Source organism: Scomber japonicus, chromosome 4 (assembly GCF_027409825.1).
Source record: "Scomber japonicus isolate fScoJap1 chromosome 4, fScoJap1.pri, whole genome shotgun sequence".
NCBI lineage: Eukaryota > Metazoa > Chordata > Actinopteri > Scombriformes > Scombridae > Scomber > Scomber japonicus.
In genome coordinates this window covers 19871894-20111040 of record NC_070581.1, presented here as the reverse complement: position 1 = coordinate 20111040, position 239147 = coordinate 19871894, and the positions used below count along the sequence as shown (strand labels likewise).

General features: G+C 39.9%; 8 protein-coding genes across 12 annotated transcripts; 4 read left to right on the top strand and 4 right to left on the bottom strand.

The window, feature by feature from the left end:
* The first annotated feature begins 6073 nt into the window (after positions 1 to 6073).
* Positions 6074 to 17656, top strand: si:ch211-117c9.2 (solute carrier family 26 member 6). The gene is made up of 19 exons (XM_053316862.1): positions 6074 to 6358; positions 7103 to 7242; positions 8029 to 8139; positions 8252 to 8424; positions 8536 to 8700; positions 10967 to 11119; positions 11281 to 11363; positions 11965 to 12112; positions 13606 to 13719; positions 13837 to 13914; positions 14030 to 14125; positions 14230 to 14336; positions 14424 to 14493; positions 14915 to 15007; positions 15199 to 15306; positions 15401 to 15733; positions 15877 to 15931; positions 16154 to 16284; positions 16384 to 17656. The coding sequence occupies exons 1-19, from the start codon at positions 6219 to 6221 to the stop codon at positions 16408 to 16410; spliced, it is 2325 nt and encodes a 774-aa protein (XP_053172837.1). The 5' UTR covers positions 6074 to 6218; the 3' UTR covers positions 16411 to 17656.
* A 602-nt stretch (positions 17657 to 18258) lies between these two features.
* si:ch211-117c9.5 (sodium- and chloride-dependent creatine transporter 1) lies at positions 18259 to 33961 on the bottom strand. The gene is made up of 14 exons (XM_053316863.1): positions 33916 to 33961; positions 32237 to 32539; positions 28600 to 28731; positions 28131 to 28467; positions 27664 to 27796; positions 26253 to 26387; positions 26002 to 26105; positions 23453 to 23577; positions 23210 to 23322; positions 21506 to 21646; positions 19602 to 19704; positions 19414 to 19514; positions 19170 to 19340; positions 18259 to 18966 (listed from the first exon to the last, which is right to left on the bottom strand). The coding sequence occupies exons 1-14, from the start codon at positions 33944 to 33946 to the stop codon at positions 18838 to 18840; spliced, it is 2058 nt and encodes a 685-aa protein (XP_053172838.1). The 5' UTR covers positions 33947 to 33961; the 3' UTR covers positions 18259 to 18837.
* Positions 33962 to 36103: 2142 nt separating this feature from the next.
* Positions 36104 to 47066, bottom strand: LOC128357136 (transmembrane prolyl 4-hydroxylase-like). 2 transcript variants are annotated; one of them, XR_008321215.1, is made up of 10 exons: positions 46370 to 47066; positions 45821 to 45902; positions 40729 to 40925; positions 40538 to 40628; positions 39245 to 39407; positions 38970 to 39155; positions 38580 to 38670; positions 38246 to 38369; positions 36309 to 37215; positions 36104 to 36249 (listed from the first exon to the last, which is right to left on the bottom strand). XR_008321215.1 is itself a non-coding variant. In XM_053317384.1 (9 exons), the coding sequence occupies exons 1-9, from the start codon at positions 46727 to 46729 to the stop codon at positions 37001 to 37003; spliced, it is 1509 nt and encodes a 502-aa protein (XP_053173359.1). In that variant the 5' UTR covers positions 46730 to 47066; the 3' UTR covers positions 36271 to 37000. The 2 variants fall into 2 exon arrangements, 1 of the variants encoding a protein (XP_053173359.1); XM_053317384.1 differs by lacking the exon at positions 36104 to 36249 and having other exon boundaries at positions 36271 to 37215.
* LOC128357137 (secreted frizzled-related protein 5) lies at positions 43572 to 45488 on the top strand. The gene is made up of 4 exons (XM_053317385.1): positions 43572 to 44131; positions 44678 to 44853; positions 44936 to 45022; positions 45169 to 45488. The coding sequence occupies exons 1-4, from the start codon at positions 43608 to 43610 to the stop codon at positions 45486 to 45488; spliced, it is 1107 nt and encodes a 368-aa protein (XP_053173360.1). The 5' UTR covers positions 43572 to 43607.
* Positions 47067 to 49861: 2795 nt separating the features above from the next.
* Positions 49862 to 86484, top strand: LOC128357803 (cyclin-dependent kinase 17-like). 3 transcript variants are annotated; one of them, XM_053318181.1, is made up of 17 exons: positions 49862 to 50147; positions 55645 to 55805; positions 58372 to 58536; positions 70637 to 70770; positions 74322 to 74447; positions 79170 to 79226; positions 79317 to 79431; positions 79646 to 79740; positions 79940 to 80002; positions 80310 to 80433; positions 81201 to 81321; positions 81842 to 81939; positions 82032 to 82137; positions 82340 to 82382; positions 82479 to 82569; positions 82648 to 82725; positions 85679 to 86484. In XM_053318181.1, the coding sequence occupies exons 2-17, from the start codon at positions 55676 to 55678 to the stop codon at positions 85714 to 85716; spliced, it is 1584 nt and encodes a 527-aa protein (XP_053174156.1). In that variant the 5' UTR covers positions 49862 to 50147; positions 55645 to 55675; the 3' UTR covers positions 85717 to 86484. The 3 variants fall into 3 exon arrangements, with proteins under 3 accessions (XP_053174156.1, XP_053174158.1, XP_053174157.1); XM_053318183.1 differs by lacking the exon at positions 85679 to 86484 and adding an exon at positions 83865 to 84795; XM_053318182.1 differs by lacking the exon at positions 58372 to 58536.
* A 3614-nt stretch (positions 86485 to 90098) lies between these two features.
* On the bottom strand, positions 90099 to 92588 carry parapinopsina (parapinopsin a). The gene is made up of 5 exons (XM_053318184.1): positions 92255 to 92588; positions 91277 to 91367; positions 90929 to 91166; positions 90608 to 90850; positions 90099 to 90239 (listed from the first exon to the last, which is right to left on the bottom strand). The coding sequence occupies exons 1-5, from the start codon at positions 92586 to 92588 to the stop codon at positions 90099 to 90101; spliced, it is 1047 nt and encodes a 348-aa protein (XP_053174159.1).
* Positions 92589 to 93428: 840 nt separating this feature from the next.
* Positions 93429 to 101232, top strand: ddx20 (DEAD (Asp-Glu-Ala-Asp) box polypeptide 20). Its single transcript, XM_053318174.1, has 11 exons — positions 93429 to 93624; positions 95325 to 95419; positions 95862 to 96030; positions 96127 to 96241; positions 97187 to 97329; positions 97525 to 97663; positions 97844 to 97902; positions 98544 to 98626; positions 98725 to 98830; positions 99606 to 99707; positions 99848 to 101232. Exons 1-11 carry the CDS (start codon positions 93429 to 93431, stop codon positions 101008 to 101010), a joined length of 2370 nt encoding a protein of 789 aa, XP_053174149.1. The 3' UTR covers positions 101011 to 101232.
* Positions 101233 to 106607: 5375 nt separating this feature from the next.
* LOC128357800 (potassium voltage-gated channel subfamily D member 3-like) lies at positions 106608 to 203074 on the bottom strand. Of its 2 annotated transcripts, none has more exons than XM_053318178.1 (6): positions 201972 to 203074; positions 125203 to 125365; positions 113540 to 113641; positions 110504 to 110596; positions 108188 to 108447; positions 106608 to 106782 (listed from the first exon to the last, which is right to left on the bottom strand). In XM_053318178.1, exons 1-6 carry the CDS (start codon positions 203072 to 203074, stop codon positions 106608 to 106610), a joined length of 1896 nt encoding a protein of 631 aa, XP_053174153.1. The 2 variants fall into 2 exon arrangements, with proteins under 2 accessions (XP_053174153.1, XP_053174154.1); XM_053318179.1 differs by having other exon boundaries at positions 110504 to 110594; positions 113547 to 113641.
* Positions 203075 to 239147: the final 36073 nt, after the last annotated feature.

The following is a 239147-nucleotide window of genomic DNA, read 5'->3' as shown; positions in this document are numbered from 1 at the left end:
CTAATATCTTGTACATCCAGTTATAATGTATGATATATACACCATAAACCATTTACACTAATATAAGGACAAACCTTAGCGGGGACCCTCTCAGATTTTGTTTTGGTCTTTCTGCTCTGTGTTGACCAGAGTTGTAAACTGTTACGCCCCCAAAGCAGCTGCAGCTCACCAAATTCACACTCTTATGGAGGCCATAATGACACTGTCAGTGGGTGTGCTAAACATTACATGGATCACTTCACTCCAGACAGACTGCACACACAACTTGCAGTTTGAGCAGTAGCATGTTAGCATGACTTTAGCTAAACACATGTAAAAAAGCAGCCACCATACCAGTGGTGTCCCGAGGCTATCCAGGGTCAGGATTCAGAAGTTTCTGAACTGAGATGATACCAGTTTTGTGAGACTGTTGTATTTTCAGTTGCTGGCAGGTCTGTCTTGTGTTCTGTGCTAGTTGCTGTCTGCGAGAGAGGGCAATAGCATGCTCACTGGTAAAAGGGTTTAAAATAGACCAGCAAGTGTTAGTCGTGCTGTTGGTCTGTTCAGGTTTCCAGAAGTGGCTGTGCAAACACTCTTTACAGTCATTCAAACAAGATTGTACCCATATTATTACAGGGGTTTGAAGTACATGCAATTTTCTCTATAATGTGAAGCAAATAAGAAGCATGGTGATATGAGTTGAACATATCCATCAAACAGCCTGCACTTAAAAAAAAATTAGACTTTGAGACTTTTTAAATGCAAGAGGGGATGGAAAAAAATGCCATATTCAATGTGAAAAAACATCAACCTTTCATTTATAGACCCATCAACAAAGACTCTGTAACTCTTCAACTTGTTTGTGAATACGTGCAAAAGGCCAAAAGGGTATCTGAATGTATATATACACAATACATTTACCATGTTTACTGCGCATATATGTGGACCACATATATGTGCATCCATGTATCAACAACATAAAAAACAACAGTTTGATATGCTTGCCTACAAATTTGCAATGACTCATGAAGCATTAATCACAATCAGAACTAGAATCAACTTCATTGGCAAAGTATGAAGAAACATACAGATAATTTGTCTCTGGATTGTCAGTATCTCTCATGCTCACAGTTCAAAGAATAAACATACACAAAAATAGACATGCTGACTATAAAAGAAGAAGAAGCAAAGCTATTAAGTCAAGACAGCATACCTATACATATAGTTAGTATGCAGAAACTATAATGGCAACATGGAGAGCATAGAGCAAGAACTATAAAACAGGTCAATGAGGTCAATTCACCCACATAAAGGTCCTTATGCAGGAGATGAAGAAGTTATCTAAAGGGATTCCTCATCTTAGCTAAACCCACCTGTTACCACTTCTGGGTAAGAGTGGAGTCAAGAGTGCAGACTTTTCCCTGGATTCCAACATATTTTATTATGTGGTGTTATCCACTTCAAAAACACCCGAAGTTGCAGTATGCTGGAGAGCATATTTTATGGTTATATAGTTACCTGCTGCCGTTTGTGATTCAGTAGCTGCATGCAACTTTGAAACTATGAAGTAACAGTTGTATAACATCTGGCACTACAATTTAGTGGTCTTTGGACAACTGATGAAAAGCACGACTGAACACACAGTCTGATGTGCAAACACACAATGCACATGATCATCATTTTGTACACCATCCAACTGTGACAGGAGGTGTGTCTGCTTCCTGGACAGGTTATTGGAGGTGATAAATCTCAGTACAATGCTATTTCAGGCCATGCACCACTCATATTTCCATGCATAGTTGAGCACACTGCATTGCACAACAGCACAAGCAAAACAATGTGGTCCTCATGGTAGGCAGTGCAGATTAATCAGTGACACCTGGTCAGGCTGTATGTAGGGACTTGCCTCCACGTGTGAAATGTTCTCCCTTACATGTGTCAGTGACAGTGCTGTTGTGCTGCCAACTCTGATCCCAACTCTTCATCAGGACCTTTGACCGAGTGCCTGCATCCAGGAGGCCTCAGTTTACCAAGAATGGATCAGCATTTACTGATGGCTAAATCTCTTTAAAGACAGGCAAATTTACAAATGAACAACAATATGGATTAATGTACATACACACATAGAAGCACATTTTGAGTCAAATTCAAATCCAAATTTTATAGCATTTGAATACACAGTAGGCAGCTTCAAGCATCCAATATGTTATTTTCTTCAGTATGCTTTTCAGTATGATTTTTCTTTTCTTGCTTGATTTATTTATTTTTGTGAATTATACACTTCATTCTCCTTGTTTTACACTAGTGATTTGGCTCTGTGACTGGCTGTTGGTTGGTCCACCACTTTGGTGGAGACTGAAATATCTCAACAACTATTTGATGGATTCCCATGAAATTTTATACAAACATTCAAATCCCTGGAGATGAATGCTACTAACTTTGGTGATCCACTGACTTTTTCTCTAGCACATCATAATTTTCACTTATTAGAGGGAATGTCTAATAGATGGGTGGGGACAACCTTTATGCTGACATTCATAGTTCCCAGACAATCCCAAGAAGTTTGGTGATCCTATGACCCTTTCTTAAGTGCCACTATGACATTACCATCTGCTGCACTTTGTGTCTAGTACTAATTAGCTTATGCTAATGTGCTAACATGCTAAACTGTGATGCAGGACATGGTCAACATTAGACCTAACCATGTAAATATTGTCATTGTGTGCATGTTTCTATTCTGCTTCTGCTACCACCTAAGACCAACCTCAAATATTTGCTATCATAGCTGTTAAGTCATGTTATGTATTGTCTTCCCTGTCTCTCTTATCTTCCCCTTTCTCCTTTTTCTTCTTCCCATGTAGCACTTTATAACTTTTTTTAAAAATTGCAGTAGAAGTGAAATTAGCTTTCTGGTATTAACGTAATGTCAAGTTGTTATGTCATTTGTAGCCCTACTGAACAATACTTATATCAACAAATTGAACCTTTTTGAGAAAGTTGATCTGGAAAAAAAAACTGATGTTGCCTTTCTGACCACAAGAACCCTTAAAAGGTTATCAAACCTCTCACCTCTTCATCCCAGCAGTTAAATGATTTATGTCGCTATTTACCTATTGATAAGAGGAACACAGGATAATATATTTGGAAATCTACACAGTTAAGGGATAAGATAACAGAGGGTTTATTTTTCATACATATGTTGGTTTTTTTAATAATGCTTTTGTGCTAATCAGTCTCAGCAAATAACATTTGCTGATTGTGCTTACTCTGCTCTCTGATAACTTAAATACTCAGATGTCTCACCATTTAAACATTCATAGTCCTGCTGTTAACATGAGGCTTAACGCTGTTAACATTTTTAATAGCTTCAATGACTTGAAATGTTCTGTGCTTAAAATAGTCCCATCTTCTAAAAATCACATGTATTATCCTATTCTATTCCATGGGTTTGGGCAATAGCGTGAGTGTTGAAAATATGTTGTGTATTTCTTCACTCTAGTTATCCTTTCAGGTCTAGTTGGCCATCAAAACAAGTTTTAACAGCACTCATTTACACGTGTGTGACAGAAGCCAGGGTTAATTTGTGCAAGAGTGTTCTCTGTTACACCAAACACTGATCTATTACTATTAGTCATTTCCATCACAAAAGTGAAATCTCCTCCTGTGAGTCAGTTTTACCTTTACGTAAAACACTGGGCCTGTGATACAAAATCCAGGAATAGGTTTATGTATACAGTCAAAATCTGAAAGAACATATACTTCCAAGTATTCAGTACACATGGAAAGTTTTTGTAATGAATTAACTGAAAATACCTTTACAGAAACAGTGTGCACAAGCTGCTCAGCTTTATTCATGAATAAAATGTATGGTAATTTTATTAATACAGCACCATTCAGACACCATGCAAATCAGTGTGCTTTACAAAAAAATATGCATTGAAAATATGATTTTCAATGCAATTTTTAAAAATTAAGATTGTATTTAAACAACAAAAAACAAGCAGTTAGGAAGTTAAATATTAACAAGATGGTACATAACTAATTTACTGGAAACTGCAGTAAACAATGTTTTAAGCCCTGATTTCAATGAGCTGAGAGTTTTGGCAGATCTCAGGTTCTGGGGAAGCTTGTTCCACAAGTAGAGCATAGAAACTAAAAGCTGCTTCACCTTGCTTCTGATCCTGGGAACAGTGAGTAAGCCTGTCCCAGATGACCTGAGGGGTCTTGGTGTTTCATAACATTCAAGCAGATAAGAAATGTATTTGGGCCCAAGACTGTTTAGTGTCTTATGGACTATAGTACGATTTTGAGTAGTAGGCCTATCCTTTGACACACATAAAGCCAGTGCAGTGAATTTAGGACCGGTGTAATGTGCACAATTTTCCAATGAGCTGTCTGAGTGGCTCTAAACTACAAAAAATAAATGTGTGAACTAGTTTTTCTGCATCCTGTTGAGATAAGAATTCTTGGATTCTTGTTAGGTGGTTTGAGGATTCTTGTTAGGTACCATCAATTGCTCCTTATCTATAAAAATATAAAAAACATTAATCATCAAAGAGGAGTGGAACAGGTGGACCCAAATGCAGAAGATAGCAGGCAGCAAAGTGAAATAAAACAGAACAAATAATCCAAGAAGACTCAACTGACTGACTGAAGGTCAAAGGAACTGAACTAATGAAGGAATGGAGAAAAGGTGAACAGGACAACAGGCAATGAGCTGATTGGCTGGGAGAAACATTGGTAGCAGGCTAGAGCTCAGGAAGCTGATACTGAGTAGGTGTGGAGGGAAAAGCAAGCTGGGGAGGAGCACAGGAGACCAAGAAACAACACAATAAACAGACAACAAACAGACAATTGCAGTGATGTGCAGAACGTCTGCTGTATGTGTACTGCTAAGTAAGAATCATTAATATATTGCTTGTGTATCAATGGGATCCTGACTCATTATTTTCAGAGTTATCTTGCAACTAGGTTAAACCTGCTTGTCTCAATCATTCATCACCTCTCTGTCAACATTTCAGAGTATGCTACCACTTTTCATAAATTCTGTGAAACAAGAGAAACCTTGATCAATAACGAAAATCACTTTGACCCTATTAACCTGACTAAACATTAACCAGCTCAACGTAAACATCAAATAGATGATTCGACGGAGACTGTCAGGAGGGTGACTGATGAGTTTGTGTCATAAGGTTACCTGGTTCAAAGGTAAATATAACTTTGTTCTTTTATTTACCAAATTTACCTTTTGTGTTGTACTACATGATCTGTGCAGACTGAGTTTGTTCTCATATTGAGAATGTGTTGTGTGTTTTTTTAATCCAGTTTTCAATATTTGAAGTACAAATTAATTTTAGTTAGTGCTAACACTTAACATGTTATGTGTTATTGAAAGTGACCTTACAGTATGGTGGTGTCTTGCGATAATAAAATGATTATAAAATGTCATGATGGCAGGGCAGGGTTGTACTTTAGCTATATTACGACTGGCAGTACAGATGATTAAATAGTAGCAAAGACAAAGGTATGACAGAAGGTGAGAAAATTGATTCAGTTCAGGAAAAAAGTCCTTAAATTTGGACCATTGAATTCTATAAAATATATTGGGCAATGCAATGGCATAATGTGTCATGCCTTTCCTGCTGACAATTAAAATATTCTTACTTTATCTCCTGCATGCGGCAAGCAGCCATAAAGATAAGATGTTTCAGTCAATCTGTCACATTCTGACTTAGCATATTTTCCTCAGTGCTGTGATATGTGTGCTTTATGAAATACAATAAAACTTTCACATAAAATGATTGCCATCAGGTGTGTGTGTTTTCATATGCATTACTGTGTGTATGTTTCAGCATGCCACTAGTGTCAAATTTTCAGTCTTTCAAAAGTTCAGTCTTTGAACTGCAGTTTTTACTAAGTTAACCACCATAAGGTGTCATTAAAAAAAGCACACCCTCACCACACACAGTTACCTGAGGTGTATGTATGCTGGGTGGTGATTGGTCTCTTATAAGGGCAGGAAAGGAACAGTCCCTCCCATAGTCCGAAAACCACTGAGGAAAGGAGCACTGTCAATCAGTAGAGACTGAAGAGACTTCACTATCATTGCACAGTGTTTGTCTTGTCTTGGTTTTGTGCAACTATAACTGGCCTTTCCATTTAAGAGGACCCAAAGGCAGAAAAGGAGGAGCTCAGAGGGTCACTGGCTTCACGGAGTGTCTGCTGGCATTGACACTGACATGGGGGAGAAGGGCTGTTCGTCCCGGGAGTATTTTGTGCAGCGGGAGATTCTGAATGAGTCAAGTCTGGAAGAAGTGGCACAAAAAGGAACATGGTCTACGAAAACAAGCCTGGGTGATCAAGTGAAAGAGTCCCTGAGGTAAAAATAGAGATGAGAGTCAGGTGTAACAGGCAGATGACAACATTTATACACAATGATGCACACTGACTAAAAAGATATGTTTGGGTATGGATGTAGTTTTACATGCTTGTGTGTTTGAATTGATGATTAAGAAAGGCTGACTAATAGTTTAATCTGGGTCTATTAACGACAAGTGACAAGCAAAGCTCACAGTCTTATTTAATTCTAGTTAGATGCTTCAATAATTACCTCTGATGCATTATGTAAGACTGTTGGATATATTACCAATCACAACAGCACAGAACACATTTTAGGACAAAATATTTCCAATGCAATTGTTGCAATGAATGAATGGTGATCTTGTAATATTTCAGTCGAGGAAAATTCAGTTTGTGTTGCTAAAGCTCTACTAGAAAAAGTAGATATTTGTTGATACAGACATTCTTCTATTTTACTATTAGTTAACTACCACACTGTATTTGTCATAAGAAGTGAAGAGTAGTGTATAGACATGTGTGACCCAACGTGTCACATTTTTTCAAGGCCAACTGATAAAAACTGCAGCAGGTGTTACAACTCTCATGTCTCACTTGATGATGTTTTAGTTACTGTTGTTACTTTAAAGCTAAAATCATCACACATATGTTTTCCAAGTGACTTTGCAGACAGACATGCAGTCTCCCCACTCAGTGAAACATTTGGGTGTAAAATTGTGACCTCAGTATTACATATTTTACTGAGTGAGTACATTTTCTTTCACAGGTGTTCGGTACCCAGGGTGAAGCAGGCAGTAAAGAGCTGGGTGCCTGTGCTTAGCTGGCTGCCTAAATACTCCATCAGAGAAAATGCCTTAGGAGACCTGATCTCTGGCTGCAGCGTGGGCATCATGCATCTGCCGCAGGGTTTGTGTGTATGAATGTGTACAGTGGAGGGAGCTTGAAGTTTACCTGCATCACAGCTTTCAAATTAAGCTAACTTTGCCAATAACTTTTTTTAAGTTAACATTTGTCAGTTAATTATGATGACCCTACAGATAAGAGATGGTTAGCTTAGCTTAGCATTAAGACTGGAAACAAGGGGAAACAGATAGCGTGCCTCTGTCAAAAGGTAACAAAATCCTCTCACTAGCATTACCAAAGTAGACCAATAAACATTTTTCTCATTTGTTTGGTCCGTACAAAAACTGTAAACAAAAAGTTATGGTTTATGGGGGCCAAAAGGTGCCAGACTATTCATTGGTCAGGTATAGTGATTCGAGGGGTTGTTAAGTTACCTTTGTACAGAGCCAGGCTAGTTGTTTACATGTGTTTCCAGATTTTATGTTAATCTAAACTAAGCTAAGCTAACAGGCTGCTGGCTGTAAAGTCATATTTAAAGAACAGGATCCCAGTTTTGTCTAATTATGTCTTAAATTGAACATTGACACATTTTTCTTGCTGTGATCATTCCTCCTGTTCATACTGGCCATTAAGAAATCCAATGAATACATTTTTGCTCAAAATTCCATCACTTACATTGTATGTGCATTTTGAGGGGATCTTCTAAAACTCAGTATGAACAGGAGGGATGATAACAGTGAGCAAAACCTGTTTCAATGTTCATCTGGGTACCTGACTGTTGCTTTAAAACACTGTTTTGAATTTGTTTTGGAGAAGCGATACCCTTACTTTACCCCCTCTTACACCCAGGCATGGCGTATGCTCTCCTGGCCTCTTTACGCCCCGTGTATGGCCTGTACACCTCCCTCTACCCGGTCCTGGTCTACTTCATCTTTGGTACTTCCAAACACATCTCAATCGGTGAGTGAGAAAATGTGTGACTGTGATTAAGAATGAAAAAAGAAAAAGGTGATGTCAATATGGATAATCATCATGGTCTTTGTGGAGAAATGTGCATGTTTTTTATGTTCAGGTACGTTTGCTGTGATCAGCATCATGATTGGGAGTGTGACGGAGAGGTTGGCACCGGACAGTAACTTCATGGTAAATGGCACCAATGGAACGACTGCTGTGGACATTGATGGACGGGATGCCTACAGAGTACAGATAGCATGTGCCCTCACAGTCCTGACAGGAATCTTTCAGGTGTGCATCTGTCCATTTTTGCCAAACTGAAAACTTTTAGTGAATGTACTGAGGTGCCTGATTCATATTTTCTACTTTTGGTGAACTGTCTGTCTTGTTACCTATCCTAAGATACTGTTGGGTGTGGTGAGGTTTGGTTTCGTGGTCACCTATCTGTCTGAGCCGCTGATTCGTGGCTACACCACTGGATCGGCATGTCATGTGTGCGTCTCCCAGCTCAAGTACGTGTTTGGGGTCAAACCGGCTCGCTTCAGTGGTCCTCTCTCCCTGATTTACGTGAGTATGCCATGTATTACTCAACTCAGATACAGACCACAGATTTACTGATAGGCTTACAGTGGGTGGGCATAAATACACATTATAAGACCATGCAATTGCTCTGCAGCAAATACAACTAAGAAAATGTTTTGTTTATATGGGGACTGTCAGAGGTATTGATTCAAACTGATGTTCTTTTTTTGAGTCAAACATTTTTGATAATAATATGGCAAATAAAAGACTGCAATCTTCCATACCCAACATATTTAAATTGCGTAAAAACACAATAAAGCAAAAAGTTTATTTCATTTTGGTCCTTGGAAAAAGGAGGAGATGTTGTGTTGGCACCTAATCAGTTTAAAGCACACATAATAACAAAACAAACTTAGAACTGTCTGACAAAACTATGAATCAACTATTAAACTAACAGGCTTTTACAGCCTGATTACATTTCTGAGCTTCCTTCACTCAAATATCTTTTCATACTTGAATACATTTCAGAACTAATATTTGTTCACTTAGACGGTTACTCCGACTAATCAGATCTCCGCTTCAGGTTGAAGTTGGGTGGAGTTATGCTGCTTTATATGCTTTTATCTCACCAAACGTTGTGCAGTAATATACACCATAAGACTATGTAAATAGTTCCATCCTAACAGGTGCAATATAGCAAGGAGGTGGTCAGTCAATGTAAAACCGAGCTTATATCGGCCCGAGTCAAATTGGAACTTGTAATTCATAAGTTACTGCTTTTCTGACAGTGACATGTTAAAATGCCTTCCTTGAAAAAGGCCTGTAAGAAATTGGTTACATATTAGCTTTAGCTTCAAAATCATCTGAGCTTTCAAAGAAACAGGGCATTTCAATGGTACAAAGATGTTGGATAATTGTGGTCTGAATTTCTGAAGCGTCACTCACAAACACTGCAAAAATGTGTTAATGTGGCATGGGGAAGAGTCTCAGGAGTATGTTCCAGTGACAGAAACACAGCACACCAATAGTTGTTAATCTGCATCTTGGGTGGTTTAAGTTTTGCACAAATTTGCATCAAATATCAGAAAAGACATGTGATAATTGAATCAGATATTGCATGATGAATCCTATTTACAGGACACACAGAACAAGCAGCTGGAAGTTTAAGAAAGAAACGAGAAGGGTGTGACAGGTAGTGTGTTTTAGGCAGCAAAGGAAGGACACAAATGCAGATTAAAGAGGAAAGCAGGAACAGCTCAGTGAGTTTATTGTTAAAAGTGAAATACAAAGGCTCACAGGCATGGGTGGCAAGTTCAAACAGTCCACAGTAGTATTAAATCCACAGAGTTGCAGGAAAGAGATACAGAAAGATCCACACATGCAGGAAAGCAGGTGTAAATATGATAGAAGTCAGACAGAAGCGAGAAAGCACTGACAAAAACGACCATCTGACAAGAGAGCAAAGGATCTGGACCAGTATATAAAGTAAGTGGCTGATGAGGGAATGTGGTGCAGGTGGGGAGATCAGCAGGAAAGTACATGTGGGGAGGAATGAGTTGATTGCAGTGATTGTAGGATAGGTGGGAGTGGCAGGATCAGCAAAGCAAGGAGAAAAACTCTGCGGACATCTAGTGGACTGTTGGAGAATGGCAATTAAGAAGAGAAAGAAGTGGGCATACAGCTAGAGAAAGGGACATGGAGCCAGAATGTCAAAACAGGGAACAACCTATCGTCTCTTGAAAACGGTGGAAGTGATTGCACCAGAGCATAACAGGGAGGAAACACCCTATCCTTTATTTATTTCATGACCCCTACCTAAAGTGTTTAGTAAAAACAAAACACCTTTAACAGTCTCAAATAAATAATAGCACTTTATGGTAAAGGCACATGTGTTATGAATTCTTAGGAAACCATTCATTCCTGAATTAACAGGAACGTACAAGAATTGAAAGTATCTCATCATTAATTGATCCAGCAACTGAGGTTTTTCAATCATCATGATATCTGACTTATTAATGAGGCTTATGTCTCCTTCATAGTTACATCTGCAATTAAATGTACAGGCTAAAAACCTTACTAGTCACAGTATATAGTCTGTCTCTGCCAAAAATATTGTAGCTTTCTTGCAAATGTGATGTAGTATGTTACCATTCAGTGTTACTGACATCTCTATAATTATATCCACTCCTTCTGCTTTGGTGCAGCAAGGTGGTGAAGCCAGCACACAAACCAGCATTAAACATGTCCACACTTTGTTGCTTTCTATATGTGCCTTAACTTAATCCACCGTCAACCACTCTTCTCCCCACAGACTCTGTTGGATATTTGCGGGCTGCTACCTCAGACTAAGGTGCCAGAGCTGGTGGTCAGTCTGGTGGCACTTTCTGTTCTCATTGTAGTCAAAGAAGTCAACGCCTGCTACAGCAAGAAGCTGCCCCTTCCTGTCCCAATAGAGCTCATAGTGGTGAGTGCTCCATCTTATTGTGTCCAACATGTGTGTTCCTTTGGTAGTCCAGCAGGGGGCATCTTAACCACTGTGATCATTCTGGAGAGTGGAGAGGGAGAGTAATAATTTACCTCACATATTGAACCATCATTCCTTGTGCCTTTGTTTTTTTTCATTAGATCATAGCAGCAACAATCATCATCCACTTTTGTGGACTTACTAGTACATACAACATTGACGTGGTTGGAGAGATTCCCAGTGGGTGAGTTTATCAAAGGTTCCTGGAAAAGCTCCTGCTGTAAAAAAGGTTCAATAACTGAGTTTAGTTTCCCCAGGAGGTATGACATATAGATGTGTAAATATAAGATATAATTGCAGGCTATTGTAATATATTCCAAAACTACTTAAAGCTTTCCTTGTGTTTATTTAGACAATCAACAGTTTTTGATATCCGTGGAATTCTGGATTAGTCATTCTTGGTAAAGATGAGGGTTTGGGCGTGTTTCTAAAGTATTAAGAAAGTTCATGTGTTTACCAGATGCAGAATGGGTGAGGCACTGTATTACACAGTAACAACAATCTGCCTAAAAGCTGTAATGCCAAGACTGGATTCAGCAAAAGAGTGCACATGCTGCTATGGACAGTCACATCAATATTTAGCAAGCAAGCAGCTTGCAAGAAGCGTATTATTAGTTCATTTACTTTTACTACCAAGATGTTTTAACAGCTTTAGTAAATCTACAAGTTGTGCTAATGCTCTGAGCTGTTTGTAGAGTGTGCTGTGTTTGTGTGAATGCCTGTATGTGCTTCACAAGAGAGCAGTTATAAAAACCTGAACGATTCATCTTGTCCCCCTGCTCCAGGCTCAATGCCCCTCGTGCTCCTGATGCATCTTTATTCTCAACGGTGATCGGCGATGCTTTTGCTGTGGCCATTGTGGGATATGCCATTAATATTTCTCTGGGCAAAACATTTGCCCTCAAACATGGGTACAAGGTGGACAGCAACCAGGTGAGGCATAGGCAAACACACACAAGCTTTTGTGTATACACACATACACACACGCACACACACACACACACACACACACACACACACACACACACACACACACACACACACACACACACACACACACACAAACTAACAAACAACTGTGAGAGTTATACTTGGAGTCTCTGTTCCTGTCTGACTCACTGCTAACAGGAAAGACTTGGCCTAATATTAGTTACTTTCTGTTTGGTCACAGTGGGTGACTGTCATAACAGTGGTAAAATTATTCAGATTGACCTGGATCATGCCAAAACCTACAGCAGAGTTATTTTCTGTACAATTATTTGTGTACCTCAGTTCTGTTGAAATGTTCTGTTTACAACCAGGAAATCATTTTAATCATCACTGTCTTTTGTTTCTAAAGCTGTAAAGAGCCAATTATTTATTTAACTGTCAGCGTGGCATTGTTTTTACAATTGTTTACCATTTTTCACCATTTTTTCCACATTTCATATAACATATCAGTACGATTTAGGAAAATAGGTTTCTCTTATTCCTTCATCTAAAGCCATCATGATGGATTATATCCCAATAATGATGACAGACTGAAATTTGATCATCCAAAGCTCTTAAGGAGGCAGCCAAAGAGTCCATTTCCAAATGTTATAATACCTCAAACATCTCCAAGTGCATAATATCGGCATGCATAGTTGCAGTTCCAGTAAATTTATTTTGCAGTTTATGTGAAAATGACAGATCAAATATCAGTTTGGATTACATGAAATGTATCAGACAAAGTTTAATAAAGTGTGTTTAACTATTGTTAGAATAAATACAAATGGAGATACAAATTGCATGAAACCTCTACATAAGAGTATCACTCCCTCTGTCATAGAGATTCAAAGATTTTCTCATCTGATTATTCACTCTGCCAAACAATGACCTGAGATTGAACTATACTGTCTTCTTTTTGCTACTACATCAGGTCATGGCTTCACTTTACTGAAAAAATTATGTTACCTTAGAAATAGATGAATATAAAGACAGAACCTCTAATAACCCATATGCTTTCTACTTTTTGCATGCATGTAGGTACACAGAAGTTTTTTTTTTCTTTTTAAATCTCTTACTCTTGTTCACTGCACCCAGACTTGTGCACGTACACACATTTGCAGAGGCATGTGACTGAGATCACTCTGCTCTAGAGAGAGACAGACTGGGAGCACTCAGCCTCTAAGAGCTAGCTTGCTAAATCATTCATGCCAACAAGCTTTATGCATTAAAGGTGCCTTAAATATTCTTGGCACCGCTCTCAACGTGGCAGTGATGTGTTGACATGGCTATAAACTTAATGAACAGTACACTTGAACTGAAGAGTCCAGACATAGGTGGACCAAAGTCATTGATATTCATAGTATCAAATGTAAATATCAAATGTCATCTACCTCTCAGTCTGTAGATACACTTTATTACTTTCAGCTGAAATGTTGTGTCTGTTTGCTTTTTTCCAGGAGTTGGTTGCCGTCGGTCTCAGTAACAGTATTGGCAGCTTTTTTCAGTGTTACTCTGTGACTTCTTCCTTGTCTCGTAGCCTCGTCCAGGAGAGCACAGGGGGCAAGACACAAGTAAACACATATAAACACATCTGTCACCAGCAGCACAAATACCTCTGATTTCATTTTATGCTTATATTCAACTTAGACCATTTACTGTATGGTGTATGTGGTTGTGTGTTTTGTCAGGTTGCAAGTGTGATTTCGTCCATCATTGTGCTAGTCACAGTTTTAAAAATAGGTTCTCTCTTTGAGGATCTCCCCAAGGTAACACTGCTTCCTCTAAGATTCCTCCCTAGTGATCAATATTTCTTTTGGTAGGCTATTAAAATAGCATATAAAGATGTGGGTAAATGTGAATATATCTGTGTTTGCTTCTCAGGCTGTCTTATCCACAATAGTGTTCGTGAACTTAAAAGGAATGTTTAAGCAGTTCATGGACGTGCCTCTGCTGTGGAAGACCAACAAGGTTGATTTGGTATGACTAAATCCTCTTTAAGAGCCATTCTGTTCAGTTAAATACTGTGTGAACCGTTTAGTACTCTTGACCCCACTGACTGTCAGTGTTTTGCTGCCCTGTAGCTGGTGTGGCTGGTAACATTCACAAGCACCATCCTGCTCAACTTGGACTTGGGTCTGGCTGTCTCCGTTGTCTTTTCCATGTTGACTTTCATCTTCAGAACACAAATGTAACTACACACCATTAAGTTTAAACAAAATAAGATTCTGATTACATCTTCACAGAAGGGTAATTTTGTTATTTTAACATCTTTCAGGCCTCGCTACTCTATCTTAGGCAATGTGAAGGGCACAGACTTGTATCTGGACGTAGACACCTACAAGGAGGTAAGCATGTTTTAGTGATAAAAGAAAGATGTTCAGTACTGTATTCATCCACTCAATGTTAAAGGGTCAATTTACCAAAATTATAAAGATACATAGCAGGGAGATAGCTTTGGTTTTATTATTTTTGAGATATCTGCGTCTGAGAATTCTACTGGCCCACTGTAAACCAGTGGTGCAGTCTTTCCAGAAACAATGTCCTAGTTTAATCATCTTCAGAGCTCTTTGTCAACAGTTTTCAACGGGACCATTTCCATGTAGCTCTTGTTTTAGATATGCTACTGGTAGAGTTATACCAACCTCCAATCAGTAAGTGATAGGAGAGCTGCATTAATCCAACAATACCTGAGGGATGTAAAAAGTGCAAATGAAAGCAGAACATGGTGTGAGCTTCTGAACTCTTCTTCATGATGTGTCCCTGCAGGCCAAAGAGATTCCAGGAATTAAAATCTTCCGTTCATCCACAACTATCTACTACACAAATGCTGACATGTACTTGGAGGCCCTGCAAAATAAGGTGTGTGCGTGTGTGTGTGCATGTGTTTCAATGAATCTACGTGTGTGTTTGTGTGCAGGCTTGCATTTGATTACAAGATGTAATCCCTGTCTGCTGTTTACAGAACCCTTAATTGCTTTCATTATCTCTCTCTTTCTCTTGCTTGTCTCACTTTCTCTTTTCTTTAATGTGATGCTCGGCCTTTTGTGCAGAGTGGAATTGAAATAGGGAAGCTGCTGACAGCAAAGAAGAAACGAGATGCAAAGATGAAGCGTGAACAGCAAAAAGAGAAAAAGAAAGCTAAAAAGGAGGAAAAGAAAGTATGATAATGACACATTTGAAGACACCTCAAGTGAATTATGGATTTGAACTGAAACATACCAAATACTTATTTCCATCTTTTCAACCTCTTAGCAGAAAAAAGGGGTCGGCAGCCTGTCCAACAGCACACTGCAGTCTGTCTCTGCAGGAGTGAAGGAACAGAGTCAGGAAAATGGTGTCGCCTTAAACTTGAAAGAAACCTCTTCAAATGCTCTCAATAAAGGCCAAGTAAACTGGGCTTACAAACATGACACAGCAATGTCAGGCTCAGATTCAGACACAGCATGCCATGTCTATGACGGCATCACCCAGGTGTCGCACCAAGGAGATGTTGAGAAGGGAAGGGCCTCTGGCACGCACAGCATTATCTTGGACATCTCAACAACCAGCTTTGTGGACACAGTCACTGTGAAGACCTTGAAAAATGTAAGTGTGCAAGACTTATTTACATTGAATAATCAGATATTTTGTTAAGTGTATACGTGACCAGGGAGAACTTTTACACTTACTTAGAAAGAATAGGTGTCATAAGCAACTGTATAACTGTGATATCTGTATTTTTCTCCCAGACGTTCAGGGACTTTGGAGAGGTTGATTTGGACGTCTATCTAGCGGGCTGCCAAGGTGAGTGGCACACAAGACAAAATATAGACAAAGTAAATGTCCTTAATGCAGAGTCAAGGACATTTTAGATAATGAATGCATCAAGGTCTCCGCCTCAGTGGCGTCACATTGTTCCCTGTCAGAAACATCAAACATATTTATTTCTATGGTCACAAAATGTTTTCCCTCTCTTGCCTTCATGTCATGCATACTTTTCTGCCTGTCTGTGTGGTCAAATATTAGCCTGTGTTGTGGAGCAGTTGGAAACAGCAGGTTTCTTCTCAGAGTCCATCCCAAAGAGCAGACTGTTTGTTACAGTTCATGATGCAGTGCTACATATTCTCAAGAAGATGGGACAGACGGACTTCATCCTCGTAAGTTCAACACCATTCATATTCATTATACTCCAGCTGTCATTATGATAATATATTCAGAAATGTTCATCACTGCTCAACATCCCTTTTTTTTCCCAGGATGTTCCCTGCAACACCCGGATGTGATCAGCAGGGGTCAGACTGTTCCAGCTCTCGCCATCTTCTTCCTCATCCTCCTTCTCTCATTCAGATGGCTGCTCCATTGGTCACAATTGGTTGTCACTGACTCCTCCCCCTTCAGTGGGGGAAAATGCACCACCTTGACACGGCGGCCTGTTGCCATGGAAATACAGGGAGCCGTTGCTGTGGCAACAGGCTTTTTATGATATCGTCTAATGAGATAGCCAGAAATACGTCATTGCAGCTCTCTTGCTGTGGTGTGTGAGAGACAGAGAAGGGGCGGGGGTTGAGTAGGAGAATGTAACACAGGACTAATAGGAGTCTGTATTTATAGCCTGAGTGAGAGAGTAGAGAGGGAGTGAAAGGCTGACTGTAAGGTGAAACTCATAGCTGAAAGATGTCATGAAACAACAGTGTTTGCATGTGTGCAAGTCTGTCTGTCTATATTCTGTCTTGGCCTGCTGTTCTTTCAGAGTAAGAAAAGGCCAAATGTTTTCCATGATGAATCAATAAAATGTAAATATTTGTCATTGATATGGCTGAGCCATACCCTCTGGGAGGGGTTCTTAATCCTACATTACCATTGGTTTGCACCAAAAGATTGCAAGACTCAGTTGAATTGTGCATTGTTGTATGTGGGTGTTACGTTTAAAGAGTAGCAGCTTTCAAACATGTGATTGTATTTATAGTCAGAATTCACACATCTGTTTCCCCTGACATCTTGAGTGCCTTTATATTTCTGGGATCCCGCGTAATGTTATCATCTGATATCACTATTATCGTCTGGCAAAACACTATTGTAATATTTCCCAGGTACAACATAAATTTGGGTCGGCTACCCAAAGAGATTTGCACTGAGCCATACAGTTCTGCATGATGAGTACATTCATGTACAGTTTAATAGATTAGAAAAATGTGTTTTCTAAAAGCAAATATGTTTTTCAGCTGACTTTCAGTGGGATGTCAGGGCTTCAGTCTACAGATAACACTGGTATGTGTGCCAGGGATCCCTTTAATTATTTGTTTTTTGGGTTAAACACTCCACTGTAAAATGCCAAGTGAACTGAATGAAGTTAAAATAAATTACAGGACCTGCATATTTCCTGTTTGTCAGAGAGTGTGCTGCTCAAAGTTCAGCTCACCAACTGATTAAACTTCTAGTTAGTATCTTTATAAAGCTGAAATATTTTAATATATAAGCTAAGTTTTTTAAAAATACAAATTTAAAAGTGTAATATTTTTCTTGTGAGTGTACCAGAATACTATCAGTACATATCTACTGGAGTTATGAATGAAGTAAAAATGAAACCATGTAAATAAAGAGCCATGAAAACACAGTGTCCATCTTTATCTGGTCATTTATTGCTTCTTTCCTGACATTGGCATCAAGTCTCTTTCCCCTCCCCACAACCCTGTCTCCTGCTTTTTGCACAATTCAGTCTGAAGTTTCTCTCCTTCTCTTAAGGTGGAAATACTGATCATCATCCCCTCCAATTATTGTTAACACTGATTCACAGATCCTACAATACACTGGATACTTAAGTTAGTTCATAACACACAGTTGGAAGTGATGATGCATTGTCTCTTTTTGATTATTATTATTATTTTTTACAAATGAAGGTTATTTTTGTACAGTTAATGAAGAGAACACAGTTGGCAGGAAACAATAGCCAAAGGCAATGTTACATGTAAATGAAGACACCACTGCCACGGTCCAACACGCAGTCCTGACAGACACATGCACACGCCCCCACTCACACACACACACACACACACACACACACACACACACACAGAGACAAGCACACTGACGCACATACGAACAGGCAAACATACACACACGCACGCACGCACGCACACACACACACACACACACACACACACACACACACACACACACTCACACACCCTCAGACCATGGCACATCAGCAGCAGATATGAGGTTTCGTCGGAATCTTTTTAGTTTATGCTCATTCAGCACAAAATAGCATGACGGCTTGGGACGGATGAGGCTGTTGACACCCTGACAGAGAGGCGAGTAAAAGGGAAGGTATCACAACTACACCGGACAACATCGCACTCACAGGACGAGACGGGACTTACAGCACAAAGGCGGGGAGCAGAAAGAGAGGGGAGAGTCAGCGAGGTAGAGTCAGAAAGCAGAGCAGAGAGGTTATAGCCTGTGATGACTACATGGGTGTGGGTGTGTGTTTCAGGTCTTCTCCCATCTAATCTTTGGTCCATTTGTCCAGGGGCTTTTTCATAGCTTTAAAACTTTGGAGTGTGTAACTAATCTGCGCTTTTCTCTCACCAGGCAAGTGTGGTGTGTATGCATTTCTGGTTTTGTAGTGTGTTCCTGTCTGTGTGTGTGTGTGTGTGTGTGCTGATGTTAAAAGGGCGACCTTGGCTCTGTGTTCTGTAGGGTTCAGCTCATCAGATGACACTTTCAAACAGGAGCGTGTTCTTGGTTCCTGCGGGGGGCAGCAATTTGGCCTCGCTCTCTGGGGCAAGATACTCCAGGTGATGTCTCCCCCAAACTGGGGTGGTAAGGTGTTGCCACCGCTACATGAAAGAAGACATGCGAAAAAGTTATGTTGAGCTGTTTATTGAACGGATGATTCACCCCTCTCTAATGAATAATGAGTAACAGACAGGGGAGGCAGGGCAGTATCTACGGAAACACATTCCTACTGACTTATGAATAGTTACAAACAGAAACACATGCAAAAGAGAATGTGAGCGAGCATGCACGCAGGCATACTGACCTCCCGCAATGATCCTTTGCAGCGCAGTAACTTGTAGAGAACGGTGAGTGGGATACAGAGCATGGACGACAAGGCCAATGCCCAGCCAAGCACTTCACCCCACAAGGGGTATGTGTACACTGTGTTGTAGGTCAGGGGCTTGTAGTTCACCACGTGGAACAGGAACACTGCCTATATGCACACAAAAGTGTCAGCTGTTGCAACTAGCAGAACATAACAAAAAAACACATAGAGCAGCACTTACCACACAGACAAATGGTGTGATGTAGGACCAGCACCACTTCATGTAGGGTAGGGGCTGATAGCCAATCATACGAGCCACGTCGTCCATGAAACGGTCTGCGCCTGACATAGATTACATAAAAGATGTTGAGAATAATGCATTGGTTCATGTGGCTGTTTGATACTGTGAATGCTGAGCTTGTGTCTTACCATAGACCCATGCAATCACCACACACTCCCAGAAGGCCTGCCACAGCAGAGTGATGCCACTGGCAGAGTAGTAGTCAAACAGCTGGAAGACATACATCCCTCCCTGAAAGAACAGAGAGAGCAGTCAACACCATTTTGTTAATATTACTTCATCAGGGTGTATACAGGTATAAACAAGTTAAATTTAAGACTTTTTAAGACCTTTTAATACCACTTCTAAATGAAATTTAAGACCAAACGTACGATGGAAATACAGTAATATTTCCAAGTAAACACACTGACAGTATGGTAAAATGACAAATGACGGTTGAGTTTAAGAACATCGGCTAAATGTGTGTCATGCGAAAAGATCACAAAAATGTCATCACTGTCCTAAATTAAATTACTGCGGCTGTACTAAGTGGTGGTGGTGTGACTCCTCATGTATGTTAATGGAGTGGACAAAATATTAGGAACACCTTTCAATAGAATGCACCCTAATCTCTCAATAATGAACATAAAGCAGAATTTTCACCTTCTTGTCAAAAAATGTATAAACTTCATAACTGTAGAATTTATAGCAGAGCTGCTGTATTGGATTAAATTAGATTGGAAGCCAGTGAGTCTATTTTATGTAGTTAACTTATTCTCTGAACTATATTTTATAGTAATTACTTATCTAGTATTATACAGTTAAGTAGTTATATTCAGCCTCAGTAGCGTCATGTTTTTTGTTGAATGCCTCACTCTCTCTCTCTTAAGGTCTGTTGAATGAGAAACCTCTGAGTGACTTAAAATTGATGTTGTGTAACATCAGCTGATAAAACGCGCAGCACCACAGCATAGTGTATAGTAACGTCACAGTTACCTGTCTGAGGATTAACGTTGTTAATGGTGGCATCACATGGAGCTGTTTTCATTAGTTTTGCGGGCTCCGCTGTTTTTTTCTGAGCAGGTTCTGCCTCAGATGATGTAGATTTATGTTTTAACCAGCGGTCTGTGTTTGTTTCCTTAAACTTAATATCACTGTTAGCGTGTCTGTGTTATGCTAGCGGGAGGTACAGAGGGAGCTACAGGTGTGTTCAGGGTCGAAGTCAGACAGTCGGACAAAGCAGTACCGGCCCGCTGCAGACGTTGGTTGAACATTAATACATCGCTGTAAATGTGTGCGGGAATTTCCTGCATTATAAGTGTTGGATTTGCGGGAATCAATTAAATTGTGCGCAATACCCGCAATCACGCGCTAAAATTCAGGCCCTGAGCTTCATACACACTGCCAGGGTTAGCCACCCTAACCAAAAGTATTCATTCCTTTCTAGCCATTTGTGATTGAACTTGCATTTCCCCATGTTTAAGTCGAGTGGATATCAGTGCTGAATTAGGCCCACCTGTAGATGCTTTACCCTACGCCATCAAGAGCTGCGCAATACGAGCTGCGCAGTAGACTACGCTCTGACCTAACCATAGACAACGCAGCACAACGCAGCACCGGAGAAAAAATATTCGACCTAACAAAACAGATTGCCCGCATTTTCGCGGCGGCGAGACTCATATATTTAAGACCCATGCAATCTGAATTTAAGACAATTTAATACTTTTTAAGGCCTTATTTTCATGAAAATTGATTTACGACTTTTTAAGACTTTTTAAGGACCCGCGGCCACCCTGTTCATATGTGACCTATTTAATCCCATTAGGCACCCAATCCATGTAGTTTTGAGAACTTTTTAAATAATTTTATGCTTTCAAAACAGTCCTGAATAAGATCAGGTAAGTGACTGGCTTTTCATCTAGTTTTTCTGAATGACTTCATACTTATCCTAGTGATCTTTTGAGCAGTGACCTGACCTACAAACGATTGTGTATCCCACCTTATTCTGAATAACCAAATGAAACCTAATAACTCATAGATATCCTCATTGTACCTCAGTGACCATTGACATGTCGATGAGGAAACAGATGACACAGCAGATGGCCGCTACCACCTCTCGCCGCAGGGAGCCCAGGGCAGACTTAGGGGGTAGCATGTCCATGATTCCTGTGATCAAACCCTCTACGCCTACAAACTGAAAAAAGAGGTACAGCAGAGAGAATGAGAGAGGAAAAATGCAAGACTGCAAGAGATAGTGTGGATTTAAGTCTGAAATATACTTCTGACACTGCAAATGTGCAAGAGTGTTCTACACAAATGTTTGCATTGCTGTCTAATAACATATTATATGTACACGTAACATCAGTGTGTTCACTGGGTGACAGTGTTGGATATATCAAATGAAAATTTCCAAAAAATAAACACTAAAAAATGTTTTCCTCCTCGACAATAACCTGAAAGGATAACAGCTGTGCAGTTATGTGTCACATAATTTCCTAGAAATAGTAGCACATGCATTGCCAATGTGGCAATGGCAGGAAAAAGTCAAAGAAGGATGGAGAAGAAATGAGGGACAGAATGGAAAGTGAGAGTAAATGAATGGACTGGTGAGCAGACAGACACTCTCTGTGTGAATCAGACAGAAGCTCATTGACAAATCTCTAGGCTGTGAAACAATGGATGTAGACACTGGCTCAAACAGATACACAACCAACAGGCTGCTAAGAAATGCAATGCTAAAACTGGACATGATGAGTCTAGACCATTGGACCCCTTGTGGTCCGTGGTGTAATTGCAAGGGGTCCAAGAAATAATTATATATATATAAAAGATCCTATGGCCTTTTACAGACATACCGTATTTATGCAAATAGAGACCAGGTCATTATTCACCTCGACTGCAGAAGGTAACAGGCCTTCATTTCTAATTGCCTATGTCTGATAACTATAACTGGCTTTATTTCAGTATAAAGCCTTGTTTTTGATCTGCTGTCCTGTCCTGTGATCCTGTTTGCCCTGTTAAAGCTACTACTTTATGCTGTTAATGCAAACGCAACACTAGCTCTCTAGCATTTCAGTAGACTTAAACCATCATTTCTTAACAAGGCTTTAATTATGAAACATTTGCAGGAACGTGCTATGGAAAACACATTCACCAGAGAAGTTTGGCATACGGTACTTAGCTACAAACAAAAACACACACAAACACAAAGAAGGAGAAGACCAAGAACTGTTTTCCACTGTTTTCACAGTAGCATTAGCAACATGGAGAAATGGCTAAAACTAAACAAATGACTATCTGGTCCACAGAATAAGAAAACCAAAACAGAGAGCAAAAAGGAAATATAAACAGATAAAAATAATTACATCATGTTCATGTTTGTTGTGCAAACATATGCTGTTTTATGCAGGATTAAAATAAAGCAGTGTGGGTTTTCCCTACAATTAGCCTAATGCAATGTCTATATCTGGCAAACTGTTTTTTTTTCTTTTTAAGGAAAGAGGGGCTGTACCCAAAAATAGTTGAGAACAACTGGTCTAAACTGTGTGTCACTTGTGTGAGAGAAAGTGAGAGAATAAGAAAGGCAGATTAGCTATCTAATCTACATAAAGTGTTAAGAAGTGATATAGAATTAAAAATCACAGCAAACCAAGTGCCACCTTACATTATCATATAGTCTGTCTAAGCTAAATGCTTTCTCTGCTGCATTTAAAGGTAGATATAAAAAGTCTTGCTCAAGTGTTTCACTAAGTATTACCTGGCTGTCCAGGCCCAGTATGAGCAACATAAAGAAGAAAAGTGCTGCCCAGAGTGGCGCCAGAGGCATCAGAGTAACAGCCTTGGGGTAGGCTATAAAGGCCAGGCCTGGACCTGCACATTAAAAACAGTCAGTCAGAAGCACGTCACACAGTATCAACGGTTTACTGTTACTCTTACTGTAATACTCTGGTCTTTGCACTGTGTTTTAGGGAGCTAAATCGTGGAGAGGCTGTGTTCTTACCACTCTCAGCTACCTTACTGATGTCCACGCCTTGCTCTGCAGCCATGAAGCCTAGCACAGAGAAAACCACAAAGCCTGCAAAGAAACTGGTTCCACTGTTAATGAGGGCCAGCACAAACGCATCCCTACAGAGAAATACAGAAAGAGAGGCCGAGAGAAAGGGAGAAAAACAACACAGAGAGGGTCATTTGGAGAAAAAATTGCTTCATAACACGCTGTAACATGACACTCATGCAAGACGCCCAAGATAAATACTGGCAACAGAAGAGTTGGGCTGGGATGGTAAATAGGGGATCAATAGCAATTTCTCTGAAAGCTGCTGTTGTCTTTGTAGTTGGCATGTGAAGAGCAAATGAGGCAGTGGCAAGTCTCAAGGTCTGAGGGGGAAAGAGTGAAAGGAAAAGACCTAATGACTACTTGCTGCCTTAATATCTCACTATATAATAGTGCTTGCACGTATTAATAAATGAAACATGTATGAGATCACATTTTAATTCAAATATAAAGTCTATATCACTATTGTACTTGTCTACATAGCAAGGAATGACCTTTTTATCATTACAAGTCTTTCTGGCAACATCAGCCAAGACTCCTTTCTGATATGAAGATTGTGTAAACCCTGGTATTACATCATGAAGGCTATTAAAACACTGTTGCAGCTGCCTTCAACCCCCACTCAGTCAACCATCAATACGCTCTATCAATCTGAAAAACTCAGAGGAATGCTTCTGTATGTGGATAATCAAAACAAGTGAGTGTGAGTGTTTGGGTTAAGAAAAACAGTCCATATCAAGACCACAATAATTAAACAAGACTAAAAGCCTACAGCCACACTAGCAGCCCTGGGATGTTGAAATTCTTATCACAGCCAGAAAATAAAATTGCAAAATTGTTTTGCAAAAGCGACAAATGTAGGTGCAAACTTCTAAAATGTTGCATTCATGTTGTGGAGATGTTACATATAAGCATTTGTCCTCTGTACAATGGTAATTTTAGGACATTTCAGACACAGCTTTTCAGGCTCAGCTCTACACTGTTAGGCCTGGCTCGGCTTTCATCAGTCTAAGTTGTATGTCAACCTCAAGTGTACCGCTGCTTTGAGCTGAATACTGACAGTAGTGTACTATTATTATTAGTGTACTATTATGCACAAATTACATATATATACATAATAAGTCCATTATACATAATAAGTGTAAGCGTATTAAGTATTAGAGTTAATGTGCTGATTAACATGTACAGTGTAATATTTTGGCATGCAACACATGCATTAACATTTTATATTTAGCATGTAATGCTTGTTTAAACATTAACTAATGTTAGCAGATTAGCATGCTATGTTAGCATTAGTCCAATGAATGTATCAAAGTTAATTTCAGTCTGTTCAATGTTTCGAGATATATCACGCCAGATATACACTGGCGGACTGACATTGTGATCCCTAAAGCTAGCTGTGTTGTTTATGTGCATCTAAGCACAACCTAAGAAAGTAGTCCTGAGTCTTAAATGTACTATACATTGGCAGCTGAGAGCAGTTGAACAACACATCCCTCCAGTTATTCTTGGGCTAGTCTGTGTGTGCATGAAACACAGCTGAGCTGACATACCTCAGAATCTAAACTCATCTTTCAACTACCAATTAAGGACAAGGCAAGGAAAATGTCAGATGGCAGGATATTCATGATGTTCCCCCTTCTATGGGCATTCCAAATATGCAAGCAGCAAGTGCTGAGATTTACTAAAATTAACTCTATTACTGTGGAGGAGCTACCTACCTCATAAGGGTTTTAATATGTTTACATATCTCTGTCTGTTTTGGGTAAACACATGCAAGCTCATCAACCGGTCTACAAAAACAGCAGTACTGAAGCCAGCTGGAGTTAGAAACAGACAATGAAACCCCAGTTTGCATCTCATTAAGGGCCTAATTGAGCTTCTATTGTACCAGTTCTACAGCCTTTCAGAAACCATACTGGAACGTTTTCCTAAAAACAAAATAGAGCTTGTTACATATTCAGGGCTTAAGGACACAGCTAAGATTTCTCCTGGCAAACTGTTCATATCTATTTTGATCAGGGAGGGAAGTGACTTTACATCTGAAATGTGAGTAGCGTGCAAGGAAGTCTATGGGCCTTCGATCACAATTCCTGGCACACACATGCATTATGTTCAAGACTAACAGCAGACTTTACAGTATGGCCTTCAGAATGCAATGAAGAGAAATGGTTTTGACCTTTAATAACATGCTTCTTTGTATGCACTTTACACCTGTAGTACTTGGGATATACGTAATATCTTCTAGTTTCACAAGCTACTTCATCTGACAGTTAGTAAAGAGATACTGAGGTTGCCTTCTCCTTGTCAGCGTGTCCGTAGTGAAAGAAAGCCTAATTCTTGTGGATATACATTTTTTTTCTGCCTTGTTTGATAGTACTCAACTGTACGGTCACATGCAGCAGTCTGCAGAGTCTGGCTGATGATGTTTGTGTTGATGTTGGCCTCCTTCCAGTTACAGTGGTGTTTGATTTTTATGTTGTGTTTGGACTTACTGGTAACAGTTGTTATGGAAGCGGTTGTAGCTGCCGAGCGCAGTCAGGGCACCCAGCCCGATGGCATATGAGAAGAAAATCTGGGTGCCGGCATCAATCCACACCTACCGCGAAGGGAAGTAACGTTTCAAAATCTATGAATCTATATTTCTTAGATATTGATTTACAAACCTGTCACATTTTCTTGTCTCTACACTACAACAGACAAATTTGCACTGATACTTAAATACAGGCTTAAGCAAACGTTATACCTGTGCTTCTCCAAGTTTGGACCAGTCTGGTTTCAGGTAGTACACAATCCCATCTAAAGCTCCAGGTAGAGTGACTCCGTGGGCCAAAAGGACGACCAGAACCAGGTAGGGGAACAGAGCTGTGAAGTATACAACCTGCAGAAAGAAGGAAAAGAGAACTGTGAAGCATACTTCTAGATACAGTGGAATCAATTTTCAGGATATATTTGAGGGTGGGGGGGTGAGGTTTGAGTGCTATGTGTGAGAACTCACATGAAGTGAAAGTAAAAATCGTCACAGGTTAACCTTTTAAAACATTTAAACTCATCACATTACATGAAGTAAGTACATTTAAAAAAGATGTGGTTATATGATGAATTTAACAGGCTAATTTAACAGTTTAGTGCTTATCAATGTGGTCCATCAGCTATGGTCAAATGTTTCAATGTAACTGCACCTAAGTATGTTTTTAGCACTTTGATTAAGCAATTACCTGCTTTGCAAATACTCAAGTCTTAAGTAGAAGCCCATTAGGTCCTTCCTGTAGTAGATGTGTAATGGGCCCTGTCATGTTACTTTGAAGAAAAGGTAGCCTGTAAATGGAAAGCCAGACAATTTGTAAACCTCCTGCAATAGCAGGGGTTTTTGGCAGACCTTTTCAAAAGGTAGTCTTTGTCAAGTTATGCTGAGAAAGCTGCCCCCTGCTACCCAGTAGAAGCATCAAGTCCTAGTTCAATCAGTATGGTAAGAGCAAAGTAGTGAGAAAGCACATATTTGCCTTGATCTAGTGTGAACATGGGCAGAAAAGCCCCTTTCCATGGGAAAGATGGAAAGTTACTAATCGGCTTACAGCTGGCCGGCTGGCTCAATCTCCTTCATTATTGTCCCTCGCTCTATGAGCTTTGGCTACTCTGGAGATACAAGTATGCAAACACAGACATCTATCTCCATACACTACAAAATAAGAATGCTTTCATTATCCAATGTATCTTTAGATGGAAATCACTGACTGAACAATGCTTATGTAGATAATATGGATCCAGGGATCAGTGTAAGATTATAGCCTGACTGACGCATTAAACTGAACATATACATTAATACACGTGAGAGAAAACAGGAAAAAAAGCAACTACACAAATTAGCATAGACATTCAAAGAATACACGTGTGTGCTTATATTTGTGTTCAGATGCGTTTCAGTCTAGACACTGATCCTCTCACTATACAAAAGCTGATTTGGGGTCAAAGGGCAAATTTAAACCTTGGCATGAAACCATGCAAAATATTCATCTGCACTCCATGAACCCTGACAGCGGCAAGTAACCTTTCATGTACAGTGTGCATATAAAGCCAAAACTATTACTCTGCACTCCATAAACTCAAACAGCGGTATGTGACATAAAGCATCATGAAACAAACAGCAAGAAACCTACCTTGCCAGTAGATTTAACTCCCTTCCACATGCAGAAGTAAACAATGATCCAAGTGGCTATGAGACACAGCACCATCTCATAGCTGATGTCACCAGCTTCGTGCAGCCCACCAGACAGACGCAGCACTTTACGTCTAGGAGCAAGAACACAGAGATATGCTCATTAGAAAAGGGAACAAAAGTTTTCCAAACACGCCTCAACTATAGTCAAAGGCAAAGTAAATATGTTGATAACTTGCAAGTCAAAGGAGGCTTTTTATAGGCTTAGCCAATGCCCGATAATGAAACCTTAAATGTAATTAACTTTGCAACTGACATAAAACTACAGATTAATCAGATTCAGGTCTGCACAAACTAGAAACTCAGAGTACACAGCACACTGTAAGCATTTTCTAATATATCATTTTTAAGACTGCGGACATCCAGCACAGCTTCTCCACAACAATTTCTAGATAAGAGATAACATACTCCCAGAACTCGATGACCGGGGAGCGCATGCCCTCAGCCTCAATGCAGCTGCTGTTGAGGAGAAGCTGGGCTGAGGACAGGTTCAATGGGGACGTGGAGGAGAGGAGGTTGGAGGGAGTGGCAGCAGGTGACTGCAGAGCCGACTGGGCGGCACTGCGGTTGTGGCAGAAGCGGCGAAAATCTTGTGTGCAGTTGGGGGTGTTCCATGGGTGTCCACAAGTGGCCCAGGGAAGCTGGTTGGTGAAGGAGTGGAAGAGAAAGTAGAGACCCCACACCAGAATCATAATGTAGTAGGTGTTACAGAAGAACACTATTACCATTGAGGCCAAGCCCAGACCTGACACAGAGAGAGCAGAGGACAGAGGAGGAATGAAAGGGTAGATTTTACAAATCAGAGATGATAAACAAATAATCCTGCTTCAACTGTATTTTAGATGTGTCAGACACACCAACATCGACTCAGACATACCTTTGAAGAGGGGTGCGATGTTCCAGGCAGAGACTCCTCCCTGCTTCATGAACTGTCCCAGTGCAATCTCCAGGAAGAAGACTGGGATGCCCCCAATGAATACTATCAGCAAGTAGGGGATGAGGAACACTCCTGCAACACACATGGACATATTCACATACTGAATTACACTTGGATTGCCTCGCTCTGGGAAATACTAAATACTGATTGACTAAACATTGATTAGAAGTGAAAAACAATGATTAAATAAACAGCAAGGTTTGGATGGCCAGTAGGAACAGAATAATATTTGAGTGGTTTATGGTCCTATTGATTGCATAATAATGACAATAATAGTATCCAAAAAAAAAAAAAAATCAATACATTCCTTGTACATCAACCACAAGTTTGGTGCTCGTTACACTTTAATCAACAGTTATTTCAGAAGATTAAATGAAAATGAAATATATTTTTATATAATATGTTTTATGCATCATTAATGCCAGTAATGTCTGCAAATTGACATTTGCTTAGCCGTTCTGAGACTTTATTGTCAGGCTTCTTTGTTAACCATGGGATACTTGGTTACTTTCTATAAACAGAAAGTAGAGTAAAGTAAAAATTAAACATATTTTTTTTTGGGGGGGGGGGGGGGGTTAGGATTTAGGAAGGTCTTAAACCTGATATGTTGCAATTACATGGTAAAAGACTTAATTAATCTTCTTGGTCCTCACAACACCCCATAGTATATACCCCAAATAATTTCAGTTTGAATCACAGCTGGAAATATAAATAAAAACATCACAGTTTTCATTTTTTGGTGACTGATTATGTTGCTAAATTATACCTTATAGATGTTATGTTTTGGTGTGTATGGACTGCATTCGTATGCAATAAGAAATACAGATGAGGTTAATTAAAAAAAGGATTAAACATAACACACCACTGTGAGTGTGCCCTGCTCTTGTTAGTTATAGTACAACATGTAAACAGTAGAACATGAGATAAAAGTCATCATGTTTAAAGTTCTTTAGAAAAGGACACAAACTAATCAAGCACTCAACACAACACCAGCCACAGAGGAACAAGGAGTAAAAATGGGCTAAAGAGCGAAAGCCAGGGACAAGTACAGACAAGGCAATAGATAAGAGGTGCATTGAAACTACATGGGAGAAAACAACATTGTCTCCCATTCCACAAGTGTTTTGACATTTTTTGGAAAGTATTATCCTTGAACTTGAAAGCTGTGTAGAGAGGAGACAGACAAATGACTATCAAATGGCCAAAAGAGAATGGACTCCTGCAGGAGTTATTAGTCCTGATAGAGACATCCAGGACTTGTTTCATTTTGATTAGTAGTGTTTGGCCCTGGGCACAGGGTTTTTGCAGGGTTTCCGATAAATAATCTCCTTTGTGATTCTTATACTGGAGCAGAAGCTCGCTGTAATCAGAAACACACATTAATAAAAAAACAAAAAAAGATATGAAAAAGGAGTCATGAGGCATTTGACTCAATGGCCATGATTTGAATAGTAATATAACTGGATGATGCCACCACAGTGCGCAGAAGGGAAAGAGTCACATGACCAGCTATGACGCAGAGCAGAGAAAGGCAAAGAAGAAAGGAGGGAAAGATGGATAGATCACAGAGGAGGGAGACAGAAAAACTGGGACAATGCTGTGGTAGGGGAGGCTCAACAAATACAAAAATGAAACACTGGGTCATCTACCTGGTTAGCTCCGCAACAGAGCTATTGATTGACAATTTGTGCCTCATTCAGTCCATCATTCTTTATGTCATTCACTGAGAGCAGAGGGCTGTAGCCTTATAAGGAAACATTCATGAGCATGAGTCTAACAGAGAAAGGGGTGGGAGAGCCAGAGAGACAGAGAGAGAGACAGAAAGAGAGAGAGAGGGAGAGCGGGAGATGCAATAGGAGGCGTGAATGGAATGAGTAGAGAAAATGCTTTACTGACATACTCCAACATACTGGCCAAAAATCATCGAGGAACTGCGTCCTTAATAGGCTTTAGTAAATCCTCTCTGATCATAAATAAACCAGACACATCAGGCCTAGCAGCTGAGTCACAAATAAATAAATAAATAAATAAATGAATGAGATTTGCAGAGCATTAATTCCATGCATTTACAATACATTAAGTTATTGCTGTCTCAAATTCAGTTTAACCTTGTTTCAATCACAAGCAGGTCCGAAAAAGAGCCCCAGCTCTTATCTGATATCTTTGCTGTGTTACAAGGTGTACCCTGCATTGGTCAAGGACACAAAATGAAGTACTGTAGCGGATGTGGCTGCGCTGGCACACACTCACAGGACGGGTTATTGTGTGACATATCCATATGCCGCCTTATCAGGGAGCGAGTGGGAGAGAGCACCTTTGTATGCTACATGAGTGCTGGGCAGGAGCACAGGGGGTGGACTGTGTGAGGCAAGCCATTGTTATACGATACCAGAAGGTGGGTATCAGAGCTACGGGTCACAAGACACACACACACGAGGGAGAGGGAGGGCTGGGCTAAGACACACACACACACACACACACACACACACACACACACACACACACAGCCGTACATTCATTTTTATTTCAACGAAACACCTCATTAAAAAAAACAGAAAAGTGGGTAGGGCAGGGATAAGAGTAGTAAAGGGCAAAAGCTGAAGTCAGGGCAAGTTACTATTGGACTAGTTGGCACAGATGAAAAGGAGAGGATATAAAACAAGTAACCTCACGTGCTCGGAGGATTGTAGCAGAAAAACTGCAACTTGTACTAAGTCTGTTTGTTAAGCGACGGACGGCTAAAAGAAAGTGAAACCACGTGGTGGTGGCGGTTGTGGGGGGGGAGTGTTTAAGCTACGTGCTCACAAGCATGTAGTCCCTACCTTGTCTCTCTATTATGTCTATGCCAGTATTATGCCTCACCATGCTACCTGTCACTGTTGCCCTACCCTAAAAGTAAACAAACCACAACCGTCAGCAGGACCTGACTTGATTCAACACTCTTGTAATAACTGACCTACATAAAGTATTAGAACAATTCTTCATTTAGGGAAACTTCTTTTTTGAGTTAAAAAAATAAAAAAATAAATCTATATATTCAAATCTATGGTTTGTTTTGACTCATTAATGTTATGGTATTGTATTTTTAAGAGTGCCGATAAAGTCAGGATGTTGTTTGTTTGTTGTTCAGCTCAGAATTGAACACAATCACACCTATGAAACTAGTTGACCATTTCTGCGCTTGAGGCCCGACCTTCTCATAGGGGATACTGAACTTTACATACCTCCTTCAGGTGATCCTCAGGGCTGTATACTCAGCCCCCTTTTATTCAACCTGTACACCCCATAATGTAACTCACAGCATGTAGCAAGTCAGTCGTTAAGTATGCAGATGACACCACCATAACTGGGTGGATTATATACAACAATTTGGCATCATGCTGGGATGAAGTCAAGGACCTTGCAGAATGAGGCACTATATGACTAGTTTTGAATGGCGGGTTCATGCACCAAAAGAACTACTACAAGATGATATTTTAAAGGGATAATCCTCATGTGTACATTTTAACAATGTTCATTTGTTTGCATGCATAACACCAGACAGCTACATAAACTACACAGTGCCACCGAAGCTCACCTCCTCCATTCTTGTAGCACAGGTAAGGGAACCGCCAAACATTGCCCAAGCCAACAGCAAAGCCCACGCAGGACATGATGAAGTCCATCTGCCTGGTCCAGGTTTCTCTCTCCACCGCTGGTAAAGCTACAGCCCCATTTCCAGTTCCAGCTGTAGTCCCGTCCTGGCTCTGCGGTGGGCCAGCCCCTCCACCCTCACCACACCCTGGGCCTGCTCCAGGCACAGGCACCAGAGGGCGAGCTGACCCCCCTCCCTCCTCCTCAGACAGGGTCCCTGCCTCCATCTGGGGGAGACTGATATCACCTGGACAGGAAAAGATGAATCAAGATGGACAAGGGTCAGATGAGAATGAATAGATAAGCAGACGAGGGAATGAGATTTGGAGGAGAGCAAATGGAAAGCAATAAGTGAGCAGGAATCTGAATGTCTCAGTAACACTGATGAAATATACACATTCTTAGCAGGGAGAGATAAACATATTTTTAAAAAACACTCATGTTCAAATATACGCATTCACAACTTAATTTCACACGTCCGCACTGGAGACACATGAACCACAGTCTCTTGAATGAAAGAGAGGGAGAGAGGGAGAGAGACAGAGACTGCTTGTTTTCCATTCATTGCTGTGAAGCGTCAGTGCAGCCGTGGCCAATTATTACAAATCTCCTCTTAAGATTTAACAAGGAAGCTCATCCTACCATCATACATTCATTAGATTTTCGTGTTTAACTACAATTACAATGTTGGTATTTGGATTAAAATCATGTTGCAGTTGTACTGTCATCACTCCGCCAGCTCTCCCCCGACATTCATTCTCTCGGTCTCTGTCTCACAGTCAGAGTGATTAGTGTGCTGCGGCAGTACAACACAGTTGTAGAGAGCTGGTTGAAGGTACATCTCAAGCTCCTACGTCAGTCAAAAGAAACTGATTTTTTCCTATTTCTCCACAGTATGAACAAATGTAGACATACAAATACAAATAAATACAATCTGTCACTTCATTAGTGCCATGGTATCAGTGCCAGCTGCCCTGTTCTGGATGCAAAGCAAGGCAGCTGAATCCAGATCAGAGCAGTTTGAGGGGGTGTGTGCACAGAGGAGGGGAAAAAGTGGGGAAGGTAAAGGATGCCAGTGGCTATGGTGCCACGTATTACGAGGATACCTGTGGTTTTGCATAATTAGACAAGTGTGAGCAATAACTGTGAGCGTTATGTGTTTATTTCAGGTTCATTTCTTTTCTATTCTTGGGAATAAATAGGCTCCATCTCAAGAGGATATAAATGAATACACCTAATTTTACAAGAAGCAAAAGCCAGAAATAAAAGCTAAATGGTTCTAAACTTGACATGTACTTGATTGGTGAATAAGTACCATCTTCATTCACTGACACCTGCCACTGGAGTTCAGCTCAATTTTTACCTGTTAAATAACTTTAATTCAATAAAGTAACCTTTGGTGTAAAGTGTATATTGAGATATCCTTAGATGTATGTATGAGTTGTCATTAGAAACATAGAGTGAGGCAGGTAAGCGCTGCTCTTATCCTGAAAATACTGATATCAAAGTGGTGTCTGATTTCATTCACCAGCATGTGCTTGCTTTAGCTAGTAGTGTTTGAATGATAGCAGTGGTGAATAATAAAGCATTGTGAAGCGGTGGGAGGCTATGCACCATACTCACCGTGACTGTTCTCCTCCAGCTCAGGTGACATACTGTTGGACGGCGGCACAAAAATATTCTCTATTTTGTTAAAAAAGCAAGCTGGCTGTTGCTTTAGACAGAGGCTGCTCAAGTTTTATAAATGTGCCTAGCTAACGAGGCACCCAGCGGGCTCAGGGAGGCAGACACAGAGATGTAGCGGCCACGGTATGCAGTGCTGCAGTTGGCTTTTTTTTGGATTTTCTGAGTTTGTTATTTCGCCTTCTTGAAATTAAAATAAAAACGCAGTTTTTGTGATTATCACACGTTGGAACCCCTCAGCTCAGCCAAGAGATGGAAATGTCTCACAAAGCGCCGCGGTCAGTTCAGCCGTTGACAGAGGAGATTCAAAAGCAGTCGACGAAGCACTTGAAGGTAAGCCTGAAGAATCTCATGGATAACAGTTAAATGAAAATGATACTGCGCCTTGAGGTGAAGATTTCTTTTGTTTAAAACAGCCAAGTCAGAAGTCCGTGAACCTGTACGTGGTGCCGACAGACGAAGAATGTGATCTGCTCTACGGTCCGTTAGCCGTGACGGTCGCTCCCCCCGCCTCCTCCCACCGCCGTCTGACGTGATTGGCTGAAGGGAACTCAGTGCAGTGCGCACAGCATCAGCAGCACCACTGTGACAGAATGAGAGGAGTCACAAGGATGGGTTTATTACACTGCAGACGTCCTTGACCTGAAATCACACAAGGATCTGCAAAATAAAATGCCCAAAGCAATGTCTGATGGCGTTTGGCATAAGGAACTGGCTTTTACGCAAGGCTGCATTAGTACCCCCAGGAGCCGCTGGGCACGGAAGCTCATGTCCCCCCAAACAACTTTTATTTTATTCTGATTGGATAACGCTGCTGTCGGGTGGAAACCTTGTAACTCCATATTTAAACTTACATTTAACTAACATATTTTATTTTGTTTAATCATACAAGGTTACGACAGAGATCATAATTATTAACATCAAGAGAATGGGTCAAGCCTTGTGTTGTATTTCTGTGGAGCCCGACAACCCCTCCAACAACAAAAAAAACAAAACAAAACAAAACAAAACAAAATAAAAAAAAACCTCCACCTCTAACGCACTTTTTTTCTCCCATCATTGAGGGTCCCTCTCAGCTCAAGGGCCCCTTATAGTTCCCCGTATAGTACCCTAGATCTGGCCATGGTATAATGTCTCAAGTGGATCTTGGGGACCAAGGTACAGTTGTCTACCAAAATCTTAGGACTTTAAAAAATGTTTTGTTTTTTAAAATGATTGTTCTATTCTTCCCCAACTTTCAGTGGGGCTATTGTACTCTCACAAGAATGTTTAGAAATGTTGGTGCCCACATGATTAGTCTTGGATCAGAAGACTCTATCCTCGCCACCCTCCACTACCCTTACCTTACCAGTATATTGGTTACAGCACTGTGGCTGTAGGGAAATTAAAAAACAGACATGAGATAAGCAAATTTAACAAAGTCGTATATTGAGACTTTCCATTTTTTATGATACTACTTCTACATACATTTTAAAGGGATACTGTATTGTTTTCCTCCACATTTGTCTGACAGCTGTATTTACTTTACATTTTACAAACTGCATCAGCTTCTAAAATACATTTATTTTCAACAAATTAAACCAAGATGTTGATGAAAGTACCACATGCAACATTAAAATGCTGCACACATGATGTTAAGTAACAATAATCATTCATCTATCCACATTTTTAATGCTGAACTTTTACTACTTTCAATGGTGTCATTGTTACCTTTGCTTAAATAAGTTAAAGAACTTAAAAATGATAGAAACTTACACAAGGATGTTTTTGAGAGTTTTTGTCTGCACTGGGGTCCTTGACAGAGACGTGTTTGTGAGGTTAGAGTGGCATTCTGGTTTACAGTCAGTGTCCATCCAGAATGTGCAGATGCCATCACCAATATGTCAGTTACATATATGCACCGACATCTTAGGGCCTTATCCACAGGAACTGGTGCAGCTGTTGTAATTAATGCCACAATTAGGTCCTTCTAAACTGCTTACTATAGTTAACATTGGGCGACATCTAGTGGACATCAAGAGAATCACATCAATGACCACAATCAAACACCAGTAATAAAACATTTATTTATATAATTCATAACATTAAACAAAAACAATAAATACAGTGACAGATTCAGTGCATCAAGCTGTAATAAATATGCATTCCATTAACTTAAATCACCAAGAGGTGACAATAAATCACACTCAAATAAATACTCTGACAATTAAATATTTTTGGGTTGGAAAAAAGGGAAAACATTGCAATATCAAAGACCCAAGTTTGAAATGACACCTGAAGGACTGGCCTCTCACAGCCAGTGTGACAAAAAATAATTCTGACCAGACTAAAACAATACTGCATTTGCAGTAGGCGTCTTAAACCCTTATTAAATATAACATTTCATAAAAGCTCATTAACTCTAGAAACAAACTTAAGAACAGAACCGACATACATGATCTTATAAAAATGCCCCTTTGGAACACATTCACGGAGGAGTATTGTGATATGGCTCATAACACAAGGCTTAAATTCTATTATAATAAATAACACTGACCTGTAAAAGGGGCAGATGCCTTGTAAAACTACACGGAAGGCAGATAGGCAGGCTTATCGCTTTAGACGTGACTACATCCAACTCATATCATGGAATTCATGTATCTCTTGTTATCCTGATTAAGTGATATCTTGTTTAAGGCGGGAGTTCAAAGAAAATGGCATTCACTCTATTTAATTTGTTATTTATGATTACAAATTGAGAAGAAACCAGTGCATCTACCCACCACAACTTTATATGACTATTTAACTCTATAACCTTCCTAATGAGATTGATGTATGTACTGAGTAAATGCGAACAGGTCAGATGGGGACATGAGAGACATAATGCAAGACAGATTTACTGAAGAGGATATCTAGGACCCTATTTTGTGCAAATTTTTCATTTCGACTTCAGCTCTGACATTGTGAAAAAAAGGTCGGCCCGGCCTCACTGGCTGACTCAGTTTAAAAATGATGGTCGTTTTATCTCATCAATAAAAGGGTCTGGCTATAGATCCTGGTGGAGGTCACTGTGTGAGAGAGGTTGGTAATACTCCTCCATGCCCGACTTAGCTTGATGTTTTTGGGCAACTAGTCTCTGGTAGCGGGCCTGCTGCTGGTAGTCTGGGTCTACATTTACCCAGCTGTTGGCCACCCACTTCACCCCGTGCTTGACTGGGCAATCTCCATGCAGGGAATACTCATCAAGCTCACCCATCCAACCTGGGAAGAATGGGGAGGGGGAGAGGAATACCCATTATGATAAGACAAGATGAATGAGTGTAGTGTCTCTTGGACACACGGACAGACAGGAGTCGGGTGAAAACTACTAACAAATTCAGATAGAAGTTTTTTGTTTTGTTAGAGGAATAAGTAAGAAAATAATTCTTCTGTCTTTGTTAATATTAATCCAATATCAACCTTGCACTGGCGAGTGAGATACTGGCACTTTTGTGATGACTGTATGGTCTGAAGTCACCACATTTCCTGTATCTCATGGTCCAGCTCTGTTTGTTGTATGTTGTTGCTAGGTTATGTTATGATTTTAACTGTTGAATTGAGCATCTGTGGTCATAGTCAAGTCAATGTATTTTAAAACTGATCTACTTTCCCTGAATTTAATTAACTAATTTCAGTCCAAGAAGTTATGATAGTCACGACAGATTGAATGAGATGAGTTATAGAAAAATGTGTGGAGAGGCAGAGAAAATGAGTTCAACACAGAGTAAAATTGAAAAACCAAAACATCCACTACAAAAAGCAAAGGGAAGAGGGAAAAATCGAAATCCAATCTGAGAATATTACAGGTTGACACCTACACATTTTGTCTAAAAGCCTTTGTTAACTGAGTGTGCTGTTGTTTTTTTTGATTTTTGACATGAATGTTTGTTAACCCAAAGCTCAGCTAAAACTGTCAAATTGCCACCCCCCAAAGTCTTAATGCAGCACTAACAAATCCTTTTCCTCAAGTAATTTTCTCACCATTTTATACAGTTTATATAGACGTCACATTTTTATATCAAAACAGAGAATATACATTTTTCTTCTCCGAAAGGTGATGACCCACAGAGACGTTTTAATTTAAAAAGTACACTTGCATGCTTGGTTCTTGTTTGATGAAAGTTAGAGATTTGGGACATTCCTATAAAAGACGTCTGATGCAAATCACTTCCTACAACTGAATGACCCAAATCAACATAATGCAAAGCTCACTGGGTGCTCAAATGATATAGCTAAAGCCTTCAACTCTTACCTCTACCATCAGAAAGATGATTGTACCAGAGTAGAGCTGTCCCAGCATTAGGTTTCAATCTCAGATTTCCTCGACCACATGTCTCCTGGGTGTCTGTCAAATCAACTCCATCCTGAACCAGAGCCTAGAATACACACAACTGTAAACAGCTTGGGTCTAATCATTTGTTTTGGAACACTGCATTCACTTAGATGTCAGATTCCTTGTCATGGGTCATCACTGTGTGCGTGTTATCAGCAGCATTCAGGTCATGTACCATTGTCATCATTTCAAAGTGTCAAAAAGGAAAGAGGCCTTGCTGGTTTATGATCGCGGGCGGTGGGAGCACACTCACCTGCTCATTGTAGGTTCGATTGTCTGCCACAGGAAAGGTTGTCTCACCACCTTCCTCTGCAGAGCTGAGGTAGAATAACACAGTAAGATACCTGCGATAAAACAAATAAGAAAGCGATAAATACAGATAACTGTGAAACAAGACCATCAACAAATTGAATAAACTGTTTGAAGGCAATGACAGAAGTTTGGCTGTAAAATTGGATTTTGAAAGTAAACAAAGAAATGAGTGCCTAACACAGATAATAAAGTTTTTAAAAAATCCGTGTTTATAAACCAAAACATAATTTTGAAAAAATGTAGGTGTTCTGTGTTGTGTCTGTGAAATTACATCAGCAAAAATTCCACAAAAGCTAAACGCAAACTAAATACAAAATACATTCATAACCACCTGCATGAGACCTCTGTAAGAGAAGATGTGTTCCCCGCCAGTCGTGTGTGTGTGCAGGTCATCTCTGAATGGGGAGGGCTGCTGTCATGGTGGGCATCAGTGAAGTCTCCGTGCTCATAGCGTATCACCTGCAGTGGCTCACTCAACTCAACCAATGTAGAAGGCAGACGTGTCAGACTGGTAACTCTGAGTTAAAAGACATCACAGAGAACAGAAGTGTGTCAACAACTATGGGACACTAAGAGTTTGACAAAGTGTATGCACAGTGTAGTTACCTGTTCCTGAGTGTGTGCAGCACGTGGTGGGATCCCAAGCCTTGATAAAGCCACGTATGTTTATTTCTCTGTTTGAACTGAGTCTGGAGCTTCCCACTTCGCTCTTGTCCTGAGCGCTGAGACACATCATAAACACGCCTAAACTCCTCCAAGTTCAGCATCCCTGACACACACACACGCACGCACAAACACACAAACACACAATCTGTCAGTTGACTTATAAAGCTTTTAAATTGATCAAACAACAATAAAAAACCCTAAATAAAATCCAACCTCATTATCACAATATCTACATAAAATGCAGCGCTCTGAAATGATCAAACCAGCTATACACTCTCACAATTCCAGTTCGATTTAGTTTAGCTTTGAATTCTTGGACAATTTATTGAACAGTAGGTTGTAACCACTCCCATCTCTCTTTTCCTCCATTCCCTCCCTCTTCATCCAACCGTATGTTGTTCTCAGCTAAATGAATGTCTGGCTCTTGTCACTTCCCCAGGGAGACCGCGCCCCAGCCGCAACAATGGCTCTGGGGTGCCAGAAAAGAGGTGGCAGGGAAGGGGGGGGGGGGGGGGGGGGGGGGGTTTAACGAAAGACTGTGGAAGAGGGAGTAGGGGGGTGGAGTACAGTTGATCCGGGGGAAAAATAAGAAAAAAGGGGTTGGAGAATAATCAGTTTTTAATGAGATAGGATGAGGCATATCCGGAATGGGATGTGTACAACGCCTAGCACAATGGCATCAGGTCAAAACGGTGTCACCCCTCTTCCGGCCTTGCCACTCACAAAGACTCGCACGCAATCACAGCCAGCCGTCAGCCACTTACTCTGTGTGACCACTGCAGAAACACTGGCATACACAACAGAAGGAGGTCCAGAAGATTTATAATTTACTTTAGAATCTGAGATGCTCATCTTGAACCAAAAAAAGTTAAGGGACACTAAAAGTGAACAAACACAAAACAAAACAAGACCTAAAAAGTTATTTTTTAAAGCACAAACTAGCTATCAAGAATTAATAATAGTAGCACCAGTCTCTGTATCTGGACTGGGCCTTTGCTCATGTGCTATTCCTGTGATTTCAAATATGTATTTCTAGGGGTCAGATTTTGAAAGCAGTAAATGTCTTTTACATTGATGAAGCTACATTTAAAGTAATAGTTAACAAATGAGTTAAAAAACATAATCCATTTAAATTAATCACATTCAGTTTCAAAAACTAAAACTCTATCACAACAGTAACAAATGTACTGACACACACTTGCATATACACACACAACCCAGAGGAGCATGAACCTGTTGGGCAGGCTTCCAGGCCAGTGAGTATCTGCCGTAAGTTGTCTGGGCTCAACCAAGTCCCATCTCGAGAGCGCGAGTGACTCACAATCTATAGGGGAGACCAGAATATTTTCATATTTTCATGACTGTTTATGGTATTTCTGGAAAACAGCATTTGACATGAATGTAGTATGTTTCTCTCTCATCACCTCATGCTTCTGCAGCAGACCGTCCTGGTTTAGGTCCAACAGACTGAAGACCTCCTCTGTGCTGAGAGAAAGCAGTGGCTGGTTTGACTCCTCTTGTCCCTGGCTGGGTCCTGTCGTCTGGCTCCCCATCAGACCCTTCAGCTGAGCCAGCTGCACCACCACACGGCACTCCTCCTCTGACAGGAAGCCAGGGATCTCTGACAGGAATAGGAAAAACGCAAGTGTGGTGAATGTTAGAATACATTGCACATTTCTTTTTCCATTACAAATTATATGGAGTCTGTGGGGGAAAAAAAAAAACTTTGTTGCTGATTTTGTAAAGCACACTATGAGACTTTGCCAAACACACAATTACGGAAATGAAAGGTCCATATTACCATAATACCCGCCAGCCCTCAGTGTTCCTAAGATTAGAGTGAGGATCAAGGATATACAATCTATCAAAGAGATTGGCTTGGAGATTATGCAACGCTAGTCAAAAACATTCAAAGTGTGGTTGAGATTCTGGGTTCGTTCATAGATTAACTGTTGTGCTTTAACAACTCACACATTCACATGCAAAGATTACACGTGATGATTAGGAAAGAGTGACGGCCACTAACTTATAAAAAGTCGATAAACGAAAACAGTATAATTTCCATTGCAGATTGACAGCGGTGAGTGTTAATGATGATCACTTAAAATTAATTCAAATATTTTCATGTTTGACAACCTCTGTGCATACGCATATCAAACACTACTTTATCATACATCGGAGAAGGTGAGTGAGTGATTGACCTTTAAGTGGATTAGAGGATCTCTGTTAACAGTGCTGGTTTGATCTGTCAGACTGCTAAATGGATTATCTTAGATTGCCTCACACAACCTTTTAGGTTCAAAGGGGAACTCTGACATAGTTTGATCAGTGTATGCTAATAATACTGATAGCGTTTTCAGCACCTTGTATTTCATGTGTGAAAAAAAAAAATCATGCAGATGCTTAATTAATCCACACTTTGTAATTAAATACTATTAAATCAAATTGTCTTTTTTTTATCAGAATATAATGAACTGTGACATAACTACTTAATTTTATGTAGTTATAACACAGTACTTGGTGTTAATTCAAGTTGTTTTAAGTACATGAACTCTTTAGGGACAGTATACATAGCTATGTATATAATGAGTACACTGTATTTCCCTGTGTCACTCCCCAGTGAGACATTTATGATATAGCCTGTCCCACTGGGAGGTTTAATGAGTAACAACAGTGGACTTATACCAGAGGGGGATGAAAACAGTGCACTCTTATGGGAGTTAGTTATTGCCAATATCAATTAACACAGAGTAGTACTGTAATCATAGTGTTAGTCTCATTTGCACCTATCTTACTTATTAGTTATTCTGTTCTTAGCCACGCAGCATCAACACAATCAAAGGCATTTTTTTCCATTTCTGAACCATTTCTTTCTGCACGTCTACCCACAAAGGAATTACCACCTGGGTTCCCTAGAAAATTAGTTTCTGCTATTCTATCTGATAGATTCATCTAATTTACGATGATCTGTGTGAAGGCACAAAGTACTGTTTCACGGTTCCCTGCTGCCCCCTCCAAATATCCATCCATGCCTGTCAGTCATTTCCCCTCCTAATAAAAGGCTTCCGGCAGGTTGGCTGCCTGTACAGTAGTGGCCTTGTTTGTCACCCGTGTCTTTTACACTGTACCCACTTGGTTAATCCCTATTGTCCAGTCAAGCCTCATTAATCTGGATAACTGATATGAATGAAGAGGGACTGAACCTTCCTCTTCTCCCTCCCACCACTGTCTCTGTTTCCCCCCCGCCGGAAAGGAAGTGACCTGCTTGTCTGAACAGGAATCAGGCCATGGCTACACAGCAGGACAACACCAATTTTGTTGTTTTCTAAGCACACGTTCACACACCCACGTACAAATGCACATGCAGGATTCATTAGAGCTGCAACTAATGATTATTTTCAGGATTGATTAATCTAATGATTATTTTTTTTGATTGATTATAATATATCAGAAATTAGAAAATTCCTTTCATAATATCCCTGAGATCAAGGCGATATCATCAAATGTTTTGTTTTGTTTGACCAACAATCCAAACCCCAAAATATTCAGTTTACTATAATATAAGACACAGAAAAGAAGTAATATCCTCACATTGGAGAATCTACAATCAGTCAGTTTTTGCCAATTTTCTTTAAAAAAATGCGTAAATGATAAATCAATTATCGTTGCCTATTAATTTTATGTCAGTTAACTAATCCAGTAGTGATCACGGCACACAGATCCCAAATATTATTTTGAGGGAGACTTCATATTAACTGAAGAGTTAGGCTTCTGCCATGCTTCATTGTCTCCTTACTGTTGCGGGCGCCTTCAGTCTCTCATGGGCCATAACATAAAAAATGAACTCTTTCCCTCTTAGAAGCAGGGGTGGATTTAAAAAAGAAGAAGTGCAAAAGCAAAGAGGTCATGGCGGGACATAGTACTTAAGTGTGGGTTGGAATAAAATGCGGGATGGAGGAGTTTCACTATATGAGGGCCAGTCAAGTTGTGGGAATGGAAAGGGCAGTGAGCCCAAACTATACAAATGCCAAATCATCCACCTTACTAATCTTGAGCTCTGTCGAACACACTTAAATCTGCTCAGAAATGCCAGTGGATCTGCATCTCCAATAACACTTTAATATGTATCCCACCCCTTCTCCCTCCTGTTCTCTACACCTCCCCTTACCCCTTCCTATGCAAATGTAATCACCACCCACTATAAATACACCTATTCTGCCTTCACGCAGTGTCACAAAGGGTTCTTCATTCACTCAAGAGACACACTTCAGGATTTTTCCTCCTTTTCAACTTCTGTCCCAGGATGATTGCAGCGCTCTGTCCTCATTTTATCTCCAGGAAGTCTTCCCATTCAGCCTGCCTACTCTTCCTCCTTCTGCTTGCTGGACCAAGCAGCACATTAGCGCATGGTGGTGGAAGTAGAGTAAGGTCAGGGCAGGAAGGACGATCAAGAGCTGAAGGTAGGAGGAGAACTGAAACTGGGTTTGGAGATAGTCGTGTTCCTAAACAAGCAGCTGCGATGCCAGAGGATGGTGAGGTATGGGGGGACCCTGGCACTACTACTGGTTTAAGGCCCATATTCTCTATGGGTGAAGGGGGACTATGGGAGCCCCGCAGTTCCTCTCGCTGTGTCCCAATCCCGTCTGGTATGGCCTTGTGCCAGAACATTGGCTATGATACCATGAGGATGCCCAACCTGCTGGGCCATGAGTCTCCAGCAGAGGCTGTACAACAGAGTGCCAGCTGGTTGCCACTACTAGCCCGAGAGTGCCACCCTGATGCCCGCATCTTCCTTTGCTCTCTTTTTGCACCCATCTGCCTTGACAGGTAAGTTTAAACAAAATAGATTTTTTTCTTGTTAATATACATTGTTAAATTTGTTAACTATTTGTAGGAATTTAAATTTTCATCAGACCCCATCAATTAAGGTCAGTCTGAGTATAGTTGTAGAAATAGTGTCTCAGTATAGAACTGCCTTAGAGGTGAGCCATGATATTTTTAGATAGCTTAAGGAGTCAACAAATGGTAGATTGAATCCACGTTTTTACATAAAAAATAGGTGAAAATAAAAGGTGTGCTATTGTGATGTGTTTATCAAGATGGATAAAAGAAAATATTAGATATTAATGACAAAGTCGCAGAATTGCCAAGGAATAAAGCCCTTTGGGGATCTATGCAAATTGGTGCTAGTCTCTGAAGAAAGGCCCTAGTTTCACACCGAAACCAAGCCATCAAAGCACTATGATCTCCTTTTTTGTCACATTAGGTGCTCTTGGTTTTGTTGTTGTTTTTCTCTCATCATTACACTATTAATTCAAATCCTTTCATCTATTCAGTGCTGCAAATGTTCCCTCTCCATCTCTTCTATGTCAGGTTCATATCACCTTGCAGGAGTTTGTGTGAATCTGTGCGGGACAGCTGTGCACCAATCATGAGTTGTTACGGTTACCCCTGGCCAGAAATTCTGCGCTGTGATCAGTATCCTGCAGACCATCTCATGTGTATCTCTTCCATCACCAACAGCACTGCTAACACAGGGGGACGTAGAGGTAAGAAACTGACTACAAAGAAACACATTTTTAAGTTGACTTCACTGAACAAACTATTTAGTTAGTTCTCTGACTATTTCAGCACCTCAGGCAAGTTGTCGGGATTGTGAGCTGGAGGAGGCCTCATCCTTAAAAGATACACTAGATTCCTTCTGTAGGAGTGATTTTGGTGAGTATCAATATCCTTAAATATAAAATATAGTTTTTTAAGTTCTTAATTAATACTGGACAACAATTATTAGACAAGAGGACACTCCTCCTTATTGTCCTTAGGTGATGAAAGTCACGCTTTATGTTTATCTGCTGTCTTCCCAGTTGTGAAACTGCGTCTGACACGGCTCAAATACAGTCCGGTAAGCCTGTCTCAGTTTTCACTGGCTGCCAAATTGGAAGTTCTGAAGCATGGACCCTTGCTGGGTGGGCAGATACGATCCCGCATTGAGCTGTGGCTGGAGAGGGATGCCACCTGTGTAAGGAACATGACACGGCAACACCCACGAGGCGGCACCTTCCTAGTGACAGGAACAGTGCAGGGGGAACGCCTGGTCGTCAATAAGGCTTATGCCTGGCAGAGACATGACAAGAACCTGATGGCAGCTGCGCGCAAATGGAAACATTACCGATGTAGGACCTAAGATTATGTGCAATATTAGAGAAAGAACAGCAATGTCTACCAAGTATTAAACAGCTAGAGTTAGGGAAACATTGTTAGGCATTTTTAAAAAATCATGTTCAAACATCTGTGGTTATGGAAGAGATAATATGCAGTTAGCTGGTCACAAAGGAGCTCAGAACAGTACAAACACTGTGTTTGATGAAAAATGTACATATCTGTGAATTTTAAGTAAATATCGCCGGTCTATATTTGTATGGCTTTGAGAAAAATTAAATTTTGTGTTGTAAATCTTAATGAAATTTCATTTATTCACGAGAAACACATCATAACCAAAGACCACAGTGTACTAACCAAAAAGCAGAGGTTTCAGGCTGAGCGTCTTCATTTCGTGTGTCCTGTCTGACACAAGAGACAGGTGCTGAATATGTCCCACCTGCAGATGTACAAAAAATATTATCAACACACTCACAACATAGGAGGTCAAATGTATGGATAGCTGCTATAGCACTAACATTAAACATTAGAAATGTTTAATCAGTTTTAGTTTGGGCTGCTGCAATTAAATTTTAGCTAGGCAGCAAAAATCACTAATTCAGTCCTTAATATATGAGCAGTGGTTTGGATGAGTAGGGATTAATGGCTTTGGAGCAAATAGTGAATGTGTGCAGTTAATAGTATTACTTACAGTGTTACTGTAACTGTTTATTTTACACACTCATTACAAGCTCATTTATAAATTTAATTTATAACAGTAAAAAAAAAAAAAAGCATAATCATCAGTAAAAACAATTTTACTCGTGTAACACATTGCAATATAAGAATCTTTTCACCACTGATTAAGTTACAAACCCAAATGACCCAACATGCTTCATGTCACTGCGATCATGTCAGTTTACTTACCCTAATACCCTCAATGCGAGGGAGACTGAAACTTTGACTGTAGTCCTCCTCTTGGGTCTCTCCTGAAGGTGGGGCAGAATGGGTCAAAGGGCTTTCTCCCTCGCTGACAGATACAGAGGAGGCTCGGTCACCACTGACTAGATCCCCGGGGCCATTATTATAGTGCACGTAAAGCAGCAGGGCGATAACATTCAGGATGTAGACATGGAAGAAGACCATAACCACAACAAAGTAAGCCCGAGAGCAGACATTACTTCTCTGGAGGGGCAGTCGAGTTGAGCGGAGCGGGGAGTTGAGGGGCGACGATGATGAATCGCCGCTGTCGTTGAACTCCTCCTGCTGCATTAAATCTTCTTCCATTTTTGCACGTTACCCAATGACCACAAATCCACCGTGATGCAAAGCAGTTGGTGTTGATTTGATGGTACGGTTACTGCCAATGTCTTATCACTCACTACGGATGCCTGATAATGGTAGCTGGATGCTTGACGTTAGCAAAGCAAACCTAAGCTATGGGGCCAACCCTGCTGGAAACCTCTGGCTGATCCGATAAAAAATCCACGCTGTTGTCTCTGCTTGTAACCAAAGAAGGAGGGTAGTTCTGAGCCAAACAGCAGATGTGCCAACAGTCGTTTTCTTTGATAAATAAATGTGTCATCATTAACTAAATTCCCTTAATCCCTTGCTAGCTAACTGGCTGGTGCGCTGCCCCTGACAACCTACCTAACAACAAGCAGACGAGCTAACGACAGCGATACAGCTCCGTTTCAGGTGCAACAGTCAACCATTAGCGGCCTCTACCGACTTACGCCGATATTGCCGAAGTGTGTCCCACATTCATGGCCCAGCCCTAGTCTACTTCTGATTGGCTCATATTGATATTCTTACTTTAACTCTAACCAATCGAAGTCCTCATGCCTAAACCTAACCAATCCAATTCAACGAACAGACTGAGTGCTAGCTACTCGAGTGCCTTAGAGCTAGAGCATAGACTGTATGAACTTTAGTTAGAGGTACAATAGGGCGGGTCATGGCCAGCCTAAAAAATATTGACAGGTGAAGTATCCATGTCCTCTACATTATCGTGTGTGGAAAAAGGTTGATGGAAGTTTTAATTATTTGGAAGAATGTATTGCTTGGTCTCATGGAAAATAACACAGAGAAACATTTTCATTTGTAGGCTACATGATAAATATTATTGCATTTAGCAAAGAGATCAAACAACACATTCTGTCAATACAATCAGGCAATTAAAAATTTGACATATTGTGCTATGTTAAAATCATTGTCTAAATCCCCATCCCCCTAGCATTAATTTCTAGTTGTAAAAAAAAAAGGTACCTATGTCCTTTACTAAACCTAAGTAAAAGTACAAATATGACAATGTAAAGATACTCTATAGGTCTGCACTGTCACAATCAGCTACTCTGGTATGGTTATGTAGTTTAGTCCAGTGTCAAAAAGATAAATCTGTTCTGTATCCTGTCCATTTTACAAGCAACTTAGTAGGAAGTACATTACTTGCCTTTAACATTTAGTGAAATATAAGCAGCATAAAATGGAAATACTCTAATAATGTACAAGTGCCTCAAAATGAAGTACAGTAAAAGTAAATATATACTTATCAACATTGCACGATAGGTCTACAGGAGTGGTAGATCCTTTTTTTATTATAAACATCTTTTATTGAGTTGGACCAGGAGTTTTGAAATATACAGAGGTCTTAAATTCAAATCCCCACCCCAAACTACAAAGAAGAAAAACAAGGGGAAAAAAGGCATATTTTTTATTCAGTCATCATTAATTTAATATATTCAGCCACATTTAATGTTGATTTTAAAATGATTTACCCTTCAAAGCCTTTATACTACCAGAAAATAATTCTGTGCTGAGATATATTTAAAGGAGTGCTTCCAATATGGTTTGGGGAATTACAAGGGTCAACCTACAAAACACTGGATATATGTCCCATGATGCAGCTTGATAGTGTCTGCCATCAGACTGCCTGCCTATTGTTAGAGAGGTACAGGCCTTTTGTTGTTTTTGTTAAAGCAATATAAAACAAACCACAGCTCAAATTGTTATTGAGTTTAAGCAACAGCACTGTTCTGATACGGCAGCGACAGGCAAATAGTGGCATATGAGTCAAGTCTGGCCCTCTAATAAAACATTTAGCCCTGTTTTCCTTGTCATGCACTATATCAAATCTTTTACATGAATCTTGATAAATCTACAGTAGATAACACTGTAAACACAAGACTCATGTAAATTCCAATGGATATGTTAACCTCTTTATACATGTACAAGATGAATAACACAGATACATAATGTAATCTGACCTATCTGACCAGCACAGATTGGTGCCAGTAACAGAACTTAAATAAATAAGTTCTCAATTACATTTTTAGTCTCTTGTGTGTATGAGTGATTTTTTGCCAAATGAGAGTCAACAAAGGCGGCTGTAATTGGGTTTGCCCTTGCTTACTAATGGAAATGATGACATCAATTTCATTTGTGAATGAAAAAAAATAAATGAACACAACACACACACACAAAAAAATCATTGAGCTGTGTTTTCACTGTTTCTGTAAAATGTTGCTTCCCCCCAATACACACAGCTGAAAAAGAACAAAAAAAACAAAACAACTAGCCCATGGTTGAACTTACTGCTGATCCCTGTGTTGAACACAGGCCTACAAGCATTTGTTGATTCCTATAATACACATGATGTTGCATTATAATACAGGTTTTCACAGTCAGAAATCCAGTGAATGAATTTGGCTTATGAATGAAAACATGCTGATGTTGCTCAACTGAACCACATGGTGGCGATGAAGACCAATAGACAAGCATAACTCCTCATCAAACTGTGTTTGCTGTGTCATCTGTGAATCAGGATGGAGCCGGGTGATCCCTATAACAGAGTGGCTAGTTTCTCTGTTATTTTATTCAAAGGACACGATATAAGCGCAATTACCATCCAGGTAGCCATCTAATCAAAACAACACGTATCTAGCCCGTTTAAACTGAATGTCATCCAGGTGAGCCAGCACATCTTGCCACTCTGTGTGTTGAGTACAAGCTTTTAAAGCACAAAAATGTATCCCAACGGAAGCAAGCGAAACTTGGCAACTATAGTCTACTATTGATGTCACTCATGCTGATGCAACTAAGCCGTGGTGGATCAGTCTATCGAATTTCCATTTCTCATCCCATGTATTATTCAGAAGGATTTTTCTTAGGTGCATATTTAGATGGGAATGGAGCTTGGATAATGAAGGCTAATTTCCCCGATGACACTGCCCCCCTAAATTAATCTATCTGACCCCCCTCTTTTCTTTTCTTTTCTTTTCTTTTTTTTACACAGGGAGAGGAGAGGGGGTAGGGGTTACAGAGAGTCTGATACACACTCACATATGCACACACACACCCCTTGCGGTGTTTTCCGGGATCACGCCACTGCCTCCACAGGGACCCACACAGTAGCAGCGATATGGCTGATCATCACGGGACGGGACGGTGCTGTTTGTGAGCGAAAGTAAGGCCAAATAATGCGTTATCACAGGTCAACAATGCACTTACTCAGGCGACGGGACACTGCGACAAACTGTCTGACACTGGGATAAAGATTTATCCGGCAAGTGAAAGGCTATCTGGTGTGTTTTACGGCAAAGTAGTTGGAGGGGAACTTGTCGCAGTGGATTGATCCCAGCGTGCTGCTGCCTGGATTACCATACACAAGTGGAACAATAGTCTCCTGCAGCAGAAACACTATCAGGTTGGTGGCAGCAGTATTCGTTCAGTCCATCTATCAGTCCACGTTTTCATGCTGTAATGACACAGTTGGGGCAGCAAACAGCAACTACGGTTACCCTCTCACCTGGCATTGCAGGTGGAGTTATTTTTCCACTCGTTAAAATAATCAAAACGTAGCCTATTTGCTGTTTTGGCAGGGTTATAATGCGTAAGAGTGCGTCAGTATGGATATAATGTGAATACATGGGTGTAAATGTCCTTGTAAAAATAATAATAATAACAGTAGAGAAAATTAAAGTGAAACCACATCAGGTAAAAAGGGATACGATGTCGTGTGAGTGTATGTGAAATGTTTGAATGTTTTGGGTGTCCTAACGCATGGATATCTACATGGGTGACGTCGGGATAGTTGATAGCAGTCCTATCTATGGAGTTCCTGGGTCGGCCGGGTTGCTGTGTAACTTTTCACTGCCCTGCCTGACTCACTCTCCTCCTCCCGGACACTTGCGTCAGGAAAACACGGGGAGAGAGGAACTGACCGAAAACATAAAAGGCCTGGAAGGTAGAGGAATCTCTGCCAGCCAGGCCCGACGTACTGCCGCGTGTTTGGTATGCGTCCCGTGATGTTTATCGTGAGGCTACCCGCCGCCCATCTCCCTACTCTGAGTTTCATGCGATATTGTCTTCGCTCGTCCGCAAATCTGACAGTCAGGGTCCTGCGGTCCTGCAGTGTTGTCGTTCACCTCGTGGGCGTTCGCGGATGGCAAGCCAATCCATATATACTAAAACAAACATATGCCGGACAACTAATACCCGTAGCAGAAGCATGTTCCCTGGACGCTGCATTTCTCAGCAGAGTGATGGGAGTATCATTTAGCAGCTAAATCAAAAGGTCCATCCTCAATGTGGGGTTTCCAGATTTGAAATCATGCGCATCCGTTAGTGCTTTTGCCCTTGCGATGCACCCCGATTGAAAAAAAATCTCTTAAAATCCCCACGCCAACTCTGAAGGCAACTCTGTTATTACTGTTTATATAATAATAATTGGATTTGTCTTGTAAGGGGCTGTCTTGTTTAGCAGTCTTTCAGCAAACATCCTAACCTTTGCATTCTTATTATATGTGTGTTTTTTGCTAAGAGGGGATTCCTGCATCATCTTAATTTCATAAAGTTATAGTGTCCTGAAACTAGGACCTGTGCAGCTATATTAAGCTGTATCTTCTGATTTCAATGTCACCCAGTTGTACACTCTTCTGAGGTCAAGTAATGAAGTTTAAAGTCCAGGAAAGTGCCACAAAATCTATACAGGACTGTCCGTATAATGATGTATAATGCTAACATATAATGAGGTTTTCACTGGCCAGTTATATTTATTATTGTGAATCAATGCTCATATTATGTTATCATCATACTAAATTCTATTTCTCATTTTAACTATTCAAATGAATGTTTCTGCTTACATTTAGCATATACTAATTGGAAAAATATTCTTATTGACATTGTAATATTGATTTCAGCCACGTTGCTTAGCCCTAAATGCAGTAATAGGACTCCTTCTGCACTTTGTTTGACCGCCTTGTGATCCAGATCTGCCAACAGTCATAGACACTCTATTCTTCTTCCTCCTCTGGTGGTGGAAAATGACATCTCTGATCTTTTTTTGCAGTCTGTGATTTGTTTTGAGTCTTGTGCTTCCGCTCATTTATCCACCTTTTTTCCATAATTCTTTCTCTCCAACTAACTCTGAAGATTTGGGTTAAGTGACGGAAGAGATGCTGAGGAGGAGCCATTGGGATTATATAGAGAATGGACTACTTTTTGGGTTATCTGTTAGTTTGCCTGTGTGTATGTGGGGATGAATGTGTGTAGGATTCTGTAGTTGGGCAGATTTGTGCATTACTCATGCATCCTCAGGCCGCTGCGCCAAGCAGTGTTCAGAGTGGCTCTGAGTGCCCATTCCATTCTGCCACATTGTATGTGTGTGCATGCATGCGTATGATTCATGTGCCACCAAATTGAAGAAGAATGCTTGTTTGTTTGTGACGTGAGGGAAATAACGACTGGAGCAGGAGATAACACACTATCTAGCTGAAACTAAATAGAATATTAGCCACACATGCTGAAAGAGTTGTCCCTTCTTGATAAAATTATTTTGAGTGTGTATGTGTTGGCCCATGAGTGTGTCAAGTATGCAGCACGCTAATGTGTGTGTATGGCATGTGGATACTGCAGGCTCAGGTCCTCAGGTTCATTCACTCCTAAAGAGGAATCATTGGCAGAGGACTCTCAGAGCCAGGCTGGCAGGGATCGCTCACTGCAGCATTGTCTGGCATCCCAAGCACCAGAGGGCTAGAAGTTTTTATGGCTGACACAGGCATGTGTGTAAGAGTGTGTGTGTGTGCTTATAAAGAAGGGGAGATGTGAATTCTCAGCTTTTTTTTTGCCTCTTTCTGTCTCCTTTCTTCTTCTCCTCAACCTCAGAGACAGCGGTTCCAGTCTGGGCCTGTAACCTAGCAACCCAAATGGTGTGTGTCTTGAATAAATCAGACTGTGTTCCATGCTCTGTCCTCCTCGGGGGTGTGTCAGTTCACCTCACCTCCACGCCACCACATCCATGCAACCACACACACACACACACACATACATACACACACATGCACACAGATTTGGAAACACATGTGCACATGCTCACGGACCATTAAGAGACACATAAATAATATGGTACAAAGTTGGATAAGGTTTTATTTCTTTACTCCTTTGCGTCACTTAATCTACCAACCTTTGCTCACTTTAGTTTGTTTTATGGCACAGTCCATCTTGTACTGATTGTGAATTAATCAATAATATACTGCATTGCTTTTACAATTAAAGCACCAGAAGGTGTTCTGCCTTTAAATGTCTTGGGTAGTGAGATCAGCCTCCGTCATCTGGAGTGCGTCCCTCTGTTTAGTAGGAGTTATGTATCACAGCCGTGGTTTGCCGGGTGTCTGGTGAGTGTGGCCTGCACATGCTGCAGCCTGGAGCCACATGTCTCTTCCCACTCACTGATGTGCCTCTGCCAAGCTCTTCACACTGCCACGTCCATCGGCACCAGACAAGAGTCAACATCCAACCTACATTCATTACACTTCATTCTTTCTGAAACTTTTTTTATTACAAGTTGACCAATGCTGATACACTTGAAATGTCTTACATTACTTAGAAGTGTAAAAGTGTCCTACTGAATGCAATATGGTGTAGTTTATTTAAACAAAGCTATTATTGTAGCAAATAAACAAACGGCTATATTGGAGTAAAATAGGTAATAGTAGTGGTAGGGGATAGATTGTAATTTAAAGCAACTTAAGTGCAATCACTGGGCACAAATATTTGTGTTTGTGCATAACATGCAATGACAGATGGATAGAAGAAGATATATTCAATGCACAGCGAGTATCAACATCAAAAATATTGGCCGGTCATTTTAGAAAATGGTTTTAAAAAGTAGATAGGAGAAGTGTGCAAACTTTGTAGAAACTAAGTTGTTTCCATAAAATGTATGTTGTTTGTTTATTTTGTGTAATTTTTTACAAGACAGACTACACATTATGTAGTTAAATAAAATTGGAATTTTCAGCTATGAAATATAGAGCGATACCCTGATGTGTTTCCCTCTTAGAGCTGCCATGTAATGAGATTCTGTCTGCATTACTGTTCGTGCTAATTCAACTGATAAGATGAAGACTGTGAAATTAGTCATTACTGTGTGTGTGTGTGTGGTGTGTGTGTGTGTGTGTGTGTGTGTGTGTGTGTGTGTGTGTGTGCCCTAGAAAGTGTGTGTTTTAATGATAACATTGATATGTATTTATCTGGTTAATAAGTTGTGCATTATATTATCAGCTACTAGCCCATAATGTGAGTCATTTATTCCTGAAAATTTGTGGATGACGGCGGGGTTGCATGAGGAGAACCCAATCTCCTTGTCCGAACAGGCTTTCCTCTCTAGCAAAGTCTGGAAACATATGCAAATGAGGGGGGAGGGAGATTGGTTCCATACTGATAATCCATGGGTGACAGATGATATGAAATGAATGTGAGTTGCTCTCCTCTTGCTCCTTTGTTCCCTTCCTCAACTTTTTCCCCCCAATCTCAGACAAACTCCTCCGCCTGAAGTGCAGACCACGTCCAACTGTGCTCATGTAAATTGGCCGAGGCAACATTGTTAGCAATGCATCCTCGCCTAAGCGCATCTACTAGTGGAAAAAAAGACAGTCGTCCTGATTGAGGATTGCTGGGTTTGAATTCCCTCAGAGCACTGGGTGTCTCTAATAGGCCTGAAAGACTGAGAGCCTGAAAGGATGAATGGCTTTTGTTGAAGCCTCCAAGGTTGGACACAAAGAGAAAGGCTGTGGGTGCCATGTGTGTGTGTGTGTGTGTATGTGTGCACTTGTGCATGTCAGCTCCCAGGCTCTTATGGGTTAGATAGAAGGAGCAGGAAGTAGAGGGGAGACAGAAATACTCTGCCATAGCTGCCTCTACCTCCAGGCCAGTAAGGCAGAGCGAAGAGGAACACGATGCAGAAAATGACTTCAACACACACAAATACACACATGGAAACACAGTTGTACTGTACATACACACTCAAACCGGATTTTAAATGTCTGCTGAAGGGCACTTTAAACAATATATAACTTTGAAAGCTCACTGATGGTAAAGCACAATACACATATACTGTAGGCGGGTCACCAGTGAATATAGAGAGCACTTTTCTGTCAGGAAAATAAACAATACGTGTACTTTTAGCTCCATTTATTTTAAGGATGGGTGCTTCTTTTTCCTGTAGCCACATATACTCTGACACTTTCCATCAGAGTTGTGTAGTGCCCAAATAGAAACTCTAGCTTAGGTTGGACTACTCATATTGATAGGTTTGTTGTGTAGATTCAGCTATAGATGGTGTGTATGTAGAGTGTGAAGACCCTCTTGTGCCATGTGATAATTTGCCATTTTTAATTTTAATACTGTAGATGTGTGCTAAAATTTGAATACCATAACTTGATTGTAGTTAGTTAATGTAAAAGCCAGTGAACTTTGTGTCAATCACAGCTCATCTGGGAGAACTGGTGTTGTCTGAAACCTCTGGGGAGCTGCATAGTCAGCCTTTTACATGTTTTTTTTGTACATTTTTGTTTGTTGCTCTCTTTCTCTCTCTTTCTATCTGTCTCTCTGGGTCTGTCTCTCTCTCTCATTCTGTGTCTTTTATTCTGCAATGTTTGCACTTGGGATACATAACAATGAGAACACACGCCGTGTGAGCAAACACAATCATGGGGAGCCCAAAGAACTGTAGAAAATGCGCCGAGGCTGCACTGCAGTAGTTTCACTGTACAATGAAGATTAATGGGGCGGTGTGGATATAGCTGTTGATGGTTATAATGAGAACAATGGGCATGATTATGATGATGGGGATGCAGGTGGTGGTGATGATTCTAATGATGATGATGATGTTGGTTGTCTCTCTTTTCTCCACCCCCCCTCAGGCCCGTGGGCCCTGGTGTTGCGGTTGAGAAGATGGACAGGATGAAGATAATCAAGCGGAGGCTGTCCATGTCTCTACGCAGCGCTCGGCCCGTTGACGACTCCCTGTCTGAGCTGGCAGAACAGATGGCTTTGGATGAGCCATCCGCAGCCAGGGACAATGGTGAGAAATGTGAACAATTGCATTTACACCCACTCACACACAGGTATATAGCACCTCAGCAGATGCCACCACACAATCATAAAATACATGAAAGAGGACTTAAAACTTTGCAGCTCACACTCAAACTTGAAAAAACAAGTTAATTACGTGCATGTGTGTGTGTATAATACATCCTGTGCATTAATCAACATACTGTATGTAAGAACAGTATCTTGATTTATAACAGAAAAGCTTTTAAAAAAGGCAGCCAGGCAGTGTGTGTTGTCATTATGATGAAGAATAATTGTGTCCCCTCCATACCCATCTCTTGGGAGTCACAAGGTGAGTTTGACACCAACATCTGTTATGGCTTGTATCTTACCACACAGTAGCAGGCAAAACATGGTATTAAAGAGCAGTTTCTCATGTGCTTTAGTAGTTCAAGACCTTTTCAACAAACGAAGAAGCACAAAGTGGTATAGTGGTATGCAAATGAGGGTGTAGGTGGAGTCAAAATGGAGGTGGTTACAGATCATCGCAGGAGATACAGTAAGGTTATGTAAAATTATGGCAGCATATATTTCAAAGTCTTCTATTATTGCGTGTCTTCCATTTACATCTAACTGCCCCCTGATATAATGTATAATGCTCTCATATATGTGCCAGTGTTCTTCATCTCATCGTCAGCCTCATTATCAGCCTCATCATCGTCATTTCACTGTTGACTTTACTTAATCTAGGTAATCATCAAGTTTTGTATTGTGGATTCAGACTGTTTTGTGTGTATAGATGAGCAAAAGAGAGTTCTTCTTTTAGGTCCTAGAGGAAAGTGCAAAAAGCAACGTCATTCTCAGAAACTCTGGGTGCCATCTGCTGGGCAGTGGACAAGAGTGCAGGTCCCACTTTGTTAAAATCAAAGACCTTACGTGAGACAAACACTTTGTGTGTGTGTGTGTGTGTGTGCATGTTCAGTCTGTTTATGTCCTATTCTTGTTTGAGACAGAAACCAGCTCACAACACAAAGCAGGGGGGTGGTGAGGGGGGGGGGGGGGGGGGGGCTCTGTTTCAGTAGATGCTTTTGTCTCAGAGAAAGTGAGAAAACAAGAATAGTCTCAGTGTTCAAATATAGCTGTGCCATGTTTTAGGCTAGAGACGCTGCTTGCCTTGCAGTTTGGATACAGGGAGTGTTAAATGTTTGTTGTTTGTTGTTTGCTGTTATTCCTGCAACATCATCCATACCCCTCCTCCCTGGGCTCTCTCCTCTTCCTCCTGTTTTTAACATCTCTCTCTTTTGTCTTTAATAGCTCAAGCTATGTCAGTTCATTGCCACAAAGTGCAAGGAGTATGAGGGATAGAGAGAGAGAGAGAGAGAGGGAGCTGGATGGAGGAAGTGATGTAGAGGATGAGGAGAGGAGACATTAAACTTTAACCAATGCTCTATATCTTTTACTTACCATCTACTCTTGCCCTTTTCCCATGCTGTATCACCCTCCCAACCCCCGCATCTCACTATATCTTAGTCAGACTGTGCAAAAGAGCCGTAAAAATACTCCTCACATTTTTCAGAGTGCTAATTAGTGGCAACATGGAAGCTGGTGCTGACCTGATCTGTTCTTGGAGGACTGGGCTATTGAAGGAGGGACTGAAAGGGAATCATGTGATGATTTCTGGGCAATGCTAAACCCCAATGTGCGGGGATCACAGTGGAATTTACTGTGCAATGTGGAGGAAATTGGGGATTATTTGAAAGATAGGTGATGTGGCATGTGGGCTTGCACATACTGGAAAAGGGATTCATTAATACTAATGAATGTGAAAGAAGGGTGATGATGCGTGCATGCCGACAAGGTGTTTCACACACTCATTTGTGAGGGATTTGGTTAAGATGCTATGTTTTGACAGTCAGGGAGATTTTGTTTATCTATAAGATTAACTTGACATCACCCACAGACTTTAATTTTCTACTAGCACTAAATATTATTGAGTATTCTGGCCTTTCCATCAATGATTCAGTTCTTTCCTCTGCGGCCTGTTTTCTGCAGTCCGTCTGCTAATTTTTCACGAGTGATTTTCCTTTTTTTTACTCTCTATCAGTCGGTGGCTCATATTTTCCGTTGCTTATCCTTTTCTCACAGACTTTCCATGGTTATTACTGTATGCCCTTCTAACACGAGTACTACATTTGCATTCCCACCCTTTTATCTTTCACAAATACATATTGTACTGTTCCTACATGTTCTGCTACCTCTCTGTGTCTGGTCTCTGTGTGACCTTGTGTCGTCTCTTTTCCTCTTTTCCTCTTTCTCTTTTTCTCCTTTTCCCTCCTACAATTTTTGTCATCTGTCTGTCTCTGTTTTGCTGCTTCTGTTCCCTCTCTGCTTTTCCTCAATTCTTCATCTTTCTCTTTCTCTCTTTTTCTTTTATTCTTGTCTTTTTCTGGCTGTGAACTCCTTTTTTTCTTCTTTTCTGTCTACCTGCTATCCCTCTGAGGTTTCTCTTCTCCTTCACGCCTTCTTTTGCACTCTCTTTCTTCCTCCCTTCGTTTTCTTCCTCTCCCTGGCTTCCTTTCTGCAATCATGTGTCTCAGAGCCCATGGTGGTGTGTGCCGTCCACCCTCCCGCCTCCCACAGTGCTCCCTCCTTCCTGCGTCAATATGCCGGTCATCTGGGCCGCACTGCCCTGCGCAGAGAGCCGGGTGGGGGGCTGGAAAGAGACAGAGCCTACCTGAGCCTGCACAGGACTGGATCTCTGGGTACACACACCCACACGCATGCACATACACTTTGACAGAGGGTTGCATGCACATAGAAAAACATATAGCTAAATATACTAACTAAACTGGTTCATTCCAAAGTGAGACATATAATTAAATCAAAGCATGAAGCACATTTCACGCCAGCAGTCAGTAAGGGAGTCACAAACCAGTGATTAAAAGTTGGTTCATTTTGTTTTTTTTATTTTTGGAAAAGCCTTGTGTGTCTGAAAGGAAAACAAACAAATCTAAGTAAATTTACCAGGCACTATTAAGCAAAATCTTTAGGTATTTCCATTTTACTCTGATTTGTACTACTACTTCACTACATGTCAGTTACTTTGAAGATCAAGGTTTTCCATAAAAATGTATGATCAGTTTATTAAATATATTGTGTTTTTATACAATATATTTACAACTGCATATTAAGTGCTCTGCTTTACTTTAACCAGCTACAGCATATAAATCTGTATGTGCAGTAATATATATTGAATAATAATCCAATAATACAATGTATAATCATACTCTCTCTGACAGGAGCCATTCCTCTGCCTGTTGATACTCTAAGTACAGTCAGGTAGTTAGTTAGTTTAATAGTTAGTTAGTGCATCCGGTAAATTTCGACTTATAAGTCACCAAAATACTGTTGTAGTGGTGAAACATTTGTCCAACATTCGCAAGAAAACAACTTCTTACATAACATTGCAAGCAAAGGACTTTGTCTTCTGCACCATACTTTACAAAGAAAATCTGCCACATAAGAGTTTCCCTTCCTGAGGGACACCCAGGGACTCTCACAGCTCAAATTTCTTATAATCATTCATCCATAAAAAACTCCAGAAGATTAAGGACATTTTACTAAATAGTGTGGCCCTTAAATTATTGTATTATAGGTGAAAACATGTAAAAATCTTGTCTTCAGTCTTACCTTAATCACATAGCAAATAAAGTCTTAAGTGAAGGCAGTAGACCTACCTGTTTCTGTAGCTCATGGTAATGTAGCTGAACATAACTGCACACACAAATATTTGATTTAGTTGTTTTTCATCATCATCGTCTTATTTTAGGTTTATACACTTTGCTACTAGTACTTCTATACTTCAACCTTGGTAAAATACTTTTACTTGTAGGGGTGTATTTTTAGCTTGAGGTATTGCTACTTTTACCAACTTTTACCTAATACACACCTCACATAGACGGCCAACCCAGGATCATTCCCATCATGTCTTTGTTGTAACATTTTCCGTGTGTCAGTAGTTCAGTAAACAAAACTCTTCTTTTTGTACTTGCATGCATGAAGGGTAAGTTGTATGTCTGTTTAGCTGTGTGTTCCTGCAGTATTTCACCACAGCAGAATGTCAAGCTTGAGCGATGCTGCCACCTGTGGGTGGAAAACATATACACACACACACACAAACACACTGATGTCATTCAGATATCAATTTTGCTCACAACAGGAGGAAGTGTGTGTTTTTGTTTGTGTGTGTGTGTGTGTGTATGTGTGTGTGTATGAAACTGTATTTACTAACACAACTTGGCCATCCAACATTTACTACGAATGAGAAGGATAAAACTCTAATGACCTTAATCCAACATACGCAAACACACACATACAGACACACACACACACGCGCGTGCACACACACACATGCACATGCTCACAACACCCACAATCACTTTTTCCTTCTGTCTGTCTGCATTATGTAATGGAACGTGTGGTCCGTAGCTTTTGGATCTCAGTAATCTCATGTCCCACTGTGGCAGAACAGCTTATATCAGGAGCAGTGGTACGGGATGAGGAAGGGAAAGTCAAGGATGGAGAGAAAAAGAGAGAAAGAGAGGACCCGAAGACTTGTATGTTGAAGACTTGAAATGAAATGGAGCTTAAAAAATGGCAGAGAGATTGATTTACATGGGACTGAGCGACAGAGAGGGAAAAATGAAAAGTATAGATGAAAGGAAGAAGTGACAGACAGAGTGCTAGGAGAGTGTTAGTTCCACAGTGGCTCCTTCAGGAATCATATTAGCTTTGTGCTATGTGTCCCCTGAGTCCGCGCCTGAGTGAACTGCAGATAGACCACAACGAGACTCCTTGAATCTATTGAACTCTTGCTGACAAGAGAACTATTCTTGCACCAGGAGCTTACAATTTATTGTTTTCCTGCAAGCTCAGAGTATGATAAGAACAGCTTGATTAATCCTACAGTATAATTACTTATATTTCAAATATATCTGACTTTCTACCAAATCAATATTTTTTTCTATACCTTATCAATTGAATTTCAAGTCAATTTTATTTATATAATCACAAGTTTTGACAAGGTTTTTCTACAAATCCTGTTGCAGCTGTTACAGAATGTTGCCCGACATCTGCAGCTATACTATTGATACAGCAGTAGCAGGACTCAGCACTTGGTAATAGGGATGGAGTTAATGTGGGGTATATTAAACATTACAAATGTTATAATGCAAGACCAGAGCTGTAGGAATGACAAGGACAACACACATGAATAACAGTGAAAATGAACATCACTAAAGCACGTTCACACACATCAATAAAGTTGGTAACATTTGAAGTAATTTTTCTAATGTATTGTGTGTGGATAGTATGGGAATGTGGAGAACAGAGCCAGACCAACACTATATTTTTGTGGCTTATACTGATATCAATATCTAAGAGTTACGCAAATCTGATAATGATAAACATTTGATAAGGATCTGTGCAATTTATGACCAAGGTATGAACTCAGTAACACATTTCCCGGTTGAAAGATAAACTGTCAGTTCCTTTCCAGTAGACAACCTATGTGGTGGATACACTTCTTTTAAATGATCTTACACATATTCTGGGTATTTTCACACTCCCATTTATATTAGCTGACATACAGTATGAGCCGATACTCATATCAGAAATATGCCAGTATTTGCAGATATATCTGCTGGCTCATTTATCAATCTAACTTGAGAAACACCAGTAGCATGTAGAAATCAGTGAGAGCATCGGTCTGTCGGTCTGGCAGAGTTACTTCATTCTGTGAAATTCACTGCTGCCTCTGAGCTCATAAAAGCCTTAAAAAGGACACAGCTCAGACTCTACTGTAGAATAAATGCTTTTCTATTATTACCACCCTGATAAGGTGTAGTTTGAAATTTTAAGTGGTACTCTGTGTGTGTGTGTGTGTGTGTTTGTGTGTGTGTGTGTGTGTGTTTCCCACTGGTCTCGCTGACTCACTGTGTGCCATTCAGCAGTCAGAGCACGTCGCACCCTTTAATAGAGCAACACGATGATGCAATCTCTCTTGCTTGCTGCACTAAAGAGATTACCTAGCCGTTCTCTCTCTCTCTCTCTCTCTTTTCTCTGTCTTTTGCTCACTTGCTCTACCAATCCATAGGAGTTTTCAATTAAATACACTTCATCTATGTAAGTGCACCTGACTGCAGAGTTATATGTGCATGTTAGAGGTGTTTGGCCAGTAGCCAGACGCAGAGAGCTTTTACAGTTTTGTGATTCATCTGTTGCGAACTGGGCCAACACCCACTTGCACCACACTGTACTTACAGTGCGGGAATATGAATGCTGCACTTTTCTTCTTTGCTTTTCACCATCACCTCATCTTTTTCTCTCTATGTAGTTACACTGTTGAGGATTCATCGGCCCTCCTCACTGTTTTACTGAGAGAGGACTATGCGGTAGCGGCCCACTTTTCTCAAAACCTATCGCAGGCTGCTATTTCTGATACCGTCACAGATGTCTTCTCTCGTTCTTTTCCTCCTTCTGTCTCCCGTCTTTTCCCCTCTGCATACATCAAACACTATATTTAACCTCCAGATAAAACCATAATGAGGTAAAAACTGTGGACTCTTAATGCAGTTGGTCTTGTAAGCTTTTTTTGTGTTAAGACTGCTCGCTTGAGGCTAAGGGAAGATGTTGCTAAAGAGTGCTGGTGATTTTTCCCGAGCTATATAGGAAAGGGAGGAGGGGTTGAGACGTTGGGGGACCAGCACATACGGAGCTGGTAGCTTACAGTAGGCACTCCTGTCCCAGTAATTGAATAATAAGATTCCTCAGATGCAGATAAAAGGTTTAGAGGTAATTACTGCAGTCTAAATTTGCCCTCCCTCCAGCCCTGTGAGTGTGTTTCTCTCTTTTTGTGTGTTCCTCAGGGATGTTATATGCACTCTGATGTTTTATTATCTCACTAGTCTAGAGGCAGACTGTGGTATTTATGGTAAAGAAAATATTTTTCTGATTTGAAGCTCAAATGTAGTCAAGCAAAATTGTGACAGTGAAGATGCTGAAGATTAAAATTAACAGTGGGTGAAACCTTGAACAGAGTGAAAAGATGTGTGGAGGTGGCTACAGGGCAAGAGAGGAATCTTTGATGTATACAGGCACACTTGAATATAAAGAAGCAGGAAGACAGTGATGATAAAGGGCTGAGTGGCGAGCTTTTGTCCTTGACTTTTTAAACAGCCTAAAGCTCAAAGATGCAGCACTTTGCATCAATATATGTCAGTCAGTGCACTGTAAATCGCCATTAGTCTTTACTGGAATCTAATTGAAAGTAGACAGTTAATGAGGCCCAAAGAAGACAGTCATTAGTACTTTTCAAAAAGGTTTTGGTCGAAAGCAAACACTGCCAACCTATAGCTCTTCTAAATATTTATTTTGATACTCGTTCCACACCTAGCTAGATTAAAAAGATGAACACTATGCCAGTGTTACCACATGTTTACTTATCAGAGCTAATGATTATGTCACATACTGGCTGCATTCACTCAAGTACTGTACTGTGCAATTCTATGGCACTTGTAAATTATTTGAATATGTCCCTCTTTTTGCAACTTTCCACTTCCAGTCCAATGCATTTCAGAGGGAAATATTGTACTTTCCACTGCGCTGCATTTATTTGATAGCTTTAGTTACTTTTCAGATGAAGATTTGACTCAATGGGAAATATGGACAATAATGACAATAATAGATATTACAGCTTTTAAAATGCAGCACATTGTTGAAATGATGAAACGGTGAAAGCAGTGTGTAGTTGGAGTCACATTTCAGATGTCTATGAGTTGTTAACTTCTCAATGATTTAATTTCAGTAAATGTTCAAAAGATATTTGTTTCACCAAAAGTCCAAAAACTGAAAACAGATTTGTGTAACAGAACTTAGTATTTTCTTCTTTCCTCTCCCATCAATCACCCCATGACCTCTCAAATTCTTCTGGTGACCCTTTGGAGGGGCCTGACCCCTAGGTTGGGAGCCACGGGACTAAACGATCTAACTGTTTATAAAGTAGTTCAAACTTGCTCCACCTCCAGTAGCTACAACAGTAACATGCTGCTCTAACGCTGATGTTACAGTATTAATAATCTAATGATGTCATATATAATAATATATCTATATGTCAGAGGGACCAAGCACACTACTTTTACTGCAATATAACCAAATTGCTACTAATACTTAAGTAAATGTACTTGTAATGGAGTATTTTCACATTGATGTATTACTACTTTTAATTCAGTGAAAGGTCTGAGTACTTCCTCTCACCACTGCTTCTATAATTAAGTGTATCATTCATTATTGACATGTTGGGTGTGCATGATTGCCTTTTGTTAGTTAAGACAACCTGATTATTGACAAGAAGGGAGAGGTGACATTTTATCTTGCCTTAGTCAAACCCATCTGATGAAGAAGTTTTTTTTAAGTGTTAATACTTGAGAATGTTATGAGGAAAGGTGGCATTTGATAGTTTTATCTTGCTGACATTTTGTTTGCAGCCATTCAGCATAATCATGTTCTATAAGCACTTCTTCATATGTAAATTATTTATATGTAAATGGCTTGGACACAAATGGCTTGGAGGGAAATATGAATGCAAACAGCCAACACACTATAGTAGCGGTGGCATGTTTCACAAAATGACACTATCACAATGATTATCTCTCTCTAAAATATGCTACATTGTGCTTTATCTTTTTTCTTTAAGCAAGATACTCCCATCAGTCAAGCTTTCTCAAAAAACACTTGCACTTTAAAGATCCCCTGAAATAGGCACTTGAAATACCTGGAAATTGTTATTTTACTTCACTAGCATTGAAGTCCTATCATCATATTCAGTCCTGCATTCAGAAGTATATGTATGTGTCTGTCTGTCTACCTGTCTATCTGTCTATCTATCCGTCTATCTATCTATCTATCTGTCTATCTGTCTATCTATCTATCTGTCTGTGTGTGTATTAATAGTATGCACACATATTATGTTTTATCTGATGTTTCTTTTATTATTATTGTTCTTAGTTGTTTTTAACCCCGTTCAGCACTTTGGTCAACTGTGGTTGTTTTAAATGTGCTACATAAATACATTTGACAGTGACATTGAAGAATTGGCTAGGATAATGTAGTCACTGTAATATGATTAGATTATTAGATAATTAGCCTATTGATGCATTGACATGTAAGCAGTAATTTCATGTTGTATGTAGTAGGTTGAGGTGGAGCTAATTAGAGATACAGCAATACCAATACTGATATCAGATGGGCTGATCTGGTAGTGGATGCCATTATTTTAGTATAACAATTCATGAAATTTGCAACTATGTACTTATTTATTGGTTGCAATTTTCTTTACAGTGTTAGAAAACCAATGATAAAGTCAAGCCTGATTTTGTCTTACACATAAAAGAATGATGCCAGTCTCTTCCACACAGTAAGGTGCACAGCTTGTTAATTAGACACTGATATTGGGTTGGTACTCAGTATCAGACGATACCCAAAACCCAGGTATGGGGACTGTAAAAGTCATATGGGTAGGGAGCTATTTTTACATGCCACATATACTGTTGGTGGTTTTATCAACAACAAGGCATCATATTTTCTAAAGTGGTTGTGTGTTTTGTAGAAAAAGTAAAATGTTAAATAAATGAAGTAAAAAAGTACAACCTTTCCCTCTGAAATGAAGTGGAGTGAAAGTATAAAACAGTAAAATCTAGAAACACTCAAGTGAAGTACAAGTATCCCAAATCTATATTTAAGTACAGTACTTGGGTGAATGTACTAAGTTACTTTCTACCAAAGACTATTTCTCAGAAAATGGTACGTGTTTCATGTTGTCTGAACTAATAGGTGTAACAACTGGAAAACGCCCAACCTAAGTCCAACCTATGATGTCATCTCAGCATATTCAACTGTCCCCTCTTCCCGCTTGCCCTGCTCATCCTATCAAATCGATTCTAGCTGTAACTAACAACCCATTGTGTTACTCATAAGATTGATCCCTCAGTGTCATCTTGCAACAGGAAATAGACCACATTAAGGAAGTATTGGGACCTTTAAGCATGTAGGTCACGCTGTAGAAAACAAGCTGTTGATGCACACAGCTGTTCTACATTCTTGAGGATTAACACCTTTTTTATCCTTGTTTGAGACTTGTATCAGGAATATGTTTGTTCATAATCTGTATGCTCTGCAGAGGTATCCGATAGAACCATTTATGTGTGCAGTGGCATGTATAAGGGAGAAAGTGTGTGTGTGTGTGTGTGTGTGTGTGTGTGTGTGTATGAGCATGAGTTTAGCATGACTAATGGCCTGTGCTTCGGGACCATGGGGAAGGGCGGAGAGAGAAAGAGGAGGGTGGAGAGAATGTAAGACCGGGGAAGATGGGAGCTAGGATGCCAGAGGTGTCACTCAAAAGCCTCAGGGTTTCAATTTCTGCTCTAAGAAGTGATAAGGATGAGGAGGCAGAGGATGGAGAGGAGGAAAGGAGTGAGAGAGAGAGAGAGAGGGAGAGAGAAGAGGAATGCTAGTGATAGAGACAGAGTGCAGGGAAGAGGCTGATCAGGCAGAAAATGTTGTCATCGGCTTCTGAATAGAAAGAGTGTATATTCAACACTATCTCTGGACCAAGACCAAGATAGGAAGAGTGAGGGAGGGAGACACAGAGATAGAGACAGGAGGAGGGAGAGCGAGAGAGAGAGAGAGAGTGAGAGATTGGTATCACATGAGAGGGAGGAGAGTAATAGCAAGGTGAAGGGAGGGAGCTAGAGGACTAACAACACTGAAAGCACTGATAGGGGCGCCAGAGGCAAGAAGGGAGCAATCGAGAGAGGGGAGTGGAAAGAGGGAGACTGCCAGTACAACAGCCTGAATAGAGTGGCGTGCTGAATAGCAGAGGAGGAACAAGGAGGACAAGGCAAAATGATCTGACAGGAGAGGCAGAAAAACATCAGGAAAAAGACACTGGACTGTAAATGAAAAAGCAACAAGGGAGAGAGCTTAAAAAGGGAAGAGCTGGGAGCCAAACGAGGTCAGATAGTTGAACACCAGACAGCTCAAAGTGGGTTTTTTTCACCCTTGGAGGAGCCGTAAGTTTGGGTCCATGCATGCGTTTGAATGATATAGACGGAGACAGAACACCTGTTATTATGAAATGACAGGGTGTAACAGTTTTCAGCTTGCGTGTGTTCGACTGTCTCTGCAGCATTTTATATACCTGCTCGCTGTGTGACCTTCCTTAGTCAGCAAGCTCAGTGCGACTGCAGAGCAAGAAAGAGAGAAGGAGAGAGGGAGTGTCTATACGGGAAAACAGAGAGAGAGTGAGAAAGTGGAGTAGTGGCTGAGGGAGTTGTTGCATTGTGATTAGTGTGTCTGTGCAGTCTGCGCTGGCTTCCACTGTAAGGTCTGTTCATTATTGCATGGGACTCTCCTGGAGGCAGCCAGGATTCTGCTCAGAAACTTTGACTTTCAATCAGCTTTAACTCTTGAATCTGGGTCCCACCCAGATCTGTTGACTGGACACCAAAACTGGACTGAAGTTATCTAATTCTTTTTTTTCTTTCTTTTGTCTCTTTGGGAAATGTATTTTTAAACATTTTTTTTTAAAGGTGTAGTGCTTTTAAATCTTCTGGAAGAATGGATATGTCAGGCAACCCCCAAGGGTGCTCTGCCGGTGCCCCAAAGGTGGGAGACTCTAAGATGGGGGAGGTTAGACTGGGAGAGGGGGTGAGAATGGGGGAGAGAGACACCCCACTGAGGCTGTCACCTTTCCGTATGCTTCGAGTGCTGGACTCATGCCGTCCTCCTGGAAACCGTATTGGTGAGTGTAATGACTGTCATCTCGATCCTCATCCTCCAATGTCCTCACAACCAATTAGAGTTCCAAGACTGTAAGGATCCCATGACAGTGTTATGAGTTAAGTGAATTTTTAAGAGGCAAAATGTTGTTCAGCAGATGATACTGGAATTTATATTATGTACACAATTAAGATCAAACGTGTGTCCTGAGGTTTTTTGTTACATACAAAGACACAGAAATATGTTAAATACCTTTCTCTCTAAATGTGCTGATTCTTCAACTTTGAACATCTTCAACTAATTAAATTCTAAATAGTATTTCTTTTATGTGCCTGGTTTAAAAATTAGAAATGCAATTGGTTGGCTCAGGGCAGTGTGTGGGGGTGTCTTCAGGGATCCCATGGACTCCTCAGAGAAGCAAAGAGACCTTCAAGTTCTTCTTTTGAATATTTTATTTGTTTGCTCATCAGCAAGGACTACAGTATCTCTATTCCTGCTGCTCAGGCCAAATATAGACTTTATGCTGTCCTGTGCTTGAAATCAGTTTGAGAACTCCCAGCCTAAGAGCAACAAAGGGTGATTCAGTTCAGAGCCTAACAATAATAATGGCTAATGCATTGGATGTGGACAGTGGCTACCATTCTACCAGTGCACCCCTGAGCAACCCACTGAATTCAATGCCGGGCCTTGCTGCGGGAGGGAGAAAAAAAAAAGATTTCTATTACTCTTTGAAGGGGTTCTTGAAGTGACTTCTTACTTCTTTTAACATCCTCTCCAATAGCTTTTCAATCATTTTCTGAGGGGCTGCCAACATGTGACTGAAATGGATTTCCAGCAAAGTAGCATACATGCCGAGTTGGGTGAGGTATGGATAGTCCTAAACTGACCCACTCACTCTTGTAGACATGCTAGCAGGGAGTCAGCAACCCTAACTAGGCCAGCCAGGCTCCACACAGGGATGCAGTGGTGGTTCATGACATTTACTGTCTGCTGTAAGTCTGCCCTGGAAATGGAGCAGAAAGAACCTGCAGGAGACTGGAAAAGAATGTCCTGCATGATTAGGAAGTGTGAATAGGCATTTTCACACTTTGGTGAAAGCTGGTTACATACAGGTTATTAGCCAATGTATTATCTGTATGTATTGTTATTGATGTTATCATATAATATTGTTTCAGAACCCAGGAGGTGGAATTTTCCTCACAGATTAGATGGCCTTTCTCGTCCACCCGCATCTGCTTGACTGTTTACACAAACAGACACAATCAGGACCTCTCCAAAAGCGAGAAAGACCAGTGACATAACAGCAGCACTGGATACTAACTCGTTGGGATTCTGTGGTCATGTGTGTGCGTCTGTCAGTATGTTGATAGCCTGGATCCATTTCCCCTCACTCTGGTGTCCCGTTAACTTGAGTTTAATGTTTCACCATCAAGTTTGTGAGGGTTGATGCCTGATATGACGAAAGACGACTCAGTTTTCTTGGCAAGAAATTCTATTCGTTTAACATATCCAATATCCCTGTGCCTGGCCTTGTGGCCGTAGGCACTAAGTCAGACTCAGAGGTTTACGGAGGATTTACACAGATGGATTTGTATTTGGGTTGTGTTCTGCTAATGAACATATGCTGCCTTTGTCAACAGATAGTTAGACCAATGGACAGATGTAGGCTGAAATTAGCAGCTGGGATCACTGAGATACTAGTTGAATGTTTGTCTCAGTAAGCTAATCTCTGTACTATTCAAAGGTAATAATAGCTTCTGAGAGGAATCCATTAAAAATAGATTAAATGTGTAGAAATGGTTTTAATGGATTTTTAAAAAGTTTTTTGACACACTATATTTGTGACACATATTTTCAGGCCGAAGTATATTCTATGTTGCACTAACTATAGGCTATAAAAAGTACAAAGAAAGCATGTATTTAGTATATTTTGTTGATACACTGCTCAATATTCCATCTTTTCCTAAGGCGGAGGTCTCAGGCCAGCTTGCCTTTCTCAAATCCTAACGTTGACTACATGAAAGAGAAACTCATAAATGACCTAGAATCAGCCTCAGGCGGTGTTGTCCCGCTCCACAGCCGACAGCTGACATTTATATAATAAATTGCTTTTCCTATCCGATCTAGCCCTCAATTGTTCTTTTCCATGGCTGACGTGCCATAGTCACTCAAGGGACCTACTGTATTTTTTGTTCCCCATCACCTCTTCCCACCAAAACCATCCTCTTCCTGCTCCATTTCCAGAGCTGATCCACTAATCTTCCCTCTATCACCCTCTTCTCTGCCTATGGTGGCTGTTTAAAATGTAAACAGTATATGGTGGTAAGGTAAGATGGTGTTGGTGATCACAGTGAACTTATGTCATTTCCTCATTTAAAGCGGTTTGCTCCACCAAACACAAGACACACATGCACACTCATACTGTATGTGCTGTACATGAGAGCAATCAGGCATCATGCACTGAAACCCAAAGAGGGACCCCTCCCCCACTTTTACTCACACAAACACACATACACACACACACAGACTTTCACACCATTGAAGACGGTAGTCCTGTCTGCTGCACCGTGACTCATTAATCAGATGGATTCTGGAGGGGATGGAAGTGTGGGGGGTAGTAGGCAGAGACGGGAAAGCTCCCATTGCATGCAGGGTAATATCGATCTATGACCTCCTCATCTCACCAATGGCATTTTATGCACACTCTGCTAACACCCCTGCATGGCTGGTGGTACAATCCATCATGTGAGGTTTTGGGAACCCTACTATGGCTTTCACAGGGGGTGAATGAAATCTAAGAAAGATAAAAGGTTGTGTCCGGCGATGGGTTCAAGGAGATTGTTGATAGTGGAGAAAACACAAAACAAAACAACCAAAAAGTGATCTGAAAAAGAACAGAGATGAATGTTACTATCATATTTTACTATCATCTCGAAGATAATACAAGGGGTTTAGGTTTGGTTTCTCCTCCAACACAGAGTGTAAATCCTTACAATAACAGTCTATTTGTGCCTGTGTCTTCTACAGGTATTGTCCATGAGAATGTGAAGATGGGTTCAGATGGGGAGAGTGACCAGGCATCTGGAACATCTTCTGATGAGGTCCAAAGTCCTGTCAGGGTCCGCATGAGGAACAACCACCATCGGCGCATCTCTAATGAGGTACTGGAAGCCAAAGATGCATACCTGCTACATACACACCTGCTTTTCCACCAGCCATACTGCACTCATACATCTAAACAGACAGAAGCACACCTGAACACAACATTATTCATTGAGATTTAACAATGATCTCACAGATTACTTTTGGGCTCATTCACTCCCTCACTATATGCTGAAATGGTGAACTCACAATATTCTATAGTGAACTACTATTATACAGTAAATAGTGAAAGATTTAGGACACAGTCCTGGCTTTTGTGTAACCAGGTTTAAGTCGCCTGTGAACAGGTAAAGTGCTGTACGGTAAGTTGCTTTGTTCAGCCTCTTGGTTGAGTATGTGTTCCTGTCTCGATCAGACTGTATGTGCGTGCTAGTCTGTTTGAAGGAGTTGCAGAGTTGATGAGCACAGCAGCATTATGGGAAATGCCTCTGGACACACAGGCTGCTGCCTCTGACTGCTGTGAACAGTGGAAGGGATTAATTTAGACCATGTTTACCACACAGAGAGAGAAAGAGAGGCGGGACGCACTGATGGAGAGGAAAATGTTAGGATGAGAGAATAATTATGGAACTAGGAATAATTATTGGTATGACAAAGAAAAAAGATACAGAGGAAGAGAGAAGAGGGAGAAGGAGAAGGAGAAGGAGAGGTGGTGGACAAAATGACGGTGGGAGAGAACAGAAAAACCATGTTTCCTCTCAGTCATCCTCCTCCATTCACCCCTTCCCCCCCATCTGCCTTCCTCCCCTCAGGAATCTGTCCATTCCCCTCTCTCCTCTGCTCCTGCATTCCCCCTCCTCCTCTTCCTCCTCCTCCTCCTCCTCCTTTTTCCTCCTCCTCCTCCTTCTCTGAGCATGTGGATGGCACTCTACTTACAGTGCCCCTCTCTCTCTGTCTCTCTCTCTCGCTCTCTCTCTCTCTCTCTCTCTCTCTCTCTCTCTCTCTCTCTCTCTCTCTCTCTCTCTCTCTCTCTCTCTCTCTCTCTCTCTCTCTCTCTCTCTCTCTCTCTCTCTCTCTCTCTATTACTGTCAGTGTGTGTGCAGTCATGTGGCAGGTCAGAGACATGCATCGTGGAAAGCGCATGTGTGTGAGTGTATAGATAGACACGTTTAAGGAGGACAATGAGGGAGCTACTAGAGCTGTTCTGCATTGTGAGTATGGGGGCACGTGTGTTTGTGTTTCTGTGTGGACCTTTATTCAGTCTATACCAGGGAATAAGAGGGCATGAGTGTCAGTCTTTGTGAACTTGTGTCCATTGTTACTCTTTTGAAAAACGCATGTGTGAAGATCTGTTGTTATGGTCATCAGAAGTCACTGGAATTATGAATTGTATTAAACATTTGTATTATTGGAACCATTTTAGGCAATTAGTAAATTTCTGAGAGGAATATACATCTTTATTGTGATTTCTCTTACCTTATATGGCATTGCTGTGCTTGCTTTCCACATGTTTAAAGCTTTTCAGACATTCAGTGGAGCTTACAAATGTGTAAATCACTCTGGTCAAAGTCTGTAGGTCATGTCAGCGCATGTGTTTGTGGCTTATTTTTCATATCATGTGCTTATTCAGTCTGCAGAGCATTGCCGGACCTTTACTCTGTCTGTGTGTGTGTGTGTGTGTGTGTGTGTGTGTGTGTGTGAGACTGTGTTTTCAGGGTGTGTGTCGAAACTGTGGAGTGTGTCACTGTCCTTCGGGTGATGGCTTGTATGTTATACTGCATGTTGTGATGTTAGCCAGTGAGCTCAGATAAAACCATTACAGGCGTAAAATCCCACTGCCTTTCATCTTCAAGCACACACACACACACACACACACACACACACACACACAGACTTCATACCCTCCCACTAATGTTCATGTGTAAACACACGTATCATTTCACACACACATTTAGGACACATATACTGTGGGGCTGTTGGGACGGGGCCAGGCAGCCCCTGCTGCCATGGAAACAACGTGTGATTGGCACCTTCCCAGAGAACATGTCCTACATGGATAGCGTATAGGAGAGATGCATTGTGGGAAAATTAGCATCACACAAATTGCATTTTGGCAAGGGCTAAAAAGTGAATATTTTCTTTAAAAAAAACATAGTGACCTAAATATAAGATGGCATTTAATTCTCAAAATTACATTTAAAAATTGGGTCATCTTTGGCAAAAATCCAACCAAATAATAGTTATTCTCAAGATATTTCCAACAGTTTCTGACTGGAATATACATCTTGACATCGAAACAGTACACACACTCAAAGAGAATTCAACTACAGTAGCCAGAAGAGAAGTTCACTGACTAACATATTAAGCATTTTTAGCTAACAGTTCCAGATGTGTTCCAGATAAGTTTCTAAACCTTCTCACCCTGCCAACAATGCATTCTGAAAAAGAGGTTGTAACTTGTAAAGAACTTGTCCCATCATGTAGTAACTTTGCATTGGGCTTTTCATTCATCCTTATGAGACATACATGTCACTCACATCCTCATTGAACAGTCATTCAGACAACAACAGATGGCACCTGTAGACCAAAGATTTGTATTTGACTGAAGTGAGCAGCTGTCACTTCACTAACTCCTTCCTGGAAGAGACAGATGGAGAAAGCTGAATGTGTGTTTTTTTTTAAAAATAGCAGTACGTTAAGTAACTAAGGCTTATGAAAGAGTTTTTATGCTAGATCATGGGGATCAATTTAGGCATATAATGTCAGGTGAGAAAAAGTGATGAATACAAGAAGACAGTCTAGGGTTAATGACAGTTAATGGTGCAGTTAGTGTATTAAGACTACGAGGTTACACTACTAGCCATATTGTCATATCTACTCTATTTAAATTACACAATTTAAATGCAAAATGTGGTTATGATCAGTGAAGTCCTCAAATATCTTCTTTTTTTCCAGCCAACAGTCCACAAACCAAAGTTATTAAGTTTACTATTGTAGAAAACCAAAGAAACTACAAAATATTTAAAAATCTGGCACCAGAGAATTTTGAATTTTTTTCTTAAAGAATGACTCAAAACGATGAATTGATTTGGTAATTAATTTTCTGTCAATTAATGAATCATTGCAGCTGTATATTGCATTACTCATTATAGCACATTTAATAGCCTAATATACAAATGTAAAATAACATAGAATCTTTATTCTGGCCTTTATGGTATAAAATAAAATTACTACGCTTGATATTGTATCAATTATTATATTTTTATCGTGCATAGAAACTCCTCCTCAAAACATGCCAACATTCATAGAATTACAGGTTAGGGGGAAAAAATCATCTTGGACTGCTTTCATATAGTTTTTTCAAGTTTTCCGACCATTCAAAGCAATTACACAGCATGCTAACATTCACACTTTCACACACTGCTAGCATAGCCTTCACAAACTATTTGGGGTTCAGTATCTTGCTCAAGGAGACTTCAATACAAGGATCGAATCACCAATCTTTCTATTGGTGATCGACCTGCTCTACCTCCTGAGCTGCAGCTGCTTCTTATGATGGATATGTTGTGATACTCACAAACCTCTTTCTGTCTCTCTCTTTCTGTTTCAGGACATAAACAAACGTTTGTCTCTCCCAGCTGATATCAGGCTACCGGAGGGCTACTTGGAGAAGTTTGCCATGAACAGCCCACCCTTTGACAAACCCATGAGCCGCAGGCTACGACGTGCTTCATTGGTCAGTGCCAAATGTGTGTGTGTGTGTGTGTCTGTGCGTGTATTTTCATCTGTATATATAGTGCATGAGTGCAAAGTAATTTAAACTAGTTTTGGTGAGCTGCTTGGGTGATGTGTACTGTGTGTCTACATGCGTACTTTCATGAGTACGACTCTTTTGATCTTGCTTTGTCTTAAAACAAAAGTAATATGAACCTGCAATGCCATTGTGTGTTACTAAAATGGTTGACTACGGCCATTATTTCCACTGACACACACATACGCTGCAAACACACAAACAGACTCATTTTAAATGCGCGCTGAGTTACGCTATAGAGCTAACAATGGCTCAGTAGGGGGATGAATGATGAATTCTGTATTATGTATCCAGGCCAAGAGCATTATGGGTAAGAATATGAGGGAGAGGGAGGAGGGGTCTGGATGGATAGCGAGGGGGGGTTGATGGGGAGAAATAAGCAAATATTCATGAATATGCAACATAACCCTTTACACTGCTTTGTGTTGCTGCTTAAGTACTCTTATTCTTTCACTTGGTTTTTATTTTGGTCGCACTTTATTCCACATCACTCTTTTGTTTCTGCCATCACTCACTCTCTCAAGTTAAAGGAAGAGCATATGCTCTCAGTTTCGCTCATCCTCCACACCTTATATGCATGCTCTTTACGGATACATTTAACTTTAAACACGATTACAGAAATCCTTGAATAGTCTATGGGAAAGTGCAGAGAGTTCGTCCTCCATCAACCATTTTTGCTGTAATTATTGAACAGGGCCAGTGCCCTGCCTCCGGCTCCCTGCTTGAAGTGATTTAATGACGCAGCTTTTCTGCAGGCATCTCACAGAGATGAAAGGAAAGAATCTTTTGAAGGGAGGTTTGCAGGGAAGAAGAGAGGTTTATGTTGTAAGAGTGGATGAGAAGAATGGAGTAGACTCTAGATATGTTAGTGTCTTTACCATGGAAAGGAGTGGCAGACATTTTCAGACATGCTTTGGGTATGTCCACTTATGTGTTGCAGTGCGTCTTTAGGGTTGTTGTATGTATGTGATGTAATAGATCAATCAATAATTCAGCAGCAGTGTCCGACTCATCTGCTGCAGCTCCTCTACTGACTAGGATTACACACCGGGACACCTTGAAGTGAGCGAGAGAGCAAGGAAGTAAGAGAGGGAGAGACGCAGGGAGGGATATTAAGGAATAAGCGACAAGAAAGTATGATTTCTTTTGGTGGTAAGATTATGAAAACAGGGATGAACAAATATGTAGACAAATGACTACTGAGATGAAAGTTAAAACCAATCTCAGACAAGTTTAAAAGCAGGACAGGAAATGTTTTGTTTGATCTCGGCCATCTTGCTGAGTATATGCAGGAAGCTCCAGCACAGCTAAATGACTCATATTGTTTACTGTAAGTAGTTAGGTGCCTCCTTGCAGACTGTGCAGCACACTGTTCTCACAAAAGTTTCACTTATTTTGCTTCAGGCCTACTTTTAAACAGATTTAGTGACAACATGCTCTAAGCTGGAACCTCGGAATAAATTGGCACACCACTTTATATGTGTTCTCATACATTTTAACACTGGCCTTTAGGTCGGTTTGAGCTCAGTTTGGTTGAAAAAACATTGGCACACAAACGTCTGTGTGAACGTACATGTAGCTGCAGTGTGCTCCTTCAGTCAGTCAAAGTTATCTGAAAGAATTGAAGCTTTTAAATGACAGTATGTTTCTGATGTAATGGCTTTTGGGCTTCCATCGTGCTTGTAATTTGTTACCGTAACAGAGAACACGTGTCGGGTGTCCCGTAGCAGACACATTTGAAACTGTGTATTTTGATCTTTGAATCGCTTCCAATGTAATGTAAGTGAAGTTGGTTGGTATCAGGTTTCTTTCATGGCTGTTGCCCATTTATAATCAATTATTCACAGCATGCCAATGAAATTCAGAGTCCAATGGTGCCGATGAAGGAGATGTCATTTAATCTCAAACCACATCCCTTAACCATGTTATACAACAACATTTTTTTTGGACGCGTTCAGCCCTGAAAATACAGAATGTCAAACTTGGCAACTGTTAAACATCCAACAGTATATGTGCTTCTCTCCTCTTGGTTATAAGTAAAAGTTAAGATTGTTAAAGGATAAAAACAAAAAAAAGTCATTACTGAGTTCAAGTTTCAGTCAACTCTTTTAGCCTTGCTTGTTGCTTTCGGAGGGTTTACATGAAAAAGGTGACACAGAGCAAGATGTTTATTGGTTGATTGATTGAAACTCTAAGGACTAGCTAGGTCATGTTAATGAAAGGGCTCCTTTCCTCCCACCTCCCACAGCCACCTATCTTCTTAACAGAAGGTCGTCATTTTCCCTCTCCCACTCAATACAATCAATCCATCCAGCCTTCATAGAAGCAGCACGTGGAGAAACCCTGATTAAAATGGACATTCTTCTCAATATGCATAAGATTCCAGCTGCAGACATGTCTCTTCTCACATTTCTTACTCATGGCTGTCAGTCTATCTATCTGTATCTATCCTCAGCTCCTCTACGGGCACAGACAGAACACACACACAAGCAATATTTTGTTTGGTTTTATGTTGCTTTAATTTTGTCACTAAAACTTTGCCTGACCTAGTTCTGCTGAGTAAGCTCACTGGAGTGTTGGGAATGAAATGAACCCGTTGCCATCGAAAGCATACGCAGGCGCACACGCTCACACAAAAAAAAAAGATTGTGAGGTACGTGGACAGGCAGCGTTACTAGAGTGGGCTGCAAGTAAAGAGCTGTGGTTCTCCATTGTGTCAGAGACACTTCAACAAGGCGAGAGGCCGTACATTTATTTTCTGGAGCGGGATCGGTGTGGGAGGTTGGAGGAGGTAGTGATAGCCTATGTGTGTTTTATGTGTTTTTGGATGTGTGTGTCACTGTGTGTGTATGTGTGTGTGTTCATGAGACAGACTCCCCCTCTCAAATGAGCAGCACAGCTTAGCAACAGCTCCTGACAGCTCCTGTCACAAACAGAGAGGGGTGCTGCGTGTGGGTGTGTGTGCGTGTGTTTGTGTGTGTGTGGGTGTGTGTGTATGCAGCGTGAGTATGTTTTTACATTTGAGCAGAAGCTGTATGTCTCATGACAAAACATTCTCTTGTCTACAAACACACAGCGGCATATACATATAACACATGCCTCTGCACATAGTACATGCACATGCACACGTACACACATATCTGACGTTCTTCTGATTCATTAATCTGTGTATTTTATTGTTTTCAATATTTATTTTCAATAATTGCAAAATACTAAATGCATAACTAGATATTGATACTCATATCTTTTTTTGTTTAATAAATTATGCAAAATACAATTTGTTCATACCCATGTATGTGTGTCATCTTGTGTCCGAGCCTGATCCGTCGTTGGCTTTTAGGCATGCCTTTAAAGAGATCACATGCTTCATCAACTAACTTGGTCACTGGAGACCCCTCCCCCTCATATACACACACACACACACACACGCAGATACGATTGTCCTAACATTCATATCAGCATCATGATGGGACGGGCCAGCATAAGATTGAAAGAGATGGGTAGGCTCCGAGAGATGAACACAGATAAAACATGGCTGAAACGACCCTGACAGAGATAGACAAATAAATGAGGAAAAGTGACAATGAGAGGGATAAACACTGACAGGCCTGTGGGTATCACAGTTTGACATAGCTACATCTATCTATAATTCATGACCTCGAAACCCGGGGGCCACATACATTATGCAGCTAAACCTTCATTAATGGGATTCAGGATTAATTCAGAATTTACTATGCATGCACATCTGTGAAGTATGCCACTGAATATCTATAGAAATGTTTATAAATAAATACGTAATCCCCTTTTAGTTGTCTGGAGTGAAATAGCTTCTGCCATACTCTGCTGTCGTAGTTATACTGACTTCCTGTGGCCAACGTATATATGTGCAACTTGCAAAGACGTCACTTTGTAGCAACAGAAAGGGAGGAGGCACTGAGATGGAATAACATTTTGTTCAGATTAGGCCAACAAACAATCCGCCATGTCTATTAAAGTATGACACAGATGCGTACGTGTGTGTGTGTGTGTGTGTGTGTGTGTGTGTGCGCGACGATGTGGAAGTACTGTATATACTATTGCATGATGTACAATATCTCAGACATTCACTCTTTTTAATGCCAGTGTCAGATATTTCACCAAGATTAAACATTACACCAAGATATAACATACACTGAGGTTGCATTTACTGAGCAGGTTGTACTTTGCACACTCAAAAATGTCAAATAACATAAAAATGGTCCAACCAGCTAAGACCCTGAGGACAATTTCCAATATCCAATCTGACACATGCCATTTCTACAGGGAGCTGAACTGTTTGAGCAGTGATGGGACAGTAACAGCCAAATTTTAGAGAAGCTGAGCTGACGTTTTAGCACAGTCACAAAGACGCACACACAGAATAACAAGGCTTGGTGACTCAGACCCCTGCAGTTGTAGGCCAAATATCAAGAGCAATGGGACTGAAATCTGAACTAAGAGCTGCGACCTCGAGGATTTGATTCAAGAGATATTCCAGAGAAATATGGTGGACAATCTAGCTTGGTCTACAATCAGTCTGTACCCAAATTAAATGTGAACCAGTGTCTTGATAATACACATTTACAGTGCTCATAACTTCCTTAACTGTCTCTTTTCTGTCTTCTCTAGTCTGAAATTGGCTTTGGGAAACTCGAGACCTACATCAAACTGGACAAATTAGGGGAGGTAGGATCAATTAAAAAAATCAGCTAAAGTGACATTAACTACATAGAAACTCCTCCTGAAAATGCATTCATATACTTGTCATCTCTACAGGGGACTTACGCTACAGTTTTTAAGGGACGAAGCAAATTAACAGACAACTTAGTAGCGCTGAAAGAGATCCGGCTGGAGCATGAAGAGGGTGCACCCTGCACAGCTATCCGCGAAGGTACTGAACTTCTGTTAAGTTTAAATCATGGTCCACACTGGATCATACTGACAAGAAGCATGCAGAGGATTGTTATAAGTGTTTCTGGGACATACAGTAATTGTAGTGTCTTGTAGCTTCCTGTGCTGTTGGGGTACACTATGAGCTGTTACTTCTCATACTGTAGGTTGTCTGTATTTGACTGACAGTCTCTTGATGTGTCTCCCTCTTCTAGTGTCTCTACTGAAAGACTTGAAGCACGCTAATATTGTCACTCTCCATGACATAATCCACACTGACAAGTGCCTGACGCTCGTGTTTGAGTATCTGGTGAGTGTGTGTACTGCGCTTTTGTGAATGTTTACTGTGCATATAATAGGTCTTATTATATTAATTTGATTGTATAACCTGCATATCTATGTTTCTTTCTTTCTTTCTTTCTTTCTTTCTTTCTTTCTTTCTTTCTTGCTTTCTTCTTGCTTTCTTTCTTTTTCCTTTTTTCTTTCTTTGTCTCACTCTCTCTCATTAGGAAAAAGATCTGAAGCAGTACATGGATGACTGTGGGAGCATCATGAGTGTACACAATGTCAAGGTAATTCAGAGTAATACTGTACATCTGTTCAGTGCTGAGTGAGAATTCTGCAGTAATGAAGGAACTACTGTTGAATGTTTTCAGTAATGTACATACAGAATCATCTCTGCTTACTGCTTCCATCTCGTCTTTGTAAAGTGGCATAACATTGATAGGCAACTTGGCTTCTGAATGATAAATCTAAAAATGTGTTTGAGTTATTGAGTATTTCATTGTGTCGTAATTATACAACAGAATTTGTTTTCGTATTATTTTTTATTTTGTTCATAGTCTTTAATGTAATATTAAACGCTCCTGTCCTCTGCAGATCTTCCTGTTCCAGCTGTTACGAGGTCTGGCATACTGCCACAGAAGGAAGGTGCTCCACAGAGACCTTAAACCCCAGAACCTGCTCATCAATGAAAAAGGAGAGCTGAAACTGGCAGACTTTGGTACATTCTCACTTTTACTAGAATAACAATAGTCTTGTTGATAATCTTAAAACTGTTTTTATTTGTTTGACTTCTTAGATGGAGATCAAGAGTAGAGGTACCACAAGTGAAATTTGTCATTTTGACAGGAGTAGTATTAATGTTTACCTGAATTTCCTACAATAACAACTACAGTTTTCAAGTTTGCAAAATGTTCAAAACTAGATGCAGCAGCTACAGAGAACCTATAAATATTTCTGCCTTTTATCAATTTTTCCTAAAAGATCTATTATAAAACATAAGTAAGAGTGTGAAAGCCTCACTAGTGGCCCCTAAAGGCCATATTGCTCCTTACACCCAAGAGGGCAACATAGATTGAAGTGATTTACGACCCAACACTGCCCTCTTTAGGCAATAATCCATTATGACATACTGTTACACTTACTGTAGTGTAGTGTAATCCCTCATTGTAAGTTACTAATTAGGCTTTACGGGTAAAACTGTAATTACATGATCCACTCACACAAAACAATTTAATATTATGTACAGTTTTCCCATTTTTAAAATATATCTAAATCAATATGTAAAAACAAAGCATATATCACAATTCTGCACTTATTTTATTATTATTTTTTATTAAGTTTCATTCTGATATGATTTATGACAGGATATTTTTTGTCCTTTGCTTTTTGTTCACCTGTGTTGCTCCACAGTATGTAAATAAAGCAATATCTTTTTTTTTTATCTCATCTCTTATCATTTTATCTATTTTTATTTGCTTATTTAAGGTTTGGCACGAGCCAAGTCTGTCCCTACGAAGACCTACTCAAATGAAGTTGTAACATTATGGTACCGACCACCAGATGTGCTTCTAGGCTCCACTGAATATTCGACACCCATAGACATGTGGTGAGCAAAAGCACTATTTTCTGTCTGTCTTTTTCTTTATGTCCTTTTTCTTAGATTTTGTCCTCATCTTAAGTGCTTCTGTCCATCCCCCAAGCTTTATTCACAGTTAATGTGCAAAGTCTCAATAGTGGGTTAGGAGGAACTACTTGGTGCTATAATATGTTGAATGTTTGATCTACTCTATAAACGTAACTTGATATACGTAACCAGAGCAGTACTGGGAGTAGTTTGTTTTTATTTGCATTTGTATTTGACACTACTTTGTATAGCATCTGATCACTTTGCACTTTATGATATGAGCATTTGGAGCCAACTATGATACTGTTGTTATGCAGTCTGCCGATCTTTGGACTCTGCACACTGTAATCTTTGGTCAGATAACATTACAATGTTGCATTATGGATGACAGACATTAGCGGCATAGTGTATGTTAATATCACAACCTACTTAGATGTTACATGTGTCTTTTGTAGGCTTTGTAGGCTAACACTTATTCTGCTGTTTCGGTCTCTTTGTTCAGGGGTGTGGGCTGTATCTTCTATGAAATGATCACAGGCAGACCTCTCTTCCCTGGATCGACTGTGGAGGATGAGCTTCACCTCATATTCCGCATCCTTGGTGAGACGACAGCAGGATAATCTGCACAAGCATTTCCTTGTGCACACATTTTTGTTGTGCGTATGTCACCTAATCTAATATCTCTTCAACAGGTACGCCTACAGAAGAGAGTTGGCCTGGTATCACCACCAGTGAAGAGTTTAAGACATACAATTTCCCTCGATACCATGCAGAGCCCCTTGTCAACCACGCACCCAGGTTTGTAGATTTATGTGCATGTGCTCACAGCTATGGATGCATGAAAGGGGATAAGATGCAGTATTGATTTTCAGTAGGAACAGTAGTCAAGCATTTCCGCCACTGTTGGAATGGCAGGAACACTTACTGCTTTATGAGGCTTAGGTCAGCATTTGATTACACTGACTCTTTAGGCTTCCTCTCTGTGTTTTCTGTCACACAGGATAGACAACGATGGTCATGACTTGCTCTCCGTGCTTCTGCAGGTATTAGACATTGCTGTATTAAAGATAATGATACTTTTAAGATAAGTGCATCTAATTCATTGGATTAAATGCTAATTATCGTATCTGTGTCTCTAGTTTGAGGCTAAGAAGCGTGTATCAGCCGAGGATGCTCTCAGACACACGTATTTCAGAAGTCTTGGGGACCAGGTTCAAACACTGGCTGACAGTGAGTACAATACTAACTTTAATATTACGCAGGTAGCCCACAAACGCTGTCTTACTAACTTTCTGTTTTCTGTTTCAGCTGCATCCATCTTCTCCATAAAAGGCATTCAGCTCCAGAAAGATCCAGGGAAGAGATCCTCAGTCTACCCGGAGTCAAGTAAGTCCCCCATGATAGAAAAATAAAGCACGAAAAGTAGAAAATTAGAAAATTAGAAACTCGTAGTGGGAATATGATAGAAAATAGGTTCTGCTCCCTGTCTTCTTCCTTCTCTTTTTTTTCTCTGTCTAACTTTTATGTCGTCTCTCATGACACTATGTGGTCATAACTGTCACACACAGTTTCCCAGTCTATCGCCAGGTTTCGTGTTTACATCACATACAGATCCACAGCGCCTATAGCTACTGCAAGACACATTAAAGCAATGTTGAACCTCATTTGACATAAGCTTCTGGCCATTACTGTATAAAATTGCCCACACTGAAGAAAAATGTAATGAGTGAGTGAAAGAAAAGCACATTTTCTGAATAAACATGAACAGATTCTGACCAAATTCAAAACAAACAAAGCAAAATATAGTTCTTCTTAAAGTCATTTTACTTTGTGTCATCTGTAATAGTGGTAACTGTGCATGTTTTATTTTGTAGTTTTAGAAGGGTTGTCAAATTTAAAAGGTATCCAAAAATCTACCCCAAAATATGATGTTTTTTGTTAATTAGTAACAATATGCTTTTCCTGAATACTCTAATGTGCTAAAAAAAAGAAAAAAAAGAAAAATTTTGTCATGCAGTGATCAAACATATTTGTCCTGCCTGTCCTACTCAGACCACAAGAGTATCTAAAACAGACAATATGTGGATGTATGCAGTATCATGGACAGGAAGCCATTAGGTTCCATCAAAGGAACCAACGTTGCTTTAAGTGCTATCAGATTTAAAAAAAAAGATGCAGTAATAATGCAAACAATACTATTCAAGCTATATACAGAAACCCAACTACTGAATTACCATCCAGTCAGCTGTTTATACCGGATGTGCCCTTTTGACATTTTGTTAGATTTACTTCAGTGTTTCAGTCTCTGTCACAGTCACAGTGTTTGTGTGTCTCTTTTCTTTCTGCTTCCACTGACATGTTCTGATAAACTGTCCCCCTCTCTTCCTTGGTACCCATGCACTCTTCTTTCGCAATGTTCATCGTTTCCTTAATCCTTTCTATCTCCCTTGTGTACCCTACTCCAACTCCTCCGTAACACCTTTATATTCCCAACCTTCCCTTTTCCCCAATTCCCCCCAAAAAAGCGATGGCCCATAAGCTAGGCTCTGCACCTTCGCAGTACTTCCAGAGAGAAGCAGCCAATCCCAGGGCTCAGAGTCACACTCTCTCCTCCAATTCCACTGGCTGAGTGGCCCCTACCGTCCTGGTAAATACGGTCTCTTTCATTCTGTCTGTCTTCTGTTCAGTTCCCATTCTCTTTTTTTCTGTTTGGCTGTCACCTGGCCTCTTTTCTTCTATCTATTAGCACCTTGCCTTTGTTGCAATCCCACTATATATAGTGGGATTGTCTCTCCTGGTTGCTGAACTGGACAACATGTGGTTGCATTTCTCATCCCCTCCTCTTGCGTTCCCTGAACCAAAACGACATATTATTACCTCACTTGTTTGAAGGTATACAATTTAATCCTTTCTATTGTTTTTTTTCTTTGTCAACTCTTCTTCCCATTTTTGCTCCTTTGGGCAGCTTTATCTCACATTTCAAGCCCTGGGCCCACATGCATCATCTCAGCTTTCACTTACCTAATCCTGTTTTTCTCAGAGCAAGCCTCTCCCAGTGTTTTTTTTCAGGGGATGAAAGGGGCAACAATATTTTCATTTTCATAAAAGAAAAGAATGGGATCAGAGAATGGGGAGTCATTTGATTCTTTTTATTTGCAGTCCTGTTTAGGTTTCTCCAGCGAGAGATGTAGCCTGTAAGTGAAGGGTGAAGTGAGGGTGTAGCGTGTGTTTGTTTTTTGTTTTTTTTTATTAGCATGGATATGATTGTGGTTTTAATGCAGTTGTTTTAAAGTTACTGGTAAGTATTGTTTAGCTTAAGTGACATGATATGTGCTGTATTACAGGTTATAGAAATAAAGTACTGGCATTGATAATAACACAGTTACACTATGTGGCCAATCTTATTATTTTTGGTCCAGGGATTTAAGAAAATTTCACCTTTGTGCCATAAGTTTGGAGAAGGCCCTTTACTTTTTCAGCAGGGTGTCGCACGCACACAGAACATAGCCAAGATTGTAGAAAAAAATCAGGTCATGCAACAAAGGGGACACTGCAATTACATTATCAGCATTTTTAATCAGGACGCTCCAGTTGATGGGGATTCTTTTGTGCTTATGCGGTTAATTGTTTAATTATATTTTCTGCAATGTAATTTTCTAGCATGAAGATCTGGATACTGTCTCAAGGCTTGACAGTAATCAGTTTTTAATAATTGTAGTTGTGATGGAATTTAATTTGGATAGGAAGTAATGATAATACTACATCCACCAAGATTTCTTTGTAGTTTCCCATGGTTGTTAAAACCCCCAAATTCCCAGGTAACATTGCCAAATCATGACCTTGGTGTGTGCCATGTTAGCTGCTCCCCTGCATGTTCAACACAAGATCCATAAAAAAATGTATTTAAAGTTTGGTGTGGTAGAACCTTGACTGGCCTGTGCAGAGCACTGACCTTAACCCTATCAAATAGTTTTTGGATGAAGTGAATGAAGCCTTATCGCCCAACATCAGCACCAATCCTCACTAATGCTCTTGTGGGTAATGGGAGCAAATCCCAACAGCCAGTTTCCCATATCTTGTGGAAACCCTTTAAAGAGCAGAGGCAGCATTTTAATGCTCATGGTTTAAAAAAAAAAAAAAAAAAGTTGAAAATGTAATGATAATAAGATGTTACGATGTGTTTTGGCCATATAGTGTATATTGTGAGTTGTGGGCATGGAGTGAAATCTGTGAGTGTGTTGTGGTGTGTGTTTGTGTTTCCAAACCAAATCCAAATGTTTTTTTCACAATCCCCCACCCTCTCTTTCTTTCTTTCTCTGTCCCTCTCTCCGTCTCTTAGCCCAGGGGAAGAACAGGAGGCAGAGTGTGTTGTTTTAGTGCTGGCGGGGGCGCTGAGGAGGACAGTGACACATGGAGCTGTCATGTCAGACATTCACTGACCCTGCCACACACACACCGAAGGAGTGACACACACCCTGCCACATAACACACTACATACACACACACACGCACGCACACACGCACACACACACACACACACACACAGAAAAAGAAGAAAAATAAACACACACACACATACAGTGAAATGGAAACAAAACCACACCAAACTAAGGCTGAAGAATCCATACTTGACTTAAAAAAAAACAACTCAGCTCAGCTCTAAAGACTGAAAAATGAAAAATAAGAGACGTACGTGAAGCTCAGCTGGAAGAAAAGTGGGAGAGTACAAGATTCTCCTTGCTGCTACTACCGCTGCTGCCCAGAAGAGGGCAGCATTTAAGGATGTGGGCTGACTCAGTTTGAACCGAACTTGCTGTATCAGTGAGCTGTGAGGAAGGAGGAGTGGAAGTGGACACGATTCAAAGGCAGAGAAAAAGAGAGAGAAACCATGTCGCTCTCTCCCGTGTTGTTGTTTTTTTCTTCCCCCGGACTGTTGTTGTACATAAAGAGACTGAGCTGTAGTACTCTGCTTTTTCATAACATGCCTCAGCCTGAATCCAAACTCTGAATACTGCACCTCAAACCCAAAACCCTCGCCTAACCTCTTAGCCCTTTATTACATGATCTTTAAAACATTTCTCTCTCACACTCACACACACACACACACACACACACACACACACTCTCATACACAATGTTTCTCTCCCTCTCGCTCCCTCTCTCTCTCTCTCGCTCTCTCTCTCTATCTCTCTCTCTCTCTCTCTCTCTCTCTCTCTCTCTCTCTCTCTCTCTCTCTCATTCTCTCTCATTCATTCTCTATCTGTCTTAAACACATACACAAACACATACTTTTGGCTCACTTGAAAGTTAATCGTGTATATCATTGGAGTTTACAGAGATAAACTTTAGCACCTTATTGTCCGGTAGAGGTCAGGGTGGCTGTCGATAACTTTACCTCATCAGTCATTCAAGCAGAGTAAGGTGTAAAGTACACGCTAGATATTAGAATGAATAAGAACCATTAAATAACACCAAAAAAAGAAAAAAACACTTGACTACACTACAATTAAGATCACTCTGCAATCCACCAACTAGTAGTCGACAGTAATTACATTTGTCACACGCTGTAAAGAACTGTAAGAACTCCTGTTTCCTAACACCTGTGAGGACAGAGAGGTAAAGGAAGTGTACAAATCCTCACCTGCTTATTCTTAGACACCCCCTTCCTCTTTTTGCCTTGACTCAGACGTTGTCTTGATTTGTTGCGTGGTGTACAGGTGTTGACGTTAAAATGTTCTCTTTGCACCTGATTTTACCTCTTTAGATCATGAGTAGACCCTTCAGAGTTCCCCACCTTCTTCTGCCCGAACTCCACGTGCATTTATTTTTACTCTTTTTTTTTTTCTTTTTCTTTTTTTAAAAATCTGTATATATGATTATACTTTTTACTTGTCAGAAGCAATGATAATTCCAGGATGCTGTCCTCTCAGTCTTTACTGTGTTCCCACCGGAACAGGTTGGCGACTGGCTGGGGACGTGTTGCACATTCCTTGAGCTCAGGACTTATTGCTTGTGTTGTTTTGTGGATTCTGTGAGGTACAGCTGATCTTGTATTCTCCCCAGCAGAGCAGAATATGTTGAACATGGCCTGAAACCCCTTTGCAAAGCTGGTTTGAACTGTATGTGAAGAAGAAGAAGAATTTTTCAGCATCAACCTGTCAGTCCTCCTGTGTTATTCATTCTCTGTTGATTTGACTGTAATGTTGCTGTTCAGATACTACCTAACCTAACCTGTGTCTAATTCTCGTCATCTCTTTTAAGCATGTGTATTAAACACACAGATGTTTTCAGTTGGTATGTGAAATAGCTGCTGCTGGAAAAGGAATACCTCCTGTTGATTTAAATTTCGCATGGGACGTGACATTATTACATGACTTTTTACACCAAACACCACATTGACCTGTAACGTCTGGAGACTGTAATAAGATGAAAACAACACCGTATTGAGCAACAAATGTGATGTGCTGCCAGCATCGGGACCAGATAGTTTGTATGACAAATCTGACTCAACTTCAAGGTGCATAGTGCAGTAAAAACTGTTATGTCGCCTGTATTGCTGGGCACTAAAGCTTTTTGGTATTTAGCAGGACTGAAAGCACTCAGACACACTGTTGTTTCACGCTGTTATTGTTACAAGCTGCCAGAAACAACAGGACCAAACTCAAGCCTCCAAGCACCAGGTGTTCAAGCACACAACTGACATGTCAACATGTACTGTATTGATGAGATGGCTTGCAGGGTGTAGATTGGAGTTTCCAGTTCCTCAGACACTGACATCGGGTCACTTCGGCATCTTTTTCTAATTTGGAAAGGGTGAAGTAATCCCTCGCCCGTGTCTCTCAGAAGGACTACTTATTTACCCAGAGTGTGACAGTATGTAGCATGTACATAGATGATCCCTCACTCTGTATATACAAAAAAGTGTACAGGTTTGATACAGCTATTCACATTCTGGCTTATTTGCTTTTCTTTAATGAAAGTCATAGCAATATTTCTGTAATCAATAAAAAGCCAAGTTAATAGGATGAATATGATTGCATTTGCGTTTCTTTAGAGAGGGGATGACTGTGAATGATCAAACTGTGAGACTAAACTGATGACAGGTTTTGTTTTTTTTTCTTTGCTGTTTTAACATGCTGGATCCAAACGGCCGGAGTGTAGTACCATGTTGCAAAGGAGTATAACACACTGATTATTTTGATTTTTATCAATGAAAGCCATAAAGGTCATATTAAGGTGACAAAGGTCTGTTTGTGTGTGTGAGAGAGGTGTGTACCATGCTTGAACGCAGACCTTGAGAAGCAAAGGGGATGTGTACACCTGATGAAAAATAAAAATCATGTAATTACTTTTTTTTGTTGTCACAAATCCTTTGAAAATACATTTTAATCTAGTGTGACAGACAACGTCATTCACAACATTTACATAACAATTGTTTTCACTGCAGGGCTTTGACAGTTTGGGGCAAAACCTTATTCAGATTTCCAAACTTCCAAAAAATTCAGCTTCTAATTACATCAAGCCAATATATAAACAATTATATCAATCCAAAAAACACAGAACAAATATATACTTCTGCTAGTCAAAAATGTCAAATTTGATATTTAACTGCAAATAGTTGGATAGATAGATACTTTATTAATCTCGAAGGAAATTAAGGCATTCAGTAGCCCATATTAAGTGAGGTCGTACCATCAGTCAGTCCAAAAAAGAAGAAAAGTCAGTCATCCCTCTCCTACAGTGTGGAGATAGATATTTTATTTAGGCTCTGTCAACCTAGTAAGTATGTTTGTGTGTTTTCACTGATCGCTTACACTATACTGCATGTAAGCCTCTTAAACCAAGTGATCCAGCTATCCTGACTAAAAGACCTAAGGAGAGGAAGATTATTTTGCTGGTGCAAGAGGGGCTTGTGAAAACATTCATAAACAGAATACACAGGTGCATGTATATTATTCATTTTAGCAAACTATGCATGTTAAAACTTAGAACTTTAGAACTTTCAACCTCTACACAGTGTGATTTTGACACAACTATCACAATCCTCACAGGGGGTCCAAAAACAATTATAAACCATCAGTAATATCCATGACTGAGAACAAGACAAAGGGATTGTCTTTATTGTCAGAGTACATGAAAGGTTGTGACAGCCTTAGCAAGAAAAGACAGACACTGTCAGTTGAAACTCACAGGAGGTCTCCTGTGATGGTGGTTTCTTTCTCCCCTTTCACAGCTGCTTTTATGTGTAATGTGTTATTAATGGAATTATACCCCTAACCCATTTTTATCAGTCTCTTATCCTGGGTGTGTTGAGAGTCAGAGTTCTTTCTGTTATGATTCTTGTATATGCAAAGATTAGAAAAATAAGGGATTCTTTCTTAACTCATGTTTAATTACGAGCTCAGAGCAATTGCGTACATGCATGAGACAATTTTAAGATGTGACCAGAAAGCAAGATACTTATACTCTTACTGGTATGTCAGGCATTTTCTGAGGGGTACCGTTAATTGGTCAGTTGGGGCCTTTCCAACTGAATTTGTCCTATGTCTGTCATTCTGCTGACATATATACTAGACCGTCTGGCTCGTAGCCTGAGCCACTTGACCATATATAGAAATATATCCTAACAATGTTTCTACAGATGTTATTGTTATGAACTCAGTCTTCTCTTTCTGTCTGTTGCGGCAGCTGATAGCTGAAAGTAGTTCAGATGATCAGGAGAGAGATTGTTGTCCATTGATGTTCATTCATGCGTAGTTTTATTCTTTTAAAGATCCTTTAGGTGAGACCTTTTGGATCTTGCTGACAGAAGCAACCGTGGTCTCGCAATCAGACATTTGAGAGTCTGAGGCCCATGGGTCCCAACCGCACAGGACTGTGGGAACAGCGTAGCTCCGAAACTAGAAACACACATACAGTGCATATGGTCAATACAGAGACATGATTATATACACTTGATTACCACAGGGTCCAGACCTTAACCCCATGGAGAATCTTTGGGATGTGCTGGAGAAGGCTTTGCGCAGTGGTTCGACTCTCCCATCATCAAAACAAGATCTTGGTGAAAAATTAATGCAACACTGGACGGAAATAAATCTTGTGATATTGCAGAAGCTTATCGAAACAATGCCACAGTGAATGCGTGCCGTAATCAAAGCTAAAGGCGGTCCAACAAAAAATTAGAATGTGTGACCTTTTTTTTGGTGGCAACTTTCTTTTGGCCAGGCAGTGCATATATACAGTACATTTGTGCATCATGAAGAATTACCTGTCTGTTCATGAAAATGTATACGATGGGGTTGTAGACGGTGCTACTTTTAGCAAAGTAAACAGGTACGGTGGCAATCAGGGGGTTGATATGTAGACTTGAGTCTATGATGACACCAAGAGCCATGGCAGCATATGGCAGCCAGGTGACCAGGAAGGCCAGCACCATCACCACTACCATACGTGCTACCTGCCCCTCCACATGGTTTGTGCTGCCAGCCTCAGACACCTGCAGCTTGGTCACCTACAGGACACCACAATACAACCAAAAGTATTATATCAGCAAACTCAACAACAAAAATCTGTGTTCTCAAGCTCTCACCTGACGGAGGGTCCACAAGAGTCTCGAGTAGGACACCATGATGATGGAAAAGGGCACAACAAAGCAAAAGCTAAAATATATGATGATGTAGGACAAGTTTCCAACATCCCTGCTATACCAGTTCGGAGCACAAGATGTCTTGATGCCTTCCAGTTCATAACTGCCCCAACCAAACAGAGGTGGAGTGTTCCACACAAATGACCACACCCAGGAGAGCACCACTCCAGCAACTGCATGCCTGGAGGACAACAGAGGTTATATGTCACATGATGGTGGAGCAATAAAGAAGTTTGATACTTTATGTTTTGTACTCTTGTGTGCTGCTTATTGTCATCTTGATAATAATACCTGGTCTGGAACATTACAGCACCCATGGGATAGCACACCACTATGTAGCGTTCAACAGAAATGACTGCTATTGTGCATAGACTTGCAATACCTGGAAGAAAAGAAGGAATAAGGAAAGACTTGTAATATTTTTTGTGGAAAATATGTTGCCACTGCAAATTCAGTAGTGTAGTGCAGTGAACTTGTACCCCGCTACACTGCAGAGGGAAATGTACTTTTTTACTCAGTTACATTTATCTGACTGTATACTTAACATACATAAAAAAAACATTCAATAAACTTATAAAATACAATATAGTATTAAGAATAAATCAGTGGTTCCCAATGTTTGTCATCCAAGCACCAAATATCAACAGATATTTCACAAAAACCGCAAAGACTAGAGAAAAGTCCAGGTTGGGAACAACTGAAGTAAACTACCAAACTGTATATTAAGTAGTAAATAGTCAACCAGCTCTACCCTGGCCAGCTGCAAAATACTACATGTGTACTGATAAACAAGTATTATCAATCTAATAATGTAATGTATAATAATTTATCAGTCAGAACGGTCATTTTACTTGTGATTCTTAAAGTACATTGCGCTGATAATATAACTGTAGTAAGATATTTTATCTATGGAGTATGCTACATTGTCAGGTGCCCATATAAACACTGAAACAGGTTCTGTTCACTGTACTCGTCCTCTCTAAAAGAGTTTACTATAAGTGATAGGGGACAAAATCCACAGGCCTTGTTTGTATAATAATGAATTTATAGATTTTTGATGCTGAATTTGTCCTGCATCACTTTCATTGAAGGTGCATTATGAAAGGATCTTCTAAAGGACAGTATGAACAGAAGAATGTTTACAACAAGAACATGTGTTTCAGTCTTCATTTGGTCACCTGACTGCAAAGGATCTTAGTCCTTTCTCACCATTGTAAAAATGAAATAATTTGCAAGTAAATCTGCTCCTTTGGCCTGGATTGGACTCACCAAAGAAAGCTACAGCAAAGGCCTCTAACACGCAGCCCACACGTCCTAGGCTGAAGTATCCCATGGCATTGGTCACTGTGGTTGGCAGACCTCCAAACACAGCAGAGCCCAGGTCACATATGGCCAGGTTAACCAGGGCATAACTGAGTGGCTGCCTCAGCTGTCTGTGTTTCACAGTCACCACGATCACCAAGACATTGAGCATGATCCCAGCGACAGAGAACACACCCATAATAACTGCCAGTATTGTGTAGCCAGTCCGAGACAGGAGCTCTTCGTTGACTGAACTCTGGGAGGATGAGGAGGAGTTTCCATGTAGGACAAGGTGCTCCATTTTTGTTCAGCGGAAATGTTTACTGATGCCACAAACAGCGTTCCTAGTATGGAAATAAAGTGTCAGTCATCCATATACAACCTCAATTCCAATCAAATTTAACTAAAATGTCCTCTGTTCAAAACACCACCTTCACATTTAGGCAGGTCCTGATTTAAAAAATCAACAACCAACAATATCAACAACCAAGAAGTCCTCTTCTACAGATGATGAATGATTGTTGTCCCGGTGCAACTCGAAGGAGAAGATGGACAAGGAGACCTCCTTAATAAATCCAATAAGGGGAGAGGGGCCCTAGATCATGACATTTAAATCTTGAAAACTAAATCTGTAGATCCGGATTGTGAAGACAATAATTCTGTCTAATATCCTGTAAGACTGCACTTTCCATGATTGCTGGATTTATAGCTGCCACTGAGTAATGAAGCAGGGATTCAGTTGCATGATATGGGTTTTAGGATAAGAGTTAAATGCAATGTCTGCTGGTTAAAGGCACAGAAGGAGTATTAAGGCTTAATATCACACATTTATTACACAGATAGGCTTCATATCTCTATGCAGCATTTCTTTCAGACTGGCTGATTTATGTCAGATAAACAAAATATGCTAACTATAAATAGGTAACTTTGGGCTTCAATCTGCCAATCAATTCTCTGTGAGGACACAGTGTATAATAATAATAATAATAATAATAATAATAATAATAATTATTATTATTATTTCTTTAGGGCTCAGTAAAACACAGACTGAACAGTCCCCCTCCCGGTCACCAGAGGTCGGTAAAGTCACAGGTCTGCTGCAGCTTTTAACTGGCTGGCTGTGACCAGTAGTGCCGTCAACATGGCTGCCTCCATGAGGAAAGCGGCGCACGACATAGAAACGCGAAAGCGGACCGATGATGTGCTTTTATCGGAGAGGATCGACTTTAACTCCCTGCTGTTGTCTCAGGCCGTGCTGGAAGGACTGTCCTCCTCCGGCTTTCAGAAACCCTCCCCGATCCAGCTCAAGGCGATCCCGCTGGGCCGCTGCGGACTCGGTGGGTTCTGTGTGTGTGTGTGTGTGTGTGTGTGTGTGTGTGTGTGTCTAAAACTGTGCATGACATATATTTACTTTACTGGGGTTGTTGCAAGTTCCTGCATCTCATATTTTACAATTAAAGTCGCAGAACTGAGCTCAACTTAAATGCACTTCTTGTTGTCGAAGATATATCCAGAACAATCAGACTTTTCTAACAATCTGGATGATAAAATATTCTGTCTGCTGCACAATTAAAACCAGAAAAACAAAAGCACTTTTCTTAAGTTGTGTTTCTATGCGCCTAGCAAGATCACAGCCTGCTGGTTCATAAAAAGATCAACATGTTTTCCTTCATAAGAAATATATGCAGCATCAATGTAGATAAATATGATAATTCACAATGTACAAAGGGACATTTTATTTCTTGCTGCCATCTCTGTTTTGAAAATGACTGACAGTGAAGCTAATTAAACAGCTGTGGACAGTTTCTCAACACTGATATATTTAGAGCTGAAATGAAGAGTCAATTTGAAAAAAATTATCTCCAACTATGCTGATAGCTTATTTGTAGTTATTATTTTTGAACATTTGCTATATTTTGCCATCATATGTAAAAGTAAATGGAAATATTTAGTGGTTTTCATATGCTAATCAGATACAAACAAGCAATTTGATGTCTTCTTGGGTAGGAGTGTGATTTTTTTTACTATTATTTTTTGAGAAAATCACCAGGTCAATCTCACCAGAGGTATTGAGGTGAAACCACAAAGAGGAAAAATGATATTATTAAACTATTTATTATATCATACTAATATTAAAGGCTCAGTTTACAGAAATTGTGTCCTTGTTACTCTGATATTGTATACTACTGTCAATTATCCAAAGTAGGTCCAGTAAAAAAATTTTGACATTTGACTGATTTCTCATTTAACTTGTTTTTAGGTTTTTAGGTTGATGTCTGGTTTTAATAATGTTTGTTGTTTTATTCTGTTTTATTCTCTGTAAGATGACCTTGGGTGACTTGAAAGGCACGGTCAAATAAAATGTATTATTATTATTATTATTATTATTATTATTATAATAAACGCTCTCCTCACACCCAACCTCACATGACTAAACAATAAAGCCATTGCAAGCACTGCAGGGTCAATAGCACAGGACATCACACACCCAGTCACCACTTTACCTTAATTTCCTCCTTCCTAACAGAGCATTGAGGGATCGCTTTGGGAAAAGACTAACTCCATCAGTCTTAGCCGTCTTACACAGCTGGCCTGAGTGTGCACGGCTGTCTGTCACTTTATGTTGCTATTATTGTATTGCTACTATAGTTGATGGTTGTCTGATATGTACAGTACTATGTTAAGAATTTCCACTTGGGGACAGTACAATTTAAAGTCTAACCTGCAAAGAGATGAAATTATTTATTCCTACATAGATATAATGAGATCCCTCTTGCAGTTTGCCTGTTTAGTGCAAATGTTCTCGCCAGCAGTCACGAAGCAGAAGCCGCTTAATCACTGCATACTTGAAGTAAACACCTGTGATTAATCGGACAGTTTTAACCTTGGAGAGGAGGCCTTTGATTTGATGCAGCAGATTAGCCACTCTAGATATGAAGCATTAGTGTTGTAAAAAGTTAAGTCTAATTAATTGTCAAAGCCCCAATTGTGATCATGATTCTGGCTAATTGTGCATTATCCATCTGTTGTTTTTCAGATTTGATTGTGCAAGCCAAGTCTGGCACGGGGAAGACATGCGTGTTCTGCACCATCGCTCTGGACTCTCTGGTCCTGGAGAATACTGCAACTCAGGTGAGTGGTCTCACTTCCAGTTGTGTAAAGTATCTTTCCCAATGTTTTTTTTCTAACTCAGTGATTTAATAACTGTTCATCTTCTTATGTATAATAGAGAAAGTTATTTTTTAATGTTTAGCACTCTTCTTAATTTCACAATCAACAGATGGTCATGAGTAGTAATCACTTTGGGTTTGAGGGTCTTAATCTGATAAGTTTAAGCTGCTCAGTGTCAAAAGTAGAAATGAAAGAGGACAATTATTGATAAATGAGAGGTAGAGGTCTGGTCTTGTTGATGAACTGGCTGCATTCTACTGCACTGTAATCTCATTAGCTGCAGTGTCTTGATTGATTGGAAACTGCACAACAGCTGTTAATCTTTAATCGGCTCCCATACAAATGAAAGTGGTTGTTGACATCTTAACTTTCTTCACAAAGAACCCTTTTTTTCCTCCTGCAGGTTCTTGTGCTGGCTCCAACACGTGAGATAGCAGTGCAGATCCACTCAGTCGTGATGGCGATAGGCTGTGCCATGGAGGGCCTCGAGTGCCATGTTTTCATCGGCGGCAGGCCTGTTAGTCAGGACAAGACCAATCTGAAGAAGTGCCATATAGCTGTTGGCTCACCTGGTAAGAGGCCAAACACTGATGGCATAACCTGTTTATGTAATCATCATGCTGTTATTTGAGTTTTGTAAGTAACTGTACTCCTGGTTATGTACACAGGTCGTATCAAGCAGCTTATCGAGCTGGGCATGTTGTCCACAGCCAGCATCAGACTGTTTGTTCTGGATGAGGCTGACAAGCTGCTGGAGGAGGGCAGCTTCCAGGAACAGATAAAGTATGATGCACAGAAATATCTCTATTAAAATGTAATGTATGATATGATATGGTAGCAGGCTGCTGTAGTAAGAATAGACCGTTATTCAACCAGAGGACTAAGATTGAAGCCTCTCATAACAAATCTGTATGAATGAAATACCATAAATGTGTGCACACCAACAATATTGCCTATTTGCTCATGCAATATGAATTAATCTATGTCTAAATGTTCATGAACAACCTTTTTTTTTTTCAATGACTAAGACAAGACCATAAGGAGACGGTACCAAGGTTATTAATGACTAACTCCAACTATATCAACATGCAATATTGTTGATGAAAGAAGACGAGACTAAAATGTAGTTTTACAAATAAAAAAATGACCCAACATTTTTTGTTGACAAGAAAGAGTACAGCATGAGCAGCAGTCGGTGCTTTGTATGTGTGTCTACACAGGAGGCATTCAGGTGCAGTTGTTGAGTGTAGGTGGTCCACAGTTTGAAGCACTCAGAGCCCAACACACAATAACTGTAGTTACAGCCATAAAATGGAGGACCTGCGTAGACAGCAGCAGTGAGTAGCTCAGTATAAAGTTCCCTTTCCCTATCATAATTCTTATTCTAAACCTTCCCTTTTAACATTTATTACTTCTGTCTTAGGATGAGGTTTACTAATTATGATAAAAAAAGTAACAAGGACATTTGATACCTGACCAAGACTAAACTAAAAAATACAGCTGACAAAATGCAGCAGGTGATTGATGTATTTTATGTGCTGTTTGTCCTTTTTTATGTCTGTGCTTCTGCTTTGCATGTTTCAGTTAACTTTGTAACATCTGTTCGGGACTACAGATGCACATTTCAACAGTGTCTCTTAATGTGCACTGTCCCTGTTAAATAAATACAAATAAAATAAATGGACAAAATCACTCATCCATCTCTCCCTTCTTGTAACTCGTCTACAGTTGGATCTTCTCCTCGCTGCCTGTCAACAAACAGATGCTGGCGCTCTCTGCTACCTACCCAGAATCCCTCGCTCAGCATCTTACCCGCTATATGAGAGAGCCCACATTTGTCAGACTCAATCCTAAGGCCATGGGCCTCAAAGGTGAGCCTCTTTGTACAAGTGGACAATATTTTACTTTAAGGGTTCAATTAGACAAACTAAAGGTAAAATGATATTGTGTATTTATAACTTAGTTTACATTTTTATGCTATACTTCTTCAAAACAATGAACTGCTGTCCTGGTAAACATGGACTATATATACGCTCATTGTCTTGTTCTTGTGCGCCCCCTGCCAGGTCTGAAGCAGTATTACAAGCTGGTGCAGTCCCATACGTTACCTCACAAGGTGTTTGAGGAGAAGGTGCAGCACTTGCTGGAGCTGTTCAGTAAAATACCGTTTAACCAAGCACTAGTGTTCTCCAACCTACACACAAGGTAATGCATGATGTAATGTTTCTCCTCCTCTTCAGATGTGCTCAGATGTGGATTATATAAGCACCAAGAAAAAAAATCTCCCTTTGCATCATGTTGAACAGGTGTTAGATCTGAAAAAAAAGATGTATCTCTGAGAAGCTGTTTGTTTAATGGTGTTGTGCTGGATTTCTCCACCTCCAGGGCTCAGCACCTGGCAGACATCCTGTCCTCCAAAGGCTTACCTGCTGTATGCATCTCAGGTGAGGCAGGCTTTAGAAAAGTAGTGATATTTGTGTGGAGTGTTGTCATAAATGATTAACCAATCTAGCTCTGCAGTTTAGAATTATTTACCACTTTTAAAAAATACTTATTTATTGATTAATCATTTGGTTTATTAAACATAAAGCCTTCAAAAATGACTATCAAAATATCCTACATTGAATGTTTTGTTTCTTCTGACCAAAAAGTTAAAACCCGCCAATTTATTTAATTTATTGTAAATGTAAGAACCAGAAAAGCAGCAAATTCTCACATTTAAGAACCTGGAACCATCACACCTTTGGGGTTTTTTTGCTCGAGAAATGACTGAAACGATTCATCCATTATTAAAATTTTAATGATTAATGAGAGTTTAAGCAGTTTAAGAAAGTAAGCTTCTGAAACATTTCATGGTTACATAAAAGCACAGAGTATTTGCTGCTTTTCTGTCTTGTGTTAGTATAAATTTGAGCTTTTACTGTTGATCAGACATCACTTTAGGGTCAGGTAACTTGTCACAGGCCTTTTTCATCATTTATCACATTTGACTAAACAAAAGAATGCATGTACTAGTGTCTGTCTTACTAGAGTTGATTTCAGTTGATGTGAGCTGACACAAAGTGACTGTCATGTACCTGTGCAGGTGGTCTGAGTCAGGACCAGAGACTGGAGGCCATGTCAAAACTGAAGCAGTATCAATGCAGAGTTCTCATCTCCACTGATCTGGTGAGACCCACACATCTTCCATTGTACTGAGTTTCATAAATCATCCATCACTCACATCAGTCTGTTTCTCTGATCCTTATTGTTTTTTTCTCTGTAAGACTTCCAGAGGTATAGATGCAGAGAAAGTAAACTTGGTGATAAACCTGGACGTGCCGCAGGACTGGGAAACCTACATGCACCGAATTGGACGGGCTGGCCGCTTCGGTTAGTCTCTAATACTATTTTGTTTAGCAGAAGAAAGCAATCACAGACAACAGCAAGCAGTGTTATTTAATATTCAGCTTTTACACCTCGTCACATTCCAGTTAGGCAGACAAGATACATGACTGGATGACAGGGAGCAGGGAGCAGGGCCAGTGTTTGTACTGGATGTCACTCAAGGCTAAAATCCTTTTCCTCCACTGATTATTTTGAACACTGATTATTCAGTTGTTTTAAAGATGGCTGTTCTTTTCTATTAGTTTTTAAACAAATTAAACAATTACGTTTTTTGATTGATTGTCAAATGGAAAAAAAAAACCTGTCACACTACACAGACTTAAGCCATGATTATATCCAGTGACATACAGAGACCTTTTGTTCTCCCCTGGTTATAATTTTATAAAACGTCTTTTTGCTGCTTCAAATTGCTTGAACAGAGAACATTTCCTGGTTCTTTCTGACCGCATTAAACAGCATTTGGATGATTAGCTTGAGTCTCTGGAGTATTAGCAGGTTTGACCCTCACCTAGCAAGGTCAATAGGTTCCTTATCATCTGCATTTCATTAGAATTACCTTGTTTTGCTTGTGCATTGTGTCAGAAACAGAATGTAATTAGCATGCACTTATTGTCTGTGTGTCTGTGTGTGTGTGTGTGTGTCTGTGTGTGTGTGTGTGTGTGTGTGGTGCACCTGCCCTCCCTGCTTGCACAACTTGTTCCCTCTTATCCTTTCCTGTTATGTGAATGGGTTCTAATCAGGATTAAATTTTCATTTGTAGGCACTCAGGGGCTGGCTGTGACCTACTGTTGCCATGGCGAAGAGGAGAACAAGATGATGGCCATCGCTCAAAAGTGCGGCCTGAGTTTATCTGCATTGCCATGTGAGTCCCGTACACATGTCAGTGAGCCTTTTTAAATGCTGCGTGTTTGTTTACAGAGAGGAAAGCCATGAATATGAAACCATTTTTTAATGTTAAAGTGGAAAAGTCATTTCAGTCTCATCTATCTTCTGTCCTTATAGCCACCATAGAGCCTGGGTTGATGGATGAGCCTTGTGACTGGGATGTCTGCACCGAGGCGTCAACTCCACGCGCTCAATCCCAGCTCTTCTCCAAGACAGACAAGAGGAGACATGCCAAGGTCAACATTCCTGCTCCTGCTCCTGCTCCTGCTGCTGCTGCTGCTGCTGCCTCAGTCACGGATCAAACTGTGGAGCATAGTGCTCAAAGAAAGCCAGAGAAGACCCATCCAGCAGCCAGATTGGGAGCGCACCGTGACGTGAATCCTAGAAAAGCATCCCCTGCAAAGGACGCTCTGCCAGTGCCCACTCGAAAAGAGCGGCAAGATGCTCTGCCAAAGATTCCTCTGCTGACCTCGTTCAAGAGTTGCAGGTCAGGGTTTATGACCTTCGAGGAGGCTGAGCGGGACTTGGAGATGTTCATTACCACCGGTTTAGGGAGATCAGTGGAGTTCATCAGGGAGTTCAGAGGTGGAGAGGACAGCCACACAGTGTCTGTCATAGTTGAGGATGACGGAACTCAGAGTGTCTCACAAAGCTGTAAACGTTGGAAATCTGAGTTTTCACCTCCAAAATCAATTTCTGGTTCTTCAAGCTCCCAATCTGATATGGAGGAGAGCCAACAGGATGGTGAGAGACTGGGGCAATTAGATACAACTAGAGGAGATGAATACAGGGCAGTCACTAAGACAGAAGAAAGTCATAGATCCACTGTTGTCAAACCAAAAGTAGAGCCCACTAGAACTGAGCCTCAAAGGATCAGTGGCACAAGTGGCAGAGCCTTTTCTCCATGTGAAAACTATGAATCAGTGCCATGTATGACGTCAAGCAGGCAGATGGCTCCAGCACGAACCAGCAAAAACGAATCAAGAAAGACGAAGGAAGAGTTTGGGAAACGGAGCAAAAAGGTTTCTGAGAAGACGAGGAGGGAGCAGAGGAGGGAAAGGGTTGAGGAAGAACATGATGAGGAAGAACATGATGAGGAAGAGGAGGAGTTGAATGCTGAAACTTACTGGAGAGACTGCTACAGAGCCTGGACTAATTACTACGCCTCCATGTCTCCCTTTCAAGAGCAGGGTTACCAAAGCTACTACAGTGTAGCTCACAACTGGATGGCAGCTTACCGTATGAATGCTGTTTACATGGAGGAACTCATGAAATACTGACTTGTGTGACCTGTATTTAATCTACATCTTATAAGAAAATATAAGTCTTAATATCTGCAAAAAATCAATTGAAATTGCAGGTTCTCAGTACAAATATTTGCACTTCTGATCTGACATACTGCACTTAGATGTTTGTGAGTAAGTACCTTTTCAAGGAATGAATACTATATGCTGTATGTCACTATTACATTTCTAATAAATTACCAGTATGGAGCACATTTTAAAGTTACATTTCCTTTTGATTTCTAATAATTTACAGGCTGTTTTGAAAATGTCTTGTCTTTATGTTCAAACTCACAGTATACACGACATCCACATCACCAGCAATTCATCTGACCCAGTGTTTAGAAAGGAGGGGTGCAAAACTGTGCAATTTACTATGTGTAATCTCTTCAGCAGGACACAGCAAGGTCAGACAACTCCACATGCTCCTGATTACTGGCTAATCAACTGCTACCTACCTTCCAGCCAATCAGTGCCAGGCAACACAAAAGGCAAACACCCTTGAATAAATTAATTTAAACCAGGAGGCCACTTGAGCTTCTTCTAACCATTTGTAGCATTTATTTGACCAATTTAAATCATCATTATGCAGCAAATGCTCACTATGAGCCTCAACACAATGGTAACCTGTGCTGTAACCTGTTGAAGGATTTGTCTGGGATGTGTGAACAGAATATTTAACACTTCAAGGTTTCATGACAGGAAGCACAAAAGGCAGGCTGAGTGATGGATTTGAACACTTTCTTGAACAAAACAACCTGGCACCATGAGAGTCCCATGAATACTATGTTTCTCATTTTCAACTGCACAGTCTTAACTTTAACTTTAGTCTTAGGTTTACCCGGGAACTTGTGGGTCTGTTGGGTTTTTTTCAGAACCAAGAGTCTCCAGACTTTTAATAACGCGCTGCTGGTCAGTTTGGCCGCCAGTGACCTCCTGAAGTGTTCTGTGGATACGCCGCTTTTGCTCTTCTCCTTTCTACATTATGGGAAGGACAGCCAGGTGTCGGTGTCTATGTGCACCCTGCAGCAATTCACCTATGCCCTGTGCAGCTGCGTCCAGCTGCTCACACTGGTCAGCATCAGTGTGGAGCGCTTCCAAGCCATCGCTTTCCCTTTCCAAACCGAGAGGAGGAGAGCGAGGGTCCGCCTCTGGATCCTGTCCATCTGGGTCTGCGGCCTTATCTTGGCCATAGTGTCATTGACTCTCTCCAAAAAAGCTCTTTTTTACATGCTCTGCCGTCCGAACATCTGGGAGCCAAGTGACGAGCACCTTCGGTACTCTGATCCGTTTGGACCTTACGTTCTGGTGCCGGTTTGGGGATTGTCTCTGACTGTGATTGTTATCCACTACGTGCGAATATTCAAAGTTGTGAAGCAGCACCGCAAGAAAGTGTTCAACCGGGGAATCCAGCTGAGGCCGACGGTGTCAGAGCACGTGTGGGGCTGGCTGAGTGTCTCAGCTTCAGCACCACGGACAGCTCCGGCGGGCCCATGCAGCCCGCCGCCTGCACGCCGGACCGTGGTTTTAGTGGCCGAGGCAGGAGCCTCCTGCGCGGGCGCGCCTACAGGGCAAGTCCAGGCGAGACCTCCGCAGATTGTCGGGCCGGTGTGTCTTCTGACACCTGGGGGCAGGGAGCGAGGGAAGAAAAAGATGGAGGGGAAACTGGCCCAGCGTTTTGGGTACATTATTATTGCCTTCACGCTTTTCTGGCTTCCCATGGTGGTTATTTTGCTCATGAACGTCATCTCGTGGCGGTACACAGACAGAGTGAGTCGGTCAGTTTAAAGAAAATTCTTGCTGTAATTGTTCATACAATAATTAAACCTACATAGAAAGCAGTCCCAACATAAAGGCAGCATTAAAATTAAGGTATCTCTGATAACGTTTGAAAAATTGATGAACATTTTGATTGAATGTTGCATTTTTAATATCAATTATGTATCTTAGTGGCAGTTGATTTATTGACTAGACTATACGCACACACACACTTCTACACTTTTGTTTTATTTTTAATTGTAATTTTTTATATTTTTATAATTTGCTTTCTTTTTATGGTAATTATTATGTTTTTCTATTTCATAGTTACTTATTTTTAATCTAAGTTATGAATTCTAAATCATGAATAAATAATTATTAATATATCATCTGTTATGCTTCAACATTTTGAAATAGTATTCTGTGTCATCCTAGGCTCTCCCTTGTGTTTCCCATAGTTGCTGATGGAGCTGGAGACATCAGCCATGGTGTTGACCTGTCTGCAGGCTGCAGTTGATCCTCTAATCTACACTTTAGTCACTAGACAATTTCGCTCAGAACTCCGCAAGATCTTCTCCTCCAACCAAGGCTGTCCACTAAAACTGGGAGCTTTGAGGTGCAATACTTTGACATGAACATTTGGGAATTGGATCCCACTGAAGCTAAATATACACAAGCCTTGTGTTTGCACACTTATACACACACAGTGATTTAGAGGCGGGTGAAGAAGAGAGCCCACAGATTTTGTATTTGTGGCAGATATAGATGTTTTATCAGGCGTTTCACAGTCGGGACACAAGACAAGGTCATAAATAATATCCAACACCTGATAAGATACGCACAGCAGTAGTCTCAACAACGACAGGTGGCATAGGAGGGCAAAGCAAAGAGTGAGAGGAAAACTGACTGAGCCCAGAAAAAAGACAATCAAAGGAGAGTAGATAACAGAGAAAGAGAGAAACAAACACCATCACAGACCTCTGTTTTTGTCGTTTGTAAAGAAAAATGCAATCCGTTGACACTTTGAGCAGAAAGATGCTTACATAATAATTCAAACGGTGTCATTTGAAAGTGCAGCTGACACAAAACAACCTCTGCTAAAACAGGGAAGCAGGAAATAAATCACGTTTAATCACCGTTGTAGCAACAAAACAAACAAAAATACAGGGAACCTCACTTCTGCCATTACCTATGTCATACCCTTGTAATTTTCAATAGATTCTAAATGTCGGACTTGATACTGTGAATATGAAGTCAATGTCTTAACCCCACTTTTAAAATTACACTGAAAAAGCTCTGCCTGTCTGTGCTTGTCTTCTTTTTTTTTTACTCCAGGTAAATTTGCGCACAGTTTGACTAAACACTAATACTGGATCATCTAGGCAGTTGTCACTGAGTACATACTACATTACCAGCAATAGTACTAGGTCTCTACTAGCAATACCAGAGGCAAAAACATCCTGTTCCAACTCTATAGAATATTTGAGCTTTCTTTGGGTTGATACTAACCTCAGGATCAGAGAGAACTAATGCACAACAGAGGAGTCTAAGACACCTTAGGGTCTTGTGTCGCAATGCACTGATATGATACCAATATGCTATATATTTCTATCCATACTGGCTGATGTGATCATGATATGAGTTTTTTGTAAGAGTACAAATACATGTGTAAAACTGGTTAAGCTTTTCTGATGTGTCCATTTTAAGTTAATTAAATAGATTTTTTTTGTTTTTGTTTTTAAAAAGACCATGATACACTTCACTGCTAAGTTGTTTTAAAAGACAGTGTACTTCTACAGAAAATGATAGTTACATATCAGCTACATATGGGCAGACCAATTCCAGTATTGCTTTTGAAATATGCTATTGACTGATATGGACAGTATGCTGACATATTTATGCATTTCTAGCCCTGTCTGTGTGCTCTTAATCAACATTTTATTTCATCAACGTAGAGCTGGGACTGAAGCTTCTCTTCCCTGCTTTAGTGAAACCCCAGCCGTGGTTTTAAAACCACCCAAAGACAGATCCAACTTCTGTCTGGAGTCAGAATCACATTCAAGATGAAAAAAGGCCAACTGAGAGGCATCAGCTAAAGAGTTAAAGGTCCATAGTTATAAAGGTCTACTTTGATGGGCTTTGATGAGAAGCATTACTAAAGTTACATATTGGGGCTGTGGGGTGAGAGAACAGACAGAATAGCTCATGTTTTTGGTGACAGAGATCTGTGGATGGCTCATCCAAGTGTCCTCTGTGTCTCTGTGGTCACCATTACAACAGACTTCCCTGCGTTAAGTTCTCCCTTAAATAAAGTAAATCAAATCCTTTGTAACACCAAGGAGGACAAAAAGTACAAACACCAAGTTTCCTAACCACATAGAGTACACATACTCAACAACTTTGAAAAAATGCCTGCTGAGTTTGGGGAAGAAAAAACGTTGACAGCTATAAAGACTACTGAAAGCATACTGTTGTTCACACAGGAGGTAGGGATACAACAGGACAACAACGAGAGAGAGAGAGAGAGAGAGAAATGCAAAGAGAGGAGAGTAAGGAAGAGAGAAAGACAGAGTGAGGGAGAGAGAGAGAGAGAACGAGAGGACAGCTTCACTGGTTCTGCCAAACGATGGTCAAATATTACAAAATATTCTATTAACAATATTCACAAAGAACCTGGGCTCAGGACAGATTAGTGTCAGAAATTCTCAGAAAATTGCCTTGTGCTTTTAATTGTGGTGGTTTGAATTCAAAATGTCCTTTTTTTTGGTTTCTTTGTTAAAGAATTAAGTTATTTGAGGTCCGTTGGGCTGTAAGAGCCAAAAGGGAGAAGAATAAAGAGGGGGAAATTCAGAAAACTATAAAACAAATAAATCTGTTTTTACTCCAGCAGAACAGGCACATATTGTGTAAAAAGGCTTGTAGCTGAGAATTTTGGACAGAAATGTGTACAATGAACCCTTCAGAGTGGCAGCTAGTCAAATATACCATATACTGAGCCATAGAGACTTCCAGAAGGATTGAAACACAAGTTTTCAGTGAACTGAGACAAACACATTCACACAAACACACACACGCACACATACAGGCACATACCTCCTATCCAAAACGTCACAATTCCTCTATCTAGCAAATATTCACATACACTCATTCACAAATATGAAACTCATTGGTAACGCCATCACGGACACGCCTACCATATTTCATTTTAAAGGATTTTTCACTGAAGTGGAATAATAATGTTCGATCTGAAAAAGGAATAGTGGTGTATTTATCTATGAACAGAGTAAGTGGACCAAAATGACACAAAACGAAAGGGCTGGGTTAAATCAGTGGAAAATTGATATGAAATGATTATGTTCTGTTTTCTTTCTTTGCATTTGAGCATTGTTCTTTTTCCCTTATATTTCCTGCTAAAAAAAAAACCCCTAAGAGAGTCGAACTGGAGCAAAAATCATAAAAAGGTGCTTTGTGCTCAGTGACACATGACATGACTTACTCTGGGAACTCTTGGGAGGCACGCTCTCACACGCCTCCTCATCTAAAACAACTCCCTACACATATTTCCCACTCTTTCACCCACCCACACAGACTCGCATACGCACACACATGCATGCCGACCATTAACATGAATGTACTGTATCTAAAAGCCATCCTCCGTCTGTACAGGGAGTCCATGTCGTTACAGTACATGGCCAGCAGAGGGCAGGCTCCACCACGGCCAGACTAGGACTCTGAATGCCTTCTCCTCCATCATTCTCAGTCCTCCTCTGTCCCTCAGTCTGTCTCAGTGAGTCTTTATCTGTCTTTCTGTGTGTGACGTGCCTGCACTCTAGTCTTCACAGTGCGGACACCTTCACAACGTTCTGGTGGGCGGGGACTGCGGGCAGATGAGCATCACCCTCAGGAGTCGTCACCGGCGGTGTGGGAATGCTGATGATTGCTGTGGTGATCTGGCTGCTCTGGCAGTTCAGGGATGCTTGCTCATCTACACGCATGTTCAGACTGGAGCGGCTAGAAAAAAAGGAGGAAAGACAAAAAAAAAATAAAAATCAAGGGTTGTTTGTCTATGTTGAACCATTTAATTAAAAGTAAGCACAAACCTATCTCACTGGAGGTTTGAGGATGGAAGTTTTGTGTCCCATATTGACTGCGGTTAAGGAAATGTCTTTTGAGGTGCCCTCAACCAAGACAGTTAATCCCCAAGATGTTTTTTAAAGCTCCACTAAACTATGTTTTTGACATAACCATTAAATTAAATCGCACTGTTTAATAATAATAGGATGCTAGAAACTCCAAACCCGCTGCTGTGTCAGCATCTGATCTGAAAGCTGCTTTATTTGGAGAAAGAGACAAAAGCAAAGCAAACAGGTGGAGTTTTAATAGTTTTCATTGTTCCGCAGTGGCAGCTGTTTGGGCTGCAGTCATGCCAGTCAGACAGAGTAAACAGTACCATTCTGACCAAATGACCATGTAATGTTTATGGGATGCTAGTGGTGCTGAGTTCATAGGCAATCAACACCAAACCCTGCAGCTCTACACTTTCTTGCAAACAACAGAAAATCAAAGTAGACAGCCAGAAATTTGCATCCCTCCACAGGAGTTTACAGGACTAAAACTAAAGCTGAAAGGTGAATAAATATTCATCATACATTTGTCAGAAGGCCAGAAAACTCCACTGGGACAGTCATGTTGCCCTGTCTCTTTGGGGTGTGCAAGTCTGATGTTTTCCAGTAAGTTCACTGTACTTGAAAAGCCGATATCATTGCTGTTCTATAACCTTTGAACCGACTTTTGGAGTCTTACTGACTTTATGTGGCTTCAATTCCAACTTGTAACCTGGTAATTCATGAAGAAATTATGGGGAAAATAAATGACTAAAATTATGCGAACCATTCACTGAATGTTGTGACAGTAAATTAGCACCTCGTTGTCAGTTATCATTAGTTACATGGTGGCTCATTAAGCTAATGTTGGCTGATTGTAGAAAGCCTTATTTATTGTTAATCATTAAGGTTTGAAGTTGCTTGATAAGATGTTGCACTACCAGTATGGCTGATGAAACCCCACAGCCACAGGCAAAAAAAAAACATTTTATTTTTTGAACCAAAAAGCAAGAAAAACATGATTTATAATGGATCACAGCCATGTTTTCTTCATTGACCTTTGAATACGACTGCTATTGAACACGTTTGGGGAGAACTTTTTTTATTGAACACGTTATTTGTGCTTTTGCCAAACATCATATACAGATTTCAAAATATAAGGTAGGCTGATGAGCAAAAAAAAAGAGCAAACTACCAAAGTAAACAACTCTTTGTCAAAAAGGACAGACTTCTTCCTTTAAACTGATTTCATAAATGTATCACCGTAGCACCTAAAGTTAAAGGACATTGGAGTCTTCTTGCCCTGAGCTTACCTGGTGCTGAGGGGCTGGATGTGGATGGTGCTGAGCTCTTGCAAACCTTGTTGGTGTGTGTGCGTGTGTGTCAAAGGCTGCATGTGTGCTGGGGCACTGGCGTTTGCTAAAGGGGTGTGGTGCTTCTTGCTTCGGCGGGTGCAGCATGTGCCCGTCACGCCATCTTGGCTGGAGAGGGAGGGGCTTCGAGATGGGTAATTCTGCAGCCCTGCCTCCAGGTAGCTCTGCTGGTAATACTGCTCATCCACAAACTCATGGTTCTGCAAACAAAGACAAAGAGACCAGTAGGGATGAGAGAGCATCATAAAAAAGATGGGACATTTACAACTTGTATATTTATGACCATGTACTGTATATGGCTTGATATAGCCTGTCATTTTCTGCTTCATTGCCTAGGTCAATATCTTCTCTGAGAAAGTGGGATGCGTGGCTCTGTGTGTGTGACATTTTTTTAATGTGTTGAAGCTTGGCTCATAGTCCATAGTCAGAGGTCTTAAAAGCACTTACAATCAATACTTTTACTGACAGTGGATAAAATGACTATTTGAGGTCATGCAGATAATTATCACTTGACTTTGCAATTCCCTTCAGCTCTATGGAGTTTATCACCTTTTGTCTCATTGTTTTGGTTTTCTGTCGCACAACTTTGCTGTTTTGGTTCACTGTCACTGCTCTCATTAACATCTTCATTTCAGCTATAGCAGGTGTTTTCAGCAAAAATACTCCAAAATCACATTTTACTCAATTTTTCCCAGCAACAAATGAGAGAAAGACAAAATGTAGCATATAGCAGCTTTAGCCGAGTTAGATATTTGGCCCAGGATGTTTGTCTATGTTTGTCCAGGAGGACACAAACAAGGCTCCAAATGAAAGCTAATGTTGCTCAGTGTCTGCTGGGTGTGTAAATAGGTAACTGTTTGCGAACACATTTGCTGAATCAACGGAAGAGTGTTTACAGCTTGTGGCCAAAAAAATCACTTATTGCAGGTTGAACTAATTCATACTGGCCTTCATGTAGACTATTTTCACCAATATAAAGCCTGTAGAATGAGTTAGGGTGTGATTGTGTACACCAGTGCATGCTAGATTGTAGGGGTGTGACGATACACTCAGCTCACGAGACGAGACGAGATTTTAATTATATTTTTTAAAACTTCAATGAGGAACTATATGACTGTTCTTTTATTTGAAATTCACAAAATGGAAATTGAATTGAAATGTTTTAACTAAGCATCTTATAATACTTAGTTAAAACATATAATTATCATATGCAGTATGCAGCACTGTAAAAGGTTTCTCCATATAGATAGATATTTTATAGATGGATAATTTTGGTATTTATGGAAATAACAACCATAAATACAAAAGTTAGATACAATCACAAATACTAAAAAGCACATTATAAAGAGTAGAAACAATTCTAATATATTCATATAAATTAAATAAAGAATCCAATTCACAAATTATAACATATTGCTAATAAGAAAAAAACAGAAATACAAATAAATTGCACAAATCATGTATCACATAAATACACAAGTAGAACAACATATAAATTGTGTTATAATTTGGTAGTGTGACTCATTTTACTTTTGGCATCATTAGGCTTCCACAGGTGCGCTAGATTCCCTGCTCCTCCTACCTCAGGCTCTCAGTGTAGAGACCCGAGGTCAACTTATCACTGCTCCTCTCCTCATCTCATACTTCTGACTGAGATCTTCTCACCAGGTAGAAGCTGTAACAAGGTTAATGATCCACGTGACATTATAAAAAGAAGACACAAGTGCGAATGAGCGATAGAAATCCGATCGTCTTTTTTTTTTGGTGTGGCCCTTAATTATAGCTTCGCTAGACAAAATTCACTTCGACGAGAAATATCGTCGCGTTTTCGTCTCGCGATCTTGTGGCACGAGATCTCGTCACACCCCTACTAGATTGTGAGATTTGCCATGCTCAGAGTTGTTCCAGGCTTAAATGGACAGCGAGTCTGTATCACATAAAGGAAATGCAGTGTACCGGACATCACGCTACAGTGGGCTGCGCTTGCCCAAGCACATAGAGATACTGCAGATCTCTACTCATTATGCCTGACTGTCAGTTATTTTTACCTGATGAGCCACAGCTACAGAGAAATGTAGCCTAAAGATGATTGCACAGTTTAGGGATATTAAATTACTTAAAAAAACAAAAACAATTTAAATTGAATTGTGTGATTCTGGAAAAAAGCAAAAATGACGTACATTGTTTTTATTAATCATGACTAGAGATATTGTTGAAATATAATGGTTGAATGTGTGTGTGTGTGTGTGTACTCACAGTGGTTTTCTCCAGACAGTGCAGCAGGTGGTGGTGCTGGCTCTCTAATAGAGAGGCAGACTTGCTTAACCGCTGCTCCTCCTCAGTGGAACTCTGTAGTGACACATACACACACACACACACACACACACACACACAACATGAACACTATGCCACATTTTCTTTCAGGAAGACACTAATCAGATGTAGGAGGTGTGTGGCCGGCTGCTGTCTCGGTACCTGGTCTGAAAGGTTCATCTTGTATGGAAGTTGCTTCAGTTGGAGAAGGAGACAAAAGGAGAACAGACAAGTAGAGTTTTACTAGTGTTCACAGTTCAACGCTGAGAACAGACAGCAGTCAAGGCCACAGTCGTGCCATTCAGACACTGGGTGTATTATCATACTGACTGTGAGAGGAATGTCTACTAACATCAGTGGAGCCAGTGCATTGATCTGTGCTGGAAGGGAGAGTCGCTCCTAATGGATATAGAGTTTATATGTACAATTCATATCAAAATTTCCATCATGACATTTTGCCTCCATCTCTGTTATTGCAAAGGCTGCCCACAGGCAAATCCTTAATGACTTGTTTTCCATATTCCTTATTTTTCTTTCTTTCTTTTTTTGGTTCTGTTTATGTATGTGTACTGTGTCTATGCGTCAAAAATGGGTGCCATTTCTGGTTCTGTGGTGGTTTGGATATGGAGCTCATTACTGACTAGTGGTGAGGTGAGAAAACTGAGTAGACTGATGACTAATGTGGAGCCTTGTGGAAAAGAATGTGAAACATAAATGATGCACAAATGATAAATTCATTAATTCCTTTTACTTAAATCTCACTGTATATTTTTTACTAGACACATTTTTAAAAATAGTTTCAACACATCCTTTATGCAGACAAGACAAATCTAATTTACAAACAAAAATCTTAAAATATTACAAAATATATGACTTTTGTGCTTGAATACTAATGAATACTCTTTCTCTGACTAATATTTGTAACAGTTGCCCTTTTAATTTAATTTGAGTAAACCAGAGACCAAGTTTGATATTGTTATATATTTCATATCTGAAGAGTTAGTATCCAGAAAACACAAATTTGTCTCCAGTATTATTATTATAAGTGTTGTGGTCAGAATAGCCTGGGAACATGTCTCTTCAGTATTATGTCAGAATGCCATCATTGTTTTTGTCAGAGGTGCAGCAGTGTTTCGTATGTACAGGCTTTCCACAGGTTGCGTCACTCTTTCCCAGCAGAATCTGTAGCTGAGCTGTTTATAAAAAACAAAGCCTGAGAATACTGCCCTGATCTTGCATGCTCCACAGCACTGCCGAAAGGCAAGTAAAATGCCATGTTTGGAAGATTTGTAGTAGCAATTTTCTGTTTGTTAAGCGGCTGGCTGGTGCTATAAGCAGAAGCTTCTTTGCTGAGAGGGTAGATTCCTGCGCTGATGACTCCGTTCTAGCCAAGACTGCTCACCTGTGTTCACGCTGCTTATCTGTACCTAACACAGCAGTAAAACACAGGTGTTTAGGCTGAGTTATTTCTGTCCCTCTCTATACGTGCGACTAGAAGCCCATATCAGCAATCTGTCTGGAGGCGGCTATGGCTCACTACCCAGGTGGCCACCATACTGTAGAGAGTGGAAACAGCTTGATCTGCCGAGCGACAACACACACTGTGTGGCTCTGCATGGTGCTGTACATGTCAGTAAATAGTTGCCTTAAAATGATATGCAACTCAGACAACAATTCACATTTTATAGAGTGGGCGCATATCTTCATATCAACTTATATATTGTTGACTTTGGACATAAACTGCAAGTCTGCAGTTGCTACCAGCACTGGCACCTTGTTGCTATTTTTAAGTGCAATCTAACAAAACCATAATGTGATATAGGGAACAAAACACATGAACCAAAAAGAAAATGAAAACCACCATTTATTTGAGCAGACAGCACAAGTGAGTGACTGCTCATGAATTTAAATGACTGTCTGTGGAAAGAAGTGAAAGTCTTGAAATACTACTAATGTTCTATTCAATCATTTTAAAGTTGCATCTGCTCAATATGAAAAACAGGAACAAAAAAAGTAATCTTATTGTGGTTTTCATGAAAGACACTGTGATGGTTATATCTCTCACAGTATTTTGGCTTCAGTATTGTGTTTGTTAATAAAACTACTCTATAAAGTTAAAATGTTCCCAAATTCTATTATTATTATTATTATTACCATTATTTATTTATTTATTGTTGGTTGCAGTGTACATTCTACACCGAATTAAATAAAACCAAATTTTCATAGGATATCAAAATAGATGTGTATAAGAAATTAAATTAACAGTAAAAAAAGTATTCTCAACATATTTCGCAAATTTTGTTACTCCACATGTAAGGTAAACTGCAGTCATAGCAGTATGTATGTGGGTGTATATATATCTATAGATAGTCCCTTCAGGCTATATCAATATGAATTCTACACGTAATTCAGCTATAGCTTGAGTATAAGTACTGGTGCCATTCTGATTTAGTCCTCACTAATGCCACTCAAGAGACACATGGAGAGAGAGGGAGGAAGAGACACTTGTTTTTGTTTTGCACTGTGTCGGCCCTCGGGCTACTCAAGTGCTTGTGAACCGCAACATTTTGGTGAGGCAAGGAACATCCTTGAGTTGTGTTTACATTTTATGTGTTTGCATGTGTTTACATGTCTGCATTGCCTGAAGCCTGTTCCTCAGCTGGGCAGCTGGGCTCAGAGACGCTCACATTAGAAGTGCTGCTTATTGAATGAGGTCACAGTTAGCTGCTCTGATGGGACACTGTGTGCATTCTAAGAACTGATAATTAAAGGACGGGAAGGCTAGGCCTGCATCTGAAGACATAGTGGTTGACTGCTCTGAAACTCTCAGAACCTTGTTTCTAAGGATTGGAGACAGAGAGGTCAGGCTTTCTGTGTCATCAGTAAGTAAGTTTGTCTCATGTGGGAAAAAAATCTTGAGAAAAAAGTCAGTGACCCAAGTGAAGCATATAGTGTCTGTGGTTCAGAGAGTGGTCTTACCGTGAGCTCCAGAGCTTCATTGAACAGGCCGTTGCGCTTGCTGTGGAGGAAGGCATTGGAGCTCCCTGTCTTGGATATTCGTATCCTGGCCAATCGGGCTTTCTGCAAAAAGTAAAAAACCACCTGGAAGTCAGTACCTTTCCCACACACCTGTCGCACTTTAGCATGCTTGATGTACAGTATTCATTGAGATCATATGCATCAAATCTAACATTCCACTAAAGCATTCACTCTGATCTCCTGTGATAAATTCACTCTGATCTCCTGTGATACTTATGAATGATTTATGGTGACTACATGATAACAGATTCCTTGGGTTGAAAATCAGTTAGAGCATCAGCTGGGAGTAATGCAGGTAAATCTTGTATGAATTAAGCAGCAAAGTGTCATTCTGCATTTCAAGTACTGAATTGAATGTATTAGGGCTGTTTTTTGTGCTGCTACATTATTTGTTTTGTTTAGCAAAATAAATCAAGGAAGTGTCCAAACCCATAATGCTTTACATCTTCATTCCTGAGCTGCTATGTTTATGTCGGGTTGAATGCTTCTTTACTCATTACACTTGTACAGCACAGTGAGTGCAGGGTCTAGCCGTTTTTACCCTTCTCTTTCTCTCCCTCTTGCTCTCATGCTGTCAAATACCTCCTCTCAGGCAGTCAGCAACAAAGACAAAGAAAAGAGAAGGATGACCTCTGGTTCTTAGAGTGAATTCTTTATACATCGGTAACATATTATTGTCTACAAGCTTTGACTGATTTTACTCAAATGTCCTGTATTTTTTTCTCCCTGCAAAGCACATTGTATCCACTCAATGTGTGTGAAAACATACTGTATATGTGCACATTTGTTTGTGTACACAGGCCTGTGTGAAAACGCTGCTCTCAATAAATCTCTGTTACTAAAACAACTGATTTTACAGGAGAGTGTAATGTGAGTCACTGACTTCTCTAAGGCCTGCCATTTTCCTGTCAAAGTCAAGAGTTGTGTGTCAGGCTAGGTGGAGCTTCAGAGTGTGTGTGTATATATCTCTGTTGCTCCACTTAATGCATTTTAAAACAGGTTGACAAATTCATTTAAGTGAAATTGGTAGAATAATGTGAGCTGTATAAATAATGAGCAGACAGAGAGCTCGTTTAGTAGGGGGCCCATGCACTGCTGGGGGGTTAATTGGGTGTGCGGATGTGTGTTTGCATATCCCTGTGTGCTTATGTATGCACGTCTTGTCTCCATAGATGATTTTCCATACATATACATAGGAGTCATATAGAGCAGCAGAAATACTAGGCTCAGTAAAAGTATGGTAATGTATGGTAATTTAAGCTCATCCCGTCACTTGAGTTTCATTCAAAACATGGTAATGTTTGTTGACCTACAGGTAGCTCATGCTGTGATTTGGTAATCTAAAGAGAAACAGGGGAGATAAACAAGAATGCCAGTGAGCACACACACATGCAAACTGACTAAGTCCCCTGAAATTGTTTACCTTCTCACTGAAGTACCATGTTTATCTATCTTTTTTGTCTCTCTCACCCTTCCTTTCGCCCTCCTTGACAAGTTTTCCTCGCTCTCTTTGTGCCCTAACACTCTTAACACCTATGTACATTTGTGCTGCTACAGCATCCCCACAGACCTTTGAGATAACCCTTCTTTATGTTCTGGCATTGTGCTCAGCCAATGGGATCGTCTCTCTGGGGTCACAATGCAAACAGGAGCCTGTGACTGTGGCGATGGTTGCCAGGCAGCGCAGGGGTAATGGAGGGGATGTTAAGAACATGTCCCGCTAGATTGAATCTAGTTCTGCAGCTCTCTGATAGATTCCTGGGGCCTTTGGGACCCGGAAGCTTGTGTCTAAGGCCCATCTGTGTTTTCAGGCACAGCTTCTGCAGGACAGATTGAGCCTGAATTGCTGCTGAAGCATCACTGAGAGCACACAGAAGTGTAAGGAAACCATAGAAAGAGCACTTTCATTAACACCTTCACACACACACAGAGAAAACCATAAGGAAGGTTAAAAAGCCAAAAAGTGTATAAACTGCACTTTCTTTCACGAGACACATACAGTCATGTATACACCATATATCTACACAGACACAGAGTGTAATGTTAAGTTCTGTTATAGAATATTGTAATCACAAAACAAGCTATTTCTTTCCTCACATACAATATTCTTTGAGTCGTAAGTCCTTTCAATACAAAATGCGCCTGTGTTTGCTCCGAAGCACAATACAATTGAATATTAAGACTCCATTTTACGCCTAACATTCCCTCAGTAAACAAATGAAGGTCTAATTAAGACATGGAGGACAGAAACGGAAAACAAAAATAATGATGTGGTTTTAAAAAAAATGTATTCATCATCAAAAGGAAGAAAAAAGGCCTTTAGTAAACAAACTTGTAACTTACAAGTCATTGTCTGTCAGTGTGTTGTAAGGAGTCGTACTGAAGAATAAGAACCACACCAGAATGTAAATGGACCACAGTGACAGGTATGTTTACGTTTTATTTTAAGTGCTGCAGCTGAGCAGATAATTAGCTTTCTAGCCTGCAATCTGACGGTAGCGGTGCACTTTTCCCCAGTGAGTGTTTGTTTGGTTGCCTGTTCAACAAAATGAGGTGCAGGACAAGATGTACATTCATTTATGCAGTAAGTTCAATAAGAAAAAGACTTTAGCAGGAAAGCTAATGTGGGGTGTGTAGCAGAAAGCTGTCTGGTTGTTGACACAGTGATTTACACAGCAGATTTGAAATGCCATTCTAGACAAAAATCTAATTTCAGCTGTATTTTAAGGCAAACAACTTGGAAAAACAGTTTCACAAACTCAACTTTCACAAACCTAAATTAGCCAACCAATCAGAATAATGATGCTCAACATCTCTAGTTGAAACTGTCCAGATGTTTTCACACACCCAAGGGCCAATAAGCTGATCCAAATACCTTTTTTTCCCTCATTGTTCCCCATTCTTCCTTCCACAGAGCGACAACTTATGATCAATCGCTATACAATGCAAGCCGGCACAAATGTTTTATTTTAACATAATTCCCTGCTAGATGAGGGATGTAAATCGGCATATCCTAAAATCCTTAAAAATGCTCTACATATCCACTCAGCTCCCACGCCAGGAAGTTTTGTTAGAAGTATATATTTTTAGTTGAAAGTAAAAATTAAAAAATTCATGGTACCTTGTGAGTTACAGCTTTGGAAGACTGCCCGTATAGGATTGGCTGAGTGAAAAGTGGAGCAATCGAGCTATGAGACCAGATTAGGTTCTGCCTCAAGCCTGCCTTAGAACCATACAAGTGAAAGAGGAGACCATCTGATGAGGAAACACACCACACACACACACACTCTCTCTCTCTCTCTCTCTCTCGCTCTCTCTCGCTCTCTCATGCACATAAATAGCTGTGGAGGAGTTTAATTTTGTTTTGCAGCTGCCACTCATCTTAAGTGTTGCTTTTATACATGCTGACATCTCTGCCACGAGGAAATAAGACAGTTACTTCCTCTGAGGTAGGTTGCTTTACAATAAAACACACACACACACACACACACACACTGGTACAATCAAGAAGACAAAAAAAAAAAAGAAATTTGGGAAAGACAGAATTTTTTGTAAATCTCTCTGGAAGCTGGTGATGGCAGAAAACTCTGGACGATGGCAAGAATTGATTCTGAGGAAATCACCTCCTCTGGTCCACAGATATCTACCTCGGTACCAAAGACAGCTTAACCCCAGACTAACACCACTCAGAAACAAAGTACCTCTGCTAAGCCTGGATTACCTCCTCTTTATAGACACCATGAAGATGCCGCTCAGATCTGTTTGCTGCTGTGATGTTTCGTGTTTAGGTTTTTTTTCCTCTTTTCTTTTGTTTTAATTTTTTTTTTTTTTACAGAGGATTAAATTCATGGCAGAGCTCTCGAACCCCCTGAGTGAAGTCCCCCGTCCTTCCATCTCTCTTTTTGGTCTGTCTTCTGCAAAGTGCAGACGACTTTATTGATTGTTTAGAAGGGCAAAACAATCTGAACCAGAAGTCATCTCCACCTTTTGACTTCAGCCTTCTGAGGGAGGTCTAACAACAATAGTGAGGTCATTTAGAGCAATGGGAGAGAGACCGATTAACAGGGAGGGATGGAAAAGCACTTGTTTTTGTTTTGTTTTGTTTCAGCCCCGAGCCAATGTAAAGCTTGTGTACCACAATAGGCAGTAATTTTACTATTCACTAAGTTTAAGGACAACAATGGTTGAATCAGAGAAAGATTTCCAATGAAGTGGGAAGAATAAAATACAATAAAGATGGCAACTGATTTTCATAGAAGCACAAACAATGATGGGGAGAAAACAATGAGAGATATGTATAGATTCTGCAACTCTATACCTGAAGCTACAATCATGATCTACCGTTAAAGCATTTTGTCAAAGAAAGCCCCACAAGTGTTTAGGTCATTAAAAAACATCAACATGATGAGCTGCTAAAAAATGATGATTTTGAAGAGCTGACCTTGTTCTTAATCAGACAAATGACCTCTTTCCAGACTTTTAATTATGTATTTTGGCTATGGTGATGTTCTTTTGTTGCAAATTGTATGCTTATTTAAGCTTATGATTAAAATGGCGCTTTTCCACTACACAGTTCCAGCACGACTCGACTCGCCTCGACTCGTTTTTTTTTGCGTTTCCACTAGGGATAGTACCTGGTACCTGGTACTTTTTTAGTACCTGCTCTGCTGAGGTTCCAAGCGAGCCAAGCCGATACTAAAATGTGACGTCAACAGACTGCTGGCTGCTAATTGATCAGAAGTAGTCGCTGGAAGAGTCATGAGCCGTTCCACACAAGAATCAAACCCGGCATTTTTAAATACCGGCCACATACAGCAGCAAGTACACCATTGCCTCCATGTCCTCCATTGTTTATGTGTTTGTGTCACGTATAAAACGAAGTCACGGCAGTTTCGCGGAGCCGTGCTATGATGACCCCGCCCACGTTGAGCAGGTACCTTTTTGTAATGGAAAAGGTCGTTCCTGGAACCGAGCCGAAGCGAGGCGAGTCGTGCTGGAACTGTGTAGTGGAAAAGCGCCAAAAGTGTAATAAACCCAGATTCAAGTCCATGTGAGATATTTTTTTCACATAACTAACCAAACAGATCTTTTAAATCTCCTAAGGTAGGCTTCAGGTAAGCTATTGAGAATATGTAATTTGACCTACCTGAGGATATTATTACGTTTATGCAAAGAAAGCACAGAGAGCAACTAAAGAGTAACCCCTGCAGATTGGACACTTTATTTCAGATTCGTTCATGGGATCATGCATCAAGACAGGGACTTAAACTGAAATTCACTGTAAAATGAAAGTATTGACACTGAAGACTACTGGAAAGGCAGACTAGTGAAGTGAATATATGTTGGTGTTTGACTGTGTGTGCTGCCTTGCTGCGCACAGCAACTGGTGGCATCCTCGTGTTTCTTTCCTTTGCGCAGTGAGATGGATCAGGGGCTGTCTCTCCACCACCGCCCAGATGGATGGCTAATTGTAATGGGAGCCCAGAACAGCTAACAATTAGACCTGAATGAAGATGGATGTGGAGAGGGTGTGGGGAGGGAGGATGGGCAGGGAGGAGAAAAGCATGTGAGGAGATAAAAAAAAGGGAGAAGACAGAAGGTAGGAGAACAGACGAGGCTGGAAAATGCCGGGGCAATAATGCTGCACTTCCTCTGCTCAAACAAACAAATTCCCCCTGTCTGCTCTCCCGTCATTGTTTGAGTACTGTGAAAAATCTTGAATGGCTATTCTATTTTACTCCCAGTTAAACCTTGTTCTAAGAAATGATCTGAGGAAGAATAGATTTTTTGTGAAATATAACCAGGTGTGGGTAATAAATGCTAAGGTAATGACGTTTTGCTATGGCAAATGACCAGTAACACTCGCTAAATGGTTGGCTTAATGGCTGAGAAGGTCATATGTCATTAAGGTTATGGAGCATTAAAGAACATTACATGCTATGTGGATGGTAGTAATAGGGTATTGAAGGATATGGCATGCCTGAGTGATTCATAGCTGGGGTGGGGCATTACAGATCACAATTGTCATTAGCAGTGAAATAGCTCTATCATACACCCTCTGCAATGAGGTGACCATCTTTTATAGTGAATGACTGTTATCTGCCAACTTAGAGTCAAAGAACATTAAATTAATGTGATGTAACATGTAATGAGCTGAACACATGTCCGTGGCAGTTGTTGTAAAAGGGCAGTTAAACCCCTTTCAATTGCTGCTCATTATACAGCAAGACTGGAGTGTACAGTCATGCTGGTGGCTCTCTAAAACTGCACTTGGCACAGTGGTGCATTGAGCCAAATGCTAACATCAGCATACTACTGTGCTTAGTGACACGGCTCTAGTGCTGATGTTTACCAGTTTCAACATCTAATAGTTTAGGGTTAACATGCATTTTGGGTGATCTGATCACAAGTGGACAGCTTTAAGTACGCCTTTTCACGTCTGGCCATATGTGTCTCTGCATATGTCTCCAGTGACCGCTTGTGATTGGATCTCACTTCCTCGCTCTATATGCAAATAAATACATACATCATTTCCATTTGTAAAGACCAAATGTGCTCTGTGTGTACCCTCTGTCCAAAGCCGTGTTCAACTTGTTTGATAACAAGATAAACAAATATACAATATATTGTGTGCCCCCTCATGAAAATGAAATGCCCATGCTATTGATTAGATCTAGCGCCAGGCCTGGCCAAATATATATAACAATTATAGTGTTAATTAATGTTCTGTGTTTTTCTACACATTCAAAAGGTCAGCTGTTACACACACACACACAGTCTAGGTTCATACAGTGAAATAGTTTGAAGTAAATAGCTGTCCTTCTGTTAAATCCTGAGCTCCACATCTATCAACTTGACAGGACAGGCGAAACAGAATTAAACATTTAGCTTCTGAAATAAGTCAAGTGAAAAACAAGTTGTTTTTTGATTTAATTCCAATTGTCGATTTGAAGATGAAAACAGGTTAGGGTTAAAGGAACGGGAAAAATGGACATGCATTGGTTAGGGTTAGAAACAAAAAAACAAAGTAATGTATTTCTTTATCCTGTTTTCAAACAAGTTTAACATAACTTTGGATGGCGTGTACATGGACTGGGAGGAAAATGTCAAACGTTTTACCCATTTTTGATCTGTAATCAAAGCATTGGGCAAATTGAAATTCAGACCAGATGATGGCTTTAGACAGTCAGCAGATAATCAACATGATATATAGATGTAACTAATAGATACATAATTCAATCTCTGAGGACCTTGAATATTGGTAGCAAATTTAATGGGAATCCAATATTATTTTGTCAGCCATCCATATAGCCATGCCACTAGAATATGGGATTGCCATAGATTCACTGGGACAACCAACCAACTGGGACATGATATCAAATAATTTCCACAGCATCTCCCATTTAAGGTAGCACAATTATTAATTAATTCACTGGTTTTAGGCAGTTTAACACAACACAACACTTGTAAGCTAATCCTGTGGCCTAATTTAAGTTACTACAATGAACTTTTAACTGGTTATGAAACTGTCTCATGATGCCTCTGATGCCTCTATATGAGGAAACATGACCATCAATAAGAAGATGGGCTATTTTTATATAAGTATTCTTGTCAGATGAAACCAACTATGGCACGGAGACTGGAATAGCCTATATGTTTATGCTACATCACAATTACTAAACTTACATAGCCAATAATAGATAGATTTCACCATCACAATGCATCCTGCAAACAGTTGTGTTTAAAAAAGAAAAACAGTATAAGAAATAAGTAGCATCTTTATTTCACTTACTTTAAAAAAAAATGCACATACTAGCCAACATCTTTATGACACAAGGCTGGATGTGCTCATGGGAAATGCAGTCTTCATTCTGGGAAAACACTACTGCTTTTGTCCACAGGGGGAGGTTAAAAAATGAGTGCACAGAGAGCAAACTATAAATGCTCTGAAATATCACACTTGCAAACCTGTCATCATCTTTGACACTACACCTTAATTTGCTGTAGTAATAACGCTCTCAAAGATCAAGGCAATTATACGTATATATATATATATATATATTTATCTATAATTGTGAAAGTATAATTAAGGTTGAAAAAGTGTGTTGAATCACGCATAGGTTTCAATGAGAAACCTATGCGTTGGATGCATGGGTGATTAAGCAAATCGCTGACCTCCCCTGCAGGCCAGCCAGGGAGGCATTCAAGTTCCCTGATAGAGTCATTTAGTACCAGTTAATGACTACAGCGCTGTTATGCTACACTGGTCAGTTGTTGGGTACCGAGCATGTTGTGTTTGGGGACACTGCACCACATTGCGGTTCAGTGGAGAATGCACAGGAAGTTGCGACAGACCAAGGTCAGGCCTAAACTGACAGGAAGTATGGTGGGTGTACTTGACGCACATTCACACTCAGACATACACTCAAACAGATGCACGTACACACACAAGCAGATGGACAGACACACACCTTCCTTCCAGCAAGCACCTCATCTGGGTGATAGCTATTTCAGGAAAGAACACAGCATTAGGACACATATCGCCTCCAGCTCTCCCCCCTTCCTACTCTCCCCCTGCTTCCTCTGCTCCCTCCTTCCCTATGGCCTTCTTCGTCACCACTCCTCTCTCTTTTCTGCGTCAACACTGTACATCGCATTGGCTCTACCTTGTTTTTAATCTAGATAATTTCCTCAACCTTCTAACTCTCTTTCATCCCCTGTGTGTCTTTTTTCCTCCCCGCACACTTGGATGTGTTACACCAGAGTCTTGCCTTCCAGACAAGGTTACGGTTAGTTAACACTGGGCAGCGGTCAAGCCACGGTCGAACTGCAGGACTTTAAACAGATTTAAACTACAACCAGAGCATGTGCTGAGATGGATGGCAGTAATCACAGAGAGGGTGAGAGAGAGAGAGAGAGAGAGAGAGAAAGGGAGAGCAAATGCATGGAGGCAAAGGAGCAGAGATGAGAGGAGAAGCAAAAGAAGTGAAAAAAACCCTTGCTAGGAGAAGTGTGAATGAACGTGATGAGAGAGAGGAATGGAGTCTGAAAATATGTGTCAGTGTGCGCATGCCTGCCAGCTCCAAATAAACACACTACTATCTGTCTCAGGAAAACAAAAACTGTCAAGGCTTCACCTCAAACTATGATTACCAGCCCTGTTTTGTATGTCCATGTTTGGCTCATGGCCACAACATGATTCTTTAAGGGTCTTGAGGCCACAACTCTAAAGGCTGGGATATTAATCCAAAGGAAGATAGGATCTTTAAACCTTCCACAGTTTAAACATGAGTTTACATAATCCGTTTATGAATTTCTGCCTGTTTGTGTTTTTGTTGACATAAATAAGAGGATAAAATCTGTTCACAAGGACAGCCAAACAAAAGAAAATCATGCAGAAGGGGGTTATTCCTGATATTCACTTCTTTGTACAGATTATTTTAGGATTTAAGCTTGGGGTTTTTTGGATTCTTGGAAGTAATGATAATGGTTAGATGTAAAAGGGGTGCGTTGGTTATTTTACATCATCAGAGTTTTTTTCTTAAGTCAGAACAGCAAGTTAAGTTCAGCTCAGGTCATGCATTTCTATTGGATCCAGAGAAAGCTCAATATTGTAGTTTCAGTGTTCCCACATGTTTAGAGCTGTGAGTGTAACCCAGGTTATTTTCTCTACCTGCACTATACAGATGTCCCTTAAACACCTCACATGCAGACTATTGACAGACCCTACAGTTTACTGATTTTCCCTAAATGCCTCACATGCAGACTATCAGTACACACTGTAGATGATCAATAAGAGGAGAAACAACAAAAATTAACTGATAAAAATGTAGGCAATGAAAAGATGAAAATGCGTGGGAATTGAAAAATAGAGTGGTAAAAATGGATGTAAAATGAAAATTACAGTAATAAGTTATCAAGTAATTTGACAAATGTAAAGCCAATTTGATTTAAACAGTTGTGATATGATAAAAACAGAGCCATGTTTCATCATTCTCCCCTCTTATGTTTGTCATTCATCATTCAAAGTGCAAAATTGCCATTTAACAAAAGTGGCTTCAAGTGTGGGAGTAACAATAATAATTAAATAAAATGGAAATGATGAAAAAATGCTTACAAATAGACACAGAGGCTTAGATATAGAAACAAAGGTAGGGCCTGAATCTGAATATGGTATTTGGAAAAGCACACATACTGTAGTGAGTCTTTACAAATATATGTTTTGTACAAATATTTTAAAAATTGTTTTTGGGAAAGGCTCCCTGCCCCTAGTTTCTACAGTATATCTCAGCAGGCCAGGCATGCAAGTTGAGAGCCAAAACCTCAATCAGTTAGTCAGCGGGCATGGTTTTTGATTGACATTTTGGGCGAAATAACAAAAATTGCTTGCTGTTAACAATAAACAGCAGTTGGCTATTGTGAATGATGAACACAGCCCAGTTAATTATCAGAGCACACAGTTTCACAAAAAATATCAATCAAATGTATCAAATCAGTTGAGAATTTATTATTTTTTCAATTATTTTTTGTCATTCCCATCCTTTACACCACTTTCTTTAAAAGATAAATGGCAATTCTGTGTTGTAAATGATGACTGTAAGATGGGATAAAAATTTCAAAACTGTTTTAATCACATCACCTAAAAACTTATCACTCAATTTTTCATTTCACATCCATTTTGACTGTTCTGTTTTTCAATTTACATGCATTTTCATCACTTTATCAATTGATTTTTGTTACCTCCAGTCCTATGATGTTCTCTAATCACCTCGCATACAAACTGTTGGTCGATGGTACAATTTACAGATGTATCGACTCACAGGTTATTTGCAGAAGCTATGCAGCTGCACACATAAAAGCCTCTAGTCCCCACTCAGTTACTGCAGCATACTACTCAGACAGATTCTATCTACCTGGGTGGGTCTTACTCTACATGGAAATGCAGAGATTTAACAGATTTTGTCAACAAAGGTTTTTACAAGAACATCAAAAATACTATTATTATTAGATTTTACATCTGTAGCTCCAAGTACTATAGCTTTGAGTTGCACCATATCTAAAGGAAAATTATGTTAAAATCAGATAGTTTTGTTTTTAGAGTTAATTGTTAATGTTAACAATGTGAAATGTTAATTTAGATCAGCCATCAGTCAAGAGCTGCCTCTTGATTCAATTGAAATTCAGAAACTGGGCTCCGCTACGCTCGTGAATTATATTTTAAGATGCACACAGAAACATATTGCAAAAAAGACTATATTGTTTGTATTGTTTGAATGTGGGTAAACAGGAAAAAAACTGAACCATTAGAGCAAAGGAAAAATAGGAAGATTAGGGTTTAGGTTTGATGGTCAAGGAAGAAAGTCCATGAAAGTATGGTGGTACTTACTGAACATGTATCAGCATTGTATGTTTTCACAACTACTTGTTTTATCACTCAATTTGCATTATACACACAAATAATCATCATTAGTTTCAGAGAAGACCTGAACCCTGTGGAGTCCTCTAATCTGGGGGCGAGTGACGTCTGAGCTCCCCTCTGGGCTGGAGCTTTGGAAGTCATTCCCTCTGGGGCCCAGTTGAAGGGAAATAAAACTCACCTGTACTTTCTGTGCCCGCCGTTTGTCTGCTCTCTGGTTCTGGTGATAGATGCGGCTAAAGTTGGACACGATGACAGGGACAGGCAGGGCAATTACCAGCACCCCACTCAGAGAGCATATTGAACCAAAGATCTTCCCCGCAATTGTCTTAGGAACCATATCTCCATATCTGCAAAGGGGTGACAAGGAGAAAGAGAGAATAAATTTAGTAAAACATTATTACAATTTTAATAAAATGTCCTATGTGATAACTCAACCTTCGACTCACAGCTAACTGAGGTCATTCAAATCACGCACACACACACACACACACACACACACACACACACACACACACACACACACACACACACACACACACACACACACACACACACACACACACACACACACACACACACACACACACACACACACACACACACACATCCTGTCGGTTCAAATTGCTGCCCATTCATTCCTCTGGTATAAGGCATTCATCTTACTTTTTTAGACCACTCATATTCCATCCCCACCAGAATAAAGCATGGCCTGCTGACTCTGTCCCACCCCAAGAGAGAAAAAGAGAGGCTCCCAAACCTCCTCTGTCAATGACTGGCACAGTAAAGTTCACTGAGTCATTCAATGAGGGAGCAAATACTATTAACCTTTAGAGAGGAGAAAGAGGAGGACATGGTGAATGCCAGGGACATTTCCAAAAAGTAATTTTCCAATTCAATCGAAATATTTGCAAGTCAAAAGCAATATTGTCTTTAGTTCAGAAGACAGTCAAAACAATTACAATAACTACATTACTATATTTTTCTCCCAAAGCAGAAGCCGTACTGCTGGAATCAGTGGAACAGTGGAAGCAAAAGTAAGATGGACGAGAAGAAATTTAAAAGCTCAAAGAGCACGACTTAAGTTGGAAAAGCAACCTTTACCTCTAATGGTGTTCATTTCTTATTCATGAGGAAAAAAGTGCAGGTAATTTGTTCTTGTTTTCCAGCTAAACAAGAAATTCTACTGAATTTATTGGAAATGACTCCGAAGTCCGACTGCAAATAAAACTGAAACAAATAGCCTTTAAGCATCACATGTAATTATGTACAGATTATTTGAGGAGAAATGTTCATATCAATATGTCAATAAGGTAGCAATTTGAAAACAAATCTTTTGTTAGTGAGCTGAATAAACCTCTGATCCCCCAACCTCAAGGTCGGAGGCTGGGAAGGATTCACATTAGAAAGTGCACTATTATGGAACTACATTCTCAGAATTGCAAACAATCATTTTTTCTTTACTTTTTAGTGCTTAAAAATTACTTTGAAGTCTTGCAAATACTCAGAAACGTTGCTAAATAGCACTCATCAAATTCATCCACTTTGACAGATCGCAGAGCATAACACTGGTTGTTATTTGAGGACTTGGCAAACAGTCCCCTGGAGGCTCTCCGTAAATGAACAATAATCTGCTTAAGAAGTTGTGCTTGTGATAGTCGTTTTAATAATCTAATGAAGCACTTCTGTCACAGTCTGGTGGAGATAGTAAAACACGGAATGGCAACACACAAACACACATAAACCACAAACAAACCCATTCAGTTCGTTTTGGGGAAGGAGATGAAACCTCATAGTCATTAGTCACAAATTTCGGGAAAAACAAGCCAAATATTTTCGCATCAACAAAGCAAGGCACTGCCCACACACAGTGAACCATCGGTCCGCAGCTATAAATGAGAGCATACTTACAGAGAACATTCATTGTCCTTTCGAAGAACTTTAATGGCCTTTCTACCCAAATTAGGCAATAACAATCCCATCAGTGGTACAAAGGCCCTATCACTACAAAACATTTCATCTCCTCCCCTCTTCAGAAGATGTTTCCATTAGGAGGAATGAAAAGCTAATCATATTCATCTGCAAGCCTTCTTTAATGGGATCCTATCAGATTGCCTGATAGAGGCCCTTCTCTCCTAATACTACAGTCAATTTGCCGCTCTCATTTAGTCAAGCTGGCCTGTCTCTGATGATACCATCTCTGAGCCATTATACATGGCACAGCGATAAAGCTGGGCTTGCACACATTAAAGAAAGAGAAAGCAGTAATAAGTGGTGTGAGGTTGTGCATATGCGTGTGTGTACATGTGATAAGCGAGGTTAGATGTAATTTCTTCCCCTCCTGCCTGGATAACTGCCGGGGCTGTTTCTAACTCTTTGAGGCAACATTGAGGGTGGGGAATGGGATGGAGGTAAATGTCTAAGAGAGTAAGAAGATGGATAAGAAGCAAAAGGGAAGTATACTGGTGGGAGGGATATTTTCTCAGCAGACGTAGTGCACGCAGAGGGATTTTTCCTCTCAATCAGATTTTCTTGCTCATATCTAACTCACACATATCTGCACAAACACACACAACCATGAATTTGCTGTGTACTATGCATACACTTACATACAAATAAATACAGGATGCATGCACATATCACAAATGTACACATAACCAAGACAGCTGGGCAGGTCAATCCTCGGTCAGGGTTGTGACAACCCATCCTAGGAGGGCCAGATCTCTCTTGGGGTTTTATTAATAAAGTCTAGGATGGATAGATGGAGGGTTATTGAGTTGGCCTGAGTGCTCTAGTGAAGGTATGTGTGATGGATGGGCTTAACAGAAAGATGGTCTGAGGGCTGACAGACACACAGATTTGTGATTATGACAGGTCATGTCATGTCAGGTCAGGATAGAGTAGTTCATCCCTTTAAATTCCCACTGATGAACCCTGCCAGTATACCGGTAAAATACAAGTAACCGTGGCCATGTTCAGGATAGGAAGTTTCTACTAAAAAGGGAGTTAGAGTAAGACATATGAAGTGTTAAGGGTTGGGTTTCGATTTACAGACCAAATCCCATGTGATTCCTCTGCAATTTTCCAGGAGGAAGTTCTTTTAACCAGGGTTCGCAATAGGCTTACTGAAGGAGCCAGGACCTTTCAGTACCATGGAGAGCTGCTATAGTTCCTTTCTATAGTGCACGCTCACACACCATTTTCACACTGCTGAAAACTAACATCTGTTTGCAACACGGTTTACTACATTTGAATGTAGTATGTAGCCTACAGTGTTAACAGTCTACATTTCTTTAAGTTTTCTGTTAAAAAATGGGTCGATCACCCTTCATATATACAATTTGTGGTCCATAATTGAAGCCTTCAACTCAAACTAGGCAGCATCTCTAAATGTATGACAGCCATTCCATTCCACTATTAGTTGAATTTCAACACAAGCACACCTTATTAATCTGTGTATCATTCGTTCTTTCCATTTCATAGTTTTGATCTGAGCCTAAAATTGAAATATGAAAAACCAGGAATTTTTTCGTTTTTGGTGTTATAATAAAAAACAAAAAACAAAATAACCAGTTAATTTGTCATTATTTGATTTTTGATTGCCAATTAAACATGGAAAGAACGAATGATGACACGGATTCTTATTCTACTTAATGAGGTTCTGATTAGGTGATCACCTGAACTTAATCTTATTTAACGAGGAAAAGTATAAAAAAACACTGCTGTGGTCATTGCTATCCTCTTGCAATAGGACCAGCTGGATGGCAAAAAAGTGCTAGAAATAGCTTAAAAGTAATTGGAATACAAAAAAAAACTACTGACCATGCCAAAACAGTTGAAAAGAAAAGTTTTGAGTGAGGAAAAAAAGGGTGCAATTCTGGCTTTACTGGCAGAGGGATACAGTGAACGTCAGGTTGCTTCCATCCTTAAAATTTCTAAGAACTAGGTCAAGCAGCAGACATTGGGGACAACAAAGCTTCAGACTGGCAGGGGGCGAAATCGACTCTCCACTGACCGGGATGACCGTCAACTTATTCGAATGTCAGTCAGCGACTGCAGGATGACATCAAGTGACCTACAAAAAGAATGGCAAAGGCAGCTGGGATGAAGTGCATGGCAAGAACAGTTCGAAACCGGCTCCTAGAGGCAGGGCTCAAGTCATGTAAAGCTAGAAAAAAGCCCTTCATCAATGAGAATCAAAGAAGAGCCAGGCTGAAGTCTGCAAAAGACCATAATGATTGGACCATAGAGGACTGGAGTAAGGTCATCTTCTCTGATGAGTCCAACTTTCAGCTTTGTCCAACACCTGGTCGTCTAATAGTTAGACGGAGACCTGGAGAGGTGTACAAGCCACAGTGTGTCTTGCACCCACTGTGAAATTTGGGTTAGAGTTAGGGTGATGATCTGAGGATGCTTCAGCAAGGCTGGAATTGGGCAGATTAGTCTTTGTGAAGGACGCATGACTCAAGCCACTTAAAAGGTTATCTTGGAAGAAAACTTGCTTCCTTCTGCTCTGGCAATGTTCCCCAACTCTGAGGACTGGTTTTTCCAGCAGGACAATGCTCCATGCCACACAACTAGGTCAGTCAAGATGTGGATTGAGGACCACCAGATCGAGACCCCAGCCCAATCCCCAGACCTGAACCCCATTGAAAACCTCTGGAATGTAATCAAGAGGAAGAGGGATGGTCACAAGCAATCAAACAAAGCTGAAATACTTGAATTTTTGCGCCAGGAGTGGCATATGGTCACCCAAAACCAGTGTGAAAGACTGGTGGAGAGCATGCCAAGACACATGAAAGCTGTGATTAAAAATAAAGGTTATTCCACCAAATATTGATTTCTGAACGCTTCCTAAGTTAACACATTAGTATTGTTGTTTCTCAATGAATATGGACTTGTTTTCTATATGGTATGAAAGGACTGCATCTTTTTCATTATTTTGACCATTCCTCTTTTTTTGCAAATAAATGACTAAATTAATAAATATTTTTATTTGGAATTTGGGAGAAATGTTGTTAGTACTTTGTTCATCTTTTTTTTAACTCAAACATATACCTATACATTATGAAATCACAGAATCTGATCATTTTGCAGTGGTCTCTTAATTTTTTCCAGCGCTGTATGTTTGTTACATCAGACAAACAAAATTTATTACAGTCTGTTTTTAATTAAAATGTATACATTTGTAAAATACTGTGACATTTTGATCATAAAATGACAATGTGATTCTGTCAAAAGTTGATAAAATGATAACACAGTCCTACTTACATCAAAATACTCAGTGTCATGGTGGTATTGATTTAGAATATAGAAGATGAAGATGAAGAGTCATTTCAGCATATTTAACAATCCATATTTACAACAGGACTCCGCTATGAAAATACATTGTGTTACAACAGCAGCTATAAATGATGATGCCTCATAAAAATATCCATAAGAGGTAGTAGAGTTCCCATTTTTATTGGGTAACATGTTGCAAACCAATGAAGCTTAGCTCTTTTGGGTTCTGTAGAATGAAATATTGCCTCTCCAGGCCTTTAACCCTCAACCATCCATCCATCTGTACTCTTATCTGACATTTCATGGCCAGTCACTCAGATGGAAGTAACTCTGATGACACATGGCTCTTCAGGGATGGGACAACCATCTATAATCACCCCCACAAATGTCACCACAGGAAACCAAAGAAGGAGGGGGAGGAACAACAGGTAGGGGGAATGATAGAGAGACATATAGAGAAGAAGAGGGAACAAAAAAAAAGATGTGTAGAAAGAGACAGATAAGGATTCAGATAATATCAATGCTAGTATGCTGAGAGGTTTGATAATTTTAGTTAATGATTCCTCAAAAGACATATATAGTAGAGTATAGAGATATATTTCAGGACAATTACCCGTGAGTTTCATCAAATTCGCTTGGTGTACATCAGGATTAAGTGCAGTGGCTTATTCACATTACTAATCATTACTACAACTGATTTCACGATTCTATGAGCAATGTTGATCATTGTTTCCAAACAAAATGCAATTCAGATGGGAGGTGTGGGTAGGCAACGGTGATCTCTGATCCATTCAAAACAGTTTGGTACAAAAAGTACCAATTTGACTACACACTCGCCTTGCACCAATCAAACAAGCCATTCAGTAACTGAGGCTACAGGGATAAAAAGAAAAAAAATGTGGCTTTCACAGTGAAAAACAGCACAGTGAATAACTGCTCACTGAATGGAATGTTAATTGCTGCAATGACCTTGTTTTGAACAAATCTAAAATAGAAACCTAGGTATTGTGAAAGGTGGGAGCTACGTCAACAGCTTAAATCTAAAACTTGATGTAGGGGAATGACAGAGGAATGTTCCTGGCAGCCACCTTTAAAGCTCCTCCGGTGCATTTACTGTCATTCACCTCTGTGTAACGCTTCCGTTAGCCACCTCTTATCACCTACAGCAGGAAACGGCTAAAGTAACCTATTGTGTTCATTGTACTGTAGGTGGGTCATCAGGGCCTGGAACTGTATTAGGCTGAAATGAACCATTGTATTGCTGTAATATGAGGGACATATTTAAAATGTGAATATGACAGCACTACAAAAGTGCTGTGACAGCATTTCAGCTCCAATTCCAATTGCTCACATGTGACTTCATGTGCAGGACATTTCATATATTTGTGGGATGTGGCAATTGCAATATGTGCATTGTTATGTATGAACTTGCTAAATGCTTATGGTGCATCATGAAACTATTTTACCCATCAGAGTCTGTTTTTGTTTTTATGTATGCTATGGGTGTTTACTGTTGGAGCAGTTGGAGCTGTGGTTCCTTTTATAGAGAATCCAGCAAATAACCATCTGTGCCTGACAGTAAAAAGATTATAGCAACAAAATTGCACTTGACCAAAGAGTAAAGAGAAACCCTTTGCTGCCAGCCCAACATTTTGGCTGTATCGCCCTGTGACATCAGAATCATGAATCTATTCTCATATATGCCACATTATAAGGACCAGGGTTTTCTTTGTCATCCACACACAAAAGAAACCACAACTGGAAGCTTCTGGCAAAAACCAATTTCTTTGCCTTGCAGGTTGAAATGTGAGGCAGACATATAGGGTATTTCCTCATTTACATTTGTCAAGTGATGAGAAGGGAATGGGAGAAAGAAACACAGATAAGTTGATAAAGTGAAGGGCATTACTCTCACACCGCACTGCACACAGAGGAAAGGACATTATCATCACTCACTTCACAACCAATCTTATGGTGAATCATACTGAGGGATTGCCACCATTTCTCTGTAACAGACATACAGTTTGCTACAATATGATTGGGAAGGGACTTTGACACTTTTCAGAGTTTCAACCATAGACTGTAAAACCCAACACTGACTTTTCACAGGTATGTAGTTTATATTAATTTCTACCATGAAGTCTGGTGTAGGGTTGACAAATGTCTTGCCATATTGCTGCAGACATTTATAGACAGAAACTATTTTCTTTGGAAAGTGGTCACCAGCAGAATAATTCACTCTAAGCCATGTGGTCATTAACAAAATAATGCAGTTGATCAACTCCCCAAAATATTATGGAAAGGTTGTTAGCCTTGTGTCCTGTTATTTTACAATATGGCATGTTGTGGATTATCCATACAACCCAAAATGGTGTATATTAAGTTAGCAACAGTCGTCTATAAATGTGTACATATTGTGGTTCTCGCTGCTTTGGAATTGTTGGGGTCTCACAGAGGTAGTTATCTGAATCCAGATTAAGAGGACAGCATGAGGAAAGATTAATCAGAAACCATAACTATGCTGCAGACAGTGCTTATTATGCCTATTGAAAATTTCATTAGATGGTGGTTGTACCAAAAACAAACAGTCCTTCAGCTGTAGCCTGCTCTGAATGCTCTGTTTGTAATGTGATCTCTACTTCCTCTTAATGATAACATCAGGCTGATTGTGCATGCCCACAAATCTTTGTTGCCATGGCTGTTTCATAGGTCCACTTGCATATTTCAGATTGGATTTGGGCTTGATAATGTACTGTACAGATATATTTGAGAAGTTTCCATTGTGGGGAAAGAATGAGAAGTGAAATTTTACTATTGTTTATTAGGAAGCAATTGTAAGTCTGCTGAACAAAGCTACCAGAACCAGAACCAATCACAACAGAGTGGGCTCATTGGGAGGGGGACCTTAAAGACACAAGAGCTATAACAGCCTGTTTCAGACAGAGGTGGAACAGAGGGGCTGCATACAATAACCTATATGACATATTGTTTTGAGTTTTTTGAACAGTAAATCATGCAAATATATTCCAGTTAAGTCCCTTGAATAAACATATAGACCCACTAATGTGTATGATGCATCCCCCCTAAGGAGAAGCATATTTGTAACATTCAGCAACTGGTGGTTGTCACTTTATTACCCCCCGTTGAGCTCCATATTTCCCATATTTGTCTTTTTCATGCTCCAGCAACTAACAGCAGTGAGTAGTAAACTTAATTCAAACACCCCTTTTGAAACCTACATGTGATGCTACAGATGCTGTTTTTGTGGACCAAGAGTTTTACCATTAAGCAGCATGAGTACACTTAGTTGCCAGGATGTCAGTGAACAATAACAAGTGACCCTGTTACAAGCTTTGCTCATTTGTGTGTGAGCATGTGTGTGCATCTCTTTGTAATTAGCGATTACCAGTCTGCTATCAACAGCACGCTTCAGTGAATCCACTTCCAAGAGCAACTAGGAAGCGAAAACACAATTACCAAAAGAGAAGGAGCATAACAACATTTAAATGATAATACATCAGAGGAAGGATGAATCCCCAAAGCTTGCACTACTTACTACCTGGATAGTGCCTGATTCACAGGAAATAGTACCACCATTAACACATTTGTGCATCTGCCTATGTGCGTGTGGTCATTTTTAATGAATGTGAATGTGGTAATACATTATAAGCAATCCTGATAAGCATATCTCTACAAGGAATGAAATACTTTCAAGACTTGGAGGGCTGATACGAGTGGATGTTTGGATAAAATCAGTAATGGCTGTTGGTAATTGAAACTGGAACCCATCTATCTCTGCAAGCTTGGGTACACTGAGCATGTACCCAAGAGTCTGGCAGTGTGGCAGAGGAGAGGAGGGGAGAGGCTGAGGAGCTGGGGCACAATTACCTTGATATCTGGTTCAATTAAGCTGCTAACAAGGAGTAACCGTGCTAGGTTGAAACATGGATCTCAGGAGAAATGTTTGAATTCTAAGATGAATCTCTTTTGTTGGATGCAAGACAATAACAACATAGTTGCAAGTTTGATTCACTTGAGAATTGCTTGTACAACAACAGAGTTACATGCATCCAATAGTGTGTGACGTTCAAGTCGGCAGTAAGGAGAGTGGTGGGGAGAGAACAAAAAAAGAGACAGCAATTATAAAGCCTGCTACAGAATCAGAGCCAAGGTGATATAATGGATGTTAGATTATGATGGTAGCAGAGTCAGAGTGTTGTTCAATTCACCACTTTACTCCACACTGAAATACTAACAGTTAGATAGACTGAAGAGAAATTTAGATAGGATATCTTTATTAGATTTATTTAATCTTGTTTTGTCTTTTAAAAATCAGATAGGTCTGGAAGAAGAGCTCTGCCTTTCTCCATTTACTTGTGTGTGTGTGTGTGTGTGTGTGTGTGTGTGTTTGTGTTTTTTCTTTCTGTGATGTCATTATTAAAAAATACGAAGTAAAAAAACGGGATATTACAGTGGAGCTATTTACTTTAGATTACAAACAAATTGGATTCTATTATAATTTCATTAAATAATCTGGCTTTCTCCAGCACATTTTGCTTACTTTTCCTACTTTCTTTTCAATTAAACTTCCGTGATAGCTGTGGCCTTTTATCTGCCTTGACAAAGAAGTATACCATAACTATAGGACTTTTATAACTGGAGGCTGTATGTTATTGTTCTAGAATTGAATATACCAGGATTTCAAAGTGTTATAATTTGATGTAACTGTACTCTCTACTATGATTGTTTTTGGTTAAAACAATCTTTCCACTTCACTCCAATCCTTCCACATCCTCCTCCCTGTGCTTGACCCTTGCTGTAACTAATGTTCAGAGATGAAAAGAAGCAAGGCTGTGTGGAGAGATAAGGCTAGCACTGAGAGGAGAGATAAAGAGAAAGGTCAGAGCCTGAGAGTTCATGGGGTCATTTCCACTCTGCAGTGAGCCCACGGTCCTAACAGCAAGGTGACCGATGGGCTCATACCAGCACAGATTTCACACAGCGATCAAAGAGAAAAGGGAACAGACACAGAAGAGAAAAAAAACACATTAAAAAGAAGGGAAGGCAAAGGAAATGCAAATGTGGAAAAAGGGACTGAAGTGAAGAAGAAACAAAAAGGGAGGGGGCACCGTTGTGGGCTTCAGGGGTGACCCCGGCAGAAACAGAGACTAAAAGAGACAGAGGGCAGAGAGATAAATTGATAGAGAGAAGAGGGAGAATAGTAAAGCACATTTCGGGATGTCACACTTACTCTGCCTTCCATTCAGGTCACAGTGATTGCATTTGTTTAACTTGGTCAGACCATGTTTTTCTGTCACAGTCTGGATGTGTCTGTGTAGTTATGTGGGTTTTACAGTGTGTGCGTTTGTGAAACAGTGTGTGTGTGTGTGTGTGTGTCTGCAGTCCTCACATGTGGTTACTGTCCCTGTGCATTGCAATTTTTCATTCTTTGTACTCCATGTGCCTGCACTGTAATACAATAACATCAAACTCTATGGTGATTCTATTATTCTTCTACCAATTTTTCTTCATTTTTCTAGTTCAGCTCTCCACAAGCGAGCTACTGCCAGATTTTCACAGCCCAATTCAATGTCAATGTGTTAATAAGTAGCCAAACAAACTCAATATAAGAAACCCTCTCAGAAGCACCCAGTGGTGCAGCAGGTCTAGAATGATTAAACAGACTAAGGTATCGAACTATTGAACTTTTTCCCAAAAGGAGATGGAAATTAATTAAGCTCCGGCCCACTGTTTCTGCCTGCGCTCCCATGTGACTCCACTGGTGATTTTACTTGCTATATGTCCTGTAGCTCATGGACTTTGCTGATTAATTTATTGCCTATCCAATCAATTAAAAGAAATCCATAAAAATTAACATAAGATCAAGTAGTGTGAAATGAAGAGAAATATATATAAAATAAAGTAAATTATGCTTACATTGCTATATGTCTTAATACAATATTGGTCAACATTTAGTTAATCCTTACTCAAAATCTTCATCATTCACTATTTCAATGCCAATTCCAGTCCTTACTCACTTTGATGCTGCCTGTTGTCATGGGGACCTCGGGAGTGCTACAACACTGAGCAGCATACAGAGCGGCTTGTCACTGTGGTTAAAAGGGTTACATTAACATGATCGGCGGGTTACATTAGGGCAGGGCTACATTACCCATTAATGGTAGCAAAATACATTTGTGGCAGGGCCAGCACTGTTAGCATTTACTGCTAATCTAACAGAGTGGGGTTGAACACTGAGCATGTTTGGTTTAAGTGTAATTCATACTCGACTGGTTTCTGAAAGCCACAACTTCAGAGGCACTTTACAGATTTAAAAAATATATTTCCCTTCACACAACTATGGCTCTCAAGTTTCATGAAAAGTTTGGAGTGAGATTACATTTGTTAGGGCTGGAGCGACTCAAAATTCTGTACGTTTTGGCCACAGCGGCCCCTCAGCCCCATCCGGTTCTCCCAATTATCTTTGCTAGTTAAAAAGTTGAATTTTACATACTGTTCATAACTGACCAGCATACATAGAAATGAAAATAATGGATTTATCCAATAAAAGACTATTTCAGCTAAAAAAAAAAAAGTCTTATCTATAATTTTTTTTAAAAGCCCAAATGGATCAATAAGAAAAAAACATGAGCCTCTTAACCCTCACACTGTTCACATTCAGACCATTCACAGCATCCCGTCATTATTAGTCTCTAACAGATTTCTGCACAACAAATCATTCATGAATACCTCATCATCAGTCATGTATAAACAGCAAGATTAATCCCTAATGAAGCTCTCAGAGAGAACAGAGACTTTATTCTTCAGTATTTACACTTTGTGTTTATGGAGAAAAAACATGAATTGTATTAAATGTGAAGAATTTAACAGTATTTAAAAAAAAAATTGAATAAATATCGGTCAAACGTGTATCAGCTGAACACAAATGTTTTTAAGAAGTTGAAATATTTCCAAAGTACAAAGTAAAACGTGTTTAGTAAAAAATGTGTCAAACTTGACCCTAAACAGCATGTAAGGGTTACACAGCAGTGCTCAATGTTTGTGTGTGTGTGTGTGTGTGTGTGTGTGTGTACGTGTGTGTGTGTGCGCACATTTCTGCTTATAAATGGTGTTGTGTGTAAGTGTTTGTGGCAGATATTGATGCCTTGATGACAGAGGTTATAAATTATACACCATTGTGGGCTGTTTGGGTAGGTAGAGCGCTACACAGACCCGCGTATGAGAACATGCTGGCAGCGGGGGGAAAAAAACATCTCCAAATTACTATTTTCTGATTGGCTGGTAGGTCAGAGAAATCTGCAGACGCCTTGACTGTTCATATATTATATATTAATTTCTTTACGGTGGGATCTATCACTTCTCAGCATGAGAAAAGTCAGGTGTGGTGTGTGTGCATGTGAACTGCTTGACCGTGTGTCTCACGGTCAATGTGTGAGACTTGAGAACTCTGCACAACACAAGAATATCCAACAAAGGCTTACTCTCACTCTTTGACTGAATGTGAATTCTGAGGACAACAGGAGTTGATACACACAATTTGCTGCTCATCTCTCCCTGAATCAAAGATGTCTCTGTCAGATTGTTTATCTGTGGCGAAGAATATTGGCTTGCTGCAGGCCGAGCTTATCACACACTGTTTTACGCCGCCTGACTTATTGACTGTGAACATGGACAACATGACTCTTCTCATCAGTGTCCGGCACAGCTGCAGCATCGACTGTACTGATCTATGACCAAGTCTGATGGAGAGGTGGTCAATGCAGCTAACTAGAGCTGGCTGAAGCCTCTAAATCCGCTTTACGCTAGCCAATATGCTGCTGGCCAGAGCATCAGAGATAACAACATGTCATCTCAACTTGACATGTCTATCCATGAAAAGTTAACAAGGTAAACCTCAAACTAGTGATCGCTGGCTTAGAAGGGTCGCACCTAAAATTCTGTTGTACATGTTAAATGCGGGAATCAAAATACTGCCCTGAACCAACTGTTACAATCTTTACCAACAACAGTCAGCCTGTCAGCAAGGATCAGTGTTTGTGGATCAAGGTAGCTGTCTGAAAAAGTGTGTTAGTGGAGAAAAGTAGGCTGCAGGAGAAACTAGGCCATCACTGAGACTCAGGAGAGGTGTCTCCAGTCCAGCCTCCTGTCCTATTTCACTGCCTGGCGAGACTGGCATGTGTGTTTGCTATGTGTGTATTATTGAACAGTGGGAGCACCCTGGGCAGCCAAGAGAGAACTTCAGGCACAGGAGGAAGAGAGATAACAGGTGAGCTCCAGGGAGGCGAGGCTACCTATGGGAGAGGGGAGGCCAGTGACAGGCCTCTTTGCTGGGTAGGAATGGATGCGCAGGTGCCCCCAGGGCATAGACCAAATGTCAGACAGTCTGTGCACACACACTGGAAAAGTGCTCTGAGCTTTATTGGAATTTGTCACCTGTGTGTGTATGGGCATTTGCCTGTATGTGTGTATGCCCCAACTGGGCAGATGACTCACAGCAGGAAGAGAGCAGAACAAGGCAGCACAGACAGGTGGGGGAAGTGTGTTTGTAGGTGTTTTTGTTTGGATGTGTGGGTGCATAAGCTGTCGAGTGTCACTGTAAATATATGCTGTACAGTTTCACAAGTATGCACTATACAGCACAGCACATACTGTGCCCCCACATCTACACTCACGCAGTAACCCACCCACCCACCCATACACACACACACACACACACACACACACACACACACACACACACACAGGTCTACGCAATGTTTACTGTACTATGACAGACCTTATTTATCTACCAGTCCCTTCTCTCTACTTCTCCGGAGCTTTCCAACACATCACTAATTCATCCCTGGCATTTACCCCTCTGCTCCATAAGGGCAGCCTTTGAACTCACATGCTGGCCCTTTAGTGCAGGGCCAAGTTACATCCCTGTAAGTCTATATCCAGTCAGGGTTCCTCCCACTGCAACTCTACCCTTCAATGACCGGCCCTTGTTATCGAATCAGAATGGAGATGTAGGTTAATGTGCAAATCGTGCACAGCTATTTGATCTTTGACTGTGCCGTCTTGCAGTGCTGCCATCAGCACCACGTAGTCAGGCAGGTGTGGGTGTAGTGTCGGGTAGCCAGGTTAGGTTTTGATGGGGGAATTAGCTGGTCATGTATCCTTACATGTAATGAGGACTGGGCTTGTGTTACAGCAACTGTGGATACAGAACAGAGTAGACTTAACTAAAATGAAGTCAGATCAGGAACTATCTGTTGAGGAGTCATTCTACATGGAACTACATTAAAGAAGCACTAGAACTCACTAGATAATTATTAATAATGTGGAAAGCTACTCTAAAAAGAAACACAGACACCTGCAGATAAATAAAGAGCAGTTTATCTGTTACCCATCAAAACAGTGACCAGACACTGCGGTGTGGTCTTCTGATGTAGTGAGGGTGTTTGAGCTGACCTGCTCTTACATTTTATGTATTGATTCTGTTTGATTGTGCCTTGATTGATCTGGAAGTGAGAGAGAGAGAGAGGGAGCAGGAGGTGGGTGAACGTGCAGAAAAGAGGGCAAGCTACAGGGAGGCCCTATTAAATTTTAATTTCAGAGAGGTCAGTTTTTCCTCAAGGTCAAGCGTAAAAATAACCTTCAAAGGAAGCATGGCTTGAAAACGAGAGACTCTCACAAGAGACTCTGCAGGACTGCTGGGGATTAACCCATACTGCAAAAAAAGCAACATATTCCACTTTGAAAGCACAGGCCAATATGAAAAGGACAGCTTGTTAACATGCACTATAGTATAAACCAATTAGTAACCATGGTGATGAATGAAGGGGGAAGAAAACATCATGTCTTTAACACAGGTTAAGCTTTCTGATCAGAGTTTGTGCTGAATGATACCAACTCAAACATGTAAATGTGACAGACATGTGCAGCGAGGCACTTCTATGAATGCAAGCATATTGTGTGTTCATTAATGCACACACAAACATACGCCCACTGGAGCCTGAGGATGATTTACAGCCTCTGTGTTGTAATGGGATCAACTGAGAAGGATGGAAGATAGGGGAATCCAGGCATCACAAATCATTTCCATCACACATCAGTGCTAATGCCACTGATACTAATCCATCAGACAGCCATCTCTAATGCTGCTGATAGCCAATCTATCAGGTTGTGCTGCAACCTCCCCCCACCCAAATTTCCTTCCACACATGTGCACATGTGTGCAAACACGCATCCACAATACACTATAAAGCTGGGCAGTGATGAGACTGACTGCACACTTTCATGATTTTCTTTTTCCTGACAGCATTGGTCAAATAACATACAGTGTTATGTCATTAAGGCAAAGCAGACTTATCAGCAAAAATGTGTATGTGAGTCTTCATGGCAATTCTATTTAAAAGAAGCAAAGATAAACCATGGATAGTCATTCCAGGTTTAAAAATAAACCTCCCATAAAAATTAGAACACTTTACAAAGTCTCAGGTAAGAGATATTTGACTCTAGGACATTTCAACTCTGAATGTCTTTAAGACATTTATCATAAAACAAACAGGAGAACCAAAGAGGTTATCTCAATGGCCAGACTTCAATAGATAACTTATTTAGTCTCTTGCACTCTAGATTGCCTCTTAACTGGCTCTATGTCCACTTAAAGGGATTGCATTAACCTCTGCCACTCTCTGTGGGCAGATGAGCTGCTCCCTCACCCTCCCTTTAAGACGTGCTCTGTATTAAACTCTTCTTTGGCTGGGATCCCTGTCTGGCTTCTGTCCACATACGCACACGCACACACGCACACACACACGCACTTAGGAGGCCAGACTCAGTCCAGTGTGTTCTTGTAAAGTATATCACTGTAGAGGATCTGGCACTTCTCCATGGCCAGGTTATGGTTTATGCTTTTTTGAAAGCACTTTGCCATCTAGCACTTTTTACAGGGATAGCTTAGAGACTACTCATATGATAGCCTAGAGAGTGAGGCTGGAGAGCAAAGACAGAGACAAGGCAATCTTAGCGGTTATAGTAACAGGAATACAGTGTTTGAAAGCATGTGCATGAGTGACATACAGTGAGTAACACGCACATGCAGGGTGATAAAATAGTATCAGAGCCTTCCCATGCTGTTCACCTCCAGTTCCTTTCTTATTCGGTTTCTCTTTGGCAGAGTTTGGACTGACATACATTTGCACACATGCTTATACACTTGCATTAATTCTGTAAGCATAACAGATGCTCATAGAAGCATGTGTGCAGATACCCTGCTTCTCTTCATTTGCTGAGCTACATCCCCCTTGTATTCTCTTGGGTTAACTCCAGTCGTCCCAGTAGTATTTACATTTCTTAGCCCACCTGTATCTCAAGCTTTCACAGATTGCCTGACAGACGGCGTGCCTGGTTCTCTCTATCGCTCACTCTGTCCTGCTCTCTGCCCTCTCCAGCTGGCTGTTCTAGCCTCCTGCTCTCTCTTGTTGCTGTCTCCGCACCCAAGCAGCTGATGTGCCAGCCAATGTCTGCCCTCATCCAGACCCAGTCTCCTCTTGACCAGCTTGGAATGAACTTATCTATTTCCTCTACATCTTGTTTTCTTCCCCTTTTTATCTATTTAACTTTCATCCATCCCTCTCTACATCTGCATGAATGGCTGCTCACCATGGAGAGGTCATTTAACTTCAGCAAAAACTGCTGAAAAAAAGCAATGCCGGGGGCAATAAAAGTGTGTATAAGGATAGAGCATTCAAATATGCAGTATGTGGACCAGTGAAGCTCACACCAGGAAATGAAAACAAAGGGAAAAGAGTTCTACTTTCAAACCTTTGGGATACAGGCAAGACATCATCTCTGTCCCCCACATCCGCTCTTACACCCTCCCTCCCAGACTAAGTAAGGGTCAGGCTCTTGAACAAAAACAAATGAAAGCTTCATCAACACTTATATAGAGAGTTTTTAGTGCTGTTAATGGTTGCAGGGGCCTGTGCCTGTGCTAACACATGTACAGTGGCAGCGAAAGAGAAAGATATACAGACAGAAAAATCTGCACTTTAAAGTGCATGTATGTGTGTGTGCATGTGGCAGAGAGGCACATTCATCACTACATATACATAATGTAGATTAACACAGATGCACACACAGTGCTATAGTGCAGTTAGACCATCACCGCCTGACATTCCTTCCACTGAGCTGTGTATGTTGAGACCAATCGTTCTGTCAAAACATTTCATCACTGCTGCAGAAGGAATATACAACACCAAGACCTGACTGTGCAAGGTTTATCACATGCACACACACACAAAAGCACAGACAGAAGACATACATTACTGACGTCTGTATCTAGAAACATGCCTGTCCTAGGATAAAAAATAAAAAAATTATGAGAAATATAAAATATATGTAGATTATGTATATATATATACTGTATACACAAACATATACATGAGTAGAAAACACACCAAATCTCCTCCTACTATACATTTGTGTCTCTGTATGTTGAGAGAGAAGCAGGGAACATTTGAATCACTGCATGTAAACTCTACTGCGTTCTACTGTATATCTCTTTGCAGTGACTGTGCGTACTGTTTAATGTTTGCCTAACAGCCATTGCTAAAGGCCATCCTTTCAAACCAAAAGCGACATTCTGGAGAGACTTTTGGCTAACCTAGGGGGAACCCCGATCAAATAAATTATTTCTCACTTTCCACTTACTGAATGCTCTGCTAACTAATTGGTGTCAACGGAGAGCAACATATTCATTTAAAATTCTGTTTCTAGTACAATCTCTTGAGCAAGCAAAATAGTTTAAATAAGATTTACTTGAGCAAGGCAGTCCCTTCATGGACAAAACTATTATTTCTTCTGATACGGTGTATCTCGGGAAAATTTTCCACTTAACATTTAGATGAAGAGATTACGGTTACTGTTTCCATAAAGAAAATTGTCAAATATTGTGAAATGCTGTAGCAGCCAATGCCGAATGAATCCCCAAGTGTTTGTAATGATGTGCAGCGAAACCTATTAATTTGGTCACCAGCTTCAAAACAGAACCAGCTAGCAGGGTTATGGAAAAAGTACAGATGGACACTCCATTCTCCTCAGTAAACATTTGGAGTTCAGCTGAAAGCTTTTCCATTTCAGAGACTGCAAGAGAGCAGTATGAACAAGTGAGTGTGTAACTGTGCATGACTATTATCCCATTTCCATATTAGCCTGTCTTATAATTTGATGTGCTTGGAGCAGAAGGCTTTCTGTTCCTGCTCTGTGTATGTGTTTTTAGTATGTGTGTATGTGCATGTACTGTATGAACAGCAGGAGCATGTGAGTGTGCATGGATGTGTGTGTGTAAGCCTGAAGCAGAGAAACAGCTTTTGGCTAAATACTCAAGCTAAGTTAGCCCTTTCGCTATATGGCTGAGGGGCAACCTAGGGGGGTGATTTTGATCTGCAATTAGCATTCCAATGTGCAGTGCACACAAAATGAACACTTCTTTTCTCTTACATCTATTTTCTAAATGGGGAGTCACATTAAAGATGACAGAAGTGATTACCCTGATGACTACTCATGCCCCCCCACTCACATACCAAAAAAACAAAAAACAAACAAAAAAATCCTCAAAACAAACGGGTGCTCATGGCAGGTATGGTCAAATGCATGTTATGCTCCAGGGTCAAACTATGCGCACTGACCTTTAGAAGAGGGAAATTGGATGTTACACTTCATTCTATTCAAAACATTAACCTTAGCCCACACATAGCAGTTACTTCTTCTGTCATTCAGCCAACAGACTGCAAAAGGAGCACAGAAGTCTACCTAGTCCCCCCCCCCCCCCCCTACTTGTAACCTGATGACCATGTCTGCTTGAGAGTGATTTTTCTGAAGGCAAACTCTATGTACATGTAAACAAAACCGTACTGAAAAGGCATGAGGACACACACCGACAAACAAACACATCAGTGAGTGCTGCGTCGGGCTAACCACAGGCTGTCTGTGTGTATGATGCTCCATTGTTTAGTTCCACACAATTACATTCACAATAACCCAGAGCCCCTCAGGTCCCTTGCAGCCAAAAGCTGTGTTCCATTATGAAACATTCAAACCCTGTTCCAAAACACCCATAATTGACTGAAATGTAATCAACTTACTGAGACCATTAAAGTTTGTTTTAAATTAACCGCTAAATCAGCATGTGGTGCAGACTTATACTAGCTAAAAACTCACCAGCCTCAGAGCTGTGCATACATGGAGCCCCCAGCCAGCTGCGAGACACATCAGGAAGGGGAAAAGCAGAGAAGACGGGGATGGCACAAGTGAGCCACACCAGACCTTTCTGTCCTCTCTCCTTACTGCCAGTGAGGAGACCTTGGACTTTCACGCTCTGACAAACACAATTAATTGGGGCAAAATGTGGTGCCCTTGGGGCTCCAATGACTCCTGGCTCATTTAATCTGTTCTGCCTTCAACCTGTATCCCCCTCAAGCATGGTTTCAGGCGATGACTGGTTTGGGGCTGTGGTGGCCATATCCTCCTTTGTCTTTTGTAGACTGAAAAGACACATAAACTAGAGAATTATTTTTCACTCCCACAGGGCATAGATTTAGATTTTTTCTGCCTCTGTGGAGAAATAAGAGAAAGAGAAAATAAAGATTACTTGCAAAAGAAAGATTAGATAGAAAGAAAGAAATTTGGGACACAAGTTTATACCCTAGCATGAACATTAAAATGAATCCTTGTGATACGCTAATTAAGACAAAAGGGAAACTTCAGAGGGAAGTGCAAAGAGGACAGAACAAATAAGAAAGTCTAAGCAGAATGCAATATATAATATGCAAGAGGAAAAAGAAAAAACAAAGTGACAGAAAACCGCAACGCAGCACGAAAGAGGAGCATTTATGCAGCGAGAAGGCAGCAAAAGACAGTACTGGAGAGCTAAATTCAGCATGCAGGGTGAGCTCCAGTGAGCCAGAGAGAGTGAGTGTTTAAACAAGTGTTGTGACTCCTACACGGCCCACGCTGCATATCGAACCGCATCAGTATACCACAGAACAGGTCTAGCGGGTCATCAGCAAGTAACAGCAGCAGCTGCTGAGAATAGCCTTGTAAGGCTTTGCCGACTGTCAGCCTGCTGTTGGACTCCAAAGCAGGCAGGCAGCGGCTGGCTGCAGAGCAACAGTGTGGTGTTTCATGTGGAGCTCAAGGGGCTGATGGGAGGTGTGTGTAGGGTGTACTCTATGTAGGCTTGCGGCAGAGTGAACATAAACAGACAAAGCAAGAAATTAAGGAGGAGGAAACACAATAACATCAAAAGCTTAACTGCTGTGGGAAAATGCATACATACAGAACAAATAAAGTATTACAGTATTATCATGATAACGTTTGTCTTTGTTGTATAAACCCCCCCCCCAAAAAAAACCGCTGCATAGAGACATCTTCATAACCAGTAAGAGCAAAGGCAGTTTTGGTTTAGGGGCATATGAATAGAAGGCGGGGAATAAAGCATGTCATTGTGCCTAGATGAGCAAAGCCTCTAAAAATAATGTATTCTTCCATTATTGTGTTTGAGCACAGTGGTGAGTGGTGTGTGTGGGAGCAGGAGAATGACATCACCTGTGATTGTACTAGAAAGGAAACCCATGGGTATTGTACATAAGTACATCACACATGAGCAAACATACAGATAATAATGTGCTAAGTATATGATTATTATTTAGTTGAGGTTCCTGTCATAGCACCTTAAAGATGAAAAGGGCATGATTTGTTCATCACATTGGTATCAAAATATGGTATAACATTGGTTTAATGCATTTCAGCTGAGTTTCCTGACATGCCTGGCAAATTAAATGACTGTAAGTATTATAACTCACCTAATAGCAAATCGTTATTACAATACAATTACTTGTAAAATCATTTTTACTGCTGCATTAAATGTATTACATTTCCTGGCCATTTAAATGTACAACATGGGTATTTCTTTAAGCCATTGCTCAGTAATTACTCAAAAATGAATTCTAGATGTACAGTTAATATGTATGAAAGAGTAATTCCTAAAAACACTCTCTCATAACTCTCTATGATATTAGAATAGATAATGAACGCCTTCCCACAGTACAGTAGTCCTGATAACACAATTCATGTCAGCTCATCTATTAGCTCCATACACCATCACACTTCATCTGTCATAATGCACTTGCCTGGGCTTAAACATTTAAAGTACAATTTGTAGCACCTGAAGTGCCACAGTAAAGATGAAATGCAGTGAATAATTCATCCCAGTTTTTCTTCTCTCCTGGTTAGATTGTGGTTCAGCTCCACATCATTGCCTGAGGCCTTCTCCTCTATTGTTACATCTAAAGTAGTGTGTTGTCTCACAACTGTTACGGAAGTACATGAATCTAACATGAAATGCACAAAATGAAATACAAGCATTTGCATATAGGAATGGCTCTCTACACATTACGGCATGTGTGGTAATGTGCAAAAAAAGGATTTATAAATGGAGCAGAAGTAGAGGTAAAAAAGCAGCAAATACAAAAAAGCAAGAATGAAAGAAAAAAGTCCAGGAAAAAAGAACAAATTGTTTCACATTATATAAGATAAAGAAATGAAAAAGGTGTGAAAAAGCAGCAGAAAAGTAGACTGAGATTGATCTTATCCCACTGACAACAAGGACTCAGCATTGTGGTTTACAGGAAAGGGGAGAAATCTGGTGCTGAAGTCCCATAGCTCCTAAAGGCCTCTCATTTCTGTGGCCACCACTTCAACTTGAACCTGTATAACCTGTATTGCATCTGAGGTTTCATCCTTTATGCCTCAACCACAGGAGGAAATCTAGTAAAAATAAGTTTCAAAAAAAGTTTCAGCACTGCTGTTGTGTTTGACTACTTGAATCTATAATTTAAATCAAGCTCCTGCAATCTGCCTGCATATAACCTAGTAACATTTTCCTGATATGAGTTAGTCAGTAAACCAAAGATTAGAACCATTTGAGATATCAGACATCAGACATTTCCAAGCTACAATGAGCAAAAATTACTGGAAATTGGTCTGATGCTGAATTAGAGAACTCTGTATTCCATTAATAAGACAACAAGACAGCTTCACAGCATGTTGCAGTAAACAATTTCCTGTCTCGTACAGTATAGAAACCTCCTGTGCTGCCTAGTCCTGCATGCCAGAATGCCCAATATATCATGAGCCACTCTGAACAGTCAGGATGCAGCTTTACTATAACAGAGACATACGTGTGTGAAAGTTTAACAGATGAACCTAATGTCTATAAGGAGCTACAGAGAGAAAAAACCATGACAGACACAATGGCCTGAGAAGTCAAGGTAAATCTCCAGGGCCCTGGAGTGAATGAGATAACAGATGAACTTTAGGGATGCTACCCATTGGAACCTTTTCTTGTGTTAGGAATGGCAGCAATGAAACACCCAAGGGAATTGGCTCTGTCCCCAGGAGGTGTGCTGCTTGGAACTAAATTGTGTTTCTCTACTACCTGTGGCCAACACACACACACACACACACACACACACACACACACACACACACACACACACACACACACACACACACACACACACACACACACACACACACACACACACACACACACACACACGCACACACACACACACACACACAGACACACACACACACAGTGAAGCTTACTTCATCCGGTATCCTCCAGACAGTTGTCTGTGATGGCTGCAACATTGCTGCTGTGCTGGCATCATCCACAATCCCAGCTATCACTTTCTTATAATTCAACATCACTTGAACAACAGAGTTGCTTCCTTCACATTCTCTGTCACAACCCAGCTTCTTCACAAGGCCCCCATATTCATAGAGCAAAGTCTTATGCTTTTATATTCATGCATAATATCTCAAATGAGCTCTGACTGAAAGACTCTGGGTGCCTATGAGTGGCCTTTGAAGTAGGAACAAAGAGAATTACTGCCCTTCTCACCACCGATGCCTTTCTTTCTTTCTTTCGTTCTGTCTTTCTCTCTTTCTTTCTTTCCCTAAATAAAACACCTGTAATCACCTATTCCTTTTCAACTTGCCTTCCCTGTGAAAAAGCACTGGTGGTGATTCATAGTTCTTCACCTTGCTCTTCCCTCAGCTTTTGGTTAGTATAAGTATGGGGAGGATTAAAAACTGTGAATCTAAGGATATCTTACTTTGTCTCTTCTTAGTGACTTTCTCTGACCTTAGTTACTCTGTTGTTAAAGGGGCTGGGAGGGAGAGATGATTAGAGTAGGCGGCAAGGTCTAAGATGCTGTCTGTGTTACAAATTGGATTGAACTGATGTAAACCTGAGAATGCAGATGCATGGCATCATGCTGAACACGCACAGTGGTGCAAACAGGTGTACAGATAAGGCCATAACACAGCCTTGCAGACATATGATTCTCACACCAGGAGAGGTACAAACACACTGACCTCTTTTCAGGCCTGTGGAGTCGCACCTCTGTGCTGCAATCTATTTTTAGGCTTTCTGTCCTTAGACGGTTAACCCACAATACCCTTACATCTCACAAAGCATATGCCTGTAGTGGGACTTTAGTGTGGTAACAGAATTCATATCTTGCTACACACACATTCATGGATTAAAACATGCTTCTGGGCAGCTACAGTAGGGAGACTTGTGCCATGCTTTATGACACAAAATGACACATGTATGCAGTCTTTTTTTTTACAGAAATGGATGTGCATTCTTAAAGCTTTTCCTGTATGACTCTACCTGAAGTATGGTGTGTGTCTGCTCAGAAGTACACTCTACTCATTTCAAAATCACAGGAATTAATATGATGATGTAGCTCCCTGTGTTCTTCTATAGCAACATTCTGAAGGCTGGCAGGAGGAATTTTCACCCATTCAGCCATTAAGAGCATTAGGTCATCCACTGATGTGAGGTGCAGAGGCCTGGGTCTGAGTCAGCGTTCAAGTTTATCCAGACAGTTTGATGGGGTTGAGGTCACAACTTTGTACAGGACAGTTATTCTGCACTAAACTTTGAAAACAATTTCTGTAGTTCACTCTGCACACGGGGAACATCAGACACTAAAATGTGTCCACAAAGTTGGAAACTGTATGTTGTAGCATTAAGACTTAGTTAAACTCAAACTAAGGCCAAACCTTGAAAAACAACCACAAACAAAAGTATTTGTCCAGGCTTATCAATATGCTTTCTGCAGTATAACATATGCTATTAATAGATGTTTTGATATTGATTACTGATATTTAATATATTAAATGATTTAATATTCATATTTATTTATTTCTTTATTGCCAATATTGTTTCATGTCAATTATGTTGACTGATATGGCAAACAGTTGCACTAAAGCAATTGAACTCTATCAATTTAGAGATACGCCAAGCTATTTGTCATGTTCCTGAGTCAGAGCACATACTGCTGTCAAAATGTTGTTTAATAATGCATTCATCTCTACTCCATAGCCTTTATCCTGCACTCACCCAGCGCAGTGTGGGGCAATGGCCTGTGGCCACACACTGCTCTCTGTGCTCAGTGTCCCACATTGCTGCCTAACTCTCTTTGTATGTGTTTCTCTGAGATACAATCAGTCCTTCTCTCTCCCCTTGCATCATTTTCTATTTATGTTTTCAAACTGCACTAAGAAGGTGGAAGAGAGCAGTGCTGTTTGACCTTGGTTTGAGTGAGGAGTGAGTGGAGGTGTGAATGCATGCATGCTCAAACTGTAAATGTGCGCGTGGTGTGAGAAAACTGACATGTTATCTTATGAAGATCAGCATATGCTGTCAAATTACATTCTAACCAAGTCTGTAGCGGTTTTTTTCATAATCATGGGGGAGACTGCAAAAAAGGATGTGAGTGATGTCAAAAGTAACAGGGTAACAAAAAAACCCCACATTGCATTTACATTTACTGTATTTGCCACATTTAAAATACAATCCTGTATCCAGAACAGCCATTCCCAAAGTTATGAATGCCATGGTCCAATTTGAAATCTGAAAATCTTCAGAGGCCCACCCGAACCTCTGATCAACACATAAAACTAAGAGTAAGTATCCCCCCTATTCATTTTTTTATTTTATAACCAGAACAAATCTCTGTGAATGTGGGCCTATGACAATGCACTATGTAGTAATAATCTAACCACATACATGTAACAATCCAGCAATATATGTCAGAAATAAAGTGCAAATAGTGAAATGTTATGCCCGTATCACCCGTATCCTGGTTGTTTGACACTGGGTAGTAAAATACAATTTCACAATATACAAACCGATATCAACACAAAGAATAAAGCAGACAGAACATATAATTTGAAAGTTGAATCAGGCCAACACTTGCATATCTTTTAACACATGCATTCTTATGCTGTTATTATAATCCATCATATCTGTGAGACCACAAACAAACATACACTCCATACACTGGATATGATTCACACGTTGGTTAACATTACATTGAGTCACCTTCAACCCACGTAATAGCAGCTGTCAAAGTCGTCACGTCTGTCTGAATGGACATCAGCTTTAGCAGGTCCAACATCCAGTTTATTCCTGTTCTTTGTCTTTAAAGCCACATGTGCTCAAAATCCAGTTTCTCAGAGATAGTGCTATCAAAAGGCATCAGAAATATTAGACAGATCAATATATTCCGAGTTAACACACATCCAGAAATGTGCCAAGTGCTTCTGTGTAAAGATCAGTTTCAAAGCAGTATCACACAATAACTCCACAAGGCTGTCCTGCTCCCTGCAACTGAGACCTGCGATGGCATCCTCATTACAGGAGGAAAATGGATTCTGCACCCAGCTGTGTTGCTTGCTGAGCACAGGAAAGTATTCCTGGAGTTACCTCCTCTGGGTTGCGGGCGCTCTCTGCCATACAGGTTGTGATCTGCTGCTCCTCTTTGTTGACCAATTCATACAGACTGTCAAAGGACTCGTAGTTGCTCTGAAATGTAAATCCCATCAGTAGATACTCACTTGAGTACTTTCTATGAATCCATTTTTTTGTTTTCACAGATGTATTTGGTCTTCTGATAATTTGATTGTTGAGGTTGATTCTCCATTAACAGCCCTCCTTTTGTTATCTGATAGCTACTGCTCCATTTTTTCTCACATTTACAATTTCTGCAAATGTTATGTTCTGCATTAGAAATAGGTCAGAAAAATGAAGAGCAACATGTAATTTAATTCCTATTGCTTTGTTTTATGCAATGCCAGCATCTCAGTGAGACACTGGGGCACAGCTGATGTTAAGCAGGTAAAACATGCTGTTCTACATTCACCATCTTAGATCAGTATTATTAGACACATTTAAATTTGATGGCACTAGAGGAAAATAATCCATCAAAGAGCATTGTGGGGGGTGGCATGAATCTGTGGAACAAGGAACATTTCATGGCAATTCATCCAGGAGTTGATGAGATATTTCACTCATAAGCACAAATATGGTGCGGCACAAGAGGAAAAGTCATTAGGATATTAATTCCATCAAATATTTTTTATGGGATATTTCACTCTGGACCAAACATGTGGATCAAATGGCTGACAGACTAAACAATGTTGCAAATCCTGGAACTGTAGCATGGGTAAAACACACTTTAAACGAGATCATATGCATCTGAAAATAAAATATGGAAGATGAAATGTTTTTGTTTTCTGTCAGGGCCTAAATGTCTTACTGTGGGTGTCAGGTGACTGACTTATAGTAGAGCATAATGTACTGTGATTACGGATATGGACAGAATTCATGTAGCCATTAATAAATAATGATGAAAAAAATAAATAAATAACAGCCTCGTGTTTACTGTGATGGACTGTGTAGCTCACGCAATTTCAAGTCTAGGCGAATGGCTTCTTCTGAAAAAACAGCTCCTTTAACTGTAAGAAAACCAAACAGCTTAAATAAGTATTATTCAGTATTGTCCTTAATAACTGAATAACTAGCAGTTTATAAACTTTAAATGGCCAGACTGTTCCCTGTTTATTACCAAATAACAATCAAGCCTCCACGGCTTCATTGCTCATATTTGCATCTCTATGACTTCAGGTTAAATAGTATTTAAACAATCCAAACTCCTGAAGTCAGTTATACAGGTTGTATCTTTTCCTGAATATCCAACAACATTAAAATATTTTATAGACACTGTTCTGACAAGTTTTATTATCAAAATCAACATCATAATAGAGGCATAGCCTCTGTGTTGTGCTGTGAAAAGTACAGACATGAATTATGCAACAGAGGAGGAGTATGAAAAGTCAGAGATCAAGAGAGAGGATAAGTTGAGAAACACACACATACACACAGCCACACACACACACACACACACACACACACACATACAAATTCCTTTCCGAACCCAATTAGGCTCTGTATGTCTGTTTGATCCATGGCACTGCATGGATGCAAAAACCAACACAAACAAAAGTGCTCCTCTGGAGATTACATAACCCAGTATAATGTGAATACCTCTCATCACACTCTCTCTTCTCTCACCTCTATTTTTCATCCTTCTCTCGCTTTTACTATCTCATCTCTTGCTACATTTCTGCTATCGGCCAGGGCCGATGCCAGGTACAGGCATGATCTTTTTTTTATTTTATTTTACATTAACACAGAAGGAGAAGATCAGACAGATTGGGAGGACAAAAAAATCATAACTTAATCATGGAGACAACGCAATAAATCCAAAAGTGTAAGAAGGCCCCAGAAAAAAAGACAAACTTCTAAAATAGAGGTATTTTAATCTACCAAAGCCAAAATTAATTTCCCTGAGGTCACTATAAAAGATGTGCACTTCAATATAATGTTGAATCAGGAAAATATGTGTGATGGTGAGAAGACAGAAAGAGAAAGCAACAATGGAAGACGGTAAAATGATCTAACGTGTGTGGTGTGCCTCTGTGTGGTGACATCACATTTAGTAACTTTTTGACATCAAAATTTCCCAATATATATACTTCACTCACTGACAGCATGATTACCTAAATATTTATTCTTCAGCATATAAAACAAATGCATACTAACGCACAACATATAAGGAGTATCACCTCTGAAATTCTACACACATCCAGGTACTTAAAGATCTTTTAAGTCAAGGATTTGTCCAAATGGTTTCTCTAATCCCCTATCTAAAGGCATATGGATTCAAATACTGGAGGCACAGCAGTATGCCATCCCTAATGAACTCAAACTTGAAATAACATCTTGACACCACCCCCTGTGACCCAGCAGCATGACCTGAGGAAGTTGAGAAGATTTCAATTTTATGCTAATATTCTCTGACATGTGGGAGCAGCAGCCAAAAGACAAAAATCCTCAGCAAACAAAAGGTACAGTCGTTTTCTACTCCGACTCAACTGTGTAAAAAGTACTTCAAACTGATTGTCACTGTCAGTAGCTTCCCAATTTTCTGTTGTACAGCTCTAACAAGATATCTTCAGATGAGTGAGAAAACATGATTGGGGAAATAAGCGACTCTACTGTGCCCAAATATAGTGGCAAAGGAAAAAAATAAGTTGGAGGACCCCCTGATGAATATATATACAAACACTGTACAGAAAGGTCTCAGACAATATTTCATGTCTAACAATTTGAGAAAGTGGTTTTACATACTACATTGAACTCAAACATTGAAAGCAGCTGTATATCACCATAAAGAAGATATAACTGCCATTAAAGTGTCATCTGGCGCCACCATACTGTATTCAATGCCACGTAGGGATTATTAGTGTCACATATGACGCACTGACCCATCTCCTCTGGCAACCTTTCATGTTTTAAAAGCTAATAGTGCCGTTAAATGTCCATGAATCTCATTGTCTTTATCAGGACAGAGTGATGCCCATTTAGTGTGTCTCACTTTGTCTCTCTGGAGCCTCCTCTCCTCATCATAGCTACCTTTCTCCTTCCAATATGGCAGCTGATGAATCTTAAGTACCGATACTTGCTACATCAGTCTTCTGCCCTTTTTTTCATGTGCCCTCTATGGATTCACACATAAGACAGTCATAAGGAATTATTTGTCCACATGCAAATCATAAAAACAAAGTCATTTCTAAAATAGAGACAGACTGAGAGGCCCATAAATATTGTGGTGAGCAAAACCCCCCCCCCCCAAAAACAATGGTAAAGCTTATTTCCTAAGATGTGTTGGCAACATGTCTCAGTAAGTAAGTCAATTATATTTTTTACACTGAGTCAGAGGGTAGAAAAATTTAGCTCAGAGAAGGTAAAAAGGGTTTCATGTACTAACATATATAACTATAATCCCACATTTCAATTGAGTACCATTTAGGATTAGTTCAGAACATGTTGCCCCTCAGCAGAAAAGTAATCTCTTTTCACCTTCTCACTTCCATCTCTCATGTAGTTTCTCTCCTTTCCTACCCCCTTCTGAAAAGCCACAGCTGGTACAGGCTGACATAAAGTAGCATTGCCAAATAGTGTTCATTAATGTAGAAGACCCGCTCTGCCTACTGATGCTGAATACCTGTTAGTGGGTGTGAATGTGTCCAGAGTAGACTCATTTATAATTACTGATTTACTGACCCTTTGATCAACTCTGACTCTGAATATGAAACGGCCCCCAGGCCCATAAACTATCAACACCCATAGCAGGGGCTTAGATGGCCATGTTGACGTCTATGACGGTGTGACACTGAAATGCATTTCTTGAAACAGTATGACTCTGGCTGGCCCTGAGATTCAATAATGAGCCTTATGTATGACGAGAGACCAGTTTTGGACAGGAAGAAGGTTGTACAAAGGCTTTAAAAGCCTTCCTCATATTCAAAGCTAAGTGATAATAGGAATGAAGGCTATTTCCTGCTTCCACTCGGGTGTTATTGGGAATGCATAGGGCGCCGGTGCTCCCTCTGGATTGGGCTAATTGCAGTATTTGTCAGCACTTCCATTAGAGATCATTTCATTTCCACACAAGTTATTGTAATGTGCTAGCAAGGCACAGAGAAGCTCTGACTGGAAAGCTACTCCACAGATTCACTGTAAACAAGGCTGCCGAGCTGCTCAGAGATGAGATGACAACGGGAACCTGAGTTTCTGATTTACAATTCCCCTGCCTGATGTGCAAGTGTCACTGCAACAAGGTTTTAATTGGTCAGAAGGGGCAAGAGCGCACAGCTGGACACAAGAGACATGTAGACTGGCATATGGATGCTCAGACTCACTGCGCCTCATCACAACACACATACACACACACACACACATGCATGCACACACTCAAATATGTACACGTACACACACAAACAGTAGGAGACATTCCAGTCAGCTGTTCTATTTTTACAAGCTGCTACCTAATTACAGTTTTTTCTGTCCATCCAAGTAGAGAAGATGAGCCTTATATGGTTGAGGAAGAATATAAATAGCAACAGATGCACACACCAACACACATATAGGTGCAAAGACACCCACCCACACAAACAAACAAAGGGCAGTATGACTATTTAGCATCGCAGAACTGTTTCTACTAGTCCACCATAGGCACGGAACATTAGCTACGATGACGCCAAAGTTACCACAGGCGGCAAACACAATCTATGGATGGCTGATGATGTGGAAAACATGGCAAAAACAAAACTTTGCATACATCCATCAACCACTGACACACTAGAATCAGTGGTTGATGCAAACATGGTCATTTTAACATGGAGCTGTAGCTATGATCTCCAGTTTCTGGCCAGTTCTCTAAATCAAAAAACAAACATCAGATGGTGTTTAATGTATGAATGCAAGATATGCGACGTGCAATAAATCTGTTAGATATTGCAATAGAAATATGAGATTCAATTAAGAAGTGTTGTATAAATCCACATAGATTTTTGGAGTAACAAGTCAAGTTTTGGTGGCTAATAAAACAGTTTAATGTAAGTCAAAATCTTCAATCACAGCAAACTCCAGGGTTTCTGCCTGACTTGAATTCATTAAATTGCTTGAGATTGGATGGATTTAACTGTGCAGTGGCCATTGAGTGACACACAGTACACATTGTCTTTAGCTAGCCAATGTTAAGTATTAGTTTCATATAAAGTTGGGCTGAATCTAGGTATTTTTTGTGATCAGTTTAAAATAATGAAAAGAAAAGATGGACTTCATTACAACTCCAAATAACCTGGATAAAAGGCGATTTAAGAATCTAATATTACATCCTTTTCTTATGTGTTTATTGTGGAAATTTGTATTGCAATAAAACAAAATCAAATCAAATATGATACATTGTGGAGATTTAATACATTGGTTATCAGGAGAATCAGTTGTGTCTCAATTTACATGGAAACCTGTGCTCATAGAGTGGTGTGACACAGGGAGAACCATTTGACCTCTGATGTTTGTCGTGGTGCTTTCAGAGGTAATGAAGGGGGCAGCAGGTGAGTGATGGCACACGTGTTAAGGCTAGAATGTGACATGTCAAAGGTCTCTGACCCCTTGCTGGGATTATTCCCTTATCAGCAGATAAATGATGTGGAGCTCATGTGATCTGGCAGTGCACTGACACACACAAAAACACATTTTTGATTCACTTAATTCTGTTTATGTGGAGTTTGACCTTGAGTTTGCCTTTTCATTTGTCTTAATTGTCGTCACAGGAAAATAACAGAGAGATAAGTCTTGCTACTTGTCTGTATAATAATCTTATATAAATGTCTTCAAGGGATGCTGGAATGTATTGCAATGCATGTATAATTAGGTGTGGATGCATAATCTGGGTTAAGGCCCCTCTTGATAGCATGCGACTGTGTTGGATAGAGGGGGTAGAGTATCACAGAAGAAGAAAGCATGGAGCTGGAAATGCACAGCAACAAGACCCTCAGATGCTACATCTGGAGTCACCATGGTAACCATTTCCTGAGAGTAAACCAGCTGACAATCAAGTCTTGTTAAAATGATATGTGTGTTTGTGCGTGTTCCTGTCACCGGACTGATGGGGTGAGACAGAGTTTAATCTCAGCAGATTAAGTGCGTCTGTGTTTATCACGAGACTCCCATAAAAGACAGTGTAGGATCACTATCAAATGGGATTTGTAGGATTTCCACACTAATGACTGGCCTGTGGAGGATAGCGGGTAGAAGCTCAAGATTAAAAAAAAAAAGAGAGAAAAGTGTGAGAGAAAATTAGTTGAGAAAGAAGGAGAGAAAGAAGGGAGGACCAAAGGGTGAGAAAGAGGGTCATGAATTAGAGGGAGAAACTGAAAGAGAGACAGCAGGAGAGAGGCACAGTGCATGGTTTAATTAGAGGGGCTATAAATAACCTGGGGCCTGACATTTGAACATGGAGACCTACTGAAAGTCTCTCTGTGTTTTCTGCTAGATGTGCCTGATGTTTCAACACATGCCACCAATTTATGTGCTCTCCTCCTTTTCCTTCCTCATGTTCTCTCTTGTCTTCTTGTCGAGCCTCTCCTCTTTCTCCCACTTGTCAATTCTCGTGTCTCTCCCACATATGCAGACCCCAACAGACCAACACATACACACTCATCAGTCATGCCTCCATATAATCCTTACTATATATATACCGGGAAACAGTGAAAGTGACATATCAAAAACAGGTTTTTCATTAGCTGTCAGGAAGAGGAATGAACACACAGACAGACTTGGCACCTAGTATGATGTCAATACCCAGCCACTTATAGCTCACTCTGACATCCAGCACCAATCTCCTACACCGAAAAACATATCTGTCACTTTCTGTTGACACTGAAACACAAACTCTGCAAGAGATTTGGCGACAGGTCTATTACATACTGCATCTGTAGAGCCTTTTTGGGTCAATGAGGAAAGAAAAGAACTGAACATCTCTCATTCAGTCTGCGTTACCCCTGTTTAGCATTTGGTGATTGTGATGCTTTTACATAATTTGGTCTGTTCTCTTGTCTCTTTAAAAGCCTTAATCTATCTCTAGTAAAGTTGCTATGGGAACTCTTGTCGTTGCAACATGAGGGATGGGCAAGGAATCCGAGTTGGAGAGCTGTGAAACAACATTATATGGGTGACTAGGAGGCAGCTATAAAGAATGGAGAGTAAAAAGGAAAATGGAAAAAGTCTTTGCATATCTCAGTCAAAAACAAAGAGGAAGCATGAGGAAGAGGTGTGGATTAAACAGACAGGAGAATGCTGCTGAATTGAAGGAGGGGACACAGAGGTTGTTCATCTCTGTCTCAGGAGAGTCTCGCTGATTTGCCAGCAATAAGAGCAGTCATTACTCACTAAAGCCCAGCGGTAACACGTCTACCCCTCCCTCCATCTCTACTTGTACCCATCCATCTCTCCCTCCCTTGTTTGTGTGCAGAGGGTGCTAAAAACATGCAGAGGTGAGGGACTGGAGCTGGCCCCAGACACGTATGGACAGACATACAACATAGTGGAGGACAGCTGATCAATAGAGGAGCAGCTGTGACCAGATGAGATCCCAGTGAGAGGGAGCAAAGTGAGAGAGGAGAGGAAGCAAGGGCCTTCTAACCCGAAACAGATCTTTGTGAAACTGTGGATGTCATTAGTTTTAACTAGATTTTACATAATGTTATTACACATCCAAATTGCTGAAAAGAAAAAGAACTACGGTTGCCCACATCTATAACCAGTAGCATTTCCATAACAGTAAGTAAGTAAGTTGTTTACTTTCCCTAGAGGGAAAAGAAGAAATACAAGCAATTATTACAGTATCTCTCAGGATAAATGAGGCAGAACCTCAAACCTTTTGGCGCTCTCTATTAAGACCTTGATTCTTATGCATCCTACCATCCTGTGCAGTGTATTCCAGCTTGAAAATGTGTGCTTTTGTTGCATGTCAAACAAATGTTTGTGTCTTTGTGATGCGGCTCGTGAGTGCGTGACTATGTGTGCTTGTAGAAAACCTTTTTTCTCTTTCAATAGGCTGGTAATAAGGTTTTAGTCCGCCAATATGGTGCAGCTGATAAGCACAAAGGCCAATAATCCATACAAATATTAGTCCAGGTTTCAGAAATGGCTCAGCTCAATGAACGAATTTATGTGAATTTGTGCATGTGTGTGTGCATGTGTGTCGGTGGTTGTGTGTGCATTGTGCATGCTTGCTTAGACACTTATTGGACCATTTGGAAAACAAGATTTGCAATAAAAATGAATAAACAAAAAAAGTGTCATTGAGTAGCTGGCAAATTTCTGCTTTGTGCACATACACAGCTGACGGAGTATAAATAAACACTAGTGTGCCTTGCATGTACTGTCGTGTGTGTTTGTTTAAATCTCACAGCTGCGATGCCCTCATTTGGATAAATTAAGGAGTATAGTATGCATGGTCATGGAGGGGCGGACCTAATTTCTCTAAGTTCAAAGGGTGTGATCCTGGAAGCCTCTGGTGTGTATGTGTGCATAATATTGAGCATTTGTGTGTGAGAATTTGTGTACATGTCTTTTCTATCGTTCTGAACTTCTTCCTGTTCTTTTAATCCTCACTTTGTACATTTTTATGTCTTTTTTGCTTTGTCATGTCATAGCCGCTCATCTGGCTTAATTATTTCTTCCTGACTGTTTTATTACAAAACCTATTTCTGACAGCACATCATAACTCAAGAGTGCTTCATGCAATGTGCCCTCTAGTCTTATGCAATACTGCATGTAGTCTTGACAAACACCCCTAAAACAAAACATTTAGGTTTAACACACAAAGAAAAGCTAAAGGTACAAAAACAAATGCTTTTAACATTTCATAATCTTTTATAATTGGGGCTAGAGACGAAAACTCATTATCAAGAGAAGCCAAATAACCTTTGATTGATAGTTGCACTCATTATTGTTTCAGAGGTGGTCGGAGGGAACATGGGGCATCTGTGGTCAACAGCCTCTGGAACAACATCTCATTACCTGAGCTTATCTACACCAAACTAGGGATGTCAATGATTAATTGATTATTGATTTAATGTTGCTAATAATATAGTTAATTAAAAACATAGTACCCGATACTACATGTACATGTAGATTTTGATTCTGTAGTATGTGATTATGCAATCTCATGCTTTAATAAGTATGGATGAAAATAACTGCCTCGATTAGCTCACTGACTTGTGTTGATGAACACTGAAGCATAAAGTTGTGAAAAAAAATTGTTTTTCGTTGGCGGATCTCAAATTTAGCCATCTGACTCTAATGCTAAATTAACATCATAAACAGAAGCAGCTGCTCGGTTAATGCACAGGGTTCCTGCAGATCCTTTAAAAGTGTTAAAATAGATTTTCAGAATTTAAAGTCATTAATTGTCCTAAAATTTTTAATTATGGTAGGTCTTAAATTTTGAGGTAATGCCTTGTTAAATGGAAATATCTCCCTACAGGATTCAGTTATTTAAATATGGTTTAGTCTTCTGTCACGACTCAATCCAGCTCTTTCTTTTCTATTTCTTGTGATGTTTTGAACAACCCAAAACAGTACAGCAGATGCTCAACTAAAGACAGTTAGCCAAGGGGGTTTCATAGCAGAAACAAAGTCCTCTGTTATTCCCGATAGTTAAAGTGTTAAACAGGATGAGATGTACATATACTGTAATATGTATGTGTATCAATGGGGAGAACAAACAATAGTCTAGAGCAACCAGACCAGCCGTGCTATCTTACACAATGTTGTCAAAATTAACAATTCCAAGCAAATTGCAACTAAAATTTAATTTGATCTGAGCTTACAGAAGGACAACATTCATTACATTCATTTGATTACTATATAAGATTTTACATGATTGTTTTTCAGAGCAAATATCCAGAAATAACTTTATTGTCAAGTTGATTTCAAGCATAAAGTTCAGCCCTAATTTGCATTAATTTTGTGGATGAGCTGAGTGCTAGACAGCAGAGAACAACACTATGATGCTAACATCAAGGACAAGCAGAGCTCTGTTTACACATCTCAATACAAAAATGATGAACTGTAGAAGTGACACTCCCCTGGACTGAATGCATTTTAGTGATGGCAGTAAATGGACTGATAAAGTTGGAGCAACACTATTTTTGTGTCTGTTGCAGCTGAGCAGCAGTTTCAAGCAGCTGGACTAACATTAGTTACAGTGAAAAGTAGATCAGATATGCAGATTACTTTATATAAAACCAGTCATTTTGTGTTATTATAACTTGGTGTTTACTTTATCTGTTCTTTGAGCTAATTACTAATGTACCCTACTCTGATTTTGTGTCACATAGGTCATGTCAGCAGTTAACATGTTTTTATAATGGTAGGAAATGTCCAGCATATTTCATAAATTGTTGATGATTAGCCGATAATTCATTGTTAACACAGCTGACTATCGATGACAAAAATTGCTTAAAATTTGCATCCCAATTTATAACCCACTAATTTCATTATAGATCCCCTGAAAGAAATCAATATTTTACCAAGTTGAGGTCAATACATTTGCACTTAAAGGGTCAATAGTCACAAAAGTCACTAATACAGAGAGTGCACATATGTGTGCCTTCACACAGGAATCACACGTGTTGTTTTCTTACTATTTCTCTGTAATCTGTGTTCACATAGCCGACATAACTCAAATCACCCAGTTTTATTTAACAGGAAATGGTTATTCCTTAAAAGCAGGTGCATTCGATTTCAGTAAAACTAAAACTAAATAAATAAACTCTCAGTCCAATGTGCCTCAAGGTATGCTTAAGAAAATGAATGTTGAGCCCAAGGCAGAAACAATATTTCAAAAGAAGACAATAAACTGTGGGCGGACAGTGCACTGACTACAATATACTGCATATTTGTCATGTCTGCTTGCACAGTTTTGCTCATTATGGGCTGCTGAAGAAATAAACCACAGTAGAACCAACAGCTCTGCCATGATGATATTTATGATGATTCAGTATATGTGTTGACTTTTCTAAATATTCACTTGGCCAGTCATACATGCTCTTTCAGTCCCCCCTGTGCCTCTGTATATAAACACAAACAAATTCTAGGCAGAGGATAATAAAACAAGATGGTCTCTCTAAAAAGCCATGCCAAGCTGCAAGAAGCATTGCTGTTGTGCTCATCTGTTGCCTCCAGGTAGCCAACTTGCTACTGTATTATCCAAGCCAGATCACTCTCTTTGCCTCCTAATGCAGGCACTCAGGAAGACTGGACTCTAAAGTAAGTCAGTGGAGCATGGAAGACACACTTACACACGGCCACACATGCAGACAAAGTCATCACATACATCCATGTTTCTTGGCAATTGTAAAATATTGGGCTGAGAGACTTTCTGGGTCACACTAATGCAGTAAATTTACCAAAACAGGATAAGGGCTGTAAAGGAGAACATTGTTACTAGTGAGCAATACCCAGTCCAACACACACACACACGCAGGCAGCTATATCCAAAACGTATCCTATGAGATCAACAGCATACCCGAATATTAATGCATTCATATCCTGAAGCATAATGTCATACACATTAGTACTCAGGTTGAATGCTGCACCCTCGCTCTGTGCTGCGACTGCTGCTGCTGCAAAGATCCATTTGAGCTAATGATTTGTTTCTATACAGAGCTCTTCCAACAGCTGTTATTGACATGTTTGTCTATGACCACAGAGATTGTGCATGGTTCTGTGCATCCGTGTCAATGTACAAGGGTGCACAACACATGAGCTGTCTTTCCTGCAGACAAACATGTTAAAAAAACAACTCACTGACATCAAGAAAAAAAATATTCTGAGGATTTGTCCACATTTAAGTCCGAAATCCTCTTTGACCAGAAATGCTCAAAAGGATAAGACACTAGGCCAAAAGGTGAACCAAAACAACAATCAAACTTTTTTGGAGAGTGAAGTTCACTTAGTCTTAATTTCAGATATGAAGGCATCAACCATAAGCTTTTTTGCTTCCATCTGACCTTTAAATTGTAGAATAGAAATCTCTTGCAGCCCTTAAAAAGACAAAGCATTATGTAATTTCTGCATGAGTGCATGTTTGTGTGTGTTATCACATCTTAGTGCATCAGCATGTTGTGGATGTTCCCAGTAGAATCAGCTGACTGTTTGTAATTAGCATCTATGCAAAAATGCAGGAATGAAGACCCCACTGAGACCTCTGTGACAGTGTAACACAGACACAGAGGACACTTGCATTCTCACACACAGACACATTTGCATGCACACACCATTGACTCGCCGATACAACACACGTATAGACATACTGTAAGGGTCTCTTGGGAGCCATTAGAGAGTCGTTGTGATGCGGGTAAATATTTGGATGAAGCAGACCAAATTAAAACACTCCAGAGACAGTCGTGAAGGCATTCTGCAGTGGCTGAATGTCACAAAGCACAGTTAGATAAATTATCACATACAGCAGAAACAAAGGACATCGGACACATGTTATGACAAACAGGCTCATGATAAATCCCTGTTTCCTTCTGTGACAGGAAGAGCGATGTAGCACACATTACATCAGGCAGCAACAGGGCAGCCTGCATGCCGCCTGCTGTTCCATTGTGCGAATCACAGATTACCAAGGTGTTACACAGTTTTCGGCCCTCCTGCCAGTGCAATATACCATCTTTGTCATTGTCATTTCCCTGGAAATTGAGGTGAGGGTTCAACGGTTCCTTTTACCCATCAGAGACAGCAGCAATGCACGGCTAGTGCGTTGTGAAGATCTGGTGTCGGCCTCATCACATTGACAATAGTGATCATCAAGAATGCCCAGTAGTTGGGTTAATGCAGGTTAAATTATCAACATCACAAAGAAGGAAGCCTGACTAATCACAGGGCTGATGTGATTTCCCATTCTTTTAGAAATGAATGGAGGTCGAGCTGCCGCAGTCTGTTAGCAAAACAGGCAGCATGTGTGCTTGTGCAAGTACATGTGTGTAATGGTTGACAAGCTGCTGGAGCACAATGTCCTGCAGGAGCTTCACAGTAAAAACTATTCATTTTTCATTACTGAGCACGAGAAAGGACATGATTCAATATTATGGTAATAAATATCTCACTCAAGGGAGAAGCAGTAGATAGGCCCCCAGACAGGTGTTAAGCAAAACTTTCATTTTGATATTCTTTTAATGAAATTATTATGGAACCTTACCATTGTAAACATCCAATATATTTGAAGACCTTCTTTGCAATACATTATGATGATTATATCTGATAATACAGTGGTTTTTTTTAATCTCTTAAACTTCTAACGATATCATTGCATCTCCAGATCTCAGCAATTAACTTAAAAAGTTGTCATACCCAATAGGGATGATGGCCAAATCAACAGAAATAAGATTCAGGTTTGTGTCAGACACAGACACATGCACAGATGTGTTTCTATAACATCATAAAACTCTACAGTAAAGTCTCATGCTAATGAATCCCACTGAAACCCCTGCACTTGTAGTTAAGCCTCATTGCCTCACACTGACAGTGTTGTGAGTGCTGAAGGGCTCCCTCGCGCTTTTCCTTCCATCCCTGCTCCTTCCTTCTCTTCCTCCTCACTTCACTCTGTCCATCTCCAACTCTCTGAGTTATTGTCAGTGCAGACAGGGAACCACGCTGCATCATTAACCACCTCTCGCAGTACAGTCTACACCCGAGATGCAGAGAACAAGGCTTTTATGTGCCGTACAGGCTGATGGACGGTCGTCTAATTCTCTATTAATGGAGGCAACGCTGCCTCATTGCTCATTAAAAATGAATGGAGACAAGCTCTCTGTACTGATAATTACACATACACACACCTGGGTACGGCCGACCCTGTGTAATACTGACAACAGTGGGCACTTAGAGAGACACATGCAGTGAGATGCAGGAAGAGAGGATCAGACACACAAAACAACAAGGAGTCACCAGCAGACAGTAGAAGTACAATAATTATTTTAGAATAATACAAATGAGGTTGGGCTTCCTGGAGTGACAGTTCAACTAGAGTGGTGTTTCACATTGGCCATTTCAAGGCATAACAGAGAGATTCAGTGTTTTAAATCAAAGTGGAGGGATTTGCCTCATAAAAAAGTAAGTACGTGCCTGTTGAGTGAATGAGAGGTCTCACCAAAACAAACCAAGATTCCACATATTTTCAAAAAGGATCATGGTTTTCTTCCAGCTATGGCAAGTGGGATGCCATTCAATAGAAAAACATTGAGAGAAAAGATTAAATATTTAAAAAGTAAAACAAAAGCTGACAGGGAAGTGTATGGCAAGAACATGCTGAGGGTGGAAAAGTGCTACAAAGAGAATTAGTTATAAAGAGTTAGAGGGAATTTAATGAAGAGACTGGAGGTTAATAACGGCTGCCTTCACTTCCATAAAACTACTGTATGGGGGTGTTGCCATTATGCTCAAGCAGGCAGGTAATTAACAAAAATGCCAAATGAAGGAGAGATGCAAATGAGTGGGGCAGAAATATGAAAGGATGACAGTATGAGAGGAAGTGATTAGGAGTGAGAGAAAAGTGCGGTGATCACTGAGTCAGGGCTGGCTGGCACACAGCACACAGTAGCACGCATTCAGCCATGCAAATGCGACTGTTTGTTCAATTACAGCTAATTTATGTTTACACAGGAAAGCGGAAAGAAACCTAAACAGGGCCAAACAGCCTCGAGGGCCAAAGCTATTAAGTAAGGCAGCCTTTTTTATTGATCGACTCGAATATTAAAAATGCAGCCACCATCAAGGCCTCCTGTTTAACTATGCTCACATTAGAGGCAGAGACACTGTGATAAATTGCCTTGGGATGACGGGAGATGCCTGTTCCTGATTCTCTGAGCACTCTCCCCACATGACACACTTCCAGCCAAGCAGGACTGTTCCCTGGCTAAAAGTGCTGAGCTGTGCCTCTGCTGAATCACAATTAAACAGGCAATCTGCTCAGAGCTCGTAAATAAGTCAGCTCAACAAAAATACTTCAACCGACTCATGCACCCATACCAAGATCCATTTATCAATGTCTGCGCACAGACAATAAACAATATTGATATTTTTATGTACAATTATGATTTTGTTATCTGACCTGTGGGTTACTTTAATTATCAAATATAAAACAACTGCTGAGGCAGAATTATAATAGAGAAGCTGAGCATTTACATGTAATTTAGTTGTATGCAAAATGAAAAATAGTCTTGTAGAAAGAAAGACAAACACAAGAGAAAATATACAACTGATTTGGATAACACAAGTTGGAAACAAATACAAGATGCATTATATGGTAAGAAAAAGGTGTCATGAGGGAAGTGAGAACAAGATGTGTGTGACTGCCTAGATGTGACTTATACTACTAGAGTAGCTGATTTATCCGAATGTGAGTGCATATATAAAGACAGAAAAGCCAAGAGGGTTTGATATAGAGAGACACAGAAATACAATCTTCCAGCAGTTAATCAGAGATTCAGCTGGCTGAAACTTTTCTAATCTTATTGTAACCACTGGATGCTCTGAGCAATATGAATTACAATCATAGACAGAGGCAGAGATGTTAAAGTACCTCCTTTGCGAAATATTAACATGATTTCAGATGTATGTGAGCTCTGAAGGGCAAGAGAGGTATTCTGGTTGATATAAAACCTCACCTAAGTCCAGACTCCAGTGGTGTTGAACGTGGCAAACTGTGATGGTGCAGTTGATGACTGGGTCAACACTAGAGAGTGCGGAGCAGCCGTTTACAGAAACGGAGTGTAGCAAATCAAAGTTATTCTGTATATTTCAGTAAAATATATTTAGATGTTGATCTTTCACTGTTGATCCCCCCCCTCCCATTTCTGGCTCTTCCAGGCATGAGGCACAATATAACTCATAAAACAAAATTCTATACTTTTATAAATGTGATTTGTAATCACTAACCTATCACTGAATTTTTTTAACTGTTTTCAGAATTTTACAGTTGCTTCCAGTAACAAACATCCTGTCTCGAACTTTTATCAAAGGTTGGTCTAGTTTGCTGCATCACTGTGCATCTGTGCACACATAGTCAGGGCAGACGAGGCACAAGAGTCCAGCATTCTTGGAAGTTACCCCCTGATAATCAAACGATTAAGCAGCAGTAGTGTCCTCCACAGCTGAAGAGGGCTGCTGAGGTGTGCCAAACTGCTACAAGCGAGACATTCCCAAACTGGTAACCTTGTGTCGTGTGTCCCCTGGTACCAGCTGTTACATGACAAGATTCCACTAAAGCCCTAGGCCAGGAAGAAGTTCCTCCTGCAATAAACCTGCCTCTCCAGAGTAGAGCTGCCAGAGTTGATGAATAACATCTTTCATTTCCAAAAAATCCCACGAAAGTGGATCATTCTTATGATGCAGTTTTACATTGCTTTTTTAAGACCATTAAACGGGACAGAGGTTTGCATTTGTGCATAATGTGAGGAACCAAGAACAAGTCCAATTAGACTACGGTGATGTATAAGTGCAGCACAAAAACTCTTCATAAATGTTTCTTTGAATTTTATAATGCACAAATTATGTTGATATAGTAAACAGAAAAGAACATAATGGCGACGCCAGAAAGGACACGGAAGACCGTGTTATTGCCTGCTAACACACATGCTATTTTAAGATATGAAAATGGTGTTTTCAGTTGATGAAAACATATATTTCCAAGACACATAATGCATTATGCACCTCTCATTCAACAAAATACAGAATAATGAAAACAGTTATTCAAGCAATATCACCATATCTGCAACCAAAGCACATCACTTCACATATAACCATTTCCGTTCTATCTTTGAGGAACAGTAACAACTTCTCTCTACAGGACTGAAACACTCTGTGAACAACATAATGAAAGAAAGGATGAGACCCTCTCCATCACAAAATGAGCTGAAACAAATTGCAGCATGGTACCAAAAAGCTTTTAAGCCAAAAGATGTTGTTTCAAACAGAAAGTGTTCTGTACAAAGTGACAGTTGTACATCACGTATCTTCTTCCTTTCCTACTTCTGAAGGTAAAGTACGAGGATATGTGGGCCAAAATAAAAGAGTTTAATGTTCATTCATTTCCCTCGCTTTTAGAAAAACATCTTCAACTGATGGAACACAACAGGACGTAGACGTCTTTATTGTCTGAATCTCAAAGTAGAAGCCATTAAATGAGTTAAAGCACACACACAAAGAGAAAAAAAAAGAAACAAAACAACAATTGAACAAAAGACAAAAATCCATAATATGTCAAAAGCTGTCTCTGTAAACATTATGGCTAAAGGGTTAGAGTGTTTTTGAGTGTGTGTGTGTGTGTGTGTGTGTGTGTGGGTGTGGGTGTGTAAGAAAGCAAGTGAAAGCACAAGAGACGTCCCTGGCCAGCCGACACTCTACGGTCCGCAACCACAGGCAACAGATTCTAGATAATTTGTCATGTTCATTATTCCACGGGCTATGAATACCAAACAGAGAGAACAGAGACAGAGAGAGAGAGAGAGAGAGAGAGAGAGAGAGAGAGAGAGAGAGAGAGAGAGAGAGAGAGAGAGAGACGCAGAAGACCAGCCAGCCACAACAACAAGCCCTATTTACCCTATCACACAATCTGTTAGCACTGACAGATTACCCCACATCACTGGGCCCAGCATTAGTCTTTGACAGCGCAAGGTTCGTGCTTCCCTCTAACTCCCTTCATTGCTCTCTCTCTTTCCATCTTTTATGGCTCCACGGGAATCCAAACAGTTTCATATTTCCTTCACACAAAGATCTGGAGGATTTAACATCAGGTTTGACAGGGAACATAAGTGAGCAATTACTGAAGATCAGAGGAGGTATTGTGAAGCACTGTGCAATGCAGGGAAGGGTCCTGATTTACACAACCTTCCAATTTCTGTTTTAGTCTGTAAATAACTAAACAGTAAACAACAAGGATCTGAAGTGATGGTAGGTTAACTTACGTATTCAACCTTTTTAAATAAAAGAAAATATAATGATGAAGTATCACCTACGGCAAGGAGTTCTAAAAATCAAAGCGTTTGTTTTTACATGCTCCTCTCATATCCACATCAATGCTCACATACAAAATGACACATAGACACTAAGTGCGTAACGGTACACAAAATTCACGGTTTGGTATGAACCTCAGTGTTTGGGTCACGGTTCAGTACATTTTCTGTACAGCAGGAAAAAAAGAAAGTAAGACAATAATAATTTGGTTCAACATTCAACAATGGCTCATTGGCCACAACTATTGAAACAGTTTAGTTGTGCTGCAGGGGAAAAGGAAAACAAATATTTAGTTTCCTGTAAAAAGTGAGGACACCTGCTGACAGCTGTTGTATGATGATTTTTACGAGTGCACCAGTGATCGCAAACTGATCAACCATTGATTACAAATCAAATGTATTTACAGTTGTTCTGAATGGCTTCACTTGAAGACAACAGTCACAGAGAATGGAGGGGGATCATATTGACATAATATTGTTTAAATACAGAGATAATGACACGTTTTAATAATAATGACAGCACTGACACTACATGAGTATGGGTCACAAGGGCAATGTTGCTAAAGAGGAAAGCATACATCCATGAACATGCTACAGCTAAGCTAAGCCAACTCAAGTGCTATAATTATTGTTCAGTACAGTACATTGGAGTAAGTGGATATTAAACTATATATATTAAAAAACATACCGAACCAAGGAAAGTCATGTACTAACTGAACATTGTGTACCAAACAGTACAGGATGAACTGTTACACCTCTAACAGACACACAAATATTAGATGACAGTACAGAATAACAGGTAAGCTGAACAGATGAGACTGGAGCAATGACGTGGTTACACATATAAAACTGGAATTATGAGCTACCCATGCTGAAACCATGTTAATTTTCTCTTGTACTTTCCATCACTCCTGCTCAACCTCCTCCTGTTGCTTTTCTACCCGCCCCCCTCCCCACACATGTACACACTTTCCACATCCCCTCCCTCTCTCTCCCCTCCTCTTCCTTACCCCTCTTGCACCCTCCGACCTGAGAGACAGGCACCTCCACCTGGTTCATTATGTGTCTTAGCGTGGGACTAGCTTCTCCTGTTTTGCTCTGACTCCCTCCTGGGGTGATCCAATCCTTCCCTCTCAAGAACCCCATTGGTAAAAGTCAGTGGTTAAGGCCTCCCATGACAATATCAGGTCTGCTGTCCATCTGTCACGGAATATCTTGCCAAAACCACAAGTACAGATCCCTGAATACAGAGCTATGATGACTCATGGAACATTGCACACATGAAACAGAATTTGTTCTACCTTATCGACTGTATAAAAATAACAGCCTAGATACTGGGATTGCAGCCTATTAAATGATCTTCTGAAATGAAGTGTTAAAGCCTTCAACTGTATAACTGTTCCAATGATGAAATAAAGGTGCCAAATTGTATCTATAAGAAGAAATATTTTACTTTAATAACAGTCCATTTTATATTGTGGGCATATCTTGATGAAATTAGTCACAGTAAGGAAATTGTGACTGTGAACATGTGTGTGTGTGGTGTGCAAGCATGTGTGGAGTGCTCTGCTATGCCACAGAGCCCACTGCGAGAGAACAGTCATCTAATCTAAGATCAAGCAGGCTTGTATACATCCTCACTGATTTTCACTGGGAACGGGATGGATTGCTGGACTTGAAATGTATCCAACTACATCAGTCGTACTTTCCTCCTTTCACAATCTGCTCCTCAGTCCCTCTCTGCAGCTACACTGTCTCCTTCCCAGTCTCTGCATTGCTCTGTGTCTCCAGCCCCTGTTCATTTCTCCCAGGTCATGTACTTTCCTCCAAATCCCTAGACCTGCCGTCTTCACGCCTTCGGACTTTCCACCTCTACACACCTATCCCCACTTCTCATCAGTGCTGCAGTTTCCTGGCCTACTCCACCCACTCCTCATCTGCAACTCATCCCCTCATCAGACTATTGGTTCATTTCTTTTGTTCTTTGCCAGATTTTTAAGTTGCCATGTGCTTTATGTCTTGGTCCTTAGCCTCTATATGTGTGTTTGTTTCCTTTGTTACACCTCAGACCTTTTACCTGTCTGTTTATTGGACTTTTGATTCTTGCCTGCTCCCTGTTGAAGTTGTTTGCCTGTTTTGACTGCCTTCTCTGGTTTTGACCCTTGCCTGCCTCACCATTCTATAAGCGTATGTTCCTCAATTTTGTTTAATAGATCATTGAATTGCATCTTGCACTGCCTCAGGTCTGTCCTCTGCACTTCTTGCACCTGCCGTGACAAAACAGTCAGGCCAGTAATGGACCCGACGGATGGATTGTTTTCTCAAAAAATACATGTTTACTTTGAACCTTTTGTGCCTTCATAATGATTGGACAGACTTTTCCTGTAGTGAGGACAGAGAGGCAGCTTTATCACTGGCATGCTGGGCAGTATCTTCAAAGTGTCTTCAAAAGTACACTGCTACCTGGGTGGGCAGACGACCTTAACACTGGTGAATCCCGGCCTGCACCTCAGTCAGCTCACTTGCAGCATACTAGATACCAGCATGCTAGTCTTCAGTATGCTAGCCATCGACATGCTAACCTTCAGCACGCACTGTGGACTGCTCGAAACCAGCCTGCACTCCATTCATTTAAGCTTGGGTTCATAAGCCTGCAGCCTGCCTGTCCTGAGCTGGTTAGCTTATCTGCCTGTCCTGATCCTGCATTTCTTGAACTTCAGGAGCCTAGTATGGAACAAATGAGGAACCACCCTGACACATACTGTGGTAGTCACCCTTTGAAGGAACTTGTTATTCCTGCTGTTCCTGGTTAGCTTGGTAGGATGTCTGGAGAATGGAGGAGTCCCTTACACCATTCATGACATCTCCCTCCTTACACATCTCTCTCACATATACCCACTGTATCTCTTCAATGCTTGATCAGTTCTCCTAACAGAACAGTTCTCAACAGGATCTTTTTGTCTGTATGCATTATCTTAAATGTCCTGTATCATGACATTGACCATGTAACACGCTATTATCATATCTTATCATGCCTCCTTGGAGACAGGCTGAACTACAGGTATGGTAACCTTCATACAAGGCCAAGTATACAGTGAGTGTTTGGTATTCTAGACAAAAGCCTGACAGTGCTTTAAAAAATTAGTTTAGAGCACGTTCTGTGTCAAGTTGACAGCACCTGAATCAGATGAGTTGCCATCAATGATTCACAGCAGGTCTGGATTAGCTGGAGGTTGCTGGCAGATGAATGAAGCTATTTTCTATTTGCTCCAAGGTTAGCAAGACCTCAGCCAGCACGCTCCTGGGGCTAACTTAGTTCTATCATTACAGGCCCCAGCTGATAGCTAAGATACCGCCCTCATCCCAGGGCTTGCCATTCATCCTTCTGAAGGCAAGGAGGTAGAGAGGAAGGGACACAGAATGATTCATAGTTACTGATTTGAAGTGTGACAGGCTTAAGACTTTTCTTATTTTTCATTCCATCCTTAGCATATTAATTGATTCTGTATGTTTTTACTTTGATATCTTACTATTCTGAGAAAAGTCATCTGACTCTTTTCTGGGGAAAAAATATTCAGCTATTATGATGATCATGATTGCTTCCAATTAATCATTGACATCATTGTTAAAGCAAAAATGTCAAACCTTCACAGGTCCCAGTTTCTCAAATGTGAGGTATTTCCACTTATGCATGTTGAAAAATTGTATTTTGAATATGATTATGTTTTGGACTGTTGGTCAGATAAAACAACCAAACCAAAATTGAATAGTTTGTCATTTTGGGAAATGCATTTTCTTAGCTTATACGCTTACCTCCTGTCATATCTGTCTGTTATCAAGCTATAGAAATGGCTAGCTTAGCTCTGTCCATTAGTAAAAAACATTGAATTTCTAAAGTCTGTGCTGCTTGCCTGCCGATCTCACAGTGATGACAAGAATCCTGGAAGTTTCTGTTTCCAGCCAAGAAATAATACTGCACAAAACCGCCTGTAAAATTACAAATGAAAAATTTACACCATAGACTAATTAGATATAATGGGTTTAAGTAAACTTCAATGACACGGGTCCGTCAGCAGCGCAAACTGGCTGCACCACGGTTTTGCTCCGTCCGGCGTCAACTCATACCGGGCGCGTTACGGCAGCGGAGCGAAGCGTGCTTTGGGAGAGATATCTGCCTTTTAAAATGAAGTTGCACTGTTAATACAGTAATTGCGGCAGCACAATCAAATCCGAACGAGTACCTTTAGGCTAACATAATTACTGTAGTAGCAGCACAACTAAACGACCCGATTTTGTTAACTTGCTCAAATTTAGTTGATTTGGTAATTTTCTTTGATTTTTGTGCTATACCATGTGTCAGTAGGCTACGTAGCTAGATGGTGTCTTTATCTGTCTGTTTTATTCGTGTTTGTTGCTGAAATACGATGGGGAGGCTGCACAGGTTGTTTTATTTTGAAAAACGGAAGTTTTATTATGCCGATTCTGTGTCTGACTTCCTGTCTAGTGCAATCTGCTCGGTTGAGGCACACAATTATACACCTAAACATATACATTTCACTGTGGAGATGAAAATGTAAAGAAAAGTTGGGGGTTCAGTGCCTTGTGCAAATGGTGCTGTTAGGAGCTGTCAGCGTATCCTTCTAGCAACTACAGTGGCTATACTATCTATACTATCTTCAACCAAAAAGCATTTAATTAAGTCCTCTAATTTTCCCTCTTCTGACTGCTCCATCTAAAATCTCATCTTCACTCATCCATCTCCATCCCTTAGGGGAAATCACTGTTGATCCCTTCTTTCATCACATCCCTACATCTCTAGTTCTCCTCCCCCATTTGTCCATTCCCCTTATCCTTCTGAGGCAGATGGGAGACTTCACAATCAATCAAACAGTTATCCATTAACATTTATGTCTTCACTGTTCAGTGCTAACCACCTGCTTTTTTCTCCATACCCCTTTATTTTCCTTATTTCCACGAATCTCCATTTTCTTTCCTCCAGTCTTCACTGCGCTCACTTCTGTTGACTTCCCACCCTCTATTGGGGTGCTCTTTTAAGGCAGCATTGGATCAAAGTCATGAATAAGGTGTGTTAGCCACAGGCATATAAGCTGACAGCTTATACTCTCCTCCTACCACCCTCTACTAACACACACACACACACACCTGCAACTTCCCACTCAGAGTCTGACTAAGACTCATGCCCACATGTATATACAAGCAAACACAAACACACACACAGTCATCTATTGTAAATATATAAAGCCCATTTCCGCTATATAGGCTAATTCCCCACTCAGATCAGATGTCTGGTGTTCATTGATGTGGGAGGAAAATAAAAGCAGAGATTTGGAGTGTGGTAATTCCATTTCCTTTACACTCCTTATCTATGCTCTCAACAGGGCAAAATGCCACAGGGAGCGATAAACAAAAGGATGTGGATATAGTCATGAGAAGTGGCAGGTATGTATGCACCAGTCTTCAACTTGTGTTAAAAAATACACAAGAACATACAGTCATTTTTGGTACAGCCTAATATCAATTTTAAATCTGAGACTGGAGAAACAATTTACATTTGATGTAAATAACACCTTTGAAATCTGATCATGAGTTTGCTAATATTCAATAATACTTGGTACTGAATGCATAAGTGTACTGTATCCTTTGTAGGGCTACTGTATAATAAAATTTGCAGGGAAAAAAATCAGTCTGTAATCACCTGTTTAAATGAGCAATTCCGAATATTAAATATTATATAATATATATATATATAATATAAAATATTATAAGCAACAGGCATTACCTCGTATTCCAGCAGGAATGTTCCTGAGATTCACAGTCCCCCCTTGTAACGTTAGCTTATTACTCAACTAAGGCAGCGGATGCACCTTGCATGAACTAAACATGATCAGACCAGATTTACCTATGGAAATTTAATGGCATGCAGAGGCAAAAAAACTTGGGCAGCAATATAAGCTGAAAATGATACAGATTTTTATCAAACACTTATTATAGTATCATTATAGTGTTGTCAGTACCTTCTATTAATGTCCTTGCACCCACGGCAACAAAGCACGCCCTGTTCAATCCTGAACTCTGTGTAAACAAGGGCACGTCTATTTCCAATCAGTAGCGAATACGTCTCACCCTGTTCCTTAATGTTTAGCATAGGCAACACGAGTTACATCAAATTACTCAGAATAAATTCAAACTTGATTTCTTTGAAAAAGTGACAGCCTTCATCCCTAGAGGCAGTGATGGGGATGTGGGTGTTCAAGAAAAAAAGGACTGATAAAAAGTGTTGAACATGAAAGAGGAAAGAGTGAGCATAGAGTAATGAATCTAGATGTCAGCTGTATAGTGGAATGATCGAGTGTGATGAAGTGCTGTGTATGCTTGTATGTGAGTCAGAAAGTTTGTCTGTGTGTCCATCTTGTGTTCCCTGAGGGGCGAACTGCTGTCAGTGCTGCTGTTCAGACAGCCTGCACCTCAGGGCTCAGCCAGCCCATCTTATTCACTTGAACTCATCTAAAAAATAAACTAAATGATGCAGCTTGCAAAGGGGGCAGGAGGAAAAAGCATGAGGGTGTACGTGAAAAGAGGAGAGATGGGAGTCATACCGAGTAGGAGGGCATCTAAATAAAAAGAAAAATGAAGTTTAGGATGGAACCCAGGTGGTTGGTGACTGGCCTAAAAAAAAATAATAATAATGTGAAAAGAGGATGATACAAATTACATGTCTGAGTTAGTCAGCGCATTATGAGTATGCCTTTATGTGTGATCTTCCCATAATCTAATCTCTCCAAACGTACAGCAGCATGTGTTTCCAACCCTCTCTAACTCTTTTTACATAATCAGGTCTACTTGACCTACCATCTCTTTCTGCGCCTCCTCACTTACACAACTCTCCCACCTACAACACTCTACATCTTTATGTCCAAGAATCATCTAACAGAGAGAGAGAGAGAAGAGAGAGAAACCGAGCTACAATACTCTAATGTCCAATATATATAGCTGTCTGCTACTTATGAGTAATAAGTAGCAACAGTGTTTATGAGTAATTCACAAAGTCAAATGCACATGCCTGTTCAAAACGCTACAAATGGATTTCTGTTCCATGGCTGAATCTTTTCAATGTAGGAAAGTGGAAAAATACCTTCTATCTATAATATATGACACATTTTAAAATTATTTCCAATTTGTAGCAGTTTCCCAAATTCTCCATTGCTATTTTCTTGCCTCCACATGTCTTCTTTTCACATCTCACTTTTCCACCGAAGATGACCCTGATGCCAAAAAATAGCTTTTTCCATCTCCTACCCACTTCATCGGGACAAGGGCTTGTGGAGAGGGGTCAAGGGGCTGAAAGTCAGCCCTCATCAATCTGCAAGATCCTGTCAGTGGGTTGCCCGCAGCCACTCTTCTGCCAGCGCTGCCCCTCCAAATGACTCTGCCATGACAACCCTGTACCAATCAAAAGCAGTGTTCTTGTGACCCTACCAGCTACCTGGAGCACCAGTGAAGGTAACAGACAGACAGACTGATTACACAGTCTGTCTCTAGGTCATTACACAGCCTTGTCTTCCCTGTGTATGCCTTCATCTTTTATCTCCTTGTCTTTTCTTCCACCCCCTCCTGTCTGAGAGGCCTTTCGACCCTCATTACATTTTTGGTAAATAACAGGGGAGCCTTTTGAAAAGATGACTGATGGCACAGAAGGTGTAAAAGGAGAAGGAACAGAGCTACTATCAATGGGTTCTGAAACCAGAATGAATTGAAATGGCAGAAAACACAGGTAAAATGAGCAGCAGAGATTGGAGAGGACATTTGTTAGTCATTAAGGTAGAGAGGCAGAAGCAGTGCAGACACTGCTCCATACACAACAAGCAGCAGTCTTTGTGGCAGCATGGGGTGGGTGCACTTATTGAGCTTTTAACCTCAGTCTCTTTAGCCATCTAGCAACTTACTGCTGTTCTAAAATTGTCACCCCTGACCTGGAACTCTACATACATACTGTGAATAGTACACCATTAACTGTAAGTTGTAGTAATATTTTTAGATCATTTTATCACCATCTATGCAAAGAGTAATTGCTTTGCACAGCAGCAAACTGCTGGGATCTGTGTAGCTTTAAGTTACTATATCTGCTGGAAAAATTGTAAATATTATTAGTAATCAGTCTTTGGTTCCATGTTGTGAAGTGAACACTCAAACTGAGCAAGTCAGCTTTGGCACATTATCCCCGTCTTCCTCAATATCACTGGTGTGAGATTAATTACTCCCGCCGTGAGAGATGGGTGATGAAGTGATGAAGGGAATGATTTTAATGGCAAAACATCCCCCACCATGCATCACACATGCACAACAAGCAACACTCACATAAAACATAGATGAACACTTGTAATGCAATTTTTTCCGGTGGGAAGTCATGAACAGGACTGACTTCAATAATTGGTTTGAGTTCAATTAGACTCATCTTTAATGGGCCATATTCATCTTTAATGTTTTTCTTTCATTGATGCTTTTCCCTATTAGTACTTGCAATGCAGGAAAATTGTAGAATTAACAACCAGTGCAGTTGTAAAAGACAGATATTGTATCATTGTGTTCTGTATACGTGCATGCATCGTATATTCATACTCCATGTGTGCGCTTGTGTACGTGCGTGTGTGTGCATTACTGTACACAATTGCCTCCTCTCTTTCACTGACAGTATGCTCATCATGTCTGTCACTCCCTGTCCTCTATGCTGTTGAATAATAGATGCTGGCAGTACAGTAAGAATCAGAGACAGAGCTATGATAGATGAATGTTTCATGCTGCCATTCATTCTTTATATGAATGTCGGAGGTATCTCCATGGCCGTCTGCTACTGCTTTCAGCAGCAATGGCACTCCGTCAACGTCCTGTGCATGTCTCATATGCATATAACCTTCCCCACCACTCTCATCTCCTTCCATTACTCCACATATTCATAACGCTGAGATATAAACTTGTGTGTCTCTTGACAGATGTTACCTTAAGCTGAGGTAATGGTCAGATATTGGCCACTGACTTGGCTCAGCTTCTCAGGCAGAATTGCTGCAAGCTCTTACTGCTTTTATGGCAACTAGCATAAAGGTTTATGTGTTTTAACTTTGCGTGTACGGCCAGCTGTGTGTATCCACCACACCATGTGCACACACTAAAAAGAAAGGGCAGCAAAACCATCGCATATATGCAGAGAAAACTGAGGAGAGACTATTGATTTTGTGGGAAAGAAAGAGGATGATAACGGATGTGTGAATTTGTCATCCAGGGAGAGCCTCATAGGGAAATGGCCGGTGCAATCATCAGCAGAGAAGAGCCTGTAGGGAGGCATTCACACAACAAACACACACATACACTTTTTTTTATAAAGACACAGAGGAGCTGTGGCACAAGACAAAGCTACAAAGAAAACAAATAGGAGGCTAAGGACTAATGGACCAAGGAGTAGACATCCAATCTGTCTCACATACACCAACCCAAACCTCAACCAAAAGCTGACAAACAGACCTTGTGAAAGCCAAGAGCTATTTGGGGTAACAGCTGTGTCCCTGACTGTGTTCCACAAAGGCTCCGTCACATATATGCATGTGGATGGCAATCTGAAAGTGATTAACAGTCGCACTGTTCAATTAGAGCCGCAACAGGTGTCTGATGTAGACAGAGGACACACACAGTGAGTCACTGCTTATTAAACAGATATGCTGCCAGAATGAAGAATAGTTTGATGGACCTCTTTGCTCTTGAAGAGAAATCAGAGAGAAAGCCACTCTTGTAACACTGTTCTATGAGGTCACCTCAATAATTAAACACATACAGCTGTGGTTACGAGAGAGACACAGAGGTATGATAATGAAACAGATGGGAGACACATTTGTGTAGAAAATTTGGGATTAGGATACACTGAAAATGGAGGATCTTAACACTCAAACACTGATCCTCTTAGGTGGGAAACTCTGCTCCTGCAGCATCAAATGTGTGTGTGTGTGTGTGTGTGTGTCATAATTATATACTCAACACATAATTCTCATTTACAGTCTGAGGTTACCACGGAAACACAAACAGCCAAGGAGCAGACGACACGTTTAAAAATATGGCACCTAAAAGAAAAAAACACGGTCACACCTCATCACACTTCATCGTTGTATGTGCTTTTTGACAAGCCTGTGTGCGACCGTGCGTGTCAGAGTATATACAGAGTGAGAGTTGCGCTGTATTGAATGTGAGGCGGGTGGCAGGATGAGACATAAGGAGAGGGATGTGTTGAGAAAGGGGAGATAATGGGAGGGAGAGGGGGTGGTAGAGAGGGAGGAGCTGATGATGGTAGTGTGGATGGTTTCTATTTTTAGCCTGCATGTGTGATATATGCCAATAGGTGTTCAAATCAGAGAGTAAGGGAGGCTTTGGCAGGCTATGATACATTGATTCTTCACATGTGAAAGTCAACACCCATATTCTAACTTAGTCTGGTATCATTCAATTGTATTTTTGTAGAGAATAAACTACCATAACTAACACAATTACAGTTCATTTTTTAGAAGAATGACTAGAGATAACGGTTGCCCCCAATATTTTCTCTCCTTGCCAGAAGGCTAAGGTGGCGAAAGCTTCTATAAAACCAAGTAAATTGAATGTGCTGAAATTAAATTGAGTGCACTATGGAAGCAGCACAAAGAAAAAAAAATCATATCATATCATGACTAAATCAAATCAGGATTATACTCATAAAGCCATTCAATCAGTTGTTAATCCCAAAATGATTAAGCTTTAGAAGAAAAGACGCAAAGCTACACACACACATAGACCAGAGATGGATTAAGTAACATCAATCAATACATTTCAATCATGGAGCAATATCAAAACATCCCAACAGTAACTGATCCAGACAATTTCTCAAGCACTATGCTAAACACAACAAATTGGTCTCAAGGTAGGACACTATGATGAGTGATGGCACAGATAAAGTCAGATCTACTGTGGCCAGATTACTACATAATTTTAAATGTGACTTCCCTTTTTGAGATACATCTTTGTTTGTCATGCTGCAATGCAGGGGCCATGATCACTTATTGGATTATAGGCTATCACATCAATCATCCTGTGCTGTGACTGGCCTCCACTTACTAAAGCATTTATCTGATCATCCTCTCATAAATGGCCTGATGAATTGCACTGTCCTCTGACTTTGGTCTAATCATAATTGCATCTGTCTCCAATGGAGACTGTCTCTTATCCCTTGCTGTCTCTGTCTCCCTGAATCAATCTCTGAAGGGGGACCACGCAACACAACAAAACTGAGCTTGACAGGTAGAGGCAGAATTATTCAGAAGATTATCAGTATGTATTATTACAAATGTAACATTTCAATTTCACTATTCAGAGCAGTAAATAAGAAAGAGCCTGCAGATCTGTTAGACTAGTGGTGCTTTGAGCTCTATGTGCAGATATTTTGCTTTCCATGTTCATTGCTTATTAGCATTAAATGCAAAATTCAAGACTAACGGGAATGTCATTATCTTTGCAGGAACAGTATTTGGTAGAGATGTTCCGATACCATTTTTTCCCTCCAGATACCGATTCCGATACTTGTGCCGATACTGATGCCAGTGTGTTAAAATAAAAAAATAAAATACTACGCCTGCATGACCGTGATATGACTATCATTGTGGTAAGGCCTGGCTCAGGTTAAACCCCTAGCAAAACATGAATGAATACAGCAAATGGAAGCCATTTATTTTTAAATGTATCTTTAAATAGAACAGTATAAAACAGTAGTCCAACAGCAACTTAACTAAATAAATCTAGGAATAATTATTAAAAAATAATGAAAGTGCAGCCACAATATTGTAAAATAAAAAAGGTATTTCAATAGAACAGTATAAAAAAGTAGTCCAACAGCAACTTTAATGATTCCTTTAAAAAAAAAAACTTAAAGTGCACTAAAGTGTACTAAAGCAAAGGCATTTAAATCTTTAAATAGTGCAGTATTTAACAATAGTGCAACACCAACCTATAAAGTAAAAATACTTAAATAAAAACAAGTAGGCTACACATTGCAGTACCATTTTAGCAATTTAGTATTGCTCATAATTTCAAGAGCAAAGGCAGATTCTTCTTCAAGAAGATGAGCATTTCTGCCCTCTCTCCTCCTATCTTTGTTGCTTTTTGGCTGTCTTTGGGTAATTTATCTTGTCGATGGAGGGCAGTTCCCAGAGTTTTCTGCTTTGGTAAATTCATCGTGCTCTTTAGCGTGACGCATCTTCAAATGTTTAATTAAGTTGCTGGTGTTGGAATTTGGAACACTCGTGCCACCCCTTGAAATTGCTTCTTTGCATATGTTGCATGTCACCGTCTTACTGGTGGGAACATCCACTGTGAAGTACTGCCAAACCGCTGACATGATGCGCTAATGTTAGATCCTTGTAACAGGCGTCAGGTGATCAATTCTTCTTCGCCCCCCTAAAACAGCAGCTGCCGATGGCAGCACAGCGCAACTGTTTTAAGAGCTGCGAAGAAGAACTGTGTCAGAGCTAACGGAGCTAACCAGTAAATAGATTCCTATTTCTAATAAATTATGTGGTATCAAATCAGTGCCTGGACTCCAGTACTCGCCGATACCAATACCAGCATTTTCGGCAGTATCGGAGGCATTTCCGATACTGGTATCGGAATCGGAACAACTCTAGTATTTGGTCATAAACCAACCAAATTAAAAATTTTGGTTCCAGACAAAATGTTTTCACCAAAGTTATTATAATCCCTCCTGCAGGAACATAAATGTGGATACCAAATTTCATTGCAATTTATTACTTTCTGATCTTGTTGAACTCTACTGAGCTGCAGACCTCTAGAATAATAACTGCAACCTTGTTTTGTTGATTTATTTAGGGTCCTACACTACAAATACTAGAAGGCAATCAACTTGAAATAGCAGTTACCAATACTTAGCACACAATAGTTGAAAAAAGCAACAAACACAGGTGAAAGATACAGATGATTTACAAGCTACTTTACTCCATCTGGTTCTGAATAAAGAGCAAGATGTAATCAAATGCAATGAAATTGAGAGGAAAAACAAAGCTTTTCTGTGAAGCAACCCAAACCTCATCTGATATTTTAGAAAAATGCAGACGATCTGATAGTGTCTTCTTCTTTTTTGGATAAAACAAATAACATTTTTGTTGCATCTGCAGATATTTAGCCACTCTAAATCTGCCTGTGTCTCTGCTTTAACGACATCTGTATGCATACACACACAAACAGACAGGTACACATAAGCAAACATGAATGCAGACATTTTGGAACGGTAAAGCCCTCAATAGCGGCCATCTGTGAATTTCTAAAAGCATTTGGCCAGCTTCTTGATATCACTCTGCTTGTCCATAGGGCCTGGCTCAAATCTGTTACTGTTTCCCAGCATGCCTTCTGTATAGAACACACATCAATGACCTCACGGCTGGAGATTGGAGCTCAGGCCAAGTTTACGACTAAGAGCTGCTCTACAGGGAAAGGAAAAACACACACACACAGGCACATGTGCGCACACACACAACCTTGTTTCTATCACTGTCGTCTTTAAAAAGTTCACTCTGACAATCTCTCCTCTCTCTGCTGTCCTCCCTGCCTCCCTTGGTTTGATGGCTGATAGGATTGCACTCCTCAACCTCATCTAGGAAACCATTTGTCTCCAACCTCTTTTTATTTTGTCTTAGTGATAGGGAAGAGCGAGCACCTTGGTCAAACTCACTGATGATACACAGCAATCTGAAGACATCTAACATTTACTCGTCTTCAAGGATGGTGTAAGCACCACTCCAGCTGGAAATACTGTGGGTTACAAACAGGTGATGAATAAGTAGAAGTTGAAAATGTGTAATTCACAATTCAAACCCTGCTAATTATAGAAGTCTGAGCCTCATCTGCATCTGTTTAAAAGTCAAATTCCCCCTACGGTTCAGTTAGAGCACAACACAGAAACACTTTCTTCATGCTTCTGGAGCTGTGAGATGTTTCTTGTCTCATTTCTGTCTATCACTCAGCCACTGAATCACTCTTCTCTCTTGACAATTTTTTCTGACTTTCTGCCTCGCAAAAACATGCAACTTGTCAAATCCTGTGCAAATAGAATGGAGCTCATGGAGGTACCAAGGGGAGAGTGTCCAGTTTGTTAACTTTTAGAAAGCTGTTGCTCGACTTACAGCCACCTGCTGCCAGCCTGGTCCACCTGCCCTAGGAACATTCATTATGGTCCAAATCATTTGACCACAACATCCATCACCACAGACTGATCTATATCCACCCCATTAGACTGCCGCTATCATCACTGTCCAACACTGATTAGCCACATTGGTAATGTGAGTGGATGGGAACATGGATTGCATAGATAAGTCCCCCTGGAGGGTGCTAGTGTTTTAGTCATGCTGACAACTCACTCAGACTGCAAAGTATGGGTAGGGAAGTGGGAGAGTGTCCTATAAAGTGTAAATTAAAGATTTTTTAATAATGTCTAGTGAAACAGCAATCAGGTTTATGTTTTTCTATTTCTGATACAGAAAATATCGACAGTCTTATGTCACAGAGCCACGCTGGACTCTATTGTGGGGCTGTATGACAGGGTTGAGTGGTAATAAGGTAAATAATGTAATGTTAAATGTCATTTAGTTGCCAAAGGATATAATCCACTGCAACTTTGTAGCATTTTTTTGTTTGTAGCAAATAACAAAACAGAGAAGGAAGAAGCTGGAGTAGTTCTACATAAAGAAAGTGACGGCAGATGCAAATACTTCATATTTATTCAAATCTGTCCCATCTAATCATTCACTCATTAGTTATTGTTAGTAATAATGAAAATACAACCCAACTTAATTCTAGTGTGTGTAAGAAGGGATAAAGTGAAACACATAAAGTTATTCCTTATTTCTGCATAACAGACTTATTTTATATTAGTAAAAACATGTTTGGTATCCAGTTTCTGCAGGAACCTTAACAATTTTGTACTGTCCAGCATATTATTTTGTCACTGTCTTCATATTCTTCCTCAAAATCTAGCAGTGGAGCATCGGCATTGGACGTAAAAGAAAACAGTCATTGAATGAAATCTGCAGTTCTGCAGAATCATTCAGTGCTGATGTTCATATCTGGTACTAGTAAATAGAAAAATCACCTCTGAAGTGTCTATATTTAAGTGTCTGTTTGTTGTGTCGTATACTGCCATAAAATCTGAGGGATGGTTAAAGTAACCACAAATTGGATAGTCCCTATTCCTGCAATAAGTCCCTTTACAAAGACATATAGTTCATTTTCATTCTAAAAGAGCAGTGAAGGGGAATTTATATATTAATTTTACTGAGGTACGAGCTCTGCTGAGTGTTTTTCCACTCATTACTAGAATACTCTGTGAAATGTGACAACCCTGTGAAATGCGATTAAGTTGCGTACCGGTAGCTTCTATGTATTTATTTTTTTTGTATTTCACAGAAGCCGAGCACAGTCCAATGGGCTTTTATATTACCTTATGCTTCATCTCTCTCCTCGTCATTCCTTGCTTTTGTAGTATTAATAATGAACAGTAGATCATTTTCTCTTTTACCTCACAAAAATGCTGGGGAGATGAGATTCCCCTGCTGTGTGTCTACACAGGCCTAAGGCTATTGAGCGTGCAGCACAAACTGATGAATTAATTGTAATATAGCCTGGTTTGAGTGGATGTTGTGCCTGTTCACTGCAGCTATGCAGGGTTCAAAGTCATTGTGTGTGTGTGTGTGTGTGTGTGTGTGTGTGTGTGTGTGTGGTGTGTGTGTGTGTGTGTGTGTGTGTGTAAGAGAGAGAAAAGGAGGGAGACAGAAAGAGAAGGAGAGAGTATGCAGGCAGCTTCTTATGGGCTGTAGGGCATTGCAATGCACAAGTTAGGAAATGTTTCACTTTTAAAAACATAAAAATTTACGAAAGTTTGTTTCCACAGCATCAGCATTAATTTGTAGGAAGAGTGAAAAGAGAAACAGATATAGAGATACAGAGAAAAAAATATGGTGAATAAAATACAGAAGGTGCAATGTGTAATAAAGAGAAGCACAGATTACATGTGCAATATCTGAACTAATGACATCTAAATTTAATGACCACGCTTTTTACAACAGATGCTAGGAAAGATTACATAGAAACTGAAAAACAAATTAACACATTTGCAGATTCTCAATGAAACTTTGGTAGATTTATTTCAGGCTATGATTTTGTGTAGCCTTTAACAAATACTGTATGTAGCCTGTAAACATAAATTACTTTTGAGCTGAGACTGAATGTTATAACCCCTCTCCTAACGCTCTTACTGCCTACTCTACAGTATGTACATTTAACAGCATCCTATTTCCAGGATAGACGTCTTTCATATTACACACTGCATCTGGATGTTGAGGTTATGTCCTATCCAACAAAGAGCCTGCGCCTCTGCAGAAAGACAAAATCAATTTCCCCATGCTGCGCATGTGTTCAATTGTCCCTCATGTGTGATATTGAAGTGTATTGTTTATATATAAATGATACCAAGGTTATAGACCATCTCTCCTTAACAGCTAAAGTGTTTCCTTATAGTGCAGTCAGCATGATTTACCCACAATAAACTGATAGCTTCAATGATTTCTTTGCCTTGGGAAGTGCATCTGAGCATTTCTTGTGAATCAACTGGAGACTGGATGGACTTACAAGCTTCTGTCTTTAGCAGGTCATTGATGTGGTGCTAATTCAATGCTAATAAGATTAAAACATAATGCAGATTGTCTCTGGTGAAATGAAGCTGGTGAAAATCCTTTGAGGCGACTTCTTATTGGGTGGCAGTGGACCATGGCCTTGCTTCTCACAGAGCAAAGAGGTAGAAGATGGGCTACTCACAAGAGGGGTTTGGAAATTGAATTAATATTGCCACCAGTCAACCTTTGAAGGGAAAAAGGGCTTACTGAAATCTATTAATGGTGTTAGTCCATGACTTGACTTTTATGCACTTCCCAGTGCTTGCTGCTGTCAGATGGCACATAGCAGGATTAATCCCTCAGCATGGGTAATCCCTCAAAGACATCTGGATAAAAAAAAAAGTTGATTCGTAGCTTTTTGAAGGACATGCCCTACGTCCATGCACTGACAAGAGACTGGCAAAACATAGTAGAGAAGTCCAATAAAATATCGGCATTGGACACAAAGTTTAACCATGAAGTCAGGCGTATATTTTCTTTCAAATAAAAAGCAGCAAATCAAAATATCATGACAAGGAATCCAGTAGGATCATCTTCAGTGAATCCTGTCAAGGCGGAGAAAACACTTGAGGAGAGGAGGACAACACACACACACAAAAAAAACAAAAAACACTCACATACACATACACTAAAGCAGAGGGAGCAACTCCAGAGACAAGCATTAATCCCCACAGATTTAGTGTAGCAGAACAATTGCTTTTGTCACCCTGGATAATCAGCACAGAACACAGTGTATGAATTACAGTATGCACAGAAAGACATAGACACAGTGTATGTGCATGTGTGACAGAGAGACAGTGAGAGAAAATGCATGTATGTCAGCATGAGTGAGGACAAAAAAAAAATGGAACAATGACGTCTACCTGTTCATAAGCCTTGGCTGTGAATCTGGGAAGATTAATCAGAGTCATTCAGACAGCGTTTATCACATCCTCTACAGGGAAATGAGAGGCGATTTATTTCTATAACTTGGCCTACATATATGGAGAACTATCACTCAGATTCACTTCAGCCCCCATTATCCACTCGGTAATGAGCGCATCTACTCAGTGGACACAATACTGTCTAATCTACAATTGTTTACATTCTGGTGTTTGCTCAAAGCCAACGAAATCAAGGGCCCCTCCAATAAAATGACAACAACATTGCATAACTAAGTCATGTTGTAATTGTCCTCTAAGATCAGCTTTTATTTATGTAGCAAAATCAATCCAAGGCGTTAGTGTTTATGTAAGTGAGCAGCAGCCTCAGTCCATGCATTTTAAGGCTTTTTTGTAAGAACATAAAATACTGTTTAGCAGCGCAATCACATTTAATTATTTATTATATTCTAATTACTAATTGAAGGACTCTGGTGTATAATTTGCACCTGTTTTGCATTTTCTCTCCCATTTTTTCTCTCCCAATATATTTTGAGCTGTATTTGCAGCAATAGAGCAAGAGGACCTCACTTACTGCATATTGTATTTTTTTTTTAACAGTAGAGACAGACAAGAAGCATGATTAAAAAAAGAGTGACAATGCAATTACAAGTATGTGCCTTCTTGCAACAGGAAACACAATTATACAAGACTCGAAGTGACACTAGCAGCGCTGTAAGGCTGTACTCAGTCACAGCTGTGCTATGAGCTAAATGCTAATATCAGTCCGCTGACATTCAAAAATTAAAACCAGAACATGTTGATGTTTTATCCACTGGGGACCATGCCTGTACAAAATGCAATGTCTATGCTTCTTATAGTTGTAGATATTTCTGTCTGGACCAAAGTGGTGGACTGACTGTCAAACAAATAGACAATGTGCCCTAGCCATCACTAAAGTCATGTCTCTAGTATGGCTAAAAATCGTCCAAAAAAGAACAAAAAGCAGTAGTCTAAATATATTTGCAAATCCATCCATCTCATGTAACAAACAAAATTCTGAATGTTGCCAGAAATGTCAAGAGGGGGTTCAGGGCTTGGTGTGGTGGATCTGGCTTCAGTATGTTTATACCCACTCATTGGGCGGCAGCCATCAGCTGTCCAGGATGCTACTGAACACCCAGGAAACTGATAATCACTAACTCATTTTCAGGCTTCTCACTGAGAGCCTGTTGATAATTGAATTGGAGGAGTGGGCACAAGTGTAGTGGGTTTGGAAGACCATAGCTGAAGGCAATCAGCTGTGACAGACAGTGTAAGAGACAGGGAGGGAGGAAGGGACAGACTTCCTATAATGAAATGTTCACACATCTGATGTACTCTTTTTTTTCTCAACACCTTGAGCATCACTCCAATCACTTTTGTCCAGTTAGTGGGGATGAAGTAAGTTAGGACACAGTCTCCAATGACAGGGCAACATTTGCATGCATGGCACGCCTTGGATGAAAAGGGTGGCAAAACAAAGCACATGCTTGAAATACCTCACTGAAAGACCCTCCCTGTCAATTACCCTTCACAGTCACATTGGCCACAACAAACCCCCCATCCTTGGCTGACAGGTGGCCAGGTAAATGCATTTTGCTAAAGCTTGCAAAGCGAAAGCCTTGGCATTTAATATCTCTAGTCAAAACACGGGCAACCATCCAGTTCTCTGCATGAAAATAGGGTGAAATACATATCAACAACAAAACAGGGGAGTCTGGACAAGCATCTAGCTGAGCTGAAAAAATAATTTCAGTGCTAGATTTTGGAAGGGAGACTGGGGTGCAATATTGACTTCTGTGACCTCAAACCCAAAAACACAAGCAGCAGGTATAAACTCTACTAATTGCATTTATGTCATGTTTAATCTGGTCTTATGTATTCTTTATAGAGGTTATTGACTGTTTGCAGATTTCTTTTGAGGTTCTTGGACCAATTTTCAACTGCTGAAAAAACAGACAACTTTTCAGCTGCTGTTGTTATCAAGGACAGATAAAGAGGAGCAGGGCCATGGGTACAACATCCTTGTAGGCCACTTACTATAAACCGGTCCTGCTACTATACCAAACATGACCAATATCAATATATCATCCAACATTCAAAACTGTTGACTGTATCAAAAATGCCAAGAAGAGTTGGGTGACAAATTAAAGGAAAAAACAACATAAAGTGCCTTACATACACCTTGGCATTTTTTCTGCAAGGCTCTGAACTCGACTAGATTTCACATAATTTTCATACTTATCAAACCATTCAGTGACCCCTTGCACACCTATAAGGCATTGAGCAGACCACTCCCATCAGGATAGAAATGTTTCATCATAGGATAAAGGTGATCACTCAGAACAACTTTGTATTGTTTTGCTGTGACCCTTCCCTCTAAGACAAGTAGACCCAAACCATGGCAGCAAAATATCCCCAAATCATAACAGAGCCATCATTTTAGAGGTCAAACATTCAGACCTGTACTGGTGTTTCCTTTGTCACCCATCTGTATTAACTGTTCCCAGAGAATGAATTAAAATTGGATCGGCTATCTCCTGACTTTTCCTCTAGAACCACCATGAGATTGACATTTATGGTTTTGAATGAAATATCTTGACAGCTGTTTGATGGATTGCTATAAAATTTGGTGCAGACATTCATGTCCTCCTCAAGATGAATTACAGGTTTGATGAGCCCTTGACTTTTCATCTAGTACCATCATCAGGTAAAAAAATATTAATTTCTCCAAATGGTTTATGACCAAATACATTACCTCTTGATTCAAACAGCTGGTATTGATGTGTGGGCTTGGTTCATTTAAACAGTTGTTATATTAAATTAGCTTGTTGCAATGGAAACAGACTTATATGAAGCATTTGACTTAAATGCCACACAAGCTATCACTGGGAAAAAAAGATGAAACATACAACAGAAGACGAAAATATCAGATGTGTAGACTGATTAGAACCAAACATGAATGTCATATTTCAGTCACATTCTGTAGTTTAAGGTTTGACTGACGCTGTTTCAATTACATCATCTTGTTGTGACCTCCATTTCTACAATGGTTTAATGGCACCTGACTGGAGAATTAGAAACACCATCTGTTCACCTTGATGAGCCCGACTCCTAATATGTGTATAACAGTGGTGGGTAGAAACATACATAGATCTGCATTTTCTTTTACAGGTTTTGTAGAAAATTGATAAAATTTGCACTAAAGATGACATCATAGCAATATATGAGACTAATAAAAAAAGAAGGGACGAAGACAAATAGAAAGGGAATGAGAAAAACAGTGTAAAAACTAAACATAACAGTAGTGAATTTCACATTATTTGGTCTCTATGTCCTCGTGGTGGTGTTACCTCTCTTGCTAATGAACTGAAAAATCAGTATATTCTTTTTTGGAGGCTTGCCAGAGAGTGATGAGAAAAAAGGTAATACTTCTGCTCTAGAGCATTCAATGACAAACCACCCCAAAAAAATGTTACTTCCCTATTTCACACTGTGCTATTAGTTATCCATTTAACTGCAACATTTAAAGAGTGAACTTGTTTTAAAAAGCAACAAAGCAGAGAGGTGTGTGTGGGATTACAAATGACTGTGTGAGGCAAGGTTCATGGCTACATAGTGTGTGACATATGCAGTGGATGTGGGTTCCTTGGATACTGTCTAGCCAGCCAGTGTAGCATGGATAGTGGTATGCATTCCTGTGGTGCTGGTAGTCGGAGCTAACCAGCCATGAGCAGCTACTGTCAGACTCTCAGTGTCTCCACTGGAAAGACAGGGAAACCGGCGCTGCTTTGACAGTCAAAGCACATTTATGCTTCTTTGAGAGAGTTGCTGTGCGGGTACCTGTGATGTAGTTTAGGCTTGTGGCTCTATACAAGAGTGTCTCCTACTGTGAACATATCTTCAGGAGGTGACAGTGCATATCTTAACCATAAGGTTACAGAGCAACCAAATATCTTGTTAAGCTCTGAATACAGCACAGTTACAGACAATCCATGTGTTGTGTTTATTACCACAGAAAAGGAATTCATCTCGTTCATATAAAATGTTGTTTTGTGCTCATGAAGACTCACTTATGATACCAGCAGTTATGTGTTTGAGGCATAAATTGGGGCTATGATCAGTTCTGCTTTTTATACCTAGCGCCTCAACTGCTACTGCAGTTAGTGGTGTCGGTGCACAAAATGTGTGAGCAGAAAAGGAATTTTATAAACACACATTATGTGTATTATGGAAAGACTGACCCGTATTAACATCAAATGCCAACAAGAATGTATCTGATTATGCACACCGCTCAAAAACAACAATTTTGTGTTTTTCTTTAAATACACAGTAAAGATTTACGATATCTGCCCCTGTGCTCTGGTGTATCTGACCGACAGGCAATGAACATATTGGCCCGGTCAGTAATCCAGGCGGTTGTAAGTTAGATTCAATGCTACAGGCAGAAACATGAACATGTTGTGAGTTATTGCTGTGTACCTAGAAACTGTGGATCTGGAAAATTACTTCAGTGATTTTTCTGCCTTTACAACAGCCTCGATAACGTGACGATTCAGCAGCCACAGACATAAATCAAAATGTGGAAACACATAATTACCTGAGCAAGGTACACCAAGAACATAGACAGAATATAGGCTACCAAACATATGAATGTCTGCACCAAATTTTACCCCTGACTGTGCCATACTTCAAGCCATGTCATCAGCTTGGCTAAAAACACAGGGATACATTTTTGTTTTGTGGCCTGTTTTTAGCAGCAATGGATAGGGGAATAGGCAAGGTCAGAGGTAGTGGCATAGAACACATCCTGTCTCTGTACTCAGGATGATGTAGAGGAGAGTGGGGGTGAGGAAAGAAAGTGAGGGAAAATAACAGCTGGGAGGTCAAAGTTTTGTGTGTGTGTGTGTGTGTGTGTGTGTATCTCCCTGATAGTGAATTATTTCAATATCAGTGAGTTCAACTGCAGGTATATGTTGTATAGAAATTATCTGAAGGTCAAACATGACTAGATGTTACTGAAGCTTGTTTTAATACAAAGGTTAATCTGGTTCTGCTGTACAGCCAGTAAGAAATAGGAAACAGGTATTTTACACAAATGTTGGTTTTATTCTCCTCAGGAAAACAACAAACTGTGGATAATCTGTAATCTCAACGTGTTATTATGAATTTGAATTTCTGTTATGTTCCACCCACCCCTGTCAGTGCAGGTAAGAAATAATTCATCCATGATTCATGACAAGCCCTGATATATTAAAATTAAGTTACAATGTCTTGCTGGTCTCTTAAATATTGCATAACGTTTGCAGGCTTGGTTGGTTTCTTGCCACATGCCTATGGTACCATAGCTTTTATTGGTTGTTACAAAAGAAGAAAAAGAAGAAAAACACAAAGGCACAAGACTGTGCGGGCACAGAGACCACAGATACAGCCTATTGAGAATACTATCAGGAAGTGAAATCTTTGACCCATAGCTGTCTGCCCATTAAGAGTACAGCGTCCTATTTTCATGTAGGCTCCAGAATAGCCTAATACATTCTGGGTAAAGACCACTGAACTCTGCCCTAAAACAAGTCGTCTGAAATACAGTGTATCTGATGTGTTGCACAGTGGCTTAAAAGAGCTGTTATTTTGTTGTTTTTATTTTTAACTAAGTAAGACAAAAAAGTAAAACGAAGTAGAAAAATACATAAGACACCAAAAACAACAAGAAAGTAGTGCAACAACCAACCAAGTGTTGAAAAGTTAAAGGGTCTCAAGCCTGCCATTAATTTGTGGATTCCCTTATCCAGTTAGAATATCCAGATACAGATCACAGGTTAATGTCAGGTGTAAATGATGTTGATGGTTAGTAATGTAAGTCGCCTGCCAATCCTGCAAATGTAAATGTTTCCTGGAATATCTCCATATGTCAGTCCCATGAATAACTGAATGAATAATTAAATTTAATGAAGACATTAAGTCTATTGAAGGGGGAAAAATGTATATGGTCCAGTGTACACTATGCACTGGAGACTGTATAGCAGAGTATATTATTTGCATTTCAATATACATTTCAGTACATGATTTCAAAATAACCAGAAAGCTGAGTATTCTCATGTCATATTTCTTACATGTTATATATACAATAGCCATATGAGAAAGCAATAAACCCCTCACACTCCAAATCCTTTCAGTGTATGTGTGTCATGTACTCATGATCTCCTGTCATTATACAAACTCCAACTAACTTTTAAGTGATATGAGAGCAGGTCCGCTCAACACTGATCCTGACCTTAACTAAGAAGAGGCTAAAGGGAAATTTGGCCAAATTAGTGTTGATGGTAAATGTAGTCAATTAAAGCAATAAATTCCTTGTTGTTTGCTACAGTATACTGATCAAGAAAGCTGAGAGAGCCATGCCGGCAGTGCCTACAGCTACCAGGATGCATTGCGCCAAAGATTCAGATGCCCAACCCCCAAATCCTGTCAGAGATACAGAGGACCTAGAGGCACAGAGAACATCGGCAACAACTGCAGGCGTTTTTCACACTAATCACACTTTTATATAGCTAGAGATGAGGTTGGAAATTGGTGAAATAGTCCTTTAAGAACAGACCTAGACCTAAATCACCATGGACAAATTACTTCCTTACCTGTTCTCATAAATCCAACATAACGGATCACTGACATCACATTTAGGTGCCATCTTTCAGTCAAACTCTCATCACCCCCATTCTAATTAGTAGAACTAACAACGGCTGCCACATTTCTCTCTACTGCCCAAATCAATACTCACTCATCTGCATTGATCATCGTTTTTCACAAGTTGTTGCTTCAAAAATAAACGCTCCATAAATCAGAGCTCGTGACAATGAATTGTGAAAGGAGGTGGAAATGCATGCATGCTTTAATGACACACAGACATTTATGTGCACAATTAAACACGAGCAGGCACGTGCACACACCCCACATACAGTAAATCTTCTACATGCACACAGGCATGAAACCCTTGCATAGCACACAACAACAGTGTATATGAGAGGTCTTGTGTGGTTGTCTGGGAGACAGAGAGCAGAGCATTGATCTTGAGGGAGCACTGATCAAAAGAATCTGGTCTTTGATAAGGATATTAATCATACTCAGGCATGGCTATGCTAATGACTACAATACAGCAAAACACTCCAGCTCTCATCAATACTTCATCAATTGGAATGGCCTAATGAGCCCACAAAGATGACAAGATGCGTATAAAATGGAGTAGTTGTTTTTTATTGCTCACACAAACATACACCATTCACTGTAAAAAGAAAAAGAAAGTTTATAGACTGCAAATTATGCAAATTATACACAGTCTCATTGGACACAATAATGCTCTGAAAAGGACTAGCTTTGTGTCGAAATGTGCAGAAAATCACCCATTTCACCATCATTACATTATGAATGTTTTCTGAATTTAAAAAAAGCAAAAGCAGTTCAGATATACAATACTGGTCTAGAAAATGCTTACAGTCAGGTTACATTTTTTAACCATACTCAATGAGAACACTGCCCTCTGCAATTTTAAACGACAAAGTATGTGACCCTCAGTTTGGGTTGAGGCATAGTGGTGCTTAAATGCAAGGTCTGTAGCTGATTTACCATATATCTGTGTATATACCTAATATAGCTGCAGATACGCATCAGTGCACATCTTGCAGAGTAAAGCTGCGAGAAATCATGTTAGTCTGAGGCTGTGCCTCCTCCTAGGCAACATAAGTAGCCCTGTGAAACAGCATCAAACCTGAGGAGAAGTGCAATCCGAAGGAAAACTCTGGGAACAAAAGTCCTCTTCCTTCCTGCTGTGTCATAATCTAATCTACTATGAAACACATAACTACAAATGTCATATCATACTCATGTCATATCAATATTTTAAGCTCAGCATGCAGCTAATAGTTTTGAATGAGACCCTTCAGTATTTGGATTAAATTTTGTTGGTGAAAAATGAGACCTGCTCAATTTAGGCAACACTTTTTACCTTAATGTATCAAATACATATTTAATCAACACTATCTTTTGCTGCTATGAATATGATAACATGTATTTTTATTTTTACAGTATTATAATGTTTAGGAATGAATTTAGTTCTATAGCAACTCATCTTCAGGTTGTAGCTGGAGTCTACACCAAGCAGCTGTGTCTTTTAGGTGAATTTAAGATTCAAGATTACTTTTTTGTCCCTCGGGAAATTTGCCTTGGACATAAATGGTGCCATATAAAAAATACACACAATTACAGTGCAGAAACAGACATAAAGTGCATTCAAATACATGCAGCACAGCTACTCATTTCACACCCTCCTTATGTCCCGAGTTTAGGGAATTCACTGAAAAGTATTGGACACAGTATCGAGTGATTCACAAAATTAAAAGGACTCAATCACATCAAAAACCTTGATTGGGACACCCGTCATTTTTAGTTGATACAGAGCCTATCGTATTGGTTGCTAGCAGCAATGAAATGAACTTTTTGTAAGACAATATATAAATGTTGTAGCCTATAACCCCAGTCAAACCAGAAAGGGGTGCAAGCAAAAGTCATCTGTATAGGATGAAATATGTGATTATAGAAGGCTGGTGACGTGGAGGCATAGGTTTATTTGGTAAACTAAAGTAGCTTGCAAGATCATTCTTAATCCTGCATATAAAGCTCTGATTAATCAACTTTCTCCAACCAGTGGTAAAAGCCATCAATTGGGACAACATCAGCCTTGTATCAATCTTTGGCTGATGGCCAATGTGTTTCTCAAGTGGTTCAGTCAGTTAAAATAAGATACAGGTAGAGGAGTATCTTACTCATGAATGAATTAGCATTTTAATGAGCATAATCTCATTGAGAAAAATTCATGGGATGTAATTTAATTTGTTATTAAATTATCATCATGTGATTTTCATTTCAACATTTGACTGACTCATGGCTACAGGCCAAAATATATAGTATACAGCTCTTGAATACTTTCAAACAATCTTTATCTTTCAAAGAAGATATTAGTGTACTCAACATTTTCCACTCTATCTAGACATTCAACAGTGATTACATTTTAGATTATCATTAAATGATTAAAATGAAGGCAATTAAAGCAGTTGGTCCCATGGTTGAAAATAATCAAATACGAAAAAAAACCTCTAAGCAAATCATGATGATAAAAGGTAATAAATACATAGATGTAAAGTCTTGTTAGAGATCATTACAAACTTAATGGCTGTATTTGGATCACACTGAGGCAATTAAGACTAGTTTTCTCTTTCACAATGCAAATAAGAATGTTAACTACAGTACATAACGTCTTGATGGACCAGTAATGAAAAGCTGAGGTTTAGCAGTTGCTATAAAGCCCTTCTGCCTCCTCCCCAGCCAGACAACTCTTTATAATACAGGCTCAACCAAATATGACAAACGTTCAGAGTTATTATCATTGAAAAGGTCAAAATCAATTTGTTTAACAACTTAGGGAACTAAATCCCTCATAGGTCCTATTGCCTAAATGTCTCTGATTTAGCTAAAGCCTCACCACTGTGGGCATGCCTGCCCTTCATTCTGCTAAGCTTTTTAGCCCTGCTAAAGTGAGCACAGGCAAAGATGGCAGTGTTGGCTGATGGCTTGCTACCTCCCTTGGTTGGCTGGTTAAACCAGATTTTGTCTGGTTGGTCAAAAGGAACAATAAAGCCTTCAGGGTCTGCTTTTTCAGATTTTATAGCAAAATATGTCCCCTGCAATGTCATTTTGCTCCACTCTGCTTGCTGCTAAAAAGCTGATTGTGTCATATCCATGACTCCCTCCCATGTAGGTCCAGTCTCCATTTGCCTTCTGACATACTGTTGTCATTAAGAGCAATTCTGATTTCCAGTGGGACAGAGGAGAGCCACACTTCAAAAAGCTATTCACCTGGTATTTCATTGCCCATCATTGATGGGCATTATGAATTCTGATTGAGGCCGGATTATATTCAGATAAGCACACTCAAAAAGCCACAGTGGCACAGGTAGGGCATTCTCATTTCCATTTGTCATAGTACTAATCAAGACTGATGTATGCTTGTAAACACACAATCTGACATACCACAATCTGACATACCAGGAAAAACAAAAAACAAACAAAACAAAGAAAAAAAACACTGTATTTCTGAGTAGAGTGCAGCATTTTCTTTATATGGTCACCCACTCCACATGCAGCACTAGGGCTGGGTATCGGTACTCGATACCTTTAAGCTATCAACCAAAATCAATCGATACCAAGTAGTGACATGTCTCCCGTCAAACAATACCTGCAATTGATACTTCGACGAAAATATGACGTCTGTGGTAGTTAAGTCGCAGAGAATATGAGTTAGCGTGCTTAGCAGCTCAGCAGCCAAGATGCCACCTAAACGGTCTAAAGTGTGGTTACACTACACGCCTGGTAAGCCGGATTAAAGCATATATGGAAAAAACTGGAACACTGGTAATAAGATTAAACATTTGCTTAGACACGGAGAAAACTTATGGGTGGGGAACTGCACTGTGTTCACAAAGCCATTGTCTTCTGAAGTGACATGCCACACGTTATTTCAGGTAAGATAAATGGTTAGTATACTTAATAAGAAAGTTGTGTAGTAGACAAGCACATCTGAGTAAAAAAGCAGCTGCTGGACCAAATAACTCAATCTGTAACAGCAGAAAAAAAGTCAGCACACTGCAGCTCCCACTGCAGTGAGTAGACTTTTTTCTGCTAGTAGACTTAATTACTCTTCTTTTGTGCGTTAAATCATGGATTTTTATTGAAATGAAAATATTTTGAAGTTCTGCGTCGAGGGAACGTGTTGCTCTGCAATTCACCACCATGCCGCTAGGGTGTGTGACTGTGTGTGTGGTTTCAGAGGAGTCATATCCATATCTTTATTTATCTTCTGGTCACAGTAGCATGTAGCATTGTGCTATGTGCGCTAATAACAGAAAACACATACCTTTTGTTCAATATTAATAATAATGGCGGTGTTGCAGGAAGAAAGACCGGAAAAAGCAACTGCTGGAGGAACTGACATTTTGAGTGGACCAATCACAGCCCTTGTGGTCCGCGTTGTTAGGATTTTTTGGAGGTGCACGTCAGGCTACGGCATAAGGGTCCGCATCAACGCAGAGATGTGTAGATACGCCGTCGTTCCAACGCAGAAGCATAAATCAGGCTTAAGGGGCCAAGCCCAGCTCCTGAAAAACAACCCCACACCATAATCCCCCCTCGACAAAACTTTACATTTGGCACAATGCAGTCAGACAAGTACCATTCTCCTGGCCACCGCCAAACCCAGACTCGTCCATCAGATCGCCAGATCATGAAGCGCGATTGGTCACTCCAAAGAACGCGTCTCCACTGCTCTAGAGTCCAGTGGCAGCGTGCTTTACACCACTGCATCTGTCGCTTTGCATTGCACTTGGTGAAGTATGGCTTGGATGCAGCTACTCGGCCATGGAAACCCATTCCATGAAGCTCTCTACGCACTGTTCTTGAGCTAATCTGAAGGCCACATGAAGTTTGGAGGTTTGTAGTGATTGACTCTGTAGAAAGTTGGCGACCTCTGCGCACTATGCGCCTCAGCATTCGCTGACCCCGCTCTGTCATTTTACGTGGCCTACCACTTCGTGACTGAGTTGCTGTCATTCCCAATCGCTTCCACTTTCTTTTAATACCACTGACAGTTGACTGTGGAATATTTAGGAGCGAGGAAATTTCACAACTGGACTTGTTGCACAGGTGGCATCCTATCACAGTACCACGCTGGAATTCACTGAGCTCCTGAGAGCGACCGATTTTTTCACAAATGTTTGTAGAAACAGTCTGCATGTCTTGGTACTTGATTTTAAACACCTGTAGCCATGGAAGTGATTGGAATACTTGATTTCAATTATTTAGATGGGTGAGTGAATACTTTTGGAAATATAGTGTACATCAGTGAGGAGAAGAACACAGTTATAGCAAGACTGACAGACAAGATGACTGGCAGAACTATAGCTATGGTAAGGTCATTTCCACATTTCAAGTATACTACTTTAGTCCTGAACTGTTGTGATATTATATTACTTACTATTGATTGATATTATTAAATTATTTTCCAGCGAATTCCCCAGCCAACCGCCTCCCCAGCACCCCCCATGAAGAAGGGCCGAAAGCAGCATTGCAAGGCAATGACGAGTCCTTTTATCTAGAGCAAGCAGTGTCCTCAGAGCTGCAGGGATATCTTCTGACAAGCAACATCGACAGTGAAGATGATCCATTAATCTGGTGGCGGCAAAATAGCAATCAATACGATTGTCTGTGTTGGTGAAGACATACCTATGCATTCCAGCTACCAGCTCACCTTCTGAGTGGCTGTAAAGTACAGGGGGGAACATTGTGCACCACCGTGCATCACTAAAGCTAGAGCATGTTGACAGGCTTGTGTTTCTGGTCAGGAATCTTTAAGTGCCATGTTCAGGGTCACATTCAGGGTCATGTGAGAGACCTATGTCCCAAATAAATTAGCATTTAATTTACTCTTTTCTAATGGCCAAATTAATATTTATTTTCTTTTGTCACTGAAGCCTTAATAGGTTGGCAGATTTGTGTTTTATTTATGCTTATGCTTATTTATGTTACAATTTTAAGAGCCTAATTGAATGGCCAACTGAAAGCCCATTTTCTTTTTTCATTGAAGCCTCTTTGTTTACAGGTGTGTGGAATTGGCCCAAGAAACATTAAACCAGTTATACAAGGCCAGCAATTAAAGACAATGTGCTGCTATATGTACAAAATAAATCATTCTGTTTTGTGATACTGGACTTAAATGGCCAATTGATACTCCTTTTCTTTAGACACTGAAGCCTCAGCACTATTTTTGGTAACCTACTATACTTATTTTCTAAAAGGCCAGTAATTAAAAAGTGTGCTATATGTCCTTAAGAAATCATTCTGTTTTTTGATACTGTACTTAAATGGCCAATTGATGATTGATTTGTTTTGTCATGGTTCATTGATGTGTGAAACAAACATTTCACTTTGTGAGAAAAAAATCGTGATATCAATTCTAAGCTACAAAATCGTGATTCATATCACCAAGACAGGAAGCCTTCATCATCTGTGGAAACTAGCTTTTATCTTATTTGGATAGTTAGATAAATTTAAACTGTTACATAGCCATCAGGTTACTTTTCCACACATATCAATGCAAGTTGGCAGAAAGAGTCGCAGAACTCACTTGTGAATAAAAGATCATATTCATCAGATGACCCCAGAAAACCCACTTGCAAGGTCCAGCACCTCGAATCTACCTCTGTGTATACAACATGCTTTATTTATAAAACAGCCTTGTCTTATAACATGCACGCACATTTTATACACACAATATTTGTCTTCATGAGTTTATTCACGCCCAAATGCACAAAGACAAATATCATCTGTGTGTGCAGGGTTAGTATGTGTTTATGACGTAAACCAAGAGGAGAGACCAGAATGTCAGGCAGGTTTACATTAGTCAGCAGATGCAGTGGGCCACATCATTAGTCACTCTGACACCCACTTCTGGCCCCTACTTTATTGATGAGGCCAAACTCAACAACTACTCCCCTCTTAACACACACAGACACACACACATCTTACCCTCTTAACACACACATCCACAATCCTACTGTAAAAGCAACAGGAGACCAGTTTAGTGTCTCAGGTCTCACTCTACTGGGTAAAGTTGGACTGCATAAGAGAGAGCGGGCCAACATGGACACCAAAGCAAGCTTCTGTGTATAAAATTAACAGGCACTATAGCAAAGAATTTCATGCATTTTTCAACAATTAGGTGGCAAGTCATGTGTCCAAAGACCAAACAACTGATCCAGAATCAAATATCTGCTCAACACCAGATTTTCTGGGCAGGTTGTGAATGGCAGGGCACAATAACAGGGTGCCAAGTGTGTCACGGCAATGAGCTCAGAGCCATTTATGGCCTCCATGACTCTGACATTTAGCAGGATGCTGCAATTTGTCAGCCTCTCAGTCTGACTCACACATCCACAACAAGGGACGCTCATAAAACACATTACCATTAGTCTTAATAGTGCCGCATCACAAATCTGTGTGTGTGTTTGTGTGCATGCACAAAGTGTAAAATTAATGATGTATATGCGGTTCCCCTCACTGCCATAAAGTGATGGGGGAAATATATGATGACATAAAAATGAAGAAAATCAGGTCAGGAGACATAACTCACACATGCATCCAAATGCTCCACATGTACATCTAGTAAAACTCAATCAAAGCCAATTCATGAGTTTGTAAAGAAAAACAATAACAGCAGTCGTGGGCTGCAGGTTAATTGGGCAATTCAATGAATAATGGAAACATGCGTGCCATCAAAAAGTCTATGTTAAAAGCAGTAATTATCTATGCCTGTTACACAAATGCAAATAACTGAACCACTCATTTGCCTCTTAAAATGTAGAGCATTTTGATATGCAGCATCAGAGCCTTTGTAGCAAGAGGCACTTGATTTTCAAGGCCGGCATATAGTGTAACTCACAAAGAGGGATTGAGGGAGGAGGAGGGCTCTCAGAATGCGAAGTCACTGTTTCAGTTCACTCTGAAAGCGCATAGCTGCTAAACAGAGAACATGTTAAAGAGGCAGTAATGGCATAAAATCTATTTCCTATCCAGTGTTTTGGTTTCACTACAATGCTTTCAACTTTTCCCCCATTCTCTACTTTTGCAATCTCCTACATCTGTCTTTCGGTCTCTCTTATCTGTGATATATAAAGGGCAGGCAATGGCACAGCCATTACTGTGAGAGAAGACAACATCTTGATGGCTGCTCTTCCCTCAGAAGAATACTGTCAGTTGTAAAAACACTACGAACACAGACTACTAAAAGTGATATTTCTCTGTAGTCTCATATCATTGTGCTTAAAGTTCGTAAAGAACTGTATATCTTGGAAAGGGTGATACTGACTACTGAAGCAGTTCTAGGTTTTTCGGCCACAGAGTCATACATTTATTTTCTCATAAAGTAAATATATGTACACATTTACACATTCACACAGACAGATATACACAAACAGGCACTTGCACAAACACACACACAGCACTTGCAACAAGATAAAAGAAGTGTCTGCTCTTACCCGAGCGTTGTCATAGTAACGATGGTGTACCAGAAGGAGGCTGGGATGCTGGTGAATTTGCTGGAGCTTGAACCCTTTTCTGCGTAGAACATGACGGTAGCAAAGATAATTATGGCCATAGTGAGGGAGAAGAGCAGGAAGCCCAGTTCCGAGGCACAGCTCTTCAGTGTGTAGCCTAGGATGCGTAGGCCCTGCGAGTGCCTGGAGAACTTAAAGATACGGAACACGCGGAAAACACGGAGTGTCACAAAAGCACCACTCACGTCCTCATTGTCAGTCATCACCAGGCCAATGTAGTAGGGCAAGATGGCAACCACATCAATGATGCTCATGACGGACCTCATAAAGCGGTAGCGGCTGGGCGCAGCAAATAAGCGCATCAGGTACTCCACGGTGAAGATCATGACACAGGCCGTGTCCATGCAGAAAAAGGCCACGGTGTAGCGCTCACCACAGGGCACTTCCTTCTGGTTGGGCACAGTGCCGCAGGGCACCGTCTCTACCACATTGGTGATGACAGAGACAGCTATGAAGAAGCCAGTTACGTAGTAGAAGACAAGGGCCATGGTGGAAGTGTGGGGGTTCTCAAAAGCCCGCCACATGGTCTCACGAAAGGTCATGTTGGGCAGCTTAGCATCCTTATTGTCCTCCTGGTCATCCATCAGACGCTCTGCATTCTCCCTCTTCCTGTCCTTATACTCTTCATAACAGCAGTCACCGATGATCTCTGGGACGATTCCAAAGAAAGCCAGCTCCTCATCATAGGAAGAGATACACTCATAACGTGGATAGTGGAGCTTGCCTGTACGGTAGAAGTTGAGCACGCTGCGGAAGACGTCAGGGTCCCGGTCAAAGAAGTACTCTTTGGTCTCTTCATTGTAGAAGAACTCCTTCTCTGAGCTGCCCAGCAGGGTGTCTGGATAGCGGTCCAATGTGTTCCTCCAGGTCTGGAAGCGCCGTCCACTGACATTGAGAATGATTAGCTCATCTTTCCTCTTGTTCTTCTCAGTGGGTGCCACTGGCATGGGCAAATTGGCAACGGGCATCCAGCCAATCGCTGCCGCCCTGGCAAAGGGAAGCCATGCCGCTACTCCCGCTGCCATGCTGTGTCCGGCCTGGGGCGTAGGGGGGAACAAGTCCAGCACCTTCACAACCAGCTTGACTTCAGCTCATTCACCATCTAGAGGAAGAGAGGGAGGGATTTGGTAAGGATAAGAAGGATGGGAGCGCTGCTGAGATCGTGACAGGGGGAGAGAGTGAGAGGAGTCAATGAGAAAACAGAAAAATGGAAGACAGTTTGAGATACATGAATGTTGCAATGAAGATGTGAGAGAGAGAGATAGAAAAGTAGTGTTAAAGAAACAGATCTAGTGAAAAAAGTGAACTGTTGAAAAGGGAATGGATGTAAATATAAAAACCAAACAATGCAACCCACAGTCTTACAAGTCGTACCTGAGAGACGAAAAAGTATTTTTGCAGGAAATACATTTAAAATCACAGGCTGAGAAAATTGACCGGGCACAATATAAATATATTTCTATTTGACATAGAAAGCTTTAATGTGGTTACAGGAACATACTGCAATTTCCAATAAGCATAATATTCCCCATAATTACTTTAAAGCTATATTTCTCAGATCCCCTATATTGGGTTACATAGAAAAGCAGCCTTCTCAGGACCTCAGCTCACTGCATCTTACAGTCTAGTTTAAAAACTGAAGGAAAGCAAGCAACTGCATATTATTGGTAGTTCTTAGTGTGTGTTTAAGACTTCTCGATAAACAGAAGAAAATAGACATAATTGTATTGTCTTCTTAAGAGGTACAAGCAAGAGCTTCGCCAAAACCTGTTGAGTTTCACAGCTGATGCATCTTTATTTCGACTCAAGGTTGATGAAACTCATGATTGTCCCGATTCAATTCACGAACCTGGTTAAGATACACGATTCTCAACAAGTTATTTATTTTATTTTATTTTTTTTACAATTATAGACGGTACATTGACTACTAACCTCAACACAGAACAAGCAAACGCGTTACAATCTTCTGAACAGGTTGATAATTAAACACAGTATATACACAAACTGTTTTATCTTCGCTATAGTCTTCAATTAACAACTCACCGATTTAAAATTCCCCATCCAAAGAAACCTTCTTCCAGAGCAGTTTAGTTACAAGTCGTCGTAGGTTTGGATATTTATGAGAGCGTGTCTGGAAAAAAAATACCGGAGAAGTTATTTAGCGAAGAGGTGAACCTCATTAGATAAACGCTGCTGGTGAGGTGACGGCGGAAAAGTACCGCAGACGAACGTACCACAGCCGCTTTAATTCAGTTCCCATTATGTGAGGGGGAGAAATGATGAGAGGACTCCGCCGTGAAGACCGTCGTACCTTGGTTTTTCGGGATGAGTGGTGGGAAGGGACAGAGAGGAGGAGAAGGAGGAGCATATCTCTCTCTCTCTCTCTCTCTCTCTCTCTCTCTCTCTCTGCGCAGGGCGGTTTGTGGACCAAAACTGCATTGATGGAAACCTCGATCAGAACACAAAACGATGCACTGAAACTGGATCATTCAGTGATGAGAAAAAAAAAAATGAAATCACTCAACTTAATTGCCAAAATGGTTATCAGGGCTGAAATGGATGAGTTTGCTAGGCAACCGATCAAATAATAAGTGCACTTCTGTTTAACCAAAAATACTGTAATTTCAAGGACTCCTGAAACCAGATTGTTTGGGCGCCCTTTAATTAAATACCCCTCCTGGAGTTTTGGTGGACCATGCTAAATTTTGGACACCCACATCAACACCCACAGGGTAGAGGTCTTCACAGATCCAAAGTCTTTGAGCTGATCAAAATGATCAATGAAATCGTCCATAATTTAATTTTCATAAAAGATCTGAACAGACAGAGGATAATTAGATCTGATCCAAGGTCAGCCTGAACAGACCTAAATAGAGAGAGAATGCTGGCACACAATGCAATTTAATTATAATGTCCTAAGAATATGAGGTCAAAAAATAATTTAATATGCTTCAATGAAGGAGATGAAAATCCTGTTTTCATCACCAACAACACATTTTGCAGTGCACTGGGCAATGAATAGACCAAAGATAATAATTTTCTAACCAATTTAACATCAGTGATTCAAATTCCCAAAAATGATTGTCATTTGATGTTGTACATAGGCTAGTAGTTTTAAACCCCCAGTGATTACGTAACACATGATCAGAACTGATTCAGGTCCCAGGTTGGGTCGCAGACGGTTCCTTAGAACCGAGTGAAACGCTTCTAGTGACTTAGTGAAATCTAGAGACATAGAATACTATGTGTAGTGGAAATACCAAATCAGACATAAAACAAACTCAACAACATTTATTAAACCTGACAGAAAGCTCAGAAAAAAAGAGAGTAAAATAATATTTCTCTGCTCAGCCAGCACTGGGCTACAGTATAACTTGGTCCATGATATTTTCTGTTTGCATTCTTCTCTGACCTGGGTGTCTACTGAGTCTGGTATTCATCTCTCCATGTAAGTTTACTCACGAAAGCAAAGCAAAACAAAAGGGCTTCAGTGGAAAAACTCTCAGAGCAATCACTGTCTGCACTGAGGAGAAGCAGGTGCAGCATGTACAGTAAGTCACTTTCTGTGAACTATAACACTCAGGCTTACGGCATGATCCTCTACATTTTATGCCAACAATACTGTAAAGTCACTATATAACCTATGTTATCCCTTTAGGCAGGTGGTATAGAGTTGGTTGTTACTATACTGTGTTAGTTCATATTATTCTGATTGATATACAGGAATGGATACAACTTGACTTATTGACTTATGCTTTACTGAAACATGCCAATCAAGCCTGGAATATACATGACATACAATATATATTGATGCTGAAGGTCATAATTGGGAGGAGATGAATTTATGTGAGCACATGGTCATATTCAGACTCAGACGGTGTCAATGTCTCTTTTCCCACATTATTCAATGCTTTGCAGAACAATATGCAGCCTTAATTGAGTCAACAGGGATCCTATTCCTCCGATACGTATAGTCCACTGGAATATCAATAGGGTCAGGGCTTACAGTTCACACACACACTGCAGCACATACATTCATCTGATTATGGTTATGGATATTCAGTACATGTGCAGAATATGGAGAATGAATACTTCTGCATACACCATATTACTCATCATAAAGTCACCCTGTGAGTTTTATAGAGTCTTGTTTGAATATGACGAAATGTTAATTATTGTTATTTAGACATACAGCTACAAACAGTTGCACAGACACGCTTGTTTATGTCTTTGTGCCCTTGTATATATTGTATAGCTAAGAAGCTCCTTGTGTTGACTCAATTAAGTCCCTGACCGCAAACTGGCCCCTTGATAAAATATAGAACGGCTTAAATGACCTCACCTTGTGAAAAATGTCCCCACTCCTTGGCTGTCACAAGAATGGTTCAAGTTCAAGAAAATACTCTGTCTCAGACACACACACACACACACACACACACACACACACACACACACACACACACACACACACACACACACACACACACACACACACACACACACACACAACCACTGAAACACATAAACACACAGACACACACTGCATGGAGACTGGCCTTTTAAACCGATGAGTCTGTGAGCAATTCCAATAATTCAAATGTCATTGAATAACAAGGTGGGTTGAATTTCATGGTCAACTGCCCTCTGTAATTATCCGAAGACAGCATGCTGGCATTAAAATTCGAAACCCTCTCTGTCATGCTGTGCCTCAAGAAACAAACTAGCTACCTTTCAGTGACAAAACTTTGAGAATAAGTAGGTTTATTTACTGTAACGGTAGTCCTGAGGCTGACAATTGTCCATATCAGCGGAAAGTCATCCCCAGCAATGTGACGGTGTCCACAGATTTATCAGTCTACCATCTATACAAGCAGAGCAGTTTTTTTCTGAACATAAAAATGATGACAAGTTAATGTCAGTATTAAAGTCATGACTTTCTTAATTCATTACAAACCTCTGCTAATAGGATGAGGTGATTCCGCTTTCCCTTTGCCTTTCAAGGATTGTGTAAAGAGGAGTACAGTGAGTTTCTGTACAGTACATAATAAAGTATGTTAAATTAAATGTTCAGAAAAGAATATGTTAAAAACTGAATAAAAGGCTAAATTACTGAGGATTAAGATTTTTTTGCAGTGTTTTGTATATAAATCACAAGTAAGTTGTTTCAAATAAATATAGACATCACCATGTTTATACAATGCATCACTACACACTCAACAGGTACATAATGTAGATCCATCTTTATGGGAGAAGCCATCTGCTTCAGTCTTGCACACTAACAATATTTTATTGTAATGTACATTTTGTCTCACACACATGTTGAACATATGTGAATACCTCTATCATCCAAGCAGATAATGCTGTTCCCAACCTGATGCTGTATGTGTATATTTGTGTCTTAAAGCTACTTTCCCTGTGAAAGATCTGAGTTAAAAGGTCTCTGTTGGCTTCCAGAGAACAGACTGCTGTGATCTAATGAGCACAGTTTACCTATGGAAAAGCTGAGGTAAAGACGACAATTAATCCCTCTCCTCTGTCGTGCTCACTGCTGTTACCTTGATACCTCTGCTTACTACTGACTGCTCATGGCCACCTCAAGGCTGTCACCACACACACATACACACACACACGCATTCACACAGGCAGCCGTCAGTAAAACAAACACAACAGCATATTCAAATGCACAGCCCCAATTTGCCTCTAATGCACCTTTTTTCACATGAGTAAACTCAAAGGCTTTTGTTTTGACATTTCCCTCATCGCACATTTATTTGTTTGCTGGGTTCAATTATTCATAAATTCCCCACAACCTGCCTTCTTAGTTTGTCTAATCCCCATTAGGTATCTGAAATCTTCCTTTGGGGATTTAGTCTCTGTCTGTGGTGGAGTTTATCCTCAATGTGCCAAACACTGACTTGGCATCCCCTCTGTTCAGTCAGTGGCACAGAGGGGGTTATAGATGTGCTCTTGGCCCTATTCCAGCACACAAAGAGACTAAGACAGCAGATCCTGTGCTTATTTCAACCCTGTAAAATGTCATGCTTTGTCTAGTGATGCCTCTCACCAAGGGACCATAGGTGCAGTGTTGTCAGAGTGCACTTTATAAAGTGTTTGACTGTATATCTCTGCATATTGCCACACTCATTTCAGGAGAGCAGCAAGCACTGTTGACATCTCACTTGTTATTCAAGAAAGGTGGTTTAAAGTTTAAAGTTTGTTTTAGCTCAAAGCCAATAAAAATTGAATGATTGTGCCAATGTAAAGAACACATGATACTGCACCAATATAGAGTTTACTCCATTGGGCTTATGTATATGTTACATAAGAGCTCACACTGAGACTGCAATGAGCAGACAGGCTGGAGGATAATTTCCATCCCGAGACAGGGATGCTGGGAGAAAAGCCCTGAGACTCACCTCTGACTCGTTATTCCCAATTTCTTCTTTCATCATTCTGCTCCTGAGGGCAAGGCAATCAGAGGTGTAAAGAGGGCCTTAATATTATAGATATATCCTGACCCTCACATAAAATCTAACTCCAACACACATCTGAACTCTCTGTAAACACAGCTGATTCATGATATTATACTTAATTACTGCTGAAGGCACCACAAAATAAATATGGCCAAAAATATGTAGCTTTTGACACATGTATCACATAGTTACTGTATATTACTATACATATTAATTTTAGCCGTGCACATTTTGGCTTGTGGGTTTTAATCTACCTTTGCCTGCCAGTTACATTGATGGATTGTGCTTTGGGGAAGGCCATTTGAAACCAACCAGTTTAATAACCAACAAAAAGAACAGGTTTGTGATTCCCCTATGCAGGGAAATTAATTATAGTATTGTCTCTTGTTGATAAACAGAGTAGGAGGGGGGATAGCAGCATCATTTTTCCTTCTTTGTCAGTGCTTCAATGGGATTTTTTTAAACAGTGCATTTTGCCTTAAACTTTGAAGCCTATAAATGCTGACATTGTGAAATGGAAGTGCATTTTTAATTGATTTTGAAGTGTTGCTCACAGAGCATTGCGTGCCATCCTATTAGAGTGTGAGTGCATTATAATGAAATCAGAACATGATTTAAAATACATTATGCTGCTATGAGAACATTAAGGACCACGATCACTAAGGGTCTACATTGGGCCTGCAGCTGGGATATTTTTTTTACTGAGCATCTAAAGAAAAAGAGAATAATAAATAATGAAATCTTTTAATGTATATAGATGTTGTAAGACAAATAGTGTTTATATTTAATTATTTAATGAAACAATGTAGTCCTTTAAAAAATATGTCAGAGATATGTCCTACGGAGCCTGTAAAGGCTCATGCAATATCTTTTGAATGTTGACGGAATCTAGCGCACGTTTTATTAACTTGTTCGCACGATTTGATAAAACATGAGCACATTTTATTAATTTGTGCGCACGTTCTATTAACTTGTGTGCACGTTTAATTCAATTGTGCGTAGGAGTTAATCATGACCACGTTTAAGTAAATTGTACCCACGATTTCCTATGATATCACGTGCACAATTTTCCAAAACGTGCGCACGTTTTATTAATCGTGCCCACGTTTTGTTAATCGTACCCACACTTTAATAAATTGTTAATGATGTACATGATGACACATAATGTGCTTGAGCTCTTACAGGCTCCGTAGTGTCCTGATATTGAAAGAGGAGGGGCACAGGTGTGTTCGCACTCAGTATGACAACAGGGTCAAGAACTTTGGCTTAGCTTTTACAAACCATAATATCTATCACATTATGGTGATGTAGATCATGGAGGATCCATCTGAACAGCATATACGTTCCTGATAAACCTCCCTTTAAGTGGGTGACACAACATTTAACTGGTTTACCCTTTCACTGGATGACTCGTCCTGACTGCTTGAAACCCATGAAGTCCTAAATTACAGTCTCAAATATGAAAAAAACAAAACACATAAAGACCTATGTGCATGTACATGCTGTAGATATAATACCTTACAATGCATTTAAAATGATTTACTACTATGTTTTCATCACTTTATGACTTTTTAAGGACAATGTCTTTCAAACAGAATTACACTTATGGTACCAACAGCGATCTACCTGTCATAGCCCTACCACCACATTTACATTAAACAGGCATCCTTTTCCCTTAATCAGTCACAGTCAGTGTTGAACATAGAGCCAGAGGGACAGACAGCGAGTGTAACCTTTTCAGTGCAACACACAAACACACACATCCATACGACAGCATACTTTACTTTACAAGGCCAGGAACGGAGTACAATGGATGGTTTTCTAGCTTCAGTCTAAACACCTTTCACAGATCATTCACACAGATGATGGCACCCATGTGGCAAAGGGAAGATATATCATTTAAAACAAGCTGTATAAGGTTAACACCTTCGAGTAGTGTTGGCACAATACAAGATCTCTGACTTTGACTTTTGTGTGTTTACTATGTCTATGTAAATATTTGAAAGGACAATAACACCAAAAATAAATAGGTAAAGTAGTGAACTGACCACTTTAATGTGCTTTATTTGTTTCAAGTGGTGGCAATATTAGTTTAACACTTTGGTTCACTGACTGTATCACAACAACTACCAAGATGATAACTCATAAGTACTTTGGACATCCCTGACTCCTAATGTAGCATCACTAACAGGTCACACAAACAAGCTCCCATGAGCCTCAGCAGTAATTTAACACGAATACTAAGCTTTAGCATGGTTACGAGCCAAATGAAGACTTTGCAGACTTTACAGATTTACATGTACTAGTGCAGTAGATAAATACTGTACATGAGTGTAGTATTATTCAACTCAAAGCATTTCCATATTATATACATAAAAGTCAACATGACAACACTACTTAAAGGTGAAAGTTGAACCCAATCTGACAATGTAATTTTGTCTGACATGGTGAGTCTGAGATATCCTAGAAAAGTCACCATGAAAATGATACACTGTTGTTCGTGGTGCCACACCAACTCCAGAATAAATGGAGTAGTAAGTATTCACCATTAGCTACGTTTTCCATCTATCCAGTGCTGTATAATGATCATGGAGTTTCCTTCTACTTTTCTATGACTTTATCAGAATATGGACTTAGTAGACATACTTTACATATGTAGCAATTAGGGGGATTTCAAATATAGCCCAACCAATGACAATGTTTGTTAAAAAAAAACTTATTACAAAGCATTTACCAATATTCTTTTTTGCTTAAACACATAAAAAACTGTTTATGACAAGGTTCACATAAATTTGTAAACTGAATTCCACATATGACATATTGCAACATATGCACACTTTACAGCTGAAAAAATAAACATTTCTGCTTCTGATTTCTTGTTATTTATCAATACTAATATCTGCTATGACATCATCAGATCAGTTGATCTATTGGTAAAGTTTGCCCTAGAAGTAAAAATAAATTACATGACATCACCACCTTCGACACAAATACACAAGCATGTGCACAAGAATTTTTTCCAAATGGTGTGACCAAGGTGAATTGACCAAGGCATTACGCTTCTCCACTCGCCTCCTTTCCTTGTCTCCATGACTCATCACTAATGCTTCTAAGTGAGATTAATAGAGCGTTCAATTCTCATTCCAGTGGCTCCTGTGCATCCAATTATGGAACATACGCAATCAAACAGTAAATATCAGCATCACTCAGAATCACTTTGTTGATGATGTTTGGCTGAGGAAATCCATCAGATGTAAGGTGAAAATCAGGATGTAGCCATTTAAGTTTCACCAATCCAGATAGTCATTAAGTCTTGTGAATTACAAAATACCAAATCACTGATTTAGCCCGATTAAACCAATCTATTTTCAAGGGTGATTGTCTTCTTTTTCATTTGCATTATGAGTTGGGAATCTTCTTGGATGATACTCAAGTACATGGAACTCCACTGCATCCTAATGGTGATGATTAAAAAGATCATTGAAGGTTAATAGGGGTGCACAGCACTAATCAGGGCAGGTAGTCTGTCTGGTAGAATGTTTGCTGCCTCCTGGCCTTTTATTAACAATGCCATCAAGGAAAAGAGAATAAAACCCTAGCGAATTAGAGAAAGAACATAATAGAAAGCTGATAATTAAGTTGATTTTATATTAACAGGCAATGATCAATATTCTTCACAGTTAGGCCCACAGTACAAAAGTCAGTTGTAACCCAGCTGACTTTTATACTTTGAACACATCTGTTCCTTATTTCTTCAAAGAAAGGAAAGGAAAGCTGAGATTCGACCAAGTGGGTAGCTGATCTGAAAAGTGCAGAAGGGTCTATCTGCAGTCTTGCAGACCTACATGACACACCCATTTTACTACATGACCAGTTCCGCCCCCTCTTATCCAAATATGTCCACCAACCATTGGGTGATGTCACGGTGGCTATCTCCATTACTTTTTTTTTTACAGTCTATGGTTTTGACAAGTGGATGATGATGGACAGATAAAAGTTATTTTTTCTCAGATTCTCAGATTATACAGCTTCCAATCACCCCTTCCTAGACATAAAAGTCTACACATACTGTTATCACATACATAAGTTTGGAGTTTCCCTCTTTCACTTCTCATCCCACTTTTTCTTGCTTCGATCTCCAGTCCACTGGGCATTATCCCAAGGGCCTGTAAGACACTACAAGAAAATTAAAGAAACAGAATTAGTGCTGCTGCCACAGCCTCTGTCAGATATGTGAGTGCAAGAACACATTTAAGATTTCCACCGGGACTAAGATGGATACAATCATGTAACAAGCTCGCACACAAAGGGGGGGGAAAAAAAGTCCTCCAGTGTAAGAAAGCCAACAGACACTGGGGTTGTAGCCACTCACCAGGTCTGGCAATGTGAGGAGTGACTTTGACAAGATCAGATGTAACTCAAAGAGAACTGGTTGTACTTTTGTAGTAGGGGAAAAATACAGATGACTGTTGAGAACAGCAGCAGACAGAGTAATGGTCTGAGGTGATGGTGAGAGGCTTGGCACTGATCACACCGTCACTTTTAGGTGCAGAGATGGGGACGAAGCCAATGCTCATGCAGTAACCAAGGCAACACTGGCCGAAAGGATAGTACCAGGACACATTTAATGGCTATATTCTACAACACATGAGTGCTATGTATAATGTGGGCATAAATAAATTTGTGTCCATACATGCATGTTTATATGAATATGTGTTATTTAGAGTGGACACAAATGAATTATTCAAATATGTGTGCATGTGTGTGTGTGTTTGTACTCATGTTTATATATATATATATATATTTATATTATGTGTGCATGATACAGTTTCATTTTTTTATTCAGTGCTTTGAGATTGCTCTCCCTATGCATATGCGTTACTCATTATTTCTATACATAGCTAATATGGCGGAACATAACCCTGCCATGAGTTATCTGCGGACTAATGAATACATTACAGTCAGTACGGGGAATTCAAGTGGGAATAGGGGCTGAGGAGAATGATACTATTTTAGTATAAGCAGTCTGAGTAATTTTTACACTATAATGGAGAGGACAATGTCAATGTCAAAATGCATTAATCAAATTTCATTGTGCCCTCTCTGAAGATGTGAACTCACTGTACCTTACTGTTGTCTCAACATTTTCCTTGCAAAGTGAAAGCCTTGCTCACTCACTGTCTTATTCTCAATCTTCCAGATAGATAGACAGATGGATAAAGTAAGAGAGCGAGAAACAGATTGAAGACCGGAGAACATAAAAAAGTAGAGTGTTGCATGTCACTATTGCATGTGACCCATTTTTTCCATGTGTCTAGGCATCTATGGCCATATGTGACATGTGTCCTGTCCACTGATTGGCTGAGGCCTGTCTCAGGTGTGTCCAGGTCAGTGTGTTTCAGTGGGGAATGGTTCTATTTGTTGCCCCACTTTGCAGGAGCAGTAGTTAGGTACAAGCCTGAGGGAGAAGAGAGAAGGAATATTGGCTCAGCTTTAATGTGTCTGAGCACTCTGGGCATGGTAATATAGGAAAGCATATGGAAAGTCCTGAGACCTGAAATTGTGATTAATCAGAGGTCAGAGTTATCATTCAAGGACATGAAGGATATATAGCAATGGCAAGTTGCAATCTATTTGAAATGAGTTTCCACTAATCTGTTATTCAGGAGTTCTGTTTATGAATTCAGTCTTCAAGGCGATAGGAGCATTTTCCCAATCTCATCAGAGACACCTGGTTCAATATCCTATTGATGTTACATTACTTCACTAACCATGTACACCTCATTCTCACTAACTTCCTTGTACACATAAACATTTCATGCCATTGCCACTGCATATCCCCAAAGTTCCGATCTGCGCATCCTAATCCCCATATCCTACAGCAAATATACTTTATCACATCTGTGCATGTTAGCAATTAGAGCAGGTTGTGTCAAACTTTGCCGACAGGAGCACCGGGGATTTGGAGGGGTCTAATTAAAAGAACAGAGTAAACTACCCCTGGCCCAGCCAGTGTACGAGCTTAGCCCTCCTGCTCTCATCTGGCTCATTTTCATTATTGGCAATAAAGAGGTGCTGTGTGAACAGAATACATCAATCTTGGTATAGAAGCAGAATGCAAAGTGATTGCAAAGGATAGATAGAAAGCAAGATATGCCAGAATCAGCTACATGGGAAAAGGTGAAGTGGAGAATAAAGATGACTGGTGGGAATGTTCACTAGTTCATTAAATGAACTAAACTTCTGAAATTGATGCTGTTAAAGGAATAGTTTGATATTTTGGGAATGCACTTACTTGCTTTCTTGCCAAGAGTTACCAGAGATTGATATCACTTTAATATAATTTCACATATCACTTCATCACTTCACTGTCCATTAAATATGAAGCTACAGCCAGGAGACTGTTAGCTCAGCTTAGCATAAAGACCGGAAACAGGAGGACAACTAAAGTTTTATGCTGAGTTTCACAAAACTGTATGCATTAATTGTTCCATTGAAATAAAGTTTATAATTCAATGTTTATTAAAGGACTACTTAGTTGACATACATCTGTTTCAAAGTAAAGTGTAAGAGTAAAGTGGCTTTCTACATACTTCAATTCACTGTCCCTCTGTTTATGGAGTCCTCTTTTTGATATGTCACCCCTCCTACAATCTAAAGCAATGATTTCCTATTCTTTCTCTTTCAAACTGCACCAATAACAGCAGCAGCAGCAACAACAACCAGAATGACAAAAAGCCTTGTTCACAGTCAAACACTGAGGAAAACCTCATTTGAAGATGTCTTGTGAGATAACTTTGGGTCAAACCAAAAGATGGAGCCAAGCCAAAAAGTTTACACTTAATAAACATCAATGGACTCCATGGAAGGGAGAAGGAGAAGTTACCAAGGTCAATTCAGTAACTAACTAAATGCAGAAACAACAAAAATCTTGCATCACAATTGGAAGTTATGACATATTTTGCTCCATTGTCTGTTTCTGTCATTTTGTGTCATCTGTTAATCCCTGCTTCATATGCAAAATGACTGTGTGAGCTATAAGCTATGACCTTATTAGTGATTCAGTTCATTCATTTGTTCTTTCAGCCTGATGGACAGCCTCAGCTAATCTAACATCTGTTCTTGATTGTATAATTCAAGCTTTATATAAAGTTATTCAACATCCAATTTGAACAATGAAAGTAATATAACAACCTTTGATACTTTTTCCTTTTCTAGTCTTTTACAAAATTAAATAGAATCCATCTATGGATTAAAGAAGCATACATTTTAGACTCAGTACCTTTTTTGATTAAGTTTCTATGCCCTGCACACAACAAATAAGACATTTTTACAAAAACACAACATGAAAATCGTAATTTAAGAAGACCCTTAAAAGTCCATCCATGGTACTGTCCCAGTGGCCGACAGTAATTTGGTAATGGAAAGTCTCACGGCAGGGAGAGCTGGACCGTATTCAAAGCAGATGAATCCTTTTCTAATGAGATGTAATCTCATTTACTCTGTGGCATATGGTTTGGTTTGCCTGGCTGTCATTGTGTTCCTGCTGAAAATGCACTTCTACTCCAAAACCTGAAAAGAGAGAGGAGTGCGGTGCATTGTGAAATCTTATTACCATAAATCAGACAGGCATCAAAAAAGATTCAACATTGCAAAAGAGCATCCTTGGGTTTCTCCTGTTTGCTGATTCAGTGCTTTACCACATTAGTTGTGTGATGGAAGGACACAAGAGATAATGTTCAAAATATTCTTTTTAGTAGAAATGCAGCAACATAGCCTCAGTGTCTTTTAAAGAACAAAATAATCTAGATGGGTTTTTGTCTAAATCATGAGGAGATCGTATTTGTCATCATGTTTTTGTGACTTTCTGTTATTTTTAAATTGTTATGATTTTGGATGTCTATGTTAAACATTGTCAAACATTTGATTACACCTCGTACGTGTAGAGACTTATTTGACACATTTCCATATTTGACTAAAAAGGTAAATACATCCCACTACTAATATTGTTGTTTACGTAGCTTCCCTAATAAATCAGAACAGAATTGGCTCATCGGGAGGAAGCCTTTAAGAGACAGGTGCTAAAACAGGCTGAACTGGATCTGGAAATGTTCATGATAAGTCCCCTTAAATATTACATTTCCTTTGACTACGGTATCAACAATTGTGTGAATGATGGTGAGCCTTATAATGCTACCTGCACTCAATGCTACTGGATGATGCTTCTTGTTCAGGAGGCAAGGTGTAGCTTAACAAGATGGTGTGATATGCAGTTATTGATCACCTCTGTCAGACCAGGGCTGAAAATTCACAGGAGCTTATCCTCCATTTATTATGCCAATGATTAAGATGTGTCACCCTGCTTTAGATCTTCACCACACAGATGGAAACTGATGATGGTAATGACAGGAACTCTGAATGCTGTCTCTATCTTAAAATTACGACATTCTGAACAAAAATGCTCAGTCAGAATCAGTGACACAGACAGGCAATCTATTTGTGGTATATGTATTTTCAGAACTAAAAAGGGCTCCAGACCATGAAACAGCTGTGTCTTGACCTGCTTGAGACATGTGTATGTGTGTGTGTGTGCGGGCACGTGTCCATCTATGCACCTGTATCTTTGTTTGCATGTGTCTGTATGTGTTTGTTTGTGTATTATCGCCCCGTCACACATTAATTACAAAATGCACCTGATCCACTTCCCTAAGAAAAAAACATCACCATCAGCACCCTTTGTTAGTTTAAACGGGGACTAATAATGAAGGAAGCATTTGATCAGTCTCTCTTAAACTTGCCTGCTTCGCTGTGTTTCTACGGTACTCTGACTGCAGTGAAAAGATGATCAAAGTCGGTGAGGAGAGTGTGATTAGCGTCTCGGTCCAAGTGATTAGAACATTCACCATTGATTAATAATCAGCTGATTTGCCCTTTACTGCAGAACAGACATACTCCTTCTATGCAACATCAAAGACAAGGTATTCTCAAACAATGCCTCAGTGTTCCTTTACTATATCAAGGCAAATGCGCAAACACACATAGAGCTCTCCTTTGAAGTAAGGGGAATGTTGAAACCGAATGTACTGTACAACTCTCACATTGTATGATGAGACCACCTCTAGCATTACCACCATGGCTGTCTTCAGAGCCCGCTGCAGATAATTTACATATTGAGTAAATCATTTTCCATGACATCTTTGCTGTTGGCACTAGCACTGATCACGTAGGTACACACAGAAACCCACAGTCAGTCAGAAAACAGCGCGAGTGATCTGCCAAGACAGCCTTGCATTCTGGGACACTCATCAAAATTGCACTTGGAAAATAGGGAATTAATTACGCTCTCCAACAGCATATATATGTTCTGAATTCCCATTTCACTGGAAATCGATAACAGGCGCACCATCTGAGCAGAAACTGCTGTTTACTCAGGAACTGATTCCACTGCAGTGGTCACAGTGTTGATTTAGCTGGGCTATATGTGTCAAAACAGAGAAACAGAGAAAGAAAGAAAGAGAGAGAGAAGGACGCGAAAGAAGAAGAGGAGGACATATTCAAACTACATCTGAACAATGGCTGACCAAGCATGTTAGTCCACAGCTGGTGGCTTCTGACAGCTTGCTATTCCATTTTAGATGAACCCATCAATTACCTACAGATTGACAGAATAAGAAGAATGTTAGCAGCATTTTCCTCCTAATATCCTGCATATCCACCTTTTACTGGGGGAGAAAAATACATTATTGAAAACTTGTGATGTTATGATTAAATTGCATTTTTAATTTGCTTCTGGCTTCTGAAAACTTATATTTTCACAATTACCATCTTACTTTGAGCGACTGGTTCAACATGAACACATTATTTTCTGCCAAAATTAAAAGAGTTTTATTTACATGAAAGATACAGTATCTGTCATTGCTATTTTGTTTGCTCTTTGCACTGGTTAGCAGTGGGTCTGACTGAGTTAGAGGAAGGTGGTCACATATTTCTGTGCAGAAACCAGGATTAAGCAACATTTTAATCCAAATCTGATGTCAGATGTGGGTTGTTTGCTTTTGTTGCCAGGCCAATAAGATATGATCAAACCACACCCAAACAGTCCTGAGAAAGCATTTTAGCTGAGCTTTTGAGTGTTAAACTCAGAATGAATAATATATAAGGATGTGTTTTTCCCCCAAAGTTTAACTTTTATTGTTGCACATTAAATAATAAATATTTAATGTTACAGAGAATTACTTTTCAGGGGCTTTGAAATAAAGCAATGTCTCCTCACAGACATGTGAATTGTCAGCAGTTCAATCAAAGGATTTTTCTTTCTCAGATGGCTTTAAATAATTTTCAAAAGCTAGAGAAGGTAAAACTACACAGTATTCCCCAAGAAAAAAAAGCAAAGATTAGAGAAAAGTGTGAAATATAAAATATGATACTCAAATCGGAAACCAATGGTTTAATCACAGCATTGTACCTTGTCCTTTTGAAGTATACTGGTTTGAATATGGTCTGGTTATTCTGCTTCACCTCCTGAATCTTATCAGCTAATAAATGTGGACTATCCTGCTCCTGTTGATATGGAGAAACTATTAACACCCATCTCTCTCTCTCCCAATTTGCTTTCAGCCCATTCACCAATAAAGGCAAAAACTACTCAAAAATCTGCATCTACTGTACCAAAGATGTCACTGTGAGTGTGATTGTGTATATTGATCTTGTCTCCTCTGCCCCAACCACCCTCTTTCACCTTTCACTCACTTCATCCCTGCTGTCACTTCTTCCTCTTGTTCCTCCCTCATTCCCATCCAATCCATGTTTTTGTCATCTATTTTCCTCTTTTAATTCCTAATTCCCTTTCAGCCCTCTTTTCTCTGCTTGATTTTTCTTATCCTTCACACTGTCATGCTCTCTCAGCTTGATCTGCTTCCCAAACCCCTCAACAATCTTCCTCCAATTCCACCTTTATCTGTCGCCTTCACTCTCTTGCGTCCTCTCACCATCCCTTCATCTCTCTGGTCTCTCTGCCTTCATTCACCTTAAGCTGCAGTTAATGATGAATGAGACAAGCCTCCCTTGGGCTCAGACCTGGGTAGCTCTGTGGGGTTGCGCTTAACTACCCGCTGGACTTTCATGCTTAATTCCTTATTCATGGGCTGCATCAATACCAGTCCTACCAGTCCTCTGTAACTCTAGAGACCCCATCACTCTCATGACTCCCCCATTTTCAAAGTTAAAGCTTTTTTCTCCTCACAGCAATTTTGTCTTTGTTCTCAAAGCAGCTTAAAGCATTTCTCCTTCCTTCACTGCATGATCTTACTCAATGAGAAAGCTATTTTTGTTGAATTTATCCCCCCAGTTTTCCCACCAAAGCCTATTTTAAGACAGTGATACCTTCTCTGCTGACTTTCTGATGGGTTCTTGTGGTGAAGGCAATTTTGTGGTTCGACAATCTATCTGAGAACATTAGCATTCTCACAATATGGTAAGAGAGAAGAAAACGAATAAATCTATATGCCTGTATACAAAGGCTTAAGCACATTAGGATCTTGTTCAGATGCAGAGGTATATTTGCATTTTACACATAGCACAGTTACCACATTTGAACATATTCTGCCAAGTGTAACTATAAGGTGTTAAAATCCTTCCCCATCTGGAGGATTGTTTGGAAATATGTAGCCATTTAAGACCTGAGTTGTTTTTTCCCCCTCTTGCTGTGCATATGAGTGAGCTTAGGTTGTAGATACCATTATTTTGACTCATCTTGTAGCAAATGCAGCCTTTCTTTCAAGAACCATTCCCTGGAAAATTACACAACAATCACAGAGCAATCACTTCCAGCAGCTCTTTCAGTGGAGGATGGTAAGGTAATCCAAGCCGAGTAGGTGAGAGTGTCAGTGGTTCAACAAAATAGGAGGATTCACTGGAAATCCTGCAAGTGGCTGCTATCAGGGGCACAGTGCCCTCCTTTCAGTAAGCGAGCCAAGTCTAATCTGCAGCATGAAAATTAGGAGAGCAAAGTGTGTGAGTGAGAACACAGAGAGCCTTTTACAAGCCAATTTTTTTTAAACATAAACAGTTTTCCCGGTTTGTGCATCAGTGTCCATCTCTATACATCCAGGCTCATAATGAATGCAGTCTTCTCTACATTGAGTTGTAATGCTTTAATGTCCTTTGCATGTGGGTCAGATCCCCCCAGCCTTTCCAGTATGAAACAGTAGTCTGATAAAACCAGTTACTGAACACTTGTCACTACTCATCCACATGCACATCCCCCTAAATGCACCCAAACACACCATTGAAATAGATTGCATCATGCTACGCTTCTTTGTGTATATGAAGAGAGGGAAAGAGTGTGTGAGAGAATATCCATGCGCTCATGTGGTCTTTACTTATAAAGGCATGATAGATGCGGCCTGTTGGCTTCAGCAACGGCAGCAAGAGGAGGAGCAAAGGAGGGAACAAGAGAGCAAAGAAGAGCAGAGAATGGTTGATGCTTTGCTCCCTTTAACATTAATCACTCAGTTCTCATTCTCACATGAATATTGAGCATTAGTCACAGTTCATGAACAAAGAGGCTGAATACCCTGGAATTATACTATAAGAGACTTGTGGATATCATCAAAGTATAAAGCGAGGACTCACTTGGTTGCCAGCACAACACAGCTGAACAATAAAACATATCACTCTTCAAATCAGAGACTGTCCTCCCTGGAAAAGCAGTTGTTTCAACTTAATTCCCCCCAAACAACATTCAGGTGACAGATTGCTCGAGTGGTTGTAGGAATATTGAGATTGTGGTGCAGTAATGGCTCAACATTATCTATGACTTTAAAACAGTACACCACTGTCAATTTCCCATCTCTTATTTTGTATCTAAATTGAACCAATCCTTAAAAATGTGTTTTTCCTCTTGCTCCAGCAGTTGTATGTTGGAGCTTCACTGTGCAGGATGACATTATGTGCAGAGTTTGACAGTAGAAGGTTGTTTTCACTGTCATCTCCCGAAGAGGGAATGTTTATCTGTGAGATGTGTACCTAAGAGCTCTATTTCTGATATCACAACTGAGCCTTTTGTGGCATGCTATGCACATACTGTGTAACTGTAAATAGACTTTTCAGTAAAGTTGGAGACAGACAATAGACTCTAAGAAACTGGACTTTCTAGGACTTAAAAAATCATACCAGACATATATTATTATTCAAAGGAGTGTTCTGTAAGTCTTAAAAGATGTTTGGAGAGGATCTTTAAACATGTTATCCCATGAAGAGTGGCTTCAAATCAGAAAGGCTTATATGTATCGTACTGAAGGGATCATCAACATATTTTGTTGTTTAATTGGAGGACTTGTAAGATCATAGTTCTTATTACGTTTGTACTTGTTACCATACTAGACTATTATTATACTAAGAAGTAGTAATATCATTTTTTATCATAATGGATGTAATTTAAGAGCGTGACAATTTAACAGTGAATAATTGAATAATTTGGAAAGCTTTAACAGAGTATTCAGTATTTCATTAAATCATTTCATTTGCAAAAAAACCCCCAAAACTTCTGTATGTAGGTCTAAGAACAAAACAGTTTGAAAATAATGTCTTTTGTGCCAAAGTGTGTGCTGGGGATGTTCAAATCATGCAAACAATACACACGCCTCTACATCACTGAGAAAAAGACTAATAGATATAAGCAAACATAAACATTCATGACACATAAACAGTGCAGTATACTGTATCAGCAAGAATTAAGATGCCTAATGCATACATATTGAGCATCACCTCTTCTGTATGGAAATGGTATCCACTCGCACAAACATGTTTCTCCTGTGATAAATTGAAACTTGACAGCTTGATCGTATATGTTGCTTAACACATTATTCGCTCCCGCCAGCTATGCTGTTTGACACAAATAAACACACGCATTAGATTAATGTTACTGACTGAAACAGACTGCTTTAACTTTACTTATCTGGCTGCTGTGTTCCTTTTGGAGCTATTTTCTTTTATTTTGTTGCAACATTAAAAAAAAGACTTTTGGAGGCATTTTTGTCTTTTTTATTGGACAGTCATCAGAGAGGTGAGATGGAAACATGGGGAGATAGATGGGTATTACATCCTTCAGATAAAAAAGACAAAGTTTTTGCCACAACATTTCAGGAAAACACTTTCTCAGAAACTAAGCAACCTTTTATTTCCAATTGGAATATAAATTATTTACACATTTCAAAAGCTTATAACTCCTAAAGGCTCATAAAGTTTTCTTTGTCTATAGTTTTAACCTCATCATTATCTTCCACCACCTGTCTTTGTTTAAGCCTCTATCTCTTGAGCATTGGCTATCTAAGCTATATTATTTAATTGAGGCTGCCATATTCAAAGCTGAATTCATGCGTAATAAATGACTCTTATCATAAAGAATCACAGCTGAGGTTAGTTTATCCCACAGAGAACAAAGGGCTACTGTCTTTCTTCTCTCTGGCAGGCAGTTCAAGTATCTCTGTGGCAGGCAGTGAAACGTCTCTCTTAACAATATTTACATCTTAAGACGCTGGCTACGCCCACATTTCCTGCTTGGTTGACCCGCGGATCATTCCTATATGTTTTATTCATCCATGCTGTCACATGAATGTTTTATGGCAGCGTCTCGTCAAAGCCTTTTCTTTCAAACCTTCACTCTTCACTAGTCTATCAGTGTAAATATACAAGAATGAGTGTTGATCACAAACTGCTCTAGTGGGTGTGTTCTTATAGTATCAGCTCATTGCCTTTAAGTATCAAATTAATTGCAGAATCATTGTGTATTTTCCCCCAGGGACAGAGAGATTTAATTAGATATTTAATCTAAATGGCTAACCAAAATGAAATATTCATGACTTAACATAGGAATTCCTTTGGTGTCCCGTGGCAATGTTCTGTTTCATATCAAGTGCACACTTATTGATAAAGAAAATATTACACATTTACATTTGCCTGTGCTGCCAGGCATTTCAGAGACACATTGGGCTTAAGCATCACCTTACAGAATACAACATTTTGGAAGATTTTTTTTTAGTGCAACATCAGGCACCGGCTAATCTCACATTCCATTTGCATCAACTCTGTGGAAATTAAGCGACATTAAAGGCAAATTAAATGTACAGTTTTAGGGATCATTTTGAGAAATTTGCTTTTCCCCCTTTTAGACGAGAAAATGAACACCACTCTCAAATCTGTATGATATAAAAAGCTACAGTCAGAAGATCGTTAACTTAGCTTAGCACAAAGATTGGAAACATTGGGCAATAAACAGCTCAATTGTTATATCTGGCGGTTTATAGTTATAATATATCGTTATATATTCCCAAAGTGTTCAACTATTTCTATAAGTTGCTATGGTGCAATAGGTGAAAGTTAAGCTTTTTGTTGCTAGGAAGCAGCACAATTTCAAAACAAACAAATACACAAGTTTGACATATTGGCTTGAAAAGTTGTTATTTCTGACCTGTTTGTAGATATTCTTACATGAGCTGCTTGTATGATCATTCAATAGTTTCATGTTTCTGACCAGGCAACAAATGTAAATTAATTCCATTTTTCACATTTCAACTTTTACTTAAACGATGAGGAGCAAGAGTTGACAAACTTTCATACCTCAGTTTGGTGGAGTGGCTCTGCTCATGTAATGTTCCTGAACAAATCGTAGCAAGCTTAACACAGACTGTCCCTGAGCTCACAAATCTGTCTGGCAGAGTCAGATATACACAACACTTGGAGAACATGAACACATTCAAACATTCAAAATTCTAGTACAAGTAATTTAAATATCTGAAAGCAGGCAGAAGTGTATACAGACTGCATGACCACCTCTTGAGAGAGAGAGGTCATGGACATACAGTACATGACTGGATGATATGAAACATGTTACTATAAAATTAATTTTAAAACCTGCTTGAAATACCGCAATTAAAAGTAGAATAAGAACATAATATTTAATCAGGTCTACATTATCCAAATTCTGATGTTCATGACAAACTTTGAAATATGTTGAAAATTGTGTTCATAAATTGATTCATAAAGTGGTCTTGTAGCCTACTGTATGCTTCACAGTAATAGGAAATGCCTTGAATTTCCCAAACTAAGACTAGATGTACCGCAGTGGGGTTTTACTGCAGCAACATAAATGAAAGGGAAGGCTATGTTTTGACCCATCCTGTCAACTCTCAAGGTGAAAAACATGTTCTTCCATCTGACCGGACCTGTACCTCATGGGCTGGTATCAATTTCACTGGCTCATAGAAAGAAATGGTTGATCAAGTAGAGATTGCATTCCTCCCCTGGAGATTTCACTATTATCACGGCTTTAAACCGGGGGAGGATTGCACCCAGGCCCCCTGGGTTCTTTTGGACTCAGCTCACTGTGTTGAGACTTTATACTGACTATGGTCCCCCCTGAGACAGCAGCACCATCCTTGGCTGGCCCAGAGCCAACATGCTGCAAGGGCTCTTGCCTGGCAGGACACTGGTAATTTTGTAACATTGTAATAAAGTTTTGTCTGAAGGTCTAAGGAGGAGTAAACTAATCACAGCTCAGGGAGGGACAGAGAAAGGTGTTTGCACTGAAAGGCATCATGACTTGGTGTTTTATCATCAGAGATAAAGCAGAGCAAACTAAATATACATAGATACACATTGTAATGAAGGGGATTTAGGAAAGATTAAGGGCTTAAAATTTCAATGTTTCCCAGAAGTGTGGCCACTCAAATTAGGTCAATGGTATTTTAAGGATTATAATAAGACGGCAGTAGGTTTAGACTTGAGAATTTAAGAATACAAGTGTAAATTCTCTTTCAGAGTTTAGATGTCTGACTGAACCAATGTCATCTTTTCCACGTTTCTCCGGTAGATTTTTTGCAGATCATCTGGTGCCAATTATCTCATCATATCCTCAGTATTTATAGCAGTCTCTATCATCCATCCAGCCTGCATTTTGGTCCTCCACCTGTCTGCCCTGTTCTCATATTTGATAGTCACAATAGGATATTGGAATTTAAGAGGTAATCCCAATAGAGATAAGAGAAATCTATCACACACATTTAAAAACAAAAACAACACTCTTAATCATTAAACATAAATCCTGCAATAAGCTGCTCAATATCAACTATACCCAAAACCCAGAATGCACCTGAATACAAAAATCCACCATGAAAAGATCCCTTTCTTCCAAAACATATTATCCATACCAAACAAACCTGATGTAAAAAGCAACATATGATTTTTACAGCTATTCTTTTTTCAGTGATAGGTGCTGCTCTGCTAGTTAAAATAAATAAATAAATAAATAAATAAACAGAAAAATATGGTCATCATAGTGCTATTAGATTTCAATCTTTCAACATCAAACAGCAATATTTTCTTAATAACTCTATTTTTATGAACTGCAGAAATAAAAACACTCAATAAGGTTCAGCTTGTGGTAAATCCAAATAATGTGCTGAAAGCTTCAAACAGCTACAGACTTAACTTTTGACCCTTGGGGATTAGGACTAGTGACATTTTCACAGCTACAGTGTGCACATATATAATTGTACAAACAGTTTTTTCATGACATGACCAAAAGAGCTTATTAACGTAAAATGCTTGTATGTTGTTTTTATCTGTGATTTTCTATAGGTCTTTATTTACTGCAGCAGTACCAGAATGAGTTTTGAGGTGAAGGGATGCGTAGCTTCAGGTGACATGATAGGTTAGTAAGCTTGTTCATGTCAACTACCTTCCATTCTCAGCCTAGCCTATTGTTTTTGTACAACTAAAATAGGGTAAGACATGCATTCCCTTTTCTCATCAAGGCACTTCCACACAACAAAAAGGTTCAACTCAAAAGGAGAATCCTGGCTCTCATGATACAGCCCCTTTTATTCTTTTTACCCTGAGAACTGTGACATAGTAACCAGTCAACCAACCAGTCAGTATGTTTTTTAATATGATTTTAAAGACTCTGTTTTAATAGGTCATGCAATGCAAAATTCTAGAGTCTTTACCTCCAGTATGCCTACTAACATAAAAATAGAAAACACTGAAGCAGAGTGAGGTTTAGTCCTCTAAGCTTATTTTTCAAAGTACTGAGTGCATCTATCACTGCCAAAGCAAAAGCTATTCAACACATGTCTAAGTCATCAGGTCCAACATGGTAGAGTAGGCTTACTGTAATTCCTGGTTTATATGTTACCACTTTCTTACCATAACACCTGAAAGTGGGGCACAAAAAGTCTTCTTGTCCTCTCTATTCCAGTGCCAGTGATTTACTGTGTTTTGGTAATCAGTGTTGGCTGATTAAGATGGATACACTGTGATTTCCATGTTTATATGGATGAATAAATAGAACCTTTGAACTGTTGAGCTTTAAGATCTTCTGTTCGTATGATATCATAAGAAAAGTTGTGCACTACTTTGCAATGTAAGTATGACATTTTACAATGTCATACTTTTTTTTTTACAATTACAATATTCAATTCATAGTTTTGTATATATCTTGGTCTCCAGTGACTCCACTAACAGCAGGTGTGGTCTACAGGAGAATTTTATATCGAATACACTTAAGACACCCCCAGATATTACTCCACTGTTCTGAAGTGAATGTTGATCTTAATACAAGAATATTATATATTACTTTAAAAATATAAACGCTATATTATTCAATATTTAACCAGATGATTTTACCCCTGTTGTGTCTTTATAAGTCCCGGGAAGACCAGATAATTCAGTGATGATTGTATTTATATACTCAACATTTGTTGACACAAAAACGTGAAAGTGTCCTGGATAACTCAACGAAATACTGGGTGAATGTCATGACCATCAGTTTTAATTATTACACCTTCGATTGTGAGAAATACGTTTTGCTTCCACCGCTTTGGACATTAGTGGGAGTGGCTACGTAAGCCTACTCATGATCCTCAGCGAACGTTATTTGTTGTGAGGTATAAAAAGAGAAAAAAAAACCTTTCAATTCAACAAATATATCATTTTACAACCCAATTTTAAAACACAACTTTGCAAATGGGAAGAACTACCATTCCCAAAACCCCATTTCTACAATACTACCTAAGATAGCAGAAATAAAGCAACATCTTTACTTTATCTTAACACAGATCATCTAGATACAGAGTAGTTACTAGTACAACTGTACCAGATATTTGATATATTCAGTAGAAAGGACCCATAACTACCGCTCTAAGAATGCAATTTCTAGGATATTAGTGAAAAAAGCAGAAATAAAGCAATGACTGTACTTTTTCTTAACAACATATCATCTAGATACAGTGTGATTACTAGTTTGGCTGTACCAGATATTTGATATACTGTATGCAGTAGAAAGACAATTTCATACCCCTATTTTACAACCCTACTTTAGGACCCAAAACTACCGTCCCAAAAACGCCATTTCTAGGATATTAGCAAATACAGCAGAAATAAAGCAACGTCTATGCTTTTTCTTAACATAGATCATCTGGATACAGTTTGATTACTACTTCTGCTGTACTAGATATTTGATATATTCAGTAGAAATATCATTTCATAACCCTATTTTACAACCCTACTTTAAGCTTTCTATAAGCACCAAGTTCAATACTCAAAGGTCAATATTTTAAAGCAGGAGAGTCTTCATACTGACATATGTTACTTTCCAGGCCAAGACCTTCCCAATTATGTATTTTTTTGGCTCCATGACAAAGTTTTAATTTTCAAATTTCATGGACCCAAGCCATCCCAGGCTTAGTTTCCAAGAGCACTTTGAAGCACCAGTTGATAAAAACCTCACAAAACCTTTACCTTTTCCAGGGAGAAATAATCTCATAGAATGGGTTTAACATTAACCAATCATATTTTTGATCTATCAAGGACATGTTCATGTTTCTATGTTGCTAAATGTTTAATATATAATTCAAAGAAAACCTCAAACGGATGATATTTGACAACATTGGGGCGGTGAATCTTCTGGTCTGCTCACTGGAATTATAAAATTAAAATACATGAATAAAAACAAAAATAAAATCTCATTAAATGTTGGGTAATAAAGTGGCTGGTCTAAACTTTATAATCCATGTTTACATGAATGAAGATGTAGTTTCAATGTGACAATCGTGGGATCTGGTGTGTCTGGCTCGTGGAGCGATGAAGAACACAAAGTGATGTACTTCCTGTCCCAGATTTTCTCAATGAAATATAAAAAAGTGAGAGGGAGCGGAGGGGACAGAGGGGGTTCCCACCTGAGAGCGCATGACATCACTGGGAATGCCCACTGATGTAAAATTTTGTTTACATCAGTGGGCATCAGCCTTATTATTATCCTCATAGTGTGTATCTGAGCCAGAGAGGCTGGAGACAACTATGAGCAGAAGACACAAACATTTATTTCTCTTTTTATTACTCACAACAAGTAACGTTCGCTGAGGATCATGGGTAAGCTAATGTAACCACTCCTACTAGCAGAAACAAAACGTACGTCTCACAATCGAAGGTAAAATAATTAAAACTGATAGTCATGACATTCAATTCCGTTGAGTTATCTGGACACTTTCTTGTTTTAGTGTTAAGAAATGTTGAGGATATAAATAAAATCATCAGTGAATTATCTGGTCTTCCGGGGATTTATAAAGACACAACAGGGGTAAAATCTCCTGCTTAAATGTTGCATAATATAGCGTTTATATTTTTTAAGTAATATATAATATTCTTGGATTACTGGATTTTAATCAATAGATTAAATTTTGGGGCTACTTTAAGAACTGCTGGTGGACTTGGTTGCGCAGGTGCACTGATCACTCCCGTTACTGCATGTATTCAAATTCGTATTATATTATACGAAAAGTAGTGCACAACTTTTCGAAGGAAGGCCTGTCATGGTATATTTTATACATTCAACATTTTAATTTTTTTCATGAAAATGTTCAGGTACTAGAAGTCTATTGTAGATCACTTTTCTGGACATGAAATACTGTATGTACTGAAGTAATAAAGACACCTGAAAGAGTGCATATAATAGTGCATTTCAGCATAATAAGACTAAGTACAGATCTTACAGTAAGGTGTGGACATAAAAGCTTAAAATGTGTGTAAAAAAGTAAGTAAAAGTATGATTAAAAATTGTGTACTGTTAATGCACCTAATCGTTACAATATTAAAGGGTACATGTCATGTTTTTTGTGATTTTCTTATTCTTACACTGTTTTAATGTCAGACAGACATCTATGTTAAACATGTTCAGAAGTCAAAGTGAATGCATGAAATGCCACTATGTGAGTCAAAAGCCCAAGCTTTGTTTGGAACTACTTCCTCCCCGTGATGACAAAATGTGACCATCCAAATGGCCTTTATAGGATGGTTATTCGCTAAATATGGGTGTGGAAAACATATGGTGCTGAGACGCAGCTTCTGGAAGCTAACCAATTACAACAGAGTGGGCTCATTGGGAAGGGGGCCTTAAAGAGACAGGAGCTAAAACAGCCTGTTTCAGCCAGAGGCTGAACTGAGGGGCTGCATAAAGCCCCAATAAATACAGAGCAAAGATGCAAAGATATTCCAACAGTCTCAGAATAAATATATAGATGTGGAAATGTAAAACATTCTCTTGTTAGAGCATAAGTTTCATATTATGTCATTTTCTTTTATTTGGAACACAGTTAATACTGTATATGATATTAATCATTTGGAGAGGGAATATGTACACTACTGTATTATATTGTTTAAATATGTGTCTCTGCCTGCAGTAATATGCCACTATGAATTAAAGTTTTACATCTTATGACCCTTATAATTGTAATCATTACATCTTTTCTAAATTGTAGGGAAAGACCTTTGAGGACACACACACACACTTGCATGACCTTTCACAATACAGTGCATTGCTTCAGGTCCTGGACAACACTGTGCATTTACGTCACACTCTATAGCACCTAGTGCCCCTACCCTGGTGCCCCTACGCTAGTGCCGTCCCCTGCTGTGAAGCTCTCAGGAGAATGAAACATACTTGCACACACACACACACACACACACACACACACACACACACACACACACAGCCATATTTACACGCCTCAGCCTACAGAGAGACTTCTCAAGCAAGAATCAGAGCCACTGCAGACTGAACACCTAGGGCTGTGTTACATGCACATTCATTAGCATGTGCATACAGCACAAAATACATACACACACAAAATACATACACACTCTCACACACACACACACATATGTGCAGACGTGAAATGTGGACCATGTTCAAACAATGTTTGCAATCTTTATTCTCTATACAGAGCTTGAGGAGGTCAAAACAATTATGTCTGTATATTATGTACAATGAGGTCTGTCAAGACTTTTACTGAAGAGCTGAAAGTGGACCAAGTGTCCATCGGGATCCATAAGGGTCAAATGTGTGACTTTATATGAAAAAAGTTCCATGCTGTTAAAAGCGTAAATTGAAATTACTTTCAGCACCACTAGGCATCCCATCAGATATTCAGATATTCAGGAGGCTTCTGCATTTAATGACAGTAACTGGACCACAGCCAGTCATTTGTCTGTTTTAGTAAACCACAACATAAATAAGGAGATGATTACAATTATACAGTGTAATTATATATTAAGGGTGTTGTGCATGCTCTTTGCTCACAATCATTCGATAATCCACAGGAAATTACAGGATAATGCTCAAATGTCAACTTCAATCAGCTTCATACCAATAGCAATAAACAAATAAGTTAACAGGCCTACACATACAATAAATGACACAACAGCAGCTAAACAAAATAGCTGTATGAAATATTAATCAACTCTAGTCACTGTAATAACTCGTCTGAGTTAATTAAACTTGATTCCCCTCAGTATTCTTGTAAAAACTAATTAAATGTGGGGATAACTGAACTTTTCCAAGTCTGTCAAAACATCTGCAGTTAGAAAAGTGTCAGTTATAGTGACAAGCCAGAGGGGAGGGATAAAGCTTTTGAAGTTAACATTGACAGACCTTGAATGGTCAAATGTAAAGTGCTTACTAACTAGCTGTCTGCATTACATTTCAAAGTCTCCAGCCTTGCTTTTTAAAGTTGCTGTAAAGTCTCCTTGTGTACAAATCCGTCACTTGGGCTGATCAGCAATATTGTGCAACATCATGCAATGCTGCACCTTTAATGGTGTAATCTTTGAATCGCCATCGTGAGGGACTCTTTGTCTTTATTTTGAATGGCAGACCATTGTTTGTCGGTGATTCAAAATATCCTAATATTTCACATACCAAGGTCCAGTGGAGCTTCACAATACTCTCCAGTGTGTAGAACAATGGGTTTCTTATCTTGAAATTACACTAATATAGAGTGATGTCCTTGATGTCCTGCTTGTCTCTCTCCTTTTCGTGTCTCTGAATGCTTGCCCATTTCAGACAGATAATACTTTAAAAATGATCATGGCAGGAATCAAGAATGTTACAGTCAAAGGAAATTTTTTTTTAGTAGTAAAAAATGCCCCATAATTTACAAAAACATATGATGTCATTTGTAAATATTTGAGGAATCTACTGATTTACTGCACATCAATGTATATTCTATTTCAATCTATGAAAAAAAATAAAGCAGAGTGACAATATTTTGTGTGTGACCTCTAACAGCTCTGTTGAATGACCACAAAACCCTAAAAAAAGAACAGTTAAATATTGCATCTCTATTTCTACAATAGCAGAGTGAGGCTTCTCTACACATACATGTTCAGTTATCAGTGCACTCAACTTTGCACCTATCTTTACATGCTCAGTCAAGTGTACAGTGTGAGGTCACCATAGGGCCACACAAGCCACTCAATGTCTTATCTGAATTCAAAGCTGCAACTGTCAGGACCCGGTAGTTTTGTAATATATTTTGGTAGATTTAGTTTTTTGTCTTGTCTACTTCCTGTTTTATTTTGGTATGTTTTCCCTTGTCTTGTCTAACTTCCTCCCCTCCTGTTTGCCTCCCTTCCCCTAATGTGTTACACCTGTGCCTCGTTATCATCCAGTGTATATATGTGGTGTGCTCTTTTCCTTCTGTGCCAGATTGTCTTGTCAGTTTCCTGTCAGTGTTCCAGCGTTCTTGTCTCAGTATATATTCTTAATGTTATCGACCAGTTTTGCCTTTTGGATTCTGAGTATTGCCTAGTGATTTTGTACTTCTGCCCTGTGATTCGGATTTCCCAGTTTTTTACTTTTTAGACTGATTAAACAGCTTCTGTGTCTGTGAATGATCATTCTTGTGAATGAGGTTCATTAAATAAAGTCTTAGTAACTTTCAAATTTGTGACTATTTTCAACATTACAGGATCCAACAAAAACTGCAAAATTGTACCAGCTCTAACCTACAATTATCTTTGGTTCTATTTCAAATGTGGAACAGGAAATTCTACATAATTTATGTCCTGTTTAGGCTATAGCTTTCATTGTGTTTCATTGCCTGAGTGAGAATGCTATATCCCCAGACACTGATCTGTTTCCAGTTTTTACATTTTCCCTTTGATGTAAACACTAAAAGTGAGGCAAAGAGGTGTACTGACTATTGCTCGAGGGCTTCCTGCATGCAGACCATTGATGCCATCTGGGTGTGATTTTGAAATGTTGTGAGGAGCATATATTCTCTTTCAGGAGCATGAGGGTCTGTTTCTAGACAATACACAGGTTTCCCATTACACTCAGGCAAAGCTGATGTTGCCTGCAGTTGGATATTAGGGAAGCTGGGGTCCTATCTGTCACACCAGCCTGTCCCAGGTTTCACAACCCTTAGCTGGCCCAATACTGTCAGCCGTGAGAAAAGAATTGACCCAAAAAGAGTGATTGTGGGGAAGAGGTCTGAGAGAGGGAATATGGCAAGGGGGAAATGGCCTAAGATTTATTTTCTTTGAAGAGAAAGAGTTGCGAGGAAAGGAACTGAGAGAACAAAAGTCTTGCAAAATTGAATCTCAGTTCAGCCTAATAGCTAATCAGTCTAAAAACAGTGCTAAAATCTTGGCTTGTTAAAGTGTTTAGATTTTTGGTATATATTTGAGTATAAAATGCAAAGTCAAATAACTCATAAATGCCTTTTTTATTCCTCAGCATGCAGTGCATAGTGTGTTGAATGGTTTACATTTTAAAATTGTGGTTTTGTGTTTTAAATGATTTATTCCAGAAATAGTCTTATACCTGCAGAGTTTGTATTCTTAAGAGGTGGTTGCACACTGTGGCTGTGCATGCTTGTAAACTATTGAACAGATGTAACTGTTATGCTCCAAACATTAATAGTGGTTTAAAAACATGCTCAATATACTACACTAGATCTGCTCTACCTGCACCAGTGATCTTATTACCATGTCAACCATTATCAGACCATATCTGTCCAAGTAAGATCAGAAAAAGCCTAAAAATATAATAATAATAATAATAATAATAATAATAATAATAATAATAATGATAATGATAATGATAATGAAAAGCAATTCAGGTCATCAGTATGCATGCATCAATCAAGTATACAGTGTATATACTTGAAATGATGTGTTCTGTTCTCATCATAGGAGCAGATATAGATAGACAAATAATGTATGGTGTGTACCTGATGAAAATGTTTATGTAACCACATGTGCCTACTCAGAACCTCTTTAAGTGCCAACTTTAACGTATACTCTACACTACAGTAGCACTATGCCGATGGATACAGAAGATGCAAAAATATAGAAATGATGGCAGTGATGTGTTCCCACAGGGTGATCTGGCAGACCCTGCTTGCTCAGCCAGGATCTGATATGTCAGGTCAAAAATAATGTAGAAAAACATTTGAACACTAATGAATAAATTAACTGTTGAGTATACTCATGCTGCGTATCACCATGTTCCGGCAAACGTGTGAGTGTGTGTATTTTCTGCTCAAGTGTATGTGGGTTGCCAGCTACTGTTCATCTCGTAGGTGCACACTTACCGAGGTTAAGTGGCAGTCATTTTGGGTTAAAAGGGTCTATACACTCAAAACTGATTATCTGAAAGTTTTCATCTTCTTGAAAAAGATCCACTCAGATGAGTCAGGTGACCTGCATTGCGATCATGTGAGTTGACAAGGAGGAAAAGTGTTCTCAATGGCAAGTGTAGTAGTAAGGTAGATAAATTAAGCTTTTGTTGTCTAAGACATGTCATTTATTTCTCCATTCATCTAAATTCTTCAGACTTTTCAACCAGACCATAAAAATAGTCAATTAATCCAGCTCCTGATCTCACAGTAGGACCAATGGCCACATACTGTTGGCGTGATTCAACCTTTGTGTGAAAGCCTTTGTCCATAGCCTGCTGAGTGACTTTGTGCAATATGTTTTCAATGTCCACATGTGTAATATGAAGCCAAGCTGAGAAGCAAACATAGCTGACTGATCCACCACTCAATCAGGGATTGGCTTCTCTTTTTCCATCTCATCAATCGTACCATGCGTCTGTTGCAACATCTTTTTATCCCTTTCCCTCATCCCACTCCAGCCGAATAAATCAGAATGGAAAGATAGATACTCACCCATATAATCAAATGGCTCATGAGATTTTGCACTGGCAAATTAGTCTGGATCTGTTACAATAGCCCCACAGTGACATTGGTTTGACTTTCTAGAGGAGTGAGAAATACTCGCCACTGAAGACTCCGGTGTCAGGACTGCACACACAAGTCGGCATACACACAGGACACTGTTACCCTTGTCACATAGAATTAGATTTTCACCACAACCCAGCTGATTATCATAACACAAAGCTCTGATTATTAATATACAGCATATGGAACATAATTATATATCAGATCAGAACTGGCTATGTTTTCATAACCTGTCTGGTCTTTCTCTACAGAGTTGATAATTAGCCTTCTCTTCTATGTTCTCAGCTCTTTGTCAATGATAAAAAGGCAAGGAAAAAAGCAGGGTAAAAATTACGCATAATGCATGCAAATGGGAGCCAGTTTATCATTATGGGGTTTATAAATTCACCACTAATTGTGTGTGTGTTTCATGCAAGCTGGGGAGAGACTTGTAGACAAGCTGAAGCCTACAAAGAATGGACAAAGCACATTTAATGAGTGTTTCCACCAACATATACTGATATTTTTAGTCTTATCAGCCAGAAAGGAGCACATATTGAACGACAGGGACAATACACAAGGCGATAGGTAGGCTATGATTATGTGTTGCTAGGCAACCACCAAAATCCAGTGAGAACACGAATTCTTGCATGCCCCTATACCAAAACAGGAACAGCCATTTATCAAAAAGAGCGTGCTTTGATTATGTTTCAATCTTCATGGAAAAAGAAGATTCTGAAGTGACTCTAAATTCGGTAAGATAATGCATGATAGGTGAGGCCAACACAGAGAGAACTAGAGGCAAGTAAATTTGATCAGAGTGAGGTGAACTTTAGGTGAGGTGTTGCTCTAAAATATGATGATGAATTAGATTACAGCACATCAAACCAATTTACTGTTGCTTGTCATTTTAAACAGTTATGGTCACAAGTTGACAAGAACAATAAAAGAGTCTGCTAGCGCTCTGCCTGCATGCTTTTCTTGTTGATTGGCAATGAGGACATTTGTTTTCCTTCCTTTTTTAAGGAAGGATTAGCTTTTTGGTATGGTTCAGTTGGACTCATTTTTTTTCCCCCTCCTGTTACGATTCATTTGGGAAGAGTCATGGGCCCTGGTCCCAAACCAATGTTGAAGCATTTCATTTGTGCTGGGAACATCATCTGAGCAAACAACTGTGCATACTCTGCAAGTTTGAGGTAAATGGTTGCAGAAGTCAGGTGTGCTTTACATAGTGGCATGCGGATGAGTGAAATCAATAGCTGCTAACAGTCCAGGGAATTAATAGACCTGGACTAGTGCAATGAAGAATGTTGAATATGGCCAGAGGACCCTCTTCAGGACCTTCTTCTGTGTTTATGTTCTAATGAGCAGAGTACACTTTCTCACATGACTTGTCGTAGTATGTTTTTTTTTCTGTGTGAAAACAAACTGAACCAATTGGATGGACATGCAACATGTTTATCATGCTTATCCACTAACTGGGACCAGAACAAAAGAACGAGGTCAAAAAAGGAAATCAGCAAGTGATCCCTAAATTGTCCAATCTGAGCCTGCTCCCAGCTATTCAGTGTTCCTCTCAACAGTACTTGTAAAAATGCCGGTCTGATTCCATATGCTGGTTTTGATTACTGCAATGACCTATTAAATACACACAAACACCACCACGCACACTATGACAAGTGATACAGCTCACAGCTGTTTTTGTGTTATGCGGATGTGAACAAGGGTCAGGTCAAGAATGGTGACTACCAGCCATTTTTATCCACTCTATTTCTGGACTGTCACTCAAGAGAATACACTGATTAGTTTTCACCTGCAAAAAATGTTTCAATCAGTTAAAAATACCAAAAATATGTCTCAAGTGAGCTCTCTCTGCAATGTACAATGCATATTTCACTTCATAAACACGGGCTACTGTCATCATCTCCTTTGCTGTAACCATAATTTCCATCATCATTATCACCTCCATGATTCATTACGTCATTATACATCCATGTCTAGTCATACTGTACTATAGTGTTCAGTAGTGCTTTAATTGAGATTCATGACCAGGGAAGCAGTGATTATGACTCCATTACACAGAAATTGACCACAGGTACATGTTGCACTACCTATCCACATGTTCACTGTGTAAGTCCATATAAATGAATGGGCCCATTTCCAGTCTGTACCAACTGTTCATGAATCTGTGAGTTGAGGCAGGATAACAGATGGTGGAATGTTTCTGTTCTGTGGCATAGTGTTAGAAACTTATTGTGAACTGCTCTATGAATAGAGGTAGTGGAAAATATGCAACAGTGGCCAGCATTCAAGAATCAATTGGGGGGCATATTTGCTTATGAATATGACACCTTTATGTGACCAGCGCAAAAAGAGAAAAATGTGAGCTTCAGCAATACAGATGTTCCTGTAATATTCTACAACTACGTTCTACCTCTGAAGCAAAGGCACCAAAATTGACAAATGTAAAAAGTTCATGGGAGATTAAAACTGTTGCACGCTTATGGAGATCACCATGTCACTTTCCTCTGGGCCAACAACATACAATAAAGTAGTATGAAATACTATGTTTGTAACATAGACTATTAAAGACAATAAAATAGTCTGCCAATGAGTAGATGAAAGTGTTCATATTTATCTTCATTAAGGTTTTACACAAGAATTAATTTTGCACTTGTGAGATCCATTGTCTTAAAACAACTAATAAAATATATTCTTCTGTATGGTTAATCTAATTACACTGTCCATGTTCTTAACATCTGCAAATGTCAATTGCATTTCATACACCATGTCCAAAGATAATCAATGGTTCAAGCCAGTGTTTATATAAGCATGCCAGTATGTCTTATATTTCTGCTGCATCGTGACCAACAGTACTCCCTGCACTTGCTAGCTTTTCCTTCTATTTGACCACCTTAGACTCCATTGCCTGTGATGACAATTTATTCAAGAGTTGTTTTTTTTATTTGATGCAGTCTGATCACTGTTGTCAATTCCCATGAGTCATGCTTTGAGCGTCTCAGTGCTGAGCATGGGTCTCAAAGGGTATTAGAACAGCTGGAGATGCACAGCCTGTTGGGCGTTTTCTGCTTTGAGGTACCAGTTCCACTAAAACCATTTTGACTGCTCCCTAAAGCTTTGAGTAGCTGTCGCTGCTGAAAAAGTCCCAGTCCACCATCAACATCTCAACTACCATATGGAGGGGGCTTATGGGCTTGTGACAGACGTGAGACTTTTGGATTCTGGATGATATCTGGGAAGATGGGGTCTCCAGTCACCTGCATAATTTGACATAATTTGCTTAAAGTGAAAGACGTTTTTCAGGGTTGTCCCCTCCTAGGACATAAGCTGGCCATTTATTTTTTCCTGGCTTGGCTTGTTGGTAAGGGAGTAGAAGACTGGCACAGACAGCAAAGGCAGCTGGGGCTGTTTGGCATACTTCTGTCCCTGCTTGGCAAAACCTTGCTTAATATAATAACCTTGACGTTACATCTCAAATGTACAACCTCAGCAAGGTTGGTGTGACCCTTTATTATAAGTTGTGTCATGGTCCTGTTCAATATCAAAATGTGGCATTTGTGGAACTCCTGGACTGAGTTGTACCACCTACTTGTAAATGCATCACAAAGTTTGTGTGTAGTCTTTCTTAAGTTCTTAGTAATTACCAACTATCTACCAAACCTCTCAAAATGCACTTATGTCATAGCCTCCACCATAGTCTACTCCATCCCTGCTGTTGTGGCTGTTGATAACAGTGGATGAATTGTTTTGAACGTCACACAACCCCCATGAAATGAGTCGTTTCACTATGAGAATTTGATCCATTCAGTTCAATAATGTGAAAAGTCTAAAAGACCCACACAATTAAATTATTTTATCTCCATTCAAGTTAGCAGAACGCTAACCAGAAGGGACACCAGATTAAAAACTCCAGTAGCACAAGATACTTTCTCATGCTCACAAAATACTTTTCTTGTGCTCACCAGAAAGTATTGCATGCGTGCATGATGTCTGAAAGACAGTACAGGAGTTAGTTCGGCTATATTTTGACCTCATTATGACAA

What these genes read in the sequence shown, in the direction of transcription:
- si:ch211-117c9.2 (XM_053316862.1), top strand. Translation starts at nt 6,219, where the DNA reads ATGGGGGAGAAGGGCTGTTCGTCCCGGGAGTATTTTGTGCAGCGGGAG. An exon ending in GTCCTCTCTCCCTGATTTAC is followed by an intron (nt 8,701 to 10,966) that starts GTGAGTATGCCA and finishes TTCTCCCCACAG; the next exon opens with ACTCTGTTGGATATTTGCGG. An exon ending in CTATCTAGCGGGCTGCCAAG is followed by an intron (nt 15,932 to 16,153) that starts GTGAGTGGCACA and finishes GTCAAATATTAG; the next exon opens with CCTGTGTTGTGGAGCAGTTG.
- si:ch211-117c9.5 (XM_053316863.1), bottom strand. Translation starts at nt 33,946, where the DNA reads ATGTCACCTGAGCTGGAGGAGAACAGTCACG. An exon ending in GAGTTAAATCTACTGGCAAG is followed by an intron (nt 26,388 to 27,663) that starts GTAGGTTTCTTG and finishes TTCTTTCTGCAG; the next exon opens with GTTGTATACTTCACAGCTCT. An exon ending in TCACACCATTTGTCTGTGTG is followed by an intron (nt 19,341 to 19,413) that starts GTAAGTGCTGCT and finishes GTGTGCATATAG; the next exon opens with GCAGTGTTCCTGTTCCACGT.
- LOC128357137 (XM_053317385.1), top strand. Translation starts at nt 43,608, where the DNA reads ATGATTGCAGCGCTCTGTCCTCATTTTATCTCCAGGAAGTCTTCCCAT. An exon ending in GCACCCATCTGCCTTGACAG is followed by an intron (nt 44,132 to 44,677) that starts GTAAGTTTAAAC and finishes CTTCTATGTCAG; the next exon opens with GTTCATATCACCTTGCAGGA. An exon ending in TAACACAGGGGGACGTAGAG is followed by an intron (nt 44,854 to 44,935) that starts GTAAGAAACTGA and finishes TGACTATTTCAG; the next exon opens with CACCTCAGGCAAGTTGTCGG.
- LOC128357136 (XM_053317384.1), bottom strand. Translation starts at nt 46,729, where the DNA reads ATGGAAGAAGATTTAATGCAGCAGGAGGAGTTCAACGACAGCGGCGAT. An exon ending in CTGCACACACTCAGGAACAG is followed by an intron (nt 39,156 to 39,244) that starts GTAACTACACTG and finishes CTTTTAACTCAG; the next exon opens with AGTTACCAGTCTGACACGTC. An exon ending in CTTACAGAGGTCTCATGCAG is followed by an intron (nt 38,671 to 38,969) that starts GTGGTTATGAAT and finishes GTTTTATCGCAG; the next exon opens with GTATCTTACTGTGTTATTCT.
- LOC128357803 (XM_053318183.1), top strand. Translation starts at nt 55,676, where the DNA reads ATGGACAGGATGAAGATAATCAAGCGGAGGCTGTCCATGTCTCTACGC. An exon ending in ATCCGCAGCCAGGGACAATG is followed by an intron (nt 55,806 to 58,371) that starts GTGAGAAATGTG and finishes CATGTGTCTCAG; the next exon opens with AGCCCATGGTGGTGTGTGCC. An exon ending in GGCTACGACGTGCTTCATTG is followed by an intron (nt 74,448 to 79,169) that starts GTCAGTGCCAAA and finishes TGTCTTCTCTAG; the next exon opens with TCTGAAATTGGCTTTGGGAA.
- parapinopsina (XM_053318184.1), bottom strand. Translation starts at nt 92,588, where the DNA reads ATGGAGCACCTTGTCCTACATGGAAACTCCTCCTCATCCTCCCAGAGT. An exon ending in CTTTGCTGTAGCTTTCTTTG is followed by an intron (nt 91,368 to 92,254) that starts GTGAGTCCAATC and finishes CTTTTCTTCCAG; the next exon opens with GTATTGCAAGTCTATGCACA. An exon ending in TCTTGTGGACCCTCCGTCAG is followed by an intron (nt 90,851 to 90,928) that starts GTGAGAGCTTGA and finishes GGTGTCCTGTAG; the next exon opens with GTGACCAAGCTGCAGGTGTC.
- ddx20 (XM_053318174.1), top strand. Translation starts at nt 93,429, where the DNA reads ATGGCTGCCTCCATGAGGAAAGCGGCGCACGACATAGAAACGCGAAAG. An exon ending in TGGAGAATACTGCAACTCAG is followed by an intron (nt 95,420 to 95,861) that starts GTGAGTGGTCTC and finishes TTCCTCCTGCAG; the next exon opens with GTTCTTGTGCTGGCTCCAAC. An exon ending in ACCTGCTGTATGCATCTCAG is followed by an intron (nt 97,903 to 98,543) that starts GTGAGGCAGGCT and finishes GTACCTGTGCAG; the next exon opens with GTGGTCTGAGTCAGGACCAG.
- LOC128357800 (XM_053318178.1), bottom strand. Translation starts at nt 203,074, where the DNA reads ATGGCAGCGGGAGTAGCGGCATGGCTTCCCTTTGCCAGGGCGGCAGCG. An exon ending in ACTGTCTGGAGAAAACCACT is followed by an intron (nt 108,448 to 110,503) that starts GTGAGTACACAC and finishes CTTTGTTTGCAG; the next exon opens with AACCATGAGTTTGTGGATGA. An exon ending in ATCCAGCCCCTCAGCACCAG is followed by an intron (nt 106,783 to 108,187) that starts GTAAGCTCAGGG and finishes CTTTTTTTCTAG; the next exon opens with CCGCTCCAGTCTGAACATGC.